The 288,358-nt window shown below is 42.2% G+C and overlaps 5 protein-coding genes across 9 annotated transcripts in view; 3 read left to right on the top strand and 2 right to left on the bottom strand.

Annotated features, from left to right (window-relative positions):
- Positions 1 to 1,086, bottom strand: part of LOC135469316 (uncharacterized) — a 7,548-nt gene extending 6,462 nt beyond the window's left edge. Inside the window, 1 exon segment of the mRNA XM_064747937.1 lies at positions 572 to 1,086. The gene's annotated coding sequence lies outside the window, so the exon portion shown is untranslated.
- Positions 1,087 to 4,792: 3,706 nt separating this feature from the next.
- Positions 4,793 to 29,363, top strand: LOC135466391 (breast cancer metastasis-suppressor 1-like protein). 4 transcript variants are annotated; one of them, XR_010444111.1, is made up of 10 exons: positions 4,793 to 5,011; positions 7,109 to 7,199; positions 8,269 to 8,396; positions 8,969 to 9,048; positions 12,307 to 12,403; positions 12,625 to 12,717; positions 23,589 to 23,653; positions 24,264 to 24,300; positions 25,945 to 27,092; positions 27,277 to 29,363. XR_010444111.1 is itself a non-coding variant. In XM_064743838.1 (9 exons), exons 1-9 carry the CDS (start codon positions 4,867 to 4,869, stop codon positions 25,956 to 25,958), a joined length of 750 nt encoding a protein of 249 aa, XP_064599908.1. In that variant the 5' UTR covers positions 4,793 to 4,866; the 3' UTR covers positions 25,959 to 29,363. The 4 variants fall into 4 exon arrangements, 1 of the variants encoding a protein (XP_064599908.1); XR_010444109.1 differs by having other exon boundaries at positions 25,945 to 27,218; XR_010444110.1 differs by having other exon boundaries at positions 25,945 to 27,257; positions 27,422 to 27,444.
- A 19,440-nt stretch (positions 29,364 to 48,803) lies between these two features.
- On the top strand, positions 48,804 to 55,876 carry LOC135467889 (N-alpha-acetyltransferase 30-like). Its single transcript, XM_064745801.1, has 4 exons — positions 48,804 to 49,605; positions 50,578 to 50,701; positions 52,018 to 52,073; positions 53,716 to 55,876. The coding sequence occupies exons 1-4, from the start codon at positions 48,946 to 48,948 to the stop codon at positions 53,851 to 53,853; spliced, it is 978 nt and encodes a 325-aa protein (XP_064601871.1). The 5' UTR covers positions 48,804 to 48,945; the 3' UTR covers positions 53,854 to 55,876.
- A 3,056-nt stretch (positions 55,877 to 58,932) lies between these two features.
- Positions 58,933 to 71,008, top strand: LOC135466684 (actophorin-like). Of its 2 annotated transcripts, XR_010444144.1 has the most exons (5): positions 58,933 to 59,233; positions 65,245 to 65,380; positions 66,089 to 66,218; positions 68,084 to 69,427; positions 69,472 to 71,008. XR_010444144.1 is itself a non-coding variant. In XM_064744322.1 (4 exons), the coding sequence occupies exons 1-4, from the start codon at positions 59,231 to 59,233 to the stop codon at positions 68,244 to 68,246; spliced, it is 432 nt and encodes a 143-aa protein (XP_064600392.1). In that variant the 5' UTR covers positions 58,933 to 59,230; the 3' UTR covers positions 68,247 to 71,008. The 2 variants fall into 2 exon arrangements, 1 of the variants encoding a protein (XP_064600392.1); XM_064744322.1 differs by having other exon boundaries at positions 68,084 to 71,008.
- Positions 71,009 to 74,259: 3,251 nt separating this feature from the next.
- Positions 74,260 to 246,083, bottom strand: LOC135468178 (ryanodine receptor 2-like). The gene is made up of 121 exons (XM_064746268.1): positions 245,722 to 246,083; positions 233,582 to 233,701; positions 216,850 to 216,951; positions 214,874 to 214,945; positions 214,275 to 214,350; positions 213,843 to 213,955; positions 213,495 to 213,591; positions 213,142 to 213,235; positions 212,326 to 212,400; positions 211,848 to 212,004; positions 209,632 to 209,799; positions 209,224 to 209,345; positions 207,578 to 207,702; positions 207,324 to 207,388; positions 206,802 to 206,937; positions 206,535 to 206,636; positions 204,774 to 204,892; positions 203,695 to 203,828; positions 203,030 to 203,268; positions 202,599 to 202,788; positions 201,950 to 202,160; positions 201,244 to 201,348; positions 200,308 to 200,411; positions 199,857 to 199,940; positions 198,424 to 198,583; positions 196,212 to 196,285; positions 195,326 to 195,408; positions 192,319 to 192,403; positions 191,706 to 191,826; positions 187,636 to 187,732; positions 187,118 to 187,195; positions 186,465 to 186,523; positions 186,248 to 186,312; positions 185,546 to 185,650; positions 184,427 to 184,546; positions 183,507 to 183,676; positions 177,862 to 177,924; positions 175,148 to 175,961; positions 172,149 to 172,332; positions 171,847 to 171,933; positions 171,539 to 171,725; positions 171,113 to 171,194; positions 170,621 to 170,742; positions 170,226 to 170,301; positions 169,828 to 170,004; positions 169,186 to 169,335; positions 168,637 to 168,752; positions 163,916 to 163,971; positions 163,044 to 163,142; positions 162,596 to 162,694; positions 161,636 to 161,900; positions 158,156 to 158,280; positions 157,659 to 157,807; positions 157,047 to 157,260; positions 152,306 to 152,435; positions 151,844 to 152,083; positions 151,041 to 151,266; positions 150,448 to 150,728; positions 149,999 to 150,174; positions 149,472 to 149,692; positions 149,242 to 149,332; positions 148,824 to 148,961; positions 147,807 to 147,970; positions 147,392 to 147,470; positions 145,430 to 145,519; positions 144,975 to 145,109; positions 144,682 to 144,747; positions 143,655 to 143,730; positions 140,394 to 140,517; positions 137,692 to 137,935; positions 137,152 to 137,276; positions 136,751 to 136,861; positions 136,128 to 136,366; positions 135,489 to 135,570; positions 135,133 to 135,159; positions 134,029 to 134,177; positions 132,792 to 132,927; positions 132,154 to 132,204; positions 130,739 to 130,857; positions 129,836 to 130,011; positions 129,174 to 129,332; positions 127,803 to 128,087; positions 122,252 to 122,314; positions 121,676 to 121,822; positions 120,466 to 120,578; positions 118,311 to 118,410; positions 117,959 to 118,135; positions 114,867 to 114,932; positions 109,407 to 109,506; positions 108,689 to 108,768; positions 108,443 to 108,519; positions 107,946 to 108,100; positions 103,259 to 103,347; positions 102,812 to 102,940; positions 101,776 to 101,880; positions 101,299 to 101,380; positions 99,429 to 99,497; positions 99,159 to 99,226; positions 97,431 to 97,510; positions 96,276 to 96,437; positions 95,731 to 95,887; positions 93,670 to 93,768; positions 91,715 to 91,791; positions 90,862 to 91,062; positions 89,597 to 89,836; positions 88,697 to 88,832; positions 88,396 to 88,472; positions 87,953 to 87,979; positions 86,073 to 86,172; positions 85,305 to 85,391; positions 84,558 to 84,914; positions 83,158 to 83,282; positions 82,609 to 82,669; positions 82,134 to 82,280; positions 81,511 to 81,635; positions 80,337 to 80,407; positions 78,447 to 78,554; positions 77,837 to 77,901; positions 77,323 to 77,423; positions 76,511 to 76,562; positions 74,260 to 75,876 (listed from the first exon to the last, which is right to left on the bottom strand). Exons 1-121 carry the CDS (start codon positions 245,779 to 245,781, stop codon positions 75,772 to 75,774), a joined length of 15,672 nt encoding a protein of 5,223 aa, XP_064602338.1. The 5' UTR covers positions 245,782 to 246,083; the 3' UTR covers positions 74,260 to 75,771.
- Between the last annotated feature and the right edge of the window lie 42,275 nt (positions 246,084 to 288,358).

The following is a 288,358-nucleotide window of genomic DNA, read 5'->3' as shown; positions in this document are numbered from 1 at the left end:
GACCGTAGAAACCCATCAAGAGTTGCTGGCAGACTTTTCCCCATACGACCCGATAATAAGCCAGCATGGATAGGTGGGACAGCGATCACATTGATGACAGGCTCCTGTACCCTTCTGCTGCGCTAACACACTAACTACTAGGCCACAGAAGCCCTCCCCCCCCCCCCCCCCCCCAATTATGGCATTTTAAGCTTCATGTGTCTTGTTGCCCTTTTCAAGCTTTTTTCCCTTCGAATCAGGTACCCATTTTGCCTACCTTTTATCCACTGATTGTTCAAGCTAGGTGATTTGAACTGTTATCAAATAATATTTTGAGAAACAATATGAATTTTTGAAGGTCTTTATTTGAAAGCTATAATTGTCACGCCCACTACATTATAGCTCACCCAGTATCGACGTCAAATGACTGAAAATTGTTAAGTGCGACGTTAAATCCCAAGCATACATAAATACTTAACCCAGCAGGTCGGTTATTCGAATCCAGTGAACATTGATTGAGAATGTGTTGCAGTCAAATGTGCAAGTACCATTCTGATACAGCACCGAAATTGAAACAAAACAAAGAACTTACCCTGCTGAGTCTCCACAGGTTAATGAGGTGATGAAAAACAACCAGGCTGTGTAAGCCACTGTGACCGTGGCAGCAAAGTACGTGGCCATGGTTTCCTCTAAAGGTCTTAAGTCCTCTGATTAAATAGAGAGGTACTGATTGAATTATTTACCGGGTACTTTTACCACAAATCCACATCGTGGAGCAAAATACCCTGTATCAATGTCCTATGTGAACACTATGATTTACTGGTCGACTCGTATGACTCGTATGACGTGTATCCAGGATTTTACTGACCGACTTATTATCGGTCTTCCTTCTTTCAGTTACCCTTTCTCCACAGTTAAATTCTCCAGTCTAGTTGGACATTTCCCTTCAGATAAACAATATTGGTAATCTGACTGTTAAAATCCACTCCGCTCTTCTTCTTGTCTTGCTGCCTGGTTTTGAACTCCGGTATTATGATGTGGATTCTGCTATGTGGAGAAACACGTGTGTGTTTGGCAATTCTGTATAGTTTGACTGGTTACTCTTGACGTTTCTCGCCACGTCGACCGTTATTAGCTACATGTGACTGTGGCATGTAGATATACCCTGAGTACGATCCCTTGGCTTCAATGACGAGCCAACGCGGCTTATATCGCTCAGATCGATAACTAAGAACGGGGGCTACGGTAACAGATGGGCTCACTGAAAATCGGTGATCTATATAAGCCCAAAGATTAGAGTGTTATTTTTTACACTAGATACCTGTGGGACATAAAAGCAATTTCGCATTATATGGGGAAAGTGTAAAGTGGGAGTTTAAATTTAAAAGGAGCTTGTCTCGATTCACTGCAACATTTTGATCACAGAAATGTTTTCACTCTGCCTATATAGCTATTCCTTTGGTTAAACTTCGTTGTAGGGTTGTTACTGTATTATATTCATAAGCAACAAGAAAACTTCGCGGGCTGAAAACAAATTGTCTACACGCAAAGACGACTTTACACTGTTTTAACTGTTGGTGTACGCAGAACTGTCAATATCCTATACGTAAACCGTGATTCAAGGGAAGTCCGACTCATGACTGTCCTATATTGAAGTGTACTATTTCGAATTCGAATATATTGTATAATTAAAGAGGTTAAAAAGGTCTATATCTTAAACCCTTTAAACTGAGATACTTTAGTTTTTCGGTCTTAAATCATACATGTGAGTCAAACCAGTTCACGTTTGGTCAAAGACGAAGAATTTCAGATGCCGGTATTAATTCGTTTATATTAAGTAACAGTTATAATTTTCGTACCACTGATACATTCTTCATTCTAAACAAGATGGTATTTTCGGTAGGCATAAAAATGTACTTCTAAACTACTGCCTCACTAATCCCATTATTATCTGCGAACCCTGGAGATGATATTATCACAAGGTGCTACTGTATGAGTGGCAATTAGTAATAACTGTCACAATTTGCTTCTCTAAGAGTCTTTTCTAATAACGCATGCCTTTCAACAAGAAACTGGAAAATTTCTTTCAAACTCGACAATGCATTTAGGAAGGGATGATTGAGAGTAATGACGAAACCTTCCTTAGAAAGGGGTGATTGAGAGTGATGACGAAACCTTTCTCAGAAAGGGATGATTGAGAGTGATGACGAAACCTTTCTCAGAAAGGGATGATTCAGGGTAATGACGAAACCTTCCTCAGAAAGGGGTGATTGAGAGTGACGAAACCTTCCTTAGGAAGGGATGATTGAGAATGATGACGAAACCTTTCTTAGGAAGGGAAGATTGAGAGTGATGACGAAACCTTCCTTAGAAAGGGAAGATTGAGAGTGATGACGAAACCTTCCTTAGAAAGGGATGATTGAGAGTGATGACGAAACCTTCCTTAGAAAGCGATGATTGAGAGTGATGACAAAACCTTCCTTAGAAAGGGTTAATTCAGAGTGATGACGAAACTTTCCTTAGGAAGTGAAGATTGAGGGTAATGACGAAACCTTCCCTAGAAAGGGATGATTGAGGGTAATGACGAAACCTTCCTTAGAAAGGGATGATTGAGAGTGATGACGGAACCTTCCTCAGAAAGGGATGATTGAGAGTGATGACGAAACCTTCCTTAGAAAGGGATGATTAACAGTAACGACGAAACCTTCCTTAGGAAGGGATGATTGAGAGTAATGACGAAACCTTCCTTAGGAAGGGATGATTGAGAGTAACGAGGAAACCTTCCTTAGAAAGGGATGATTGAGAGTAATGACGAAACTTTTCTTAGGAAGGGATGATCGAGAGTAATAAAATTACTGTTATAAATTGCATTGTAACTAATTGCGTTAAAATCCGTAAAGAATCATTGAAATTTTCCATTGTCTTTTGATTGATTGATTTATTTATTTGATCGGCTTTTTATGCCGTACTCAAGAATATTTCTCTTATATGACCGCAGCCAGCATTATGGTGCTGCAGGCCCCGAGTTAGATCTTTCACTTATACTATTAATGGCGGTCAGATGTATGGGTAACCACCGGCCTATGACAGTGCTACTGACCAACTATATACACAAGTGCACAGTAAAACAGAAGTGACAAATTCTTCAGAACGAAGTCAGGTAATAGATATTATAAAGTGTATTAGCCGTAAAATAGAATTATCACAAATACATGTCAACCTAGTTATTGATATTGATCGAACTGTAAATTTTGTAATCATTTTAAGAAAACTGTTTTACTGGTATATAAATAAGACAAATGTTATGCTTTAAGCAGTTCAGCAAATATCGGGTCTGCTCATAAATTCATAAATATATACAAATTGGTGTATATGCATGTCTACAAACTTGAAAAGGAAAATCATGAAATAAAGAATAATAATATGGCGAGTAATTAGTTCCTTGCAGACAGGTTTGATTACTGAGTGCCATGCAATCCACTAATGGATTAGAAACATGAAACACATAGGCCTATACACATGTAATCCGCAGTGTTGTGGTCACAACAGCCCTGTACATGCGGGCTTTCTTCTAAGCAAGAGAAACTGGATGTCGGGTGTACCTTGAACAATCCACGTGTGCTTAATTTGCCTTGAAAGACTGAAACAATCACATAAACAAGGCGCAGGCACCGTATTGATGTTGATCATGTATTGATGTATGTGACAGTAGGTATACAGGACCTATCGAATATTATCGAGTTTTGATACGTTTGGAAATTGATACTCTCGATGTGATTATGATTATGTATGAGATTTTGACGACTGTCGTTTTTGGCTTATAACGGCCGAGACTCTACTCTCCTTGTTGTCTAACAGCATTCGATCGGTGATCAGACGTCACCCATCACACGTCACCCATCACACGTCTCAATGTAACATATGTTGTTCTCCTTACAGGATTGGTGACCACGCGTGCGTCTCCAAGGTTATCGAGTGTCTATAATCGATGAAACCGACGCCTGGCGGCTGTTCCCAGTGACATATGCACCATCAGTATAGTCCTCTGGTAATTTGTTGAAATATTGTAAGCAGATATAGGCATGTACGTATACCTATAAAAATGCATGAAAGCATATAACAATGGAGGTAGGCCTAAAGCCTAGCTGTGACAGTGTTCCTGAAAGCATTATTAACTTATAGATGACCTTTAAATAATTTACACTCTTTATTAGAAAAACAGGATCACCAGTTTATACACTCGTCTAGGTGTGTAAGTCCATGTGGAATGTCCTCTGTTAGCTTATACATACATATATGCCCTGGACAGAAAATGAATTTTCAAGCACATGTAGATCCGATAACTGTTTTACGGGCATTGACATTGACATTGACAATATGATAGTTTTCCCTAAATCACACTTTATATTCCTGTAGAAGGCTACAAATATCAACAATAAGCTGAAGCCTACATCTTCATCCTGTTGATCAGATATCAAGTAGGGTTTTTAGGGTTTTTCTTTTTAAATTTTATTTTATATATTTATTGAGTTATTGAAAGCCATTATGAAACAAAGAAATCACTTTCACTGAGTGTTTAAAGAATGATAACAGACCTCAAGTTTCATTAAACGACGACTCGTATAAACTTCGAGTGACAGCTTGAAGTGGCTAAATCCAAGTAGCGGTCCCTCGGGCATGTTGGCTGCCGAATGCTGTTGCTAAATCCAGGGCCTATCAGGTATGTCCGATCACGTGTGGCCCAATTTTTAAATGAAAACGAGGCGGGACTCCGGGGTTCCCCCGTGTGCATGCGCAGTAGGCTGGAGTTGGTTTTATATTTGAGGCGGAAAAGCCCAACTTGGGACTGGGGCAACGGGTTAAAACATCAATTTCCCAGCTGTCCTCATGAACGAAGACAAAATGCCTGCTATAGTTGAGAAGCAAACAGAAACGGAAGAAGAAGACATGGAACAGGAGACACCAGAAAGTGATAAAACGTCGGAGGATGACTCGGGAACCGGCTCGGCGTCAGAGGGTGAAGATAGTTCAGGTAACAACAACAACATGAGATGAACTAACAAACTGTTGTCACTATAGCTGTGGGCGGTTTTGAATTTGCTATTCTGGAATAAGGTTTCCTTTTCGAAAGATTCCTCGAATGCACTCTGTGAATAATGTTCCAAGTGCTTTTCTCTTCCCATATGCACCGTCACGCCTTTCAGGACAAGATTTGGGTAAAATTGTTCCAAGTTTTGGTGGCTATTTCAACTCCTCTCTTTATACTGGGCTTGCGGAGTAAAAGCCAGAGTGGCAACGAATGGTAAACCATACACCTTTTCATGACGTGTCCAATAAGTCCTTTCTAAACAATGTCTGCAGTCCAAAAAGAATGTCATCTGTGGCTTTTACCTCTCAGACCATCCACACACGCAACATCCCAGGTATATCGACTCTGCAGACATCGTTTGGAAATTACTTATCAGATATGGCATGAAATGCTGTATGGTTTACCATTGATTGTCCCCGTGGCTATTTACTATTCCAGCCCAGTATCAAGTGAGGAGTTGAAATAGCTACCTGTGGCTAGGTTAGAAGTAGGTTTTACATTCTTTAGATTAAGAGATTGCATGTGTGTAAAGTATTAATAGAAACAAAGGTTGAGACGGAATGCTTGTGTTTTTTGACATCCCTTCTTGCATCATCACCTTGACCCCAGTGACCTCAGTGTTGTTCAAGATTTCTGTACGCAATTTTTTATTGGTTGCAGTGATGTATAGAGCGACAGATGCGGAAATTGCTTTTTGGAAGTGACAATATGGTATACAGTGATCTCTTAAGGAGATCTAGTCATGGATATATTGAAATCCGTCACAAAAACTATTGTATTTTCATTGTCATCTGTACAACTTCAGTCTTCTTAATTCATCCCAGGGCATGAGAAGGAACTTGTAATTTTAGTGCAGATGAGCCGCACGAAGCTCATTCAGAACGGCTCCATTGAGTAAGTTGGCATTTGCAAATGTGGGGAGAGAGTTTTTGAAAGGCAGGGTTGGACTCAGTGTTACAATGGGTGTCAAATTTTAAAATAGCACACTTTCCTTCCAGATGAACTAGCAATACCGATGCTAAATTGAAAGGTGCGGCTATGTATTTCCAGCTTTGAACCGGGTAGCATTTGCAATGATGATCTGTAACTTTCAGGGCGGTTGCGACTGGAGCAAGAACTTGCGTGATAGATGCAAACAACATGTAACTCTGATTGGAGTGGTGCAGCCTTGAGGATTACAATGCTGCAGCCTTGAGGATTACAGTGCTAAATGAGATGCAGTATACTAAAACACAATGTAAAACTACCAGTGACGGTTTTGGATGAAGGTGTTACTTTTATTTTCAGACATTGCACACAAAATTCCTGTCAGCTGTGACTGTGATACATTTTATCTCATTTTACATTGTACCTCGTCTCTACGCCACTTGAACAACTTGAGTTACATTTTTGTAATAAATTGTATGCATCAGCCAAAGAACTTCTCCAAAACTTGGTGCATTGTTCCTTTATGATCACGACTGTAGTCACTCTACCATGATTAGTCTCATTAACCATCCTATCTTAATACCTGTGAATGTGACTTTATATAGAGTTTCTCTAGTTCATTTGTGGCCAAATATTACCAATTTTGCTTTCTAATTAAGTATTGAGAAAGCGCTTTATTCTTTCAGTTTTGTAGTATTAAGTGACGTTCCATGTTCCATGTATTACAAGATGTCAGTTACATGTACATTAGTCCATGGATTTATTGTCCTGTTTTAAAATTGTGACATTCATCATGGTGTTTGAGATCATCACTTGACAACACAGGTTTCAAAATCGCCTTTTCATGAACTCACTGCTATCAAACTCATCTCCATGGTTCATTTGTATCTTCTTTTTTAGTGGAATTTTGTAGATTACATGTATCTTCTGAATGAATCGCTTGCCTAAAACAAATCGTTCCAAGCAGTCTGTTTTTAAGCGTCATTATTTGTGTACATTGTGCTGGTAGCAAAGAACACAGAGGTAGTTTGCACAGTAGCTAGTACTGAAAAACTGGTGTAGATGTATTTGTACATTTGAACAGTGTTAAAAATTAATTTTCTATGTGTTAAGTTATAGATGATGAGGAGTATGAGAAGAGGAAGACAGACTTCCTCGATGACATGGCAGATCTTGAACGACAATTTAATGAATTGAAAGAGCAGTAAGTAAACATTGTATTTCACCAAAATCATTTATATGTAAAAATGCACCTTCAGGCCTGAAAATGACACTTTAGATACCAACACTTAAAGGAGAAGAAAACATAAAAATGATGCCAAAATCAGATGAAAGGGCATCAAAACTTATTTGCAGATATGATCTTTAATATTTTTTTGGATTTTTTTTTCAAGAGAAAAGGGTATTTGAAAATGTTTTTGTATGGTGGGTATTTGGGACCAACTTTTGGTATTTATCGTTGTTGCATAATAATATTCTAAATAAAGATGTGATGCTTGTGTAATAAATTTATTTGAATGTAAATTTGTTGTTTATATCGAAACATATGCATTTAACCTAATTATGATAATATTTATGAATATATTAAATATATAAATATGATCCAAATTGAGGTTTAATACATTTGTTAGCTGAAAAGAACAAATTCTAGTGCAAAAGTATTCATTAAACCTGTGTTACATCTTCATTGATGATATTTTTAAGCAAAGACTATAAACACCAAAAGGTGGTCCCAAGTACCCTCCTTACCAAAACTTATTTTCAAGTGTCTTTTTCTCCTTAAGGAAAAATCGGAAAAATATTGAAGACCACATTTAGGAATAACTTTTTGCACTCGTTCATTTGAACTTTATGTCATTTTTATGTTTTCTCCACCTTTAAGTTTTTCTTGTAAGAAATTTAACCATTAACCTCTAAGGTTAATGATTGAAACAGTCAAAAGTAAACCAGATATTTCACATGAAAAATGATTAACTTTAGATGAAATACAGGATGTACAAATGTGATCTTGCATAGCTAATTGTTAATGGAGTGGAGAAGGTGTATTTGTGTATTTACACAAACTGATGGAGACTTGGCTGGTATATTTATCTGAAGTATTTTTCTTACGAAACCCATCAGTCCCTGACCAGTGAGGGCTAAGGCTCAAATGGAACTCTTTGTAGTGGTTACCTTACACGTAGGACCTTGAGTTTTGCAGGAAACATTGATCAAGTAAGTGTATGTAAATAAGTTAAACTGAGCCAATGAAAATTAATCATTTGCTATTTTAGATTGTACAAAGAGCGAGTTTGCCAAGTGGAGGCTAAACTGCAGGAAGTGCGAGACGGGCGAGCCCCAGAGTATTTAGTGCCATTAGAGCAACTGCGGAAGAACATGGAGATCCGAATAGAAGTGTCAGGTGAGTGAATAAGGTGATGTAAATGGAGATAGTGAATAAGGTGATGTAGTAAATGGAGATAGTGAATAAGATGACGTAGTGAATGGAGATAGTACTGCCCAGTAGAAGTGCCTGGTGTATTAGGAACAGCACAGGGATGAAGACATTCATGATGACATGACCCGTGAGGTCATTTGCTTGAATCCAGCATGACTTTGTTACGTAATGCCTTGCCTTCCACCAAAATGACATACCATTGTTTGATTAAGCTCCCTTGAAGATGATGGTGGGGGGTGGGCGGAGGGGGAGGAAGGGGGCGTGTTGGATTCTGGTCAATTTCTGGTCCAAGGGTTGGTTTTGTTTGGGTACCCCAGCTTCCTCCACCCACAGAACTGGCTCATCACTCATCAGTCACTCACTCATCTGATACACCTGTTACCCAGAACTCAGGCTTAATGAACTGGAGAAGTTTTATTAGGTACATTGTATTTCGAGGTAGTTGCTCTTTCTTGACATCATGTAACTTCAAAAAAAGGTAAACCTTACAAATTATTCTAAATTTGCAAAATTGCTGATTTCTACTCCTTGAACAGGTATTTTGAGACAGTTGAGAATTCAGGGGATTAAGAACAAATGTGATAGTGAAGAAACCGCTGCTCTTCAACATATGAAGGTAGGTTTAGGGGTTTTACTTGACGGGAAATTATATACCTGGACATTTGCAGGTGTTCTTTTTTAATAAATAAGTGCATCTAAAGAGAAAGTGTGTTTATTAATAAGCAAATAGAAATGGGTAGGTGATCTCCCACTGGTAGTTTTTGGTGTAAAGGTGAATGTTTACTGACAAGCTAAGACATGGTTTACATAACATGTAAGGAATGATCAGTCAAGAAATGTCAAGATAGTTTTACAAAAGCACAATTGTTTGAAGGAAAAAGACTGCTCAAATCACAAGATAGACTGCTCAAATCATGATAGACCGCATAAAAATCAATGGATAGACTGCTCAAATCACAAGATAGACTGCTCAAATCACAAGATTTCATAAAATCAATAGATGTATCAAATCAAATCAATTGTTTGAAGGAAAAAGACTGATCAAATCACAAGATAGACTGCTCAAATCATGATAGACTGCATAAAAATCAATGGATAGACTGCTCAAATCACAAGATAGACTGCTCAAATCACAAGTTAGACTGCTCAAATCTCAAGTTAGACTGCTCAGATCACTTGATAGACTGCTCAAATCACGATAGACTGCATAAAAATCAATGGATAGACTGCTCAAATCACAAGATAGACTGCTCAAATCACAAGATAGACTTAATAAAATTCAAAAGATGGACTGCTCAAATCTCAAGTTAAACTACTCAAATCTCAAGTTAAACTGCTCAAATCACAAGAGAGACTGCTCACATCCCAAGTTAGACTGCTCAAATCCCAAGTTAGACTGCTCAAATCACAAGATAGACTGCTCAAATCACAAGTTAGACTGCTCAAATCTCAAGTTAGACTGCTCAAATCACAAGATTTCATAAAATCATTAGATGTATCAAATCAATTGTTTGAAGGAAAAAGACTGATCAAATCACAAGATAGACTGCTCAAATCACGATAGACATCATAAAATCAATAGATAGACTGCTCAAATCACAAGTTAGACTGCTCAAATCACGATAGATGTCATAAAATCAATAGATAGACTGCTCAAATCACAAGTTAGACTGCTCAGATCACTAGATAGACTGCTCAAATCACGATAGACTGCATAAAAATCAATGGATAGACTGCTCAAATCACAAGTTAGACTGCTCAAATATCAAGTTAGACTGCTCAAAGCACAAGATAGATTTCATAAAATCAATAGACTGCTCAAATCTCAAGTTAGACTGCTCAAAGTACAAGATAGATTTCATAAAATCAATAGATAGACTGCTCAAATCACAAGATAGACTTCATAAAATCAATAGATATATCAAATCAAATCAATTGTTTGAAGGAAAAAGACTGCTCAAATCACAAGATAGACTGCTCAAATCACGATAGACTGCATAAAAATCAATGGATAGACTGCTCAAATCACAAGATAGACTGCTCAAATCACAAGTTAGACTGCTCAAAGTACAAGACAGACTTCATAAAATTCAAAAGATGGACTGCTCAAATCTCAAGATAGACTTCATAAAATCAATAGATATATCAAATCAAATCAATTGTTTGAAGGAAAAAGACTGCTCAAATCACAAGATAGACTGGTCAAATCACAAGATAGACTGCATAAAAATCAATAGATGGACTGCTCAAATCACAAGATAGACTGCTCAGATCACAAGTTAGGCTGCTCAAATCACGATAGACATCATAAAATCAAAAGATTGCTCAAATCACAAGTTAGACTGCTCAAATCACAAGATAGACTTTCATAAAATCAATAGATAGACTGCTCAAATCTCAAGTTAGACTGCTCAAAGCACAAGATAGATTTCATAAAATCAATAGATAGACTGCTCAAATCTCAAGTTAGACTGCTCAAAGTACAAGATAGATTTCATAAAATCACAAGATAGACTGCTCAAATCACAAGATAGACTGCTCAAATCACGATAGACATCATAAAATCAAAAGATTGCTCAAATCACAAGTTAGACTGCTCAAATCACAAGATAGACTTTCATAAAATCAATAGATAGACTGCTCAAATCTCAAGTTAGACTGCTCAAAGCACAAGATAGATTTCATAAAATCAATAGATAGACTGCTCAAATCTCAAGTTAGACTGCTCAAAGTACAAGATAGATTTCATAAAATCACAAGATAGACTGCTCAAATCACAAGATAGACTGCTCAAATCACGATAGACATCATAAAATCAAAAGATTGCTCAAATCACAAGTTAGACTGCTCAAATCACAAGATAGACTTTCATAAAATCAATAGATAGACTGCTCAAATCTCAAGTTAGACTGCTCAAAGCACAAGATAGATTTCATAAAATCAATAGATAGACTGCTCAAATCTCAAGTTAGACTGCTCAAAGTACAAGATAGATTTCATAAAATCACAAGATAGACTGCTCAAATCACAAGATAGAATGCTCAAATCACAAGATAGACTGCTCAGATCACAAGATAGACTGCTCAGATCACAAGATAGACTGTTCAAATCACAAGATAAACTGCTCAGATCACAAGATAGACTGCTCAAATCACAAGATAGACTGCTCAGATCACAAGATAGACTGCTCAAATCACAAGATAGACTGCTCAAATCACAAGATAAACTGCTCAAATCACAAGATAGACTGCTCAAATCACAAGATAAACTGCTCAAATCACAAGATAGACTGCTCAGATCACAAGATAGACTGCTCAAATCACAAGATAAACTGCTCAAATCACAAGATAGACTGCTCAAATCACAAGATAAACTGCTCAAATCACAAGATAAACTGCTCAAATCACAAGATAAACTGCTCAGATCACAAGATAGACTGCTCAAATCACAAGATAAACTGCTCAAATCACAAGATATCCAGCTAAAACCAAATCTGAATGTACACTTACTCATTTATTTGGACCTTTTAAAATGAAATTCAGTGGATTCAAATGTTTGAATATATGTTTTTGCCTTATGGATAATTTATGGAAATTTTTTTGACAACAATTTAAAGGTAGTTTTTTCATCATTAAAGTTGGAGAGCTACTTGTGTCATAGAGTACTTACACAGAGGGTGTAGGGCTCCTAAAGCCCATTGTAAAATTGAAACATTTGAATGAATGATAAAAATTCCAAAAATATTAATGCAATTATTTTGTGCAAAGTATTTGGTTGTTAGTCTGATGCACCTTACTTCATTTTTATAGTTTTTTTCACCATAAACAAATACTTACACCTGTAAGCATACATTGATATGTTTATATTTTGATAGAGTGAAAAGATTATACTGTATGATACAGTAAAAGCAGAGTTGGAGGAAAAGATACGAAGATTAGAAGAGGATCGACATAACATCGACATCTCCTCTGGTAAGTTGTTCAGGTTACAGTAATGTGTATTGACTTCACACCAGAAGGTGATTCTTTCTTGAGATAATGAAACTTAATACTGTCTTACAGGAACAACAAGCTATCCTGACTTTTTTGTGGTTCTTGAAGATAAAGTTGGAATTGCCCAGTCATTTTGTTTGTATGATTTTGGATGTTGTTGGTGAACCAGGATATAACATTTCCATATTCTTGTGTTACAGATCTTTGGAATGAATCTCAGACATCAAAGAAAAACAAGAAGAAATCCGATCCCTTCAATCCTGACAGACGACGAAAGCCAGTCACAGTTTCTGATATCCTTTTGGTATATTATTCGAATGTCGTTGTAGTGATCACAGATATCACAGTTTTTGATGGTGCTGTGTTAATCATGTGGCTCAATCGTAAGGTGCGCAACTCTCATGGCAGCTGTGTTAATCATGTAGCTCAGTCGTAAGGTGAACAACTTTGATGGCAGCTGTGTTAATCGTGTGGCTCAGTCGTGAGGTGAACGACTTTAATGGCAGCTGTGTTAATCATGTGGCTCAGTTGTAAGGTGCGCAACTCTCATGGCAGCTGTGTTAATCATGTGGCTCAGTCATAAGGTGCGCAACTTACATGGCAGCTGTGTTAATCATGTGGCTCAGTCGTAAGGTGCGCAACTTTCATGGCAGCTGTGTTAATCATGTGGCTCAGTCGTAAGGTGCGCAACTTTCATGGCAGCTGTGTTAATCATGTGGCTCAGTCTTAAGGTGCGCATCTCTCATGGCAGCTGTGTTAATCATGTGGCTCAGTCGTAAGGTGCGCAACTCTCATGGTAGCTGTGTTAATCATGTGGCTCAGTCGTAGTGCAACATTCATGGCAGCTGTGTTAATCATGTGGCTCAGTCGTAAGGTGTGCAACTTTCATGGCAGCTGTGTTAGTCATGTGGCTCAGTCGTAAGGTGTGCAACTTTCATGGCGACTGTGTTAATCATGTGGCTCAGTCGTAAGGTGCGCAACTCTCATGGCAGCTGTGTTAATCATGTGGCTCAGTCATAAGGTGCGCAGCTGTCATGGCAGCTGTGTTAATCATGTGGCTCAGTCGTGATGCAACATTCATGGCAGCTGTGTTAATCATGTGGCTCAGTTGTAAGGTGCGCAACTTACATGGCAGCTGTGTTAATCATGTGGCTCAGTCGTAAGGTGCGCAACTTTCATGGCAGCTGTGTTAATCATGTGGCTCAGTCGTAAGGTGCGCATCTCTCATGGTAGCTGTGTTAATCATGTGGCTCAGTCGTAAGGTGCGCAACTCTCATGGTAGCTGTGTTAATCATGTGGCTCAGTCGTAAGGTGCGCAACTGTCATGGCAGCTGTGTTAATCATGTGGCTCAGTCGTAGTGCAGCATTCATTGCAGCTGTGTTAATCATGTGGCTCAGTCGTGATGCAACATTCATGGCAGCTGTGTTAATCATGTGGCTCAGTCGTAGTGCAACATTCATGGCAGCTGTGTTAATCATGTGGCTCAGTTGTAGTGCAGCATTCATTGCAGCTGTGTTAATCATGTGGCTCAGTCGTAAGGTGCGCAACTGTCATGGCAGCTGTGTTAATCATGTGGCTCAGTCGTAGTGCAGCATTCATGGCAGCTGTGTTAATCATGTGGCTCAGTCGTGATGCAGCATTCACGGCAGCTGTGTTAATCATGTGGCTCATTCGTGATGCAACATTCATGGCAGCTGTGTTAATCATGTGGCTCAGTCGTAGTGCAGCATTCATGGCAGCTGTGTTAATCATGTGGCTCAGTCGTAGTGCAACATTCATAGCAGCTGTGTTAATCATGTGGCTCAGTCATGATGCAACATCCATGGCAGCTGTGTTAATCATGTGGCTCAGTCGTAGTGCAACATTCATGGCAGCTGTGTTAATCATGTGGCTCAGTCGTAAGGTGCGCAACTGTCATGGCAGCTGTGTTAATCATGTGGCTCAGTCGTAGTGCAACATTCATGGCAGCTGTGTTAATCATGTGGCTCAGTCGTAGTGCAACATTCATGGTAGCTGTGTTAATCATGTGGCTCAGTCGTGATGCAACATTCATGGTAGCTGTGTTAATCTTGTGGCTCAGTCGTAGTGCAGAATTCATGGCAGCTGTGTTAATCATGTGGCTCAGTCGTAGTGCAACATTCATGTTAGCTGTGTTAATCATGTGGCTCAGTCGTAGTGCAGCATTCATGGCAGCTTTGTTAATCATGCAGCTCAGTCGTAGTGCAACATTCATGTTAGCTGTGTTAATCATGTGGCTCAGTCGTAGTGCAACATTCATGTTAGCTGTGTTAATCATGTGGCTCAGTCGTAGTGCAGCATTCATGGCAGCTGTGTTAATCATGTGGCTCAGTCGTAGTGCAACATTCATGGTAGCTGTGTTAATCATGTGGCTCAGTCGTAGTGCAACATTCATGTTATCTGTGTTAATCATGTGGCTCAGTCGTAGTGCAGCATTCATGGCAGCTGTGTTAATCATGTGGCTCAGTCATAGTGCAACATTCATGTTACCTGTGTTAATCATGTGGCTCAGTCGTAGTGCAACATTCATGTTAGCTGTGTTAATCATGTGGCTCAGTCGTGATGCAACATCCATGGCAGCTGTGTTAATCATGTGGCTCAGTCGTAGTGCAACATTCATGGCAGCTGTGTTAATCATGTGGCTCAGTCGTGATGCAACGTCCATGGCAGCTGTGTTAATCATGTGGCTCAGTCGTAGTGCAGCATTCATGGCAGCTTTGTTAATCATGTGGCTCAGTTGTAGTGCAGAATTCATGGCAGCTTTGTTAATCATGTGGCTCAGTCGTAGTGCAACATTTATGGTAGCTGTTTTAATCATGTGGCTCAGTCGTGATGCAGCATTCATGTTAGCTGTGTTAATCATGTGGCTCAGTCGTGATGCAACATTCATGTTAGCTGTGTTAATCATGTGGCTTAGTCGTGATGCAACATCCATGGCAGCTGTGTTAATCATGTGGCTCAGTCGTAGTGCAACATTCATGGCAGCTGTGCTAATCATGTGGGTCAGTCGTGATGCAACATCCATGGCAGCTGTGTTAATCATGTGGCTCAGTCGTAGTGCAACATTCATAGCAGCTGTGTTAATCATGTGGCTCAGTCGTGATGCAACATTCATGGCAGCTGTGTTAATCATGTGGCTCAGTCGTAGTGCAACATTCATGTTAGCTGTGTTAATCATGTGGCTCAGTCGTAGTGCAACATTCATGGCAGCTGTGTTAATCATGTGGCTCAGTCGTAGTGCAGCATTCATGGCAGCTGTGTTAATCTTGTGGCTGAGTCGTGATGCAACATTCATGTTAGCTGTGTTAATCATGTGGCTCAGTCGTAGTGCAGCATTCATGGCAGCTGTGTTAATCATGTGGCTCAGTCGTAGTGCAACATTCACGGCAGCTGTGTTAATCTTGTGGCTGAGTCGTAAGGTGGCAGTTTTGTTAATCATGTGGCTCAGTCGTAGTGCAACATTTATGGTAGCTGTTTTAATCATGTGGCTCAGTCGTGATGCAGCATTCATGGCAGCTGTGTTAATCATGTGGCTCAGTCGTGATGCAACTTTCATGGTTCTGTTTGAATCATGTGGCTCAGTCTCAAGGTGAGTGACTTTCGTAAGGTGCACAACTTTCATGGCAGCTGTGCTAATTATGTGGCTTTGTCACGAGGTGTGTGACTTTGATGGTGGTGTATGAATCTTTTGGCTCAGTCGTAAGGCGTCCCACAATCATGATGCTGTGTGAATCACATGACTTAGTTATAAGGTGCGCGACTTTCATGGCAGCTGTGCTAATTATGTGGCTTTGTCACGAGGTGTTTGACTTTGATGGTGGTGTATGAATCTTGTGGCTCAGGTGTAAGGCGTTCCACAATCATGATGCTGTGTGAATCACATGACTTAGTTATAAGGTGCGCGACTTTCATGGCAGCTGTGCTAATTATGTGGCTTTGTCACGAGGTGTTTGACTTTGATGGTGGTGTATGAATCTTGTGGCTCAGGTGTAAGGCGTTCCACAATCATGATGCTGTGTGAATCACATGACTTAGTTATAAGGTGCACGACTTTCATGGCAGCTGTGCTAATTATGTGGCTTTGTCACGAGGTGTGTGACTTTGATGGTGGTGTATGAATCTTGTGGCTCAGGTGTAAGGCGTCCCACAATCATGATGCTGTGTGAATCACATGACTTAGTTATAAGGTGCGCGACTTTCATGCATGGCAGCTGTGCTAATTATGTGGCTTTGTCACGAGGTGTTTGACTTTGATGGTGGTGTATGAATCTTGTGGCTCAGGTGTAAGGCGTCCCACAATCATGATGCTGCGTGAATCACATGACTTAGTTATAAGGTGCGCGACTTTCATGGCAGCTGTGCTAATTATGGGACTTTGTCACGAGGTGTTTGACTTTGATGGTGGTGTATGAATCTTGTGGCTCAGGTGTAAGGCGTCCCACAATCATGATGCTGTGTGAATCACATGACTTAGTTATAAGGTGCGCGACTTTCATGGCAGCTGTGCTAATTATGTGGCTTTGTCACGAGGTGTGTGACTTTGATGGTGGTGTATGAATCTTGTGGCTCAGGTGTAAGCGTCCCACTATCATGATGCTGTGTGAATCACATGACTTAATTATAAGGTGTGCGACTTTCATGCATGGCAGCTGTGCTAATTATGTGGCTTTGTCACGAGGTGTGTGACTTTGATGGTGGTGTATGAATCTTGTGGCTCAGGTGTAAGGCGTCCCACTATCATGATGCTGTGTGAATCACATGACTTAATTATAAGGTGCGCGACTTTCATGCATGGCAGCTGTGCTAATTATGTGGCTTTGTCACGAGGTGTTTGACTTTGATGGTGGTGTATGAATCTTGTGGCTCAGGTCTAAGGCGTCCCACAATCATGATGCTGTGTGAATCACATGACTTAGTTTTAAGGTGCGCGACTTTCATGGCAGCTGTGCTAATTATGTGGCTTTGTCACGAGGTGTGTGACTTTGATGGAGGTGTATGAATCTTGTGGCTCAGTCGTAAGGCGTCCCACAATCATGATGCTGTGTGAATCACATGACTTAGTTATAAGGTGCGCGACTTTCATGGCAGTTGTGCTAATTATGTGGCTTTGTCACGAGGTGTTTGACTTTGATGGTGGTGTATGAATCTTGTGGCTCAGGTGTAAGGCGTTCGACAATCATGATGCTGTGTGAATCACATGACTTAGTTATAAGGTGCGCGACTTTCATGGCAGCTGTGCTAATTATGTGGCTTTGTCACGAGGTGTTTGACTTTGATGGTGGTGTATGAATCTTGTGGCTCAGGTGTAAGGCGTCCCACAATCATGATGCTGTGTGAATCACATGACTTAGTTATAAGGTGCGTGACTTTCATGGCAGCTGTGCTAATTATGTGGCTTTGTCACGAGGTGTTTGACTTTGATGGTGGTGTATGAATCTTGTGGCTCAGGTGTAAGGCGTTCCACAATCATGATGCTGTGTGAATCACATGACTTAGTTATAAGGTGCACGACTTTCATGGCAGCTGTGCTAATTATGTGGCTTTGTCACGAGGTGTGTGACTTTGATGGTGGTGTATGAATCTTGTGGCTCAGGTGTAAGGCGTTCCACAATCATGATGCTGTGTGAATCACATGACTTAGTTATAAGGTGCGCGACTTTCATGGCAGCTGTGCTAATTATGTGGCTTTGTCACGAGGTGTGTGACTTTGATGGTGGTGTATGAATCTTGTGGCTCAGATGTAAGGCGTTCCACAATCATGATGCTGTGTGAATCACATGACTTAGTTATAAGGTGCGCGACTTTCATGCATGGCAGCTGTGCTAATTATGTGGCTTTGTCACGAGGTGTTTGACTTTGATGGTGGTGTATGAATCTTGTGGCTCAGGTGTAAGGCGTCCCACAATCATGATGCTGTGTGAATCACATGACTTAATTATAAGGTGCGCGACTTTCATGCATGGCAGCTGTGCTAATTATGTGGCTTTGTCACGAGGTGTTTGACTTTGATGGTGGTGTATGAATCTTGTGGCTCAGGTGTAAGGCGTTCCACAATCATGATGCTGCGTGAATCACATGACTTAGTTATAAGGTGCGCGACTTTCATGGCAGCTGTGCTAATTATGTGGCTTTGTCACGAGGTGTGTGACTTTGATGGTGGTGTATGAATCTTGTGGCTCAGGTGTAAGGCGTCCCACAATCATGATGCTGTGTGAATCACATGACTTAGTTATAAGGTGCGCGACTTTCATGGCAGCTGTGCTAATTATGTGGCTTTGTCACGAGGTGTTTGACTTTGATGGTGGTGTATGAATCTTGTGGCTCAGGTGTAAGGCGTCCCACAATCATGATGCTGTGTGAATCACATGACTTAGTTATAAGGTGCGCGACTTTCATGGCAGCTGTGCTAATTATGTGGCTTTGTCACGAGGTGTTTGACTTTGATGGTGGTGTATGAATCTTGTGGCTCAGGTGTAAGGCGTCCCACAATCATGATGCTGTGTGAATCACATGACTTAGTTATAAGGTGCGCGACTTTCATGGCAGCTGTGCTAATTATGTGGCTTTGTCACGAGGTGTTTGACTTTGATGGTGGTGTATGAATCTTGTGGCTCAGGTGTAAGGCGTCCCACAATCATGATGCTGTGTGAATCACATGACTTAGTTATAAGGTGCGCGACTTTCATGGCAGCTGTGCTAATTATGTGGCTTTGTCACGAGGTGTGTGACTTTGATGGTGGTGTATGAATCTTGTGGCTCAGGTGTAAGCGTCCCACTATCATGATGCTGTGTGAATCACATGACTTAATTATAAGGTGTGCGACTTTCATGCATGGCAGCTGTGCTAATTATGTGGCTTTGTCACGAGGTGTGTGACTTTGATGGTGGTGTATGAATCTTGTGGCTCAGGTGTAAGGCGTCCCACTATCATGATGCTGTGTGAATCACATGACTTAATTATAAGGTGCGCGACTTTCATGCATGGCAGCTGTGCTAATTATGTGGCTTTGTCACGAGGTGTTTGACTTTGATGGTGGTGTATGAATCTTGTGGCTCAGGTCTAAGGCGTCCCACAATCATGATGCTGTGTGAATCACATGACTTAGTTTTAAGGTGCGCGACTTTCATGGCAGCTGTGCTAATTATGTGGCTTTGTCACGAGGTGTGTGACTTTGATGGAGGTGTATGAATCTTGTGGCTCAGTCGTAAGGCGTCCCACAATCATGATGCTGTGTGAATCACATGACTTAGTTATAAGGTGCGCGACTTTCATGGCAGTTGTGCTAATTATGTGGCTTTGTCACGAGGTGTTTGACTTTGATGGTGGTGTATGAATCTTGTGGCTCAGGTGTAAGGCGTTCGACAATCATGATGCTGTGTGAATCACATGACTTAGTTATAAGGTGCGCGACTTTCATGGCAGCTGTGCTAATTATGTGGCTTTGTCACGAGGTGTTTGACTTTGATGGTGGTGTATGAATCTTGTGGCTCAGGTGTAAGGCGTTCGACAATCATGATGCTGTGTGAATCACATGACTTAGTTATAAGGTGCGCGACTTTCATGGCAGCTGTGCTAATTATGTGGCTTTGTCACGAGGTGTTTGACTTTGATGGTGGTGTATGAATCTTGTGGCTCAGGTGTAAGGCGTCCCACAATCATGATGCTGTGTGAATCACATGACTTAGTTATAAGGTGCGTGACTTTCATGGCAGCTGTGCTAATTATGTGGCTTTGTCACGAGGTGTTTGACTTTGATGGTGGTGTATGAATCTTGTGGCTCAGGTGTAAGGCGTTCCACAATCATGATGCTGTGTGAATCACATGACTTAGTTATAAGGTGCACGACTTTCATGGCAGCTGTGCTAATTATGTGGCTTTGTCACGAGGTGTGTGACTTTGATGGTGGTGTATGAATCTTGTGGCTCAGGTGTAAGGCGTTCCACAATCATGATGCTGTGTGAATCACATGACTTAGTTATAAGGTGCGCGACTTTCATGGCAGCTGTGCTAATTATGTGGCTTTGTCACGAGGTGTGTGACTTTGATGGTGGTGTATGAATCTTGTGGCTCAGATGTAAGGCGTTCCACAATCATGATGCTGTGTGAATCACATGACTTAGTTATAAGGTGCGCGACTTTCATGCATGGCAGCTGTGCTAATTATGTGGCTTTGTCACGAGGTGTTTGACTTTGATGGTGGTGTATGAATCTTGTGGCTCAGGTGTAAGGCGTCCCACAATCATGATGCTGTGTGAATCACATGACTTAATTATAAGGTGCGCGACTTTCATGCATGGCAGCTGTGCTAATTATGTGGCTTTGTCACGAGGTGTTTGACTTTGATGGTGGTGTATGAATCTTGTGGCTCAGGTGTAAGGCGTCCCACAATCATGATGCTGTGTGAATCACATGACTTAGTTATAAGGTGCGCGACTTTCATGGCAGCTGTGCTAATTATGTGGCTTTGTCACGAGGTGTTTGACTTTGATGGTGGTGTATGAATCTTGTGGCTCAGGTGTAAGGCGTCCCACAATCATGATGCTGTGTGAATCACATGACTTAGTTATAAGGTGCGCGACTTTCATGGCAGCTGTGCTAATTATGTGGCTTTGTCACGAGGTGTTTGACTTTGATGGTGGTGTATGAATCTTGTGGCTCAGGTGTAAGGCGTTCCACAATCATGATGCTGTGTGAATCACATGACTTAATTATAAGGTGCGCGACTTTCATGCATGGCAGCTGTGCTAATTATGTGGCTTTGTCACGAGGTGTGTGACTTTGATGGTGGTGTATGAATCTTGTGGCTCAGGTGTAAGCGTCCCACTATCATGATGCTGTGTGAATCACATGACTTAGTTATAAGGTGCGCGACTTTCATGCATGGCAGCTGTGCTAATTATGTGGCTTTGTCACGAGGTGTGTGACTTTGATGGAGGTGTATGAATCTTGTGGCTCAGATGTAAGGCGTCCCACTATCATGATGCTGTGTGAATCACATGACTTAGTTATAAGGTGCGCGACTTTCATGCATAGCAGCTGTGTTAATCATGTGATTCAGGTGAGGTGCATGACATTCATGGCAGCTGTCATACTATGACACAGGAAGTGTAGGTTGAATCCCTGCCTAGGACAGAGAATTCTCATTGTTGGTAGGGCCTTGGTAACAATTAACAATCCATTGGTCCATATGTGCATTGTAGTGTTAGGTGAAGATGACTTGCCTTCTTCCAGTATGGTGCTCACATGGGGAGACGATCAGTAACTTCCCAAAGGTTTTACCATTGACACCCTGGTTTCTTCCAGCCATATATTAAACTGGTCACCATATTAATCAAAAAATTCCTGTGGATATTAAACAACAATCAGATAAGTTAATTGCTGTAGTTCGTATTCTTTTGGCATGTTTTAAGGCCCAGTTACCCCAGGGGTCTGTGTGTATCTCATTGCAGGTGTGATACGAGGGAGTGAGTAATTCTCATGATTACTTATGATTAAGGCCATGTGGGAACTTGTTACTCAAGAGTTATACATAGCTATGGCCATGTGGGAACTTGTTACTCAGAGTTATACACAGCTGTGGCCATGTGGGAACTTGTTACCCAGAGTTATACATAGCTATGGCCATGTGGGAACTTGTTACCCAGAGTTATACGTAGCTATGGCCATGTGGGAACTTGTTACTCAGAGTTATACACAGCTGTGGCCATGTGGGAACTTGTTACCCAGAGTTATACATAGCTATGGCCATGTGAGAACTTGTTACTCAAGACTTATTCATAGGTATTGGCATTTGGGAACTTGTTACTCAGTAGCTATGGCGATGTGGGAACTTGTTACTCAGAGTTATACATAGCTGTGGCTATGTGGGAACTTGTTGCTCAGAGTTATTTGTAACTCTGGCCATGCGGGAACTTGTTAATCAGAGTTATACGTAGCTAAGGTCATCACATACTTCATGTGTGCAGATCAGATAACTTGTTAATCAGGGTTATACGTAGCTAAGGCCATCAAATACTTGATGTGGACAGATCAGATAACGTGTTACTCAGAGTTATACGTAGCTAAGGTCATCAAATACTTGATGTGGAAAGATCAGATAACTTGTTACTCAGAGTTATACGTAGCTAAGGTCATCAAATACTTGATGTGGACAGATCAGATAACTTGTTACTCAGAGTTATACGTAGCTAAGGCCATCAAATACTTGATGTGGAAAGATCAGATAACTTGTTACTCAGAGTTATACGTAGCTAAGGCCATCAAATACTTGATGTGGACAGATCAGATAACGTGTTGCTCACAGTTATATGTAGCTAAGGTCATCAAATACTTGATGTGGAAAGATCAGATAACTTGTTACTCAGAGTTATACGTAGCTAAGGCCATCAAATACTTGATGTGGAAAGATCAGATAACTTGTTACTCAGAGTTATACGTAGCTAAGGCCATCAAATACTTGATGTGGAAAGATCAGATAACTTGTTACTCAGAGTTATACCTAGCTAAGGCCATCAAATACTTCATGTGGAAAGATCAGATAACTTGTTAATCAGTGTTATACGTAGCTAAGGCCATCAGATACTTCATGTGGAAAGATCAGATAACTTGTTACTCAGAGTTATACGTAGTTAAGGCCATCAAATACTTCATGTGGAAAGATCAGATAACTTGTTAATCAGTGTTATACGTAGCTAAGGCCATCAAATACTTCATGTGGAAAGATCAGATAACTTGTTAATCAGAGTTATACGTAGCTAAGGCCATCAGATACTTCATGTGGAAAGATCAGATAACTTGTTAATCAGTGTTATACGTAGCTAAGGCCATCAAATACTTCATGTGGAAAGATCAGATAACTTGTTAATCAGAGTTATACGTAGCTAAGGCCATCAGATACTTCATGTGGAAAGATCAGATAACTTGTTAATCAGTGTTATACGTAGCTAAGGCCATCAAATACTTCATGTGGAAAGATCAGATAACTTGCTAACAATTTCAACAGAAACACCCAGTGACATGGTTCATCTCGTGCGATTTTCAACCACCCACTGTTGCCTGTGTATGCCATTTAATAAGCAGTAATCATTATTATCATGTAGATATGAGGTTCATGTGATTAACAAATTGTCCTTAATCTTTGATACGTCCATATATTGTCTACATGTTGAAAGATATGGAAATTATAGAAGACTGGACCGCAATAAAAAAGGTAAGATGAAGTAAACATGTGGGATGATTGTCATCTTGCAGCGGTCAATATTGCGTTAATTGTTCAGCCTTTTGATGTGGCACGTTTGTAAGATTGAAGCTCATCGTGAGGGCTTTTATATCCTGGGTAACTTGTGAAGTACTGAAATTGTTCAACCTAACCATTGTAGTTTTGTCTCCTAAACTAAATTAAAAAGTTACATATTAAATTGCACTGAATGGTGCTTTTTCATATGTAGAAAGGTTGAGGAATTACTGTAGTAATTACTCAGAGGGGTTCATGTGGACAATTTTAAATTAGCGAAGTGTAAGCTGGGTGGGGGGTGATAACCACGGCTTATAACCAAATTACATGTACATTGTTTGCATTAGTTGTTTAGGCTGTGTTGAGTAGATCATGACCGAGTGGTTGTGGAGTTTGCCTCTGCTGAGACACACAAGGTGCAGGTTCAAACCCAGTCTTGGATGAGGAATTTGTAGATTCTTCAGCTCTCTGTTTGTGGGGACGTGGTGATCGTAAGATTTTACGTAGGATTGTAGCAGATGTTTACATTATATGTTGTGCTGATCAGCTGTAAATGTTCCTAAAATGAATATGTTCTTCTGTTTAGGCAATCAAACAGCAAAGTCAGAAGAAGAAGTCAGATTGTGAGTGAAACTTTGCATTCCACATAAGCATTTAAGTTGATCTTACATTTAGGTGTTGGCTTGATGTATGTTTGTGGCTGGAATATTAAGCAGTGATACTGTACCATTCTGTCAACACGGCATATGTCATTTAGCTGTGTTACTAGGGAAGCTTTTCAAACTTCTTGTGTAGGTGGCGCTAGTGTAACATGATTTAGTGAAGAAAAATTTAACAACTGTTTATCCTTGACACTGAGGAGGCATGCAGCATGATGGAGGGACAGACAAAAGGACAAGCACTAATTAATAAATATCTCTCTCTTTTGATAAAGTGTAGGATAAAACACTATTACAGATGGACATAGTTGTTGTGTGATCTCTCGTATAAACGTCTACTGTAGTTCGCTGACCTTTTCAACCAGGCGTCAAGACACAGCTGTGTGCCAGACCATGAAATTTGTCACTTTTACATCGAATGATCAAAACTTAAAATGGTGGGGTGAGGGATTGTTTTCTCGCCTCGACAGATGGCTAGACAAACATCGCCATGGGAGTGTGGTGCACGGTGGGTACAGGCTGCTTCTCTGGCTGTCAGCTACACTGTATCATTGAGAACATAATATGAGGAACAGTGTTGCCTGTTCACGGTCCCATCAATAAATGTAACGAATGAACATGCAAAGTATTTCAGCGATAAAGACCTGACTGACAAGCATCTATCTATAAGCTCCTATAAAATACAGGGGGGAATTTTCCAAGCCTCACACATGTGGTGTTTCAACATCGCATTTCAGAAGTGTTAGATGAGAACAATCTCCAGACATTACCAATTCCATAAAATGGCGATCATAAATTCCACATGCACGGGTTGAACACTGTGTTCTCATATGTGGAAATGAATGCCCATTTATACAAGCTTTATATTGCGACAATTGTAAACATTGTGTTATTTCAAGGCTGAATCTCACATTTCCTGGGAGCGTGTGCATAAATCTTCCAGGTAACCGACAGCTACAGGATTCAACATTGACCATTTTGATGAACTTATTTCGATTGACCCACATCAAGACTAGCAGAGGGAGGCTCAAAATTTTGCATACCATCAGCCACCATTCTTCGTGGTGAACAAATGATATTACACAAAAAGACATTCATGATGTGGCTAGGGGGAAATCACCTGAGTGAAGGGGCCTACATTTTTGCCTTGCTTGTTGACTTAGACTGACCGCTCAAAGCCTACGCTGCCCCTTCACTGGCGAGAGTGTATCCATGCACATAGCAGTCCAGTTGACACGTGCCAACTTTCTATATTGTGTATAGTTATATTGGTGAGACCCATCAACCACCTGTGGTGCACTATTTAATTTCTCTGATCAGATTGCCCTACAGTCCTTGACGCTGTTTTGTCTATTTTCCCTTGAGCATACCAACCACGAGTAAATATGTCAACGAGTTATGGTAAATGTTGTTGCCACTGTTTCACTCTGACATGCTCTTAAAGCAACATCATGTTGACGATATTCTGTGAAAATTCTAACAATATTTAGTATTACATAGTAGCTTCCACTGATGTGCATGAGCTAAAGGTAATTGAGGTAATAGTGATGATATTACTGGCTATAAGATTGACCTTATCTCCCCTTGTTTTCTTCTCTTTCTTTCCAGTGATGAGATCATAACCCATGGTATCTCTCGTCATCATTAGTGACTCTTGTCTGACCAGTCAAAGTGCTTTTTTCTGAAGGGATGTGTTTCTCTACCTGGAATCATGAAGTACTTGCAGGGGTGTATGTTCTTGTTTTGTATTGATACAAAGAGGAAACAAGGACTTTATTGCTTTACCAATGTTGAAAATGTGGACAATTTTTCCAGTGTCCATTCCTGCTAAGAATTGATGGATATTGTACCTTAGTTACCTGGTAAAGTATTTGTGCTCTGTAGTGAAGCTTCTCAGTGATAGCAATAACAAGCCTCTCAGAAAATAGGATATCTAGCCTCTCAGCCAGAAGACAGGATATCAAGCTTCTCATCCAAAAGACAGGATATCAAGCCTCTTAGCCACAGGACAGGATATCTAGCTTCAGTCAGAATGCAGGATATCAAGCCTCTCAGCCAAAAGACATGATATCAAGTCTCTCAGCCAAAAGACAGGGTATCAAGCCTCTCAGCCAGAAGAAGGATATCAGGGCTCTCAGGTAGAAGACTGGATATCAAGCCCCTTAGGCAGAAGACAGGATATCAAGCCCCTCACCCAGAAAACAGGATAGCAAGCCTCTCAGCCTGAAGATAGGATATCAAGCCTCTTAGCCAGAAGACAGGGTATCAAGCCTCTTTAGGGGTAACCCACCACCCTCCTCCTACCCACTTTGGAGTGAGGGTTCTCGGATGGTTGAGAGATGATGTGCAGGGATGAGAGATGATGTGCAGGTGGAGTGCTGATGTGCAGTAATGAGAGATGATGTGTAGGGATGGGAGATGATGTGCAGGGATGAGTGATGATGTGCAGGGATGGGAGATGATGTGCAGGGATGAGATGATGTGCAGGTTGAGTGCTGATGTGCAGGGATGAGATGATGTGCAGGGATGAGAGATGATGTGCAGGGATGGGAGATGATGTGCAGGGATGAGATGATGTGCAGGTGGAGTGCTGATGTGCAGGTTGAGTGCTGATGTGCAGGGATGAGAGATGATGTGTAGGGATGAGAGATGATGTGCAGGGATGAGATGATGTGCAGGTGGAGTGCTGATGTGCAGGTTGAGTGATGATGTGTGGGGATGAGAGATGATGTGTAGGGATGAGAGATGATGTGCAGGTTGAGTGATGATGTGCAGGGATGAGGGATGATGTGTAGGGATGGGAGATGATGTGCAGATGTGCAGGTTGAGTGATGATGTGTGGGGATGAGAGATGATGTGTAGGGATGAGAGATGATGTGCAGGTTGAGTGATGATATGCAGGGATGAGAGATGATGTGCAGGTTGAGTGATGATGTGCAGGTTGAGTGATGATGTGCAGGTTGAGTGATGATGTGCAGGATGGGAGATGATGTGCGGGGATGAGGATGAGATGATGTGCAGGGATAAGAGGTGATGTGCAGGGATGAGAGATGATGTGTAGGGATGAGGATGAGATGAAGTGCAGGGATGAGAGATGATGTGCAGGGATGAGAGATGATGTGCAGGGATGGGAGGTGATGTGCAAGGATGAGTGACGATGTACAGGGATGAGAGATGATGTGCTGATCAGGTCAGTAGTGACCAGGAAGTGTTAAATTGTTCATGGGAGGAAGAGTAGGATGATCCAACTATAATGTTATCATTCTCATTTCATGTATGATGATTATCATGTTCAAGACATCTCATGTCCCTGTATGTGTCACCTTTTAGTCCTATTGTTGGCAGTTTTCTTCCCTTTTTTTCAACTCAGAACTTCCTCTGCACATCTCCTAATAGGGGCATATTATATATACAGCCTGCATACATTGTAACATTGTATCATATCATACTAGTTTATGTATAAAGTGTAGATATATTATCAGTGTGAGATAGCTGAAACATTGGACTTAAGTTGTGTTGAAGTTCAACCAAGATACCTTTCTGTATGAAGTGCTTGTGGTGGTGATTTTTTAGTGTTAATGTCACACTGTTTGTATAAAGTGCGTATAAATGGACACCTCAGTGTGCATCACCACCACTAGTTCTCTTAACTACACGTCCACTCTGGTAACAGTCATTTATTCTGTGACCAGGGACACTACAGTAACTTGCCAAAGGTTGGGGGTTTTCTCCACCCATAAAACTGACTGCCATTGTATTAGTGAGAAATCTTAAGCATGGTAACAGTAAAAAAAACCATAAATACAGTGAGCCAAGCAGCAGTTATCACCCTTATTATAAGCAGCATGAATGTCGGCTGCTAAAGTTGTCAGTAGCCAATAATGTATGTGGCGATCCAGGTTTCAACAGCCAAAGCTTGAATATGTCAGAGGTCAGCATTTGGAGTTGTGTATATATCACACCATACATTGGAATTGCCATTATTTTATGTGGCTGTTCACAGTGACATGTCCGTGTATCACTTGGTAAACATTTGGTTATTACCAGACTTAGTTATCAAGGATAAGGAACATTTGCTAAAAACTGCTGCTTGTACAAATGTACACATAGCTTCTTGTCTGCTCCACCTTACACCTGTGAGGCCATCATTAAAACTATGTTCATTGGGGGTAGCCCGACCAACTGTTCACTAATGGGCCACACTTCAACAGTTTTTATTGGGATTTTCTCATAAATTTCCTATTTTTTAATTTCCCTCTTAATGTTAATTTCTGTAAACTCCCTATCTCTTCCATTAGCCAAAATGAAAAAAACAAACATTACCAACCCTGTTTTTTCCTTGTAGAATTGGGTTACCCTCTGTAGCCCAGATCGTCTGGTTCTCTGTCAGCATAACCTGTCAGCATGTTTAGCATAACCTGTCAGCATGTTTAGCATAACCTGAACTGTCTTTACCCAGTCAATATTTTGAACTCTGTTCAGTATAAAGCCAGATTCAATGTAAAGACCAAAATTTAAATAGCTACATCGCTATGAATGTTAACAAATTCATTTTTACAGTTTTGCCGGACTGCCTATGTTGCATGTATAGTACTGGGATCTTGGATGCATTTTGTTTTTACCAAAGGGTACATTTTAATAGGGAATAAAATGTAATGTTTTTTAGCAGTTGTTCTGTTGAATTTAATTTGACTTATTTGATTGGAGCTTGTGACAAATACATCACCGATGAGAGTCAGGGTAATTGGTGAGACAGAACTAAAAAAAAAAACAGCACCCTTTGACCAGTGCATATACCTGACAAGCATCTTGACGTAATGCTTCAGCCCACACAATGAGGTCTGAAGTTAAAGCTACAACCTCACATTGGTCAAGGGTCACATGGCTGGCACACGCAGTTCCCACCTAACTGACAATCCTGACCCTGTGCAGTGCTCTGGCTGGCACATGCAGTTCCCACCTAACTGACAATCCTGACCCTGTGCAGTGCTCTAGCTGGTACATGCAGTTCCCACCTAACTGACAATCCTGACCCTGTGCAATGCTCTGGCTGGCACCTGCAGTTCCCACCTAACTGATAATCCTGACCCTGTGCAGTGCTCTGGCTGGTACATGCAGTTCCCACCTACCTGACAATCCTGACCCTGTGCAGTGCTCTGGCTGGTACATGCAGTTCCCACCTAACTGACAATCCTGACCCTGGGCAGTGCTCTGGCTGGCACATGCAGTTCCCACCTAACTGATAATCCTGACCCTGTGCAGTGTTCTGGCTGGCACATGCAGTTGCCACCTAACTGACAATCCTGACGCTGTGCAGTGCTCTGGCTGGCACATGCAGTTTCTATCTAACTGATAATCCTGACCCTGTGCAGTGCTCTGGCTGGCACATGAAGTTCCCACCTAACTGACAATCCTGACCATGTGCAGTGCTCTGGCTGGTACATGCAGTTCCCACCTAACTGACAATCCTGACCCTGTGCAGTGCTCTGGCTGGTACATGCAGTTCCCACCTAACTGATAATCCTGACCCTGTGCAGTGCTCTGGCTGGTACATGCAGTTCCAACCTAACTGACAATCCTGACCCTGTGCAGTGCTCTGGCTGGTACATGCAGTTCCCACCTAACTGACAATCCTGACCCTGTGCAGTGCTCTGGCTGGCACATGCAGTTCCCACCTAACTGATAATCCTGACCCTGTGCAGTGTTCTGGCTGGCACATGCAGTTGCCACCTAACTGACAATCCTGACGCTGTGCAGTGCTCTGGCTGGCACATGCAGTTCCTATCTAACTGATAATCCTGACCCTATGCAGTGCTCTGACTGGCACATGCAGTTCCCACCTAACTGGTAATCCTGATCCTGTGCAGTGTAATGGTTGGCACATGCAGTTCCTATCTAACTGATAATCCTGACCCTGTGCAGTGCTCTGCCTGGTACATGCAGTTCCCACCTAACTGATAATCCTGACGCTGTGCAGTGCTCTGGCTGGCACATGCAGTTCCTATCTAACTGACAATCCTGACCCTGTGCAGTGCTCTGACTGGCACATGCAGTTCCCACCTAACTGACAATCCTGATCCTGTGCAGTGCAATGGTTGGCACATGCAGTTCCTATCTAACTGATAATCCTGACCCTGTGCAGTGCTCTGGCTGGCACATGCAGTTCCCACCTAACTGACAATCCTGATCCTGTGCAGTGCAATGGTTGGCACATGCAGTTCCTATCTAACTGATAATCCTGACCCTGTGCAGTGCTCTGGCTGGCACATGCAGTTCCCACCTAACTGACAATCCTGACCCTGTGCAGTGCTCTGACTGGCACATGCAGTTCCCACCTAACTGGTAATCCTGATCCTGTGCAGTGCAATGGTTGGCACATGCAGTTCCCACCTAACTGATAATCCTGACCCTGTGCAGTGCTCTGGCTGGCACATGCAGTTCCTATCTAACTGATAATCCTGACCCTGTGCAGTGCTCTGGCTGGCACATGCAGTTCCCACCTAACTGATAATCCTGACCCTGTGCAGCGCTCTGGCTGGCACATGCAGTTCCCACCTAACTGGTAATCCTGACCCTGTGCAGTGCTCTGGCTGGCACATGCAGTTCCTATCTAACTGATAATCCTGACCCTGTGCAGTGCTCTGGCTGGCACATGCAGTTCCCACCTAACTGACAATCCTGACCATGTGCAGTGCTCTGGCTGGCACATGCAGTTCCCACCTGATAATCCTGACCCTGTGCAGTGCTCTAACTGGCACATGCAGTTCCCACCTAACTGATAATCCTGACCCTGTGCAGTGCTCTGGCTGGCACATGCAGTTCCTATCTAACTAATAATCCTGACCGTGTGCAGCACTCTGGCTGGTACATGCAGTCTCCACCTAACTGATAATCCTGACCCTGTGCAGTGTTCTGGCTGGTACATGCAGTTCCCACCTAACTGACAATCCTGACCCTGTGCAGTGCTCTGGCTGGCACCTGCAGTTCCCACCTAACTGATAATCCTGACCCTGTGCAGTGCTCTGGCTGGCACGTGCAGTTCCCACCTACCTGACAATCCTGACCCTGTGCAGTGTTCTGGCTGGCACATGCAGTCCCCACCTACCTGACAATCCTGAACCTGTGCAAAGCTCTGGCTGGCACATGCAGCTCCCACCTAACTGGTAATCCTGACCCTGTGCAGCGCTCTGGCTGGCACATGCAGTTCCCACCTAACCGATTATCATAACCCTGTGCAGTGCTCTGGCTGGCACATGCAGTTCCCACCTAACTGATAATCCTCACCCTGTGCAGTGCTCTGGCGGGTACATGCAGTTCCCACCTAACTGATAATCCTGACCCTGTGCAGTACTGTCACATGCAGTTCCCATCTAACTGACAATCCTGACCCTGTGCAGTGCTCTGGCTGGCACATGCAGTCCCCACCTAACTGATAATCCTGACCCTGTGCAGTGCTCTGGCTGGCACATGCAGTTCCCACCTAACTGATAATCCTGACCCTGTGCAGTGCTCTGGCTTGCACATGCAGTTCCCACCTAACTGACAATCCTGACCCTGTGCAGTGCTCTGGCTGGCACATGCAATTCCTATCAAACTGATAATCCTGACCGTGTGCAGTGCTCTGGCTGGCACATGCAGTTCCCACCTAACTGATAATCCTGACCGTGTGCAGTGCTCTGGCTGGTACATGCAGTCCCCACCTAACTGACTATCCTGACCTTGTGCAGCGCTCTGGCTGGTGGCACATGCAGTTCCCACCTAACTGATAATCCTGACCATGTGCAGTGCTCTGGCTGGCACATGCAGTCCCCACCTAACTGACAATCCTGACCCTGTGCAGCGCTCTGGCTGGTGGCACATGCAGTTCCCACCTAACTGATAATCATGACCCTGTGCAGCGCTGAGGCTGGTACATGCTGTTCCCACCTAACTGATAATCCTGACCCTGTGCAGTGCTCTGGCTGGCACATGCAGTTCCCCCCTAACTGATAATCCTGACCCTGTGCAGTACTGTCACATGCAGTTCCCATCTAACTGACAATCCTGACCCTGTGCAGTGCTCTGGCTGGCACATGCAGTTCCTATCTAACTGATAATCCTGACCCTGTGCAGTGCTCTGTCTCACACACAGGCAGTTCCCACCTAACTGATAATCCTGACCCTGTGCAGTGCTCTGTCTCACACACAGGCAGTTCCCACCTAACTGATAATCCTGACCCTGTGCAGCGCTCTGGCTGGCACATGCAGTTCCCACTTAACTGATAATCATGACCCTGTGCAGTGCTCTGGCTGGCACGTGCAGTTCCCACCTAACTGACAATCCTTACCCTGTGCAGTGCTCTGGCTGGTACATGCAGTCCCCACCTAACTGACAATCCTGACCCTGTGCAGTGCTCTGGCTGGCACATGCAGTTCCCACCTAACTGACAATCCTGACCTTGTGCAGTGCTCTGGCTGGCACATGCAGTCCCCACCTAACTGACAATCCTGACCCTGTGCAGTGCTCTGGCTGGTACATGCAGTCCCCACCTAACTGACAATCCTGACCCTGTGCAGTGCTCTGGCTGGCACGTGCAGTCCCCACCTAACTGACAATCCTGACCCTGTGCAGCGCACTGGCTGGTGGCACATGCAGTTCCCACCTAACTGATAATCATGACCCTGTGCAGTGCTCTGGCTGGTACATGCTGTTCCCACCTAACTGACAATCCTGACCGTGTGCAGGGCTTTGGCTGGCACATGCAGTTCCTATCCAACTAATAATCCTGACCCTGTGCAGTGCTCTGGCTGGTACATGCAGTCCCCACCTAACTGACAATCCTGACCCTGTGCAGTGCTCTGGCTGGTACATGCAGTCCCCACCTAACTGACAATCCTGACCCTGTGCAGTGCTCTGGCTGGCACATGCAGTTCCCACCTAACTGACAATCCTGACCCTGCGCAGTGCTCTGGCTGGCACGTGCAGTTCCCACCTAACTGATAATCCTGACCCTGTGCAGTGCTCTGGCTGGCACATGCAGTCCCCACCTAACTGATAATCCTGACCGTGTGCAGTGCTCTGCCTGGCACATGCAGTTCCCACGTAACTGATAATCCTGACCCTGTGCAGTGCTCTGGCTGGCACATGCAGTTCCCACCTAACTGGTAATCCTGACCCTGTGCAGTGTTCTGGCTGGCACCTGCAGTTCCCACCTAACTGATAATCATGACCCTGTGCAGTGCTCCTCCTGGCACGTGCAGTTCCCACCTAACTGACAATCCTGACCCTGTGCAGTGCTCTGGCTAGTACAAGCAGTCCCCACCTAACTGACAATCCTGACCCTGTGCAGTGCTCTGGCTGGCACATGCAGTTCCCACCTAACTGACAATCCTGACCTTGTGCAGTGCTCTGGCTGGCACATGCAGTCCCCACCTAACTGACAATCCTGACCCTGTGCAGTGCTCTGGCTGGTACATGCAGTCCCCACCTAACTGACAATCCTGACCCTGTGCAGTGCTCTGGCTGGCACGTGCAGTCCCCACCTAACTGACAATCCTGACCCTGTGCAGCGCACTGGCTGGTGGCACATGCAGTTCCCACCTAACTGATAATCATGACCCTGTGCAGTGCTCTGGCTGGTACATGCTGTTCCCACCTAACTGACAATCCTGACCGTGTGCAGGGCTTTGGCTGGCACATGCAGTTCCTATCCAACTAATAATCCTGACCCTGTGCAGTGCTCTGGCTGGTACATGCAGTCCCCACCTAACTGACAATCCTGACCCTGTGCAGTGCTCTGGCTGGTACATGCAGTCCCCACCTAACTGACCTGTGCAGTGCTCTGGCTGGCACATGCAGTTCCCACCTAACTGGTAATCCTGACCCTGTGCAGTGTTCTGGCTGGCACCTGCAGTTCCCACCTAACTGATAATCATGACCCTGTGCAGTGCTCTTCCTGGCACGTGCAGTTCCCACCTAACTGATAATCCTGACCCTGTGCAGTGCTCTGGCTAGTACAAGCAGTTCCCACGTAACTGACAATCCTGACCTTGTGCAGTGCTCTGGCTGGAAAGTGCAGTTCCCACCTAAATGATAATCCTGACCCTGTGCAGTGCTCTGGCTAGTACGTGCAGTTCCAACCTAACTGACAATCCTGACCCTGTGCAGTGCTCTGGCTGGCACGTGCAGTTCCCACCTAACTGATAATCCTAACTCTGTGCAGTGCTCTGGCTGGCACATGCAGTTCCCACCTAACTGATAATCCTGACCGTGTGCAGTGCTCTGGCTGGCACATGCAGTTCCCACCTAACTGATAATCCTGACCCTGTGCAGTGCTCTGGCTGGCACATGCAGTTCCCACCTAACTGATAATCCTGACCCTGTGCAGTGCTGGCACATGCAGTTCCCACCTAACTGATAATCCTGACCCTGTGCAGTGCTCTGGCTGGCACATGCAGTTCCCACCTAACTGATAATCCTTACCCTATGCAGTGCTCTGCCTGGTACATGCAGTCCCCACCTAACTGACAATCCTGACCCTGTGCAGTGCTCTGGCTGGCACATGCAGTTGCCACCTAACTGACAATCCTGACCCTGTGCAGTGCTCTGGCTGGCACATGTAGTCCCCACCTTACTGACAATCCTGACCCTGTGCAGTGCTCTGGCTGGTACATGCAGTCCCCACCTAACTGACAATCCTGACCCTGTGCAGTGCTCTGGCTGGCACGTGCAGTCCCAACCTAACTGATAATCATGACCCTGTGCAGTGCTCTGGCTGTTACATAATGTTCCCACCTAACTGATAATCCTGACTCTGTGCAGTGCTTTGGCTGGCACGTGCAGTTCCCACCTAACTGATAATCCTGACCCTGTGCAGTGCTCTGGCTGGCACGTGCAGTTCCCACCTAACTGATAATCCTGACCCTGTGCAGTGCTCTGACTGGCACGTGCAGTTCCCACCTAACTGACAATCCTGACCCTGCGCAGCGCTCTGGCTGGCACGTGCAGTTCCCACCTAACTGATAATCATGACCCTGTGCAGTGTTCTGGCTGGCACATGCAGTTGTCACCTAACTGACAATCCTGACGCTGTGCAGTGCTCTGGCTGGCACATGCAGTTCCTATCTAACTGATAATCCTGACCCTGTGCAGTGCTCTGGCTGGCACATGAAGTTCCCACCTAACTGACAATCCTGACCCTGTGCAGTGCTCTGGCTGGCACGTGCAGTTCCCACCTAACTGACAAACCTGACCCTGTGCAGTGCTCTGGCTGGCACATGAAGTTCCCACCTAACTGACAATCCTGACCCTGTGCAGTGCTCTGACTGGCACATGCAGTTCCCACCTAACTGATAATCCTGACCCTGTGCAGTGTTCTGGCTGGCACATGAAGTTCCCACCTAACTGATAATCCTGACCCTGTGCAGTGCTCTGGCTGGCACATGCAGTTCCCACCTAACTGATAATCCTGACCCTGTGCAGTGCTGGCACATGCAGTTCCCACCTAACTGATAATCCTGACCCTGTGCAGTGCTCTGGCTGGCACATGCAGTTCCCACCTAACTGATAATCCTTACCCTATGCAGTGCTCTGCCTGGTACATGCAGTCCCCACCTAACTGACAATCCTGACCCTGTGCAGTGCTCTGGCTGGCACATGCAGTTGCCACCTAACTGACAATCCTGACCCTGTGCAGTGCTCTGGCTGGCACATGTAGTCCCCACCTTACTGACAATCCTGACCCTGTGCAGTGCTCTGGCTGGTACATGCAGTCCCCACCTAACTGACAATCCTGACCCTGTGCAGTGCTCTGGCTGGCACGTGCAGTCCCCACCTAACTGATAATCATGACCCTGTGCAGTGCTCTGGCTGTTACATAATGTTCCCACCTAACTGATAATCCTGACTCTGTGCAGTGCTTTGGCTGGCACGTGCAGTTCCCACCTAACTGATAATCCTGACCCTGTGCAGTGCTCTGGCTGGCACGTGCAGTTCCCACCTAACTGATAATCCTGACCCTGTGCAGTGCTCTGACTGGCACGTGCAGTTCCCACCTAACTGACAATCCTGACCCTGCGCAGCGCTCTGGCTGGCACGTGCAGTTCCCACCTAACTGATAATCATGACCCTGTGCAGTGTTCTGGCTGGCACATGCAGTTGTCACCTAACTGACAATCCTGACGCTGTGCAGTGCTCTGGCTGGCACATGCAGTTCCTATCTAACTGATAATCCTGACCCTGTGCAGTGCTCTGGCTGGCACATGAAGTTCCCACCTAACTGACAATCCTGACCCTGTGCAGTGCTCTGGCTGGCACGTGCAGTCCCCACCTAACTGACAAACCTGACCCTGTGCAGTGCTCTGGCTGGCACATGAAGTTCCCACCTAACTGACAATCCTGACCCTGTGCAGTGCTCTGACTGGCACATGCAGTTCCCACCTAACTGATAATCCTGACCCTGTGCAGTGTTCTGGCTGGCACATGAAGTTCCCACCTAACTGACAATCCTGACCCTGTGCAGTGCTCTGACTGGCACGTGCAGTTCCCACCTAACTGACAAACCTGACCCTGTGCAGTGCTCTGGCTGGCACATGAAGTTCCCACCTAACTGACAATCCTGACCCTGTGCAGTGCTCTGACTGGCACGTGCAGTTCCCACCTAACTGACAATCCTGACCCTGTGCAGTGCTCTGGCTGGCACCTGCAGTTCCCACCTAACTGATAATCCTTACCCTGTGCAGTGCTCTGGCTGGTACATGCAGTTCCCACCTACCTGACAATCCTGACCCTGTGCAGTGCTCTGACTGGCACATGCAGTTCCCACCTAACTGGTAATCCTGACCCTGTGCAGTGCAATGGTTGGCACATGCAGTTCCTATCTAACTGATAATCCTGACCCTGTGCAGTGCTCTGGCTGGCACATGCAGTTCCGACATAACTGACAATCCTGACCCTGTGCAGTGCTCTAGCTGGCACATGCAGTTCCCACCTAACTGACAATCCTGACCCTGTGCAGTGCTCTGGCTGGTACATGCAGTTCCCACCTAACTGACAATCCTGACCCTGTGCAGTGCTCTGGCTGGCACGTGTAGTTCCCACCTAATTGATAATCCTGACCCTGTGCAGTGCTCTGGCTGGTACATTCAGTTCCCACCTACCTGACAATCCTGACCCTGTGCAGTGCTCTGGCTGGTACATGTAGTTCCCACCTAACTGACAATCCTGACCCTGTGCAGCGCTCTGGTTGGCACATGCAGTTCCCACCTAACTGACAATCCTGACCCTGTGCAGTTCCCACCTAACTGACAATCCTGACCCTGTGCAGTGCTCTGGCTGGTACATTCAGTTCCCACCTACCTGACAATCCTGACCCTGTGCAGTGCTCTAGCTGGTACATGCAGTTCCCACCTACCTGACAATCCTGACCCTGTGCAGTGCTCTGGCTGGTACATGCAGTTCCCACCTAACTGACAATCCTGACCCTGTGCAGTGCTCTGGCTGGTACATGCAGTTCCCACCTAACTGACAATCCTGACCCTATGCAGTGCTCTGGCTGGTACATGCAGTTCCCACCTAACTGACAATCCTGACCCTGTGCAGTGCTCTGGCTGGCACATGCAGTTCCCACCTAACTGATAATCCTGACCCTGTGCAGTGTTCTGGCTGGCACATGCAGTTGCCACCTAACTGACAATCCTGACCCTGTGCAGTGCTCTGGCTGGTACATGCAGTTCCCACCTACCTGACAATCCTGACCCTGTGCAGTGCTCTGGCTGGTACATTCAGTTCCCACCTAACTGACAATCCTGACCCTGTGCAGTGCTCTGGCTGGCACATGCAGTTCCCAGCTAACTGACAATCCTGACCCTGTGCAGTGCTCTGGCTGGCACATGCAGTTCCCACCTAACTGATAATCCTGACCCTGTGCAGTGTTCTGGCTGGCACATGCAGTTGCCACCTAACTGACAATCCTGACCCTGTGCAGTGCTCTGGCTGGTACATGCAGTTCCCACCTGACTGACAATCCTGACCCTGTGCAGTGCTCTGGCTGGTACATTCAGTTCCCACCTAACTGACAATCCTGACCCTGTGCAGTGCTCTGACTGGCACATGCAGTTCCCACCTAACTGATAATCCTGACCCTGTGCAGTGCTCTGGCTGGCACATGCAGTTCCCACCTAACTGATAATCCTGACCCTGTGCAGTGCTGGCACATGCAGTTCCCACCTAACTGATAATCCTGACCCTGTGCAGTGCTCTGGCTGGTACATGCAGTTCCCACCTAACTGATAATCCTTACCCTATGCAGTGCTCTGGCTGGTACATGCAGTCCCCACCTAACTGACAATCCTGGCCCTGTGCAGTGCTCTGGCTGGCACATGCAGTTCCCACCTAACTGACAATCCTGACCCTGTGCAGTGCTCTGGCTGGCACATGTAGTCCCCACCTTACTGACAATCCTGACCCTGTGCAGTGCTCTGGCTGGTACATGCAGTCCCCACCTAACTGACAATCCTGACCCTGTGCAGTGCTCTGGCTGGCACGTGCAGTCCCCACCTAACTGACAATCCTGACCCTGTGCAGCGCTCTGGCTGGTGGCACATGCAGTTCCCACCTAACTGATAATCATGACCCTGTGCAGTGCTCTGGCTGTTACATAATGTTCCCACCTAACTGATAATCCTGACCCTGTGCAGTGCTCTGGCTGGCACGTGCAGTTCCCACCTAACTGACAATCCTGACCCTGCGCAGCACTCTGGCTGGCACGTGCAGTTCCCACCTAACTGATAATCATGACCCTGTGCAGTGCTCTGGCTGGCACGTGCAGTTCCCACCTAACTGACAATCCTTACCCTGTGCAGTGCTCTGGCTGGTACATGCAGTCCCCACCTAACTGACAATCCTGACCCTGTGCAGTGCTCTGGCTGGCACATGCAGTTCCCACCTAACTGACAATCCTGACCTTGTGCAGTGCTCTGGCTGGCACATGCAGTCCCCACCTAACTGACAATCCTGACCCTGTGCAGTGCTCTGGCTGGTACATGCAGTCCCCACCTAACTGACAATCCTGACCCTGTGCAGTGCTCTGGCTGGCACGTGCAGTCCCCACCTAACTGACAATCCTGACCCTGTGCAGCGCTCTGGCTGGTGGCACATGCAGTTCCCACCTAACTGATAATCATGACCCTGTGCAGTGCTCTGGCTGGTACATGCTGTTCCCACCTAACTGACAATCCTGACCGTGTGCAGGGCTTTGGCTGGCACATGCAGTTCCTATCCAACTAATAATCCTGACCCTGTGCAGTGCTCTGGCTGGTACATGCAGTCCCCACCTAACTGACAATCCTGACCCTGTGCAGTGCTCTGGCTGGTACATGCAGTCCCCACCTAACTGACAATCCTGACCCTGTGCAGTGCTCTGGCTGGCACGTGCAGTTCCCACCTAACTGACAATCCTGACCCTGCGCAGTGCTCTGGCTGGCACGTGCAGTTCCCACCTAACTGATAATCCTGACCTTGTGCAGTGCTCTGGCTGGCACATGCAGTCCCCACCTAACTGATAATCCTGACCGTGTGCAGTGCTCTGCCTGGCACATGCAGTTCCCATGTAACTTATAATCCTGACCCTGTGCAGTGCTCTGGCTGGCACATGCAGTTCCCACCTAACTGGTAATCCTGACCCTGTGCAGTGTTCTGGCTGGCACCTGCAGTTCCCACCTAACTGATAATCATGACCCTGTGCAGTGCTCTTTCTGGCACGTGCAGTTCCCACCTAACTGATAATCCTGACCCTGTGCAGTGCTCTGGCTAGTACAAGCAGTTCCCACGTAACTGACAATCCTGACCTTGTGCAGTGCTCTGGCTGTAAAGTGCAGTTCCCACCTAACTGATAATCCTGACCCTGTGCAGTGCTCTGGCTAGTACGTGCAGTTCCAACCTAACTGACAATCCTGACCCTGTGCAGTGCTCTGGCTGGCACGTGCAGTTCCCACCTAACTGATAATCCTAACTCTGTGCAGTGCTCTGGCTGGCACATGCAGTTCCCACCTAACTGATAATCCTGACCCTGTGCAGTGCTCTGGCTGGCACATGCAGTTCCCACCTAACTGATAATGCTGACCCTGTGCAGTGCTGGCACATGCAGTTCCCACCTAACTGATAATCCTGACCCTGTGCAGTGCTCTGGCTGGCACATGCAGTTCCCACCTAACTGATAATCCTTACCCTATGCAGTGCTCTGGCTGGTACATGCAGTCCCCACCTAACTGACAATCCTGACCCTGTGCAGTGCTCTGGCTGGCACATGCAGTTGCCACCTAACTGACAATCCTGACCCTGTGCAGTGCTCTGGCTGGCACATGTAGTCCCCACCTTACTGACAATCCTGACCCTGTGCAGTGCTCTGGCTGGTACATGCAGTCCCCACCTAACTGACAATCCTGACCCTGTGCAGTGCTCTGGCTGGCACGTGCAGTCCCCACCTAACTGATAATCATGACCCTGTGCAGTGCTCTGGCTGTTACATAATGTTCCCACCTAACTGATAATCCTGACTCTGTGCAGTGCTTTGGCTGGCACGTGCAGTTCCGACCTAACTGATAATCCTGACCCTGTGCAGTGCTCTGGCTGGTACATTCAGTTCCCACCTAACTGACAATCCTGACCCTGTGCAGTGCTCTGACTGGCACATGCAGTTCCCACCTAACTGACAATCCTGACCCTGTGCAGTGCTCTGGCTGGCACATGCAGTTCCCACCTAACTGATAATCCTGACCCTGTGCAGTGTTCTGGCTGGCACATGCAGTTGCCACCTAACTGACAATCCTGACCCTGTGCAGTGCTCTGGCTGGTACATGCAGTTCCCACCTGACTGACAATCCTGACCCTGTGCAGTGCTCTGGCTGGTACATTCAGTTCCCACCTAACTGACAATCCTGACCCTGTGCAGTGCTCTGACTGGCACATGCAGTTCCCACCTAACTGATAATCCTGACCCTGTGCAGTGCTCTGGCTGGCACATGCAGTTCCCACCTAACTGATAATCCTGACCCTGTGCAGTGCTGGCACATGCAGTTCCCACCTAACTGATAATCCTGACCCTGTGCAGTGCTCTGGCTGGCACATGCAGTTCCCACTTAACTGATAATCCTTACCCTATGCAGTGCTCTGGCTGGTACATGCAGTCCCCACCTAACTGACAATCCTGACCCTGTGCAGTGCTCTGGCTGGCACATGCAGTTCCCACCTAACTGACAATCCTGACCCTGTGCAGTGCTCTGGCTGGCACATGTAGTCCCCACCTTACTGACAATCCTGACCCTGTGCAGTGCTCTGGCTGGTACATGCAGTCCCCACCTAACTGACAATCCTGACCCTGTGCAGTGCTCTGGCTGGCACGTGCAGTCCCCACCTAACTGACAATCCTGACCCTGTGCAGCGCTCTGGCTGGTGGCACATGCAGTTCCCACCTAACTGATAATCATGACCCTGTGCAGTGCTCTGGCTGTTACATAATGTTCCCACCTAACTGATAATCCTGACCCTGTGCAGTGCTCTGGCTGGCACGTGCAGTTCCCACCTAACTGACAATCCTGACCCTGCGCAGCACTCTGGCTGGCACGTGCAGTTCCCACCTAACTGATAATCATGACCCTGTGCAGTGCTCTGGCTGGCACGTGCAGTTCCCACCTAACTGATAATCCTGACCCTGTGCAGTGCTCTGGCTGGTACATGCAGTCCCCACCTAACTGACAATCCTGACCCTGTGCAGTGCTCTGGTTGGCACGTGCAGTTCCCACCTAACTGACAATCCTGACCCTGTGCAGTGCTCTGGCTGGCACGTGCAGTTCCCACCTAACTGACAATCCTGACCGTGTGCAGTGCTCTGCCTGGCACATGCAGTTCCCACCTAACTGACAATCCTGACCCTGCGCAGCACTCTGGCTGGCACGTGCAGTTCCCACCTAACTGATAATCATGCCCCTTCGCAGCACTCTGGCTGGCACGTGCAGTTCCCACCTAACTGATAATCCTGACCGTGTGCAGTGCTCTGGCTGGCACATACAGTTCCCACCTAACTGATAATCCTGACCCTGTGCAGTGCTCTGGCTGGCACGTGCAGTTCCCACCTAACTGATAATCCTGACCCTGTGCAGTGCTCTGGCTGGCACGTGCAGTTCCCACCTAACTGACAATCCTGACCCTGCGCAGCACTCTGGCTGGCACGTGCAGTTCCCACCTAACTGATAATCATGACCCAGCGAAGCACTCTGGCTGGCACGTGCAGTTCCCACCTAACTGATAATCATGACCCTGTGCAGTGCTCTGGCTGGCACGTGCAGTTCCCACCTAACTGACAATCCTGACCGTGTGCAGTGCTCTGCCTGGCACATGCAGTTCCCACCTAACTGATAATCCTGACCGTGTGCAGTGCTCTGGCTGGCACATACAGTTCCCACCTAACTGATAATCCTGACCCTGTGCAGTGCTCTGGCTGGCACGTGCAGTTCCCACCTAAGTGATAATCATGACCCTGTGCAGTGCTCTGGCTGGCACGTGCAGTTCCCACCTAACTGACAATCCTGACCCTGCGCAGCACTCTGGCTGGCACGTGCAGTTCCCACCTAACTGATAATCATGCCCCTTCGCAGCACTCTGGCTGGCACGTGCAGTTCCCACCTAACTGATAATCATGACCCTGTTCAGTGCTCTGGCTGGCACGTGCAGTCCCCACCTAACTGACAATCCTGACCCTGTGCAGTGCTCTGGTTGGCACGTGCAGTTCCCACCTAACTGACAATCCTGACCCTGTGCAGTGCTCTGGCTGGCACGTGCAGTTCCCACCTGACAATCCTGACCGTGTGCAGTGCTCTGCCTGGCACATGCAGTTCCCACCTAACTGATAATCCTGACCCTGTGCAGTGCTCTGGCTGGCACATACAGTTCCCACCTAACTGATAATCCTGACCCTGTGCAGTGCTCTGGCTGGCACATGCAGTTCCCACCTAACTGATAATTATGACCCTGTGCAGTGCCTCTGGCTGGCACGTGCAGTCCCCACCTAACTGATAATCCTGACCCTGTGCAGTGCTCTGGCTAGTACATGCAGTTTCCACCTAACTGACAATCCTGACCCTGTGCAGTGCTCTGGCTGGCACTTGCAGTTCCCACCTAACTGACAATCCTGACCCTGTGCAGTGCTCTGGCTGGCACATGCAGTTCCCACCTAACTGATAATCCTGACCCTGTGCAGTGCTCTAGCTGGCACATGCAGTTCCCACCTAACTGATAATCCTGACCCTGTGCAGTGCTGGCACATGCAGTTCCCACCTAACTGATAATCCTGACCCTGTGCAGTGCTCTGGCTGGCACATGCAGTTGCCACCTAACTGATAATCCTGACCGTGTGCAGAGCTCTGGGTGGCACATGCAGTTCCCACCTATCTGACAATCCTGACCGTGTGCAGAGCTCTGGCTGGTACATTCAGTTCCCACCTAACTGATAATCCTGACCCTGTGCAGTGCTCTGGCTGGTACATGCAGTTACCACCTAAATGACAATCCTGACCCTGTGCAGAGCTCTGGCTGGCACATGCAGTTCCCACCTATCTGACTACCCTGACCGTGTGCAGTGCTCTGGCTGGTACATGCAGTCCCCACCTAACTGGTAATCCTGACTGTGTGCAGTGCTCTGGCTGGCACATGCAGTTCCCACCTAACTGACAATCCTGACCCTGTGCAGTGCTCTGGTTGGCACATCCAGTCCCCACATACCTGACAATCCTGACCCTGTGCAGTGCTCTGGCTAGTACATGTAGTCCCCCACCTAACTGATAATCCTGACCCTGTGCAGTGTTCTGGCTGGTACATGCAGTCCCCAATTAAACTACATGCAGATTGCTCAAACATGACTGGCCAGGAAATAAGATTAGCATCATTATCACAAAATTTTATTCAACACAGCTTGATAAATATTTTACTAAAAATATGGATATAATGAAATTTTTCATGACACTACAAACATTCCAAAATGTTACATTTATTCAGAGTAGCAATTGAACAAGATTTTAAGATGTACTTGCTAGTGCCTGCATAAAGGACTATTTCAAACACCATCAAACTAGTCTTTCAATAAAACGTGCTTAAAGACATTGCCTAATGATAATGATTGGCCAATTTTATGGTTGTTTGTCATTAATGTTGCAAATCACTGTAATATGGATCTAGTACTGTTAAAGATGTTATATAGAACCAATCCAAGAATGCAGAGGCCTTCGTGGCTCAGTTGGTTAGCGCGCTAGTGCAGCGTAATGACCCAGGAGCCTCTCACCAATGCGGTCGCTGTGAATTCAAGTCCAGCTCATGCTGGTTTCCTCACCGGTCGTAAGGGGGAAGGTCTGTTAGCAACCTGCAGATGGTTGTGAGATCCTTCCTCCGGCTCTGCCCGGTTTCCTCCCACCATAATGCTGGCCGCTGTCATATAAGTGAAATATTCTTGAGTACAGCGTAAAACGCCAATCAAATAAATAAATAAATCCAAGAGTGCCATGGTGGACGAGTTTGAGATGATGGAAATCCATGTGCAGGTTTACACGTAGGTTGACCAAGTAGTGTTCTTAATGACAAAACAGTGGACGAAATTCAAGATGACCAGAGCATTCATTCACAAGCCATCAATTCGCCTTGCTGTGGTGTCTGTTTTGCACCACCAACTGTGGGATGAATAATAACCCATGTGGGATGAATAATAATCTATATTTGAAAACGTGTAAAAAAAACGCACGAAATCATCTTTGTGGATACAAAACTGTGACATTAGCTCCATCATCATTAAACAATCAAAGTTGGGGGATACCTTTTACTTAGAATTGTTCACTACTACGACTGCAGATAATTTACATCATGATCTGACTCCGTCTAATCTTGAATACAGCTCCTTTACAGCTCAACATTTGTAAGTTCAATGTCATAGCTTTAGGATTCAAGACCAACACTGTACAGACAAAAAAAAGGGGGGGGGGGGTGCAACTGGTGTCAGGACTGAGAGCTCACTGGCTCATAGCCTTCCTTCTCCATCTTCGCTTTGAACTTTAAATAATCATACCGCCTCTCAAAATATTTGGCCTGCAATCAAAAAAAAAAAAAAAGCCAATTGAATACTGTCTACTTAAAAACATTTTTTATTTCTACAAGCAAGAACTCATTGAGTATTTAACAAAGAGACAGGAATACTTGAAAATTTTGACTGCTTCATTATGTCCTTTCCATTTCATAATCCAGTCTTTACTCTTTCATCTGCAAGCATGGATGAACATGGGTACACATCTTCACTTTGCACTATAGCCTTCTACATATTATGTCTATTACTTCATCGCCCAGCAATGGTGACCCAGGCCATCTGCATGCATGTCTTTATTACTTCATCACCCAGGAATGGTGACCCAGGCCATCGACATGTATGTCTATTACTTCATCACCCAGGATTGGTGACCCAGGCCATCTACATGCATGTTTATTATTTCATCAACCAGCAACGGTGGCCCAGGCCATCTACATGCATGTCTTTATTACTTCATCACCCAGCAATGGTGACCTAGGCCATTGACATGTATGTCTATTACTTTGTCACCCAGCAATGGTGTCCCAGGCCATTGACATGTATGTCTATTACTTCATCACCCAGCAATGGTGTCCCAGGCCATTGACATGTATGTCTATTACTTCATCACCCAGTAATGGTGACCCAGGCCATTGACATGTATGTCTATTACTTCATCACCCAGGAATGGTGTCCCAGGCCATTGACATGTATGTCTATTACTTCGTCACCCAGTAATGGTGACCCAGGCCATTGACATGTATGTCTATTACTTCATCACCCAGTAATGGTGACCCAGGACATCTGCATGCCTGTCTTTATTACTTCATCACCCAGTAATGGTAACCCAGGCCATCTACATGCATGTCTTTATTACTTCACCACCCAGCAATGGTGACCCAGGCCATTGACATGTATGTCTATTACTTCATCACCCAGCAATGGTGTCCCAGGCCATTGACATGTATGTCTATTACTTCATCACCCAGGAATGGTGACCCAGGCCATCGACATGTATGTATTATTCATCACCCAGGAATGGTGACCCAGGCCATTGACATGTATGTCTATTACTTCATCACCCAGTAATGGTGATCCAGAACATCTGCATGCCTGTCTTTATTACTTCATCACCCAGTAATGGTGACCCAGGCCATCTACATGCATGTCTTTATTACTTCATCACCCAGTAATGGTGACCCAGGCCATTGACATGTATGTCTATTACTTCATCACCCAGCAATGGTGACCCAGGCCATCTACATGTATGCCTATTACTCCATCAACCAGCAATCACCCAGTAATGGTGACCCTGGCCATCTGCATCCATGTCTTTATTACTTCATCGCCCAGCAATGGTGACCCAGGCCATCTGCATGCATGTCTTTATTACTTCATCGCCCAGCAATGGTGACCCAGGCCATCTGCATGCATGTCTTTATTACTTCATCACCCAGTAATGGTGACCCAGGCCATTGACATGTATGTCTATTACTTCATCACCCAGCAATGGTGACCCAGGCCATTGACATGTATGCCTATTACTTCATCACCCAGCAATGGTGACCCAGGCCATCTACATGTATGCCTATTACTCCATCAACCAGCAATCACCCAGTAATGGTGACCCTGGCCATCTGCATCCATGTCTTTATTACTTCATCGCCCAGCAATGGTGACCCAGGCCATCTGCATGCATGTCTTTATTACATCAAAGCCTTTCTGATTACACTGTATAGTTATTCAGTATAAAGCATCCAAGCCTCTCTGATTACATTATATAGTTATTAAGTATAATGCACCCAAGCCTCTCTGATCACATTACATAGTTATTAAGTATAAGGCATCTGAACCTCTCTGATTACATTACACAGTGAAGTTAGAAAAGCATCCAAACCCCTCTCAATCACTCTGTTTACGTTTCAGGGATCATGACAAACAGCCTTCCTGAACAAGGAAGCCATACTCAACAAATTTTCTCATACAAAATGGCAGTGGTCAAATTTAAAGGTGGAAAAAACTGGGGCAAAAGTAGATCTAATTGGCATATACTCTACCTTTGCTATTATGCTCTTCATTTAGTTTCCCAACAATCTGTTTTATACATGTAAGATACTGAGAACACTTTTACAAGGCTACAATCATGCGCACTACCATGATCATTTGATTGGTAGATCACTTTTTACAGACAGATGTAAATAATCACCCAGGATTTGGAGCAGCTCTCCTCAAAATTCTTCTTAACATTTTGACATTTGGTGCGATCCCCACTGTGAGTATCTAAACATTTCCAATACTCATCTCTGGCATCCCAACATTTCTGTCTCTCTTTCTGATTTGGTGCAGACATGGCTATGAGTCAATCCTTCTGAAATGAAACATAAATACTGACAATTTCTGGGACAGAAATCCCAACACAAAACCATTCTTTTTTAAGCTGATTGGATGAGCAAATTTTACTTCAATGGTTCTGTATGACCTAAAAACATTAAAACACATTATTTTGATCCTTGCCTTTATACGCTTCATTTACTTCCCATCAGTGTCTACCCCAACTTTTATCTGCTTGTTCAACAGCTGTTGTGTGTTGTGGCACATAAGTAAGGGCATTTTTAATCATAAATTTCTCCCCCCCCCCCACTCCCCCCCCCCAAAAAAATTTAAAAAATACCGGAGAGGCCGGAGAGGAACCCAGCATGAGCTGGACTTGAACTCACAGGGACTGCATTGGTAAGGGGCTCCTGGGTCATTATGCTGCTAGCACGCTAACCAACTAAGCCACGGGAGGCCCCCCAATTGGGATGGTTAGTAATCGACTGTTTTCTGAAATTTGACGATGCTTCCTACTGAGGGTGAGCGCCACAACAAATATAAAGAGCTACGTGTAGTCATCCATGGTTAGGTAAGGTAGACTTCTGGATGTTCTGCTCGACAAATTTCGTGATCTCCATGGGAATAATTACACCAATGACAACAATTTTAGAGAGGTATTTCGGTTTTGACACTTACCAATAATCTAAAATTTGTTTTTTTACAAACATTAGTGTCCTCAAAAATTGAGTTCGTCTCTGCACATTCCTCCTCCAAAGAGTCACACTTACACAATCTAAAGCGAGTCCATGCCTAGCATTGCGCTCGGTGCACCGGAAGTGACCTAACAACAGATGTACCACATGTCCCGGAAGTTATGAAGTTGTACTGTATAAAGTAGTTCCTTTACCCTTCACCAAGTATTTACATTTCCTCTAGAAATATCTTCATACTTTTCAAACTGTTAAGCGTCACAAAAATGTAGCTGTCAAATAACTGAGATTTCAACGATTTGTGATTCTCTCAAAGCGTGTAGTACTCACTGTTGTCTCCTTCCGCTTGTGTTTGTGAAAAGGCAAAATGGCGGAGAAGCAGATGATGCCGTGATGACTGCTAGCCTTTGGGAAATATTGTTGTCATTTGAGTTTAATCTCAGTAACATTTAGCCAGAACACGATGAGGCACCGTTGGCACAGAATTATTTTAGTTCAATTACTTTAAAATGGCTGAAATCGACACTGGTGTGATTTATCACTGTGAATCTCCAGCGGAATTGGAAATGGCAAAAGTTGCAGATGGAAGGAATGTGAAAGTGGTTTTCTCTGCTGGCTCCGAAGGCGATAGTAATGCACATTCTTGTCATAATAATAGCGGTCTGACACATGTTACAGCTGAATCCACACCTCTAACACCCTCCATACAGATCAGAAAAGACAAGGTCGTCCCAAATGGTTGTTTGAAGCACAAACTTGGAGAGAACGGTTTAGTCAGCCATGGGATGACGAGTGTGGTGACAGAACCGAGTGTAAAGGAAAAGGAAAGCAGTCCACATGTAGTGCTGCGAGATAGATGCACAATAGTCACATGTCCTTGTGTGACATCAATGCATTTGGAGAAATTATCTCTTTCTGAGAATTTAAAACCAGAGTCTGCAGAAGAAACCGAACAAGAAATAGCCAGAGATTCCTCTGTGGGTAGTGATTTGTCTGTGTCCGAAACCCAGACTCATAGTGACATACAGGAAGGCATCGAATATGTGGTCTATGAATCAGAACTTCAAATGCCAGATATAATGAGACTCATTACCAAAGACTTATCTGAGCCTTATTCTATTTATACGTATAGGTATTTTATTCACAATTGGCCTAAATTGTGCTTCTTGGTAAGTGAAAAATCTTTAACCATAATCTTCAAGAAATCTGAACTCCAGGCTGCTTCAAACATTAAAATTGCAATGTGGTTGAAAACGTGACGTACATATAGATCGTACTAAATGAAGCATGATATTATTTAGTTCTGGTAATTTTGTGATATATGTGTGTGAAATGATCTCCTGTCAAAGAATGTGAAGTATTTTGACATTTACATGGAAGCATACATGGAGGTGCTGAAGTTCTGTGGGTGCTTCTCCCGTCTTGATTTGAAGCCACATGAGTAACTTAACATTTACAGTAGGCATATGCTGATGCCAATTTTTCATTATTTGGCAGTACGGCCTGATGTTAACACTTCATCTGGTGGTTGAAGCCAGTTGGATGTCCAGCAGAGTTATTGTTAAACAAACACTGGTCAGACTGGCCTGTTAGTTAGCAACATTTAATTCTGTTACCAGAGGCTGTACCTACGTGTAAAACAATTGCTTTTGTGAATGTAGATGCTGTACACTCGGATGAGAATAAACCATAGGACAATTCGATTTATTTGAATGGTGTTTTATGCCGCACTCAAGAATATTTCACTTATACGATGGCGACTAGCATTATGGTGGGAGGACACTGGGCAGAGCCAAGAGAAGTTTGATAATATTTTCCTTCATTTAATGGACCAGCTGATATCAAGGGGATCCAGTAGGTAGAAGTATACTGGTCCAATTTGCCAGTGACATCATATGGTTAATTTAAACCTCTGTCGTAAAATTTGTCAAGATTTAAGAAAAATAAAAAATAAGTGGAAGTGCATATCTGGCTGGTTCATGATGCAAAGAATAATAATTATGAGTAAATAGTCGTCCACTGACACTGAATTAATGACTTACCAATACATCAACCCTAACGAGTAGCATAATGGCATGGTGTTATATGACTTCTTTCACTGCATCATGTACAAATGTTTACTCTTATTCATGTCATTTCAGGCAATGTCTTCTGGTCAGTGTGTTGGGGCTATTGTGTGCAAATTGGATATGCATAAGAAAATGGTGCGACGTGGATATATAGCAATGCTGGCAATTGATTCAGAATACAGGAGGAAAAAAATAGGTAAACTGTTCTTGAGCAGCCTCTGTAGCAGGACAGGAACATTCACGTTTTTGTTGTTCAGATTTGTGTTCAGATTTTGCACTTCATATAATGTTTGCATTGTCTCACAGTTTTTATTGTGAACTCTTGTTTGTCTTTTTTCAACCCAATAAAAGTTTAGTGAAACTTTGTCTTGACGCAGCTTCAGCACATCTCCTTTATTGAGAGAAAGGTGACGTCACATTTACTCTAGCTCTCTAACGTCAAAGGTATTTTCTGTATAATAGCCTAAGCAGTAGCCTATGGCAGAATATTTCTTCCACTGCTTGAACTGTTGATACAGTAGGCCTAGTGGCCCACTATATCTTTCACAAGGAACTCCAGCACCTGTGTAAATAGCCTGCAGATACCCGGCCTTGGTATTCCTGGTTCAGACTGTAGCCTCCTGAAGTGATTTGGACCATTATTAAATGTTTTCAAAATTTCAGTAGAATTGTTGTGCATGTAGATTCATGCCCAATTCTGAAACAAATGGAAATAAATTTAAGCACCACAGAGGCTGGTCTAGGCATTGACTGTCACTGGATTTTATGCTTCAGGTTTGTAGTGGTGGCTTCTAAGATGAGAGCAGTGCAGACCTAGTTATCACAGACGTCAGAGAAAGCTCCGTGGCTTGAACATGGCGTTTGAATAATTTTACTGTATTTATAAAAGAAAAGAAAAAAAAATGTCCCTTGTATGTGAGAAAGGCAGAACAAAATTTAAATCCTTGATTTGTAAGAAATTCATGAAAAAAATTTGTATCATAAAATTATATCATATGATTTAATCTATTTTATCATGAGATTTAGTTCTTTTTAAGTGTTGTCCGGTGAGATGCCTTCTTCTCATTCCCATAAACCTTCTGCATCCCTAAGGAATTTTCCACTGATTCTGATATTTGTTATTTAGAAACTGCTGACTAATAGCTAAAATGAACAACTAAAAGTGTATTTTTTTGGTATACTTTGAACAGTGTGTCAAAGTAGGCCTAAGGGCTAGTAGGGGAGATGAATTCAGTTTGGACTGAGGTGGTATGCGTCTTTCTGACATGATCGGTGATACCCTCGTTGAATGTTACACAGCTTGTTAATCAACTAATTTTACCTCCGTGTTGGTCCGTAAATGATATACACACAACACCGTGTGAAGTGACCCTTCGGTTACACGGAAGTAAATCATGCTTTGGTCTGCAGCATCTGTGTATCATACACTGAAAGAGGATGGCTGAAATGTACACAAGCCAAATACATATCACCATGAATATTGTATTAACTATGGTTACTTCATTTTTACAGGTTCACACCTGGTGTTGAAAGCTATAAAAGCTATGATTGCTGATGACTGTGATGAGGTAAGGACTCTAACAGACACATACATTTCAGGAATCTTGTGTATACTGAATTTGACCTAAAAGATCACACAAAAAAGTGCATTTTTAGGGATTAAAAAGTATTATTTTTGGTTATGAAACATACATTTTTCCAGTAGGATATCATCCTACCTACCAAATAAACCTAAGCACACATTTCTGACTGATTAATGAAAAGCTCTGAATTAGGCAATTAGGTAACTGAAGCCAGTAAGAAAATGTAATTTTCAAATTTAGGAGCCTGCATTTGCAAATCGTGTTTTTCAAACTGAGCAGTGCTGTTGATCATGTTTTGAGGATGGCTGTAAGATAAGAAGTGTCGTTTTAACGTTTAAGACAAGATGATTTACCATAATCACTGAGGATCTTCGACTGATAATGTATTCGTCAGCGAGCATCCTTTGAACAGGCCACGTACCTCCTACAGGATCTCTAGCCCTGGTTATTACCTATAACCTGGGGATTACCCAGCATGATATTTCTGGAGGCCTTAGGTACCCATTTTAAAGCAATTTCATTACTTTCTGTGCACTAGAACAGTTGTGATTTTGCAGGAGGTCACATGAATTTTACCTGTGCCAGTTTTACTGCAAAGTTTTTAGTGAGTGTTCACACATTTATTGGTTGCATTGTTTAGTTTAAATTCTCTGAAAATCACCAGTCCGTATATACCAAGAAACACCACCCACGGGTTCTGGTGTGGTCTGCATTTTAAGTGTTATTGAAAAATGTCCGTGTCAATGTTTTCATCAACATCATAGTTGGCAAGGTCATTTTCTTCGATATTGTCAGTAGGATCCTTTATTTATTTATTTATTTATTTCATGTGTACAACACTATTTCAATTATGCCAGTATATGACCGTGGCTGAGAAGGTTCAGACCCATGGATTACAGTAGACAAAGTAGGGTCAGTTTCTCATTTGCCCAGGTGATCATGTTTCATTTACAAATTAGGCAAAGTGAAAAACAAGGTCCCAGTTCCTCATTTATTTTTGCGTGGACTGCTCAGTGGGAAAAAATCCTTTGTGAGAATGCTTTATATTGTTCAAAAAACAGAAAAAAAAAAAAAATAATGCTCACATTATAAAAATAGGCCTGATCTGAATAAGCTCCTTGTTACATGACAGCGACTGTGATATTAGTGTTTGAGGCGTGAAACTACCAGAAGAGGAACCTTGCCTATTGAAGCATGCACTGTATAGTTATGATACGACAGTGACAAATATTTTTGAGATAACATAGACCTTTGAGAACTGCAGAAGTGGCAAGAAATCTTAAAGTCTGTTTTATGGCTTAGGTAAAACATATCTTTTTGAAGAAGTTCGCTGTCTATTGCATTTAAGGTCAGAGTTTTTAAATTACCTCCATATAGATTTTGAAAAATAGATAAAGATTATCCTGAGATTTCCTAATAACTTTTACACAATTAAAATCTGTCTTAAGGCTAGTTCTTTAACTAACTTCTGTCACTTTCACATCGAAACTATTTTCTGAGGTCCCACCTGACCACAGCTTACTCCTAAAAATACACCTTTTTAAAAGGAGAGTGACCTCAAGGGAGGTAATTCGGTGCAACCCCGATGTCTTTTTCAACTTAAAGATTTCTGATTTTGTTTTTGCAGGTGGTTCTGGAGACTGAGATAACAAATAAAGCAGCTTTGCGCCTCTATGAGAATCTAGGCTTCGTCCGTGATAAGCGACTTTTTCGATACTACCTGAATGGTGTTGATGCCCTGAGGTTAAAACTGTGGCTGCGGTGAAAGAAAGCAGCATCAGATGGTTTAACTGCTTCCACATGTTTAATTTTCTTTGGAATTAGCAATAGTGTTTCGATGCAGAAGTGCAAATGTTGCTGTCCTTTAAAGTGATCAAATGTAGTTCTAGCTCTGTTTCCTTTCTGGATAGTTTTGAAATAGATGCAACATCTGTAAAGATATTGGAGCCTTGTGTCTTGTACCTTGGCTGTGACATTCATTCATGTTCCTTTGTGACTGCATGATGTTGAGCCAAGCAGTAAGGGGAGTTAACTGTGAAGTCCTTACTGTAAGGCCTACATTCTGCCAGCTTGGGTTTTGAAAAATACATATAGTTTAGAAGTCTTTTATTGGTGAAAACCTCAACAACTACAGTTTCTGCTAGAAGATTATCATAATTTTAGAAGACTTGATATATATGTCTTAACTGGGCATAAGCCATAAAAAGTGATGAGGAATTCCACTTTTCTAGATTTTGGTTTGTCACATGTTGACTTATTGATTATAGTGTGGCAGTTAAAGATTGAGGACAGATAGGATATAAATCTTCAGTTATTTTATGGAAGCAATATTATGGTGCAGATACGAACTCCAAAGCATTGACGATGGTGTCCACATCTATACCGCAATGTTGCTTTATGTGGAACAATTGAGGGTCTTATCCATGGAACACACAGAAACCAATTTTGGTTTCAAATTGTACACCTGTTTTGTATTGTGCATATTTTTTCAAACTCTTAGCACATACATTTTATTATGATTCTTTGTCAGTTACCACCAGCTGTACAGATACATGAAGGATTATTTGCCACTTAACACTCTGCCAAACCTAGAAATGTAGAATTATTTCCAACGTTTGTGTAAAGTTTGATCAAAAGCATATATTCATACTTGCAGCACTCAGTTGCAACACTCACCATCAACGTAGGATTATTTTGCTCTATCAGTAGTCAACTTCAGCTATAAATATAGGATTATTTGCCAGAATGCAATTTGGCCTAGAAATACAAGTCAGAAGTGTAGCCAACCGTGCGGCCTTAAAACCTCAAATAAACTATAAACATAGTATTAACTTGCTGTCTGACCACCTTCAGACCCAAATTCATGCGTGGAAATGATTGATGAAATATCAAAACAAACCATCATGAAAGTTTATTTTAAACCAATACAAGTAGGAGAAGTACTGGATTGTTAACTACAGTTGTAATTAAATATTTTAGCCAAAAAGAAGGGGAAAGAAAAAATCATGACCAGGATTCTACATTGAATAGAATGTTCTATTGAATTCCTAGCTCATACCGCCTGCACTCATATCAGTTATGATAATTAAAAATACCATGTCCTTATTCTCAGCTGATTTTGAATGTATCAGTACATCACACTTACGTTAAACTTCACACAGATCTGATCACACAGTTTGCTAAGATGCAGGAAATGCTGTATGTTTTGATAGTTCATTGACATAACAACTTTCATAACACCACTTCGTACTTTGCTATAGACACATTAGATAGGCTTCTAAAGGACAGAGTAGACAGTAAAAGAGTATTGTGATTTTGTTCATTTGTCTAGTTCAGCTTATCATGATTATTCAGGTTTTCTTCTGAGAGTCTTCAAATGCATCCACTTTACTGCTGATTTCCTGGGTATTTACTGCATGTGAAGTGACTGGGGTATGAATTTTGTACACATTGGAAGTCTTGTACAAGCACTGGGTAATAGAGGTATATGTACAAATACCTCAAGATTGTGTCATGAGATTGTATAGAAGAGATTTTTTTTTACAAAATGTTGACATTGTTGCCCCCAGTCAAAAGTTACAAAGCTGTTAGATTATGGTGTGTATCCATATTTAAATGCCAAGAAATTGTGGATGGCAAATTTAGTAGAGGAATCCTGGACAAGTTAGCCATCTGCCAGTGGGCTGATTGTGCTGGCTTTCTTTGTACTTCAATCTGGTTGCCGTTTTGAAGGTAAAGAAGTAACAACAAAAAGGGCCCAAATGTGCACATTAAAAAAAAAAAATATATATATATATATATCAATATAAATGATGGGGAAAAAAAAGAAGAAAAACAAGACAAAACCACATTAACAAGAAAGGAAATTGAAGGAAAACCAAAACTACTGGAATAAAGAAAATAATTAGCTCAAAGAATTAAGGACTGTCTTAAGAATGGGCATCACTGTATGAAGAATGGGTGTAACTTTACATATGAATCAGTTTCAATGGATCCACTGTTTAAGAAGCCACATAATGCACACCTACTGTTAGTCATGCTCTTCCGATCACCATATCCCATCAGCCCTTCTTGCTCACCTGGCATTAACACACTTTGTCCTGCAGCAATTTTTAAAATCTTTCTGGAGATTTAAGTTTTTCTCTTTGACGGGCTAGACAGAAAAAAAAATCTTTGACAATAGAATTTAATTTCATGAACTCTGGTGTGTGAAATCTTATTTAGTATCAGTTAATGGGTATAATAGTGTTGTGTATATTGCTGTACTAGCACAGATTAGAAGACCGCAACTTTATCTTGCTGGTTATCAGTACTGATCTCGGCTTTAATCAGTGCATTAATATAATTGTCATAATTTGTGTATAAAAGTTGAAATGAAGCTTTGTATTTTTGTGTATAAAATTTTCGAATTGTTATAAGACTATTGTTTTGCTGTTCACCCTAAAAGGTATGAGGACAAGGTTTGTGTACTTGTCTGTGTGATATCCATGGTAAGAAGTGAGTAGTAATGATGGCTTGTGTAGCCAGTTTACACAATGTCAGACAGACGGTCTACTACAATTCAGCTCCTTCTTAACCCAGTCTTAAATTAAACAAAACCAGAGATGGAAACTTATATTACATTTGTTCTACACTTTGATATGAGAAAGTAAGGGGCTCTTTTTTTTTATTGGAATGGATTTGTTGTCTGTATGTAGACTCATGTTTACATGCCAGACTACCACAAATTTTTCAGATGTATCAATCACGTAATTATGGTAGAATGTGTATGTATTTTTAAGACATTTGTATTATATTCGGATGGGGAGTTATGGTATCAAGTGTTACACTAGTAAGTAACTTGTGCATGGAGTAGGTCACCAACAGACCATTTGGGTTTGTTTGACTCTCCAGGTAACCGTGTGAAGCTGGTGTAGGACACATAGATGTATGGAAATGTGCAAGAATGGGATCAGACCATTTTGTGGATATATTTTTCTTAACTGGACTCCTCTCTGTACAGCTGGACTCCAGAATCCATGCTGTTAACAATGGCAGCACCGGGTTGTTTGTAGTTTGAACTTTGTAGGTAACAACTGAATGCGCTTGATAGCCTACAAGGACAGGTCAGGGGAAAAACTTCTGGGCTTATTCACTTACTTCTTGTGATTGTATATAGAGGGAATACTGTGTTACTCGCACATTTCAACCATTGGACTCAGTGTCCAAGTGTCCACCATAAATTCAGAACATTTTGGCCACTGTATTTGACGTAAAATTTCCTCCATGACTAGGTCACATTTCACAGGAATTCAAAGCTCTCTGTTCATCTTATAAATGTATTTTGAGGTTTGTTGTTAAGGTAGGCTATCTTAATGGGACAATGTTTCAGTAGTGAAAGTAATATTCATGACCTTTATTTGACTGTAAAGGTACAGTTTTTTTTTGGCGGAATTTTATGTCAAGTGCAGTATTTGTGCCTTCAAACCAGTGCTCTGTGTACCTCTGTGATATACAGGCCCATGCACTTATTTGCACACCCTAATTGAGCGCGTGCTGTTTGTTGCAGTTTGGTGGTCCTAGATAGATAAGAATCTGTTAATAGTCCCAGGGCCAAGTCATTTTTCTAGTTACCCTGTTACAACAGTTGATGACAGTGAACTGGTGTGGTACCTCGGTGGTATTTGATAATAAATATTTTAACTTTACTTTTTAGTTTTGTGTCATTTTGTAATGATTGAAGAGGCTGACCATAGTTTTATGCGTATTGGAGCATAAGTCTCAAGTAAAAGCAAATAGCAACTTGGTAAAGTGGTCAGAAAGGGAGCATAATAAGCCATAGCCCTTGTCACAGAGAAGCTGTGCTGTGCAAGAGATTTGTACATGATTGGCTGCCTTAAGCAAGACCAACAAAATGTATACATATACATGTATATTTTTAAAAAGCTAATTTTAACCTCTTTCACGATGTATTGTCTGTAGGGCTAGTATGGTGGTTTTATGCAATAAAATGTAGAGCAGTGTCGAACTCGACTTCTGGAGACTTAATCCGAGTCTTGGTCTAGACAGATAGGCTTATACAGGCCTGGACAAATGTGCATCAAGTTCCGATCTCTCAAACCCGTGCACCGGGTCATTTGTGTTAGCAGATCGATGAACGAACCCTTTAACATAATGTCACGTTAGGGGAAATTTCGTGCTACTCAGCCCACAATGTGCATCATATATTACACACTGAGGCATGTATGTCTGTCAGGTAGGCCTACAGTACGAACTTAAGTACGGAACATCTTACAACATTCCTCATCTTCTACTTCTAGAATAAATTTAACGAGTCAGCAAGAATCTTTGAGAAATAGAAGACGAATGAACAGCCATATCGCATCGTCTTTATAACTTCTCGGACTAGCCTAAAACAGCGGCGCCCTAAATGATTTTTACATCAGGGGTTACTCATATTGCCGTTAACGTTGTTCCAACAACAACCGCATAGCGGAGATAAAAAGCCCCAAACACGTGCTTGAACAGAACTGGCTGTACGGCTTTTAATAGCGTCCTACACTGTACATGAACTGCATGTATGTTGATGATACGATTATGATCCCTGGAAAACAATGAACTTCATACTTTGTCTATCGATTTTCAGCCTAATAAAACAGACAGATGATTGATGGGGTAAATCCGCTTCTTATACTCTTATAATATTGTCTGAACTGGCTTTCTTAACCGCGTGTTTAACGAATGCTCAAAATCAGAAGATGTTACCAAAAATGGTCAGGCGCACCGTGACAGTCATGTGACTTGAGAAGGCATCTCTGAGCGAGCGGCTTGCTCAGCATCCTATCGCGCCGTGCCGCTATACAAAATAGGTCACGGATTTTATCCTGTTCTCTGTGGCATTGCCTGCTTTTCCGGTAAATTTGGACATAGAATAAGGGTTCGTGACACGAATACGTGTTGTTGGAAGATTTTCATCGCTTATTTATCTTAACAACGGTTTCCTATGAGCATCATTTTGGCTTCCAGTGGTAGAGAATAGCATCTTTGGGCGGCCGAGGTTGTAGCTGCTGAAGACGGCGCCAAGAGAAGATCACCAGGCTGAATCATTGCAAACGTTTGCCACCGGAATTTATTCCTTGTGAAAAGGCCAAACTACCTTCCAAATGGTAAGTTTTTCAATTTAATTGTGTTGTACTGGGAAGGTGGGAGGGTGCTGAAATATTTTTCGATGAAGTTTTTCAAAAGTAAGGGATGAAATCTGCATATTTAGATGTGGTCAGGTGCGTGTTACTGATGTCTGCAGCTCACTGTGCCTGTTGAAGTGTAAGTGTAAAACATTGCCTGGAGCGCGCTGCTCGGAACTGAACTTGATTTGGGCTGGGCACTCTGAATGCTTTCTACTTTATTAAAATGCAGAATTTCTGGACTGGCACAGGGATGGGTTAGCTTTAGATTTGACTGCAGTAATTGACATGACGACGACACGCTCAGTGCACTTGACCGTGGCCGTGACTGCGACAAACGGTGTATGATCGCTCACGTGCCATCACACTAATTTTGTCACTAAGAAAGGATCTTCGTGTAACTTTACTTTTTATGGAATTCATTTTTCTGTTGTCATCAGTATCATATTTATAGACCCATATATGTAGACATTTTATTTTAACTTTTGTTTGCATTATTATGTAATGTTATGTTGTGAGTTATGTTGTGATGTGGGCTTACCGTAATTCTTCAACCTTTTCAACCACTACTGCGGCAAATATTTTGAAACATTCTGAGCGAACAACAGAGTGTAGAGAAATAATCTGCACAGTTTTATGAATCTTACATTTGGTGTCATTTTCATAACAATATTATTGTATGCAAAAATTCTACTTAAAAAGCGATTTAGAGGTCGAAAAGGTTGAAGATTTACAGTATTTGTTTTAAATACTGCATTAAATTTATTGGTTTACTACTGCTCACTATGTTCATACATATATATTTTCCACCTTTTCTGGTTTATATGTTGCATGTTATGTCAGTATTAATCTGTGACCTTTTTGTTCTTTATCCATGTATATATGAAGAAGATAATGCTGAAAATGGGCTGTATAGAATTCAGTGTGTTTGTATTAACTGCCCCAGCAAATGACCTGCATCTCTTGCCATGGTGACACTATTTTCCACAGACACTTGGTGGTTAGGAATAGTACTTGTGATAAGAAGATACTTCTTGTATGATGTTAGTCAGTGCCATGGCTGTAGTTTATCATACAAAGATCAAAGGAGTAGTGTACATACAGGTTATGGCCTTACGGGCAAAGTCCAAATTCTTGTCAAAGGAAGAGTACATGTACGTGGAGTACACCTTGAAAAGGTGTCATATGATTGCATGAGTTGTAGCAGAAATACATATATGTTTTGTTAGATGTGTGTTTTCACGCTAATTTGAGACTTACAATGGTTTAGTAAAGAATTACATAAAGATCTAATATTAGATCAGATAGGACACAGTGGTAAGTAGCAATGTCATGTTCGACAAAACATGTCATTTTAATGGATTTCCCCATACGTTGCCAATTCCTGTTCCCAGGGTTAAAATGTGTAGATTAAATAGTTACTTTTTATGGGATAAAACAATATTTGTGCTGTTTGTTGTTAACTAAAGCTTAATGTCATAATATAACACAATGAAATATTGAAATGCTTTAAGTACTGTTATCCTGTAGGAACACTGATAAGTTTCACATAACACACAAGTAGTGTACATGTAACTCTCAAGAAATAGAGACTTTATTGTCATTCAGTATTTTCATTATTTGATGGCAAAATAAAATGCCTAAATATTGAGGCATAATGAATTGTGATTTCAGGGTTACACTACTTGTGTATTTTAAGTTCTGAAGGGAGTAAATATTTTATTGATTTATTTATTTGATTGGTGTTTTACGCAGTACTCAAGAAAAGGAGTAAATAGTGGCTGTCAGAACTAGAATGCACATTTGGGGGCCAAAATCACTCTAAAATGAAGTATATATCAGAAGAAAAACCATTAAAAACTGTCCAGGAAAACAGTTGAATTTATTTTTTGGGGGAATTTTTTAACTGAGTGAAATAGTATTAAAACATCAGATTCTACTGTGGTCTGTTGTGACCCAGAAGTTACGTCACACGGCTTAATCAAGTACGTCACACATGAATTACGTCACATTTATACTTTTTGCCTGAAATAAATTTGTTTTAAGGTCAGATCAGAAAATGCACTCATAGATCTGTATGTATATGCATTTTGAACGATGAAATGTAGCATTCTGATATGTGGTAAGTAACAAAAACCTGATGTGACATCACTGGTCCCATTGTGGTCAGAAAAGGCCACCATAGAATACAATATTCAAATGCATTTTAGTAGGTTAAATGTATTGTAGTAAAAATAAGTCCAACTATTTTCCTGGACAGTTTTAATGGTCTTTCATATGATACATACTTCATTTTTGTGTTTTCTTTGCCTTTAATTTACTGTTCAATGTGAAACACAAGGTTCTTCAGTCAGAAGTATTAAGATAGTAAACAAGGGCAGGTTATTAAAGGTCAATACCTACTTCATGCTGATTGTAAGGATAACAGATCAAATAATTCATTATGCATTTGATATACATTTACATGAGTGTCTTGTAACAAGCTGATGGTTGGGGAATTCTCCAAATATTAATTTTTAAATGCATTCATGTGTATAAGACAGTGTTGAGCGTTTTGTAGCTCATTTGGGGGTCTATATGTACATGTATGACCAGACCTCTGCATCAAGTAAAAGTAAATGTGGACTTTCCCAGTAATTGCTCCTGTTAATGACACACATGTATTTATGTAATCAGAAAGCCTTAAATAACAGCAAAATTTGTCAAAAATTAAGATCAGACAAAATAAGTTGAATTTAAAATTTTTCTTTTTATTCCCTGTTTTGATTTTTTTTTATATCAGTTTGCCTGTAAAACACAAAATGAAATTATTGTCGCCTAAATGAGTCCTTTTGCAAATCTACATGTGTAAACATAGCATTATTTCTTTCAAAAAAGTTTTTTTATCTCTGCACACGGGAAGAAGTTAGACAAAATGTATGCAGACAAATATAAGATCTATAGATATAGTTTATGGATCTTGTACAAGAATCTGATCAAGGTTTTCTGACAGACTATAATTTGTAGCCCCACAGACAGGTGATGATAGACTCAGCCTGCTGTAAATAGACCTGTGTGGGTGTGGCAACCTTTCAACATACAGAATTACACACCAGCGTTATGCCATCAGCTAGCTATTTTGTGTTCTATGCAACATATAGCAGATTTACGGAACCTTGTAAGCTCTAAACATAACCAAAGTGATTGTATGCATGTCATGTGCTTGGAAAATACTGGCAATCATTCATATCTTTTTGTGGGCGATGGGATGGGGGGATTAGGTGTCAAAACAGTCTCCCTTGATTAGAAACTGATCTAAGTGCATGTGCAGTGTCTTGTTTATTTAATTGTTGTTGATTTCCATACTGAAGAGTTTTCACAGACACGATGGCAACCATTTTAATGGGTGGAGACAACTGGAATGCTTAGCCTGAACCACCAACTTTAGTGAGACTTTCTTACAATGCCTTTATGAACGGAGGACTCACTGAGGTTTCCATGATTATGGACATGTTGGTTACATGTAGATGATTGCCCCATTCTTAGCTTCATATCCCAGATAGGGTGTGGACAGATGACTAAGGTGACTGACTGTTACATTATATAATCATGATTCAGTATAGAAAAGTCAGAAGCAACATTCCAGGTTATATAATATTTAGTCTGCTTTACATTTTGTAAGTTATTTGATCATTAAATCAGTGCTGAAATCAAAATATTCAGCCACAGCAAATGAAAAGTACAAACTGTATTGACCAAATAAATGTATATTTGCACCTTGATACAGATAAAGTTAGGTATTGCCCTGTTTTTGATTCAAATGAAATTGTGTCAGATTTCATACGTACGCTGCTTGTCTAACCCGGGTAGAATTCCTTTGGAGGTGCAGACATTCAGCATTGCCATGATTTATGTTCGTTGTCAGGGATGATATGACGAATGGTGGATACTAAATATAGCCCAGTGCAAGACACTCTGTGTTCAGTTGGTTGTCAATAGCCACTGAATAGAGAACTGCTGGTACAACTTCAAATCATATTATAGTAAGTGTAACTATGAGGTGTATATATATATGCTGGCGGGCTATGGAGTAAAGAAGTTATGGTGCACTTTCAGATCAGTAGGTGGGTGTAAGGTGGAAATAGCTGGAATATACATAGGACAAGAACCACTTATAAATGTATGTGCTCTTGTTCAGATGAGCACATGGTTTGCCGGCCTTCATGTATTTGTTATGTCATCAGACTGAGGACGCTGTTGGTGGTGTTGATAATGTATGATCTCACATACCAGGCTCGTTCGACATTTCTGTTTGCGTTTGTATGGACATAGCTTCAGCGGCAAGCATACATGTGTTTGTACAGGCAGATGTACATAGAGCCTCCAGCAGTATCAGACTGTAGTAATCCTGCAGAACCTGCCTTCACCTGGACACAGTGTTAAGGCTGTTCTCACCCACACAAACATGCACTCTACAGGTTTATACTGAGATTTGCCAGATATTTTCGGCACCACTCTTTATGCTCCAGCTAATTATATAGCTTGTTGGGTGGGTAGCCATGGCAGCAGGGCAGGAAGTCAGGGCTCTGCCTGAACCTACCCCAAATGTTTCCTTCTGAAAACTGTGTTCTGTATGCTCATACATACATGTATTCAGTTTGTGTATGTGTTCAGCTGTGAGTATGGGTATGTGTTATGTACACATGTGTGTATGCTTGTATGTGAGCATTGACTGGAACAGTGTAACCTTAAATAAAATGTATGTTATTTTAATAAAAAACTCGACACCCTACTGAGGTTCCAGTGTCTGGTTAAATCTGCAAGCAGAAGAGACAATTTCCTGGCTGTGTGTGTTCATGTACAAGCATTTACATCTTACCCACTCTGAGATCCAGATAATGTGTAAAATTTGTAGGTTAATAGCCATACTAGAAATCGTCAGGACAGATTGAAATGTTTTTGAAAAAGCTCTATCCCATTCACCTTATGCACAATGAAGCAGAGTCTCCTACATGTAAACTGCTATCATGACCAGGTCACTATGGCAACAGATGAAATTTTATGAGAGGTTGGCCTCTCACCAAGGGTGTGGTAGGGCTGTGGGTCATTTGTCAGTCAGTTTGTTATCAGGGTAGCCACTGTAACACCTACATGTTCAATGCTGGTGAGGGCAATATGAATACCACAAAGATGGTACAAGTAGACCAGGATATGCTATGCTACATGCATGTCTTTTGAACAAGCTTGGGGGCCATTATGCCCACTCCCTCCCTGCCCTCCCTGGACACAAATAGTATTTGCAAGACCATTATGCCCACTCGCTCCCTGCCCTCCATGCCCGCCCTGGACACAAATAGTATTTGCAAGACCATTACGCCCACTCGCTCCCTGCCCTCCATGCTCTCCCTGGACACAAATAGTATTTTGGGGGCCATTATGCCCACTCCCTCCCTGCCCTCCCTGGACACATATCTGGTATTTGCAGGGCCATATCTAAAGCCATTTTAATTCTGGGAAAGGTTTGGATTCCAATTTGATCAAGCTGTATTAAAACTAATAGTAAATTATTGGACAAAAATATGAGTTTTCATATATGTTTCATTTACAGACTTAAGAGCGCTCACAGAGCATTGTTTTGCATGGCATTTGATAAAATTTCTTTATGCATAATCACAATCAAGATCACCTATCAAGTTTGGGATCGCGACCTTAGATTTTTTCTGGTCCTGATTGGAGGAAAAGAAAATAATGGTTACTCGTCTGGAAGGGAAAATTTTCGTTCATATGATACGGTTGGACATATTATAGGTGATAATCACATATATGCACTAATCACCAATGCACTATTGATGCTGTATTTTTTTATTCTGAAACAAATTTCAGACTTGGGTATGATCCGCCAACAATGCTGTTGTGTGAAAATGAAATCATGGCAGGAGGTGTCTTTCTTTCCACAAAGATTGGTGCTCTTACCAGTGCTTATGTACATGGTATACTCCCTATTTTGTTTGCAGGCGTCGGGAGTCAAAGTGGCGGATGAATGTATATCAGCTTACCAGGAGATCAAATTAGGGCACAAATGGCGATATGTGATTTACAGACTTTCTGATGATCTCAGAACTGTTATAGTTCAGGAAAGAGCAGGAAAAAGTAAGTACATTGAACTGGATTTTGGATTGGATTCATTGTCCCAAAGGCTTGGTATTAGTTTTAGAAATTTGATATGCTTGTTAAAAGACATGGCCTGGTCAGTTACCAGCTAAACTGTTTTCAGTCATATCTTGTTTTTTTTTCCACTGGGAGAGCATACATGTATCCCAGTTATCTTACAAGAGTGCCTGCCATGGTATCAATGAAACATTCTTGAGTATGGCATTAAACAACAATCAAATAAATAGAAGAATAAATGTTGATATCAGTAGTGTGCAATAAACGAGGCATTGTGGAGTATCTGATTTGTCTATTCACTGTAAAATCAAATGCTTTAAGGCCACGTTTAATGCTCAAGTGGTGTATAAATCTGAATGTGATTGCGTTTTAATTTGAAACTTTTAAGAGATGCTCTGTATCCCCTGAGTTGTTTTTCAAGGCTAGTTTGAATACTCTATTTCTGCTGAATTTTAGTACAAATATTGGTTGTTCGGAAAGCAAAGTATCACATTTCTCTCAGTTTTTTATGGAAAAGAAAGATGTCCATATGTTTTTCATTAGATGGACTAATCTTGATGTAAGAACGCGTGTATTCCTATTACAGTTATGTGCACATTTCTTTAAAGCACAAAATGTCCCAAAAATTTAAGAATTAGCGTAGACACATTTAGTCTGAATGTTATAAATCTGAATCTTCTGATGTTTCAGATAAGTCTTACAATGACTTTGTGGAGACCCTCCACGAAGCTGAGCAGATGAAGCAGTGCCGTTATGCTGTATACGATGTGGAATATATGCACAATGATATGCAGAGATCAAAACTAGCTTTCTTTTTATGGTGAGTATGTACAGTGTAGGCATCAAATCCTCCTTGTTCATACTACAGTACACATCAGACGAAAAGTCAAAACCAGGCAGGTAAGTGTTTTCCTCCAGAGCCCATGATCTGTCCACTGTTACTGATAACACACATGTGGCTGAGCTTTGTTATGCCTACACGCTGGCTGTGGAAAGTTGACAGCAGAAAATGTAGTTCTAGTATTGTAAGAATGATTTAAAAGATTTTTGAAGGCTAACACAATGCATGAAACTGATATAAAATATCTGATGTTGGTGTTTTTGATCGCAAAGTGGCAATTTTCTTTTAAGTAGTGATTTACGAGTGGGTCCACGCGAGAGTTGTAGTGTATGGCCACAAACTGCTAAAACTAGCTCCTTCTTCATCTCCCCCCAAAAAAGTTAAATAATGGACAAATATATTTCATTTCTTCCATAGAAGGTCTTCATCTTCGTTTTGAGTCATCTGCCAGTTAAAAAATTTTCTGCCACTCAGTTATTTAGAAAACCAAATTGACACTTTGACGCTGACATGCCATGCAACAACAGCAACAGCCACGCAGTGTTACAATACAAATTTCATGTATAAAAGTGGTGAAAAAGGAAAACACAATAAAGGAAAAGTTAGATTTTGTCTATGTGACTTTGTGGAGCTGCGGCTAGGCCTACATGTCCGTTAACCAGAAGTAACCTAAGGTCAAAGGTCTGCAGCTTGGCGATGCCCGATTCTGTCCTGAACTAATATGTTTGGAGTTTTCTTTTAATTCTTTTGATATGAAACTTACTTGATCCTTGCAGTAATATAAATGCATAATGTTTTTTAGATGTAACTTTCATACATATGCGACAAAAATGATAATACATGGGCGAGAAGGATGGCCACATGAGACTGATGTCTTTGTCACACCTTCCGACAATAAACTTGCACGTCTCTCTGACACAGCTCAGTAGAGGGTTTGTCATGCGTCAATAGAGTGTTAATCAGTATCTCGTAGCATGATACGACTTGACTTTAAGTCTGAGTTATACTGTATGTCTCATGAGCAGGGTAATTAAGCACAGATGCTGCCTCACTGTTTATACATTTGCAGCATGAACATTGGTTATACCACATGGCCACTGTATTTAATCAGAGGAGCTGCTTCACAGTTGATACATTTACTGCATTCATTGGTGATGCCACATGGGCATCAGTACATGTAATATGTTTCATCTTTAATTCTCCAAATAATACAAACTACATATCAAATGTAATTGGTCCCAGTCAGAGTGATAAGTAAATCCAGTCTAATAGGATAATGAATCCTATATTTTTGATAGGATTATAGGTTTTTCAGCTGACACAATATTGCTTGATGCTCATTGATTCACCCACCTTATATGGTTGCTTTAGAACTTCATGTGAAGTTTGATTAGTTTCTTGGCAGATAAACCGAAGTGTTAGAATCAAAAGTATCATTTTAAGGTCTTTATGTAATTCTGTTCTTTTGCCTACTAAACTGTAAATGAAATCCAAAAGTTCCTAAGTTTTTAGTGTACAAAAGCTGAAAATATGTGATAAGCTGAGATGTCTAGAGTTTAATGTTTTCTGTGAAAGTAATGGAATGACATTTTGTTTCTCATCTTCTCTTTGGTGTATTTCTGCATTTGCATTGTTATAAGCCTTATTTGTCTACATTTATCCAGGGGAGAATACCATATTAGGCTCCATGCACTTGTGCATAAGTAGGGCCTGTATGGTATGACCTACTTGTGCCCACATAGGTTAACATTGTTCTCTCCCCTGATTAGATTAATGAAACCTATGAACACTGAAAACCCGTTGAAAAGATAAATGTGCTGACATTGTTATTATGTGTTATACAGGAGTCCGGAGACGGCCACAATTAAACAGAAGATGGTTTACACAAGCACTAAAGATGCCTTGAAACAGAAGCTTGTGGGTCTAGGTGTAGAGATCCAGTCAACAGATGACACGGAGCTAGCACTTACCTATATCCTGGAAAAATGTAAAGACAAGTCTTTTTGAGTGAGGCGGCGTTTTGTGATGGCAGGTTGAGTTGTTGCATAATGACATGCAGATGTCCTCATGTGGACAGAGGTGAACTGGAATTGTCTGTTCAGACATCACCTCAGACGACAAAAGACATTGGATTTTATACCACACATACAGCCCACTGCTGCTCACTTTCTTTGGTTTTTACTCATCATCTTGAGAAATATTTTAGGGAAAAACAAAAAAATGTGCATGTTATTTTTTACAGGGTCTAATATGCATCCAAGCCGTACTGATACTTACAGTGGAAGTAGCAGTGAATGGAGTGCTGTTTCATGATGAGACTGCGATTATATTACTGGTGAGTGTGTACAGGTATCGTTGTCACGCTCACAGCTAGCTAAGGGGTGACAGTGCTAATCTAATGGCTTATTGGTGTCAGCTTTACCACACCTGTACACACATTTGGTTGTACTCTCCTAATCTTTAGTAACGTATTTTGTGTTCTTTATCAATACAGTTGTTATGTTTACCTTTTTATTTATTGTGTTGCTTTCTGTCTCAGTTGTAGCCTCATAAATTTATGTTATTATTTTAGACTGTATTAATTATGTGTGGCAAACTGTCTGACACACTGTGCTGTGTAAATACAGAAATCGTGGCTTCTCCTCACACATGCATGTGTAATAAAGTGCTCGGCAGATTTGTCTGGCCAACCTATTAATGCCTTCTGCAGTTGTAAAAGACATCATTAGATTGCGTTATTGAGAAGAAAGAATTAGAAGTTTTGATTTAAACAAAAAGTTGAATATGAAACCATTATTTGGCACACAAAGAACTGAATGTAAACAGAAGTAAGTACTTGTATTTGCTTACAACTGTTAAAACATGTAAGTGTATGGCGTAAGTCATTAGAGATAGTTACCATTACTGATGCTGATGGTAGAAGCCAGGGTAAGCTGTTTTGTAGTGCTGCCTAATGAAGGTCGTCGCAGGATATCTTTATAATCACCAGCTTGAGTGCAGTTGTGTGGATTTATGTCCTTAAAAGTGATTGGTTGTTTTTGTACTGTTATCATTCTAGTCATTCTGCAGAATTTACTTATGTTGTGTTGTACTTATGTCTGTTTTAACACTAAAACTCTGATTGTGGTGGAAAATCTGCTGACACTCCAGCAAGTTTAGGTAAACACTGATCCACCACATGAGATTGGGTATTACTACTTACCTGTACATGTATGTCTAGATACATGTACAGGTAAGTCTAAATAGCTGCCAGTACATCTACATCTATGTACAGGTGCATTCACCTTTAGACTTTAGCACAATATTTGTTACCTCTCCAGGTACTTGTACTTTCCAGCAGAAATGCATGTCAACCAAAGAATGATATAGATCTGGTGTCTGGACATTTCATGTAGTATCAATTATTGTGATCATGTGCTTATTATGTACACGTATATACTTAATGTTAACCTGATGTGACAAGAGAAACGGAGTAAATATCCTGCAAGTGATGGAGCTATTTGTGATATTACATGCGGTAATTGGTTCATAAACGAAATTATCATTTAATACTGTTCCTAGTGTTTACTGCTATTTTTCAGTACGTCTGCTGATCTCTGATGTGTTTTATTCAGTTTTGAAGCCTGGTGTTCTTAATTCAGTCGTGCAAGTCATTTGAGCTATGAAAGTCTTCCATGTGTCAACCTCCCAAACTGTATTGTCTCCCTTTCTGAGGTGAAAAGGATAGCATTGACGACTATGCAACACACACGACCATAATCCATCATCAATGTATAAATGTTCATTTTGTTTTGTATTAACTGTTAGAAAACTAAAAAGAACTAGGCTCTGCATAAAGGGGAATTGTTTGTAAGTAGACATGGCAGGAGGTTTACTCTATTAACACATGTATACCCTGTATCTACCAGAACTTCCAAGTGTTTTCATTCACTTAATATATCATATATGGAATGCTTCTGTATTTGATTGTAAGGATGCTATATCATTAACAGTATTTCTACTAGAGGTTGTTGCTGTGATGCCATATTCAGACTTTTATTGCATTTTATTTTTTCTTGGGAACTTTTTGTTCTTTAAATGATTTAGATATGTGGCTTGTAAAGGCACTGTATTTCTGTATTTTAAGTAAGATCTCCCTCTCTTAGTATTTCACGTCCATGGAATGACATTCTGCTACCGTTTCTGTGTACCTTGATAAGTGTAAACGTGTACAAATCCTGTTTATTATGAACAGCTTAAGCATGTGTGTCTGTGGAACTAGATAGGACTCGGCTCAACTCAGTCAGCTAACGTACTTTGTTACATGGTGTTGGTGACGTCATAGATGATGTTGGATGTGAATGATAAGACATAAGATCTGGCCCAGTAGCTGATGGGTGGATTTGAGTCATCGTGGGATTTATTCCTGAGTAAAATAAACTGCCTAATGTGCACAATTCTGTTCTCATGCCTGTCTCACATCAAGGCATTGTCAGGATTAGGCAAGTGTAAAACCTGCCCTGCAACTCAAGTATTTCTCGTGGTTATTTTTTTTCTGTCTGATTTATACCGCTGATATTTGTACCTTTTCACCTGTAGAATTCTTTTGTTGTTTAGAATGTAGTATTCCCAGAACATGGACATGTATTATACAATACTGTATTTCTACATGTTAGGATGATGAACTTGTGCCAAAAGAGATTTTGTAAGAAGCAACTTTGCCTGATTGGCATCATATCAAACCAGTGAAATAGGAATAAAGGATACTGCTGTCAGTCTTGTTGACATCATTTCTTGGCTTTGTGGAGTTATGTTTTCCTGCCTCACTGATTGTGGGATTGGCAGTATTCCCTTTACCTAAGAACATTCCAGCTTTGATACTCTAGGTGTAATAGAAAGGCACCCAGATGTTGCATACGATGGCATACATTACCTTGATGGTTGCAACTGCCTTGAGAAACAGTTCCCAGTGATGTTTAATGCGCTTGTAAGTGGCGCAGCAACATATAATGCTATGACACTGTCCAAAAAAGGTTACCTTTTGCCTGGCTGAATATACCCCCCAGCTGCAGGGCTACAACTGTAAGTGACCTGTAATTCTACACTTTGCTTGTAGGCTGCATCTACCAACAATGTAGCTTTAACACTGGACTTCAGAGTCAGGGCGCGGCCTGCTTATTTGCCTGTGATGGAATATCCATGGACTGTTTACAACATATATTTTAAAGAATCGATAGTGTCAGTTCAGTTTATTGGATTATAGCGTAACATCATTATATACTCAAGAATTTCTCACTGATACGATGGGTGGAGGAAACCAGGGTGTCAATCGACCAACATACTCAAGAATTTCCCACTGAAATGAATGGTGGAGGAAACCAGGGTCTCCATTGACCAATATACCCAAGAATTTCTCACTGATACGAAAGGTGGAGGAAAACGGGATGTTCATTGACGAATATACTCAAGAATTTCTCACTGATATGATAGGTGGAGGAAACCGAGATGTTCAATGGCCAATATACTCAAGAATTTCTCACTGATACGCCAGGTGGAGGAAACCGGGGTGTCCATTGGTGTCCATACCACACCATCATACCATATCATCATACCTTATTATCATACCACACTAACACCACACCATAATACCACACTCAACATACAATCTCATACCACTCCACATATCACATCATACCACTCCTCACACCACATCATCTTACCATTTCATCATACCACTCCTCATGCCATATCATCATCCCACTTCATTATACCACACTCTGCTTGTCAAATGCTCTAGAATTTCTCACTGATACCACAGGTGGAGAAAACAGGGGTGTCTACTAACCAGTATACTCAAGAATTTCTCACTGATACGATGGGTGGAGGAAACCAGGGTGTCCATCAACCAACATACTCAAGAATTTCCCACTGATATGATAGGTGGAGGAAACAGGGGTGTCCATTGACCTTTGGCAAGTTACCCACAAACCTACACTTGTGCACGAGATGTAGAGAAGTATACACCATAGTGGAAGATGTGTTATTCAACGAACATTAAACTGCAATTAAGTAACCCTTCATGACCACTTATTGTCACTGTGCCCACATTGGTGAGGGCTCTCATGACCACTTGTCTCTGTGCCCACAAGTGGTGAGGGCTGCCCAAGGCGAGGATTGAACTTGGGAAGGCAGGCATCTTAATCATTGGGAGATCCCACTAACTGTTCATGACATGCATTTACTCCCATACTTACACAACACCAGTCAACTTTAAGGGTATAGGAAACCGGAGAAATCCACTGCCCTTGGCTAAATGGGTAAATCTTAACTACAGCCTCAAAACACTTCTCATGTGAGTAAATTATTTCACTTATACAACAGCAACATTATCATGGGTAAAACCCACGAACATTCGCAGGTTGCTAGCAGACCTTTCCATGTTTGGCAGGAGAGGAAGCCAGCATGAGCAGCACTTGAACACACAGCTACCGCATTAGTGAGAGGCTCCTAGGTCAATGCGGGTGCTGGTATGCTGACCCCCGCAAAACGACGACAGCCAACAGGACTGTGGGAGGAAACCAGGCTGAAACCCACGACTATCTGCAGATTTCAGGCAGATCTTCCCAAGTATGACAAGCAGAGTGTGGTATGGTGAAGTGGGATGATGATATGGTATAATGATATGGTATGGAATGATGATATGGTATGATGGTGTATGACATGGTATAATGATATGGTATGGAATGATGATATTGTATGATGGTGTATGACATGGTATGATGGTGTATGACATGGTATGGAATGATGATATAATGATATGGTATGGAATGATGATATGGTGTATGACACGATATGATGGTGTATGACATGGTATTATGATATGGTATGGAATGATGATACGGTATGATGGTGTATGACATGGTATTATGATATGGTATGGAATGATGATATGGTATGATGGTGTATGACATGGTATGATGGTGTATGACATGGTATTATGGTATGGAATGATGATACGGTATGATGGTGTATGACATGGTATAATGATATGGTATGATGATAAGGTATGATATGATAGGAGTGTGGTAATATGGTGTGGTATGACGATATGGTATGATGTGTGATATGATTTGGTATGATGGTATATGATGAGTGGTATGATCAGTGTGGTGTGATGGTGTGGTATGACGATATGGTATGATGTGATACGATGGTATGATATGATGAGTGGTATGATGGCATGGTATGATCAGTGTGGTGTGATGGTGTGGTATGACGATATGGTATGATGTGATATGATATGATGAGTGGTATGATGGCATGGTATGATCAGTGTGGTGTGATATGACGATATGGTATGATGTGTGATATGTTTTGGTATGATGGTATATGAGTGGTATGATGGCATGGTATGATCAGTGTGGTGTGATGGTGTGGTGTGATGTGATGGTGTGGTATGATGAGTGGTATGATGGTATGATATGATCAGTGTGGTATGACATGGTATGGTGAGTGTGGTATGATGACATGGTATGGTGAGTGTGGTATGATGACATGGTATGGTGAGTGTGGTATGATGACATGGTATGGTGAGTGTGGTATGATGACATGGTATAGTGAGTGTGGTATGATGACATGGTATGGTGAGTGTGGTATGATGACATGGTATGGTGAGTGTGGTATGACATGGTATGGCGAGTGTGGTATGATGACATGGTATGGTGAGTGTGGTATGATGACATGGTATGGTGAGTGTTGTATGATGAGTGTGGTATGACATGGTATGGTGAGTGTGGTATGATGACATGGTATGGTGAGTGTGGTATGGTGAGTGTGGTATGGTGAGTGTGGTATGATGACATGGTATGGTGAGTGTGGTATGATGAGTGTGGTATGATGACATGGTATGGTGAGTGTGGTATGATGACATGGTATGGTGAGTGTGGTATGATGATGTGGTACAGATTATAACTCACAATAACAGTAATCTCTAGGTTTTAACAGTGAAGAGAAAGAAAAAAACCTAAAAAAACAAGCCATTTCCCAAAATGTTTTTATTTGCAACAACTCAAAAATAATCCGTATGTTGTCTGCAAGGCTTTTCAGGAATATCCTTTTCAGGGAGAAGGCAAATAAGAACCATGGGTGAAAACATCCCTTTAAAACAGCCACACTAAATAAAAGGGACACAAACAGGATGGGGAGTGAACTGGAAGACTGTAGCAGCCATCACCATGGAAACTGTATCCCACACATTTAATAGAGGTCATGAGGTTTGACCTCAGACAAAATGTCCACATATATCTCAAGTTACTGCATACACATGCAGATTACAAAATCTGATATGCCAATATGCACGTCTGCTTAACATTATAGAACAAAACAAAAAAAAAAAAGGTCAAATGCACTCTGTGTTAAAACAGTCCCAAATTTAAATCACTGAATACACACATTCAAATACAGGCTAAGACATGTAACAATGTAGCACACCAAATATGCCAGTTATGCCACAACACCAAGCACCAAATATCACCTAAGCTACATGTAAAATATTGCAGGAGAAATGTCTTTATACAGCTTATAAAAATGTCTAACACTGATCATGTAAACAGTGCATGGAAACACCAGGAGGAACAAAGGTAAAGTTTTCTATAAAAATACAACTAAATATCAAAACAAACGTAGTATTGTCAACAAAAGTTTGACTACAACCTCACAACTGCCTGCTTTCAATGCTGTAAAGTACATTATGCCTCGCTATAACAAAGAAATTATTGCACAAATCAAGTACCTGAAAGATATATATCCAAGAGATTCAGACCGTATTAAACTGCAGACATTAAAAACCCTGATGGGGGTTTGGACTAGCCACTACGTCCTTGTGTCTGTGAGTTATAAAGGCTCCCCACATTGCAAGTCACACAGAGCTCTATGAAGTGCACTATAGCACCGGGTTAATCCTCAGATGGCTAAATGGAACACAGCTGTCTTCAACCACTGTGCTGTCATAAGGATTAAAATCTCACTTCAACTTTCACCAAACCAGTTCACTTTGGCTTTCAGATTCGTGCGCCATTCCCAGATTTTCCAACATTGCCACAATGAGTATTGCCTTCAGCAGCTGTAGATCTGCCACGATACTATCTATCTTTGATCCTGTTTGTAAGTTAATTCCTTGCTCTCCTCAGCTCCATTGGAGATGTCAGGTGGGAATGGGTGAGAAGCCGGAGTACCCTACCTTGTAGGTGTCTCAATCTCTCACAGTCGCATCAAGGCTAACACGTGTTCATAATTTCATCCTAGACATTCATATGTCCTGTTAGTGTTTTAAAATAACATTATCTCAGCTAGTGGAATATTATTATCACATGTCATTCTTCAACTTTCTGGATAAGGGTACAAGCCCTGGTATCTACATGTAGATCATCTACTCCTTCCTTGATAAGGGGGATCTCATATGTCAAAACCAACAGTCTGGCTTACTTCAGATGGTACTCCCCGTTTTGTAGGACTGGTATTTTTTGTAGGACTGGTACAGGTATTATGTGGGTGATCAGTGATCTTTGGCCGCATCATCATCATACTGTTTCCTAAAGCAGTCACCCACGGGGAAGAAGTCCCAGCTTCTGTTCTGGTACAGCTCCCAAACGTACGACTCCTACAAACACAAGGCACATACATAATAGGCTTGAGTTGTCAATACTGCTAGCTTTTGTTCTTGCTGCAATTATCTAATTCATCTTCTCACGAATGTTTCACTTATGTCTCAGTCTCTGGGATGAGGCGCACACCACAGCCTGGAGACACGCCATACCTTACAACGCAGCCTGAAGACACACGCTACACCTTACACCACAGCCTGGAGACACACGCCACACCTTACAACGCAGCCTGGAAACACACGCCACACCTTACAACACAGCCTGGAGACACAGGCCATACCTTTATAACACAGCTTGGAGACATACACCACACCTTAGAACACAGCCTGGAGACACACGCCATACCTTTACAACACAGCTTGGAGACATACACCACACCTTTACAAGGTACCTGACAAATTTCTGCACATAAAACTGTAACCAAATACAGGAACTTTGCGATTCTAATATCATCTAGAACCTGGATTTCCTGTATAAAAGGCAGATGCCCCAGCCATTCTGGTTTCTAATGCCATATGTTTATTTGGAAAGCATAATGCTGGACGGTATAAATTAAATGTAGAATCAAGCAGACTATGTACTTACACAACCAAACTATGCATTAAAATGAGATAAATAAAGAAATCTGACCTGACCAGTATACTCTGTATCAGGTTTGTTGATGAGATGCATCAGGAAAAACCTGGCAAAACAAAAGATGCAACATGTGAAGTCAACAGTGACAGAAGTCACTACATTTTAGACATGTCTTTACACTGGAATCAGAATTTTTACAAAACATCATAATTTTAGTGTGCACAGACACATCAAAACCAGGAGAGTGATGGACAGATAAAAATGCCATATGTGGAAGAAAAAAATTCATAGTGTAATAAGCCAAAAGGTAGGCTAGAGCAGTGTAATAAGTTAGGCTAGAACAATATCTACAGTGTAATAAGTTAGGCTAGAACAATATCTACAGTGTAATAAGTTAGGCTAGAACAATATCTACAGTGTAATAGGCTAGGCTAGACCAATATCTACAGTGTAATAGGCTAGGCTAGACCAATATCTACAGTGTAATAATTTGGGCTAGAACAATATCTAGAGTGTAATAAGTTAGGCTAGACCAATATCTACAGTGTAATAGGCTAGGCTAGACCAATATCTACAGTGTAATAATTTAGGCTAGAACAATATCTAGAGTGTAATAAGCTAGGCTAGACCAATATCTACAGTGTAATATAAGTTGGGCTAGACCAATATCTACAGTGTAATAATTTAGGCTAGAACACAATATCTAGAGTGTAATAAGTTAGGCTAGACCAATATCTACAGTGTAATATAAGTTAGGCTAGACCAATATCTATTGCAGGTTAACTGTACACGTAGAATACTGGTTACCCAGACTGTCATTATGATGGCTGTCAGATTATACATATTTATGGCTAGGTAGGACTTACATGTAATTGGCAAAGTTGTGCTCATTCTGAACATGAGTCTCAAACCCATGAGGTACTTTATCAAAATACTCCTTCCCTATACCGCAGATGAAACATTTGGACTGGAAGAGAACAGACATCACAATGTAGGTATGGCCATTTGCAACTGTATTATCTTCAAACAAGCACAGTCTCATTTACACAAAGACAAAAAAAAGCAGAAATCAAGTTCAAACTTGCACTGAACAGTTCAATTGACTTTATAGGCCTACATGTACTTGGCTTGACTTCACCAATATAGCAGTGACTGACATGAAGGATGACACTGTCCTGTAAAAACATCATACTGGGAGATGTACCTGACCAACATCTTGACAAAAAAAAAGGCCATAACCAGAGTTGGACTTAAACACATGACCTCCTTGGTCACAAATTAAGGCAGTAAACCAGTCTGAGGTTTAGGAATACGGAGAAGGGCTGTGCAATGTGATTCAGACATCTAAAAAAAAACCTGAGACATTTCACCATATCTTACCTCCATATCCTCTTTCACCTGCTCTAGCTGGTCTCTCAGCTCTCCAAAGGCATCAATGATCAAACCTGAAACAGGAAGGCATTGCTCAAGAGTGAGAAGGGGAGATAACTACAGTGTGTGCAAACTCCAGCAAACAGACGAAAGAACAGAAACATGTCTCATACTCAAATTATGTTTGATGTTCTTGTAGTGATGTTAAGAAATCAAGTTAGTCCCGTCATGTAGACGTAAGTTAGTCACGTCATGTAGACGTAAGTTAGTCACGTCATGTAGACGTAATTTAGTCCCGTCATGTAGACGTAAGTTAGTCATGTCATGTAGACGTAAGTTAGTCACGTCATGTAGATGTAAGTTAGTCACGTCATGTAGACATAAGTTAGTCACGTCATGTAGACATAAGTTAGTCACGTCATGTAGATGCACAATTATCTATATTCAATGTTTGCATGATGTACAGGTTTTATTTTAAGCTCGACATGTCAATTATGGCAAAATTTCCAAAAGTATTGAAAGCTATGTGTGTCTACAAGGAGCACTAATTTACGTTTGCAGAGATGTTGTATGAGGTTGGGGATGGGAGAAGATCTTACATCTTCCATGACATACTTACCCTGAATAATAGCCAACAGGATGACAATAACGAAAAAGAAAAATGTTATGTCAAAGAGAATTCTGGGTACTTCGTAAGCATCGCCATCTGCTGGTTCAATCTCATCTCCTGTAAACACACAAAACAAGAAGAGTGTCAGTTTTATTCTTCGCTGAGCACGCTGTCCACATAAACACAAACCAGGCTGACCACATAAACACAAATCATGCTGACCACATAAACACAAATCATGCTGAACATATAAACACAAATCAGATTGACCACATAAACACAAATCACGCTGACCACATAAACACAAATTAGACTGATCACATAACCATAAATCAGGCTGACCACATCAACATAAATCAGACTGACCACATCAACACAAATCAAGCTGACCACATCAACACAAATCAGGTTGACCACATAAACATAAATCATGCTGCCCACATAGAAACAACTCAGACTGACCACATAAACACAAATCAGTCTGATACAAACCAGACTGACCACAAAAACACAAATCAGGCTGACCACATTAACACAAATCAGGCTGACTACATAAACACAACTCAGACTGACCACATAAACACAAATCAGACTGACCATATAAACACAAACCAGGCTGACTACATAAACACAAATCAGACTGATCACATAACCATAAATCAGGCTGACCACATCAACACAAATCAGGCTGACTACATAAACACAAATCAGGCTGACCACATCAACATAAATCAGACTGACCACACCAAGACAAATCAGGCTGACCACATCAACATAAATCAGACTGACCACACCAACACAAATCAGGCTGACCATATCAACACAAATCATGTTGACCACATAAACATAAATCAAGCTGACCACATAAACACAAATTAGGCTGACCATATAAACACAAAGCAGGCTGACCACATAAACACAAATCAGACTGACCACATAAACACAAATCAGACGGACCATATAAACACAAATCAGGCTGACTACATAAACACAAATCATGCTGACCACATAAACACAAATCATGCTGACCACATAAACACAAATCAGACTGACCACATAAACACAAATCAGGCTGACACAAACCAGACTGACCACATAAACACAAATCAGGCTGACCACATAAACACAAATCAGACTAACCACATCAACACAAATCAGTCTGACACAAACCAGACTGACTACATAAACACAAATCAGACTGACCACATAAACACAAATCAGTCTGACACAAACCAGACTGACCACATAAACACAAATCAGGCTGACCACATTAACACAAATCAGGCTGACTACATAACACACAAATCAAGCTGACCACATAAAACACAAATCAGTCTGACACAAACCAGACTGACCACATAAACACAAATCAGACTGACCACATAAACACAAATCAGGCTGACCACATAAAACACAAATAAGGCTGACCACATAAACACAAATCAGACTGACTACATGAACACCAACTCCGGCTGACCACATCAACACAAGTCAGGCTGACCACATAAACACAACTCAGGCTGGCCACATATGTTATGTTTCAATTTTAGAAAGGCAATGATTTCAGAACTAAGAAGAGATAACCAGGTCAGGTTCACAATAACCGTTCCATGGCTTTGGTGGTCAACCACAGAACAGAAATATTTTTACCATGTACAAAACCCTACAGGTGTCATCTCTAACAACATGAAAAGGAAATATGGGATAAAATATTTGAAAAAAAAAAAAAAAATGAAATTCAAAACATTTTACCACACTATATGGAAATGCAAGATAGATTTAAAGATATAGCGGAAGGTCATTTAGGTCATGTGTTAGGTCAAAGGTCAAAACACACCTTCATGTTTTCATAGGCTAGAATGCTATTGATAATTACTGAAAGTTTGGTTTGACACTCACCTATACCTCCTCCAGCTCTGACACCTGTATGCAGGTGATACACAAAAACACTGTAACAGACAAACAAGCACCTTGTTATCCCACCCTGTTACACAGTTATGAGCTTCACCACCAAGCTCACTTATAGGTCAATATTGTGATCTGTCTCACAGCAACAAAGTCTAGTGTATGTACAGTGTATGTGTGATGGCAGATTCCCCTCGTACTTAACAATCTTTATGGTGACAAGGAGTCACACTCATACGAGTGTGTACATATACCATGTCTTCTTGCGGCAGGACATGACACCCCAATCAGTCACATTACACTGTCACCAGGACAATCAGTTTCCTTGCGGCAGGACATGACACCCCCACTCAGTCACATTAGACTGTCACCTGGCCAATCAGTTTCCTTGAGGCACAACATGACACAACACTCAGTCAAATTATACTGTCATCAGGCCAGTTTGCTTGTGGGAGGACATGACACCCCACTCAGTCACATTATACTGTCACCAGGACAATCAGTTTCCTTGTGGCAGGACATGATACCCCCACTCAGTCACATTATACTATCAACCAAGGACAATCAGTTTCCTTGTGGTAGGACATGATACCCCACTCAGTCACATTATACTGTCACCAGGCCAATCAGTTTCCTTGTGGCAGGACATGGACACCCCACTCAGTCACATTATACTGTCACCTGGCCAATCAGTTTCCTTGTGGCAGGACATGATACCCCACTCAGTCACATATACTGTCACCTGGCCAATCAGTTTCCTTGTGGCAGGACATGATACCCCACTCAGTCACATTATACTATCACCAGGACAATCAGTTTCCTTGTGGCAGGACATGATACCCCACTCAGTCACATTATACTGTCACCAGGACAATCAGTTTCCTTGTGCAGGACATGATACCCCACTCAGTCCACATTACACTGTCACCTGGCCAATCAGTTTCCTTGTGGCCTCTTGACTTGAAGGCAGAGGTTCTAACCTGTAGGTCACTGAAGCGATAACATATTACTGATCAGAAATACTCCAGAATGGTACCAGATGTAAACTGATATTTCCTGAACATACTGTTTGAACACATTAATCAGCAAATCTGATAGAGTTATTTATGACAAAACATTGTTACATAGCTGTTGATAGAAGGTAGGTGTCAGGGCACTCACCGTTAACATGTCATGACACTTGTAATCAACGTTGCCATCTTCGTCCTTGACATAGAATTTACGGAAGAAGTTGAAGGCTACGACAGTGTAAAGATAGACCACCACACTGGTTAGCATGACTGTCAACACCAGCTGAAACATAAACACGTATAGACACATTAGCTGGTTGGCATGACTGTCAACACCAGCTGAAACATAAACACGTATAGACACATTAGCTGGTTGGCATGACTGTCAACACCAGCTGAAACATAAACATGTATAGACACATTAGCTGGTTAGCATGACTGTCAACACCAGCTGAAACATAAACACATATAAACACATTAGCTGGTTAGCAAGACAGTCAACACCAGCTGAAACATAAACATGTATAAACACATTAGCTGGTTAGCATGACTGTCAACACCAGCTGAACATAAAAACGTATAAACACATTAGCTGGTTGGCATGACTGTCAACACCAGTTGAAATGGGAGAAACATGTACATATTTAGCAGGGTTCAGGTTACATGTTACAAGTAACCCTTCACCCTGGAGCTGGATTCAAGCATGTGATGTTGTTTGGCTAAACGTGAGGTTTCTAAAAGAAACATGTTGACTAGACATAAAAAGACGAGTATGTCATACCTGTTTTCCATTGTGAGTGACAGACTGCAAAATGGTTCTCAGGGTTTTGAAGCCAATAGCAACATCCAGCAAATGGGCAGCAAAGAAGAAATAGTTGAAATTTCCACACACCGAGAATATAAAGTAGCCCATAATGTAGAGGAACGACTGAAAGGAGAAGAGGGAAATATTTTTAACAAGAATATTAGAGGTTCATGGTGAAATAAACATCAGGTTCATTTAGGGTTCAAATTTGCAAGAAACACAGCCAGACTGGTATGGAGTTGCAAAGATTTCACACAAATCCAATCCTACCGAGTATGGGAAAAACAGAAAAATGCAGGAACAGATACTATGAGATTCATGTAGTGAAAAATCTTGAAAAGAACCAATTAGACAAAATAATACTTTCAATTCACTGCAATCTATCTTTACATCACTTAGGATAGGATCTGTCTGTTTAGAATACAATCTGTTGAAGACACATTAGACTTACATTATCTGTGAATATGACACCCCACTTCCAGATCTGGTACTGCCAATCAACATTGCATAGACTGAAAACACAGAGAGGGGTGAGGAGAGTTGTGATATTGTAGTTTATACAAAAGCATGAGCTAGATGTATTATCTTCAGCTGTCTGAGATTAATTCACTGGTCCTGTATAACGTCTTCAGGATGTAGATCAGAAAATCCTGTCTCTTTTCTTCAATTCAATAAATACTTAGAATCTGCTCAAATACAAATGTTCAGGAACATATTTCACGACTTTAAAACCTAACTGAGACAACAAACATCTTGAAGAGAATAGTTTAAATCTACAAAAAAACATGCATACATTTGCTGTGAGCTATTTTATTTGTTTTAACTTCTAATAATCAGCTCTGGCATAACACAAGTGTAAAGTGAGATACTGCTGATAATTGAATGTTTCTTCATATTAAAGTTGCAGCTGACATCCCTGACCAATGGTGTCCAAATGTTGACTGACCAATGCAAGGGTCAGTGACTGAGTTAATGAGTCACTGAGCCTGTGAAAACTCACAAGGACGGGAGGATGCCGGACTGTTGTTGTTCCTCTGTGCTGATCGTGATTGAGTCTCCCTTATCCATTCCCAGGAGATTACTGATAGACTCGTAATCATACTGCTCTGAGTACTTGTTCCTCACCTGCAAAAACACCACAGAAGTTTACTGATAGACTGGTACTACAAAAACACCACTGAAGCTTATTGATAGACTGGTACTACAAAAACACCACTGAAGCTTATTGATAGATTTATACTACAAAAACACCACAGAAGCTTACTGATAGACTGGTACTACAAAAACACCACTGAAGCTTATTGATAGACTGGTACTACAAAAACATCACTGAAGCTTATTGATAGACTGGTACTACAAAAACACCACAGAAGCTTATCGATAGACTGGTACAACAAAAACACCAATGAAGCTTACGGATAGACAGGGACTACAAAAGCACCACTAAAGCTTACTGACAAACTGGTACTACAAAAACACCAATGAAGCTTACTGATAGATTGGGACTAACAAAGACCATGAAAGCTTACTGACAGACTGGTACTACAAAAACACCACTGAAGCTTACTGATAGACTGGTAATACAAAAACACCACTGAAGCTTACTGATAGACTGGTAATACAAAAACACCACAGAAGCTTACTGATAGACTGGTAATACAAAAACACCACAGAAGCTTACTGATAGACTGGTACTACAAAAACACCACAGAAGCTTACTGATAGACTGGTAATACAAAAACACCACAGAAGCTTACTGATAGACTGGTAATACAAAAACACCACAGAAGCTTACTGATAGACTGGTAATACAAAAACACCACAGAAGCTTGCTGATAGACTGGCACTATAAAAAAGACCATGAAATTTTACTGACAGACCGGGACTACAAAACACACCACAGAAAGTTACTGATAGATTGGGACTATAAAAAAGACCTTGAAAGCTTACTGAGAGACCGGGACTACAAAAACACCACTGAAGCTTATTGATAGATTGGTACTACGAAAACACCACTGAAGCTTACTGACCAACTGGTACTACAAAAACACCACAGAAGCTTACTGATAGATTGGCACTACAAAAACATCACAGAAGCTTACTCATAGACTGGCACTATAAAAAAGACCATGAAAGCTTACTGACAGACCGGGACTACAAAACACACCATGGATACTTACTAATAAGACCTGTATTTACAGTGCTTAGAGTGTATCTTTTCCTAACTTATAAAAAAATTGTGTTTTGTACCAGGTTGAACCAGCTGCCATTTTTGTCTCACTGCCTTCCCAGGTATAAATATCTGTTCTGTTTAAGTACAGGTTATGTGTCCATGAATACATGTAGCTTAGAACCATTTTCCCAAACAAATCCAATCTATGGTGAATGACATCCACTCACTTTTTTCTTAACAAATTTGTCCCAGTAAGATTGTGGGAAGGATACAGTGCTGATGACGAGCTTGTCCCAGTGACATTTGATGTCATCTTCACTCGGCTGTTCAGCAATCCACAGTCCCTCAAACTCCAGCATTCGGGCAATTTCCTTCTCACGCTTGAATATAACCAGTGGGACTTTGAGGCAATAGTAGGCCACAAGCATGGAGAGAGAGACAAGTGAGTGGACAAAGGCCAGCGTCCGCATGATGGGCTCCAAGTAACTCACATCCTCCTCTATCACCACAAACTCTTCCACGTCATCGTCAGAAGTGTCATTACCTGCCCCACCTTCTACACCCTCTCCAGTCACCTTGGATACCTGCAAACCACAGACCGGATGAATCACAAACATGAAAAAATTGACATTACATGAGAATGTCAACTTTTTTCTGGAATAATATTATTCCACCATAAAATGCACTCATGTCATGTGATATTTATACATATGGAGAAAAATATATATACTTTTTTTTGTCACCAAATTTCCTGTTTGTAATGTGACATGAACTCTCATAAAATATAACATGCACACCATATTAGTAAGACCCTTTGTACCTCCTAGAAGGGAAGAATAATATTGGCCAAGAAGCTAATGGAAAGATTTGGTACTGTACTGAGTGATCTAACCTTACGAGAAGTTTAAGAAGTTTAGCCTGATAATGATCAAGGTGGATATGAGAAGATCTGACATCATACTGGATAATCTTACCTTGTAGAACAGCAGGATGATATTGATCAGAAAGGATATGGCCAGTCCTAAGTATTTGAAGTTGTAGAAATTCCGAGCAAAAAGACTCTGTAAAACAGAATAATAACCCATGTTGATACTATGAAGTGAGATTTGCTCTGATCTGTAGGTGGCTGAAGTTTGGTCTTCCAGAGGAATTCACATTTTGGCCATGTTCACATTTGTACCCACCTCACATTTTGGGCACGTTCACATTTGTATCCACCTCACATTTTGGCCATGTTCACATTTGTATCCACCTCACATTTTGGCCATGTTCACATTTGTATCCATCTCACATTTTGGCCATGTTCACATTTATATCCATCTCACATTTTGGCCATGTTCACATTTGTACCCACCTTACATTTTGGCCATGTTCACATTTGTACCCACCTCACATTTTGGCCATGTTCACATTTGTATCTGCCTTATTAAGTTTTTGTCTGAATGGGAAATATTAACCACATTCTGCATTCAAAACCTTTATTACAATTTACACAGTTACAGGTAGAAATGCATTGTCTGTAAACGATGTAAAACATTGTGGAAATCAATTCTCATTTCAGCCATGTTAGTGATGAAGAAGTGAAATGTTGAAAAAAACACATTTTTTCTAGAGAAAAAAATTAAAAAAAGAAGTAATTAAGTGTGAAAGTCAGGCTGTAAGCTGAAGTATGATAGAAAGTGACAGGCGTGCCCTGACGACTTTTACATGTCCACAGAGAGAGCTGTGAGAAGACAGCTCACCAAGATGTATTTGCCGTAGTCAAAGCTTCTCGGTTCGACCAGCACATCTTCTTCTTGAGCTGATGTTGAACTTGATGGGTCAGAGCCGGGTACAAACGCCCTGTCAACAGACAAGCATAACACATGTCTCATATGAACCCTACTGCACGGCACAGTGTATAAAATTGGCACAGGGAATCACAAACTTATACATACACACATGTATCAGTACATCTGACATGCTATAGGATAAAATGTCATTACACAACAATGTAAAGCATTATCTATTAACTGCTCAGGTAATGTGTACTGTGTTGCCTCATGAAATGTCATGATCATTAGGATGTTCTAGTGCTCATTAAACTGTTACTGTTAATCAGTGTTCACTCGGCACGATTTGTTGTACCTCCCATGTGACATAAAAGATGAAAATGAGCAGTCAGCTTCCACAAACATGCTTGAATTTTACCATGCAAGGACATACAACAAACCATACCCCTGAACATAGCTCAAGCCATTATTGTTTAAATCAATATTATGTAAACAATACACAGTTTATTATATAATACGTATTCAGTGAAACTCAAGCTGTTAAAATCACAGCCTATTTCCAGCGAATACAGAAATGATACAAAATGATACAAAACACACAAACACGAATACCCATAACCTTTCCTTGCAGGAAGCTCTTACTTTATAAGGAAATACCCAAAATGAGTAAGACTGACAAAAACTGACGAGTAAAGACGAGACTAAGATGTTACTCAGCTGTTATAAAAAGTCTATCATAACAGTTAATACCACTACAATACCACAGAACCTACATGTAGAGGCATTGCTGAGTATAATCCAATATTAACTCTGTCATCTGTCAGGGCTAATCGCCTACATTAACATCTCTCAGCTACATCTGTGAGCGTTATTCAGCTACATCTGTCAGAGTTACTCAGCTACATCTGTCAGAGTTACTCAGCTACATCTGTCAGCGTTACTCCGCTACATCTGTGATCATTACTCAGCTAAATCTGTCACTCACCTACATCTGTCAGCATTATTCAGCTACATGTGATCATTACTCAGCTAAATCTGTCACAGCTACTCACCTACATCTGTGAGCATTACTCAGCTACATCTGTGAGCATTACTCAGCTACACCTGTCAGTTACTCAGCTACATCTGTGATCATTACTCAGCTAAATCTGTCACAGCTACTCAAGTACATCTGTGAGTATTACTCAGCTAAATCTGTCACAGCTACTCAGCTACATCTGTCAGAATTACTCAACTACATCTGTCAGCGTTACTCAGCTACATCTGTCAGCATTACTTCACTACATCTGTGAGTGTTACTCAGTTACATCTGTCAGAATTACTCAACTACATCTGTCAGCGTTACTCCGCTACACCTGTGAGTGTTACTCAGCTACATCTGTGAGCATTACTCAGCTACATATGACAGTGTTACTCAGCTACATCTATCAGCATTACATCCACCAAACACTCAGTTACAATAAGACACAAACCCAAAAAGCCATTTTTTTCTGACATGTTTGACCAGACCATGCCAAAATTATACAAAACATAGTAACTATCCCATGAGGTGATGACACCTGTGAATAAGGGGACATAACCCCGCAATGATGTGATAACCAGTAATTAGATATTACCAATAATAATGTTACTGTGCAAAAAGCAGGCACTGGCTGAACAGAATTTGGTGACCCTCAGTGTTATAGGAAAAATAGGTTTTAACATGTCTGAACAGCAGCATTAGTGACAAACACAATCAGTGTACATGTGATGGTTAGTACGTTGACAGCACATCTGGGATACCCAATCCACACATAAACCCCAGTGCCCGGACAGACACAAAAACTCAGCACCAGAATATGTGACATTACCATTCTCCAATGAAACCAACTGGAACACTTGTCATAAGGAGAAAATAAAACAATATACATCAGGCAGGCAAACTGATAATCCAGATTAAGATCAGTTTCACATCTTATGAAAAGTCATTTCATAAGATGTGCCAGAAAACATAGAAACAAAATATCTTTCTGTCTTTTCAAAAAGAAAGAAAACAATACAGTGAGGACATGCACATGCCTTTCCATGCTATAGATGTACCTTAACAAAAAAGACAGATACTGAATATGTAGTGAAGTAAACAATTTTTGAAACAAGTCTTATTTCTAGCTCGGTATCAAGAGGTTGGCAAATTATTCAGAAGCTACAAGACCATTCTCAACTAAAGAATAAACTTAAAAGTAAAACTGCATGCTTTGACAGGTTATTAACATTTTTGAGCAACACTTCTGATTGCAAAACTAGCAGCACTTACTCAGAATAAGGCTTCCTTGGAGGTGGTCTACTGGTCTCTGGGGTTTCCTCTTCCCTTAGCAGGGGCTCCTCCTCATCCTGTCAAATTTCCAATGACTTACTTAAGCTCACGTCCAGCTTACATTACATATTTCTTCTTTAATAAAAAGCTGAACCAGCAATTTACCCCAGTTGATTTACTTCCAACAAATGCATTTGATATACTATTTCAATTATAAGACAGAGCTCAAGCTCGTGGGAAAACAAATTAGTGGAAAATATGACTTATACCAATATGCATGTGTAATGTCACTTCCTCTCACCGAAGTTGCCTCCCCTGATTGTGAGGACCACTGAGTTTGTTTCACAGATGGAGCCTTAGCTGAGGCAGGTTTAGCATCCTTGCTTGCAGTGGTGGGTTGTAATCCTGAGCCCATGTCTCCTGGGGGTGGGGCGGACCTGAATGGGCAGAGAGCAGATCGTAATCAGTAAGACTATGCAGTTTCCCCTTGAGAAAACGTGCGTCACATGCAGTATACTCCTTATCATGCATTATCCGCTAAATTATCCACTGATTACTTAACTCACATACTGCAAACAAATTTCAATCAAAAATTTCCTTGATCACTCTTTAACAAACTAGACAAAAATGGGTGAGATCAACGCTGAATGACGTGTTTAGTCTTCCAGTTTTGGATGTCCAGAAACCATTCATGCCATATTAGTTCACTGCTTGTAATAATCTATTGTAAACTTTACTTCACACATACAAATCCATACACTTACCACTTTACACATACAAATTCACATACAAATCCATACACTTTACACATAACAAATTCACATTTTACACTTCACAAATACACTCCATACTTCACACTTTACACTTCACACATACAATCCATACTTCACACTTCACACATACAAATTCAAACTTTACATTTCACACATACAAATCCATATCTCACACTTCACAAATCCCTACTTTAAAACTTTACCCCTATAAATTCACTTTATACATACAAATCTCTCCTTCTTACTTTTCACATACAAATCCATATTTTTATTTTGTAACAGTCATCAGAGAGCCAGAATAAATGTGAGAATGATCCATCTTAGATACAAGATAAATTTAGTAAATTGATGTACAGCTTTATCCCAAGCTCCATTAATTCGTATTTTAACATAAGAGATAAGGAGGAGGAACTGAACCATCAACTTACTCATCAGACTGAGTTGTCTCCTCTTTGTTAGTAATGATAATGCCGAATGCACTGGAGGGTTGCACATGTATCTCCGGCTCATAGAAGGGCAGGCCCCCACCGTACCCCCCACCTGGGTGGCCCGTGTTGTGCAGCACCATTGGCCCAGCTGTCAGGGCAGGGGGACCCTTCTTATCCTGGACTGGGTCATCTGATGGCTTCTCCCCCATCATCATGTTAGCCAGAAACTTACACAGTGTCCTGAAAACACATCAAACAGGGTATAAGGGGTTAACTGTATTAAGATGAGATAAGCAAAATGCATAAACAGCTTCAAACTGACAAAACCTGAAGAACACACTCTTACACCAGATAAGAATATATTCTCACAGAATATACTCATTTACTCGTAGTTTTTATCAAAAAACGTCATCAGCATGGGATGCATTCTTTACTGGTAACGGTACCCAGAAACAAACAACATTTGTTTAGAGTTGTAACATAAGCAGCCAACAATGAACACTCTAAACTCCTTACACCCAGCTATGGTCTGTTCACAGGTACAAAACTGGTCAGTCAGGAGGAAGATGAGATAACTGTAGTCTCTGACTTACCAGGCAACATGGAAGAGGAGATAACTGTAGTCTCTGACTTACCAGGCAACATGAAAGAGGAGATAACTGTAGTCTCTGACTTACCAGGCAACATGGAAGAGGAGATAGCTGTAGTCTCTGACTTACCAGGCAACATGGAAGAGGAGATAGCTGTAGTCTCTGACTTACCAGGCAACATGGAAGAGGAGATAACTGTAGTCTCTGACTTACCAGGCAACATGGAAGAGGAGATAACTGTAGTCTCTGACTTACCAGGCAACATGGAAGAGGAGATAACTATAGTCTCTGACTTACCAGGCAACATGGAAGATGAGATAACTGTAGTCTCTGACTTACCAGGCAACATGGAAGAGGAGATAGCTGTAGTCTCTGACTTACCAGGCAACATGGAAGAGGAGATAGCTGTAGTCTCTGACTTACTAGGTAACATGGAAGAGGAGATAACTGTAGTCTCTGACTTACCAGGCAACATGGAAGAGGAGATAGCTGTAGTCTCTGACTTACCAGGCAACATGGAAGAGGAGATAACTATAGTCTCTGACTTACCAGGCAACATGGAAGATGAGATAACTGTGGTCTCTGACTTAACAGGCAACATGGAAGAGGAGATAACTATAGTCTCTGACTTACCAGGCAACATGGAAGAGGAGATAACTGTGGTCTCTGACTTACCAGGCAACATGGAAGAGGAAGGTAAGGAGCAGCAAAGTGAGACGAATGTTCATTTTGAGGAAGGCCACCAGCAGTTGGAAGTACGTCATGGACTTGAAGGTTTTGTAGCCTGTCTTTATGTTACTCCAGGTGAAGAGTGAGAGGATTGTACCGAGTCCATCACGGATAAACCGGAACATCATCCTGACAGGCTCCAGGACACTACAACAACAAAAAACAGGAACGGTAACCATATCAACATGGGAATACCCACCCAAAGTACATGAAGGGTAACCATAGCAACATGGGAATACCCACCCAAAGTACATGAAGGGTAACCATAGCAACATGGGAATACCCACCCAAAGGACATGAAGTGTAACCATAGCAACATGGGAATACCCACCCAAAGGACATGAAGGGTAACCATAGCAACATGGGAATACCCACCCAAAGGACATGAAGGGTAACCATAGCAACATGGGAATACCCACCCAAAGGACATGAAGGGTAACCATAACAACATGGGAATACCCATCCAAAGGACATGAAGGGTAACCATGGCAACATGGGAATACCCAATGAGTGTCTTAATATGAAAGTAACCATACTGATCACGAAACGAACCATTTTGTCTCTCCGTGACTGGAATCATTTATTCTCTAGAACCAAAGGAAGAAAACAACTATGACTTAAAAGCTTTTGTTTATCATTGCACCATAGCTTCTACTTTGGCCGCTGGGTGAGTTTTACTGTGCTAAATTTAGAAACAGATTTACTGACACATTACTTTTCATACATTTTCCTGATTTTGGGCTCTATGGCAAACAAAGCGGTCACAGAAGATGAAAATGATATATGACCAGAGACTTACCCAACATCTTCACCCTGGCCGGCCTTCAGAGCTGCTAGCCTCTGTTCCTCAGCACTGATGCTTGTGGCATGCTGCATCTACAATGACATATATACACTTCCAGGCTAGCTTCAGCCACGCTGTTCACAAACCTTACTTTGTAAGTACAGCACAGTTCAGGCTAAAAGTCGGTTGTTTACCACTTGTATCGCGCTCCGAGATACTTCAACCTGCTGAGGCACGCAGGATTATCGTCGGAAGGTCTACAGACATACGTTTGTTTGCTGGAGAAGGTAGAGCCTGTGTTTCAACTATTTGAACACATACTAGCCTTGAAAAGCCGAAAGTTTATCTTGCAATATGTAACCTACTTCTTTCGGTTGACAGACATGTAAGGATAATTCAGTGTTTTCAACAAGTAACCTGAAATAGCTGCTGTATTTTTTATTAATCTGACTGGCGTGTTAACAAAGTTTCCAAGATTAGCCCACATCATTAATTGTCCATACAGACATGCTCAGTTGCTGACCAAACTGCTTCCCGGGGAGCTGTTCAGAAGTGGGATTTGCACAGAATGAGTGCATTCAACCCAAGCAACCAGTTTTGAAAGATTAATTGATTCTTTTGTTCACAATTTTCAAAACCATACAGCGTGTGTCAGTTAATACAGTTTGACCCTTGTGAGTATTATTTACTTACTCCAATACAACATGCCTATTGCTCTTCAGTTGGAGAGTGTCACAGTTGGACACTAAAACTGCATGAGTTCTTCTTCCAGGTCTCTACATGACACTTCCAAATATTTTAATTAAGCCTGGGGTTAAGACAGATGTATACCTTAATCCCAAATTAAGCCTACAAAAATCCGATTTGCTACTGCTGCTTGTTAAACACCCATGACATTAACGAGATGTAACAGAGAATTAGAAAAGAAAATATTTACGGTACACTGTACCTGGTAAGCCAAAATTGGAATAAAGTGCCCTGGTGCAAATGGGAAATTATAATTTCTGTTTAAGTGAGAAAAAACGTTCAAACAAATCATGTTTTTTCCTTCACGCACTTGTTATGTGGGTGCTGTTGCTACATGGTTTCGTATAAACTACAAATTCTCAGCAGTCACAGACAAAATTTAACTTGTCCTGTATCGTGTTTTCATTTTTTACCACTTCTGTATGTGAAATTCCTATTGAAATACACTGTTGTTGTTGTTGCATGGTGTGTCAGCGACAAGTGCCAATTTGGTGTTCTAAATCACTGAGTGGAAGATAATTTTTCGCGTCAAATACCTCCTACAATAAGGAAAAAATTCTCCGAAGTCGGAAGAAACAAAAGTTGTTTGTCCAGCTCTTAACTTGTTATGCGAGATGAAGAATGAGTTAGTTTTAGCAGTCGTGGTGCTCCATTACGAATCTTGCATGGTCTCACTACTTAAAAGAAAATTGTCACTTTGTTATCAAACACACACATCAAGATTTACTTCAGTTTTATGTATTGTGTTATTCTTTCAAAAATTTTCTAAATCATTCTAACAAAGAACTATTTTTTCCATTGTCAACTTCCCACAGCCAGCACATAAGCCTGCCAATGCTCAGCCATGTGTGTGATTAGTCACAGCGGACGGATCACTGACGCTGCAGGTGACTCTCTCTCTACAAGCCCTCTATAGGACCCCTAGGATCACTCTAATCTCCTGCCCGGTTTTGACTTTTAGTCTGAGCTGTATTGTAGGCCTACCATAATCATTACATCAGCAGAGAGAGCCACTCAAGAAACTACGAACTGAACCTCATGTTTGTCAGTGGTAAATATTTCACTAAGACGGTTGCATTTGTTTCAAAACTGAATCTCGTGACTGTCAATATTTAACATGTATGTGAATATATTCACATAAATGTCTATATGAACAAACAGGTAGACACAGAATGACCAGAGAGTTAGCTGTACCTTTTGCTAACCATGTCTGCCAGTCTCACCTCGAAAATGGTGTCCTCGCAGAAATTGACAAAGCTCTCCAGCTTCTCCTTGTCACCCCCTTCATTGACCACACTGTGGAGGAACGAGCGTTTAGATTCCTGGGGACAAAAACACGAAACAAGCCTGATGTGTTATCATTGTACAGGGTAGCTGTCTGGTTCCAACTGATGTGTTATCATTGTACAGGGTGGCTGTCTGGCTTCACCTGATGTGTTATCATTGTACATGGTAGCTGTCTGGCTTCACCTGATGTGTTATCATTGTACTGCGTAGCTGTCTGGTTTCACCTGATGTGTTATCATTGTACAGGGTGGCTGTCTGGCTTCACCTGATGTGTTATCATTGCACATGGTAGCTGTCTGGTTTCACCTGATGTGTTATCATTGTACATGGTAGCTGTCTGGATTCACCTGAAGTGGTATCATTATACAGGGTAGCTGTCTGGTTTCACCTGATGTGTTATCATTGTACAGGGTGGCTGTCTGGCTTCACCTGATGTGTTATCATTGTACTGCGTGGCTATCTGGCTTCACCTGATGTGTTATCATTGTACATGGTAGCTGTCTGGTTCCACCTGATGTGTTATCATTGTACATGGTAGCTGTTTGGTTCCACCTGATGTGTTATCATTGTACATGGTAGCTGTCTGGTTCCACCTGATGTGTTATCATTGTACATGGTAGCTGTCTGGTTCCACCTGATGTGTTATCATTGTACAGGGTGGCTGTCTGGTTCCACTTGATGTGTTATCATTGTACAGGGTATCTGCCTGGTTTCACCTGATGTGTTATCATTGTACTGCGTAGCTGTCTGGTTCCACCTGATGTGTCATCATTGTACAGGGTGGCTGTCTGGTTCCACTTGATGTGTTATCATTGTACATGGTAGCTGTCTGGTTTCACCTGATGTGTTATCACTGTACATGGTAGCTGTCTGGCTTCACTTGATGTGTTATCATTGTACATGGTAGCTGTCTGGCTTCACTTGATGTGTTATCATTGTACAGGGTAGCTATCTGGTTTCACCTGATGTGTTATCATTATACAGGGTATCTGTCTGGTTTCACCTGATGTGTTATCATTGCACTGGGTAGCTGTCTGGTTTGACCTGATGTGCTATCATTGTACGTTGTACAGGGTAGCTGTCTGGTTTGACCTGATGTGTTATCATTGTGCGGGGTAGCTATCTGGCTTCACCTGATGTGTTATCATTGCACATGGTAGCCTAGTTTCACCTGATGTGTTATCATTGTACATGGTAGCTGTCTGGATTCACCTGATGTGTTATCATTATACAGGGTATCTGTCTGGTTTCACCTGATGTGTTATCATTGTACTGGGTAGCTGTCTGGTTTCACCTGATGTGTTATCATTGTGCAGGGTAGCTGTCTGGTTTCACCTGATGTGTTATCATTGTACTGGGTAGCTGTCTGGTTTCACCTGATGTGTTATCATTGTGCGGGGTAGCTATCTGGCTTCACCTGATGTGTTATCATTATACAGGGTATCTGTCTGGTTTCACCTGATGTGTTATCATTGTACTGGGTAGCTGTCTGGTTTCACCTGATGTGTTATCATTGTGCAGGGTAGCTGTCTGGTTTCACCTGATGTGTTATCATTGTACTGGGTAGCTGTCTGGTTTCACCTGATGTGCTATCATTGCACGTTGTACGGGGTAGCTGTCTGGTTTCACCTGATATGTTATCATTGTGCGGGGTGGCTGTCTGGTTTCACCTGATGTGTTATCATTGTACGGGGTAGCTGTCTGGTTTCAGCCATTCAGCTTTTTCTACAGTTTTTTTTTTTCACATTTTACTGGTATTTAGCCATATGGCAAACAAATGGACAGTGAAGATGGTATTTACATGTACAATTGTACAGCTAAACAGCTATAAAATACTGGAAAGAGGCCAGAGAATTGTGAGCATATGCCAATATGGGCAGTATTTACACATATGAAGTCATCAGACGGAAGAAGAAGCCACAACACTGTTAGCTCCATATGACCAATATTTCCACACGTTCTGACACATGACAAACAAATGGCCACAGCCATACTACCTTGATCTGTGGCTTTTCCCATTGGTCAATATGAGACTGTTTGATCTCAAAGTACACGCGCTCAATCCTATTACTGCTTCCCAGGATCTCAATACGACCCAGGTACATGTTAAAGTAGTCCAGGACGGGTTTGGCTTTCTCCAGGATCTTATCCAATCTGAGGACAGAAAGATGGATTGTATTAGCACTTCTGTGACCTCCTAAAATAACAGATGACCCTGACTGCATTCTATGTCAAAATGCTTCCTGTTCTGCCTGGATATCACTGGATATTTAAATTATGATGCACCAAACTTTTTGTTTTGCCAGCAGAATGCATTTTTTTCCAGTGTCAGAAGAGGGTATCAAAATAAAAACAGAACTGAAAAATCAATCAATTTATTTGAAATGTTAGATTGTCCCAGCAACTTTTCGTGTTAAAGAAATATTTACGTGGTTGAAAAGCCTTGAAAAACAGGAATATTTTTATTGTCGGATTGCCTATAAAACACAAAATAAAATTGATGTGGGCTTATAGTGCACAAAAATTGGAGAAGTCATGTGACCTTGGGTCGTTGGTCATGTGCTCGGAGAGGTTGGTCAGCAGTACAGACATGGTGAAGCCGATATCCTTGGCTGGGTTGTGGAATCGGTCTGTAAACTCCTGGAAGTCCACTTTGCCGTCCTGGTTAGCATCCACACACATCATCACGTAATCTATCTCCTCACTGAGGATCATAACGCACGCAGAGATTAGCACATGGGTCAAAGGCTGACCATTATCACCAGACATTACCATACTTGTATAATGCACAGACTCTAACCAACATACACTGACAGGTGAACATGTCCCAATCTAGTATAAGAGAGCAAAGAAAACTGCACATACAACAGAAGATGAGCGTACAGATAAATACCAGTCTAACTGGGAGATTCACAGGAAATTTTACAAACTTAGAAACATCCCGTCACATACAATATTCAATTGACTTTATCCTACTGCTCCTATTAATAAACAACAGACACTAAACTGGGCTACTCTGGAGGTACCAGGTATAACAATATCATTTCACCCCAAAGCGCATAGTTATGTGCATTGTGAATAAAAACAGAGATTAGATTATAAAAATCAGGGTTAAATGAAATGAAAAAGCAGGAGTTGGAGGTGGGCGGAGGGCTGGGGGCAAAGGGTGCAGTAATCAACACAGTGGTGTGAACTCAGGCCAGCTTTGAACTGTAACACAGGGGGTTTCACACACAGGTTTTTAAACAGAGAAACAAAGCTTTTACATTCATTCAAAAAAAAATAGCAGCCTTAACTTTTGTAGTTTATATTGTCAATAAACAGTCAAAAAATGTCAACAGGCAGGCATGTTTTCTGTATTAGCTTCAACAACATTTTACAATCAAACCACACTTAACATTGAGGTCATTGCAAATCACTTCCACAAATTATTTCATATTAAATAAAAATTCCATCACACAATCAGTCTTATATCAGGAAATTCAAATCAAGGCAGACTGATCCAATATTAGACTTCTCAAAAGAAACACAGTAAAAAGTATTAATGATGAACTCACACCAACTGGTAAATAGTAGCGGTGAATTTGATTGGATGGATGCGATCATGTGAGCAGAGGGGTCAGGGGTCAATGTGTTCATGTGACCTCAAGTCACATATATGGGGGGCAAATATTGTCCGTGCTGCAAGCGGACTTACTCCGAATAAACTTTTTGAGCTTCCATGGCCCTGCGGAATTCTTTGCACGAAATCCACCCATCTTTATTAGTATCAAACTCCTAGAAGTGTAAAGATGTAAATAAAAGTCATGTTGTTCAACACGAGGGGTTCCCCCTGGGGCATAGGGGTTCCCACTGGGGCATAGGTAAACACAAAGTTAATACTAACCGTGCAAACATTTTTAACCCTTCCATGGCCTTTCTAAACTCTCTGGCTGAAATATAGCCATCTTTGTTGGTGTCAAATTCCTAAAATCAGCAAGACATGACTAAAATATCAACACATCACCACAAACAGATCAATTTCCTCTAAGTTATCACTGACATTTCATATAATAATTCACAATTTTGACAGACAGTTACATAGCATATCTCACTTAAGTTGCCAATGATGCATTTAAATTAACTGGAAAAAAAAACAAAATAATAATTAAGCCTATTTTTGACATTGTATTTATGGTAAAACTAAATTCAACATTGTTTTTTTAAAATGGAAGAAAATGTGTTCATATCAGTCTCTTTCTACATGTCCCAAGTGAGTATGCCTGGAAATAAGACCACATTCATTAAATACAGGAAAATGTAGGTGTAAATTCCATTTACTGTATTTAATGGTCGAGAATTTCTCGCCATGAAGTTTAACCGATTAAAGCTGCTGTGCAGTAATCCCCAGTGACAGTCTGGTGGCCAGTCCTGGCCACATGAGGTAAACTCCCCAGGCATGGGCTGAGAGAAGGGTGTTAATCCCCAGTGACAGTCTGGAGGCCAGTCCTGGCCACATGAGGTAAACTCCCCAGGCATGGACTGAGAGAAGGGTGTTAATCCCCAGTGACAGTCTGCCGGCCAGTCCTGGCCACACGAGGTAAACTCCCCAGGCATGGACTGAGAGAAGGGTGTTAATCCCCAGTGACAGTCTGGTGGCCAGTCCTGGCCACATGAGGTAAACTCCCCAGGCATGGGCTGAGAGAAGGGTGTTAATCCCCAGTGACAGTCTGCCGGCCAGTCCTGGCCACATGAGGTAAACTCCCCAGGCATGGACTGAGAGAAGGGCGTTAATCCCCAGTGACAGTCTGGCGGCCAGTCCTCGCCACATGAGGTAAACTCCCCAGGCATGGGATGAGAGAAGGGTGTTAATCCCCAGTGACAGTCTGGTGGCTAGTCCTGGCCATACGAGGTAAACTCCCCAGGCATGGGCTGAGAGCAGGGTGTCCACACTTGTCCATCTAGATCATCATTAAAATGTTATTTGTTGTGTATTTTTTTTTTGATCCGTGAAATAACTTACGTTAAATAATGTAAAATTTCTCCTGTCTGGGAGCAACACTGTATATGGACATAATCGAATGATTAGATGATTATTGGTTTTGTCACATGTATGCACAATTCCGTCAACACACTCCTCTCCTCAGAGTCCCGCTGTACCCCCTCCCCCAACCTCCACCCTACCCCAGCTGTGTCCAATTAACAAGAATCGCAACCAGACACAGGGAATCATGAGATGCACTTTGCAGAATAATCGGCTAAACTATACACGGAATACGGTAAATGAAGTTGAAAATGTTAACAAATTTACAGTACAACAAAATTAAAGGGAAATGTGATGCCTATTAATGAAATGGTCAAACCCTCATAAATATGTGAAAGATTGTATTCTTGAATTAAATTAAACTTCATCAACCAAGACTTTCACTCAAAAGGGTAGTGTTACCAGGAAAGCTTCAGAAGTGGTCAGGTCTTTCATCTTCAAGAAAATGTCGAAGAATTTCAGAATCATCTGAAAGCAAATAAGCAGTAAGAATATGTACATAAAGTAGCTAGAAATTATAACAATGGGACAGAGGCTTTTCATTCAGATTTTACATAGCCCCATTTCAACCACAAAAATAATATTCCTCTTGAATACATTACTGACTATCTAGCATTTCATAAAAAGCACACAAAATATTAAGGAAGACCAATATTTCAACTGTTCTTTACTCCACATTGGCCGATGACTCGACCAAAGTATCCACCATCTGCTTTCCGATTGGCCCATTCATCACATTGCCTAAGGAAGAGTAAAACACCACACAATGTTAGTGATGTACAGAGTGAACAGTTATTTAATGTACATCTAATATCAGTACAGAGACATCACCACCACCACTCCAGTGTACAAGTGTACCACAATCTTCTACATGTAAATGGAATTCTTAGTAAAAAAACACAAAGTTATTTACCTTCCAACATGGACAGTTAAGTAACCCACAGTTATTTACCTTCTAACATGGACAGCTAAATTAACACACAGTTATTTACCTTCCAACGTGGACAGCCAAGACACAGAAAGCTATTTACCTTCCAACATGGACAGCTAAGTAACACACAGTTATTTACCTTCCAACATGGACAGCCAAGACACACACAGTTATTTACCTTACAACAAGAACAGCCAAGAAACACACAGTTATTTACCTTCTAACATGACATCCAAGAAACACACAAGTTATTTACCTTCCAATATGGACAACCAAGACACACACAGTTATTTACCTTCCAACATGGACAGCCAAGAAACACAAAGCTATTTACCTCCAACATGGACAACCAAGACACACACAGTTATTTACCTTCCAACATGGACAGCAAGAAACACTAAGCTATTTACCTTCCAACAAGAACAGCCAAGACACACAGTTATTTACCTTCCAACATGGACAGCCAAGACACACAGTTATTTACCTTTCAACATGAACAGCCAAGAAACACAAAGTTATTTACCTTCCAATATGGACAGCCAAGACACACACAGTTATTTACCTTCCAACATGGACAGCCAAGAAACACAAAGCTATTTACCTTCCAACATGGACAGCCAAGACACACACAGTTATTTACCTTCTAACATGGACAGCCAAGAAACACACAGTTATTTACATTCTAACATGGACAGCCCAAGAAACACACATGTTATTTACCTTCCAACATGGACAGCCAAGAAACACACAGTTATTTACCTTCTAACATGGACAGCCAAGACACACAAAGCTATTTACCTTCCAACAAGAACAGCCAAGACACACAGTTATTTACCTTCCAACATGGACAACCAAGACACACACAGTTATTTACCTTCCAACATGGACAGCCAAGAAACACACAGTTATTTACCTTCCAACAAGAACAGCCAAGACACACAAAGTTATTTACCTTACAACATGAACAGCCAAGACACACACAGTTATTTACCTTCCAACATGGACAGCCAAGATACACACAGTTATTTACCTTCCAACATGGACAGCCAAGAAACACACAGTTATTTACCTTCCAACATGGACAGCCAAGAAACACAAAGCTATTTACCTTCCAACATGGACAGCCAAGACACACAGTTATTTACCTTTCAACATGAACAGCCAAGAAACACAAAGTTATTTACCTTCCAACATGGACAGCCAAGAAACACAAAGCTATTTACCTTCCAACAAGAACAGCCAAGACACACAGTTATTTACCTTCCAACATGAACAGCCAAGACACACACAGTTATTTACCTTCCAACGTGGACAGCCAAGACACACACAGTTATTTACCTTCCAACATGGACAGCCAAGAAACACACAGTTATTTACCTTCCAACATGGACAGCAAAGACACACACAGTTATTTACCTTCCAACATGGACAGCCAAGAAACACACAGTTATTTACCTTCCAACATGGACAGCAAAGACACACACAGTTATTTACCTTCCAACATGGACAGCCAAGAAACACACAGTTATTTACCTTCCAACATGGACAGCAAAGACACACACAGTTATTTACCTTCCAACATGGACAGCCAAGAAACACACAGTTACTTACCTTCCAACATGGACAGCAACATGATCATCATTTCCTTCTGCAGTTTCATGAATTCTCGGAGGAGTTCCAGTTGATCAGCATCCTGTTAACATTTAGTACAGAGATTATAGTTTTGGTCCAAACGTTTATATATCCAAGTCAACATTCAATGCAAAATAATGCCTGATCAACATTCAGCAGTGTACAAATTTACTCACATTGTCTATATTTTGTACAAAATTACACATCAACTTTGAGTGCAAAATTACACATTCTGTCAACATTTACTATAATGTTAAGCATTACATTCAGTTTCAATGTACTAAGCAATCATCACATATACACGATTCATTACAAAATTACCATAAAAAATTGCTTTAAATAATACATTCATTAATAATAATAATAATGATAATAAGGTGTTAGGTGTCGAACTTGGTCACTGTGTATTAAGGTGGGTGAATGAATGTCACCTGAAAAATTTGACCTACATCTCACCTTTGATAATTTATTCTGCATGTGGGCAAAGATGTAGAGGAATCCTCCAACAGCATCCCAAAGCCTACTGTGTGCCAGGGCCAGCTGGTTGAGGGAGCACGGACCCTGAAGAAACAAAGACTCCAGGTCAAAGGTCAAAGGTCAAATGTACTTGGATCATTACACAAGATACGGGCTTACTTCAGAACCTGATACTTATGGACACCTACCAGGGCAAAAGTGTCCAATGACAGTGTATATTTACCTGTATGTACTCCGTGAGGATGTGTATATTTACCTGTATGTACTCAGCAAGGGTGTGTATAATTACCTGTATGTACTCAGCAAGGGTGTGTATATTTACCTGTATGTACTCAGTAAGGGTGTGTATATTTACCTGTATGTACTCAGTAAGGGTGTGTATATTTACCTGTATGTACTCAGTAAGGGTGTGTATATTTACCTGTATGTACTCAGCAAGGGTGTGTATATTTACCTGTATGTACTCAGTAAGGGTGTGTATATTTACCTGTATGTACTCAGTAAGGGTGTATATAATTACCTGTATGTACTCAGTAAGGGTGTGTATATTTACCTGTATGTACTCAGTAAGGGTGTGTATATTTACCTGTATGTACTCAGTAAGGGTGTGTATATTTACCTGTATGTACTCCGTGAGGGTGTGTATATTTAACTGTATGTACTCCTTAAGGGTGTGTGTATTTACCTGTATGTACTCAGTAAGGGTGTGTATATTTACCTGTATGTACTCAGTAAGGGTGTGTATATTTACCTGTATGTACTCAGTAAGGGTGTGTATATTTACCTGTATGTACTCAGTAAGGGTGTGTATATTTACCTGTATGTACTCAGCAAGGGTGTGTATATTTACCTGTATGTACTCAGTAAGGGTGTGTATATTTACCTGTATGTACTCAGTAAGGGTGTATATAATTACCTGTATGTACTCAGTAAGGGTGTGTATATTTACCTGTATGTACTCAGTAAGGGTGTGTATATTTACCTGTATGTACTCAGTAAGGGTGTGTATATTTACCTGTATGTACTCAGTAAGGGTCCTGAACACCTGAGTGGCCACTTTGATTGCTCGACAGAAATTATCTTTACCCGCAGAATCGATGATATCTTTACCAGAATAATGCCAGTAGAAGTCCATGATAGACTCCTGTAATGAAAATCCATGTTCAGAATCACACAAAATTATTATACCAGAAGAGCACTGACAATAGTTGCAATACTTAGGTGACATCAACATTCTCTCAACAGTAACAAACATATACATAAAAATCAACAAAAGGGATCATCTCTAACAAAATAATGTACCACGTTTCAGCTAAGTGAAAGTTTGTACAAAATAAAAATCTGACCACGAGGTATGATATGCTAGGCGGCTGTAGTGTGGAGTCATTGATGTCACCACCTTTGACTCACCCATCAAGTCACTCTGAGAAAACAAACAGTTCTACTCCCACCGGTCACTGACCTGTAATCTGAGCAGGTAATCCACTGTACAGATAATAATGTTGACCGTCGTCGTGTTACCTGCCTGGGTCCTCAGGTAATTCTGGAACTCTGTGATCAAAGATTACAGCATCTTCTTTACATGTACAACACACACGTGGACCAATAAACACACAATAAGCGCACAGTAATATACAACAATACCAGATGCCACAACAGTTAAGGTGATATCCACCAGTAATAATGAGCTTAAAGATAGATAAAAAACAGAAAAGGCTATGAGAACTAAGACTACAGGTAAAAACACTGACATTGTCATCCTTCCTTTTGCATTAGCTTTACAGCTTTGCCAGTCTCTCACAACACTTACCAAAAAAGTTACGGCCGAACTGACTACGCTCTTACCAAACCTGTGGCCCTATAAGCCCCATTCAAAACGACTACACTCTTACCAAACCTGTGGCCCTATAAGCCCCATTCAAACTGACTACACTCTTACCAAAAAAAAAAAAAAAAACGAATAAAAAATTCTTTTAGGAAAGGTGTTTTTAGTTTAACTGCAGTAGTAGATTTTAAATTAACAGCAGGGTTTAATTCAATTGAGAATAAAGCTGACAAATATGCTGGGAAACACTCATTAAGGGATTTGTATAAACTGATAACCTTGCAGTAGTCTACAAGTTGATAAATAGTAAGCCATTGTAACCGAACAGAAAAGAACTGTTGTTGGGGTCTGTCTGTCCACATTCAGCATAAGACGGACAGCAGTTTTCTGCAGTTTGAAAACTTGATGTAAAAGGTCTTTAGAGCAGTTCCCCTAAATACTTAAGCAATAATAAATGTGAGGTAGTATAAAGCTGTTACAAAACAGCAGTCGAATGTTTTCTGGGAAAAGTGTTCTGTTTTTCCTCCTGACAGGAAGCAATTTTGAAACTGTTGAGCATACATGATTAACATGAAAATTAAACTCGAGGCTGTCATCAAGATGGAAACCAAGCAGCTTTTGGTTATACACTCTTTCAATTGGTACCTTATTAATGCTTATTGATGGTGTATAGTCAATTGTACTATTCTTTATTTTTCTGGCAGAACCTATCAACATGAACTTGGTCTTATTTTGATGAATAGTCATCTTATTCTGGAGACACCAATTTTCAGTACTTTGATATCAGCTTGAAGCTTTTGTTCAAGCTCTAACACAGTCTTGGATGAAACACACAAGGTTGTGTCATCTGTATAGTTGTCAATGCTACACTCATTTACACAAAGTACCATGTCATTGAAAAACAGATAAACAGTAAAGGGCCCAGTATAGAACCCTCAGGTACGCCGCTCTGAACAGTCAGAGGAGCTGAATAGATGTTACTAACTGACACTCTTTGCATCCTTGATGTCAGGTAAGAGGAAAACCATGTGAGAGTTGTGTTACTAAACTGGTAAATATGGGCCACCAAGTCAAAGGGTTTTTTAAAGTCTATCATGATAGCACCTACAATGTCTTCATTATCCATACCCATAGCACTTGCCCATTGTTCAGTTATTTTTGTAAGTGCTGTCAGACAGGAGTGTTGGGCTCTGAAACCAGATTGACTTGTGGAGAGGATCATGAGACATCATAAAAGTGTAAAGTCAGCTGTGTACGTGTCCTTGGTATATACATGTATGCTGGATGCATTGGTATATACATGTATGCTGGGATCCATTGGTATATACATGTATGCTGGGATGCATTGGAATATACATGTATGCTGGGATGCATTGGTATATACATGTATGCTGGGATGCACTGGTATATACATGTATGCTGGGATGCATTGGAATATACATGTATGCTGGGATGCATTGGAATATACATGTATGCTGGGAGGCACTGGTATATACATGTATGCTGGGATGCACTGGTATATACATGTATGCTGGGAGGCACTGGTATATACATGTATGCTGGGATGCATTGGTATATACATGTATGCTGGGATCCATTGGTATATACATGTATGCTGGGATGCATTGGTATATACATGTATGCTGGGATGCATTGGAATATACATGTATGCTGGGATGCATTGGTATATACATGTATGCTGGGAGGCACTGGTATATACATGTATGCTGGGATGCATTGGAATATACATGTATGCTGGGATGCATTGGTATATACATGTATGCTGGGATGCACTGGTATATACATGTATGCTGGGATGCATTGGTATATACATGTATGCTGGGATGCATTGGAATATACATGTATGCTGGGATGCATTGGTATATACATGTATGCTGGGAGGCACTGGTATATACATGTATACTGGGATGCACTGGTATATACATGTATGCTGGGATGCATTGGTATATACATGTATGCTGGGATGCACTGGTATATACATGTATACTGGGATGCATTGGTATATACATGTATGCTGGGATGCACTGGTATATACATGTATGCTGGGATGCACTGGTATATACATGTATGCTGGGATGCATTGGTATATACATGTATGCTGGGATGCACTGGTATATACATGTATGCTGGGATGCACTGGTATATACATGTATGCTGGGATGCATTGGTATATACATGTATGCTGGGATGCACTGGTATATACATGTATGCTGGGATGCACTGGTATATACATGTATGCTGGGATGCATTGGTATATACATGTATGCTGGGATGCACTGGTATATACATGTATGCTGGGATGCACTGGTATATACATGTATGCTGGGATGCATTGGTATATACATGTATGCTGGGATGCATTGGTATATACATGTATGCTGGGATGCACTGGTATATACATGTATGCTGGGATGCACTGGTATATACATGTATGCTGATCCATGGTATATAGATGTAAGCCTCAAAATAAATAATAATCCTAAAGTACATCCGTCATCCACGCAAACCTAGTGAAATGTGACAAGACTTCCCGCAATCACAAATCCCTTGGCTCTCGTGAGATTAACAAAAATCGAGTTCAGCAGAACTGGAATAGGGTTTATCAACCATGAATTTTACCCCAACCTGCTTGATCAGCCTGACACCTGGGTCTTCATTCCCTCCTCAATCTACCTCCACACCTGGCTCTTCATTCCTTCCTCAATCTACCTCCACACATGGCGCTTCATTCCCTCCTCAAACTACCTCCACACCTGGCTCTTCACTCCCTCTTCACTCTACATGTACCTCCACACCTGGGTCTTCACTCCCTCCTCAATCTACCTCCACACCTGGGTCTTCACTCCCTCCTCAATCTACCTCCACACCTGGTTCTTCATTCCCTCCTCACCCTACCTCTACACCTGTCTCTTCATTCCCGCCTCACTCTACCTGTACACCTGCCTCTTCATTCCCTCCCTCACTCTACCTCCACACCTGGCTCTTCATTCCCTCTCACTACCCACGCACCTGACTCTTCATTCCCTCCTCCCTCTACCTCCATACCTGTCTCTTCATTCCCGCCTCACTCTACCTCTACACCTGGCTCTTCATTCCCTCTTCACTCTACCTCCACACCTGTCTCTTCATTCCCTCCTCAATCTACCTCCCCACCTGGCTCTTCATTCCCTCTTCACTCTACCTCCACACCTGTCTCTTCATTCCCTCCTCAATCTACCTCCACACCTGGCTCTTCATTCCCTCTTCACTCTACCTCCACACCTGTTTCTTTATTCCCTCCCTCACTCTTCCTCCACACCTGTCTCTTCATTCCCTCCCTCTACCCACACATCTGCTTCTTCATTCCCTCTTCACTCTACCCCCACACTTGTTTCTTCATTCTCTCCCTCTACCCACACACCTGCTTCTTCATTCCCTCTTCAGTCTACCTCCACACCTGTTTCTTCATTCCCTCCCTCTACCCACACACCTGGCTCTTCATTCCCTCCTCACTCTACCTCAACATCTGTCTCTTCATTCCCTCCTCAATCTACCTCCACACCTGGCTCTTCATTCCCTCTTCACTCTACCTCCACACCTGTTTCTTTATTCCCTCCCTCTACCCACACACCTGGCTCTTCATTCCCTCTTCACTCTACCTCCGCACCTGCTTCTTCATCCCCTCCCTCACTCATCCTCCACACCTGTCTCTTCATTCCCTCTTCACTCTACCCCCACACCTGCTTCTTCATTCCCTCTTCACTCCACCCCCACACCTGTTTCTTCATTCCCTCCCTCTACCCACACACCTGGCTCTTCATTCCCTCTTCACTCTACCTCCACACCTGTCTCTTCATTCCCTCCTCAATCTACCTCCCCACCTGGCTCTTCATTCCCTCTTCACTCTACCTCCACACCTGTTTCTTTATTCCCTCCCTCTACCCACACACCTGGCTCTTCATTCCCTCTTCACTCTACCGCCACACCTTTCTCTTCATCCCCTCCCTCGCTTTACCTCCACATCTGGTTCTTCATCCCCTCCCTCACTTTACCTCCACACCTGGCTCTTCATTCCCTCCTCACTCTATCTCCACACCTGCTTCTTCATTCCCTCCTCACTCTACCTCCACACCTGTCTCTTCATTCCCTCCTCAATCTACCTCCACACCTGTCTCTTCATTCCTTCTTCAATCTACCTCCACATCTGTCTCTTCATTCCCTCCTCACTCTACCCACACACCTGGCTGTTCATTCCCTCTTCACTCTACCTCCACACCTGGCTCTTCATCCCCTCCCTCACTTTACCTCCACACCTAACTCTTACCTAGGTTGTGGCCCTCACAGAGCAGCTGTAGGAACCTAAACAGTTTACACGTGTCCTCAGCATCATGGAGGTTCTTCTCTCCTGCACCTGCATCAGAGCTCATCCCCAGGCCCTCAGCCTTGTTACAGCGCTCAAATGCGTCCAGGTCCAGCACACTGCAGGTAGAAGTCAGTACAGTTGACATATGACAGTTATACCTACCGATCAATAGATGTGATACCTGAACAAGTCTGTCAGATTACCAACTGTACGTTCTCACTGTGAAACTACACATTTCAATGTAAACCTTCTCAACATGTGCCAATATATACACTGTCATCTTCAGTCATTTACTGGCCAGGACGGCAACTGCAAGAAAAAATACTACAGCTTGCACGAGACATTATTTCTCCTAAAACAATGTTTGATGAACCATTCCCATTTAAATTGTCATTCCATTTTTCAACCTAGATCTATGTGAGTAAGATGTAGCAAAGAACCAGCTTGAACAGCATTACCTGCACTGCTGCATCAGACCTGCCAGAGAGGTGAAGAAGCCAACATCCTTCTTGTCCCTCAGGTGTTTTAACATGCTCTGCAAATGACAGATTTACTTCGTGTGATGTATATTCACAGTTCAGGTGAAAAGATTATGCAAATTCACGACACAGATTTATAGCAAAATAAGAACAGCTTGTAGTATTATTGTAAAATTATCTCACTTCATCAGTGTTTTTACCTTCTGCTTTGAGAGGGGAAATTACCTTTTGAACATCTTGGTTACCTCCCCTGAGTAATGATATACCCAGTTCAATTGTGCTAGATGTCATTTCTCCAGAGACACCTGCAACATTATACAAACAACTTGATCAAATTTACCCCAACATTACACACTATTAAATAACTCAATGTTACGAACAAAAAACTCAGCTTTACATATAAACAAATCACACATGACATACAAAAGAATAAAAAATGACCACTGACCATTCAACTTTCAGACAATACTTTTCCTTTCAATCTGTAAGATTTCACATGTTTAAAGAGCGAGAAAGCACAAAGCCTGCTGTCTCTCGCAGACAAACAGAGACTTCTTGTCATGTTATGTCATCCAAATATCCTGTCAAAAACTGGAGCACCGTTATTGTAGGAAAAAAGGCCAGCTTCAGTGTAAATGTTCTGCTTTGTGAAGATTTAAAATGAAACATTTTGCTTACAGCCAATGCATTACATACCATAAATGAGCATAAATTTCGTCCATGACTATTTTTCCTGAGTTCTGATGACTTTGTTAGAGTGTTTTGATGTTGCTTTTAACATGCGATGATATTCTACTGGAAAATTGTAAGCTTCATCACCAGAAATAATATTTTATGACATTTATTTGCCTCTAGAAATGCACTTTTGTGAGCGAAATGTTAGTTCATTTAGGGTATTGATGTTTCTTCCATCATTCCCACGTGTACAAAATGAGAGACAAACCTCTGCTGGCACTAATATAAAGTAGCACCATCTCAGCAGCCCCGCGGTCAGCCAGCCGTGACTGCTCAAACAGCAGCTTTTGCTTCTCCATCTCCTGCTCCTGTAACGTCATCACACTGTGTCAGTACCACTAGCTAATATAACATCTATCTATTAATGCCATTTAAGACCAAAAAGTTCAAAGACATTAGAAAGAATTTCAGAGCAATGTAATTCCTCTAATATAATAAAAAAAAGTTTGCATTTGTGTGTTTTATGGAGACAGAATGTAAGCTGTGTTTGTGTCTGACAGGGAGTGAACACAAATAGCTAGCACTTTGTTTGGTTTCCCACCACGTAGGACGTCTCCTCATCAACAATACTATAGTCAATGCAAAGAACACTTGTCTCTGTTCACTTCATATCAACCATGAAAATATTTAAATGTGTGAAACTTGCTTGTGTGTTCAGGTGAGTATCAGAATCAGTGAAAGAGACTCACAGAATCAACGTGAAATATTGTTACCACAGGTCAGGTGAGTATCCGGATAAGTGAAAGAGACTCACAGAATCAACGTGAAATATTGTTACCACAGGTCAGGTGAGTATCCGGATAAGTGAAAGAGACTCACAGAATCAACGTGAAATATTGTTACCACAGGTCAGGTGAGTATCCGGATAAGTGAAAGAGACTCACAGAATCAACGTGAAATATTGTTACCACAGCTCAGGTGAGTATCAGAATCAGTGAAAGAGACTCACAGAATCATTGACACTATCAATACAGTTCAGTGTGAGAATTACGGTTACTTTAACTCTAATGTAACTTCTGGACATTTTTAAACAATATGCACTGATAAATGTTGACATTCATGCAAAACATCTGAAAATCTACCGAGGGAGGAGATTATCTCATTCCAAGGAGGTTTGACAGAGGGTACTAGCTATGACATGTACTTAGGCAGACAGGGGAAACCTTAGGAGAATAACATCTGTTTGCTAAATGTGGTAGGCAATGGATAACTGTTTTGCCAAGAAATACGAAGCAAAGATAATAAATACAGAATGAAGATGAAATATAAACTAGCAGAATTATGGTTGAAGTGTAACCAGCCATGATAGTTACACAATTCTGCTGACTAGGTAACTGAGATATGGGCTTGAGATTAACCAGCCATGATAGTTATACAATTCTGCTGACTAGGTAACTGAGATATGGGCTTGAGATTAACCAGCCATGATAGTTATACAATTCTGCTGACTAGGTAACTGAGATATGGGCTTGAGACAGGCAGTTCTGATTCACACTGAGATATAGGCTTGAACACAGGCAGTTCTGATTCACTGAGATATAGGCTTGAAGACAGGCAGTACTGATTCACACTGAGATATAGGCTTGAAGACAGGCAGTACTGATTCACACTGAGATATAGGCTTGAAGACAGGCAGTACTGATTCACTGTTAACCACAACATGTATAGTGGGTCTTGAGGGTGAGGTACATAAACAAGTGACTAAAGGTCACCACAAACAGTGCTTGGGTTACAACTGGTTCCTTCAGAAATATTAAATATAAATCCAGTCCAGATACTACAAAATGTTTATGACAGAAAACCCCACCCATAAATGGGTGACATCTAGTACTCTCTGAGCTCTCTTGTCTCAGTGACCATGATTAAGACACCAGGCAAGACGCCCCACACAGAAATAGGGCAGTAGCATCTGGTAAACCTGAGCTGTACTCTCTTGGCTCAGTGATCATGATTAAGACACCAGACATGACACCCCACCCAGAAATATGACAGTGACATCTGGTAAATCTAACCTCTACTCTCTTGTCTCAGTGACCATGATTAAGACACCAGGCAGGACACCCCACCCAGACATAGGGCAGTGACATCTGGTAAACCTGAGCTGTACTCTCTTGTCTCAGGGCCCATGATTAAGACACCAGGCCGGACACCCCACCCAGAAAAAGGGCAGTGGCGTCTGGTAAACCTGAGCTGTACTCTCTTGGCTCAGTGATCATGATTAAGACACCCAACATGACACCCCACCCAGAAATATGACAGTGACATCTGGTAAATCTGAGGTGTACTCGTCTCAATGATTAAGACACCAGGCAGGACACCCCACCCAGAAATAGGACAGTGGCATCTAGTAAATCTAAGCCGTACTCTCTAGGCTCAGTGATCATGATGAAGACACCAGACAGGACACCCCTTCCAGAAATAGGACAGTAGCATCTGGTAAACCTGATCTGTAGTCTCTTGGCTCAGTGACCATGATTAAGATACCAGGCAGGACACCCCACCCAGAAATAGGACAGTGGCATCAACATCCTCACAGATACACAGATAATATCCAAACTACACTCTGTAGAGGGCTACCCTGGGGCAGATACAATGACATATATAATATTCACACTACACGCTGTACAAGAGGGCCCTCTGACATATACACTGACACAGATAATAACCACACTACACGCTGTACAGGAGGACCCTGGGGCAGATACACTGACACAGATAATAACCACACTACACACTGTACAGAAGGACCCTGGGGCAGATACACTGAAACAGATAATATCCACACTACACGCTGTACAGGAGGACCCTGGGGCAAATACACTGACACAGATAATAACCACACTACATGCTGTACAGGAGGACCCTAGGGCAAATACACTGACACAGATAATAACCACACTACACACTGTACAGGAGGACCCTGGGGCAAATACACTGACACAGATTATGTCCACACTACACGCTGTACAGGAGGACCCTGGGGCAAATACACTGACACAGATAATAACCACATTACACACTGTACAGGAGGGCCCTTGGGCAAATACACTGACACAGATAATAACCACACTACACCCTGTACAGGAGGACCCTTGGGCAAATACACTGACACAGATAATAACCACACTACACCCTGTACAGGAGGACCCTGGGGCAAATACACTGACACAGATAATAACCACACTACACCCTGTACAGGAGGACCCTGGGGCAAACACACTGACACAGATAATAACCACACTACACCCTGTACAGGAGGACCCTTGGGCAAATACACTGACACAGATAATGTCCACACTACACGCCGTACAGGTGGACCCTGGGGCAAATACACTGACACAGATAATAACCACACTACACGCTGTACAGGAGGGCCCTGAGGCAAATACACTGACACAGATAATAACCACACTACACCCTGTACAGGAGGACCCTGGGGCAAACACACTGACACAGATAATAACCACACTACACCCTGTACAGGAGGGCCCTCTGACAGATACACTGACACAGATAATGTCCACACTACACACTGTACAGGTGGACCCTTGGGCAAATACACTGACACAGATAATAACCACACTACACCCTGTACAGGAGGACCCTTGGGCAAATACACTGACACAGATAATAACCACACTACACACTGTACAGGAGGACCCTGGGGCAGATACACTGACACAGATAATAACCACACTACACGCTGTACAGGAGGGCCCTCTGACAGATACACTGACACAGATAATGTCCACACTACACGCCGTACAGGAGGACCCTTGGGCAAATACACAGACACAGATAATAACCACACTACACCCTGTACAGGAGGACCCTTGGGCAAATACACTGACACAGATAATAACCACACTACACCCTGTACAGGAGGACCCTGGGGCAAATACACTGACACAGATAATGTCCACACTACACACTGTACAGGAGGACCCTGGGGCAAATACACTGACACAGATAATAACCACACTACACACTGTACAGGTGGACCCTGGGGCAAACACACTGACACAGATAATAACCACACTACACACTGTACAGGAGGGCCCTCTGACAGATACACTGACACAGATAATAACCACACTACACGCTGTACAGGAGGACCCTGGGGCAAATACACTGACACAGATAATGTCCACACTACACGCTGTACAGGAGGACCCTGGGGCAAATACACTGACACAGATAATAACCACACTACACGCTGTACAGGAGGACCCTTGGGCAAATACACTGACACAGATAATAACCACACTACACCCTGTACAGGTGGACCTTGGGGCAAATACACTGTCACAGATAATGTCCACTCTACACGCTGTACGGGGCTACCCTGAGGCAGTCACACTGACACAGGTAAGATATACACTACACACTGTGCAGGTGGACCCTGGGGCAGATACACTGTCACAGATAATGTCCACTCTACACACTGTATGGGGCTACCCTGAGGCAGACACACTGACACAGATAACATATACACTACACACTGTGCAGGTGGACCCTGGGGCAAATACACTGACACAGATAATGTCCACTCTACACACTGTAAGGGGCTACCCTGAGGCAGACACACTGACACAGATAACATATAGGCCTACACTACACACTGTGCAGGTGGACCCTCAGGCAAATACACTGACACAGATAATGTCCACTCTACACACCGTATGGGGCAACCCTGGGGCAGATACACTGACACAGATAATAACCAAACTACACGCTGTAATAACCACACTACACACTGTACAGGTGGAACCTGGGGCAGATACACTGACAGACCTTTCACTGAAGCCAGGACAAGACAGTGACGGCTGCAGTGACAGCACGATGCCAACACTTGGGTGTAACAACTATTACACAGGTGTGTACACACTAATCTAAGCTAACACATGGCTACAGAGAAGCTGGTGATGGTGAGATACCTTTAGCCTATCCAAGTGAATCTGAATGCATGTGGCGCACAAATAAAGCAGAGATCTGAAGCATCAGTTACTTACATAACTCTAATAATCGCACAAAGAAAAAATAAAACAAGGGGAATTGATAGTCAAAGTGATGAGTAAAACTTGATAAAGAACAAAATACATGCTTAATTCAAGGCCTTTTTCCAGTACAGCTAATAGTACACTAGACAACCCTTGATTATATGATACATTTAACTTACATGCTAGAGTATACTATAGTAATTGGTATATTTGACAACAACATGTTAGCTTATGTTTTCACAGTGACAGCTTTTATTAGGAACATAACAGGGTTAAAGTATATTATAACATTAGTGACAAATTCAGTCACATAACAGGCTCCGGCACAACCAGCAGGGTTCACACCTTGGGGGTAAGGGGGGTCATGCAACAAGGAACCCCACAGGCAATATCAAGCTTTAATAGAGGCAATACCCTGGTCAGGGGCAATATCAACTTCAAAGGGCAATATCAAGCCCATGGATGTACATCCAGTTTTCTCATCTATATAACATGCAGATTTGACTGTTCATTAATTTGACCTTTATAATCAATCACAGTTTACTGAAGACACTATGTTCTAAAGCTTTCAGAGTTTACAGCCAATTTCAAATGAGCCATTAATCAACCAGCCAGTAATGTGTCAACCTTTTTTACAGTCTTGTTTGGTTGTCATGATGAGGTCTTACCTGGAAAGAGGAGCCGGCATCTTCTCCTCCTTCTTCCTCGTCATCTTCATCCTCCCCGCTGCAGCTCTGAAGGCACAAATTTACTTATTTATTTGATTGTTACTTTAATGCCATACTCACCTACAAGCATACAATGGTCTTTCACATTAATGGCTGGAGCCATCAACTAACACAAATAAATTTATCTGTTTATTTATTTGATCTGAGTTTTGTACTGTACTGAAGAATGTATCACTATACAGCTGAAGCCAGCATTATAGTGGGAGGAAACGGGAGAGACCATCAACAAACTGCAGACTGCTGGCACATACAAAACATCAACTGCAGGTTGCTGACACATACAAGATACCAAATGCAGGTTACTGGCATGTACAAGACACCAACTGCAGGCTGCTGGCATGTACAACACACCAACAAGACATCAACTGCAGGCTGCTGCCACGTACAAAACATCCACTGCAGGTTGCTGACACATACAAGACACCAAATGCAGGTTACTGGCATGTACAAGACACCAACTACAGATTGCTGGCATGTACAAGACACCAACAAGACAAATGCGGGCTGCTGCCACGTATAAAACATCAATTGCAGGTTGTTGACATGTACAAGACACCAACTGCAGGCTATTGGCATGTACAAGACACTAACTGCATGCTTCTGTCAAGTACAAGACACCAACTGCAGTCTACCGGCATGTACAAGACACCAACTGCATGTTAATGGCATGTACAAGACACCAACTGCACGCTGCTGGCACGTACAAGACACCAACTGCAGGCTGCTGGCACACACACAACACCAACTGCAGGCTGCTGGCACACACAAGACACCAACTGCAGGCTGCTGGTACATACAAGACACCAACTGCAGGTTGTTGGCACGTACAAGGCACCAACTGCACGCTGCTGGCACGTTCAAGACACCAACTGCAGACTGCTGGCACACACACAACACTAACTGCAGGTTGCTGGCATACACAAGACACCAACTGCAGGTTGCTGCCACACACAAGACACCAACTGCAGGTTGCTGCCACACACAAGACACCAACTGCAGGTTGCTGGCACGTACAAGACACCAACTGCAGGCTGTTGGCACACACACAACACCAACTGCAGGTTGCTGGCACATACAAGACAGCAACTGCTGGCATGTACAAGACACCAACTGCAGGCTGCTGGCATGTATAAGACACCAACTGCAGGCTGCTGGCACATACAAGACACCAACTGCAGGCTGCTGGCACACACAAGAAACCAACTGCAGGTTGCTGGCATGTACAAGACACCAACTGCAGGTTGCTGGCACGTACAAGACACCAACTGCACGCTGCTGGCACACACAAGACACCAACTGCAGGTTGCTGGCACATACAAGACACCAACTGTAGGCTGTTGGCACACACACAACAGCAAATGCAGGCTGCTGGCATGTACAAGACGCCAACTGCAGGCTGTTGCCACGTACAAGACACCAACTGCAGGCTGTTGACACACACAAGACATCAACTACAGGCTGCTGGCACACACAAGACACCAACTGCAGGCTGCTGGCATGTACAAGACACCAACTGCAGGCTGCTGGTACATACAAGACACCAACTGCAGGTTCCTGCCACATACAAGACCCCGACTGAAGGTTGCTGGCACGTACAAGACACAAACTACAGGCTGCAGGCAGGCACAAGACACCGACTGGCTGCTGGCACACACAAGACACCAACTGCAGGCTGCTGGCATGTACAAGACACCAACTGCAGGCTGCTGGTACATACAAGACACCAACTGCAGGTTCCTGCCACATACAAGACCCCGACTGAAGGTTGCTGGCACGTACAAGACACAAACTACAGGCTGCAGGCAGGCACAAGACACCGACTGCAGGCTGCTGGCAGGCACAAGACACCAACTACAGGCTGTTGGAAGGCACAAGACACCAACTGCAGGCTACTGGCACATACAAGACACCAACTGCAGGTTGCTGGCAGGCACAAGACACCAACTGCAGGATCCTGGCATGTACAAGACACCGACTGCACGCTGTTGGCACGTACAAGACACCAAATGCAGGTTGCTGGCACGTATAAGACACCGACTGCAGGATCCTGGCACGTACAAGACACCGACTGCACGCTGCTGGCACGTACAAGACACCAAATGCAGGTTGCTGGCATGTACAAGACACCAACTGCAGGCTGCTGGCAGGCACAAGACACTGACTGGCTGCTGGCACGTACAAGACACCAACTACAGACTACTGGCAGGCACAAGACACTGACTGCAGGCTGGTGACACATACAAGACACTGATTGCAGGCTGCTGGCAGGCACAAGACACCAACTGAAGGCTGCTGGCAGGCACAAGACACCGACTGGCTGCTGGCACGTACAAGACACCAACTGCAGGCTGCTGGCAGGCACAAGACACTGACTGCAGGCTGCTGGCACGTACAAGACACCAACTACAGGCTGCTGGCAGGTACAAGACACCGACTGCAGGCTGCTGCCACATACAAGACACCAACTGCAGGATCCTGGCAGGCACAAGACACCGACTGGCTGCTGGCACGTACAAGACACCAACTGAAGGCTGCTGGGAGGCACAAGACACCAACTGCAGGCTCCTGGCACGTACAAGACACCAACTGCAGGTTGCTGGCACGTACAAGACACCAACTGCAGGCTCCTGGCACGTACAAGACACCAACTGCAGGTTGCTGGCACGTACAAGACACCAACTACAGGCTGCTGGCAGGCACAGACACCGACTGCAGGCTGCTGCCACATACAAGACACCAACTGCAGGATCCTGGCAGGCACAAGACACCGACTGGCTGCTGGCAGGTACAAGACACCAACTGAAGGCTGCTGGCAGGCACAAGACACCGACTGCAGGCTGCTGGCACGTACAAGACACCAAATGCAGATTGCTGCCATGTTCAATACAACACAAGCGCAACTTATGCAGACTTTCATGTCAACTTTACAACAGCGATGATGTTGCCCAGTGCCTAGTTCAGATCTGTATATGTCTATATGTCTGATCAATTAACACAAAAACCATGGCAAACATAGACAACAGCTAACCCACCTTGCTCATGATGTCAGCGTAGGACATATACAGGAAATCTTCAGGGATGCTGGACTGCTGCTCCTTTGTGGCCGCTCGGCTCAGGGCCGTGATCAGCTGAGTCAAGGAGTCAGGAGTTATCTCCTCTTCCAACTCCTTCTTCTCTACGGCTTCCATCTCTTCTTCTTCTTTGTTGTGCTGCAAGTCAAGGTTAATACAAGGTCATCCACCACTTACTTAACCCTTGCTTATTTTTATCTGTATTTAATATTTAACTTTGACAACAAGGTCAGACAAGTAACTGTCACTGAAAAACTGTTTTGCCAACTGCATGATTTACCAGTCATAGCTTAGAACAGGAGTGCTCACTTACTGTGATATCTTCAATCAAGGTGTTTTTCTCCTCTTCCATATAGTCTATGTTCAGCCACTGTTGTTTGTAAGATCTCAAAAATAAGTTGATAGCTCGGTGCCTAAAACAAAATCATAAACACTGAAGTACTTGATGACATAGTTAACATTACTTTAATGTGTTATCATCTTTGTCACGAGCACTTTTAAATTACATCGGCCTGTTATTAAAATGTAAATGACTCTATAATATTGGACTTTGGATAGGCCAACAGTGAATGTTACTTCTGAATCCAGAGTTACCCTGTGTTAGCAGTATGAACACCCACAGAAATGAGGTGTGAAACCTATTTTTGCTGCATTCCCCTTTCTTCAGCACATTCTCTGTTGTACAGGCTGTGTGTGTCCCATCACAGGCTACGTGTGTGTGTCATCCTGTCACAGGCTATGTGTGTGTACCATCCTACCACAGGCTATGTCTGTGTCATCCTGTCACAGGTTATGTGTGTACCATCCTACCACAGGCTACGTGTGTGTGTCATCCTGTCACATGCTATGTGTGTACCATCCTACCACAGGCTATGTGTGTGTTCCACCCTGTCACAGGCTATGTGTGTGTCATCCTGTCACAGGTTATGTGTGTGCCATCCTACCACAGGCTATGTGTGTGTGTCATCCTGTCACAGGCTATGTGTGTACCATCCTACCACAGGCTACGTGTGTGTTCCACCCTGTCACAGGCTATGTGTGTGTACCATCCTACCACAGGCTATGTGTGTGTACCATCTTACCACAGGCTACGTGTGTGTCATCCTGCCACAGGCTATGTATGTGCCATCTTGCCACAGGCTGTGTGTGTGCCATCCTGTCACAGGCTGTGTGTGTACCATCCTACCACAGGCTACGTGTGTGTACCATCCTACCACAGGCTACGTGTGTTTACCATCCTACCACAGGCTATGTGTGTGTGTCATCTTGTCACAGGCTATGTGTGTGTACCATCCTACCACAGGCTATGTGTGTGTACCATCCTACCACAGGCTACGTGTGTGTGTGTCATCCTGTCACAGGCTATGTCTGTGCCATCTTGCCACAGGCTGTGTGTGCGCCATCCTGTCACAGGCTGTGTGTGTACCATCCTACCACAGGCTACGTGTGTGTGTCATACTGTCACCTGCTACGTGTGTGTACCATCCTACCACAAGCTACGTGTGTGTGTCATCCTGTCACAGGCTACGTGTGTGTACCATCCTACCACAGGCTATGTGTGTGTGTCATCCTACCACAGGCTATGTCTGTGTCATCCTGTCACAGGTTATGTGTGTACCATCCTGTCACAGGCTATGTGTGTGTACCATCCTACCACAGGCTATGTGTGTGTACCATCTTACCACAGGCTACGTGTGTGTCATCCTGCCACAGGCTATGTATGTGCCATCTTGCCACAGGCTGTGTGTGTGCCATCCTGTCACAGGCTGTGTGTGTACCATCCTACCACAGGCTACGTGTGTGTACCATCCTACCACAGGCTATGTGTGTTTACCATCCTACCACAGGCTATGTGTGTGTGTCATCTTGTCACAGGCTATGTGTGTGTACCATCCTACCACAGGCTATGTGTGTGTACCATCCTACCACAGGCTACGTGTGTGTGTGTCATCCTGTCACAGGCTATGTCTGTGCCATCTTACCACAGGCTGTGTGTGCGCCATCCTGTCACAGGCTGTGTGTGTACCATCCTACCACAGGCTACGTGTGTGTGTCATACTGTCACCTGCTACGTGTGTGTACCATCCTACCACAAGCTACGTGTGTGTGTCATCCTGTCACAGGCTATGTGTGTGTACCATCCTACCACAGGCTATGTGTGTGTGTCATCCTACCACAGGCTACGCGTGTACCATCCTACCACAGGCTTTGTGTGTGTCATCCTACCACAGGCTATGTGTGTGTGTCATCCTACCACAGGTTACGTGTGTACCATCCTACCACAGGCTGTCTGTGTGTCATCCGTCACAGGCTATGTGTGTGTCATCCTGTCACAGGTTATGTGTGTGTCATCCTGTCACAGGCTACGTGTGTGTGCCATCCTGTCAGAGGCTGTGTGTGTGTCATCCTGTCACAGGCTATGTGTGTATACCATCCTACCACAGGCTACGTTTGTGTTCCACCCTGACCTGGGCAGTCCATGAAGTGGTATCATCCTGAAGCAAGCCATCACCGCCCTCTTGCGCTGGGTCGAGATCACCTTCTTCCAGGCGTTCTTCAGAGATGGAGGTGGGTGCTCAACCTGATGGACAAGACATACAAAAGCATTACAAACTACATGTCCACGTGCACAATGTTCATTACCATTGTAGTTGCCTGGGTAATTCAGTAATACAAATTCCTACACCAGATATCAAATGCTTGACAGGAACTTTACTTGACCATACATTTATACATGTACACATACCCTGTCCATCACATACGCCCATCACATACGCCGTCCATCAAGTACGCCATCCATCACGTACCCCGTCCATCACATACGCCCATCAAGTACGCCCATCAAGTATGCCGTCCATCACGTACCCCATCCATCACGCACCCCATCCATCACGTACCCCGTTCATCACGTGCCCCGTCCATCACGCGCCCCGTCCATCACCTATCCCGCACCCCATCCATCACGTACCCTATCCCGCACCCCATCCATCACGTACCCCGTCCATCACGCACCCCATCCATCACGCACCCCATCCATCACGCACCCCGTCCATCACGTACTCTATCACGCACCCCATCCATCACGTACCCTATCACGCACCCCATCCATCACGCACCCTGTCCATCACGTACCCTATCATGCACCCCATCACGTACCCCGTCCGTCACATACCCTATCACGTACCCCATCTATCATGTACCCCGTCCGTCACATACCCTAACATGTACTCCGTCCATCACATACCATGTTCATTACATACGCCGTCTATCACATACCATGTTCATCACATACGCTGTCTATCACAAACCCCGTCCATCACAAACCCCGTCCATCACATACCATGTCCATCACATACCATGTCCATCACATACCCCGTCCATCACATACCATGTCCATCACATACCCCGTCCATCACATACCACGTCCATCACATAAGACTTCCATCACATACCATGTCCATCAAAGAACACCTCAAATCATGCCAGAAAAATCTTCAAACAAATTCTACTTCAAACATAAGAAAAGATGTTCTCGGTTTTCACATTTATCTGTGTGTGTGCTTTTTGGTTGCAACGTGCTGCTATCACTGTGAAGTGAAGGTACAATGTAGCCCCTCCATCATACACGTCTCAATACATGAAGAAAGGAAGAGTACAGCTTTCTCCAGCCCTCCTCACCAGATGTAGTCCGTGTAAGACTTTAGCCATGGACAGGATCTTCTCTACGATCTTGGCTTGGTTCAGCTGGGATATCCCCTCCAGCTTGGTGGTCCCAATTTTCTTGTACAGCAGCTTCTGCCATTGTACCTTCTCGTCTTTCTCAGACTGACAAAAACACAAGAAAACACTAGGATAATTTACATTCAACATTTAATACCTTGAGTAATACATCTCATAAAGGCTGTTTGTGCAGGGACAATGTAAAAAGATAAGCCAGAAGTACACGACCCGGGGTTTGTATCTTCTGAGAGAAAATCCTGCCTCAAGGCAGTATATCTATACACCCATTGTAATTCTTTTTAACTGGCTTCCTTTTTTATTTTAGTATCACAAAGTATTTAAGCACAAAGATTAAACTGTACTGACAACCCTGGATAATCAGATCTTCTGCGGTTTCTTACACTGATGTCAAGATTAAAACCATCACAATGAATAAGGTAATCCTGTCTTATGAAGAGTTCATAACACATGTTTAGTTCTGCACACAACGTACATGTACTGTTTATATCACAGCAGTTGTCCAGGTGTACTTACCGCGTCCTCTCCTTGTTCCAGGCTCAGCAGTAAGAATTCCTCCACATCCCCATCTGATTCTTTCTAACAAATGGACCGTTTAGAAAAACAATTCTGTGTCATTAGTCTGTCACAATGCACCACAAATCATGCCAAACAACAATTCAACTTTACCCAATTCATTCCAATCAGAAAATGTTACTGAAACAAGAGTTATCCTTATATCTGGCTTGCATGTATCACCCTGTACTTTACCTGGGCTAATTCTCCATATGTCACCACCAGATACATGGACATGTATGTGTAGAGGTCAGAATCACCTGACTGCATGTACCAGAGCCTTGACCTGTAGGCTACACAGCAGGTACACCTGACTACATGTACCAGAGCCTTGACCTGAAGGCTACACAGCAGGTACACCTGACTACATGTACCAGAGCCTTGACCTGTAGGCTACACAGCAGGTACACCTGACTACATGTACCAGAGCCTTGACCTGTAGGCTATACAGCAGGTACACCTGACTGCATGTACCAGAGCCTTGACCTGTATGCTATACAGTAGGTACACCTGACTACATGTATCGGAGCCTTGACCAGTAGGCTATACAGCAGGTACACCTGACTACGTGTACCGGAGCCTAGACCTGTATGCTATACAGCAGGTACACCTGACTACATGTACCAGAGCCTTGACCTGTAGGCTATACAGCAGGTACACCTGACTACATGTACCAGAGCCTTGACCTGTAGGCTACACAGCAGGTACACCTGACTACATGTACCGGAGCCTTGACCTGTAGGCTATACAGCAGGTACACCTGACTAGATGTACCAGAGCCTTGACCTGTAAGCTATACAGCAGGTACACCAGAGTACATGTACCGGAGCCTTGACCTGTAGGCTATACAGCAGGTACACCTGACTACGTGTACCAGTGCCTTGACCTGTAGGCTATACAGCAGGTACACCTGACTACGTGTACCAGAGCCTTGACCTGTAGGCTTACATATGTGCAGAACAAGACGAACACAGCTCAGCCATACACAAACTGCTTGTTGTCAAATACATCGATACAAAAGACAACATACTTTCCACGATTTCAACATAAAAATAAGTGTAAAAAATCATGGTAGATGTGAGGTGAGAAAGAAAACAATAACTAAATCAAATCTAAAAACAAACTGAAATAAATAAGAATAAATGGAATATAAACAAAAAAGCCAATGTAAAAATAATAATAATGGACATAAAAAACACAGATATGTATATGGATAAAAACACCAAAAGAAAGAAAAATAGAAAAAGAGAGAGAAGTTCATGCCAGAGCAATGCATTAATTCTACACATCACACAGTTACATGTACACTGTATTATCATTGCACAGTTACATGTACACTGTATTAACATCACAGTTACATGTACACTGTATTAACATCACACAGTTACATGTACACTGTATTATCATTGTACAGTTACATGTACACTGTATTAACATCACAGTTACATGTACACTGTATTAACATCACACAGTTACATGTTACATGTACACTGTATTAACATCACACAGTTACATGTACACTGTATTAACATCACACAGTTACATGTACACTGTATTAACATCACAGTTACATGTACACTGTATTAACATCACAGTTACATGTACACTGTATTAACATCACACAGTTACATGTACACTGTATTAACATCACACAGTTACATGTACACTGTATTAACATCACACAGACATTTTAAATTCGTCCTCATGACAAGCCTGATTACCAAAGAACACCATCTACGCACACCTGGCCAGAACACACGGTGTATCATGACATCATGAGTGTTTTTCAGACAAGACATATTTCTCTTTAAACATAAAATACAGAGTTTATCCAGGCCATTGCTTAAGGTTCTATAAAAACATAAATTACAGAGTTTGCCAGACCATTCCTTAAGGTTTTCCTGAAATGTTTTGTACACTCAGAGAAAACCAAATATGATACATTTTAATGGACTGATGTCTTGCTTGTATTTGTACAGCTGACTCGTCTCTGGATTCTTGTCAAACATCCTCTGTTGGAGAACACCCCCCCGGGTATAAATGTCCCACGATTCACAAATACTGCCAGATATCACACAAAGCAAACACATCTCCAAGCCATAACAAAAGATTTTACCCTTCAGCCAATCAAAACAAATTATTGCTTACATTGCTATAAAAATTCCCTTTATTGCCAGTATTTACAAAGTGCTTCATGGCAACGTACGGGTAAACCACTGCATAAATTCTGAATACGGTTACATAAATTCTGAATACGGTTACATAAATACTGAATACAGTCATTGATTTGATCACATTAAGATGGACTGCATGACAGCTCAATTTACATCAGTTCTGTTGCATGGTTCATAAGAGTAGTACTGAACCAATGCAGTATTTCTAACACAAACTTTACTCATTGCAGAGGAGAATACGTGACATTTCACTTGACTGGCAAAATCAATACAATATTTTGTTAAATGTGGCTTTTGGGCATGCTCACTACACCACTGCAAACGTATTAGCGAAGGCTTCCAAAATCATCATGTATAAAGAAAATATCAGATTAAGAACAGAAATAGAGCAAAGCTTTACAACAGAATACAACGATCTAATCAGAATTATCTGTAGCTATTTGGATGTGCACATTAGGACTGGCTGATACATTATTACTCATTGACACGCACATATTCTGGCATATTCCTGACTATTTTTACAGATAACCTTACAACCCCATATATTCCATGGTCTGTATTTTCACTGATAGAGTCCCACTCCTACAGAAACCATTACATTCAGAGATTCTCCTAGACATCCTTATATTCCCACTTGCATTCATGTATAGCCATTTATCCCATAAATGTTCATTTTTCCGGGTAATAAAGACATGGCATATCGTTTTGATATGCACCACGTATAATATAAATTCCGACATTTTGATTGGTTTATGTATAATTTCATTCATCAAATTGACCAATCAAAAACTACAACGCAGCTGTACAGGCACTACCTTTTTTTTTCTTGTCGTCTGCAAATGTCAACAGGAAAACAGAAGGAAATATTGTAAAAAATTGACAAAAAAGGACGCGGCAGAGTTATAAATGTGACAAGAGATAATCAAATCAATGTGAAAATCCTCAGCATTGGCTACGAAATAGATCTTTTGCCACGAAGGCTAAGCAAAATCCCCAGAACAAAAACAGCGGGTATGCCATTATTTTTCTTAACATTATTCTATAGGCCTAAAACTAAAAGCTTCACTAATTTTGACATTATTTCTCTTAACATTATTCTTGTTATAAAATATTAACGTATTGAACGATATATTGTATAAAGCGCACTTTTGACATGTCTGTGGTATAAAACAAGTCGTTACGTAAATAAAATTTGTCTGTACTATGTTATAGTTGGCCATGTACTTGTCACTTACTGATGGCGCTTCACTTGACCTATATCTGTGATGTCAAGTTTAAATCGTAATGATTTTTTCCTCTATAAATTAACAACAAGGCTTTTATGGGATAAATAGGATATGAAATTCGTGACCCTCAATATCAAATTTATTAAGCTTGAGTAGTAGTTTTCATTTGTTCCTCGCCTGAGGAATACATATCCTCTATGTATTCACACCTGTATATTTGCCGGAGGCTTGGTACATATCCTCTATGCATTCACACCTGTATATTTGCTAGAGGCTTGGTACATATCCTCTATGTATTCACACCTGTATATTCGCTGTATTGGCAACACCGTATGTTTCTTCTCAAACAAACACTATTGACAAAAGCACTAACCTATATTCGCTGATACACTATTATGGCTCAACACTACGGGAAGTTCCTTTGGATTCATTCAATGGCATTTAGAAGTGGAGTTTGATTACACAACAGGAATATATGGATTACAACATCTATTTATTCAGTACGTTTCAGTATGGGTACTAGTGCTATTATGCTTGATGACATCGTTACTTCCTTTATTCAGTACGTTTCAGTATGGGTACTAGTGCGATTATGCTTGATAACGTCGTTACTTCCATTTATTCAGTACGTTTCAGTACAAGTACTAATGCCATTATGCTTGATCACATCGTTACTTCCATTTATTCAGTACGTTACAGTATAGGTACTAATGCTATTATGCTTGATCACATCGTTATCTCCATTTATTCAGTACGTTACAGTATAGGTACTAATGTCATTATGCTTGATAACGTCGTTACTTCCATTTATTCAGTACGTTTCAGTACAAGTACTAATGCCATTATGCTTGATAACCTTGTTACCTCCACTTATTCAGTACATTTCAGTATAGGTACTAGTGCCATTATGCTTGATAACGCCGTTACCTCCATTTATTCAGTACGTTTCAGTATAGGTACAAATGCCATTATGCTTGATAACATCGTTACTTCCATTTATTCAGTACGTTTCAGTATAGGTACTAGTGCCATTATGCTTGATAACGTCGTTACTTCCATTTATTCAGTACGTTTCAGTATAGGTACTAATGCCATTATGCTTGATAACGTCGTTACTTCCATTTATTCAGTACGTTTCAGTATAGGTACTAGTGCCATTATGCTTGATCACATCGTTACCTCCATTTATTCAGTACGTTACAGTATAGGTACTAATGCCATTATGCTTGATCACGTCGTTACTTCCATTTATTCAGTACGTTTCAGTACAGGTCCTAATGCCATTATCCTTGATCACGTCGTTACCTCCATTTATTCAGTACATTTCAGTATAGGTACAAGCCCATTATGCTTGATAACCTCGTTACCTCCATTTATTCAGTATGTTACAGTATAGGTACTAGTGCCATTATGCTTGATAACGCCATTACCTCCATTTATTCAGTACGTTTCAGTATAGGTAATAATGTCATTATGCTTGATAACGTCGTTACTTCCATTTATTCAGTACATTTCAGTATAGGTACTAATGCCATTATGCTTGATAACGTCGTTACTTCCATTTATTCAGTACATTTGTGCTTGATCACGTTGTTACTTCCATTTATTCAGTACATTTGTGCTTGATCACGTCGTTACATTCATTTATTCAGTACATTTGTGCTTGATCACGCCATTACTGAATAAATAGAAGTTGTAATCCATATATTCTTTTTTTTTTTAGGTTCCTTTAGTATGATTGCAGTCAGTCATTTCAGTGAAGCAAGCTTGATTACTGCCAGACAATGTAACCACCATTACATAACCTGAATGTGTAACACCCACTTAACTCACAAACAACCATTACATAACCTGAATGTGTAACACCCACTTAACTCACAAAAATGTCTTAAGTGATTGATCGGCCGCCGTAGACTGAATCAGCAGGTGACGAAAAAGGTTCTGAGAACGTACCTGAATGTTCATCTATGAAACCATCATTGCATTACTGCAGTTGTGAAGAGGAAAAGCACACTAACATATATAAATATGTATATATAAGCCAAGGAAAATAGTTGCTGAAGACAGTGAGAGAGAGAGAGAGAGAGATAGAGAGAGCTGACAAATGCTGACCTGGAAGAGTTTCTGCTTGGCTTGTTGCACAAGCTCCTGTTCTTTCCCGCCAAACACCGTGAGGCCGATGGGAAGTAGTCGCTTCAGACAGGCCACGTTCAGACTGTTGTGAGACTCTAACTTCTTCTTCTCCTTTTTCCTCATCTTATCTGTAGCAGAGCCTTTCTGACCTCCCTTCTGATCCACCTTAGAGGGGGAGAGGCGCTTAGCTTGACTTGGCATGATCAGAGCCAAATTGTCGATTTCATTTTGTGTTACAAAGTTTTGTTCTTCTCTACGAAATATCTGTGAACAAATACAGAAACAATGTAGAGATCAGGAGAGAACAGTAGAGAGCAGCAGGGATCAGTAGAGAGCAGCAGGGAATAGCAAAGAGCAGCAGAGAACAGTTGAGAGCAACAGAGAACAATAGAGAGCAGCAGAGAACAACAGAGAGCAGCAGAGAACAGTTGAGAGCAACAGAGAACAATAGAGAGCAGCAGAGAACAACAGAGAGCAGCAGAGAACAACAGAGAGCAGCAGAGAACAGCTGAGAACAATAGAGAGCAGTAGAGAACAACAGAGAGTAGCTGAGAACAACAGAGAGCAGTAGAGAATAGAGAGCAGCAGAGAACAAGAGAGCAGTAGAGAACAATAGAGAGCAGCAGAGAACAACAGAGAGCAGTAGAGAACAATAGAGAGCAGCAGAGAACAACAGAGAGCAGCAGAGAACAACAGAGAGCAGCTGAGAACAATAGAGAGCAGTAGAGAACAACAGAGAGCAGAAGAGAACAACAGAGAGCAGTAGAGAACAGCAGGAACTCCTCTAGATTTACTGTTGGTCAACATCAAGCTTACAAACTCCTGAACAGTTACTGAATACTTTCTAACCACTGTTCAAGAAAAATGATCTCCAGCTTTACTAGTATGCTGCTAAATTGTTTAAATGGAAAGTATACCTATATTCATTTATTTATTTGATTGGTGTTTTACGCCGTACTCAAGAATATTTCACTTATATGACAGCGGTCAGCATTACAGTGGGTGGAAACCGGGCAGACCCCACGGCCATTGGTAGGTTGCTGACATACCTTCCCACGTACAGCCGGAGAGGAAGCCAGCATGAGCTGGACTTGAACTCAAAGCAACCGCATTGGTGTGAGACTTCTAGGTCATTACGCTGCGCTAGCGCACTAACCCCCTGAACCACAGAGGCCCCAGTAAAGGTATATTCAACATTCTGACCACATAAACATGAACAGATACAGACATTTTTATGAAGATAAACCTATCAGCACACTTGCAACAGTGGTAGTAACACATATATCATATCTAGAATCAAATAACAAGATCCTTAAAATAAGACAACGGAAAATTCTGAAACTAACTCACCACAGATTTGGACCAGAGTAAGAAGATGTTCGCCACACAGCTAAACAGTTCCTCTGCCTCAGCCGTTGGGTGTTTCAGCCAATGAGAGCGGTGCAGATCCACATATTTGATAAGCAGTGGGTAGAAGGCATAGATGTCCCTCACGAATATGCTGAATCGCTGTGCAGAGATGAAGAAAGGTGTAAATCTATACTCTGGGTACTGACCCAGTATGTAGAATTCATATAAGTGGTTTAAAGATCACACTGATGCATTCATTATTACCACAGAGAAATGTTGTAGAAGTTGTAGAAATAAATCGCAACTGAGCAAAAAGTTCAACAAAAATTCAAAAGAAATCACACAACATTTAATGCTGAACTATTAGGAATACACTCGCACATGTCTTGCTGAGTTTGTTCAGTCCATCCTGCGGGAAGGCTCTCATAAATTGACTTATTCATTTCATTGGTGTTTTATGCTGTACTCAAGAATACTTCACTAATACGACAGCGACATACGACAGGTTGCTGACAGGCCTTCCTTTGTATGGCAGGAGAGGAACCCAGCATGAGTTGGACTTGAACTTCAGTGAACACACAAGGGAGAGGCTCCTGGCTTAAATATGTAACTCAGAGTTAGATGAAGGCAGAACTGAGGGTGATGGAGTGTGTGTAGTGTACCTCCTGCACACGGGCTTCCTGGTCAGCCACCTCAGAGATGATCTTACGGTCCTGATTCAGCCGCCTCTCCTCCTGTTCCACCGTCTTCGCGTTGTCACGCAACTTTTGAGCCACCGGCAAAAAGTGGTCACGCACCATGTCAGGGGTGGAGTTACCGATGATTGGCTGGGTGCGAGCTGTCAATCATAGCATTGCTGTCTTATTGCACTTAAAGATATCAAATAATTAGTTGATTTTTTGTACATGTATGCTTCTCATTAGAATTCAGATATGTTTCCAAGATACGGGTTCCTTCATTGAATATGTTAATATTGCCGAACTCAACACTCATGACTTAAGGAATTAAGTTTCATTGTACACTAGGCACATTCACACAGTCTGACTCAACAATGATGACTTACTGAAACGAGTTTCACTCTACACTAGACACATTCATACAGCCTTACTCAACAATGATGACTTACTGAAACGAGTTTCACTGCTCACTAGACACATTCACACAGTCTGACTCAACAATGATGACTTACTGAAACGAGTTTCACTCTACACTAGATACATTCACACAGTCTGACTCAACAATGATGACTTACTGAAACGAGTTTCACTCTACACTAGACACATTCATACAGCCTTACTCAACAATGAGGACTTACTGAAACGAGTTTCACTGCATACTAGACACATTCATAGTCCGACTCAATACAGATGATTTACTGAAACGAGTTTCACTGTACACTAGACACATTCACACAGTCTGACTCAACAATGATGACTTACTGAAATGAGTTTCACTCTACACTAGACATATTCATACAGCCTGACTCAACACAGATGACTTACTGAAACGAGTTTCACTCTACACTAGACATATTCATACAGCCTGACTCAACACAGATGACTTACTGGCAATTCGTTTCATCCATGGAGCATTTTCAGAGGCAATGTTGTTGAGGATAAGTTTGAGGACATTGCCAAGGACACTGTTCATGAGTTGAGCTGTTACGGACGTCGTATGATGACCCCTGAAACACAAAATGCTGGAATAATATTGGTGTCCCACCAAGTGACCTTGACCCCCAGTATGGAGACTTTCTGTTACTCTGTGGGCTATATGTTAACCCCAAGTATGGAGACTTTCTGTTACTCTGTGGGCTATATGTTGACCCCCAGTATGGAGACTTTCTGTTACTCTGTGGGCTATATGTTGACCCCCAGTATGGAGACTTTCTGTTACTCTGTGGGCTATATGTTGACCCCCAGTATGGAGACTTTCTGTTACTCTGTGGGCTATATGTTGACCCCCAGTATGGAGACTTTCTGTTACTCTGTGGGCTATATGTTGACCCCAGTATGGAGACTTTCTGTTACTCTGTGGGCTATATGTTGACCCCCAGTATGGAGACTTTCTGTTACTCTGTGGGCTATATGTTGACCCCCAGTATGGACTTTCTGTTACTCTGTGGGCTATATGTTGACCCCAAGTATGGAGACTCTCTGTTACTCTGTGGGCTATATGTTGACCCCAAGTATGGAGACTTTCTGTTACTCTGTGGGCTATATGTTGACCCCCAGTATGGAGACTTTCTGTTACTCTGTGGGCTATATGTTGACCCCAAGTATGGAGACTTTCTGTTACTCTGTGGGCTATATGTTGACCCCCAGTATGGAGACTTTCTGTTACTCTGTGGGCTATATGTTGACCCCAAGTATGGAGACTTTCTGTTACTCTGTGGGCTATATGTTGACCCCCAGTATGGAGACTTTCTGTTACTCTGTGGGCTATATGTTGACCCCAAGTATGGAGACTCTCTGTTACTCTGTGGGCTATATGTTGACCCCCAGTATGGAGACTTTCTGTTACTCTGTGGGCTATATGTTGACCCCCAGTATGGAGACTTTCTGTTACTCTGTGGGCTATATGTTGACCCCCAGTATGGAGACTTTCTGTTACTCTGTGGGCTATATGTTGACCCCCAGTATGGAGACTTTCGGTTACTCTGTGGGCTACATGTTGACCCCCAGTATGGAGACTTTCTGTTACTCTGTGGGCTATATGTTGACCCCCAGTATGGAGACTTTCTGTTACTCTGTGGGCTATAGGTTGACCCCCAGTATGGAGACTTTCTGTTACTCTGTGGGCTATATGCTACGTTCTACGGGATAAATAGGACTGTATCACTATATACATGTAAGCTGGTATAAATGTATTTACTAAACATCAAACAAGATAAAAAGAAAACATCAAGAAAAATGGACACGTTTTTTTCACAAGAACCATGCATTAAACAATGTCAGTATACCAGTACTTGAGCACTTACCTTTCAGACGGCACTTTGTCTGGCCCTTGTGACCACCACACTGGCAAGTAGCTGAGGAAAACACGACAAAACTTGGTCAGATATTTAGGGTTACAACAAACCATACATGTAGCAGATCATTCTTAAAAAAAGACAGGGGATTATTAATAGTTATAAAAATGAAAAATTACCATATTTCCAGAGTATTCAAAAAATTAAAAATTGATAAAGTTTAAATAAACCCTTATTTCAATTAGTGCCAATTTAAATTAATTTTTCTCAAGGATAATATCAGGAGGCACATGTGAATGTAGTGTTAATTATTTATAAAGAGAGAAACTAGACTTCAAAGTGTTAATTATTTATAAAGAGAGAAACTAGACTTCAAAGTGTTAATTATTTATAAAAAGAGAAACTAGACTTCAAAGTGTTAATTATTTATAAAGAGAGAAACTAGACTTCAAAGTGTCAATCATTTATAAAGAGAGAAACTAAACTACAAAGTGTTGATTATTGATAGACATCTATACCAGTCTAATTATTTATAGAGAAGAGAAAAACTAGAATTTAATGATGGGGACAAGTTCACAGACACAGTCACATACTGTCAGGAGATAATCACAGATGTAGAGTACATGTTTATAGGTGTGAGGGATTACCTGCAGAGCATGGGCAGTGTGACCTCAATCACATGGGGTGCTTCCTGGTACTTCCCCCCAGACTCGGCCAGCTCCTCTATCTCAGCCACGATCTTCTCCAGGTTAGGCAGGTTCTCCACCAGCTGATCCATTACCACTGAGAAAAAGAGATAATATCTACATTGCCACTGAGAAAAAGAGATAATATCTACATTGCCACTGAGAAAAAGAGATAATATCTACATTGCCACTGAGAAAAAGAGATAATATCTACACTGCCACTGAGAAAAAGAGATAACACATTCATTACCAATGAGAAAGACAACACACCCATTACCACAGAGAAAAGAAATGGCACATACATGGAATACAAACTATGATCCAGAAGATGTTTTCTACCATATGTTCCATTACCACAAAGAAAAAAGGAGAGGGCAGATGGAAGACTTGACTACATTTGATTAGTGTTTATTGTCACAATTTACTCATTACCTCCAAATGACAAACAAGTGATGAACTTTTCCATATGTGGCACACAGATTTCCACTTGAGTATCAAGCTGAATCTGTACATGATTGTCATATTGGCACAAGACAAAGGATAACCAAACTGAATCCGTATGGGTATGTCATATTGGCACAGGACAAAGGATAACCACGCTGAATCTGTATGGGTATGTCATATTGGCACAAGACAAAGGATAACCACGCTAAATCTGTACAGGTATGTCATATTGGCAGAAGACAAAGGATAACCAAGCTGAATCTGTACATATATGTCATGTTGGCACAAGACAAAGGATAGCCAAGCTGAATCTGTACAGGTATGTCATATTGGTACAAGACAAAGGATAACCAAGCTGAATCTCTACAGGTATGTCATATTGGCACAAGACAAAGGATAACCAAGCCGAATCTGTACAGGTATGTAATATTGGTACAAGACAAAAAAAAACCAAGATGAATCTGTACAGGTATGTAATATTGGCAGAAGACAAAGGATAACCAAGCTGAATTTGTACAGGTATGTAATATTGGCACAAGACAAAGGATAACCAAACTGAATCTGTACAGGTATGTCAAATTGGCAGAAGACAAAAAGTTACCAAGCCGAATCTGTAAATGTTTGCCATATTGGCACAAGACAAAGGATAACCAAGCTGAACCTGTACAGGTATGTCATATTGGCAGAAGACAAAGGATAATGGCCTTGGGGGAACCTCAAAACTAAAACTAAGCCAGAGGTGGTATATCCTCACCTTGAGCCTCTAAGGAGTGGTCAGCGATCTTCCCCTCCAGGCCAAACAACATGGAGTGCTTGTTGTACTTGTTCAGGTGGGGTTCCAGGAAGGCTACTGGGAAACAGGTGGCAAAAGAGCCTACACATTCCCCAAGAGCTGGGCGGTGTCTGAAAAGATCCACACGACGGAAATTCATGAGAAATGATGCACATTTCTTACTTAAGGGCCGTACACTTATCAGAAAATATGAAACACACACTTATCAGACAATATGGAACACACACTTATCAGAGAGCATAGAGAATATGGAACACACACTTACCAGAATTGTAATATTGTAGACATGTTTCAAAGAATCACATTTTATTTCACTGATTCGTAAAATACAATGAATGTACATGTACTCTAAGCCCGATTTATATCGAAAATTATTTCTCAATATTTTGCTTGACGATCACTATTTACATGCCCAAAAACAAATGTTTAGGTACCTGTAATGTGTGTCAACCTAACCACCGTCCACATGACTGTCCACAGAAACTTCCAGCACAAATACCTAACAGTTACTTTTGACTTCCTACATACAAGTAATTTAATGATTCAAAACAGAACTGACTAAAACAAAAACATATAAAGGGGTGGCAAACAGGGTAAAAAATAATCAACAAGAACAAACAATTTCCTGTACAAACCTTGTATGCACCTATAAGTAACTATCAATTACACATAAAAAAATACAAGGCTTCTAGTCTACAGTTTTCCATGCAGATAAAAAATCACTGTAAAAACACAACAGAAAACTATTTGCACAGGCAGCATTCAAGGTAATCAGGATGTTATCAAAAAGCTATTCATTCGCAACTTACAAAGACGGAATTTCTGTTCCTGAACAGGAGCTAGTAAACACAGCAACCTGAATACAGCCAATCTGTCACATCACCAAACACAAGGCTCCAGTACACAAACTGTCTGGGGCCACAGTACACAAACTGTATGAGGCCACAGTACACAAACTGTATGAGGCCATAGTACACAAACTGTATGAGGCCATAGTACACAAACTGTGGGTTAAGTATCACAACTAAACAATACTACAGGTACAACAGTCTGATGAGAAGATACCTGGCTAATTCTGCCTGGAACGTCTCTCTGTACAGTTCCACAGTTACAGGTGAGGGAAGAAAGAGAGGAGAAAATTTTAGCTTCAGCCTTCCTTTTTAACACCACAGTCCATTGTTTATTTTAAATACACCATGTGTAATCTGTTTTCAATTTATCTATACTCCAAAAAAAATACAAAAATAAAAAACAATTCTGAATATGTCAGAAACAGTTGTATACCGGTGAAACAAACTTAGCGACAAAAACAAGATGACAAACTTTAACTAACTGCTTCAGTTCATATGGTTTTTGATAACATTGTTTTAACTCTTAACCACTTTTCCGGCACATACTATTCTAGTTTCTAGCTAACTCACCTCTGTACGACAGAAGAACTGCTTGTACCCAGGAGATACAGGGAGTTGAGGATCCTGTAACAGGCCAGTTGGATCTCCCCAACTATAAATCAAAACAGTAAATTAGTTGGACATATGTACTCAGTACACTAGCGCGATATGCGTACTCAGTAAACTAGCTTGACATATTTACTCAGTAAACTAGCTCGACCTGTACTCAGTAAATTAGCTGGACATATGTAATCAATAAACTAGCTGGACATATGTAATCAGTAAACTAGCTGGACATATGTAATCAGTAAACTAGCTGGACATATGTAATCAGTAAACTAGCTGGACATATGTAATCAGTAAACTAGCTGGACATATGTAATCAGTAAACTAGCTCGACCTGTACTCAGTAAATTAGCTGGACATATGTAATCAGTAAACTAGCTGGACATATGTAATCAGTAAACTAGCTGGACATATGTAATCAGTAAACTAGCTGGACATATGTAATCAGTAAACTAGCTGGACATATGTAATCAGTAAACTAGCTGGACATATGTAATCAGTAAACTAGCTGGGCATATGTAATCAGTAAACTAGTTGGACATATGTAATCAGTAAACTAGCTTGATATAAGTACTACATGTAGCTACATGTAGATATGCTTACCGATGAGGTCACTGCCGTAGTGCTGGTTGCCTAGGTGATCAAACATGGAGGAGAGGACAGGAAGTAAAACCATGTGCACCATATTAAGGCTGGTGGCTCCTTTTGTGATTGTCCCCTTGATGTGGCTGAACCGCCCACGGCTCAGGTTGTCAACCACCTGATTCAAATCATCAGCTGCGTTGTTGAAGAAAGGCAATAGAGAAGCACGCACAATTTCTGGGCTGTTTTTCACCACAGACCTAAAACCAATAGGCATGGACAAATCATTTTGAGAAGAAGCCGTTTAACACCATAGTCAGCAAACTGGCAGTCAGTTTTGTGGTTATCAGTGTACCCTGGGGAAAAAGAAACAACCTTTGCCAAGTAACCGACGACCTTATAAACTTGATGCACTTCAACTTGTACTGAAATATGGCGTACAAACTTTCAGGCTATACTTGTGGAAGACAAAACGCAAGACCAAGTAAACCTCCCCGCCAGTGGCGTCGGCTGCTGATTTGTTATCAAGCCCCCCCCCCACCATGTACAAATTTCCTGTCCAAGGACGGGACTGAACCCACATCCAGACTATAATTCCACTAGTAATGTGGAAATGTTTGATCCAAGAGGATCTGTGACATTACCTGGCATCCACAGCTTGGACTAGCACCTGTAGACATCGCACAGAGATGTTGACATCATGACCAAAGGCAGTGATCTTAGACCTCAGTGTCTGCGCCAGTTTACAGAACAAACTGCAATGTAAATAGAGTATATTACTATAACCAAATTTAACACTCAAAATTCCAAAATTATGAGAACTCAAAATTGCATAAGCAGAATGTAAATGTAGTTTACACAAAAATATGCGCTGTCACCATTTGTTATCACATTAAAAAACATCACAATGGTACAGTCTTGTGCAAAATTTGATCTGGCTGGATTATACTGTCAACAGTTTTAAATTTGTTCTCGGAGAAAGACTCAAGTTCAGCTAGAAGGTACATGTACTTCAAACTAATAGAGATGTTTGCTGTCCCCTCACCTGGCTGTCATTTCCTTCTCTTTGGCAGATGCCATACCTCCTGAGCTGCTCTGGGGAGAGCTGGGGGAGGCGATGAAGTAGAGCCTGTGGGCGTGGAAGTAGCGCTCCACAAAGGGAAGCACCACCTAGTGGGGTAGGCAATAGAGAGTATGTCAGAGTGGACATCACAAGCAACTTTCACAAAACTTCGAACACGTACCCTAAAGTGATGTCCCTTACAATGGAAAATCTGAGAGTGGCAATGCACATATAGAAGCGTGTGCGCCATATCCGTTGTAGTTGTACATACAACTATATGTCATATGAGATAAAGAGATATAACTTCTTAAGTCAGATATACTCATGACAAACCTCCCAGGTTACAACTTACTATGAAAGTTATACCAGAATAAAGTTCAGTGTGTATATACCATCACTTTGTCTTCAGTGCATTTCCCTTGATGATGACTTTAATAAGGTTGTAATACTATGACCAACAAAATGTATTTCCATGGTTGTGCTTACTAATATCTACGACACCATGACTACACACGCTCTGACCTTTCCAAAGAACTTGACATCCTCGGTGGCGGTTGTGTAGCTGCCGCGACGACTGTAGCGACTGCTCGGTTTGTTCTGCTTCATGTTCTGAGAGGCTTTGTCCAGGTACTCCAGTAGTTTCTCCAGTAAGCTGTAGGCGAAGCGCTTCTCTGTGGCGGAAACCCCTACCCCACTGTCTGCCTCCGACTCCTTACTCTGTCTGGAATGAGAGTCACGACGCATACCTCCCAATTCCATGTCCGTACTGATCACGTGTCAGAAGTAAGTCAACATCCGACCAATCACCACCCCCAAGTCACCATGGTAACAGCAGGCCACACCCAGACAGTACCATCCACCAATAAAAACGAGCAAAGAGACCACCACCACAGTACAGAAGACAAGCGAGGAGAAAGAGAGACAGAAAAGAGAAAAGAAAAAGATTTAATAATGATATACTGAAAATAAATTTCCAAGAAATAAAATAAAACTATAGACATATCTGCATAGTATTAACCAAATGGATAGAATTGTAAGGGTGCTTATCGTCAGAAATTGATATGTAGCTAAAAGCATGTCAATGCTGCTTTTTGTTAGTATTTGAGCTGAATGCTCACGCAGCATGCAACTGTGAAAAGATAATTTTATATCACTCAATGTTTCAACTCATTACAGAACTAGGGAAAATTCACTCTGGCTTTCTCGCACTACAGGCTCATTTATCCCTACATATATTTTAAGACAGAACAATTTCTTCAAAAATTTATTCCTGTCATAAAAATATTGTTTTTACAGGAAACTCATGTTACTTGTACCTTCAGAATAAATGAAATGACAATATAAAAAATCAAATAGACTAAATCAACCTATGGAGAAAAATGGCCCAAAAAGTAAAAGTTTAAAGGGTTAATACAGACGCCCATTTCAGACTAACTGTTTCATTTTCAGAATATTCCTGGCTATGTTTTCTATATTATTATGTCCTGTACTGGTAATCCAAAATGCAAGGACACTATCAGATTTAGCATGTGGCCGGTGCATGTAATAAATTTGCATAAAACATAAGAGGTGCATATCATAACACAGTCATCTGCAAAAAATTACCTGTTGTACTTTTTTAACACCTGTTTAAAGCAATCTTACATAGAGGTATTAATTTTTGATGATACATGTATTACCAAATGGTACAAATGTTTCCCTCACACTGACATTTTCTTAGGTTATGTTAACACGAATGTAAACAATGTAACTCAAAGTTTATCCAGCTAATAGTCAGAATATCACCCTAATGTCATTGCAGGCATTTGTTCCTATAGTTATATGTGTTTTCCTAATTTGATACTGTGCACAGTTCAAAAAGATGAATTCATCAGAAAAATTACTGACGAATGAACATAAATTGTAAATACAGAAAATGTAAGTAGGAAAACAGAACACTTACTGGCCCACAGCAACAGGGCTTTAAACAGACAAACAGGTTTGCAACTTAGGACACAGTCATGCTGCAGCTTTTCACAAAAGGGGTTGGGGAGGGTTAATAACATACAAACAGGTTAGCAACTTAGCACACAGACATGCTGCAGCTTTTCACAAACGGGGTGGGGGAGGGTTACTAACATACAAACAAAATTGGGTGATACATTATTTTTGACACAACTGCTGATTTACAATGTATCATGTTAATTTCATGCAGTAGATCCACACATAAAAGAATGAAAGTTTTGAACATTTGAAATGACATGGCAAAAGTTGTTTAGGGCAACAACCTTTTCACCCATTCTACACGTACAATGTACGGGTAGCTACGGTAATTCTTCAAGCTTTTCACATGCTTGTAAGGTGTTTACTCAAGTATATAATAAAGGTATTATTCTGTGTTGACTGATAAAATACTTTTTGTAAAACCCTGGCCAATCTAAAAAATGTAGATTTCTCTCCAGAATCAAATTAAAAATGTGCATAAATTGCACTGAATTTATTTATTTGGTTGGTGTTTTATGCCATACTCAAGAATATTTCACTGCCAGGATTATGGTGGAAGGAAACTGGGGGAAACCCATGACAATCCGCACGGTTGTTGGCAGACCTTCCCACTTACAGCCGGAGAGGAAGCCAGCAAATGCACTGAAAGTTGCTCTTTCATATGTGAAAAGGTTGACAAACACAAACTACTCAGTCTGGTGACAGCTTGCTTCCTCATATCTCATTAAATAACAAAGAAATCCCCAAAGACATTAGAACCAGGCCCATTACTCATGTATAATGATACAGATTAGGTTAGCAGAAGAGTTAGTCAAACAATTAAGCAAAATCCATGCTTTCTGGAATATCAAGCCCAATTAGCAGAGGAGAAAATAAGGTCAGTGTTTGTCACCAGAACACAGTATATGCTGATATCAACAAACAGGTACTTGTGTTTGTACATGTGTGAACAACAAATATGTACATGTGTGAACAACAAACATGTACATCTGTTTTTACACGTGTGAACAACAAACACATACATGTGAACAACAAACACGTACACATGTTTATACATTTGTTAGCAGCACTGAAGACAAAAATTACTCATTTAGTCGTGATAACCTGACAGGAAGAATGTTGTATTTCTTATAAATGTTGGTCAAGTTTGTTTCTTCATATACAAAATTAATCATTGAAAATTATGGACCAGCTTTATTTTTCACTGTAGCTGGAGAGTGTGTGAAGGGGAGAGAACTGACCTGTGGATCCTGTAGCCCATGAACTGTAGGAACTTGAGGAGTTCCTGGGCCTGACTGCGGTCCTTCCTCTTCTCCTTGTCAGTGAGAATGTCATAGGGCACCAGTTGTGGGTGTACACCCCCACCTGTTGTCACAAGTCACACAGCACATTAGAGGCTAGGGCATACAGTTGCAGTGACACTTTCAACAATTTTAACCCACTTACTAAGCCGTGATCACCCCAATACTAGCTTCATACACATAAACACTCATCACACCAATACTAGCTTCACACACATGGACACACATCACACCAATACCAGCTTCATACACATGAACACTCATCACACCAATACCAGCTTCATACACCCTAACACTCATCACCCCAATACTACCTTCATACACATGGACACTCATCACCCCAATACTAGCTTCATACACATAAACACTCATCACACCAATACTACCTTCATACACATGGACACTCATCACACCAATACTACCTTCATACACATGAACACTCATCACCCCAATACTAGCTTCACACACATGAACACTCATCACCCCAATACTAGCTTCACACACCTGAACACTCATCACACCAATACTAGCTTCACACACATGAACACTCATCACACCAATAATAGCTTCATACACATGGACACTCATCACCCCAATACTAGCTTCATACACATAAACACTCATCACACCAATACTACCTTCATACACATGGACACTCATCACACCAATACTACCTTCATACACATGAACACTCATCACCCCAATACTAGCTTCACACACATGAACACTCATCACCCCAATACTAGCTTCACACACCTGAACACTCATCACACCAATACTAGCTTCACACACATGAACACTCATCACACCAATAATAGCTTCATACACATGAACACTCATCACCCCAATACTACCTTCATACACCCTAACACTCATCACCCCAATACTAGCTTCACACACCTGAACACTCATCACACCAATACTACCTTCATACACATGGACACTCATCACCCCAATACTACCTTCATACACATGAACACTCATCACCCCAATACTAGCTTCACACACATGAACACTCATCACCCCAATACTAGCTTCACACACCTGAACACTCATCACACCAATACTAGCTTCACACACATGAACACTCATCACACCAATAATAGCTTCATACACATGAACACTCATCACACCAATACCAGCTTCACACACATGGACACTCATCACACCAATACTACCTTCATACACATGAACACTCATCACCCCAATACTAGCTTCATACACCCTAACACTCATCACCCCAATACTAGCTTCACACACCTGAACACTCATCACACCAATACTACCTTCACACACCTGAACACTCATCACACCAATACTAGCTTCACACACATGGACACTCATCACACCAATACTAGCTTCATACACATGCACACTCATCACACCAATACTACCTTCATACACATGGACACTCATCACACCAATACTACCTTCATACACATGGACACTCATCACACCAATGCTAGCTTCACACACATGGACACTCATCACACCAATACTACCTTCACACACATGAACACTCATCACACCAATACTAGCTTCACACACATGGACACTCATCACACCAATACTACCTTCATACACATGCACACTCATCACACCAATACTACCTTCACACACATGAACACTCATCACACCAATACTAGCTTCACACACATGGACACTCATCACACCAATACTACCTTCATACACATGGACACTCATCACACCAATACTACCTTCACACACATGAACACTCATCACACCAATACTAGCTTCACACACATGGACACTCATCACACCAATACTACCTTCATACACATGGACACTCATCACACCAATACTACCTTCATACACATGGACACTCATCACACCAATGCTAGCTTCACACACATGAACACTCATCACACCAATACTACCTTCACACACATGAACACTCATCACACCAATACTAGCTTCACACACATGGACACTCATCACACCAATACTGCCTTCATACACATGGACACTCATCACCCCAATACTAGCTTCATACACATGAACACTCATCACACCAATACTATCACTAAGTCATGCCAAAATGTTGCTGAACTAAGTGCACAAAGTCCTGCCACACAGTAGTTGGACTAAGGGCACAAGGTCCTGTGACAATGTGGTTTGACCAAGTGCACGAAGTCCTGCTACACTGTAGTTGGACTAAGCGCACAAAGTCCTGCTGCACTGTAGTTGGACTAAGCACACAAAGTCCTGTCACACTGCAGTTGGACTAAGGGCACAAGGTCCTGTGACACTGTAGTTGGACCAAGTGCACGAAGTCCTGCTACACTGTAGTTGGACTAAGCGCACAAAGTCCTGCTACACTGTAGTTGGACTAAGCGCACAAAGTCCTGCCACACTGTAGTTGGACTAGGGGCACAAGGTCCTGTGACACTGTAGTTGGACCAAGTGCACGAAGTCCTGCTACACTGTAGTTGGACTAAGCGCACAAAGTCCTGCTACACTGTAGTTGGACTAAGGGCACAAGGTCCTGTGACACTGTAGTTGGACCAAGTGCACGAAGTCCTGCTACACTGTAGTTGGACTAAGCGCACAAAGTCCTGCTACACTGTAGTTGGACTAAGCGCACAAAGTCCTGCCACACTGTAGTTGGACTAGGGGCACAAGGTCCTGTGACACTGTAGTTGGACCAAGTGCACGAAGTCCTGCTACACTGTAGTTGGACTAAGTGCACAAAGTCCTGCTACACTGTAGTTGGACTAAGCACACGAAGTCCTGCTACACTGTAGTTGGACTAAGCGCACAAAGTCCTGCCACACTGTAGTTGGACTAGGGGCACAAGGTCCTGTGACACTGTAGTTGGACCAAGTGCACGAAGTCCTGCTACACTGTAGTTGGACTAAGCGCACAAAGTCCTGCTACACTGTAGTTGGACTAAGCACACGAAGTCCTGCTACACTGTAGTTGGACTAAGGGCACAAAGTCCCCTGAACCAACCACTATGATCAGGGCTGTATTTTGATGACAAGATACATGTTACAATACATTTCCAATCCTGTACACAGAGAAAATCTACCCATATGAAATTACACGCACAACACTGACACGATAAACTAAAGTGTTCCGAGTAATGCTGGAGTATACTGCCTTGTTGACCATGTCATATTACAGCTGGCCAATTGCAGGAGGCTCAGGTCAAAAACACACGTAGGCTTAACAACCCACCAATAGCATCCAGCTCATCCTTCTTCTTCTTAGCCCAGGAGTCATGAGAGTTCTCAGCAATTCTCTCTGCCAATGTCTGCAAATAGGGTAAATCATTGACAAATCATAGCATAGTGTAAACCCTGAATGCTCTCTGCCAATGTCTACAATAGGGTAAATCATTGACAAATCATAGCATAGTGTAAACCCTGAATGCTCTCTGCCAATGTCTACAAATAGGGTAAATCATTGACAAATCATAGCATAGTGTAAACCCTGAATGCTCTCTGCCAATGTCTGCAATAGGGTAAATCATTGACAAATCATAGCATAGTGTAAACCCTGAATGCTCTCTGCCAATGTCTGCAAATTGGGTAAAACACTGACAAATCATAGCATAGTGTAAACCCTGAATGCTCTCTGCCAATGTCTGCAATAGGGTAAATCATTGACAAATCATAGCATAGTGTAAGCCCTGAATGCTCTCTGCCAATGTTTGCAATAGGGTAAATCATTGACAAATCATAGCATAGTGTAAACCCTGAATGCTCTCTGCCAATGTCTGCAATAGGGTAAATCATTGACAAATCATAGCATAGTGTAAACCCTGAATGCTCTCTGCCAATGTCTGCAAATAGGGTAAAACACTGACAAATCATAGCATAGTGTAAACCCTGAATGCTCTCTGCCAATGTCTGCAATAGGGTAAATCATTGACAAATCATAGCATAGTGTAAACCCTGAATGCTCTCTGCCAATGTCTACAAATAGGGTAAATCATAGAGAACTGCACACCCTATAATCGTTTCTCTATGGTAAACTATATTTTGATATGCGTGTATTTTATTCTGATTTCTAAAATCAAATTGCTTAGTAGATTAAAGTCACAACTGTTGTTTCTTGGTGTTGTAGGTCTGTGTTACATTATTCTGTTTTAAGTTAAATTGCCTAATAATAGACATTAGAGAGAATTCAATTTAACCTGCAACTTGACAGGTAAATGGTATGTGCGAGTGATAACTGACAGTCCACACAGACTATGGCTTACCTGTGTCTCCCTGGTCAGCGTCATGTTCCGCAGGTCATAAGGTCGGGGGCTGTAACCATGCTCAAACTGTCACAAACACAAATATTTATACACCTGTGAGAATAATGGTTCATTATAGTGACCTTATTTTACTTCACCTTTCACTAACCTCTTTGTTCTGAGTATTATTGTTACAAAGAAGAATTGTAACTGCTTCATTTTATAAGATACATTATCTGGTGTATAATAAATGATGATGTATTTATCATTCCCTTCAGTTTTGACCAGAGTGCACTAAGTGGAGGTAACTCTACCTGTGCCTTTGAGCCCCTCCTCTTCATACTGTCTCTGTTGGAGGTGAACCTTGCCTGGTCCTGGTCCAGCGTCCAGCCCCAGGTCAACATGGCCTTCAGGGACTCACGCACAGGCTCTGTGTACTTCATCTTGTCCTGACATAACAGGAAACATTCACAAAGTTTACCTACGTCATTATAAATAAACTTAAAAAAAATCAGGGAACTTGATTTGTTTTGCTTTCTGCATGAGAACAACACACGTTTCTGGCTAGGCACAAGGTAGGCCTACTCACACATAGAATTACATGTAAGTGCTTTCACCCTTTGCCACAAATATATGTTGTCCAATGAATCATTGTGTATTTTCAGCATGAGAAGGAATTGTTTAGACATGTTAAAAATAAACATTATCTAATCTCGTCACAGAACATAAAATATCCCAACTGTTTTTTTTTCAGCTGATCCAGACCTACCTTTTCTGACAAGAGATGGTAAGGTTTCAACAGTGGGTGGTGTTTCTTGTCATCATCATAAACACTGCTATACACCCAGCCCTGGTCAATCTACAGAACAGAGCATGAATAGATGTATGTGTATAAAGCACATGTACAGAGTGCGTGTACAGAGCACGTGTACAGAGCAAGTGTTTGGAGTATGTGTATAGAGTATGTGTACAGAGCACATGTACAGAGTACGTGTACAGAGCACATGTATAGAATACGTGTACAGAGCACGTGTACAGAGCAAGTGTTTGGAGGATGTGTATAGAGTACGTGTACAGAGCACATGTACAGAGTACGTGTACAGAGCACATGTATAGAATACGTGTACAGAGCACATGTATAGGGTACGTATACAAATCACATGTATAGAGTATGTGTATAGAGCACATGTATAGAGTACGTGTATAGAGCACATGTATAGAGTACGTGTATAGAGCACATGTATAGAGTACGTGTATAGAGCACATGTATAGAGTACGTGTATAGAGCACATGTATAGAGTACGTGTATAGAGCACATACACGTATAAGTGTACCATGACTACCTTGTTGTATGCGGCCAGTGAAGGGACACACAAAAAGAGGCCGCATATGACAGTTGGCCACATAAGACAGGTTGTGAAGACCAAGCCAAATAACAACTGAATAAGTTTCAGGAAATCTACACATGTAGGCCTACATAATAATCTTTCGCATAATTGTTAAAGCACTAATCTGGTCAGCTACATAAATTTCATGGAAATATAACAATTGTACTAAAATAATAACTCAATAATTTCAACTTTTGTGGGGCAGACCTATGGATTTCACGCATTTAACAGCCGATTACAGAAAGAGTTTCAGGTGAGGGCATGTATGACAGGAGAACTTTCTTCCCGTCACTGTCAAGCCCTAAAAAACCATGTGCTAGTTTGGTCTACGTAGCTATAAATGACTATTCTAATAAAGTTTTGGACTGTAAATGGCAGACTGCTGAGATGTTCAATCATATTTGACACTACCGGAGAAACAACAACAACAACATGTACAAGTGAAGGAAGATCAATTTTTCCATGTGGTCGGTACAGGCAATATTTTGGCTACCCGAAATGAAAACACAACACCATTTGCCTGCAAAGATAATGGCCAAGCAAGCCAGATAATTTGTCAAAGAAACCATTCATGGGAGGAACCACAGGAGGTCAGATTATATCCGAGTCTTCCCGCTGTTTATGGCATTCATAGCGCAGATCTCACCATGGAGCAAATCCACTGCCACAGTGCAGGGATGTCTGGACAATAACCAGCTAAGCCTGATTAAAGAACAATAGAGTTCACTGCTACTGACCAATAATGTTCACACTTCATTTCTCATCACAAAGCGGTACGTTGTAACTTTTAATCACTACAAAAACTACTTAAGTTGGGTGGTCACCATTTTGAAATTTTTGAATGTCCGATGCGGCAATCATCATTACTGTTGAAAGTCTCGGCCGCTCAGGACAGGCTGATATAGAATTTGGTAGCAAAATATATTGACCGCTGGACGCGTTGGACAGTTGTCTGCATATTACAGGTCGTTTAACATGGAAAATTGTTTGGTCGCGGCCGAGAGTGGCCGCTTACGGCAGATGGACGCTGATTACAGGTGGCCTTAGGCACAGGTTTGACTGTACTTTAAGCAACGAAGTGCATCATTATCAGTTTCAGTATTACCATGCAACATTTTCTTTTTGTCCAGACTATAAATGTATATCTAATGCTGACAATAACAAACAAATTTTGGTGATGCTTGTTCAACAAAAGGATATCATTCTCTGTCTAAATTGCATGCGCATCATATTTGACAGACAAGCAAATGTTTACCACTGTTGAGTCCTGGGCAATTAGATGTAAACAAAAAGTCCCAACAACAAAGCATTTGTTGCTGACAAACAAGTAATGACCTACTCACCTTCTTGAGAGCCCAGCAGTCATGGTAGTGTTCAGCAAACTTGTTCACCACAAGATCCAGGGCTCCCGCCAAGGCCACTCTGTCAAGGGGAAGTAAATCATACTTTATAGCTACAATTTTACCACCACATAACTGAAACAAGTGACCACAGGAACTGACATGTATGCATATATGTATACACACATCCATATACACATGTGGTGAACAAAAACAAGCCATTTGTACAAATCTCACTAGCTGCTGGTTTGAACACATGTATTCATGTTTGACTTGAAACACCAGTGTTATCACAATCAAACCTAACACATGACATCCATGGTGAAAGGAAATACCTCGACACTGAAGTTTGCCTGTACTTAGTGTCACCACATTATCTGATCAAACAATGCAATATGTCTTTGGGATCAGGCCAGACCTTGATGTGTTGACTGGCATTGGGTTGTAACCTCCATCAGCATCCACACTCATCTGGCGGTACCAGTTCTCATCTTGGTGTGACAGGGAGTAGTCAGGTGACAAGGCACAGCCAATGGCAGACAGGCAGGGCAAAGCTCGGGAAAACAACTCTGGATCATAGGCCTGCAGGAAGAAGACCAGACAAGTGACTGGGCATGTGTGCACGCAATCTGACATACAGAAGATGATGAGACAAGTGATTTGGGCATGTGTGCACACAATCTGACAAACAGAAGACGATGAGACATGTGACTTTGGGCATGTGTGCACCCAATCTGACATACAGAAGATGATGAGACAAGTGATTTGGGCATGTGTGCACACAATCTGACATACAGAAGATGATGAGACAAGTGATTTGGGCATGTGTGCACACAATCTGACAAACAGAAGACGATGAGACATGTGACTTTGGGCATGTGTGCACACAATCTGACAAACAGAAGACGATGAGACAAGTGATTTGGGCATGTGTGCACACAATCTGACAAACAGAAGACGATGAGACATGTGACTTTGGGCATGTGTGCACACAATCTGACAAACAGAAGACGATGAGACATGTGACCTTGGGCATGTGTGCACCCAATCTGACATACAGAAGATGATGAGACAAGTGATTTGGGCATGTGTGCACACAATCTGACATACAGAAGATGATGAGACAAGTGATTTGGGCATGTGTGCACACAATCTGACAAACAGAAGACGATGAGACATGTGACCTTGGGCATGTGTGCACCCAATCTGACATACAGAAGATGATGAGACAAGTGATTTGGGCATGTGTGCACACAATCTGACAAACAGAAGACAACGAGACATGTGACCTTGGGCATGTGTGCACACAATCTGACATACAGAAGATGATGACACAAGTGATTTGGGCATGTGTGCACACAATCTGACATACAGAAGATGATGAGACAAGTGATTTGGGCATGTGTGCACACAATCTGACATACAGTGTGCTTACCCTCTGAGCCAAGGAGTCAAATATGCCACTGAAGAGCATCATGGTAAGGCGTTTCTCCTCTTCTGAGGCGGACCCCAGGGTGCCCCAGCCCCCGCTGCTGTAGTACCGACCGCACCGCTCAAAGTAATGGGTCAACAACTACAAAAGACACATCACGCAACCTCAGCAATGACACAAATTTAACAGTGTTTATTATGTTGCATTAATTCATATATTTAACTGGTGTTCGATGCCACATTCAGCAATGTTTACTTACATGATCAAGGCAGCTCTATAAATGAAGACACCATTTCTATTCAAGATAAACAAGGACAAAATACTATTGAAATATCATCAGACGAACTTGAAATGACTTTGATCCTTTTATTTCATGTAATGTATACATCAGATGTTAATGGAGCACATGGGTGTCTCCTACCCTCAGTGGTACAACAGCGTTCTCTGACAGGGCCGGGACATCCACTGCTAACTTCCTCAGCAGTCTGGTCATGGAGGGAGGGCGCAGCTGACTGAAACACATGGATAAAACTGTGTCATTACAGGATTCATGATCACATACATTGTAAGTCATACATTATGGTCTGCTTTAGTATGGTCAGGCTGTACTAATTCACTGTCAGAGCTCCTGGCTCATACAAACTGACTCACTTTGTAAAGGCCACCAGGTAGTCAGACACAATGTCCCTCTGTCCCTTGGTGAGTGAGCGGCATTTGGACAGCCTATAGACGGTGTTCAGGGTGGAGTCAATCAGGGAGGACACATGGTCAGCGTCATTGAAGAAATGAGCGTGGGTGGTGAGCAGGGGCAAGACCGAGGCACACAGGTAACGGTTCAAGGCTAAGGCCATGTCACTCTCTGAGGCAACCGCCTGTGGCGTTAAACAGATAACACAGGTTATACATATGACTATAAACAAACATATGACTATATACACAATTATCATGTTACATACCCTGTTTGGAATACTAGTCAGACAATAGGTACAAGTAAACTGTTAGTTGACATTTCACTTCCAATACCATATGATATAATGATAATGAAGAAGTTATTTATTCATTATTATAAGGAGTTAGACAGAAGATCAACTAATCCCGGCTTACTGATCTGGGATAACAAACACTGTTTACATGTACATACACTTAACGTTCAATAACAGTAGTGTGCACAGGTTTACCGTGTCAAGTGTAGTGGCAGCGCGGAGGTCAGTCAGGAAGCCATCCTCCAGCAGTCGGAAGAAGGTCGTCTGATCTGGGATGCCATAGACTCTCTCCAAGAACAGAACAATGGATGCCTTGTGGATGGGCAGTAACCCTGGGGGTAAACCTCCCCCACCCAAGGCACCACCCCCATCTGAGGACATGACAGATCAAAATTCAGTCAAAAAATCAAACACTGATGTTCGTGTTTATACAATCTTGGTTACAGTTTTTGATCTCTCAAGCAGAAAAGCACATTGCACATACAAGTTACAAGTATCACAAAACTGTAACAGAGAAAGGCCAATATATCAGTAATCAAGGAGATGCTACAAGTACTTGTAAGTTATATACAGCTACAGATATACCATCGCACAACCACGACAGTTTCTACATGACAAGCGAGACTGTGTGAAGGTCATCTCACCGTCATTACTGCTGGTAGAGGCTCCCCCAGGTGGTGCTGGGGGTCCCACGGGAAGGATGAACTGCAGGCCTAGAACTCCCTCCAGGTCCTCCATGGACACCAAACTCCTGAGAATAGCCCTGGCCCTCAGTGAGTCGCTGCGCCCAGCCTTGATGGTCTCGGCGTCTGGGGCACACCGCCCAAGCAGGTCGACCAGACTGGAGTAGAAGTTGAGGATGGCCCCACCCATGTCAATGTAATCCTCATCATCCTCAGGGGGCAGGAGGGAAAAGTCATATTTACTGAAGGGTAAGAAAAGGTGGTTAAGATAAAATGTTCACCAACAAAAGCATCAAACTAGACAAAGAAACTGATTAGTGATAAGATACCCTGGGTTCAGCTTAACTCTTTATCACGCTCAAGAAATTTATGTTTCCTTTAGAAAACTTCCGTGCTGAACTTAAGCAAAATCCTACAGACTTAAGCAATTTACCAAAATCAGGAAACTTTGTTCTAAAGGGTCTTGATTAATAAAGGAGATGACTGGGACAGTGCCAAAATGCACAGTATACAGCCAGTACAAGCTCTTAGCTATGCTTGAATCGGAGGTTTACCTCTGGAAGAGATACTGTCCCCCCGTATCATCATCATCATTGACGGCTGTGAGGAACTGTGAAGAGTTACTGTCCCTGGCAGCAGTGATCTGCTCTGACATCTTGATGCCATCCCTCATGGCCTTCAGTAAGCCACCCCCCTCACCACGCAGGGCAGGGCCCAGGCACTCAGGGCGACGAATCAGCAGACGTACCACAAGGTTAGCATTCTCCTCTACACTCTCACCTGCAGAAAGCCATTTGTGTGATCGTAACACAGAGTGATGTTTTATCACCTTGGACTTATTACAAATTCAACATGTTATTAAACTCCATTCCACTTATTAACTAAACATCAGAAACGTTTAAAATAAATTGTTGGTCTTAAGTCACAACTGGGATATCATTTATGCCTACATCTCAGAGGCAGGTTAAAGCTCTAAACCCTAAAAAAACCTTTAACGCACAACACATGTACATACACTGATTACTCATGCATGTTGTAGGTACAATCTCAGTCCTGTCATACATGTCGTAACTACAATCTCAGACCTGTCATACAGGTCCTAAGTACAATCTCAGACCTGTCATACGTTGTAACTACAATCTCAGACCTGCCATACATGTTGTAAGTACAATTTCAGACCTGTCATACATGTCGTAACTACAATCTCAGACCTGTCATACATGTTGTAAGTACAATCTCAGACCTGTCATACATTTTGTAAGTACAATCTCAGACCTGTCATACATGCCATAAGTACAATCTCAGACCTGCCATACATGTTGTAAGTTCAATCTCAGACCTGTCATGCCAAACGTACCATTGACCCAGACACAGAAGCGAAAGAAGTCCAGATATCTTTCTCCTTCCACAGGATCCCAGCCAATGTCTGGGTAGCCTTTTTCTGTCAGCTCAGCATTAGACTGGATACCGCACCTGGACAGGTACATGGCAATCTTCTCCAGGTGAGACTCTCGCAGAGCTAAGGCCAGCTCATTGTTGTCCATGAGGGAGGAATATGCCACATCCAGGGGGCAGGAGCCACGGAGGGAAGGACGGGCTGTAACAGGGGGCAGGTAACAGTAACACGACGGCCATCTATCATCTCACTGGACTCAGTACATACTATCCCCTAATATTTCCACTGTTCTAGCTACGTGACATAGGTACTACATCTTTCAAATCGCCATTGTCACGTTATTACTTGCCAATTAAGATCGAAATAGAAACAGTGCGTTAACCTTCTAGAAGTAGGTAATACAGTACAGATATAAGTACTGACCTAGGAGCATACTGCTGTTGTCCAACAGGTAGCTCAGGTGATCAAACATGGCTCTCTGGTTCTGACGACTGGTGCGGCAAAAGTAACACAGGAACCGACAACACATCACCACCATCTCCGCTGCAGCGTCCTACAAACATCAACCATAAACAACAAGAGTTAGAACAGTCTTAAGAGCTTACATGGAAATACACTGGTGACAGAGTCAGAGGACAATGGCATTAAATGAGTATGATGTGGGGCCATTCTACACTTCATCCTGCAGAACACAAGAACAACTGAACAATTCCACCCACCCAAAGACTTTAAAGACTTCAGAGACCTCTGGAATCAGATAAGTCTACATATTCTACTACATGTATTGAGGTATGTATTAATGACAAATTTAAGTTCATAAATACTGGCATTCAAAACCTAGCTGTACATTATCCACAAATACTTTTTTTTTTCTTTTATGATATAGTACATGATCTAAAGCAGAGACATATACATTAGAACTTTAACACATAACTACATTTGGAAAGAACCAAAAATGGGTAACAGGTGCCACAGGCCCACTGTGTAGGTACAGGCGGGGAGGAGGAAGACAACAGGGTGGGGCAGGGTGCACGAACGCGAGAGAGGAGATAGAAACACAAGACAACAAAAATGAACACGATTCTTAAGTTTGGAAAGAATGTAGATCCATATGTTTACTACAATATATGATACAACCAGAAAACCACAACTTGACCATTCAGTTATCGCTGTAATGTTTGGCAGAAATCAGCTGACCATAAGCACCATTTTCCCTCCACTTATTGCCAATGGTGTTCACAACTGAGGAAACAAGGATGGGTAGCAGGGGGAGAAATACAGCCAGATCCTAACTTCACATCCTATGTGGACATTGATGAGACCCTGCTCTCACTGTCATTCCATCTCATGTGGACGTTAATGAGACCCTGATCTCACTGTCATTCCATCCTATGTGGACATTGATGAGACCCTGATCTCACTGTCATCCCATCCTATGTGGACATTGATGAGACCCTGATCTCACTGTCATTCCATCCTATGTGGACATTGATGAGACCCTGATCTCACTGTCATCCCACCTCATGTGGACATTGATGAGACCCTGATCTCACTGTCATCCCATCCTATGTGGACATTGATGAGACCCTGATCTCACTGTCATCCCATCCTATATCTACCACTATCCTGTCTATTCCCATGGCACACACATCCTTTTTATGTCCACTGTATACCTGTCCTTCTCTTGCCCACTGTATGCCCACCCTTCTGTAGCCCATGGTACGCCCACCCTACTCCTGCCCACTGTATGCCCACCCTTCCCTTTTTTGCCTGTGGTATGCATTTTCAGACATACCCATACTCTGACACTCCCATACTCTGTATGACCATACTCTCTTGCCCATGGTATGCCATTCTTTCTCTTGTCCATTGTATGCCCACCCTTCTCTAGCCCATGGTATGCCCACCCTTCTCCTGTCCATTGTATGCCCACCCTTCTTTTGTCCACTGTATGCCCACCCTTTTCTTGTCCATTGTATGCCCACCCTTTTCTTGTCCATTGTATGCCCACCCTTCTCATGTCCATTGTACGCCCACCCTTCTCTAGCCCATGGTATGCCCACCCTTCTCTTGCCCACGGTATGCCCACCCTTCCCTTGCCCATGGTATGCTCATCCTTCTCTTGCCCATGGTATGCCCACCCTTCTCATGTCCATTGTACGCCCACCCTTCTCTAGCCCATGGTATGCCCACCCTTCTCTTGCCCACTGTATGCCCACCCTTCCCTTGCCCATGGTATCCCCGCCCTTCTCTTGCACATGGTATGCCCACCCTTCTCTTGTCCACTGTATGCCCAACCTTCCCTTGCCCATGGTATCCCCGCCCTTCTCTTGCCCACTGTATGCTCACCCTTCCCTTGCCCATGGTATGCCCACCCTTCTCTTGCCCACTGTATGCCCACCCTTCCCTTGCCCATGGTATCCCCGCCCTTCTCTTGCCCACTGTATGCCTACTCTTCCCTTGCCCATGGTATGCCCACCCTTCTCTTGCCCACTGTATGCCCACCCTTCCCTTGCCCATGGTATCCCCGCCCTTCTCTTGCCCACTGTATGCCCACCCTCCATATGTTCACTGTATGCCCAAATGCCCACTGTATTGCCTTCCTTACCAAGCATAGAACAATATGCTCTACCTAGGTAGGTCCATCCTCCACTGACCCATTGTGTGGCAATTCTTAACAGGCCCTTAACATGCATATCACTGGCATAGTTAGGACCAGGCTGTACTCTGTCAGGGATGATGGAGGAAGGAGTATCACAGGACATTACAGGTTCAGGAGCTCTGCTAACACAGGGCCTTTATATAGTTAGGACCAGGCTGTACTCTGTCAGGGATGATGGAGGATCACAGGACATCACAGGTTCAGGAGCTCTGCTAAAACAGGGCCTTTATATAGTTAGGACCAGGCTGTACTCTGTCAGGGATGATGGAGGATCACAGGACATCACAGGTTCAGGAGCTCTGCTAACACAGGGCCTTTATATAGTTAGGATCAGGCGGTACTCTGTCAGGGATGATGGAGGAAGGAGTATCACTGGACATTACAGGTTCAGGAGCTCTGCTAACACAGGGCCTTTATATAGTTAGGATCAGGCTGTACTCTGTCAGGGATGATGGAGGAAGGAGTATCACAGGACATTACAGGTTCAGGAGCTCTGCTAACACAGGGCCTTTATATAGTTAGGATCAGGCTGTACTCTGTCAGGGATGATGGAGGAAGGAGTATCACAGGACAGTACAGGTTCAGGAGCTCTGCTAACACAGGGCCTTTATATAGTTAGGACCAGGCTGTACTCTGTCAGGGATGATGGAGGAAGGAGTATCACTGGACATTACAGGTTCAGGAGCTCTGCTAACACAGGGCCTTTATATAGTTAGGACCAGGCTGTACTCTGTCAGGGATGATGGAGGAAGGAGTATCACAGGACATTACAGGTTCAGGAGCTCTGCTAACACAGGGCCTTTATATAGGCCTAGTTAGGATCAGGCTGTACTCTGTCAGGGATGATGGAGGAAGGAGTATCACAGGACATTACAGGTTCAGGAGCTCTGCTAACACAGGGCCTTTATATAGTTAGGATCAGGCTGTACTCTGTCAGGGATGATGGAGGAAGGAGTATCACAGGACATTACAGGTTCAGGAGCTCTGCTAACACAGGGCCTTTATATAGTTAGGATCAGGCTGTACTCTGTCAGGGATGATGGAGGAAGGAGTATCACAGGACATTACAGGTTCAGGAGCTCTGCTAACACAGGGCCTTTATATAGTTAGGATCAGGCTGTACTCTGTCAGGGATGATGGAGGAAGGAGTATCACAGGACATTACAGGTTCAGGAGCTCTGCTAACACAGGGCCTTTATATAGTTAGGACCAGGCTGTACTCTGTCAGGGATGATGGAGGAAGGAGTATCACTGGACATTACAGGTTCAGGAGCTCTGCTAACACAGGGCCTTTATATAGTTAGGATCAGGCTGTACTCTGTCAGGGATGATGGAGGAAGGAGTATCACAGGACATTACAGGTTCAGGAGCTCTGCTAACACAGGGCCTTTATATAGTTAGGATCAGGCTGTACTCTGTCAGGGATGATGGAGGAAGGAGTATCACAGGACATGTTCACGAGCTCTGCTAGTCTCCAGTCTTACCCGGGTTTTCGTCTTGTCCTTCTGAGGGTCAGGCTAAGAGCAAACACACAGGTGTTAGGTGTAAGAAAGTCTTGTTAGCACATGCAAACCATATGTTAATACCTGAGTAGTACATGACTAGGAATTTCTAACCATCTAAAGTTGTTGGAAGACAACTCTTCCAGAGAGAATGTAGTTATTGGAGGCAAAAAAAGGGTTAAAAACATAGCATACATTTATGTACATGAGGATACATGCATGGATTGAAATTCAAAAGTAAAAAAATTAGTCTCCAATTGTTAATTCATATACTTGACTACACCAGTGCATGTACTTTATCATGTAGCATCTAAAGGTTAGGCCTGTTTGTTTGGGTTCAAATGCTTACAATGGTTAACACATTGTATGGTTAGTGAGAAAGTTAGGCAAGTATAAAAGACTGGTTAGTAATTATGAGAAAGAAACAGAGCATTGTCTGATTTGTGATCTGTACTTACAAACGAGAAGTATGAAAACTCTACAATCGCACCTAACCCTGCCTATATTAAATACAAGGTTCCACACTCAGAAAAAATATATGTCAAGCAAAGATGTAACATACTGCAAACTCATTTTCAGCTTTTTTGGCAAATGAACAAATAATTAAATATAATATGCATACAATAAATAATTGTTCAAATAATGCTTTAAATGATGTACTTCAACATGCCTATGTTAAAATCTTACTGGAAAGCAATAAAACATTCACAGAACACACAACAAAGACAAGAAATAAATAATATTGTGGTTAAGGCTGTTTGGCAGAAGTAGATATTATGCCAATTAAAAAATGTATTTGTTTGCTGCAAAATCCTTGTAACCCTCCAAATATGTTTCAAAGCCATTATTTTACAAAAAGTATGTTTTTTTCATGGTCTCCATGCACCCATGCATATTAATCCTGACAACCACATGCATTCAGACTAGCATGCACAATACAGCAAATCTCAGTGTAAATCATTTACTGTACATAGAAGGAACAATTACATTGAAATCCTACCTTTGATGGTTCGATGAGGCTATCTGAGGCGGCTGTCACCACAGTCGGTTTGTTCTGACTGGTGCTAAGCTCAGTGGCGCCCCCTATGGCAGCAGACTGTTGTTGTTGGGCCTTGTTAAGGGTGTTCACCATCAGCTGCATTACTGTCTCGTGGACACACAGAGCCCTCATCAGATCAGGGTGCTGGAAGAACACCTTATTGTCCATCAGCTCTCTGGTCAACAAGTACACAGGCCATGGTCACCACAGGCACACTTCAATTTTCTTCTTTGTTTTTTTACATGTACGTGTGAAAAGTGTCATTCTCACAGATGATCAACCTAAACAATATGTTCTATCAATAATGTCATTCCTTGATTAGCAAACCTGCTCAGTCTTCTTTCAGCATGTACTCATACTTTCATACTACTCATGCTAACAGGAAATAGGGAAAACTTCAATTCACAGTAACTCATCAATAAAACATAATATTCGAAATTCCCATTAAAATTCAACCACTTTTAGACACACATGATGATCTGGTCTGTTTAAAAAAAATTTTTTTAATCTATTGATAATCTTTACATGGGTCAAGCTTTTAAAAACACATTATTCAATTGACAAAATACTGACTTGAGACTGTTTTTCATCATCTCCTCTTCATCAGGTCCAGCCTGGACTGAGAGCAGGGAGCGTATGTGCCCCAGGGCCTTGAGCAGATGATTGATGTCCTCCTTACTCGCGCTGCTAATCACATAGGCCTTGTCCATGGCACGTAACAACTACAACAGTCAAACACAAGCATTAGGTCAACTAATACCTAATATACTATGTGCTGAGTTTTCATACAGTTCACTGACAGCCATCAGTTTCTTATGGGTTGCCCAAATTAACAGAAACAGAAAGGTACATGAGCCACAAGTTTAACTTTAAAATCACAGCCAAATCTGTAAGATCCTGATTTCTGTGACCTTAGTGGTTAGCGAACATTTATTTGAATGCTGCAGGTGGATCCACATTCACAAGCTACAGCCTAACCTGAGCACTCACCAACAAAATCAAATTAACCACCTCTTATGTTTGTACAGATATGATGAGAGATTTGACATGTAGACAGAATGCTTGGTTACCTCTCCGACCCCGTCATACTGTCGATGGAGCAGGCTGAACATCTCTCGTACCAGATTTTGGTTCTGTATGAAGCTCTCCTCGGCCCACCTCACCATGGTGCGACCTATCAGGGTCTGCAGCGAGTCTGAAGTGAAACCACCACAACAATTCAATACCACATCACTGTCAGTGGACACCATTTTAGAAGTGCTCATAACAGGATAACAGCTACATGTTTGTAGTCTTAATAAATTAATCTCGTACATGTATTCCGTGATTTAATGGTTGTTACATCACACAATCAAGGAGCACATTCAGGATATAAACTAATGAAGACTAACCATTCTTTGGGGTTTTATTTCCCGAGTGAGACACTGTTTGCACAACTACAACCTGTGTTATATCCAGATGGCATGATCCCAAATAAATGTAATACTGTTAGAAGAGTTCATTGTTAGATGTCATTAAACAGTAATGCCATACATGTTACATGCAGAGAGGGGGTGGAAGTCATAAAGGTGCCACAACAGATACAGTCAGGTGCCTACACGGTCAGATTCTTACAACAACAGCAGTTCATTTTCTACAACAGTCTCTGTCCAATTTATACAACAGTCCAATTTATACCACAAGAGTCACAGACCAATTTCTACAAGACTCACTGCCCAACAGTCGTTGATCATCTGTGGTGACCGTGCTCCCACACACACAACACAGTCCTTGATCATGTGTGGTGACCACCCTCCCACACATACACTAGTCCTTGATCATCTGTGGTGACCACCCTCCCACACACACACTACAGTTATTGATCATCTGTGGTGACCACGCTCCCACACATACAATACAGTCACTGATCATCTGTGGTAACCACACTCCCACACATACACTACAGTCCTTGATCATCTGTAGTGACCATGCTCCCACACACACACACACTACAGTCCTCGATCATCTGTGGTAACCACACTCCCACACACACTAGTTATTGATCATCCGTGGTGACCACCCTCCCACACATAGAGTACAGTTACTGATCATCTGTGGTGACCACCCTCCCACACATACACTACAGTTATTGATCATCTGTGGTGACACCCTCCCACACATACACTACAGTTATTGATCATCTGTGGTGACCACCCTCCCACACATACACTACAGTTATTGATCATCCGTGGTGACCACCCTCCCACACATAGAGTACAGTTACTGATCCTCCGTGGCCACCACCCTCCCACACATACACTACAGTTATTGATCATCTGTGGTGACCACCCTCCCACACATACACTACAGTTATTGATCATCTGTGGTGACACCCTCCCACACATACACTACAGTTATTGATCATCTGTGGTGACCACCCTCAAACACATACACTACAGTTATTGATCATCTGTGGTGACCACCCTCCCACACATACACTACAGTTATTGATCATCTGTGGTGACCACCCTCCCACACATACACTACAGTTATTGATCATCTGTGGTGACTACCCTCCCACACATACACTACAGTTATTGATCATCTGTGGTGACCACCCTCCCACACATACACTACAGTTATTGATCATCTGTGGTGACTACCCTCCCACACATACACTACAGTTATTGATCATCTGTGGTGACCACCCTCAAACACAAACACTACAGTTATTGATCATCTGTGGTGACCACCCTCCCACACAAACACTACAGTTATTGATCATCCGTGGTGACCACCCTCCCACACATACAGTACAGTTACTGATCATCTGTGGTGACCATGCTCCCACACACACCCTACAGTTACTGATCATCTGTGGTGACCACCCTCCCACACATACACTGTACATGTAGATTAACAATAAGTGACTTTTTCAGAATTGCAGGAAAACGATAGATTATGAAATGTAACAGTTTGCATCGTTTCAATAAAATCAACCAAAGTATGAAAGGAAAGTAAGAAAGATATTATGTGTTGAATAAACAGAAGGAGAGAATTAGAATTTACAGTATATTCACAGAGCATTAATGAAAAGCAACCAAATAAAAAACATTATTAGATCTCACAAACATAACTTTGAAACTACAATTAACACACTCGCACTAACCCAGGAATTAGTTAGACTTCTACTGGAAGATTAAGTTCTTGTTCCATACAAGATGCTTTTCTGAACATTCTACAGGGTACAAGCAAGTCACTATCAGAGCTTGGACCAACCTACCACATACATACGTGTATACACTGAGTACACACTGGTTAGTACTGTATCTGGCTGAGCACAAATACATATGCAACATTTTCCTGTACTCACAAATACAAAAATAAATACAAAACAAGGAATCTCAGTAAGTTAAATTCTTCACTGTATGTAAAGGATGTAATATGTGTAGGTGTGCATGGAAAAGTATCCATTACAAAATGACTCTGCTGCCGTAAAATGGATCAGAACACCCACCATCCTAACCCTCCCTCAGACCATAATGAACTCTGCCAAGCTGTTCTACCAGCAAAGCCAAGCCAGTATCAAGCATCACACACGATACAGGAAGATTAGGAATTCATTTACACTTGCAGGTAGTCAAATATAAAATGTGTCTATTGTGTATCCTATTCTCAAACAAAATTATATATAAAGAAAAATAAAATGAAATAAAGAAGAAAAGAAATAAAAAAAAAACACTACAAATAATGATGACAAACAACTGCAACCCATATCGGCTTTATAAGTACAGTTCATGTGGTACAGCCAATCTAAATCCAAGAAAGCATCCTACAGTATATGGAACCTTCACAGAGTTCATGATGTCTACCCAGTCTAACTATGTTTTACTTTCCTAAAACATCACAGACTATTTGGGCAGTATGCCAGGGTTGATGGTCTACTGCGGGGAAACAGAGCTGGTGTAAGATTAGAGAGACTTACCACCTGGTACAACAGCTGATCAAGTAAAAGTCACAGCAGACAATAAACTTAACAAGAGCTTAATCCTTGAAAATATGTAAACTTATATTGTATAGGTTATATTGTGTGACAAAGTGGCCCTCAGTGTAAGGACGTCCTTACACTGAGGGCCACTTTGTACATGAAAAGACCTTGCACATGGCAACAGGCAACTATGAATTCACACATGAATAGATAAAAAAGTAAATTGATTTTTTTTAAAAGTCCTCCACCAAAGAACATGGTATTCATGCATGTTTACTTCCAGCTGATCCTTTCAGCGATGGTCAATCAGGTGCATGTACATCCATAAGATTCTCAATATCATGCACCCATGTATGTTTAATGCAATGTCATCACTTTTTTTCTTAGCAATCTGAAGAATTTATTTTCTGGAATTTGTCAACAATACAGGTATGATCACTATGGCTAAAACACAAATTATATTTTGGTGACAATGCAGCACATTTCTTCAGAAAACATGAGAACAACACCTGTGTGAGGTTAGAAATCCTCTCACTTGGTTTTTCTTAGAACAACACCTGTGTGAGATGGTGAGTTCCCTCACCTGGTTTCTCCACGTCATCCAGATAATCATTCTTGTCGTCTTCCTTCACCTTCCAGACGAGCTGAAGAAGTTTCTCTGACACAGACGTAGTCTTCTCCTCGGCGACCACATCCTGGGTCTTCTCTGGCTCCTGGATAGTGGGAATGGTGCAGTGACGCAGCAGGTCTGAGTGGAAACACCTCAGCGACTCCTTCATGTCCTCGCGACAAGGAGACTGCTTCTCTTCTTCCTCCTCCTCTACCTTAAATGCCAGCAACGCCTTCATCTGCAACACACAATTAAATGTTAACAAGGCATTCATCTAAAGCAACATAGAGAATGAAATTGTTTTCATCTTTTCATCTTCAAGCATCGTACAATGTATCTATCTGCTACATAAAGCACCAAACAATGAATTCATCTGCTTCAGAAAGGACTAAACAATGTATCTATCTGTCACATACAAAATGAATCCATCTGCTACAGGAAGGATTAAACAATGTATCTATCCGTCACATACAAAATGAGTCCATCTGCTACAGGAAGGATTAAACAATGTATCTATCCATCACATACAAAATGAATCCATCTGCTACAGGAAGGATTAAACAATGTATCTATTCGTCACATACAAAATGAATCCATCTACTACAGGAAGGATTAAACAATGTATCTATCCGTCACATACAAAATGAATCCATCTGCTACAGGAAGGATTAAACAATGTATGTATCCGTCACATACAAAATGAATCCATCTGCTACAGGAAGGATTAAACAATGTATCTATCCGTCACATACAAAATGAATCCATCTGCTACAGGAAGGATTAAACACTGAAATGGATCAGAGGCACAGATATGGATGATGTCATATGATTATACATGTACTCATGCTGTCACATGTACTCATGCTGTCACCTGTGTGGTACTTGTCATGCTTTCTTGAAAACATCGAGGTTTTTATAACAAACCAGACATACCTGTGCATGAGGTGGACAGCGAAACTCTCTAGTTTTCTTGGCAGTGATGGCCGACGGTAAATCTGCCTGCTTTATCTCAATATACCTCCGTAGCTGGTCCTATACAAACACAAGTATACACAGTCAGATGGCAGATGCCACTTCTCCTAGCAACACCACCACAATGATCATTATAAATATTCCCATAGTGTCATATAAGTATGACTGATAGTGTCTGATCTGGAGAGGAGATATCATATTGTCATTTCACAGTGTGACTTTGGTCAAGGTAATCAGGACACCTTACACGTAGTTCATGACACATTTCCCATATACATTTTAGCTTCAGAAACACTTTTACTGAAAACTTTCTGTTCAACTTCCTCTGGCATGACAAAAATGTTTGAATCCTGGAATGGAACAAATGAAGCCACCCAAAAACCCATGTGAAAGTAGGTGAACAACCTACATTTTGGCTCTCTCCAACAAAGTCATCAGCAAATGCCACAATGGACTCGACCCTGTGTCTGAGCTGACAGTCGCAGATATGCTGCAGGATATGACACAGCTGAAACATAATATTATAATAACAATTACCTCTCTATGTTACACAACTACACCTGAACACAGTGTCAATGTTACAATGTTTATTGTAATGTTACAATCAATGTTACACAACTACACCTGAACACAGTGTCAATGTTACAATGTTTATTGTAATGTTACAATCAATGTTACACAACTACACCTGAACACAGTGTCAATGTTACAATGTTTATTGTAATGTTACAATCAATGTTACACAACTACACCTGAACACAGTGTCAATGTTACAATGTTTATTGTAATGTTACAATCAATGTTACACAACTACACCTGAACAAAGTGTAATCTACAGCTTGAATTCAATGGCTCCATTGTACACGTGTATACTTATGTACTTAATTTAAGGTTTATGGTGAATAAAAAATGGAAATGAAAATGGTGATATCACACCTAGGATAAGGGATCGCTGAATACCTTTCTGGAACATTTCGCAAAAACATTTCACAAAATTGTCCAAACAAAACCTGTAGTTCTAGGAATTCTATGACTTATGTCATGTTTCATTTCTCTTACTGAAGTATTCCACTCAGTTATGCATAAAATCAGAAAAACCAGTTTTATTTCCTTTGAATTGTAAAATATGAGTTGTGAAATGCACTTAATATTTATCAATCTTTGAACAGAATGACCTTTACATTTATCTCATTGAAAACACTTGATGTTGAGCATGATATTATGTCGTATGAAAACAATTCTAATACACAGAAAATTGCCCTGAAAGTATACCATATGTACCTCAAGTTTAACATCTTCAGCTAACACCATGTGTAGTAGTCCAGTCTTTGGTTGACCTGTTCAAAATAGATTCAAATCTCACATGTTAGTACAGGAATGAGAAAAGGACAGGAAAGAAATCATTTCTGAAAGCAATGACAACAGATTTTTGCACACTCTAGCCAACCTATCAATCCAATTTTACCTTGAAGGCAACACATTTAATATGAAGGTACTTGACTATTACCTGCTTTCCAGTCAAAGGATTCATTTTTGTGAAACACAGTGTAAACACAGGAACAAAACATGAATTTACATTTACAAGTTAGACATTACATCATACAGAAACATCAGCACAATTACAAATACAAGTAACACTTACATGTGGCAGGATAATGTTAACCAATGGAGACAAGTCGCTACAGAAACTGCTTACATATAGCACTGTGAGAATTACATGGAAACCCATACTGCCACATTTACATAGCTATGTACAAAGTTTCGTAATCTGAGCATGTATATGTGGAACAGAATACACAAATCTTACACAGAAGAGCACACTTTGTTTTGTAAAGTCACGTAATGGTAACATCTCTGAGAGCTAGATATGGAACATGTAGGATTACATCAAAATGTAAATCAACATGCATGCAAATAAACATTTACATTTTGTACACCACATTTACAATAATGTTCTTCATCTGTATAAAGTTACCTTTAACACAAATACAACGCACACATGCTGGTTATCTGATATGATAAATACATGTAGTGAAAACACTCAGGGGTGGATTCCACAAAACTAATTCTCACTCTACACAAAATATAAAATTTGGCAGCAAGATAAATGGAGTGCACATTATAAGTGAAATAATATGATTTATCAGGAATTGTTTGGTGGACCTGAGAAAACGCAACGCTCATGCTCCGTTATACCCTTCACATTGTATAAAAACTTAGGGTTTAGTTCATTGTTGTGAATAAAACTATAAACTACTTTCCCTTCACAAGTTCCCTTCAGCATATATGTATTGATTACAGAGAACAAATTGGCACGACAGCTGAATGGTGACAATCCATGTGTCTTAATAGTGGAAGCCAGATGAATACCAATCCCAGGTGGTGACAGGTGATCGTTAGGAAATAACAAATATTCTCTTAAATTTTGAAACTATTTTTTAACTGAAATAAGTAAGATGATAACACTATATAAAATGGAAAAATTTCTCATCTCATCCAATATCCATGTTAGAACTGGTTTTTATGATGTAATGGATAAGCCATCTTTCCTTTATATTAAATTTAAGATTACAGGCTTTTGTGAGTAAATGAGAAATTAAATTCTGCATTAAAAAAGATGGCCACAGAGAATAGAGCACCATAGTAACTGTGATGCTCTGGTGGGGCCCTGGTGGGGCTCTGAGAAATCAATGAGCAGTCATGTTCATGAACAGTCAAAAGCTTGCTAAAGTGACAAGGGGCCTAAATTCATTGTGCTTCAAACTGTAATCAAAATCTGGGAAACTGATCTACAGACTAGAGTGAACAAATTGCATGAGGGCCTTAATGTTGTAAAAACCAGTGTGTTACAAACTGACCGTCATGAGAACCAGTGTGTTACAAACTGACTGTCATGAGAACCAGTGTGTTACAAACTGACTGTCATGAGAACCAGTGTGTTACAAACTGACTGTCATGAGAACCAGTGTGCTACAAACTGATTGTCATGAGAACCAGTGTTACAAACTGACTAAAATGAGAACCAGTGTGTTACAAACTGACTGTCATGAGAACCAGTGTGTTACAAACTGACTGTCATGAGAACCAGTGTTACAAACTGACTGTCATGAGAACCAGTGTGTTACAAACTGACTGTCATGAGAACCAGTGTGTTACAGACTGACTGACCTTCCGTCCAATTCCAACTTCCAAACAGTTTCTACTTTTGTTTTACTACACCGAACTAACATGCTACCTGGAAGTGATCTCCTAACACCGCAGCTGTCAGTTCTCAATATCAAAAAATGCTAAAACCTCAATACCGGGAAAAAGGGTCAGCAATTTTCTTGTCTCGACAAGTCTCAGAAAATGATATTCCCAATTCCGATCTCGTCGATGTAAAAATAGTGACAAGGATTTCTAGATGATAATTTCTACCAGTTAAGGTTTTTACTTTATTTTATCCCGAACCCTCCCTTGTGTTAGAATATTTAGGGATTAAAGTTTGCCATACATGTGTGAATTCTGACATAATTCCTCAAAATAACATTATGTATGATGAAAAAAAAGAACAAAACATTTTTTCATGAATTTGCACACGCTCACAATAATGTGCATGTAATTCATCCACCACACGTTCAAGTCCGGAATACCTGACGTACTGAGCATACACAGTCAACTTCTGACAAACAATGGTATTTTGAGGAATCACAGGTGGGTGAAAATAAAGATAAATAATAAAAGTTTATAATGATGACCAAGTACATGACATACCCACAGCAGCTTTTACATGTTCAAATCCATGTCCTAGTGAAAGTAAGCAGTTCAATAACACATTAAACTTTATTTTATATTATCTTCCTGTCAAATGTTGGAGACATGAACTTTATTTACTATGACCACTAAACTCAGCATAAAACATACAACAAATGGATTTGTGAAAACAAGAATTCATGCAGCATGACAAATAATGTCCAACAGACAGTAATGTCTATATACATGAATATGTACTGATTCGTCTGGGTCATCTCCAGAATACATGACAACAGTTATTATCACCCCACGTCTTACTATATTATACTCCCCAGATCTTCAAACCATGTGAAGGTCAGTCAAATAAACACTTTGTAACATTAGTCTCTTGTAGCAAATACAAAAAAGAAAACCTTAGATAGCGATAGCATTAAATGTTTGGAAGTCATGAAACAAACTCATGATCAAGCTTTATCCAACACAGAGAATGCAGCGAGCAGAAACTAGAAGGAAACAAACACAGACTTAAAAGCATGCATTTTGTCCAACCTTCACATGGTGTGAATCAACTTGCCATCTATGTATCTACTGTATGGTCAACAGCCAGTACATATCTGAGGCAGCACTAGTAAACAACTAGGCACTCAGTGCTCCCTGTGTCAATCACATGTGTATATCTACTTTATGGTCAACAGCTAGTACATATCCGAGGCAGAACTAGTAAACAACTAGGCACTCAGTGCTGCCTGTGTCAATCACATGTGTATATCTACTTTATGGTCAACAGCTAGTACATATCTGAGGCAGCACCATTAAACAACTAGGCACTCAGTGCTCCCTGTGTCAATCACATGTGTATATCTACTTTATGGTCAACAGCTAGTACATATCTGAGGCAGCACCATTAAACAACTAGGCACTCAGTGCTGCCTGTGTCAATCACATGTGTATATCTACTTTATGGTCAACAGCTAGTACATATCTGAGGCAGCACTAGTAAACAACTAGGCACTCAGTGCTCCCTGTGTCAATCACATGTGTATATCTACTGTATGGTCAACAGCTAGTACATATCCGAGGCAGCACTAGTAAACAACTAGGCACTCAGTGCTGCCTGTGTCAATCACATGTGTATATCTACTTTATGGTCAACAGCTAGTACATATCTGAGGCAGCACTAGTAAACAACTAGGCACTCAGTGCTGCCTGTGTCAATCACATGTGTATATCTACTTTATGGTCAACAGCTAGTACATATCTGAGGCAGCACTAGTAAACAACTAGGCACCCAGTGCTGCCTGTGTCAATCACATGTGTATATCTACTGTATGGTCAACAGCTAGTACATATCTGAGGCAGCACTATTAAACAACTAGGCACTCAGTGCTCCCTGTGTCAATCACATGTGTATATTTACTGTATGGTCAACAGCTAGTACATATCCGAGGCAGCACTAGTAAACAACTAGGCACTCAGTGCTGCCTGTGTCAATCACATGTGTATATCTACTGTATGGTCAACAGCTAGTACATATCCGAGGCAGCACTAGTTAACAACTAGGCACTCAGTGCTGCCTGTGTCAATCACATGTGTATATCTACTGTATGGTCAACAGCTAGTACATATCTGAGGCAGCACTAGTAAACAACAAACAACCAAGTGCTCAGTAGTGCCTGTGTCAATCACATTTCTTCCACTGGACACACAGATACATGGTGACAAGAAGACAGATTGTAAATGTAGAACATTCAAATCTTTTTGGTTTAACATAAGACACATACATGTAAAAGTACGTAAATCTAGTTCACATAATTTTATTTTACACATCAACTGCTTTCACTGAATTTGGTGCCAAAAGTTCATTTTCTGTGAGGGCTGACATCCATACCACTGTGTCCCTCAGTCATCAGTTGTTATGATTATGAAGACCATGAGCACATGGACTTATTCATGACCCTGAAGACCATGAGCACATGGACTTATTCATGACCCTGAAGACCATGAGCACATGGACTTATTCATGACCCTGAAGACCATGAGCACATGGACTTATTCATGACCCTGAGAAAATGCATGATAAATGTTCAGCGGTTTTTACTCACCAAAAGCTCACAAGTTTAAAACGGACAGAAACCATAACACAAATTCTGTATAATCAGCTGTCTCTGTGCACTTTTTCAAAGTGCTGTTTTGTTCAGGAGCCATCTGCTCTGGAAATGAGATAATGTGTGCTATATACAAGGCAGATATTAGTTCAGGATAACACTTACGTCTATCGTACTTCTCATCAAAGGAGGTGGGGTCAATGAGGCAGAGGAGATGGTAGAGGTCATCGTCATCCAGCAATCCCATTACTAGTAAATTATCACACACCTTCAGCAGAGGCCTACAACAACAACACTGTGTGACAAATACTGCACTCAGCACAATTGGTTGGTGAACTTTCATAAGCTTTAATTCTCTCTGAACTATTCCTCACTAATCATGCAAATATGATAGGCATTTATACAGACCATGTCGGCATGTAAAAATACGAACATTTGTTGTCAAGCTTTCAGAAATACTGCTGCCGCCAGCTTATCAGGACCAATAACTGTGAATAATGTCACAAGAATGGCTAAGCAAGCCTGGCCACATCGGTGCTTCAGTATAAGGGTAAGTGTCCAAAATTCCCAAGAGCTAACTTTAGATGAATAAAAGTTATACCACAACACACAAAATTTAACAATCATCATTGTAACAATGTAATCAGATGTATCATGAGAATGTATAACTTTTGGTAAGGGCGACTATGCTAATAACCAGCTAGCCTGACTTACACAAAGAGGTTGGCATTGCTACCCCCGATAGGGTCCCTGATGTGGGCAGCTCCCTTACTGACGGCCTCCGTCAGGGATTTCATCACGTGACGTTTGAGCTGAGCCACTGGGAAGACGGGTGCCAGCTGATCCTTAAATCCTACCTTAGCCCTGAGGAGGGAATGCAAAAGGTTATATTATCCATGACAGCATAATGCAGTTTAATTACTAAAATACTGAAAAGAAGCACAGAACAGCATATTCATATAATTATGTAGGGCTACATGTCTACATGGTTTTATTTGATTGTTGTTTTATGTCACACTCATTTTGACTCTTAACACTTTAATCTTATATCACAATGGTTTATAGGTTTCTGGGTGAAGGAAACCAAAAAGCCCAGAGAAAACACATGTACAATACACACCATTCCGATTAAAACCACAGTGGAACAGAAGTTGAATTCAGCATGCAACATGATTGGCCCAGGGCTTGTCATTCGTGACAAGGCAGAGACTTCAAAAGTGATTTAATGACAGATTATTTTAACATGACTGGTCAATACATTGTTATACTCAAAGATCACAAAACATGTACACTGGCTGGGCACTGCAACGCTATAGAATAGATAAGCATATAGCACTGTGTGACACTGTCTCTTACTTATGCTCTGCCTCCTTGCCGATGCTGAGCTCAGGCCTGATGGAAACGCTCTTCTCCATGACAGGGATGCTGTGTTTGATCTTGTATGTATCTGACGTAGGACTGGGTCGTCTGAACAGGCTTAGAGAGCGTGTCTGTACTGTCAGGGGCACGATAAACTCGTTCTGGGTCAGCAGTCTGGAGGATACCCACAATGGTAATTGTCATAACACATACAATATGGGCAGCAGGAATTCACACTCTAAAAGCTAATGTGTTGGAAGCTAATAAACTGCACTGTAGTAATGGATGGTTCTTGTATACTTTTTTGGATAAAAGATGGTTAAGTATAAAGCTCTGCAGCATAAACACACAATTGTTCACCATACTGACTATAAAATACAGAAATGGTAAGTTACCTGGAGTGGGCATGTGATTCCAGGTGGAGAGATATCAGCAGGTTGTGGAAACCATGGCGTATTGGGCCAGCCAGATCTGTTCAAACAATCAGAAATACACATTAGTTACATGTCTAAGACAAGATTAAAAAATTGTTGATTTTTACATTAATAGTGAACTGCAAGATAATGAAAAATTTGTTCAATTTTAGAAACACAAATTTCGCTGATGTACTTCTGTCTCATCATGTGTTCCAATACTGGTGATAAAGTCATGCAAGGTTTGTTTTAAATTCCAATAAAATCATTCCAAAGTAGCACAACAGTAGACACTGACACTGTATCTACCTGTGGCATGTTTGACAATTATCAACAAAGAGAACTTCTGGCAGAAGTACATGCATACAAGCCCTTACATTCACTGCGGATACAGTGCATCAGCTGTCTCTCATCTACATGACTTGTCAGCACATTGGCCACTTTATGGTTGCCATGGGAACACACTGCCTGGTACAAATCCAGCGTCCGAGCATGGAACCTGTGATAACAAACAGTAAATGTCATCTTCTGCAATCTTCTGGAGCAAGTACAACACCAACCTCCATGCTCAATGCTGTTTGCAAAATGGTTTTGATAAGGATTGTTGTCTACATCCAACTAAGACCTATACAATTACACATTTTGTTATATAATTTTTACATACTGCTTAAAATAGGAGATGATTATTAAGGAACAATAAAAAAACATAACAAATGAAAAAGAAAGGTGTAAACAAGTGTTGATTTAATCAATTGAGCATGCAGTTCAAAGAAGTTTTGAAAGAATGTTCTCCAGAACTTCTGTAATATATCTCACAGTGTGTCACAAATAAATTAGAAAACACAGATATGTAGCATCACTCCACTTACGTGAGAAGGTCTGTGTACTCCTTCAGCTCCAGGATATCCAGAGAACGATTCTCCTCCGGGATGTGCACAGCAAGCATTGACACTGCCATAAAGATCGTCAGGATTTATTTGGTAAGTTTCATTTTAGTTATGAAGCAAAAGTGTTATTTTCAACATATTACCAAAGAAAAACTTTGGTGTTCTATGCTTGAAAAAGGGCGCACAAGTGCAAGATTTCATATTGAACTAGGTTTTTCCTATCTCTGAATGTCTTAATTGTGGATAGCAGGTATCCACTATCCCCTAGAACTATCCCCTGCCAGTTCACAAATTCACTAGTAACAGTAACAGTGTGTCTATAAGCATCTACTTGCAAAACCATTTTTTTCTCTACAGACACTGATAAGTGAAGAAATTAAAACATGTTTTGAGACAGGTCCATCTTACCTGGCTCCTCACAGAAGGCACTCCAGCCTCTGATGTCAGACAGTTTGAGAATGTGAACCCTGACGGTAGAGTCTGGCACACGCCCCCAGTGTGACTCCTTCATCACCTGTACGTCCAGGCGGGTGGGACAACTGGGCACAATGCTCTTAGGGCCGCGGAACACAGCAGCAGACAGGGGTAAGGTGTGCTGTAACAAAGCAAGGCTCGTTAGCGGTACTCAAAGAGAACGTTTCGCTGCTTTTACCAACAAAACAGACTAAAACATTTGACAGAAGTACAGAGTGAATTTAACCTGAACTATGACATACCTTTGTTCTTCCTAGCTCAAACTGGAACATTTCCTTGATTGTTGGTTCACAGATCACAGCTGGGAAGAGACTGACACCTGGCTCCACCTGGTGACAAAGTAGGAACGACACTACAACACACTGTATCTTGCAAACAGAACAGTCAGGCAAACCTGGGCTCATACTGAAACATTTCACCAATTTCTATTGCAAAATCCTTTTCTTAAATGGAATGATTTGATGCATACATGTAAAAAATTCCTGTCTAATACAAAATCATCAAGTGAATGTAGCAGAATCTCTTAAATCAACTGAAACATCACCTGAAATTTATTAGCCACTTCCTTGCCATTGACACTGAAGCTTAGCAGTCCTGAGGCAGCATCAATGGTGCAGCCAATCAGAAGGCCTGGAGATGCACGTTTGGAAGACATGTTGTCTTGAGCACCACCGTACCGCTGTTGAAGGTCACCTGCAGACACCATGTAACAGTCCTTACGACTGACACTGAAACAGGACAATGATTCCAGAGATAACTGAACAGAGGATCGACAAGGAATGGTGCTAGGGTACATATAAAACGCATGCTGGAAATCACCCATGGAGGTTTTGAAATAGTCCATGAAGTTCAGAGTCAATCCAGGTACTAAATACCATAATGACAGTAAAATATTCAAGACAATAGGAACACGTACAGTACATGTGTAAATGTTAGTTGTAAACATCACAATGAAAGGAAAATTGCTTCCAAGAATAGTAACAGAAAAATAAAACTTCCAAGTTGAAGAAAAAAAAATCCTATATAGAATTCCTTGCCACAGGTTCAAAGATAAACACAGCAGTAGCAAATATTTATTTGAAATCAATGTGAATTTGTCAATTCAACAATTTGTGTTCCATAAAGTATCCATGTCCTGATCATGAATTTCAATGTGCATGTATTTGGGTGTAAAACATCAACAGGCACACTGATAACTGGATTATTCTGTTCTGGATTACATTAATACCTTCCTCTGTTTTATGGCATGTATTTGAGTGTAAAACATCAACAGGCACACTGATAACCGGATTATTCTGTTCTGGACTACATTAATACCTACCTCTGTTTTATGGCATGTATTTGAGTGTAAAACATCAACAGGCACACTGATAACTGGATTATTCTGTTCTGGATTACATTAATACCTTCCTCTGTTTTATGGCATGTATTTGAGTGTAAAACATCAACAGGCACACTGATAACCGGATTACTCTGTTCTGGATTACATTATACCCACCTCTGTTTTATGGCATGTATTTGAGTGTAAGACATCAACAGGCACACTGATAACCGGATTATTCTGTTCTGGATTACATTAATAACTACCTCTGTTTTATGGCATGTATTTGAGTGTAAAACATCAACAGGCACACTGATAACTGGATTATTCTGTTCTGGATTACATTAATACCTACCTCTGTTTTATGGCATGTATTTGAGTGTAAGACATCAACAGGCACACTGATAACTGGATTATTCTGTTCTGGATTACATTAATACCTACCTCTGTTTTATGGCATGTATTTGAGTGTAAAACATCAACAGGCACACTGATAACTGGATTATTCTGTTCTGGATTACATTAATACCTACCTCTGTTTTATGGCATGTATTTGAGTGTAAGACATCAACAGGCACACTGATAACTGGATTATTCTGTTCTGGATTACATTAATACCCACCTCTGTTTTATGGCATGAATTTGAGTGTAAAACATCAACAGGCACACTGATAACCGGATTATTCTGTTCTGGATTACATTAATACCTACCTCTGTTTTATGGCATGTATTTGAGTGTAAGACATCAACAGGCACACTGATAACCGGATTATTCTGTTCTGGATTACATTAATACCTACCTCTGTTTTATGGCATGTATTAGAGTGTAAGACATGAGCAGGCACACTGATAACTGGATTATTCTGTTCTGGATTACATTAATACCTACCTCTGTTTTATGGCATTTATTTGAGTGTAAGACATGAACAGGCACACTGATAACTGGATTATTCTGTTCTGGATTACATTAATACCTACCTCTGTTTTATGGCATGTATTTGGGTGTAAAACATCAACAGGCACACTGATAACTGGATTATTCTGTTCTGGATTACATTAATACCTACCTCTGTATTATGGCATGTATTTGAGTGTAAAACATCAACAGGCACACTGATAACCGGATTACTCTGTTCTGGATTACATTATACCTACCTCTGTTTTATGGCATGTATTTGAGTGTAAGACATCAACAGGCACACTGATAACCGGATTATTCTGTTCTGGATTACATTAATACCTACCTCTGTTTTATGGCATGTATTTGAGTGTAAAACATCAACAGGCACACTGATAACCGGATTATTCTGTTCTGGATTACATTAATACCTACCTCTGTTTTATGGCATGTATTTGAGTGTAAGACATCAACAGGCACACTGATAACTGGATTATTCTGTTCTGGATTACATTAATACCTACCTCTGTTTTATGGCATATATTTGAGTGTAAAACATCAACAGGCACACTGATAACTGGATTATTCTGTTCTGGATTACATTAATACCTACCTCTGTTTTATGGCATGTATTTGAGTGTAAAACATCAACAGGCACACTGATAACCGGATTACTCTGTTCTGGATTACATTATACCTACCTCTGTTTTATGGCATGTATTAGAGTGTAAGACATGAGCAGGCACACTGATAACTGGATTATTCTGTTCTGGATTACATTAATACCTACCTCTGTTTTATGGCATGTATTTGAGTGTAAAACATCAACAGGCACACTTATAACCAGATTATTCTGTTCTGGATTACATTAATACCTACCTCTGTTTTATGGCATGTATTTGAGTGTAAAACATCAACAGGCACACTTATAACCAGATTATTCTGTTCTGGATTACATTAATACCTACCTCTGTTTTATGGCATGTATTTGAGTGTAAAACATCAACAGGCACACTTATAACCAGATTATTCTGTTCTGGATTACATTAATACCTACCTCTGTTTTATGGCATTTATTTGAGTGTAAGACATGAACAGGCACACTTATAACCAGATTACTCTGTTCTGGATTACATTAATACCTACCTCTGTTTTATGGCATGTATTTGAGTGTAAAACATCAACAGGCACACTGATAACCGGATTATTGTGTTCTGGATTACATTAATGCCTACCTCTGTTTTATGACATGTATTTGAGTGTAAGACATGAGCAGGCACACTTATAACCGGATTATTCTGTTCTGGATTACATTAATGCCTACCTCTGTTTTATGGCATAATCCATGTCTAATGTAGATACAATGACATGGCGGATTTTCTTCAGATCAAAAGTTTTGCTGAGACCGTGGAAGCTTGAGGTGACCCAGCCCACATGGACCTGGGAGGGGTCCTGCCCCGGGAAGATCCGCACAGCGTAGTGATACTCATGGACATCCTGAGCTAAGGCATTTAACTCATTCAGCTCCTCGTCACTCTGTAAGTCAAGGTCATCCATGGAATTCTGGCTGAAGTTTCGTGGCATCTGGCGACCCCCGATGGCATCTTGGAACTCGTAAGGTATGAAGCTTTTGGGAGCTTCCAGACTTGGACCTACATCCCCGTCAGCGCTGGAGACAATCTTTGGGGGTAAGGTCTGGGAGCGACCGGCCCCGGACTGATCTCTGGGCACACGGAAAGACCCTCGCTTCTCCGTCTTGGGAGTGCGTCCTGACGGTGACGGGTCGCGGGACTTAGACCTCCTGAAGATGGCTGTGAATGGAGACTTGCCTCTCTTGCCAGTCTTGTCCATCTCACTGCTGCCACCTTTGACTGTGCTAGCCATTTTGTCCATGAGTCCTGACAAGGATACCTTAGATCCCGATCGCTCCTTCCTGCCAGGCACTGACAGTGTGTTTTTGCCCTCGTGGTCCAGATGCGACTCGCTGGCTGCAGGTTTGATCTGGCCAGGTAGAAGTTGTTGAACACCCCTGTCGTCCAAGGAATGATGAGCCTGACCCGCCTTGGATGTCTGTCGAAAGGTCTTCCTGCGATCCTGGGCACCAATAGATTCATCCTCTGTGTAACCACGGTGAATTGCTGAAAACGAGACATTAGGATGTTGTTTGTCCACATCAGAAAATGATACTGTAAGCATTACATCTGCTCAAGCACACAAAGATGAGAGTGAATTTCACCATTTCTACATGAAACACATGTATGTACTTATATGAAGCCCTAATCTAGGTGCTGTGGTGGTGGCCCTAATCTACATGTGACAGTGCTGGCCCTAATCTAGGTGTTGCAGTGCTGGCCCAAATCTAGGTGTTGCAGTGCTGGCCCTAATCTACATGTGGCAGTACTGGCCCTAATCTAGGTGCTGTAGTGCTGGCCCTAATCTAGATGTAGCAGTGCTGGCCCTGATCTAGGTGTGGCAGTGCTGGCCCTGATCTAGGTGCTGTAGTGCTGGCCTTAATCTAGGTGTTGCAGTGCTGGCCCAAATCTATGTGTGGCAGTGCTGGCCCCAATCTAGGTATGGCAGTGCTGGCCCTGATCTTGGTGCTGTAGTGCTGGCCTTAATCTAGGTGTTGCAGTGCTGGCCTTAATCTAGGTGTGGCAGTGCTGGCCCTAATCTAGGTGTTGCAGGGCTGGCCCTAATCTAGGTGTTGCACTGCTGGCCCTAATCAAGGTGCGGCAGTGCTGGCCCTAATCTAGGTGTTGCAGGGCTAGCCTTAATCTAGGTGTTGCAGTGCTGGCCCTAATCTAGATGTTGCAGTGCTGACCCTAATCTAGGTGTTGCACGGCTGGCACCCTTTTTTGATCCTAAAGGGAACATTAGAGAGTGGAAATGGCTAATTATGGTTTTTAGCCTAAAATGGGACTTTTTGTCTGGAAATGGATGTGGAGCTTATGAGTATCAGGTAAATAAACTATATTCAAACAAAAATGTTAAACAATGAAGGTAAACATAATGTCATAAGAGATGAAGAGTAGACAAAAATAACATGCCATAACATGAACACCATAAATCCTGTAAGGAGAAATCAAAACACATAGAAATAGGATGCCATAACATGAACACCATAAATTCTGCAAAGATAAATCAAAACACATAGAAATAACACGCCATAACATGAACACCATAAACCCTTTAAGGAGAAATCAAAACACATAGAAATAAGATGCCATAACATGAACACCATAAATCCTGTAAGGAGAAATCAAAACAAATAGAAATAACATGCCATAACATGAACACCATAAATCGTGTAAGGATAAATGAAAACATAGAAATGTCACTGTGAAACAGCCGTCCCATGTACACTGACACTGGTAACAATACACAGCACTGAAACAAGCCAAAGCACACACATAAAGCTAACGAAAAAACAATAAGTATACAAACAAAATTTCAGCAAAACCATGCCTTCTTCAATTAATGTTAGTATCAATCAACACTTGAAGAATGTTCACGCAGTAAAGAGCCGGTGTTCTGGGTTACAAAAACTATGGTGTGTGAAACATTACACTCTGGGGTAACATATGATACAGCTGGTGGTGGGTACCCCCCCAGGTCCGGTTTCCTCTCATCATAATGCTGACCATCGTCGTACAAGTGAAACATTCTTGAGTGCACCATAAAATTTCAATCAAATAAATAAAGAAATAGATGAAGATTACATCCAAGGGAGAAAACGAACTGAAACAGGCTGACTTCATAATAAATAATCAATGTTGATAGTTATGGAATTCAATGACTGAAAGTGTCAACACTGTCGCACATTTAAAACCCCTTCATGGCAAATGCTAGCACATTCAGCTTCTCATATAATGACAATGTACACAGGACATAAACTGTACAAAATAATGTTCATTAGTCTGCTAGTGAATCAAAATGCACATTCAGCCATGCTGGAATCAAACCGAGCAATCCTAACAACAGTGAACTTCTGGTAAACATCAACAACACAACCACAATGCTCCAGTGCTTCAGACTCACTTTTCCTGAGGGTGAGGTCTGGGCCCCCATTGGCCATACCCCTTGGGGAATAGTCCTCATCATCTGTAAACACCAAGGTACATGTAGATATAGTCTTGACTCTCCCACCAGTAAGGACCCTGTATACTGTTTGTCCACACACACTTACAGAGTAGTCTCTGGTAGAGTCACACACATGTACTTGTGACTTTCTCAATTAACACTCAATCATAACTACAATCAATTGTATCTCCACCCAATACTTGAGGAATGTTGTATCATATCAAATTTCATTTAGGCAGATGAAAAGTTAAACATTTTGACAAGAAAATACACAGGCTCTGAAACACAGGAATTAATCCACAAGCAGGAGCACTGAATACAAAAGCATCAATATTGAATATCAAAGCATGAATACTGAATATGAAAGCAAAAACCTCTTGATCCTGTCTCCCTCGCTGGAACAAAGTACCTGGCAAGGACATCAATGAATTCTGAGGTAGTACTGACAAGAAACCAGCATATGGTGACTGAGGGACTGTTGTTTTACAGGCAGAAACCAGCATATGGTGACTGAGGGACTGTTGTTTTACAGGCAGAAACCAGCACATGGTGACTGAGGGACTGTTGTTTTACAGGCAGAAACCAGCATACATGTATGGTGACTGAGGGACTGTTGTTTTACAGGCAGAAACCAGCATATGGTGGCTGAGGGACTGTTGCTTTACAGGCAGAAACCAGCATACATGTATGGTGACTGAGGGACTGTTGTTTTACAGGCAGAAACCAGCACATGGTGACTGAGGGACTGTTGTTTTACAGGCGGAAACCAGCACATGGTGACTGAGGGACTGTTGTTTTACAGGCAGAAACCAGCATATGGTGACTGAGGGACTGTTGTTTTACAGGCAGAAACCAGCACATGGTGACTGAGGGACTGTTGTTTTACAGGCAGAAACCAGCACATGATGACTGAGGGACTGTTCTTTTACAGGCAGAAACCAGCATATGGTGACTGAGGGACTGTTGTTTTACAGGCAGAAACCAGCATACATGTATGGTGACTGAGGGACTGTTGCTTTACAGGCAGAAACCAGCATATGGTGACTGAGGGACTGTTGTTTTACAGGCAGAAACCAGCATACATGTATGGTGGCTGAGGGACTTGTGATACAGGCAGAAACCAGCACATGGTGAATGAGGGACTGTTGTTTTTCAGGCAGAAACCAGCATAAGGAGACTGTGGGACTGTTGTTTTGCAGGCAGAAACCAGCATATGGTGACTGAGGGACTGTTGTTTTACAGGCAGATTACTGCAACCTTCATTATACTGCAAGCTCACTGTACGTACATATGTTACATTTGTACTTTGTGTTTGATGTTGTCTCTAATTTCTACCAATACAGTTTTATGCAATTTATTTATTTATTTGATTGGTATCTTACGCCTGATTCAAGAATATTTCACTCAGACGATGGCGGCCAGCATTATGGTGGGAGGAAACCGGGCAGAGCCTGAGGAAACCATGACCATCAGCAGGCTGCTGACAGACCTTCTCACGTATGGCCAGCGAGGAAGCCATCATGAGCTTGTCTTCAACCCACAGCAACGGCAGTGGCGAGAGGCTTCTGCGTCATTACGTTGCGCTAGTGCTGTACCCAAATAAGCCACAGAGGCTCCAGTTTTATGCAAATACAAACAAACTTTCCTGGCAATATCTTAATTGTTACATCTTGAAGTTCTGCAATAATATGCCTTTAGAAAATAAATAACCTAATTCTTCAACCTTTTTAACTATCTCTGAAACCAATATATTGAAAAATGTTGAATGTGTGGAGAAATAATTTTCATAACATTTGTAAATTCCACCCAAAACAACGGCTTAAGAGGCTGAAAAGGTTGAAGATTTACAGCATCATTATAACATAAAGTATCAATTAAACATATGGTTCTCAAACATCTGCGCACAGCTCGCTAATGTTCTGCAAAAATACTCTCTGAAAGCAAAACATATTTGTACTGAAATACTTCCTGAAAGCATTTACACACATAATAAAGTAATGTGCGATAAGTCACAGGAAATTCCAAACTTCAGCCAGGAAAATAAATACATAATCCCATGGAAACTGCAGAATAAAACACAGGCCAGAGTGAATGTAGTTATACAGGGATAAAATGCCCAACCTCCACAAAAGTTTGCTTCCCTTGGGAATTATACCAGTACATATTTCTAAACCCATAGCCAACCCTTTGAGCACAGAATCTTGTGCCCTAGCTAGACCTTGTATGTGGCAGTGTCAGACATATACACAGAAAACAACACCATTAAATGTCTTCACATGTAAACTGGACCAGTGTCCAGTGTCACTCATTTATTTTATTTATTTATTTGATTGGTGTTTTACGCCGTACTCAAGAATATTTCACTTATACGACGGCTGCCAGCATTCTGGTAGGAGGAAACCGGGCAGAACCCAGGGGAAACCCACCACCATCCACAGGTTGCTGCAGGCCTTCCCTCTTAGGGCCGAAGAGGAAGCCAGCACGAGCTGGACTTGAACTCACAGCACCCACATTTGTGAGAGGTTCCTGGGTCATTATACTGCGCTAGCGTGCTAACCAACTGAGCCATGGATGCCCCTAGTGTCACTCATCAAACAACTGCTCTTACCAATAAAACGATAGATAATCTTCCTGCCTACACTAATTGGGCCTCAGCTATGTTGTCTGTTGTTCTCTCCTACCTCTGTGATGACGTTTTTTGAGTAACTGTTAAAAAGAGCCGGTGTTCTCTTTTTGAGCAATATTAGTCTTGCATGGAAAGAGAATCATCATAAACTCAGCCTAGATGAAGAAAGGTACATCACTGATATCAAACAAAATCTGAATTGCCCGATCCCAACTCATGACAACAGCATACGAGACAGAGAATGTCCAATTCTGTCAATATCCCTAATTCACACGGGTGACATGTTGAGTTCAGTGATGGCACTGCAGGTGATGACAAACACGTCACCAGCAAAACGTACACATACAAACAACTTGAAACCAGCAGTGAAAATGTTGCAGTTGTTACAGCCAGTGGGGATTGGGCTTTAATGAACGAAGATTAATTACCTCCCCTTGCTGCGATATCAGGCTGCCACCCTAAAGTCTTGTGCAAAACATAGAGGTCGCTCATATCAAATGAGTGTCTACGCAATAACGGCTGATCGACGGAAACCGCTTTAAACAAAAACACATCTCCAATGATTAGCATGCAATGCAAAACAATTTAAAATTTACCTTTTCACATTCGAAAGTTTCAAAACTATGAATTTAATTCATTTATTTGTTTATTACTAAGCTACTGCTATACTATTCATCAAATGAAATAAATATATTTTTTACAATTTGAATGTATGTAAAGCACTGATATGAAAATCTCAGATTTTGGCATTATTTGCTTTTATTTTTTATCAACACGGACAATTTAGCTTAACCTAGGCCTGATAAGATTTTACTCTGCTAAAGAAAATTTTAATTCTGATGAAAGTTAATATGTTAAATATCATAAAGATGGTTTAGAGATCTGTATAAAGTCTGGATTAGTTAGCATTGGTCACACGGACATGTGTTAATATGTGCTGTTAATAAATAATAAACTGGAAACTTCTGGTCACTTTATAATGTACACTGTATTTATATTTTGATTGGTTAATTGCCCACCACCTGGAATGTGCATGTATATACAGTCATGCCTTACAGATTAGTGGTTTGTTCTTATCACGCTAACAGTCTACAGCCTGTAAATGTCATACTGCACTGGTCAAGTTGTAAGCCTCTATTAACCTTGTGCAGCCATACATAATAGCCCATGTGTGTATATATACTGTCATTAAAGTATCTTATTGATATACCTGCATAATAGATTAGCCGTCACCTAGTTTAACGTGTTGCCATGCTTTATTTTTCTTAAGGAAATTGTTACCCGGTTGTGACCGGTCTTCTGAGCTCTCATCTTCCGAGTCAAATACAAAATTCTTTAGGTCCTTGCTAAAGTCAGTCTCCATACGCTCATAGACAGACACCGAGCGCCTCTGATAGCGCGCGTGGGTTCCTGTGAAGGCGCCTGGAGTGGAAATCGCTGAAGAGGATATACATCCATACACTATAGTGTGAGTCCCATTGAATTGTTGAACATAACAGACTAAAGTCATGAGTCCATTATGAGACAGTCATGAGACAACATGCAGTGGAATAGCGACTCTGGTCTTACACTGTAACACCCGGTCTTACACTGTAACACCCGGTCTTACACTGTAGCACCCGACCACATTAAATCTCATAAACACAATCATCCATCACAATACCCGTATAATAATTCCCGTACACTTCATGATCCATCTCACATTCGATTGTACTGATGTGGCATGTGTACATTAGCCTCTGTAAACAATGAACCTGGACAAGCATGGACATGCCATGTGATTGTACTGATGAGGCATGTGTACATTAACCTCTGTAAATAGTGAACCTGGCCAAGCATGGACATGCCATGTGATTGTACTCCTGTGGCATGTGTACATTAACCTCTGTAAACAGTGAACCTGAACAAGTATGGACATGCCGTGTTACTGTACTGATGTGGCATGTGTACATTAGCCTCTGTAAACAATGAACTTGGACAAGCATGGGCATGCCAGGTTCTTGTACTAGGCTTTCACAGGTAAATATACGGCACTTTCTAACAGTCATCAGATGTGTCACTAAAAGTCACGAGAAGTATTAAACCTGTCCCCTTAACAAAGCTATCAGTATCTGCTCAGAGGTGTCACTGTTCCCCTCACCACCATTATATCAGGGGAAATAAGCGATAATCATGGACAAAGTTTTATGTTATTTACATCATATACAGTAAATACACCATTTGTACAATACACAGTAAAAATACCATTTGTACAAAATACATTAAATACACCATTTGTACAATATACAATAAATATACCATTTGTACAAAATATAGTAAATACACCATTTGTACAATATACAATAAATATACTATTTTGTACAATATACAGTAAATACTCCATTTGTACAAAATACATTAAATACACCATTTGCTCACTTTGATATATGAATAGATTTTATAAGGCTTCCCGAGACAAGTCCATTGGTGCACAGTGCATGGACATTAGGGCTGGCTAGTGCTATATAGCACAATGTATAGCTTGACAGTATAATATATTTAGACCTAATGTGGGATAGCCTAGTCCTAGCGTGTGACACACCTACTCCCAATGTGTGACAAACCTAGTCCCAGTGTGTGGCACACGTAGTCCTAAAGTGTGATAAGCCTAGTCCCAGTGTGTGACACACCTAGTCCTAATGTGTGACAAACCTAGTCCCACTGTGTCATAAACCTAGTCCAAGTGTGTGACACATCTAGCCGGGTACAAGATTAACCTAGTCCTATCATGTGACACATCCAGGTCAAGGATATGACACATGTGCGCAACACACCCAGCCTCAGAACATGACACTCCTAGCCTCAATGTGTGAGATACCCAGCCTCAATGTGTGAGACACCCAGCCCCAATGTGTGAGACACCCAGCCCCAATGTGTCACAGGGTGATAATACGGCGTGATACTGAGTACAGCAATGAAGATAAAACTGGAAACTGACCTGGGTAAGCCCTTGTGCTCTCCTCAAACGATGCCTCACTGATGTTAGCGTCACTGTACGTATCGCCATTCACCATCCCATCAAAGGAATCGTATCCATGACGACGGGCATTCTCAAAGTTCATTCTTCTTTCAAACATGGTGGCTGAGGATGGTGTTCCTTTGTCTCCCCTGAACAAGATAAGACAGCATCATCGAGCAATGGTCAACAAAACATGAAACACATCCACCAAAAATATTAAAGTCATTTAAATTTTCTTATCATGCTATTTACGATATATTATACATAGTCATATGGACCTGTATGTTTTACTTTTAAAAGTATCTTCTCACTGACAGCCTCACCTTGGAGAGAAGTAGTCATGACATTGGAGGGAAGTAGTCATGACATTTGACAGACTTATCTTGGAGAGAAGTAGTCATGGCATTTGACAGACTTACCTTGGATAGAAGTAGTCATGACATTTGACAGACTTATCTTGGATAGAAGTAGTCATGACATTTGACAGACTTATCTTGGAGAGAAGTAGTCATGACATTTGACAGACTTATCTTGGAGAGAAGTAGTCATGACATTTGACAGACTTACCTTGGATAGAAGTAGTCATGACATTTGACAGACTTACCTTGGATAGAAGTAGTCATGACATTTGACAGACTTATCTTGGAGAGAAGTAGTCATGACATTTGACAGACTTACCTTGGATAGAAGTAGTCATGACATTTGACAGACTTATCTTGGAGAGAAGTAGTCATGACATTTGACAGACTCACCTTGGAGAGAAGTAGTCATGACATTTGACAGACTCACCTTGGAGAGAAGTAGTCATGACATTTGACAGACTTACTTGGATAGAAGTAGTCATGACATTTGACAGCCTTACCTTGGATGGAAGTAGTCATGACATTTGACAGCCTTACCTTGGAGAGAAGTAGTCATGACATTTGACAGGTAAACTCAGACGTAAGAACTCCAGCCGCACCTTCTCCAAGGTGCCAAATGTTTTGGAGGAGACTTTCAGGCATGGGGTAACATTGCTCCTACAATGTAACAAAAACATGTATTACAGACTCCTGTTATAACCAGTCACAAATAAGCTGTGCATCTTCTTCAGAGTCAGAGTCTCCACTGCCTGAAGTGTGCCTATCTGGCGTCATCTATCCATGATGCTAAACACTCTTAAAATCTGGAGTAAGTTTCAACATGCAGTATGAGTGATGCATACAAAATTGGTGAAATAAGACACTGCACGTCACCATGAAACACAGACTACAATGTATATCCACAAAATGTGCCCTGAGGGCTGGGGCAGTAGTGACCACTGCAGTGCCAGCTTTGGTTGGTCAGGCCCTGAGGGCTGGGGCAGTAGTGACCACTGCAGTGCCAGCTTTGGTTGGTTGGGCCCTGAGGACTGGGCAGTAGTGACCACAACAGTGCCAGCTTTGGTTGGTTGGGCCCCGAGGACTGGGGCAGTAGTGACCACTGCAGTGCCAGCTTTGGTCGGCTGGGCTCTTAGGACACGGGTAGTAGTGACCACTGCAGTGCCAGCTTTGGTTGGTTGGGCCCTGAGGACTGGGCAGTAGTGACCACTGCAGTGCCAGCTTTGGTTGGTTGGGCCCTGAGGACTGGGCAGTAGTGACCACTGCAGTGCCAGCTTTGGTTGGTCAGGCCCCGAGGACTGGGGCAGTAGTGACCACTGCAGTGCCAGCTTTGGTCGGCTGGGCTCTTAGGACACGGGCAGTAGTGACCACTGCAGTGCCAGTTTTGGTCGCTTGGGCTCTGAGGACTGAGCCACTAGTGACCACTGCAGTGCCACCTTTGGTCGGTTGGGCTCTGAGGACTGAGCAAGTAGTGACCACTGCAGTGCCACCTTTGGTTGGTTGGGCTCTGAGGACTGGGGCAGTAGTGACCACTGCAGTGCCAGCTTTGGCTGGTCAGGCTGTGAGATCTGGGGTAGTAGTGACCACTGCAACCCTTTTACATGTACAGTACAGCCAGGTAGATTGTACATGTAAACAGTATACTGTTGGAATACTCACCCCCCAGGGATCCTGGACACCTGTATTCTTTGGTGGTTGGACAGAATCGGGGAGTACAGGGGCAGGTCCTTAGAGTACCACATGGGCAAGTGGCGGGTCATGTTACTGAAAACCAAAACAAATAACAACACACATTATATGTACAGCAATTCTGCAGGCTGCTTCACAGTGACTTTGATATTAAATAAAAGCCTGAAAACACTTAAATTTCCAAAACTGGCACTTGTACACTGAGCCTACTATTAATTACAGTTTAATATTAAGGAGTTGACCAGAGGAGGGTGTTTGCCAGAGCAGGGTATGGGTCAGAGCAGGGAATGGGTCAGAGCAGAGTATGGGTCAGAGCAGAGTATGGGCCAAGCAGGGTATGTGCCACAGCAGGGTATGGGCCACAGCAGGGTATGTGCCACAGCAGGGTATGGGCCACAGCCCTGTCAGGGTATGGGCCACAGCAGGGTATGGGCCAGATTACACACTGTTACTACAATTCATCTGGTATAATGTACAGGTATGTATACATAATGAGGAATCCATAAAACGGTCCAAAGCTGGGAACTCATTTGTTCTTGCCTTTGTTACGTCACAATTATCGGTGTATGTTTGCTCATAAAACATACATGAAGTACACATGGGTTGCCTTGTCAGAGAAGAAAACAATGTGTTCTACTGTGATTTGGACCGTCGTCTCTCATTGTCACTTACACACAGAATGGTTCATAACCTTCCTGTAGGCCACAACATGTGAAGTGCTTCAGCGAGTTGACATCCTGTTAATAAAAAAATGAAAGCAATTTGAATATCTCTGTATGCATAATGCCCAAGAGATTAGAATTTTTGGAAAAAATTTAAGATAGGTTTTTACCAAGCTGCAATTGGGTAGAATATAAAACCCATAACAACAAACGCAGTTATTACTCACCTGTCCAAAATTGAGTTTGCCCTGCTGCAGAGCTCCAAGTGTCATTGCTGGAACATAACCTACAAAGACACATCACAATTTCAGCTTTTGTCATTGGTGGAAGCATTCAAAAGTGTAACTCAACATTGCAATGGGCAGCAAAAGCATCGTAAATCAAGTTTTTGTAACATTCCTTGTAAATTACGTTGCCTTACAGCGCTAAAACTTAAACAGGGTCTTGTACCAAAAAAAAAAATATGAAAAACAGGACATAAGCAGATTTGTTACAGTTGCCCCAGTCACATGTTCTCTGTGGGTCAGAATGATCTAATAAACAATGTGACCCATGCACAAATATCACATTATACAATGAGCTTTGTAACACTGACTTCATAGGTTTCCCCCGGGGTCTTCTCGTTTTCCTTCCACCATAATGCTGGCTGCCGTCATATAAGTGAAATATTCTTGAGTATGGCGTAAAACACCAATCAAATAAATAAATAAATAAATTGTAACACTGACTGGAGAGACAGAGGCGTTTTACTCATAACAGCTCCATGTAGGCAGATTTAACAGCAGTCATGCAGAGGTTTGACATGAATGAAAATGCTGTTACACCTGCAGCACACCTTGATCATCAGCCGGTTCACATGGCTAACTGATCACACACTTACCATCACTGGTGTCCACCCCTCGAAAAGCAATTTCCTGACCCAAGGCATCCATCATGAGCTCTCCATTCAAGGAAAAGGCTGAAAAATATCATGCACTGAAAGTTAATACAGGCATGATTACAACGTATGTATAGACCAACAGCCTTCGGTCACGGTGATCAACAACCATGGGTCACAGTGATCAACAGCCATGGGTCACCTACAGATACATGCAATCTGGGTTGATGAACAGTGATCAATATTACAGATACATGCAATCTTGGCTGATCAACATTACAGATACACATATTCGTAGCTGATCAACAATGCAGATACACATTATCTTGGCTGATCAACAGTGATCAACATCACAGACACATGTAATCTTGGCTGACCAATAGTGATCAATAATGCAGATACATGCAATCTCAGCTGATCAACATTAAAGATACACTCAATCCTGGCTGATCAGCAGTTATCAACATTACAGATACATGTCATCTGGGGGATCATTAGTCCAAGGTGTTCAGGTTACTTACAGATAGTCCTGTCCTGCAGGTCCAGCATACAGCCAATCACATCTCCCACCTGCCACATCTTACCATATGGGTCGGGGCCTTGGTGCCATTTACGGGCCTGAAATGTGGATAGCATAAACTATCAGGTCAGACATACATGTACCAGTTGTGACTCCACCATTACTCTGTCCCAGCACCACTTCTCTGTAACAGTACCACTGCTCTGTACCAGCACCACTCTGTACCAGTCACAGTTCAACTACAGTGTACCTCCTAAAATTGTACCATACTACGATGCCATTACTACTTCTTAGTAACGACACGTCCTGTCCTGTACCAGTATCATTACGTACCAATAACTCAGATGTTACCTCATATGCAGTACCAATACAGTGACAAAACCCGCACAGCTCAGACGTTACCTCATATTCAGTACCAATACAGTGACAAAACCTGCACAGCTCAGACATTACCTCATATGCAGTACCAATACAGTGACAAAACCCGCATAACTCAGATGTTACCTCATATGCAGTACCAATACAGTGACAAAACCCGCACAGCTCAGACATTACCTCATATGCAGTACCAATACAGTGACAAAACCCACACAGCTCAGACGTTACATCATATTCAGTACCAATACAGTGACAAAACCCGCATAACTCAGATGTTACCTCATATTCAGTACCAATACAGTGACAAAACCTGCATAGCTCAGACGTTACCTCATATTCAGTCCCAATACAGTGACAAAACCCGCACAGCACAGACATTACCTCATATGCAGTACCAATACAGTGACAAAACCTGCATAGCTCAGACATTACCTCATATGCAGTACCAATACAGTGACAAAACCCGCATAACTCAGATGTTACCTCATATTCAGTACCAATACAGTGACAAAACCTGCATAGCTCAGACGTTACCTCATATTCAGTCCCAATACAGTGACAAAACCCACACAGCTCAGACGTTACATCATATTCAGTACCAATACAGTGACAAAACCCGCATAACTCAGATGTTACCTCATATTCAGTACCAATACAGTGACAAAACCTGCATAGCTCAGATGATAACTCATATTCAGTGCCAATACAGTGACAAAACCTGCATAACTCAGATGTTACCTCATATTCAGTACCAATACAGTGACAAAACCCGCACAGCTCAGATGTTACATCATATTCAGTGCCAATACAGTGACAAAACCCGCACAGCTCAGACATTACCTCATATGCAGTACCAATACAGTGACAAAACCCGCACAACTCAGACATTACCTCATATGCAGTACCAATGCAGTGACAAAACCCGCATAGCTCAGATGATAACTCATATTCAGTGCCAATACAGTGACAAAACCCGCATAGCTCAGATGATAACTCATATTCAGTGCCAATACAGTGACAAAACCCGCATAACTCAGATGTTACCTCATATTCAGTACCAATACAGTGACAAAACCGGCATAACTCAGATGTTACCTCATATTCAGTACCAATACAGTGACAAAACCCGCATAGCTCAGATGATACCTCATATTCAGTACCAATACAGTGACAAAACCCACACAGCTCAGACATTACCTCATATTCAGTACCAATACAGTGACAAAACCCGCATAACTCAGATGTTACCTCATATTCAGTACCAATACAGTGACAAACCCGCATAGCTCAGACGTTACCTCATATTCAGTGCCAATACAGTGACAAAACCCGCATAGCTCAGACGTTACCTCATATGCAGTACCAATACAGTGACAAAACCCGCACAGCTCAGACATTATCTCATATGCAGTACCAATACAGTGACAAGACCCGCACAACTCAGACATTACCTCATATGCAGTACCAATACAGTGACAAAACCCACACAGCTCAGATGTTACATCATATTCAGTACCAATAGTGACAAAACCCGCATAACTCAGATGTTACCTCATATTCAGTACCAATACAGTGACAAAACCCGCATAACTCAGATGTTACTTCATATTCAGTACCAATACAGTGACAAAACCCGCATAACTCAGATGTTGCATCATATTCAGTACCAATACAGTGACAAAACCCGCATAACTCAGATGTTACCTCATATTCAGTACCAATACAGTGACAAAACCCGCACAGCTCAGACATTACCTCATATGCAGTACCAATACAGTGACAAAACCCGCACAGCTCAGATGTTACATCATATTCAGTACCACTAGTGACAAAACCCGCATAACTCAGATGTTACATCATATTCAGTACCAATACAGTGACAAAACCCGCACAGCTCAGACATTACCTCATATTCAGTACCAATACAGTGACAAAACCCGCACAGCTCAGATGATACCTCATATTCAGTGCCAATACAGTGACAAAACCCGCATAACTCAGATGTTACCTCATATTCAGTACCAATACAGTGACAAAACCCGCACAACTCAGATGTTACCTCATATGCAGTACCAATACAGTGACAAAACCCGCATAGCTCAGATGATACCTCATATTCAGTGCCAATACAGTGACAAAACCCGCAAAACTCAGATGATAACTCATATTCAGTGCCAATACAGTGACAAAACCCGCATAACTCAGATGTTACCTCATATTCAGTACCAATACAGTGACAAAACCGGCATAACTCAGATGTTACCTCATATTCAGTACCAATACAGTGACAAAACCCGCATAGCTCAGATGATACCTCATATTCAGTACCAATACAGTGACAAAACCCACACAGCTCAGACATTACCTCATATTCAGTACCAATACAGTGACAAAACCCGCATAACTCAGATGTTACCTCATATTCAGTACCAATACAGTGACAGGACCCGCACAACTCAGATGTTACCTCATATGCAGTACCAATACAGTGACAAAACCCGCACAACTCAGACATTACCTCATATGCAGTACCAATACAGTGACAAAACCCGCACAACTCAGACATTACCTCATATGCAGTACCAATACAGTGACAAAACCCACACAGCTCAGACGTTACATCATATTCAGTACCAATACAGTGACAAAACCCGCATAACTCAGATGTTACCTCATATTCAGTACCAATACAGTGACAAAACCTGCATAGCTCAGATGATAACCCATATTCAGTGCCAATACAGTGACAAAACCTGCATAGCTCAGACGTTACCTCATATGCAGTACCAATACAGTGACAAAACCCGCACAGCTCAGACATTATCTCATATGCAGTACCAATACAGTGACAAGACCCGCACAACTCAGACATTACCTCATATGCAGTACCAATACAGTGACAAAACCCACACAGCTCAGATGTTACATCATATTCAGTACCAATAGTGACAAAACCCGCATAACTCAGATGTTACCTCATATTCAGTACCAATACAGTGACAAAACCCGCATAACTCAGATGTTACTTCATATTCAGTACCAATACAGTGACAAAACCCGCATAACTCAGATGTTACATCATATTCAGTACCAATACAGTGACAAAACCCGCATAACTCAGATGTTACCTCATATTCAGTACCAATACAGTGACAAAACCCGCACAGCTCAGACATTACCTCATATGCAGTACCAATACAGTGACAAAACCCGCACAGCTCAGATGTTACATCATATTCAGTACCACTAGTGACAAAACCCGCATAACTCAGATGTTACATCATATTCAGTACCAATACAGTGACAAAACCCTCACAGCTCAGACATTACCTCATATTCAGTACCAATACAGTGACAAAACCCGCACAGCTCAGATGATACCTCATATTCAGTGCCAATACAGTGACAAAACCCGCACAGCTCTGATGTTACCTCATATTCAGTACCAATACAGTGACAAAACCCGCACAACTCAGATGTTACATCATATTCAGTACCAATACAGTGACAAAACCCGCATAGCTCAGATGATACCTCATATTCAGTGCCAATACAGTGACAAAACCCGCAAAACTCAGATGTTACCTCATATTCAGTGCCAATACAGTGACAAAACCCGCATAGCTCAGACGTTACCTCATATTCAAGTTAAATGTTGTTGCTTGTAGTTTCTGTGTTTAGTTATATCTTTACCGTGAAGCCATCAAAGCAGTAGGAGGTCCCATCCAATCCCAGCTCCTGGTTTGAGTCACATGATACAGTGGCCCAGCCAATCTTCATGGAGCCTGGTGTAAGCACCTCAAACTCGTAGTACCTGCCAACATAATCAACACTCAGTCAGTAAAGACAAGACATGAAATTCATTATGTTATAAATTATTAAATTTAGGCAGCACCATAATCTGAAATCCCTCAGGATACTTTGCTTACGCTAAACACAGACAACTGTAGTGTCTTAAATCATGAAATGAATCAACAGAGCACAGACAATGTAGTTCAGATCACAGAAAACGCAACACAGACAAATAAAACAATTCCCAAAGACATGTATGTATAGCTCCCAAAGGTAAGGAGCAAGTGGGTACTGTAAGTTTACACAGAATCTTCACAAAATTCTGGGACAGGCTATTAACTGTAACTGAATTAAAAGTATTTCTAATTTAAAAACGGACTATTCAGTCAGTAATGTGAAGATCTGGACTTGTTGGATACGCTAATGAAGCTGCATTGCTCTATATATGACGTGTTGGTGACTACATGTCACTCACCATTTACAACCCCAAGCACTCACTCACTCACTCACTTACCATTTGCCTGATGTAACAGCATATGTCTGCTCTGCCCTGAATGTCTGGGACAGGTTCTTTACATCAGCAGCATCTCTAGACACAGCTGTAAACAGAAACAAAATCTTAATACTGATACTGCAAGACATCTATTACCTCTGCTATCAGTAAGAAAAAACATACACACACAGAAGGTTTATTTATTTGATTGGTGTTTTAGGTCATATTCAAGAATATTCACAGAAGACAAAAAAAAAAACAAAACAAAACAAACAGCCATGTACATATAAGAGATCACCTTAAATCAAACATTGTTACATAAATGCCAGATTTTATGATGATTGCACACCACTCACTGTTACATAAATATTAGATTTTATTTTGACTGCACACCTTAAATCAAAGATTGTTACATAAATGCTAGATTTTATGATGATTGCACACCACTCACTGTTACATAAATATTAGATTTTATTTTGACTGCACACCTTAAATCAAAGATTGTTACATAAATTCTAGATTTTATGATGATTGCACACCACTCATTGTTTCATAAATATTAGATTTTATTTTGACTGCACACCTTAAATAAAAGATTGTTACATAAATTCTAGATTTTCTGAATGATTACACAACACTCACTGTTACATAAATATTAGATTTTATATTGACTGCACACCTTAAATCAAAGACTGTTATATAAATTCTAGATTTATGATGATTGCACACCACTCACTGTTACATAAATATTAGATTTTATTTTGACTGCACACCTTAAATCAAAGATTGTTATATAAATTCTAGATTTTATGATGATTGCACACCACTCGCTGTCATTTACTGTGTTATTTACAGTATAATAATATATTATCCAAAAATCACTTAAGACAAAATTGTATCTACTAATCACTGTCTACAGCTAGAATAGTTTTACCAGTATCATGTACAGTTTTGAAAAAGTTGTCACATGTTAGTGGAGAGTGTGAACAAATCCATGGGAAGAGATGAGTGCAAATATCACTGAATCAAAACAAAATGTCCGTCTCCAAGAAACTGCAAAATACCGTTACACTGAATTCAGACTCGAAGAACGTTAAGTTTTATTTGTACTGAGTTCATGGTTTAGGAGCTATGTAATACTGACAACATAACAACATGCATGAACAGGTTGACAACAGTTAATTACGCACAGGATGTTCGCCTACCAAATTCACACCACCAACATTATATTTCATTTTAACCATTCTAAAAATTAGAGAACTCTCGATGGAGCCACTTTCTTATTCATTTTATTTCAAGTAACACAAATTCCAACTTCTTCTGGCACTTTCACTCGTAATATTTTAAATGTAGAAAATCAGTCTCACATAGGTGCTGGTTTTGTCAGACCTATTGATTTCTTATTTCCCTTGTTTTATATATCAACAAACAGCATAATATGTAGTCCAAAACTTCCTCTCCCTTTTCTGTACATTTGCAGGTCAGTTTGGACAATCTCACAGAAATTGCAGACAATTCATTACAGAAACTTGACATGTTCCACACAAGACACACCTACAGTACATGTACTTCAACAACCAAACTACTGAGTAAGTGTTATTACTCAACAGCTAGCCACCAGTCACGAGATACCAATCAGTACTAAACACCCAACCATAAAGTACAAGTTATAGTACTAAAGAGCTAATGATCAGTGAGTTTACCTTTCCTCTTAGGACTGAGAGCAGCAAGTCTGCTCTGTAACTTACTTTCTTCAGAATGCAGCATAGAAAACAGGGATATTATTGCAAATAATTCCACCAGTCATGCACAGATTGGAGATCAAGTAGGCAACAAAGTCAGTCAGAAGCTCTAGTGTTACAAAGAATGATTTAACATGGGTTATTTACAAATAGACAACAGGGCCCTCAAAAGTTTAGTGGTGAATCAGTCAGAGCAATGAGCTCATGTACAGTGCCTGACATAACCAAACCAGAAATTGTATTTCTCCTGAAGTTCGCCATGCAAAAATGCACTTTCTGGAAGCCCATAATGGCCTTAAAATGATTCTTCTAAGTTTTTTCTGATAAATTAATCAAACTTCACCATAAAGTTTCAAGGTGAATCAGAATAATAATGCGTCAATTGAATAATGCTAGCCTTTAGGTGAATAATGCTAACCTTTAGGTGAATAATGCTAGCCTTTAGGTGAATAATGCTAGCCTTTAGGTGAATAATGCTAACCTTTAGGTGAATAATGCTAGCCTTTAGGTGAATAATGCTAGCCTTTAGGTGAATAATGCTAGCCTTTAGGTGACTTACATGGACAGTAATCCTTAGTTATTGTCTGTTCCATGTAATGTAACTACTAAGGCTCACTCTGCTACTGTATGGACTGTACCTCTACCTGAGTCAACCTGAGTACTGTCAACTAGCTCACAAAAACATGATCTACACGCATGAACAGAAACTATATGCGGCACCAAAGAAAAATCTTGTGTGTGATTTTGGTGCCTATCTGAGTGTCAGCACATATACCTTGCTGTTATGTCTTACATACACTGTAGGGTATGCTATAACTGTACACGTGCACCAGCTGTACACGTGCACCGGCTGTACACGTGCACCAGCTGTACATGTGCACCAGCTGTACATGTGCACCAGCTGTACATCTGACACACATACATTTACAAGAATGATTCTATTCGCTTTCAAAGCTGTTTATGGAAAAGAACATCACTTCCGTCAAAGTCAGCACAACATCTGTAATACTAATTTCCATCCATGTCTAATATTCAAATATGAAACTAAAAAATAGTGCCAGTGCCGCCCCCCTCCCGCACCCCCCAACCCAAGTTGAAAAATTCAGATACCCTACACATACATTTCATTTTAAAAAGCATCGTCCCAATCATTGTCCAACATTGTCTAGTGAAGAGAGTAACTGTTTTCTTGTCTTGCTGTCATCATGGTTGTGACACATGTCTATGTGTCCTAGCCACATGCAGGGTTAGTACAGCCTACAAACCTCCATGCAGAAAACAGTTACCGCTTTCTCCAGTCTCATTGGTCGGTGGTTCCAGATTGTAACCATAGGCCAGAAGGGTCTTGACAGTTTCTGTGGCCGTGTCTCTGTAACAAGAGAGTAAACACACGTCAGGTAGTAAAGTAATAAGGGAAGTACAGTATTTAACCACCATTACTGTGCATAATCCTGACTGGGAGGCTACACCATTACTGTACATAATCCTGACTGGGAGGCTACACAGTTACTGTACATAATCCTGACTGGAACGCTACACCGTTACTGTACATAATCCTGACTGGGATGCTATACCATTACTGTACATAATCCTGACTGGGACGCTACACCGTTACTGTACATAATCCTGACAGGGACGCTACACAGTTACTGTACATAATCCTGACTGGGATGCTACACCATTACTGTACATAATCCTGACTAGGACGCTACACTGTTACTGTACATAATCCTGACTGGGACGCTACACAGTTACTGTACATAATCCTGACTGGGACGCTACAACGTTACTGTACATAATTCTGACTGGGACGCTACACCGTTACTGTACATAATCCTGACAGGGACGCTACACAATTACTGTACATAATCCTGACTGGGATGCTACACTGTTACTGTACAAATCCTGACTGGGACGCTACACCGTTACTGTACATAATCCTGACTGGGACGCTACACTGTTACTGTACATAATCCTGACTGGGATGCTACACTTAATACAACATTCGTCCAACCTGATATTCAACACATTAGCAAAAACTTGCTGAATTGTGAACACAGCGAGGCCAAGTTTTGGGATCTGTTCAACTAGGCTCAAAATTAGCAACATCTGCCATCACAAGTGTACTCTGTGTGCTTGGATAACTCCAATGCCAGCATACACCCAGCATACCTGTTGGCTTTCTTGATGGTGGCATCAACCTTACTGTATGGCACCAAATGTGGGCTTCTTTTATTGGCTTGGCTCTACAAGACATAAAATAAAAATAAATGAAAAGTGAAGAAAATAAAATGACAAAATTTAAACATAGTCATCTTCACATAGCACTTAATCTGTTTACATTTATCAATGCTTGACATGCCATTCAGCTACATGTAAATTACATATTAGTGATTGGCATGGCATTGGCATGAACAGACAAGACGAGCACATTTAGTTCCGTGGACTGGTCTACATCAGCGTCCAGATTCAACCTCTGCTGCACTCACCTCTGTGTGATCGTAGGTCCAGCCCTGTTTAATGCGGTCCTTAGCCCAGACATTGTGTGTGTTCTCAGCCACGAGATCCACCAGCCCCTGCTGCACTCACCTCTGTGTGATCGTAGGTCCAGCCCTGTTTAATGCGGTCCTTAGCCCAGACATTGTGTGTGTTCTCAGCCACGAGATCCACCAGCCCCTGCTGCACTCACCTCTGTGTGACCATAGGTCCAGCCCTGTTTAATGCTGTCCTTAGCCCAGACATTGTGTGTGTTCTCAGCCATGAGATCCACCAGCCCCTGCTGCACTCACCTCTGTGTGACCATAGGTCCAGCCCTGTTTAATGCTGCGCTTAGCCCAGACATTGTGTGTGTTCTCAGCCACGAGATCCACCAGCCCCTGCTGCACTCACCTCTGTGTGACCATAGGTCCAGCCCTGTTTAATGCTGTGCTTAGCCCAGACATTGTGTGTGTTCTCAGCCACGAGATCCACCAGCCCCTGCTGCACTCACCTCTGTGTGACCATAGGTCCAGCCCTGTTTAATGCTGTGCTTAGCCCAGACATTGTGTGTGTTTTCAGCCACGAGATCCACCAGCCCCTGCTGCACTCACCTCTGTGTGACCATAGGTCCAGCCCTGTTTAATGCTGTCCTTAGCCCAGACATTGTGTGTGTTCTTAGCCAGGAGATCCACCAGCCCCTGCTGCACTCACCTCTGTGTGACCGTAGGTCCAGCCCTGTTTAATGCTGTCCTTAGCCCAGACATTGTGTGTTCTCAGCCACCAGATCCACCCGCCCCTGCTGCACTCACCTCTGTGTGACCATAGGTCCAGCCCTGTTTAATGCTGTCCTTAGCCCAGACATTGTGTGTGTTCTTAGCCACCAGATCCACCAGCCCCTGCTGCACTCACCTCCATGTGATCGTAGGTCCAGCCCTGTTTAATGCTGTCCTTTGCCCAGACATTGTGTGTGTTCTCAGCCACGAGATCCACCAGCCCCTGCTGCACTCACCTCTGTATGACCATAGGTCCAGCCCTGTTTAATGCTGTCCTTTGCCCAGACATTGTGTGTGTTCTCAGCCACGAGATCCACCAGACCTGCTGCACTCACCTCTGTGTGACCATAGGTCCAGCCCTGTTTAATGCTGTCCTTTGCCCAGACATTGTGTGTTCTTAGCCACCAGATCCACCAGCCCCTGCTGCATTCACCTCCATGTGATCGTAGGTTCAGCCCTGTTTAATGCTGTCCTTAGCCCAGACATTGTGTGTGTTCTCAGCCACGAGATCCACCAGCCCCTGCTGCACTCACCTCTGTATGACCATAGGTCCAGCCCTGTTTAATGCTGTCCTTAGCCCAGACATTGTGTGTGTTCTCAGCCACGAGATCCACCAGCCCCTGCTGCACTCACCTCTGTGTGACCATAGGTCCAGCCCTGTTTAATGCTGTCCTTTACCCAGACATTGTGTGTGTTCTCAGCCACGAGATCCACCAGCCCCTGCTGCACTCACCTCTGTGTGACCATAGGTCCAGCCCTGTTTAATGCTGTCCTTAGCCCAGACATTGTGTGTGTTCTCAGCCACGAGTTCCACCCGCCCCTGATGCACTCACCACTGTGTGACCATAAGTCCAGCCCTGTTTAATGCTGTCCTTTGCCCAGACATTGTGTGTGTACTTTGCCAGGAGATCCACCAGCCCCTGCTGCACTCACCTCCGTGTGACAATAGGTCCAACCCTGTTTAATGCGGTCCTTAGCCCAGACATTGTGTGTGTTCTCAGCCACGAGATCCACCAGCCCCTGCTGCACTCACCTCTGTGTGACCATAGGTCCAGCCCTGTTTAATGCTGTCCTTTGCCCAGACATTGTGTGTGTTCTCAGCCACGAGATCCACCAGCCCCTGCTGCACTCACCTCTGTGTGACCATAGGTCCAGCCCTGTTTAATGCGGTCCTTAGCCCAGACATTGTGTGTGTTCTCAGCCAGGAGATCCACCAGTTCCTGCATCTTCTCATTTAGTGTGACCCCTGACAGGTCTAAGGGGGTGGGTTTGTAGCCATTAGACTGCAGGTAACTGAAACAATCAGGCAGCAACATGTTTAAATATTGGCAAATGTGTATTATACATAATAAGCATATTCATGTAAGACAAACTAGTATAGATTAAGAACATTCAAAAACATATAACGAATTCTGGTGGTCCTCAAAACCCCTTATATAGCACAATGCTCACAATCTGGCTAACATATGGCTAAATGATTTGCTATCTGAACCATTTTAACTAGATATAAAGCCGTTATAATAAAAATTTGGAGCTCATGTTTTTGTTTTTCATTTTAAACCCTAGCAGAGCCTGGGGGAACTATTGACCTTGCTCAGGCTGCTGGAAGACTTCCCATGACAACCGGAGAGGAAGCCTCCATGAGTACTAGCCAGACATGGATTCATAGCGGCTGCATTAGTGAGGGGCTCCTGGGTTATTACACTGTGCTACCACACTAACCACCTGAGCCACGGAGGCCCCCAGCAGCATGTTGCTGACACACCCTCCATGTACCATCAGAGAGGAAGCCAGCCTGAACCGGGCATGGATTCACAGCGGCCGCATTAGTGAGGAGCTCCTGGGTTATTACACTGTGCTACCACACTAACCACCTGAGCCACGGAGGCCCCCAGCAGCATGTTGCTGACACACCCTCCATGTACAATCAGAGAGGAAGCCAGCCTGAACCGGGCATGGATTCACAGCGGCCGCATTAGTGAGGGGCTCCTGGGTTATTACACTGTGCTACCACACTAACCACCTGAGCCACGGAGGCCTCCAGCAGCATGTTGCTGACACACCCTCCATGTACAATCAGAGAGGAAGCCAGCCTGAACCGGGCATGGATTCACAGCGGCCGCATTAGTGAGGGGCTCCTGGGTTATTACACTGTGCTACCACACTAACCACCTGAGCCACGGAGGCCCCCAGCAGCATGTTGCTGACACACCCTCCATGTACAATCAGAGAGGAAGCCAGCCTGAACCAGGCATGGATTCACAGCGGCCACATTAGTGAGGGGCTCCTGGGTTATTACGCCTTGCTAGCACACTAACCACCTGGCTGCAGTGGCCTTAGCATTCGTGTCTACACAAGACAGGAATTGTTTTGTGCATAACAGAACATCCAATGTTATGCCTGTATTTGTGCATAATAGTACATACAATGTTATGCCAGTATTTGTGCATAATAGAACGTCCAATGTTATGCCTGCATTTGTGCATAATAGAACGTATAATCTTCTGCCTGTATTTGTGCACAACAGTAAGTGCAATGTAAGAGTCTTCAACTGAAAACAACTTACGGATTCCCCAGTTTCAGTGTCTTTAATCTGCTTGACTGCTTCTTGGCATCAATTGTTATGTGGTACCCTAGAGCCAAGAGGGTCCTGAAAACCAGCAATATCCAGCTACTTAATCCGTCTGGTAAATCAAAGCACATTAGATTACTTCACATTCATCATAGATGGTTCTGATCAGGCTACCATACCATAATATTGTCTAGATATCTTTTTTCAGATTAACAGCCAGGTACTGCTGGATCTGACACCAAGGTCTTTCTCAGTAATTCTCCATTGTAGCATCTTTATGAAAATGTATATCACTTTGAATATTAAGATAGATAACAAATTTTCAGATTTCCAACAAAATTCCGTAAGTATTCATGTGGAAGTGCACTCATATTCACAAACAGCATACTGTTTCTGGAGAAACAGAATTAAATCAAATTACTACAAAACTACATTGCCATTTTACCTCAGAGTTTCATAAGCCAGGGTAATGTCATATTTCTTCTCAGACATAGGTAGCCTCTCAAATGTGGTGAGACAAGGGTGTGTCTTTTTCGTGTCATCCCTCCTCTGCACAAACAAAACAAATACTTAACACATACAAATTTGGCTTTCCATTTACTACAACTAGGGGAATGGGTTTAGATTAGCAAGTAAGCACAGTTCCACACTGAAACCACATGTATATTTCTACGATCAATCATGATGGGATGTATCATTCACACAATACCAAACCTTTTCCAGACAGAGGAAAACCCGATAAAACACCAGCAAACAAAGTCTGTGAACTTTTTAGAATATGAAAACTTATGTGATTTACATGTACACCTAATGTACTGCTGAATGCGACTTTATTTAGCAATATTCAGACAAAACATGGATCTTATAGTTTTTGTTGAGGATACATTTCTGATAGCACAACACACTGTGAGTAGAGAGGATGAGGAAAACTTTAACACTTGTAAAAAGCCTGGCAGAATTTCAAAAAATGCACCACAGCTTCATCCCATACAGAGCTTTATACCTCCCCATAGGTCTGCACCACAGCTTCATCCCTTACTGAACTTTATACCTCCATATAGGTCTGCACCACAGATTCATCCGATACTGAACTTTATACCTCCCCATAGGTCTGCACCACAGCTTCATCCCATACAGAGCTTTATACCTCCCCATAAGTCTGCACCACAGCTTCATCCCATGCTGAACTTTATACCTCCATATAGGTCTGCACCACAGCTTCATCCCATGCTGAACTTTATACCTCCATATAGGTCTGCACCACAGCTTCATCCCATACTGAACTTTATACCTCCCCATAGATCTGCACCACAGCTTCATCCCAAACTGAACTTACCTCCCCATAGGTCTGCACCACAGCTTCATCCCATACTGAACTTACCTCCCCATACGTCCAGGATTGCTCTATTTTGTTCATTGCCCAGAGCTCGTGGATATTTTCAGCCAATCTGTCCCGAACATTCTCAATGTACGCCGGCAACTGGATCTGAAATTTATTTATTTATTTATTTGATTGGTGTTTTATGCCATACTCAAGAATATTTCACTTATACGGTGGCCAGCATTAAGGTGGGAGGAAACCGGGCAGAGCTCGGAGGAAACCCACCACCATCACCAGGTTGCTGCCAGACCATCTCACGTAAGCCAGCATGAGCTCTTGAAGCTTAAGAGCATGAGACTTGAACTCACAGAGACCGCATCGGTGAGAGGCTCCTGGGTCATTACGCTGGGTTAGCGCGCTAACCAACTGAGGCACGGAAGCCCCGGTATCTGAAATACATCAATGATGAACCTTTATCATATCAGTTTTACATTTTTCGTATTGCTACATGTGGATGTCTATGTACAGAGAAAACATTCTCAAGCAGCATCCTTGCACACAGCCAGATAAACCCAAGTTAACCCAAGCTTACTAAGTCATTTTACACAATAAGTTGCATGTATATTTGCTTTCATTTTCATAACAAGAGTGCTCTAGTGTTCTCCATCATGGCCAGATGGTGAAGGTGAAACTTTCTTGTGTATGGTGTAAAACAATGATGACATAAACAAATAGGTGACATGGGAAGAGTGTCTGACTGACTCACATGTGCTGTGTCCACGGGATGAGGGACAAACACCACGCGCTCCAGATTTCCCGCTGGACCACAGACAATGCTCTTCTGTACATCACCCAGGTGAAAACACGGCTCTATCTTCAGCTTCTCCCTCGGGGGCAGACTCTCAAAGACGGGAGAGTGACCCTCAGGGGGGCCGTACTTCAGCTTTCCATGGTCTCCACCCAAGACAAAGCGACAGCTACAACACAAGATCAGGGCTCAGCTATTCATCCATATCTTTGATATATATATACAGCTGAACGGATTTTTAAACGCATCTTGAACTGGCAAAATATTTTAAGGTTCTGTAATGTGGACCCAGATATAATGTGGGTGAAACCATTTTATCTGTCTTCATTTTCAATTCCATACCAACGCCTACTTAACATGTACTTTGAAAATGTTTTTGAATTTAAAAGCAATGCTCGCATCACAAATAATAGAGCAATATTCTAATATAAGAAATTAACAACAAATCAAACCAATTTATAGATAAGTTTGAAATGTGACTCAGTGAATGAGAGGGGCTCTGGGAAGATCAGCTGTTTATTGACCGAGTTCATCAACCCTCCGTAAATGAAGTTCATCAATGAATGAAAGCTGACGGGTTAACAACTTAGTTGATTGCAGATTTTACCTGACTTTGGCAGACATGCTGATGACAGGGAAGAACATGCCATCCACATTGAAGTCCTTGAAGAAGCCCCTGATCTTGTTGCCATTCAGACTGAAGGTGATCTGAGATAGGGCCAAATCCAGACAACAGCCAATGATGTCATGTTTCTGAAGCATCTGGCTGGCATGTCGCACCTGTTTGGGCTTACCACCTTAACATCAAACACAGGGAATATACATGAATCTCCACTGATATTCAAAATTTATGAAGTATTCTAATAAAAGGATGCATGAACCTAAAACACTGGGCAGATATATGTGATGTGTTATGAAAACACCAAGCAGCTCTTTATTCCTTCAGAAAAGAAAAGCCTGGTTAACTTTCTTGATTGTGGTGCTTGTAGTACTAAGTAGATCCAGACTATTTTGATACTGGGGCTTGTGTACACTTACCTGTCCACAGGTTGAGGCCATCAAAGGCGTAAGAGTATAGGTCTCCACCAACACCATTAGCCCCCCACTGCTCCCCTCCACCAGGGTACGGCACAAAGCCACCTGTATTAGCCCAGCCAACACGCAACAAGGGAGGTAAGTGTGTCGTCTTCTCCACATGGTCCACGATGACCTCGTAGTACCACTTCTTGTACATAGCTGAGCCAGCTTTCAGGCCTACGTATATACTGGGTCTGATGCTATAGAGGTTAAACAAGACAACCAGATCTACTGTAATTATACACGACATTTAACATCAATGATAAAAAGAGAATACAACATTCTTTCCAAATTCTTTTACAGACAGCACAAAACATAAAAACATGTACAATGTATATTCGTCTTTGATGTACTTTATCAAGAAATGTGAAACTTCTGCTGTCAGCTTGAGAAACTTTCAGAAATGTCCCTATTTCTGACATTTCAATGGGGTAAATAGCAGACTTTTTTGTGTTGAATGTAAACTGTTCACTCTGTTCAGCTTTAAACAGGAACAAATCTACGCATATAAATACAAATGGAGCAAACTGAAGCATTGTCCACAATTGTATGAAGACAGGACTACATTCAGCAGACAACTGAGACAATACCTTGTTCCCATGTGCTTTAGAGCAGCCAGAGCTTACCTGGTGACCTGGTCAACCAGTTTAGTCTGCAGCAGGAGGTCACGGCCAGGAAGGAGGTTATCACAGATAAGGTTTTGATTGAGTCGCACAGCTACGTCGTTCCCCACACACAGGGATTTGAGCACGTCAAGCACCTGCAGTAAGCCCAAAAACTCAAAGTAAAACATTGCACAGTGTATGCAGGTACAGTACATGGAAGAAAATGCAACCTGTGAACCAGGTGCGATTCACAAGAGAAGGTAGAAGGTAATATGAGGGTAATAAACTTCAGCTTTGTAAAGTTTACTACAATCATCATCTGGGAATACAGCGAGTAGATACAATATTTGACCGATAAAATGAGACCAGCAAACTTACTGGCTAGAGTGAGCTGGATAGCTCAGTCAGTAGTGTGGCGGGGCTAGACATATTACACTCTACATCGTAAGATGGAGTCTCACCCGAGCCAGTAAGTTTGCTGGTCTCAATGTGTACAGCTTTTATAACCCATATTGCCACGCCTCCCTGGCATTAATGATATGGTCTTTAGACATCATCTTACATATGAAATTTACCTATGCATTACGGCTGAAATACTGCCAACACAGCCTTAAGCCATAATAATGCATTTACTCATTCCCTCAATGTCACCACATTATGGCTGAAATACTGCCAAAACAGCCTTAAGTCATAATTATGCATTTACTCATTCCCTCAATGTCACCACATTATGGCTGAAATACTGCCAAAACAGCCTTAAGTCATAATTATGCATTTACTCATTCCCTCAATGTCACCACATTATGGCTGAAATACTGCCAAAACAGCCTTAAGTCATAATTATGCATTTACTCATTCCCTCAATGTCACCACATTATGGCTGAAATACTGCCAAAACAGTCTTAAGCCATAATTATGCATTTACTCATTCCCTCAATGTCACCACATTATGGCTGAAATACTGCCAAAACAGCCTTAAGCCATAATTATGCATTTACTCATTCCCCCAATATCAGTAAACATATATTCAGGCCTGATGCTCAGTGAAGTTGGCTACAGGTGTTTTCTCCTAGAGTTTAACTGTGAGGCCTTGTACATACCTTAGGATCCCTGCCATGTTTGTCAATCAGCGATATAATGGTGACAATATGTTTCTCCTTAATCATGTTCAGAGCTTCTGGAGAATCGATCAGCACACAGTGTAACACATCCAGCACACCTGAGAAAAACAATCAACACACAGTGTAACACATCCAGCACACCTGAGAAAGAGAATCAACATACAGTGTAACACATCCAGCACACCTGAGAAAGAGAATCAACACACAGTGTAACACATCTGGCACACCTGAGAAAGATAATCAACACACAGTGTAACACATCCAGCACACCTGAGAAAAACAATCAACACACAGTGTAACATCTCCAGCACTCCTGAGAAAGAGAATCAACACACAGTGTAACACATCCAGCACACCTGAGAAAAACAATCAACACACAGTGTAACACATCTGGCACACCTGAGAAAGATAATCAACACACAGTGTAACACATCCAGCACACCTGAGAAAAACAATCAACACACAGTGTAACACATCCAGCACACCTGAGAAAAACAATCAGCACACAGTGTAACACATCCAGCACACCTGAGAAAAACAATCAACACACAGTGTAACACATCCAGCACACCTGAGAAAAACAATCAGCACACAGTGTAACACATCCAGCACACCTGAGAAAGAGAATCAACACACAGTGTAACACATCCAGCACACCTGAGAAAAACAATCAACACAGAGAGTAACACTTCCAGCACACCTGAGAAAGATAATCAACACGTTATTTTGGTTTGGTATTTGTGAGGATGATGTACACTGCTGATCAGCTACAAGATAGACGTAGTGGGGGGTTGGTATTTGTGAGGATGATGTACACTGCTGATCAGCTACAAGATAGATGTAGTGGGGGTTTGGTATTTGTGAGGATGATGTACACTGCTGATCAACTACAAGATAGATGTAGTGGGGGGTTGGTATTTGTGAGGATGATGTACACCGCTGATCAGCTACAAGATAGATGTAGTGGGGGTTCGGTATTTGTAAGGATGATGTACACTGCTGATCAGCTACAAGATAGACGTAGTGGGGGGTTGGTATTTGTAAGGATGATGTACACTGCTGATCAACTACAAGATAGACGTAGTGGGGGTTTGGTATTTGTAAGGATGATGTACACCGCTGATCAGCTACAAGATAGATGTAGTGGGGGTTTAGTATTTGTGAGGATGATGTACACTGCTGATCAGCTACAAGATAGATGTAGTGGGGGTTTGGTATTTGTAAGGATGATGTACACTGCTGATCAACTACAAGATAGATGTAGTGGGGGTTTGGTATTTGTAAGGATGATGTACGCTGTTGATCAGCTACAAGATAGATGTAGTGGGGGTTTGGTATTTGTGAGGATGATGTACACTGCTGATCAGCTACAAGATAGATGTAGTGGGGGTTTGGTATTTGTGAGGATGATGTACACTGCTGATCAGCTACAAGATAGACGTAGTGGGGGGTTGGTATTTGTGAGGATGATGTACACTGCTGATCAGCTACAAGATAGACGTAGTGGGGGGTTGGTATTTGTGAGGATGATGTACACTGCTGATCAGCTACAAGATAGATGTAGTGGGGGTTTGGTATTTGTAAGGATGATGTACACTGCTGATCAACTACAAGATAGATGTAGTATGGGTTTGGTATTTGTGAGGATGATGTACACCGCTGATCAGCTACAAGATAGATGTAGTGGGGGTTTGGTATTTGTGAGGATGTTTAGTGCTGATTCACTACAAGGAGACGTACCTTTAGAAGACTGCTGACTCTCCAGCCGATTCACCAGCCAATCCAGACGGTAAGATTGAGCAAACTGAGCACAGTTAGCACGGTTACCACGAATCATTGCAGCTGTCAACAACAACAACAGCACATTTAATCACGGCTGTGAGCGATTTCTGATTGTCACAAAGAAATCAAAGGCCTTGAAATCAAATGTTAGAATCAGACAAGAAGATAAAAATAACATAAACCTTTTGCAAACATGAGGAGGAACAGGAAAGCCAATGGACATACCCAGCAGCAAATAGAGATAACTGGAGATGTCATCCCAGTTCTGAGCAGCGTCCTCTCCCGCGTAATATGCAAACTGACGCCGACTTTTGTAATGGCTGAACTTGTCAATGGTCTCCAATATCAAGGCAATCATACCCTGTAAGATTCAGACAGAAAATCAAAAACACAAGCTCCTCACAACAAGAACTTTCTACAAACATTTCTGCAGGCATTAAGTGTAGTGTAGCTTCCATGGATTTAACCATTTACCAGTACTTAAAAAAATATAGATGGGAAGGTCTGCCAGCAACCTGTGGATGATTGTGGGTTTCCCTGGGCTCTGCCCGGTTTCCATCCACCATAATGCTGGCCGTCGTCGTATAAGTGAAATATTCTTGAGTACGGCATAAAACCACAATCAATCAAAAAATATAGGAAGATTCTTAAAAACACTAAATCAGACATTAAGCAGACCAGTAAAGACAGACTAGTGTATCTTAGAAAGAAACCATAAAATGCACCCAGTCATAACTAGAAGCTTACCTCTTCTTGAAACAAATCTTGTCTGTTTCTTAAAGCCTTCAGTTTGTTTTGTTTTTCTTCATGTTCTAAAAAAATAGTAAATCAGTCAACTGAAAGCGCACTTAAATTTTGAAATTTTAAAAGCTATAGAAACAAGACATATGAAATTATCATTGTTTAAAGAAACTCACAGCATATTTTAACCCTTTTAACAAACACAAAATGTACAGTATAAGGCTCTATAAAAATGATTTATCAAATAAATGATTGTTTACCTTCATCATCTCCAGGTTGAGCAAAGTACTCAATTAAATCTTCCAGGCATTTGAGAACCTCTGACAAGCTGATCCTCGACCAGGCATTACTGCTAATCCCTTCATCCTTGAGTGCATCAAGAGCTCTGGTAAACAACAACAACAGCACAGGTCACTAAATATACCCTTCACTCTTTCCATGCAGCAAGATATGCATGTCACACTAACAACAATCTTGCAAAAGCACAACATCTATACTAGTCATGCTGCTTCTAAATGTCAAAATATTTTGATATCTAAATGTAGGAAGAAACAAAAAAGTTTCTACCATATCACAGCAAAGGATAAAGGCCAAAAAAATTGCATCAACCATGAGCACACAACGATACATAAAGTAAAAAAATTTCACGAGGTATGCACGTATTTGTTCCCAGGGCTTACATGAACATGCATGTAAGGATATAGGAATTTCTTCCCATGGCTTACATGTGCACGCATATAAGGATATAGGAATTTCTTCCCATGGCTTACATGAGCATGCATATAAGGATATAGGAATTTCTTCCCATGGCTTACATGAGCACGCATATAAGGATATAGGAATTTCTTCTCATGGCTTACATGAGCACGCATATAAGGATATAGGAATTTCTTCCCATGGCTTACGTGTGCACGCATATAAGGATATAGGAATTTCTTCCCATGGCTTACATGAACATGCATGTAAGGATATACGAATTTCTTCCCATGGCTTACATGTGCACGCATATAAGGATATAGGAATTTCTTCCCATGGCTTACATGTGCACGCATATAAGGACATAGGATTTTCTTCCCATGGCTTACATGTGCATGCATATAAGGATATAGGAATTTCTTCCCATGGCTTACATGTGCACGCATATAAGGATATGGGAATTTCTTCCCATGGCTTACATGTGCACGCATATAAGGATATAGGAATTTCTTCCCATGGCTTACCAGTGCACGCATATAAGGATATAGGAATTCATGGATGTCTGATCAATTACTGGTAAAATCCTCACATCTACTGACTCTACCTTTTCACGTAGAAAATGATTTACATGTCACTTTATTAGTACCCTTCCAGTCATTAATTCTTCAAGGCATGGATGATTATGCAAACTGCGTGAACTATTTGTGAAGAAACGTTTTGTTATGATCTCATAGTTTGCCATAACTAATGTCAGCAGGGTCTGGGGCAAACCATGATATTACTATGCATATACTAATTACACCTAATTACGTCAATTACATGTCAGAATATAAACCTAGCAGGTTGTCTTACTGACACCAAGAAGAGAGCCAGAGAGATTTTACAAATTTAAAGGCACACCCTGACTGTTTCAATCAGAGATATACTGTGAGAATGATGCCTGGTTCAGTAGTGAAAGGAAATCATCAGGCAAGGGAAGAAAGAGCTAACGTCAGTGGTTGCAGACAAATATAGAACCAGGGATAAGCCAGACTCAAGCCAGATATGAAATGATATATGTTGGCAAACAGTTTTGTAAAAGATCAAAATAACTGACAGATGACAAGGCAGTTAGTTAGCTGGACTATTAGAATGATTGTTAAAAAGTTTGTGGAAATAGAGCAATACAGAGGGCGGCCAACTGCCCTGTTCAACTAAGGACAAAACATACGTGTTGAACCTGTGAAACAAAGACTGGCATTTGCGAATGACCCCGGCTGATCGCGACTCCTCTTCCTGTGCCCTGGTCAATGTGAAACCATCGTCCATGTGGCCTTCTACCAGCATGATGGCCTACAAAAACAAGGGACATAACTCAATGGCTATGTTTGCACAGGTTGCATTCTGTAACATGTAGTTTACGACATAACAGTCAATCTGTGATCTGTTGAGAAAACTAACTTGGCTACCCCCAGAATGGTGTTGGATCTGATTTTGATTTGCTTTGAGAACATGTAAGTTTATTTTGAGAAAAGCAGCTTCTAAGTAGATATCACAATCCAAATGACCAACACGCAGTTTTGCTCAGACTTTGTACACATCTTTCTACAAAGACAAGCCGTGTCTTTGAGGTTCTTACCTTCTTCTCCTCAACCTTGCCAACACCCCTTTTCTTTGTCTCAAACGTCTGGTAGGACAGCCAGAGTCCTGTAGAACAGTGCTGGATGAAGGCAATGGAGTCACCGTATTTGATATCAGCCTTTCCCATTCCCTCATCCTCACGTCCTTCACTCTGCTTTTTGTCATCCTAAACACACAACATGTAGCATATGATGTCAGCTTTCCTCACAATATGTAGCACATGTAAGCCTTCCTCACAACATGTAGCACATGATGTCAGCCTTCCACACAACATGTAACACGTCAGCCTTCCACAGAACAATAGCATGTAGCACATGATGTCAGCCTTCCACACAACATGTAACACGTCAGCCTTCCACAGAACAATAGCATGTAGCACATGATATCAGCCTTCCACACAACATGTAGCACATGATGTCAGCCTTCCTCGCAACAACATGTAGTACATGTCAGCCTTCCACACAACAACAACATGTAGCACGTCAGCCTTCCACACAACAACAACATGTAGTACATGTCAGCCTTCCACACAAAAACAGCATGTAGCACATGATGTCAGCCTTCTTCACAACAACAACAGCATGCAGCACATGATGTCAGCCTTCTTCACAACAACAACAGCATGTAGCACATGATGTCAGCCTTCCACACAACAACAACATGTAGCACGTCAGCCTTCCACACAACAACAACATGTAGCACATGATGTCATCCTTCTTCATCATTTTGTACACATATCCCACTATCTTGGAAGTCAAGCAGCATATTTTAACAAAGAGAAATCATAAACTAAAAAATCACACTCATCCATTTGAAGGAATGCCAATTTCAGATTGAAATACAAAGCTTCTCTGTATTATGATTATAATTATAGTCTAATTTCATTGTCATATAATGACCAAGTGGTCTGACCACTGACTAATTTCACTGTTGTATAATGACTAACTGGTCTGACCATTGACTAATTTCATTGTTGTATAATGACTAACTGATCTGACCACTGACTAATGTCATTGTTGTATAATGACTAACTGGTCTGACCACTGACTAATGTCATTGTTGTATAATGATTAACTGATCTGACCATTGACTAATGTCATTGTCGTATAATGACTAACTGGTCTGACCACTGACTAATGTCATTGTTGTATAATGACTAACTGGTCTGACCACTGACTAATGTCATTGTTGTATAATGATTAACTGATCTGACCATTGACTAATGTCATTGTCGTATAATGACTAACTGGTCTGACCACTGACTAATGTCATTGTTGTATAATGACTAACTGGTCTGACCACTGACTAATGTCATTGTTGTATAATGATTAATTGATCTGACCATTGACTAATGTCATTGTCGTATAATGACTAACTGGTCTGACCACTGACTAATGTCATTGTTGTATAATGACTAACTGGTCTGACCACTGACTAATGTCATTGTTGTATAATGACTAACTGGTTTGACCATTGACTAATTCCACTGTCATATAATGACTAACTATTTTCATAACTGACTAATTTCATTGTTGTATAATGACTAACTGGTCTGACCATGGACTAATTTCACTGTCATATAATGACTAACGGGTTTGACCATGGACTAATTCCACTGTCATATAATGACTAACTATTTTCATAACTGACTCATTTCATTGTTGTATAATGACTAACCGGTTTGACCATGGACTAATTCCTCTGTTACATAATGACTAACTATTTTCATAACTGACTAATTTCATTGTTGTATAATGACTAACCGGTTTGACCATGGACTAATTTCACTGTCATATAATGACCAAGTGGTCTGACCATTGACTAATTTCATTGTTGTATCATGACTAACTGGTTTGACCATGGACTAATTTCACTGCCATATAATGACTATTTTCATACCTGACCGATTTCATTGTTGTATAATGACTAACTGGTCTGACCATTGACTAATGTCATTGTCGTATAATGACTAACTGGTTTGACCATTGACTAATTCCACTGTCATATAATGACTAACTATTTTCATAACTGACTAATTTCATTGTTGTATAATGACTAACCGGTTTGACCATGGACTAATTCCACTGTCATATAATGACTAACTATTTTCATAACTGACTAATTTCATTGTTGTATACACTGATAATTTCACTGTCATATAATGACTTGTTTCACCAATGACTAATTTCTAGTGTTGTATGAATAATCACTTACTTTGGACTGACGAAGATAGAAGGCCGTGCTGGCTTCATCAGCTCTGTTTCTATGTACAGTGACCACTTGGTTTTCGTTGACGACTCCCAGGTACCTGCCCGAGGTGACATGTCGTATTCTACACTGATGTCCCCATCCAATGAACCCACCGGCCCATCTGAATGACACACACATTACAACGGGTTTATGTAGCACAAATTTAGCACATATCATTTAAGCCGAGCTATAAAGGAACAGCAAAAAAAAAAAAGAGAAAAAAAACCTGTGAAATAATGGAAGAAAGTGATATCTCAGTGAAACATCACTTATATCAATGAAAGAAATCCTGACATTTCACCATTATATAAATAAATTATCATAAATAGACTGCCTTAACAGCAACACCCACATCCGGATTGCCTATGTTTCTGGATGCTTTGGTATGGGCGTAAATGTACATATAACCTTGTTGATATACATGTAGATATAACAGACTCACTTGATTCTGATGTGCTCCATCCTCCACAATGACCTGGCATGACTGCATACAGCTCCTGTCTCATACATTACAGCACTGCAACATAACAAATAGATGTACACACAATGACCTGGCATGACTGCACGCAGCTCCTGTCTCACACATTACAGCACCCAAAACATACCAAACAGATGTACACACAATGACCTGGCATGACTGCAAACAGCTCCTGCCTCACACATTACAGCACCAAAACATACCAAACAGATGTACACACAATGACCTGGCATGACTGCAAACAGCTCCTGTCTCACACATTACAGCACACAAACATACCAAATAGATGCACACACAATGACCTGGCACGACCGCACATAGCTCCTGTCTCATACATTACAGCACCCAAACATACAAAATAGATGTACACACAATGACCTGGCACGACTGCACATAGCTCCTCCTTAGCACAGCAAATGGTGTATACATTGAAGCTACATGTGACAGGTCTAACTACAAGAAAAGTACACCAGTTCTACATGTACTTGTATATACACATGTAGTAGTCCATGAACATTATCTTATGTTTAATCACAAGGACATATAGACACCAAGTTAAAGGATATTCTACTTGTGTTCATTATCACTTGTGGTATCAGACATTAGAGGATAATTTACTTGTATTCATTATCATTGCCAGCTTATGACATCAGACATTAGAGGACAACTTACTTGTGTTCATTATCATTGCCAGCTTATGACATCAGACATTAGAGGACAACTTACTTGTGTTCATTATCATTGCCAGCTTGTGACATCAGACATTAGGGGATAACTTACTTGTGTTCATTATCACTGCCAGCTTGTGGCATGGCCAGACATTCATCCATGTGACCATGGAACAGTCTCAAAACATCTCCACCAAATACATAACCTACAGAACAACAACAGCAACATTAACTGTTGGAAATGAGTGTAACTAAAAATACTCTTAATTTTTGTCATCACACAACTTTGTCCTTGAGTTTCCTAACCATACAGTAATCAAATAAATATGCCCCAACATTCATAAAAGCATGTGAAAATTGAAATGTATCACAAATTACTGTGAACAAAATAGTGAAACAAAATAATGACAGCATAAGTTTTTTATCCATACAATAATAATCATATCTAAAAATTAATCTTCATACCTAAAGTCTTCTGTCGTATTGCCCCAGAGCACACAGGAGCAACAGTCCACAAGGTCTGCTGAAAGGATGCGATCACACTGGCCCCACTGCCTATGTGCTGACAAACAGAAAGCATGCACGGTCGTAAGAGTTTCTGTAATGTATGCCACACCAGGATAATGCCGGAGAGGTTAACAGTTGAGGATATGTAAGGTTTATAAAGTGATTGGCAGAGCCTGTAAAACTACCTGACAGTACAGCAGTAACACTTGTACATGTGTACATGTGTACATGTACAGTGCTCAAACCTTATATTATCTGTAGTACCACCTTGTGAGGTACACTATTGAAAAAAATGTTTGCACTTACCAGGTACCTCTCGGAGGACACACTGACAAGGATGAGGTCATCCCCGACCCTAACCTTTTCACCCTCTGATCTCTGCTTGGAGGCTGGGTGAATTGTCCACCAGCATGACTCCCCTGGTACAGACAAAACCAGCATTGGATGAAACAATGACAGTTCACAAGCAACTAGGAAGCATAGCATACATTCTACAGAAAAAGATCCATTGAATTTGATCGCTCAGATAGATATAATTTTTCGGCTTGGATACTCTCCCAACACAAGGAAAGGCACAAATTCATCACAATTTACAGTGTACACACAGTTCATGTAGATACATAAATCTGTTCTCAGGATGTTTTTTGGTAACAGAACAACACATGAACTGACAGATTTAACCAAGACCTTAGCCCTTGGTCAAGGTTGGCAGAGGGGTTAAAAAGTTGTGTATCTTACCATGAGCCATCTCCTGAAGACCCACATCAAAGGCCAGTTTGTCATTGGAGGAGCTTGTGGACAGACAGGACAAATACTGCAGGATGGGGACAAAGGCAGAAAAAACAGGATCAACTGAGATACAATTTGACCTACATGCATGAATCAAAAAAAAATCAAAACCTTCTCTTTTACAATATTGAGGAACAAATGTGAATACACACAAATATTAGAATAAATTTTAGCTAAAATATGACAATATCATGTATAGCTGGTAACAAATGCATTGCCAGAAGTGGTATCTACTAGTACTTGTACCTTATTGTGCATTTTTAATGATCAAGTTATTTACCCTAAAAAAGCGGGCAGTTTTCGGAACCCCAAAAAATGTCTTGCTTGCATAGACCATTTAAATACCTTAAGGTCTCCAGGTCTGATTTGTCACAACTACACATCACAGTGGTACATTTGCAGTCTAACTAATTACATGTACAAATATCCCTAGCAACATTTCTTACAAGTTTTCAAATAAGTCTGAAATATACAATGGCATTACTTTCCTCATACACTGGCTTCAAAACCCTACCAGATGATTTTTAGACAAGAGCAGGGTTCCTTACCATGTTACTGTGCAGGTGTTTAAGTAGTACAGCATGGCCATATAATAATGTCCTGTGTCCAGACTGAGTGGCCTGAAACAGAGAAGACAACTACAGGTATCTACTAGGCTCAACTTCTGGCAGCATGTTTATCCATGATGCTTCACCCTTCAATACTGCACATCTGAAATATACATTTAGTTAATCATACAGCACGTCTTTAAACTTCTTCATGAAGAATTAACTGTTGCATTAATATCACTTTATGTCCATTTAAAATTATTACCTAAAGTCTGGACAACTAACATGCACATGAAGAGTTGTCAGAGGATGACATTTGAGAATAACAAAAGAGTATCAAAATGTCCAAACTTATCACTTAAGGGAATGGTATCCGGTTCACTGTATTCTGATGAGAAGCCTAGTACACATGTACAGGTCTGTATAAGTATTATGTGAACTATGTGTATGTACATGTACACGTGTATGCAAATATAACCACTTTCTATAATTCCCATTGGCTGAACTCATTAGGGAACAACGGTAACTTCAGGTACATACATCTAGAACATTACAGCCCAGGCTTGAATATGAAGATGTAATTGTCTTGTGACTTAAGGTCAAGGCTGGGTGAGTATAGGACATGAGATGTATGTATTGAGACAGAACAATAAACATTCTATAGGACATGAGAGGTATGTAATGAGACAGAACAATAAACATTCTATAGGACAGGAGAGGTATGTATTGAGACAGAACAATAAACATTCTATAGGACAGGAGAGGTATGTATTGAGACAGAACAATAAACATTCTATAGGACAGGAGAGGTATGTAATGAGACAGAACAATAAACATTCTATAGGACAGGAGAGGTATGTATTGAGACAGAACAATAAACATTCTATAGGACATGCAAGGTATGTAATGAGACAGAACAATAAACATTTTATAGGACATGAGAGGTATGTAATGAGACAGAACAATAAACATTCTATAGGACATGAGAGGTATGTATTGAGGCAGAACAATAAACATTCTATAGGACATGAGAGGTATGTAATGAGACAGAACAATAAACATTTTATAGGACATGAGAGGTATGTATTGAGACAGGACAATAAACATTCTATAGGAAAGGAGAGGTATGTAATGAGACAGAACAATAAAGATTCTATAGGACATGAGAGGTATGTATTGAGACAGAACAATAAACATTCTATAGGACAGGAGAGGTATGTAATGAGACAGAACAATAAACATTTTATAGAACATGAGAGGTATGTATTGAGACAGAACAATAAACATTCTATAGGACATGAGAGGTATGTACTGAGACAGAACAATAAACATTCTATAGGACATGAGAGGTATGTAATGAGACAGAACAATAAACATTCAACATACACATTCAAATGTATTTCATGTTTTTCATTTTCACTAAGAAAATGCATGAGTGACACATTTCATGTCTTTACCAGTCTATCTACGCCACGTTTCACGTCTTTACCAATGTCTATCTATGCCACATTTCATGTCTTTACCAATGTCTATCTACGCACTTAGTTCTAACACAGTATTACATGTACACATCATTACAAGTTCTCTGAGACACACTGGCCTCACTATTTCCTAATGTTCCTCGCCTACATGTTCATTTCCCACTTGTCACATAACAAGTATACCTACCTGTATATGACTTATATGACTTACCTGAGCACTGTTCTTTGTTCTTCTGGATCTGTGGCTTTACATGTATGTGTAATTTGTTATCAAGCATTTCAGTGGTAGTTGATACAACCATAAACGTGTATGTAAACTTGAGAAATACAGCAAGTATTTGTCGGCTGATTCCCTATAAATATAGTAAATCTACATGCCATCATATACATGTATAGACATGTACCCAGAGATATACACCTGATTTACATGCTACAACTGTTATACAGGTACATGGTGCAATGTTACACAATAAAACAATGATTTACCAAACTTACGGTGGAATCTTGGGATGTAGAAGTGACCATCTCTTGTAGTGCTCTGACAGAAAGGGCTTGCTCCAGTACAAAGACACATACTGATGTATCTGGTGGAACATCCTGTGGACAAAAACACAAATACTGATACATCTGGTGGAACATCCTGTAAACAAAAACACAAATACTGATACATCTGGTGGAACATACTGTAAACAAAAACACAAATACTGATACATCTGGTGGAACATACTGTAAACAAAAACACAAATACTGATACATCTGGTGGAACGTACTGTAAAGAAAAACACAAATACTGTTACATCTGGTGGAGCATCCTGTAAACAAAAACACCCACACAAGATGGTGCGCACCCACACGGGACGGTGCACACCCACACGGGACAGTGCACACCCACACAGGGCAGTGCACACCCCCACGGGATAGTGCACACCCACACAAAACGGTGCACCCACGCAGGACAGTGCACACCCACACGGGATGATGCACACCCATTTGGGACAGTGCACACCCACACAGGATGGTGCACACCCACAGGGAACAGTGCATACTCAAACAGGACGATGTATACCCTCACTGGATGATGCAGATTACAGATAATTTCCATCCTGTTTCATGAAACCCCTACCCCATTCTTCCACAGCGTAGTCAATGGGAAGCCCGAACCACTTGAGTTATACACATGCACATGTCATGAAGACCATGCGTGGGGTATGGGGATGTGCTGCACGTATCATCTGCTACATACATACAAGGTCCAATAAATTATTCATGAAGAACTATGCTGGAAAGCTCATAATTCCATGCTTCATTATGCTACTTGTACATTATTGCACGAAAGTGAAAGGTTACTGCCTTCAGATATCCAGTATTGACGAGGACTGCCACAACAAGTATGCCTGCCTTCAGACACGTAGATCTATGTACAGGCTGCACATTTCCAGCCATCCCTTAACAGCTGAGTTCACCAACTGATGGAAACTTCAATGACAATAATCTCAATATCTGTACATAAACAATGAATAGCTGCCTGAATATTCTTCTTGCATGTTACATTCAATCATTTAATTATTTATAGATAATCACAGGTTTAGTAAAAACACTGCCTAAGATGACATCAAATCATGGACCTGGTGACTGTACATAAATAACTCCAGCAAAATCAAGGATTTTCACAAAATGAGGCCACCACATGTCTTAGTCAAATCATTGTACAAATCAAGGATTCTCACAAAAAGAGGCCACCACATGTCTTAGTCAAATCATTGTACAAATCAAGGATTTTCACAAAACGAGGCCACCACATGTCTTAGTCAAATCATTGTACAAATCAAGGATTTTCACAAAATGAGGCCACCACATGTCTTAGTCAAATCATTGTACAAATCAAGGATTCTCACAAAACGAGGCCACCACATGTCTTAGTCAAATCATTGTACAAATCAAGGATTCTCACAAAACAAAGGATTTTCACAAAACGAGGCCACCACATGTCTTAGTCAAATCATTGTACAAATCAAGGATTTTCACGAAACGGGGCCACCACACGTCTTAGTCAAATCATTGTACAAATCAAGGATTCTCACAAAATGATGCCAATAAAAAATAAGAGACTCTAGCCTTATGAGTCCACAAAACCTGGAGATCAAATGACGCCTCAAATTGAAGTATTCGTCTGTCAGAGGCACAAATAAGTTGATTGGAACATGAGACAAAAACATGGTTATGGACAGAACTTGTCTTTGGTTCAAACAGAAGTTTGAGATTTGTACCCATTATAACATTATATCCAGTGATATTTATGTGTAAGAGACTAAGATTGAGTAATCTCTGCTTGTGGTCAGCAGGATCAGCTTTCATACATCCCCAACCACAGTATGCAGCCAATGTACTGAATGTAACCCATGTAATGAATGTAGCCCATGTACCATGTAATGAATGTAGCCAATGTACTGAATGTAACCCATGTAATGAATGCAGCCCATGTACAGAATGTAGCCCATGTACTGAATGTAGCCCATGTACTGAGTGTAGCCCATGTAATGAGTGCAGCCCATGTAATGAGTGCAGCCCATATAATGAATGTAGCCCATGTAATGAATGTAGCTCATGTACCATGTAATGAATGTAGCCAATGTACTGAATGTAACCCATGTAATGAATGTAACCCATGTAATGAATGTAGCCCATGTACCATGTAATGAATGTAGCCCATGTAATGAATGTAGCCCATGTACCATGTAATGAATGTAGCCCATGTACTGAATGTAGACCATGTACTGAATGTAGCCCATGTACTGAATATAACTGCTACAATGCCTGTTAGGAATCAACACATACTCCTTACCCACACAATTCTACAGGAGAAAACATGCACTGAAGTATAAAGTACACTGTATCAAGTCTGTTGTCAGGAAGTCGGCCAGGCTTGTAACAGTTTTGTTAAATACAGGTTACTGTACATACTGTATAAACCCTATAAAACCCATGCACAACTTTAACGGGTTCCCCAGGTTGAGGGTGATATTACTGTATGTGTACATGTAGACAGAGCTGGTGAGAGTATAAACCCTACCCATGCACAACTTTAATGGCTTCCATAGGTTGAGGGTGATATTACTGTGTGTGATATCACTGTATGTGTACATGTAGACAGAGCTGGTGAGAGTATAAACCCTACCCATGTACAGCCTTAATGGCTTCCCCAGGTTGAGGGTGATATTACTGTGTGTGATATCACTGTATGTGTTCATGTAGACAGAGATGGTGGGAGTATAAACCCTACCCATGCACAACTTTAATGGCTTCCCCAGGTTGAGGGTGATATTACTGTGTGTGATATCACTGTATGTGTTCATGTAGACAGAGCTGGTGAGAGTATACACCCTACCCATGCACAACTTTAATGGCTTCCCCAGGTTGAGGGTTATATTACTGTGTGTGATATCACTGTATGTGTACATGTAGACAGAGATGGTGGGAGTATAAACCCTACCCATGCACAACTTTAATGGCTTCCCCAGGTTGAGGGTGATATTACTGTGTGTGATATCACTGTATGTGTTCATGTAGACAGAGCTGGTGAGAGTATAAACTCTACCCATGCACAACTTTAATGGCTTCCATAGGTTGAGGGTGATATTACTGTGTGTGATATCACTGTATGTGTACATGTAGACAGAGATGGTGAGAGTATAAACCCTACCCATGCACAACTTTAAGGGGTTCCCCAGGTTGAGGGTGATATTACTGTGTGTGATATCACTGTATGTGTTCATGTAGACAGAGCTGGTGAGAGTATAAACCCTACCCATGCACAACTTTAATGGCTTCCCCAGGTTGAGGGTGATATTACTGTGTGTGATATCACTGTATGTGTTCATGTAGACAGAGCTGGTGAGAGTATAAACCCTACCCATGCACAACTTTAATGGCTTCCCCAGGTTGAGGGTGATATTACTGTATGTGATATCACTGTATGTGTACATGTAGACAGAGCTGGTGAGAGTATAAACCCTACCCATGTACAACTTTAATGGCTTCCCCAGGTTGAGGGTGATATTACTGTGTGTGATATCACTGTATGTGTACATGTAGACAGAGCTGGTGAGAGTATAAACCCTACCCATGCACAACTTTAATGGCTTCCCCAGCTTGAGGGTGATATTACTGTGTGTGATATCACTGTATGTGTACAGGTAGACAGAGCTGGTGAAAGTATAAACCCTACCCATGCACAACTTTAATGGCTTCCCCACGTTGAGAGTGATATTACTGTGTGTGATATCACTGTATGTGTACATGTAGACAGAGATGGTGGGAGTATAAACCCTACCCATGCACAACTTTAATGGCTTCCCCACGTTGAGAGTGATATTACTGTGTGTGATATCACTGTATGTGTACATGTAGACAGAGCTGGTGAGAGTATAAACCCTACCCATGCACAACTTTAAGGGGTTCTCCAGGTTGAGGGTGATATTACTGTGTGTGATATCACTGTATGTGTACATGTAGACAGAGATGGTGGGAGTATAAGCCCTACCCATGCACAACTTTAAGGGGTTCTCCAGGCTGAGGGTGATATTACTGTGTGTGATATCACTGTATGTGTTCATGTAGACAGAGATGGTGGGAGTATAAACCCTACCCATGCACAACTTTAATGGGTTCCCCAGGTTGAGGGGGATATTACTGTGTGTGATATCACTGTATGTGTACATGTAGACAGAGATGGTGGGAGTATAAACCCTACCCATGTACAACTTTAATGGCTTCCCCAGGTTGAGGGTGATATTACTGTGTGTGATATCACTGTATATGTACATGTAGACAGAGATGGTGAAAGTATAAACCCTACCCATGCACAACTTTAATGGGTTCCCCAGGTTGAGGGGGATATTACTGTGTGTGATATCACTGTATGTGTACATGTAGACAGAGCTGGTGGGAGTATAAACCCTACCCATGCACAACTTTAATGGGTTCCCCAGGTTGAGGGTGATATTACTGTGTGTGATCAGTCTCCTCAGACACCAGTAAGGCTACCCCAATGAGGACCTAGAAGCCTTTCTACATTCACAGTCCAGTACAGTTTTCCAGTGATCTGACTGAAGCATTGCTTTGATAAGTGAGAGGGCCAGCTCCCCCCCCTCCCCTCCCCCCCAGAGATGAGCTTGTCTGCTGAGCAGACTGACACTGTGTTCAGCATCACAGCTGGACTTCCATAAAAGGGAGGGCTCTGTTCTACCAGGCCAGTATCTATGTCCTCCTCAGCACTTAGACCTCAGCCTTAGAACCAGCTATACTACGCTTCCCCAGCTCAGCAGCTAATAACATCTCCACCATAAGCCCTACCTGCCCGTGTACTGCTGGCTTAGGTGAAGCATGTACATGCAGCATGCTTCACAGTCCGTTATAATTATCCGTATTACGAACTTACATAATTATAGTTTTATAGATCTATATTAATTATCAAGTTCAGAAGACATATACACTTGCATGTATACAATTTGGGAAGATGATGATTTAGGTTGACCGTAATTCTGCAAATTCACAAAACACGTTTTTTCAGGGTTTTAATTAAAAAAGGAAACATCAACTGGTAACTACTTGGTATTCATTATATGTCCACATCATATCTGTAAGTCTGGGGATGTTGATCTGTTTTACTATTCAAAGCCAGTTTATTAAGTTTAACATGTACCTGAATGACCTCAAATTTTGCCCAGAAGAATGCAGTCAAATAAATATCCCAAAATAATATATTTGGTGCTGAAACTTTTCTAGTAGAATACCATCCCATGTTTCAAGCAAACATCAAAACACCTTTCTCAAAATCAGTAGAACTCTCAGGAATCATTGTGAAAATACATCATGAGACTTACATAGTATACATCATGAGACTTACATGTATACGTCATGGGACTTACATGTATATGTCAGGAGACTTACAGGTATATATCATGAGATTTACATGTATATATCATGAGACTTACAAGTCTATGTCATGAGACTTACATGTATATGTCTGGGCCCAACTCCACAAAGCTGTTTTTGACTTAAGTCAGAGTCAGAGTTAACTCTTTGTGATACTTAGTTTTTCGCACGGGAAACTGAATTGTTTCTCTTCAGATAACACTGATGAGGGGGACAAAATTTCAATTTCCAAAAGCTTGACTTGAGTTGGAAATAGATTTGTGGAATACGCCCAGACCATGGTTGATGTGAACGAGTAAATGTAAGTTCGACACTTTGTTAAGCGCCTGGCAAAGGAGGATGTAAACATAAATGTAATACTCTTGAGTATGAATTGCTGCAAAGCTTAATGAGATTAAATAAAAAAAAGGAGAGTCAACCGCTAATGTGTTGTTTCATGACTTGAATGGACACTTTCAGTAAGTGTATAACTTGTGGATTTGGAAGGTTGGGGCAAAAAAAGGGCAAGGTCAAGTGTTCAGGTTACTCTTCCATCACTTCACCTGTTGACGTCATGTGTTCTTAAATGACAAAAGTTTACAATTGTTTTCCACCTGCTGATAGGCGAATGAGATAGTTTTATAGACTGAGGGCACTCAGGTGAGACAGACTACACTGATTTATCATCACCTTCAGGCACAGCCTACAGAGATTGGTGTCAAGGCCATCATAAAATACTGTACTGAATTGAGCACCGGTATATGGTCTACTGTAACTTCACAGCATCAGTAGATGGCCCAGTCTGATATGTTTATATGCTGTTTGCTATACAGGTTCAATAAAATGTGGATGAATGGAAAAGTGATGACCTACACTGTCGTAAGTTTTAGTTCAAAATCCAAAATGGCACTGCTCAAGAGAACAGTGCACCTTTCAGTGAAGTCCTTGACTACATACTTCATAAGCATGCATGTAGATGACAAGTGCTACAGTAGTGTTTCTTTGGATGTTTAGTGGAAATGTGCTCAAAATCATTTCACATTTGTAATCTCATTACAGAATGAGGAGATCATTAACAAGACCATGGCAACACCATCACGAGACCATGGCAACACCATCACGGGACCATGGCAACACTATCACAGGACCATAGCAACACCATCAACAACACCATGGCAACACCATCAAGAAGACCATGGCAACACCATCACAGGACCATAACAACACCATGGCAACACCATCACGGGACCATGGCAACACCATCACGGGACCATGGCAACACCATCCACAGAAAGACAAGATAACGCCATCAAGAGAGCACCGCTCATAGAGAACAATACATTCTCAATAAGACATATCTCCATGGATCAGTCAAGTGCCAATGAATGAACAAAGGACAAATTCCCTGGATGATTTCTGAGAATTTTCACTCCATTTTGCTTCACATTCATGTATATGTAAAACTCCCAGAAAGCTATATAGACAAGAACACTGTGCCTGTGCCTGTGTCTGTGCTTGTGCCTGTGCCTGTGTCTGTGCCTGTGCCTATGCCTGTGTCTGTGTCTGCGCCTGTGTCTGTGCCTATGCCTGTATCTGTGCCTGTGTCTGTGCCTATGCCTATGCCTGTGTCTGCGCCTGTGTCTGCACCTGTGCCTGCTCCTATGCTTGTGCCTGTGTCTGCACCTGTGTCTGTGCCTATGCCTGTGTCTGCACCTGTGCCTATGTCTGTGTCTATGCCTGTGCCTATGTCTGTGTCTGTATCCATGTCTGCGCCTGTGGCTGTGTCTGCGCCTGTGCCTGTGCCTTGGGTGTTACTTCCTTCTCATGCCTTCCAGATACTCTGTACATATTATGGTGTACAGATTACACTGTGCTGCTGGTCAGGAACAGCACACTGTTCACATAACACCCAGTCTGCACAACTCCAAGCTAACTAACAGGTGCACACATGTTTACATCTGTGCACATGTATGTATACCTGTACAGACAGAGAGGTAAGGTGAGAACTGGCTTGGGTCAATGCAGCTGCACCTCCTCAAGTACATGCGAATTTATCTGTGCTTTATAATGAGGAAGTCCAGCTTTATTAAACAGACACCACATTTTCACTAATTAAAGGTACAGGTACAAACCTACCTGGACGTCACGGCTTGCCAGAAAATGTATAAAGATGAAAAATCTAATCAGCATCTTCTCAAGATATGCCATTTCCACTGTACAATATGTACCATTCTTCCACATAAGTTTTCTTTTGAGACCAATACCCTAACAAATACAATATACACCTGAACCGTAAGTATAAAACCAACAGCCTGAACAAATACTATATACACCTGAACCGTAAGTATAAAACAAATAGTCTGAACAAATAACTACTTAAACCTGGAACAGGGGTACAAAACCAATAGCCTGAACAAATAACTACTTAAACCTGGACCAAGGGTACAAAACCAATAGCCTGAACAAATACTATATACACCTGAACTGTAAGTATAAAACAAATAGCCTGAGCAAATAACTACTTAAACCTGGACCAGGGGTACAAAATCAATAGCCTGAACAAATACTATATACACCTGAACCGTAAGTATAAAACAAATAGCCTGAACAATTAACTACTTAAACCTGGACCAGGGGTACAAAACCAATAGCCTGAACAAATACTATATACACCTGAACCGTAAGTATAAAACAAATAGCCTGAACAATTAACTACTTAAACCTGGACCAGGGGTACAAAACCAATAGCCTGAACAAATACTATATACACCTGAACCGTAAGTATAAAACAAATAGCCTGAGCAAATAACTACTTAAACCTGGACCAGGGGTACAAAATCAATAGCCTGAACAAATACTATATACACCTGAACCGTAAGTATAAAACAAATAGCCTGAACAAATAACTACTTAAACCTGGACCAGGGGTATAAAACCAATAGCCTGAACAAATACTATATACACCTGAACTGTAAGCCTGAACAAATAACTACTTAAACCTGGACCAGGGGTACAAAACCAATAGCCTGAACAAATACTATATACACCTGAACCGTAAGTATAAAATAAATAGCCTGAACAAATAACTACTTAAACCCGGACCAGGGGTACAAAACCAATAGCCTGAACAAATACTATATACACTTAAACTGTAAGTATGAAACCAATAGCCTGAACAAATACTATATACACCCGGACTGTAGGTGCAAAACCAATAGCCTGAACAAATAACTGTATACACCTAAGTCAGCGGTAAAAAAAACATAGACTGAACAAATACTGTTTACACCTGGGCTGTAGGTACATAACCAATAGACTGAACTAGTAACTATACACCCGAACCGTGAGTACAAAACCAAAAGACTGAAATAAGCATTCAAGTACTTGCAAACTCAAGGGGTTATTAAAAGGCTCTGCCAGAAACATGCAGATTTGGTTTCCTCCGGGCTCTGTCGGTTTTCCTCCCACTACAATGCTAGCTGCTGGTATAAGTGAAATGTTCCTGAGTACAGCATAAATAACCACTCAAATAAATAAATAAATAAATGAAGTCTGTAAGAGGACTGGAATTATATTTTCTGTAAGTTTCCCCACTGACCACATCACGTCATGGTGCTATGCCCAGTAGACGTCATGGTGCTATGCCCAGTAGACATCATGGTGCTACATCTAGTAGATGTCATGGTGATATACCCAGTAGACTTCATGGTGATATACCCAGTAGACATCGTGGTGATATACCCAGTAGACTTCATGGTGATATACCCAGTAGACATCATGTTGCTATACCCAGTAGACATCATGGTGCTATACCCAGTAGACTTCATGGTGCTACACCCAGTAGACTTCATGGTGATATACCCAGTAGACATCATGGTGCTATACCCAGTAGACTTCATGGTGCTACACCCAGTAGACTTCATGGTGATATACCCAGTAGACATCATGTTGCTATACCCAGTAGACATCATGGTGCTATACCCAGTAGACTTCATGGTGCTACATCCAGTAGACCTCATGGTGCTATGCCCAGTAGACATCATGGTGCTATACCCAGTAGACATCATGGTGCTATACCCAGTAGACTTCATGGTGCCACATCCAGTAGACCTCATGGTGCTATACCTAGTAGACATCATGGTGCTATACCCAGTAGACATCATGGCGCTATGCCCAGTAGAAATCTTGGTGCTACATCCAGTAGACCTCATGGTGCTATACCCAGTAGACTTCATGGTGCTACATCCAGTAGACCTCATGGTGCTATACCCAGCAGACTTCATGGTGCTACATCCAGTAGACCTCATGGTGCTATACCTAGTAGACATCATGGTGCTATACCCAGTAGACATCATGGCGCTATGCCCAGTAGAAATCTTGGTGCTACATCCAGTAGACTTCATGGTGCTATACCCAGTAGACATCATGGCGCTATGCCCAGTAGAAATCTTGGTGCTACATCCAGTAGACATCATGGTGCTATACCCGGTAGACATCATGGTGCTATACCCAGTAGACGTCTTGGTGCTATACCCAGTAGACATCATGGTGCTATACCCAGTAGACATCATGGTGCTATACCCAGTAGACTTCATGGTGCTACATCCAGTAGACCTCATGGTGCTATACCTAGTAGACATCATGGTGCTATACCCAGTAGACATCATGGCGCTATGCCCAGTAGAAATCTTGGTGCTATGCCCAGTAGACATCATGGTGCCTTACCCAGTAGACATCATGGCGCTTTGCCCAGTAGAAATCTTGGTGCTATGCCCAGTGGACATCATGGTGCTATACACAGTACACTGCATTGTTCATAAAAGTTGAGAGAAAAATGACATACCAAGTCTTTTGACAGTCAGATGTCCAGACCTGACAAGATTTGAAGAGATGTCTACGAATGCTGATATGAATAAATCAGATTACAGTGCTATTATTTATTTGATTGGTGTTGTACACCGACCATCGGTCGGTTGCTGCTGACCTTCCCCCCATACAGCCAGAGAGGAAGCCAGCATGAGCTGGACTTGATCTTACAGTGACCGCATTGGTGAGAGGCTGGGTCACTGCACTGTGCTGACATGCTAACCACCTCGGCCATGGAGGTTTCCTGCAAAACTACAATTCTTTACAGGAAAAGAGCTCTACAAATCAAAGTAGTAATCACTATGATAGGCCACTTAAAACTATACATAAATATACTTTCATTTATTTTTTTAGATTTTTGTGAGGCGCTCAAAAGTTCAGGTGATCACAACATACGCCAAACAAATGCAATTGTTTGAAATGTATAAAAGAATACCAGCAGCACTGTGGTGAGTATAACCCCTGAGGGGAATCTTCATGGGAGTTGATGATAGGTGTGTGGTTAGCATGACAACCACGCAAGTCGACAAATGTGTATACCACAAATGAAACTTTATGCGAAACAAAGCTGGAGTTGTAGCTCTTACACGAAATCATTTCTATTTATATAGTATATACAATGAAAACAGCTAACCGGTTACCATGACAACCGTGGAAATGGACAAATGTTAGTCGTGACACACCATCCTCTGTGTATCTATGTATCCACCAAAAATTAAAACTCCATGTGGAAAACAGTTTAGATTGTAGCGCGGACACCGACTCGTATCTATTTGTATAGTATATATCAGGGAAATGGCTATCTGGTTACCATGACAACTGCAAAAATGAACAAATGTGAGTCACGACACATCGTAATCGGTGTATCTACATGTACATGTATGTATCCACCTAAACTTAAAACTCTAGGAGGAAAACTGTTGGAGTTACAGCCCAAATGAAATCATATCTATTTATATAGCATGCAGAGGGAAAATGGCAATCTGGTAGCCATGACAACTACGCAAATGGACAAATGTGAGTTGGAAATGAAAATAATATCTGTCTATATAGTACATAAACGGAAACTGGCGATCTGGTAACCATGTGCAGAAATGAGCAAATGTGAGTCGGAAACGAAAATAATATCTGTCTATATAGTACATAAACGGAAACTGGCGATCTGGTAACCATGTGCAGAAATGAGCAAATCTGAGTCATCCCACAGTCACCTGGGTATGGATTTATGTATTCACCAAAAATTAAAACTCAACACAGAAAACAGCTGGAGCGCATCGATGGATAGAGGAACAAAACCGCTACAACATAATACACTCCGCTTACTGGCAGGGACATATGAAACGTAAATAGAAGTATTTTTATGCATAGTTTTCAGCTGCCTGTATGATGAACCATATTTCAGCTTTCTTTTACTCTAACAATTAGTAGTCTGATGTGTAGTATGTACACACAGATATATAGAATGCTGATCTGTAGTATGTACACACAGATATATAGAATGCTGATCTGTAGTATGTGCACACAGATATATAGAATGCTGATCTGTAGTATGTGCACACAGATATATAGAATGCTGATCTGTAGTATGTACACACAGATATATAGAATGCTGATCTGTAGTATGTGCACACAGATATATAGAATGCTGATCTGTAGTATGTGCACACAGATATATAGAATGCTGATCTGTAGTATGTGCACACAGATATATAGAATGCTGATCTGTAGTATGTACACACAGATATATAGAATGCTGATCTGTAGTATGTGCACACAGATATATAGAATGCTGATCTGTAGTATGTGCACACAGATATATAGAATGCTGATCTGTAGTATGTACACACAGGTATACATGTACATTGTGTATAGAATGCATGACACACAAATTCCAATCTATACTGATATTCCTTAACCATTTTCTCCTAGCCGAAATTCATTTACCACTGCTGATTGTATTGTGTACACATATAAACGTAACGCAACCTGGTGCAATCAGCTGTTACAGCTATGGTAGCTTGTTACAGCCTTGGTAACTGCTAGCCTCACAGAGCTCTCAGCGTTTACCTTATCTACATAGTTAAGCCAGTCCCGGTGATGCTGTTAGGACCTTGTCAGAATTACTAATTACTGTTTCTCCTGGCCTCAGGACCCAGCCTCACCCTAGTCCTGCCTGACCCTACATGCCAGTACTCTGTAGCCAGTACATACAGAGAGCATGTTATAAAGAGTGGCAAGACACAGTGTAAACATGCAAACAAGTCCACAACTTCTGAAAAACATGTTGTATATGTTCATAAAAATTCCTGCAATCTTTCTTACTGACATTTATCAGTTCTCAGAAGACAATGTATCAAACTGGGAATCATATGTGTGCATTATAGGTACATTTATCTAACTTCAGTGTAACACACCATGAGGTTTAAATGCTACGTTGACCAATACATAATTTAGAATACTGATTGCTTGTCCACTCAATTATGACCTGTTTATACCAGTCTCTATTTAATCGGAATTTCCATCAAAATGGCTATGGGCACGACAGAACCTCATCCTTCTGTGCAATAAAGCCAGGGAAGCCAATATTTGGTTTATGTATTGGAATCTGATGTATTACAACTGCAATGTCCTGCAACTAGTTACACTTATTTTTCCAGCTCGTCTGACTGCAATTAAGGTCATGATTAAATTGGAAGAGACATCTATTTGTACATGTATGAAAAAACAAAACAAAAACAAGTCAGATCAATTTGGCAGAAATACGCAATGGATCAAGAGAAAAAAAAACAGGCAAGTCATTAAGTGTTACAGAGGCTGAGGAAATTGCTCGAGCCAATTTACCTATGTCAGAATGTAGCAATCTGTATGGCTCATGGCCCAACACGTTCTGAGACTAGACTACACATCACTAGCTCCCACTAGCAATCACATCACCATTTATCTAAGACACTGGGACTGCAGAAGCCATAACTTGTGGCGCAATTTGCCCGTGTGCCAAACATAGATCAGTCACGCAGATCTGGGGACCAAGCTAAACAAAACTACCACTAACTCGTGTCCGCAGAGAAAAATCCCAATCCACTCTGAGCTTCTCCTTCTGCTTCTTACATGCAGCAAACTTGGATTACACCCAAGCCGAGCTAGACTATTCCCCACAGCTCATCCTATAATACAACACTGTTCTCTAACTAAACAGCGGACTTTCTCCACTGACACCATGCCCCACAAGTGCAGTACCAGATGCTTCCTGCTCATTTAACCAGTACTCTTTGAACAGCTCAATTATTTATGTGAACAGATTCGCTTGTTTTGCCAACTAGCACTATAAACCCACGTTAGCCAGGTGAACATACTACACATGCACTTAAGTGATATTTCCACACATGAACATCTCATAAGCTACAATCTCTGATCTATACTACACACTGTATCGTATCACACAGCATACCTACAATCTCTGATCTATACTACAAACTGTATCATATCACAAAGCATACCTACAAGCTCTGATCTATACTACACACTGTATCGTATCACACAGCATACTTACAAGCTCTGATCTATACTACACACTGTGTCGTATCACACAGCATACCTACAATCTCTGATCTATACCACACACTGTATTGTATAACACAGCATACCTACAATCTCTGATCTATACTACACACTGTATCGTATCACACAGCATACCTACAATCTCTGATCTATACTACAAACTGTATCGTATCACACAGCATACTTACAAGCTCTGATCTATACTACACACTGTATCATATCACACAGCATACCTACAATCTCTGATCTATACTACACACTGTATCGTATCACACAGCATACCTACAATCTCTGATCTATACTACACACTGTATCGTATCACACAACATACCCACAATCTCTGATCTATCCTAAACACTGTATCGTATCACACATTATATGTACAAGCTCTGATCTACACTACACACTGTATTGTATCACACAGCATACCTACAATCTCTGATCTATCCTACACACTGTATTGTATCACACAGCATACCTACAATCTCTGATCTATACTACACACTGTATCGTATCATACAGTATAGCTACAATCTCTGATCTATACTACACACTGTATCGTATCAACCAGCATACCTACAATCTCTGATCTATACTACACACCGTATCGTATCACACAGTATAGCTACAATCTCTGATCTATACTACACACTGTATCGTATCACACAGCATACCTACAATCTCTGATCTATACTACACACTGTATCGTATCACACAGTATAGCTACAATCTCTGATCTATACTACACACTGTATCATATCACACAGCATACCTACAAAAACAGGACTAGTATCTTATTTGATGATGCATTTCAAGACCTTTCCTCATACACAATGGTTGTCAGACTGATGGCTGGAGGAAACCTGAGTAAAGAGCCCACCTTGGCCCGCTATACCTTGGCAAATTATGCATAAAAATTGTCCCAGCTTATACTGACCACATGACTCTTGCAGATATATTTCACGACATATTTCTTGTTGTTTCCTTCTGCTGGCACATGTATTTTTTCTCTGGGACATCAATAACCAGGCCTCCAGAGATTGATCCATGACTCCTACTTAACCTTACCCTACAGTCTGTAATACACTCAGTGTACATCATGGACACTAAAAGGCTGACGAAAACAACCCTACAGAATAACACATGTAAACCTGAGCTACAGGAGTCACAGGAAGAGCTACAGGAGTCACAGGAAGAGCTACAGGACTCACAGGGAGAGCTACAGGACTCACAGGGTGAGCTAAAGGAGTCACAGGGAGAGCTACAGGAGTCACAGGAAGAGCTACAGGGGTCACAGGGTGAGCTACAGGACTCACAGGGTGAGCTACAGGAGTCACAGGGTGAGCTACAGGAGTTGCAGGGAGAGCTACCGGACTCACAGGGTGAGCTACAGGAGTCGCAGCAAGAGCTACAGGAGTTACAACGAAGGCTACTGGAGTCACACGGAGAGCTACAGGAGTCACAGGGATAGCTACAGGCATCACAGGAAGAGCTACAGGAGTCACAACAAGAGCTACAGGACTCGCAGGGTGAGCTACAGGAGTCGCAGCAAGAGCTACAGGAGTTACAACGAAAGCTACTGGAGTCACAGTGAGAGCTACAGGAGTCACAACAAGAGCTACTGGAGTTGCAGCGAGAGATACAGGAGTCACAGGGATAGCTACATGTACATGAGTCACAGGGAGAGCTACAGGAGTCACAGGGAGAGCTACAGGAGTCACAACAAGAGCTACTGGAGTCACAGGGAGAGCTACTAGAGTCACAGGGAGAGCTACAGAAGTTCCAGGAAGACACTTTTCTTTGTTCCTAGCTGAGTTTATGTGTACATGTAGCTCCTGATATGTACATTGTACAAACCTACATGCATCTTATATCATGGTTTTGTCTATCTTAATGCCATGGATTTGTCTATCTTAATCCCAGGTTTTGTCTATGCCATGGTTTTGTCTATCTTAAAGCCATGGATTTGTCTATCTTAATGCCAGGGATTTGTCTATCTTAATCCCAGGTTTTGTCTATGCCATGGTTTTGTCTATCTTAATGCCATGGATTTGCCTATCTTAATCCCAGGTTTTGTCTATCTTAATCCCAGGTTTAATCTATCTTTTGTCTACCTCAAGTTCTTATTTATACGCATACATATGCAAATGGGAGAAATTCTTGACATAAATACTTTTTACACAAAATGCTTTATCACACTGATTTTTTCAGACAAATGTAAAGTTCAATCACTAAGCTATGAACTAAGATGAGAAAACCAGGGAAATGTCCAAAGTCACAGATGCAGGCATCTTTGATAACATTGAGCATCTGGACAATGACATCAGCACCCATTAATTACATCTTAACTAGGCTTTGCGGTTTTATTTTGTAATGTTCGCTACAGTCACTCATTTCCTGCAGAGACATAAGGACTGTTCTCTATTCCTGTCTTCCATTCAAGTAATACGCAGTTGCCCAAGCAAGGGGAACATGGGCCTGTTCTTGCAGTGTTAGTATGATTTTACACGTATACAGGAATGAAAACTATTTTCAGCTGGATGGAGAACATACTGATCCAGGAGACTCTCTCTACAGTCTACGCTAGGTATGAAGCTTAGTGAAGGGTGTGGGTGGGTGGGGAGTGAGAGGAGGGGTGCTTACATCACTGGTTACACAAGAAAATGACTACCTGTATATACACTGTACTGTGTGCATGCTAAGATAAGCTTTGATTATTTTAAACATTTCTGAAAGCTCATATTGAGGCTTTTTTAACCTGAACATGATGATTTCACCTTTCTATGATGAACTGCAATTCTAAATCACATTTGAGTTTGTTTTTTTTTAAACTATACGAATAAGTTACAATGAATAAACCCTGTTGGAGCACCAATAAAGGATTACTAACCTTTGAGCTGACATTCTCCAGAAAGCACATGCGGTTTCCGAAGCCCTCTGCTGCCAGACACACGCGCTCTACACTGTCCCGAGTTAGGGAGGCCACACATGTCATACACACATTGTCATCCTGTAAACAACAACAACAACAACACATTTACTTAACAAGCTGGTACAATAAACTAACATGTACAGTTAACAGACAAAAACGTTATTTTCCAATACAATCAACTACATGTAACTTGTACATGAGCACATAACTCAATAAGACATTATGGCTTGTCCAATAAACCAACATGTATATGTACAGCCAACTGACTATAAACTAAAGACATTATGGCTTGTCCAATAAACCAACATGTATATGTACAGCCAACTGACTATAAACTAAAGACATTATGGCTTGTCCAATAAACCAACATGTACATGTACAGCCAACTGACTATAAACTAAAGACATTATGACTAGTACAATAAACTAACATGTACATGTTCAGCTAACTAACTAACACATTATCTGAATGATGATTTAAACGGTGGTCTTATTTTCCCTTATGTTAGATTTGTGTTTGCTGGAAACCAGGGTGTCTGGATGAAATCAACTCCCTGGTACATTGTAAATGACACCGCCCCCTGACTTAAAGCCCCAGTTGATAGGGATTCAAGTCTGTGATGTGTGACCACAATGCCCGGTGGTGTAACAATCCCAAATATATAGTCTTCATGAAGAAATATTAAAATAATAGCAGCTGACCCAGAGCCATGTAACCAGGAACACAATATTATTTGCTTAAAACCAAAGTGCAGTTACGTGAATGTTTACCTGCATGGGTGGGCAGAGTTACACAGTGAATACATGTATATCAAGAGGTTATAAAAACAAAAAGAAAGGCAAAAAAGCAGCCAACTCAATCCATCTGGCTCTCAAAGATTACATGACATTTACATAACAAGAGCTGAAAGGAAAAGACATCTCTGTGATAACACCAGCTCAATTCTGAAAACTATAACTAAAATTCAAGTTCATTTCTAGATTACATTCACTGGCATCTTGTTTCACACCACAAGGAAGTAACACATTACCTAAAATGGACATTATCAACAATGACTGAACTTCACTGTAAAAACTCTTTTAACTCTTTTGTCTCAATAAAGACACACAAAGTGGTCTCAAATATATTTTGCGACAACATTTTACAACCTTTGCGATGACAGATAAACCCTTAGACACATGGTTTATCTCACTTGGCCAAAGTGGGGGCGGGGGGGGGGGGGGGGTGGGGGGTGGGGGAGGTGTTCGGTTCAAAGAAGCTACATAGCCCTGCCATGCAAGGATATGTGGTACAGAGGTAACCACTGTCTCCCTGCCATATGAGGATATGTGGCACAGAGGTAACCACTGTCTCCCTGCCATGTGAGGATATGTGGTACAGAGGTAACCACTGTCTCCCGGCCATGCAAGGATATGTGGTGCAGAGGTAACCGCTGTCTCCCTGCCATGCAAGGATATGTGGTGCACAGGTAACCACTGTCTCTCAGCCATGTGAGGATATGTGGCGCAGAGGTAACCACTGTCTCCCTCCCATGTGAGGATATGTGGCACAGAGGTAACCACTGTCTCCCTGCCATGCAAGGATATGTGGTGCAGTGGTAACCACTGTCTCCCGGCCATGCAAGGATATGTGGTGCACAGGTAACCACTGTCTCCCTGCCATGTGAGGATATGTGGTGCAGAGGTAACCACTATCTCTCGGTCATGTGAGGATATGTGGCGCAGAGGTAACCAATGTCTCCCTGCCATGTGAGGATATGTGGCACAGAGGTAACCACTGTCTCCCAGCCATACGAGGATATGTGGCACAGAGGTAACCACTGTCTCCCAGCTATACGAGGATATGTGGTGCAGAGGTAACCACTGTCTCCCCGCCATCCAACATTAACCCTGCCCGTTAATTCACTTAGTACCATTATTGTACATACAGTCCTGAAGTTCATTACGCAGCTCAACGGAAGCTTTTGAAGTCCAGAAATGAAAGAGTGACAGGAACGTCATTTTCCATGCCAGTCCATACAAAGCAAACGGGTGCATGGGAGGGATGGTTAACCATTGTCCAGCTAAGACACCCATGTGAACACATCAGGCACGGGACCAGCTAAGACACCCATGTGAACACATCAGGCACGGGACCAGCTAAGACACCCACATGAACACATCAGGCACGGGACCAGCTAAGACACCCACATCAGGCACAGAACCAGCTAAGACACCCACGTGAACACATCAGGCACGGGACCAGCTAAGGGGACCAGCTAAGACACCCAGGTGAACACATGAGGCACGGAACCAGCTAAGATACCCATGTGAACACATCAGGCACGGGACCAGCTAAGACACCCATGTGAACACATTATAAATACGGTTTGTATTTTTACATATTTTGAGTGCATTTTAAACAGTGTTCTGACTTTAATGGATTTGGACAAATGAACCAGTCTTCTGGACAGACTTCAAGGCTTCTGCTTATATTAGTTACTAATGTGTATATGAGTATAACACACACCTTGGTGTTCTTAAATCCCTTGTGGTAGTTTCACCACAAATGTGAGCGTACCCAATGTACACAAACATGTAAACTGTGTATCCATGTCAACAGAACAGAGAACATGTAGTCCAAGATAGATTCAGCAGCCAGGTTGACAGGTAACAGTGCAAGATAGATTCAGCAGCCAGGTTGATGACAGAGACAGGTAACAGTGCAAGATAGATTCAGCAGCCAGGTTGATGACAGAGACAGGTAACAGTGCAAAGATCTCCTCAAGAACGTGAACTGCTTGTCCCAGCATCTACAGTAATCACCATCCCCGCAGGTCACAGCTGTCTGGTGAGCTCAGCCTACTGAGGATCACAAGACAGTGACTGCTGGGCTTAATGTGCCAATGGCCAAGCTGACGGGCAATGGGCATTGTTTTCTATGTACATGTTACATGTGCATGAATAGCATTATTATACTGTCTATTACATAACATCATGGCAGGTTTTGTTACATTATCAACATGCATAGACTGAATGTGTACTGATAGCCACAAGCTGAATGTGTACTGATAGCCACAGGCTGAATGTGTACTGATAGCCACAGGCTGAATGTGTACTGATAGTCATGTAATACTGATGACTAGATGTACAAACATGACTTCCCAGCTAGCTCTTAATACAAAATGAGAAAGTGAAAGTATTACAAGATAGACCAGTCAGCCCCGCCTTGACATGGACACTGACAGGCAGGAATGTTCCCCAGTAACCAGTAATATGAATAACAGTAAAAGGTGAATAATAAACACATGTACATATAGATACCAAGGTGTACATCTGGGATCACAGTGCATAGATACCATGGTGTACATCTGGGATCACGGTGCATAGATACCAAGGTGTACATCTGGGATCACAGTGCATAGATACCAAGGTGTACATCTGGGATCACAGTACACGGATACCCAGGTGTACATCTGGGATCACAGTACACAGATACCAAGGTGTACATCCTGGGATCACAGTGCATAGATACCAAGGTGTACATCTGGGATCACAGTGCATAGATACCAAGGTGTACATCTGGGATCACAGTGCACAGATACCAAGGTGTAAATCTGGGATCACAGTACATAGATACCAAGGTGTACATCTGGGATCACAGTACACGGATACCCCAGGTGTACATCTGGGATCACATCACAGTACATAGATACCAAGGTGTACATCTAGGATCACAGTGCACAGATACCAAGGTGTACATCTGGGATCACCATGCATAGATACCAAGGTGTACATCTGGGATCAAAGTACATAGATACCAAGGTGTACATCTGGGAGAATACCAAGGTGTACATCTGGGATCACAGTGCACAGATACCCAGGTGTACATCTGGGATCACACTACACAGATACCAAGGTGTACATCTGGGATCACAGTACATTGATACCAAGGTGTACATCTGGGATCACAGTACATTGATACCAAGGTGTACATCTGGGATCACAGTGAACAGATACCATGCTGTACATCTGGGATCAGAGTACATAGATACCAAGGTGTACATCTGGGATCACAGTGCACACATACCAAGGTGTACATCTGGGATCACAGTACACAGATACCAAGGTGTACATCTCAACTTTGTCCCTGCAAGGATTATTATCTCAGCTTTGTCCCTGCAAGGATTATTATCTCAACTTTGTCCCTGCAAGGGCTATTATCTTCACTTTTTCACTGGGTTTTATTACATGTACCATTGTTATATCTGTGAAGAAGAGTTGTACTCATGCCTTTGAACTTTATGCAAAATATCAACACCCCAAAATATTCCATATTTAACAGGATAGAAAATTGAGAATTAAGGCATAGCATGCTTTCTGAAAAGCTAGGAGACAGGCTATTCTTAAAACAAGAGCAAAGTTTTTGATTTCTGTGTCAATCAGAATTACAAACCTAAAAGGATTTTAACACGACATAAATGCTTATTTAATAGTTTAAACTACATCAGATCTTGTCAGCCATGATGCATTCATCGTTGTAAATCATTAAATTCAACTGTTCAATAACCACATTTATCTATGATGTACTGTACATGACACTAAATTCCTAAACACACAATCACTGCCCTGGGCAAGTAAGGATTGTGAGACATCACACAAGCTCTGTACCACAGCACGATACACGTTTGTGTACAGGTTAGTGCTCGCATTCACTACGCAATGAATACACTTAGAAATAATTGGCAGGTATAACAAGACTATTGTATATGCATTAAGTATCCACATACATGTACTTACACATCGGATATTATCTGTGGACTCGTACTCATCTTCCTCTTGAAACAGTGACATTTCCACAGATAAATCGATAATCACAAAATTATCACAGGGTTAATGAATGAGCGAGATTATGTGACAAGAGAAATTGGCCTGAGGCAATCCTAACTCTGAGAGGTGATGCGTGTCCCTTTGTTTCTGTGGTTCCAGTAATTGAGGCTGTCTATCTCTGGCAATACTCGATGGGACATTCCAAGCACTCATGTCACAAGTGTAGACAGCAGCCACACACTCCCACTTCTGACACCGTCTCTGGGTAGTCTAGGTACTACTGTTGCTTGTGTACGCCTCCTGCTGGCAGATGACACAGGTTGTCAGCAGTAGATGTAATCCACTTTCCACTGATGCATACATGTGCTAATTAGCTAGCTACTATATTCCCAATGCTGTGTCAGGTGTTACCAAGGCCTTACCACACTCCTACACATACACTGTATACTACATTGATCTGACATGACACTCCCTCCAGAATTACCCTGCTATTACCTACTATTTAAAGATGCCTGTCAGGCAGCCATGTCTTGGGATATCTGTGGCGTCCCACAGACTATAACTTGACAGGCACAGGTCATTGCCACTCTTCTTCAAAATTTTTTCTTTGCAGTCTTTTATCGTCTGTACTTTTCACCGATCATATCACCCATTTAGTTTATCAAACACTATCAAACCCCTACATTTGTAGCTGATGCATTTGTCCAAAAAAAAAAATTAGTCTCAGCTAAGCAATTAAATAAAGTAAATGCTAACCAAATTTGCACCAACCAGCCACAACACCAACCCAGATGCCATGAATACAAACGCAGATGCTACATTTATATTAATCGTATAAACTCACTAATGGAAGTCCTGTCAATGTATAGATTTGCATATGTCCTTGATGCTGGATGAGCATATCTGCATACTGCCAGCTAACCATACAGACTACAGGCTCCTGGGCTGACAAGGGAATTATGACTAATACATCTACATCTATTCCATGAGGGGAAGAGCTACCGCAAGGCCTGAATCTGCCAGGAGATCTCAGAAGGGTTTTAAAATTGCTAATCCCTGGATCAGCGGACTTTACTTCAGCTCTTCCTCATGTAGATCCCAGGCTGCTTAATCTTGCTGCCGCTGGGTAGGAACGGGGTTTTAAGCCGGGTGCCACCTGCCTTCTACTACACAGGACAGTTACATATTCAGGACAGCTCCAAACAAATGAAGCCAGACTGAAGATCCAAGCCCAGAAAACATGTATGAACTGTTGCCAGTAGTTTGATGTAGTCTTCACGCTACTAACAAAGACACAGATAACTCTGTCTACACACTCTAGAAAATGATCTTGTACAGAAAATGCTGTATACACAGTCAGCATCAAACCGAAAATAAAAACAGAACATCAACACTTCCTCTTCCACGAAAAATAGTTGAGCCAAGAGTATTACAACATCCTGTTCACCATAAGAATTCCCGTGACATAATACATTTAGCACATTACGCAGTGATATCCCCAATGCCAGTTTTTGTATATTTTCAGAATGTGTTTGGCATGCAAGACAGAAAGCAGAGGAAATTATCTCCATATGTAACATGGCTAGAATGGCCACTATCAGGGTCTGGACAGTCTCTGTATGAGGGGTAATCAGAGAGGGCCCACACTGAAGCTGCCATAGATCCCTCTCCCCCACCCAAGTGATGAGCAGATCTGTACCTTCTCCACAGCCTAGGTGGGGGAGTAAGACAGTGCTATCTCTGATGCCTTAACCACATGTTACCCATGATGTTACATCAACTTCTATACACTTAACAAGTGTAGTGAGGAAAAAATCAAACCACAGAGAAAAGAAATGTATTGGATATCATAAATAACATGCATCACTTTAATCAGCCAATATGAGCTCATCAAGGGCTGGTCATTTCCAGGGAGGATCAAGTTTCTCTTTAATAGAGGCGTCAAAGGTGGGATAACCCAACTATGTGGTACATTCATGCCCTCTCCAAAGCAGGAGAAATTAACCCCAAGGCCCAATAACCTAAAACAATGCAGTCTATCAACAAATGACCAATGAGGTTGCGTGTTCAAATCCTGCTCTTGGTTTGGCTGCTACTAAAATTGTTGAGATGTTTATAGCAAGGGTAAGGTAAACGCTGAAGATTCCTAGGCTGCTAGATGACATTAAATGTAATTCTTGGATAAATTTAACCAAATTTATTCTGAAGAGTGATTTCACGTTTCACAACTGCAAAAAAAAAAAACCCACAAACCGAAAACAAAACATGATCATATGAAACTTCACCAAATTGTCCATGTAGCAAACATGCACTATTATCATCAAGTCTTACTGCATACATATACCTGTAGTTAGTACACATGTACTAATTTATTTTAATGTATTTTTTGTAATGGTTACATACATGAGTGATGGACCTGTAGAGTGTGTGTAGTCAGATGTATTGTATGGCTATAACGACACCAGCACCTAACCACCACTTTTTAACCACACCAATTTTACCACCCAGCCCGCCTGTATACATTTTAGCACTGGTTAATATCATTAGATGAAGGTGGGTGTTTTCTGACAGGCATATAGAGCACATGATTAATCTTCAGTGAACTTCAGTGAAGCCGCAAGAGAAGTGAGCAATTCTGGAGTATGGCATCAAACACAATTCCAATAAACATTTGATCCATAAGCAGAGATCTTTCAACCATACTGAGGGTTAGTTTCATGGAAGGGCAATGATAGTGGTCACCATTTTGTCTGCACTATAATGGACACTGTTTTGTCTGCACTACAGCCACTAATAAAAAGATAATGGTCACTGTTTTGTCTGCACTACAGCAACAAATAAAAAGATAATGGTCACTGCTTTGTCTGCACTACAGCCACTAATAAAAGGGTAATGGTCACTGTTTTGTCTACACTACAGCCACTAATAAAAAGATAATGGTCACTGCTTTTTCTGCACTACAGCCACTAATAAAAAGATAATGGTTACTGTTTTGTCTGCACTACAGCCACTAATAAAAAAATAGTGGTCACTGTTTTGTCTGCAATACAGCCACTAATAGTGGACACTGTTCTGTCTGCACTATAGCCACTAATAGTGGTCAATGTTTTGTCTGCACTACAACCACTAATATAATGATAGTGGTCACAGTTTTGTCTGCACTACAGCCTCCAATACAATGATAGTGGTCACAGTTTTGTCTGCACTACAGCCACTAATAGTGGTCACTGTTTTGTCTGCACTACAACCACTAATAGTCATCACTGTTTTGTCTGCAATACAGCCACTAATACAATCATAGTGGTCACTGTTTCGTCTGCAATACAGCCACTAATACAATGATAGTGGTCTGTTTTGTCTGCACTACAGCCACTAATAGTGGTCACTGTTTTGTCTGCACTACAACGACTAATAGTTATCACTGTTTTGTTTGCAATACAGCTACTAATACAACCATAGTGGTCACTGTTTTGTCTGCAATACAGCCACTAATACAATGATAGTGGTCACTGTTTTGTCTGCAATACAGCCACTAATAAAATGATAGTGGTCACTGTTTTGTCTGCACTACAGCCTCTAATAGTGGTCACTGTTTTGTTTGCACTACAGCCACTAATACAATGACAGCGTTCACCGTTTTCTCTGCACTACAGCCACTTATACAATGACAGTAGTCACTGTTTTGTCTGCACTACAGCCACTAATAAAACAATAGTGGTCACTGTTTTGTCTGCACTACAGCCACTAATAAAATGATAGTGGTCATTGCTTTGTCTGCACTACAGCCACTAATAGTGGTCACTGTTTTGTCTGCACTACAGCCACTAATACAATGATAGTAGTCAATGTTTTGTCTGCACTACAGCCACTAATAAAACAATAGTGGTCACTGTTTTGTCTGCACTACAGCCACTAATAAAATGATAGTGGTCACTGTTTTGTCTGCACTACAGCCACTAATAAAATGATAGTTGTCATTGCTTTGTCTGCACTACAGCCACTTATAAAATAATAGTGATCACTGTTTTGTCTGCACTACAGCCACTAATAGTGGTACTACAGCCACCAGTACAAAACATGATAGTGGTCACTGTTTTGTCTGCACTGTGTGAAGTACTCATACTGTATTTGTTGGCATATACATGTAGATGTGTGAAGTATATGTACTGTATTTGTTGGCATATACATGTAGATGTGTGAAGTATTCATACTGTATTTATTGGCATATACATGTAGATGTGTGAAGTTTTTGTTGGCGTATACATGTAGATGTGTGAAGTATTTATGCTGTATTTGTTGACACTGTATATGTAGATGTGTGAAGCATTTATACTGTATTTGTTGGCATATACATTTAGATGTGTGAAGTATTTATGCTGTATTTGTTGACATATACATGTAGATGTGTGAAGTATTTATGCTGTATTTGTTGGCATATACATGTAGATGTGTGAAGTATTTACAATGTATTTGGGAGGCAATTTTCTTTTTCTTTCTTCATTTCCTCGCCGCCTGTTACTAAGGAGATCATATGGTCTCTAGCTTCAGGTCCATCTTCCAGAATGTAAAACACCACAAAAACAACAGCCTCAGTCTTTTCGCAGGACCCACTCCCTGCACTAGTGCTGCCTCATCCCCTCAGATATCACACAGCTGGCAACAGACTCTGTATCTGGTCTCTCACTGCTCATTTCTCCTCCTTCTAGAATCATGCAGTCAGAGCTATTTTGGGATGGTTGTAAGGGGGAACAGATAAACTGATGCATGTTCCTATCTCTCTACCGTTTGCACCCACTCTAAGAAATGATGCACACAAGCACTAGTCAGCCCACACTGAGCAGGAATACACAATTCTTCATTATGTAATTTAGCTTTCTCTTACTGTCTTTGGGCAATGTGTTCATTTCTCATGAAGATAAAAGTATGATGAAAACATACATCCCACTGCATAGGGAGTCTTGTGGATCCTGTAATGCAGGCTTCATTCAGCAGTGTGTACATCCTGTAATGCAGAACTTAAAATAGGATAATGACAATTGATGATAATGACAATGCAGAATGTCAATGACATGCACAATGCAAAATCCATTGGATACTATACATGTATGTATGGCAGTGTAAAAATCATTCATTAGTCTTTCTGAAAATTCAGAAACCAATGGAGAGTGTACTGTGTATCTGACAATGCAGAAGACATTGGATAAATGTGAATCCCATAATGCATGTAAGGCATTGGATATTGAGTATCAGACAATGCAGAAGGCTTTGAATACTGTGTATAAATGGCAATGCTGTCAAATATATTGGATAACGAAGACCTCATAATGCAGAAGACACTGGATAATGTAGACCCCATAATGCAGAAGACACTGGATAATGTGTATCCTATGATGTAGAGGATATTGGATAATGTACCTCAATGCAGAAGACACTGGATAATGTGCCTCCTCTGATGTAGAGGACATTGGATAACGTGGATCCCATAATGCAGAAGACACTGGATAATGTGGATCCAATGTAACACAGAAGGCCTAGGACAACGTGGGTCCCATTGTGCACAGGGCATTAGATAATGTGTATCTAATAATGCCGAAGAACAGGATTGTGTAGGTGCTGAAAAAGATATGTTAATGTTGCTTACACATGGGAACTGTATTATGGTAATCATAACCTTTTAAGCTATGATCGTAACTGTAGGCCAAATTTGGCTCTTACATTGTATGTAAAAGTGGTCTCTAGCATATAAACAATGTGCTAGTCGAAAACTTTTTGGTGCCTTCATTTTCAAATTTTTGCCTTCATTTTCAAATTATTGGCCTCATTTTCAAATTATTGGCCTCATTTTCAAACTCTTGCCCTCATTTTCAAATTCTTGCCATCATTTTCAAAAAATGCTTGCCTTCCACTCCTACATCATACACTGATTCAGCAGCCAACATATATAAGCAAAAGAAATATATACATATAACAAGAACTGTAGCTTACAATCTATTCTTGCTAGACAGCATCAACTATGGTCTATGAACACGATCCTAATGATTTACGACACTCAGTATAAAACTACATAACACTGTAGGTCTGATCATTGTCATGGGTATCTGAAAGAAGTGAGGGCGCTGAAGCATATCCATTTTACAAACATGTTTATAAGCAGAAAGTACACATCAATCGGTGTCAACAATCTTGAAATATTTATGTGTCCTGCTGTGTTGTTTAAAAATCATTGAAGTGTGAAGACCAGGACATAAATGAGAGCGGAGGCTGACATGTCAGAAGATGACCCAGATAATCAGCCAGCCATCACAGGATTTAACTTACTCAACTGCCACTACTCAGTCAACCAAAACACATCTCAGCTGGGGGTATACACCTGATCCCAGATAATGGGACCAACTGAAAACTAGTTTTACATCTTTCCAAGTCAAGAAAGGTAGCACTGTCTAACATCACACAGGACTGTTAACTAGTACAACTCTACATTTCTTTAAATAAATATATGTGTATCTTAACTAAGCATGTGCTTAAAGCTTAATATAGGCCTATCGGTAGTAAATATACAACTTCAGGGCAGTTGAAGATGCATGTACATGTCTGTAGTAAAGACTTGTGGGTCCATGAAAAACAAACGGGGTAGAATAGACTTTAACACCTTCGTCTTGGTGTTTGTTGTATTGCCGGATACCGATAAAGCCTCTTTCATACGGAGTCAAATCCCAAGAATGCGCACCGCTACGGTGATGTTAAACCCTTAGACAAGAACTTTCATCTTTTATATAAGACTTGTGTACATCTTGGCTAGTTATAGCACGCAACTTGGATGGACTCTTCCAAGATGTTGTCCTCCACTACTTTTGTGTCACCTAACAAACAACATGCCATATCTTACCACAGAAATGTATTTTTAAAAATTAAAGTTTTTGGGATCACCGCAGAATTTGCTGAATCTTACACATGAAACTGATCAATGAACAAATTATGTTAGTGAAGCAGTCGACAAAAGTAAACAATCTAGCTTATCGTTATAAGCCAGGTACCGTTATTGATAAGTCACAAAAACCTAATTCGATGTCAAGAGAAGAAGAGTTTACGTGCATAGGTAAATATACCTCTGAGCAACCCTCCAAAGCTGAGATTTTAAGTGCTAATTTACAATGTAACTTATATTAACATGACATACCCTGCTTTGGGTCACATCGGCCGGTGTATTCAGGCGCAACAACAACAACATAACAAGCTCTCAGTGGTATGTGTGATTCAGAGATTGTGACAGAATTTCTCTTCCTTACTTACCGTCCGTAGGAATGAAATATCATCTTGTTCGGAGCCCCCTCCTTCTGTAGAATCCGCCATGGTAGCTAAAGATGCAAGGGAAGCTCGCGATTAACAGTGCAGAAGATGTTTGTGGTTATCTGTTTTCGAGGGGGAGAGACGTCTTGCAGCACGCTCAGCTTGCCCCCTCCTCTCGTTGCTTCCTACACTTAATACAGATAGACTTTCGAAATAGTGGCATTCTATTACATCTCGCAGAACACCTCGAAGACGTTTTCAACACGTGAAGAGCAGTCAGTTTGAAAGAGAGACGGTCATTCGGCAGGACAGGATTTCGCAGGCCGGCTTCTTTCGGTCTTCCCGAAACTAACCATGTAGTGCGTGTAGGCCTACCTGGCGACTGACGGTAGCTCCGCAGTAAGCACAGATACAAACCCGTGTCTCATTGGTTCGCTGAGCTGGCCGCGGACAAACGTTTTAAGGCTATAACGGTACAACATAGGCGAACATGCACGTGTGCCGCTCAACCATTAACATCGTACTAGTGACACCAGGCGGCGTGTTATGTTTTACTGGCGCTCACACTCTGCAATTTCAAATATAAGCAGTTTAAAGATTTCCTGTACAGATATTATAAGTAATACACAAACATACAAAGCCTAATATGTAGAAATAACCAGTTAGATATAGTAAGGCCAATAGCTGTAGACGACATGTTGGTTTGGCCTTGCATGCTATCTTTAGCGAAGATAGCATTAATGGTAGAAGTATCTAGATGTGGTCATAGGAATAGTCCGTGTGCTAAATGTAAGCATTTCTTTACAGTCTAAAATGAAACAAATCGTTTATGCCGTGAATGCTGGGCCCATTTTGTTAAAAAAAACATAGGCCTACCGAATAAAAATTAAGTGACCACCCAGAGAAAGGCGACTGAAACGATCCGGCTCTAAAAGAAAGTTTACTTCCTTTTCTTTTCTTTTTTTTTTATCTCAAAATAAAATGGAGCAAAATGTTCAGTGGGGTTTATGGACTATCAGTGACAAGGCACATTACTCTGGCATCCAATAGTCATTTGTTTTAGGCCTATGTTAATTTCCAGGCGAATTTTTTTAGAACAATCCTCTACTAAAGATATGTAATGAGAGCAATACCTGTGTCAAGGCTACACAGTTAGGGTTAGGTTTAAGATGTGTGTCGATTAGTAGTGGTGCTTTTGTATAATAAGACACAAGCGAAAAAATGGAGTGAGCAATACTCATGTAAGCTGCACGGTGACTTTTTTTTAGGGTAGGCGGACATGTAGGTACAGAGACGAAACACAACGCTTTCTGTTGTATACTGTTACAGCGGTTGCAGACTACCTAAATGTTTACAAGCCCACAAATATACCCGGACTTACTACATATAGTGAAGAAGAAAGCAGCGCATAGCATAGGGTTTTTTTTTATTATTATTCCAGGCGAAGAAAGAAATTGATTTATATATAGTAGATTTCGGTTCCCAGTCCGGCAGGCCCGTCCCATGTTATGTAATACAGGGCGTGGTCCCAAGCCATCAAGTCCAGTGGATTCATGGGCATTTTAAAAGCAGGAAACTTGACAACGGCATTTTAAACCGGATACCGGTATATTATGTAAAATCGCGCAATTTTATTCTGCAATTCCCCACAGGGCGCTGCCGTGAGGAAATGCTAAATAGAAGGGCAGCCCCCTGGGTGTGGTTTTTGCATCAGACTGGATAAGACTAATAGACTAGAAAATCAAGACTGTGACTTGACATCACACTTAAAGGTTATCGTTAGAGAATTTTTTTCTGATATTAAGGCTCATAAGATGAGAATTTCTTTTAAAAATTGCACATTTTTCAGAATTGTGTATTTAGTGACAACATTCGTCTGATCTCTCGATTGGTAAATTCTCGTGGAGAGACACGCATAAACCAGCACTTCACACCTGTGCAGTTAATATGGATGTAGCCCTATATCAAAACGCTTCCTGTACCCCTTTCCCAATCTATATAAGGAAGATTCCAGTGGTCACTGGAACGGAAGCTTACATAAATATTTCACACTGAAATCATGAATACCATTCTAGCAGCTAAACAAACGAATATGCAATAATTTGAGCCTTTTTACGAATGTGGGCACGGGCGGCATATCACCATCATAACAGCTAAAGTATCTAAAAATCCTTGTCCAAACATCAACTGGGCATTGCCTGAAAGGAGATGAAAAACAAATGTATTACCAGTAAAAATTATTTGGGAAACAAATTGAATAGTGCGCATATGTTGAAAGTATTTAGGCCTACAAGATGTGTGAGCGTCGGCGGTTTCCCATGAGTATACTGTGCAAGGCATTGATTACACAGAAATGCATCGTATATAGACTATCATGCACAGATGAAGTCCAGCTTCAGTAGAAATATACACTCAAGAAATTAATCTGTTGTTGTTTGAATGATGCTAGAATGTATTCTGTTATAACACATTATTGTGTCATGTTCAACATAATACCCTGTTATAGTCTAATAGAATCGTTATGAATTAATAGAATATGTGTATTATATTTAACAGAATTAGGTAACAGGCTTTCTGTTCAATTTAACACATTAATTTTTTTTGGCGAGGAGGAGGGGGAGTAAGAAATGCAAATTGCTGGGGTACATGTTGAAGATATTGTGCAGATCTTGAAAGTGTTCATTATATGACGTGTGATTTTCAGAAGGTTTCCTTGTTTTGTGCATATAGAGAGGTTAGCTCTGAGATCAGTTGGCCATGTTCCCAGCTTATAACTTCCACATTAACGCCAGCGTGGCGTAATGGCCCAGGAGCCTCACACCAATGCGGTCGCTGTGAGTTCAAGTCCAGTTCATGCTGGCTTCCTCTCCGGCTGCACGTGGGAAAGTCTGCAAGCAACCTGCTGATAGTCCTGGGTTTCTTTTCATAATGGTTTTTCCTTTCTTAATGCTGGCCGCCGTCGTATAAGGGAAATATTCTTGAGAACGGCGTAAAACACCAATCAAATAAATAAATAAATTATTACACAGAAATGATCACCAAATACAGAGTCAGAGTAACTTTTCAAAAAGCTGGCAAACTGATCCAATTTCAGGAAAAAATAAGAAAGAAGAATGATTTTTGTTGCAAATTGAAGGTACCGCGCACATCTTGAAAGTGCCATGCAGAGTGTATGATTTACTAAATATTTGATTGTTGTTTACTGCCATATTCTCCTAGGGTCGATTAGACAAACCTGTTTCCAAAATTAAAACACTTTAAAACTCTTTTTGATACTGGAAGTTTACACACGTTCGTCTTTAGATAACATTGATGAGAGGGAACAAAATTTCAAAATTTTTCAAGCCCAAAAATAAGCTTTAAGATTGTATTTCAAATTTAGATTTAAGACAGAAATGGTTTCTTGTCACGGACCGCAGATCTTTTCAGGTATACGATGGTGAGCAGTTTTATGGTTGGGAGAAACCGGAGTGGCCAAGGTAAGTCATCAGAGCCCGTGAGTTCCGGCAGATTACGATAGTGGAGTAGATTACACAGGGTATATACAAAGTGTCCGCGTGACGAGTGATAGTAAGCTGATGCTCAGCTACACGTTTCATAAAGATGGGTTTAAAAATGAGCAGACAACTGACAACTGGGTTATAGCTCTACGACGGTAATGGTATTGCCCCATATATAATTCATTTTCTAAATTCAACTGGACTTAAAAGTAAGACAAAGTTGTCTTCAACATGTGTTAGACTGAATATACGAATGGCCACCCGAGCATCGCCGACCGCTTAGTGTGACCAATATACCCGACACAGTGAGAGCGACTCGAGAGAATCTGCCGAAATTCCCTCAATGTACGATTGATTTTTTTTTTTTGATTGGTGTTTTACGCCGTACTCAAGAATATTTCACTTATACGACGGCGGCCAGCATTATGGTGGGTAGAAACCGGTCAGAGCCCGGGGGAAACCCACGACCATCCGCAGGTTGCTGAGAGACCTTCCCACGTACGGCCGGAGAGGAAGGCAGCATGAGCTGGACTTGAACTCACAGCGACCGCATTGGTGAGAGGCTTCTGGGTCATTACGCTGCGCTAGCGCGCTAACCGACTGAGCCACGGAGGCCCCCCTCAATGTACGAATGGCCACCCGAGTATCGCGGACCGCTCAGAGTCTGACAAATATACTCCACGAATAGTGAAAGCTACTCGAGAGAATCTGCCGAAATTCCCTGTTTTTCTCTGTAAACCGATTGACTATCTTTACTGAATAAACGGTAAGCGGCCCTACTAGCAAGTGTATATAGAAAACGGCCCTAAAATTCAGGTGAAATTGTTCATGATCCAGAAATATTTTTAAACGATTATTTCCCATTTCCAAAACTATGCAACGATTTCGATGAAATTTTGCGCATCACTTCGGTTTAGAACAGTTGAAGCAATTTTCAGTTTCGTTTTTGGTGGATATGAATCCAAGAATTGTTATACCATTCTTCTGTTGCCAGAAAGCCTTTTAGTTTCGTAATACATGCACCTGTTGACTTGCCTGACTGTTCATCATTTAGGCAGGTGAGGATTCACTACTGTAACATTCGCGGCCAAACACTTAATTCTAAACTGAACACTAGTGATGATACATGCACCTGTGCAATTGCCTGACTGTTCATCATTTAGCAGGTGAGGATTCACTATTGTAACATCCGCGGCCAAACACTGAATACTAAACTGAACACGAGTGATGATACATGCACCTGTTCACTTGCCTGACTGTTCATCATTTAGACAGGTAAGGATTCACTACTGTAACATCCACGGCCAAACACTGAATACTAAACTGGATACGAGTGATGATAATGTACATGTACGGGTCTATATTGATATCGTATTCCACAGATCTGCATGAATTATCACTATTTCAATGACATTAGGTATATGTACAAAGAATGCTGCAGTTGTATTATCATTCGAATTAATTTATAAGACCAGTTGAGCTGTTCTATTGATTTGTATAAATTCGCACATCAACATAAGATATAAATTGACGGTGTACGTGACCGAAGGGAGAAAACTTCGAATCCAAACATGGTGTCAGGAGTAGTGTCCCCTACATCATGTCCCAGCACCTATGCGCGACTACCCAGCCGTAGACTGTGTATATTGTAGTCTTACAACTATTCGTTGTTTGAAGTCTGAAATCTGTTCCAAGCCAGGAAAATACGGAGTTTGGAAACCCTTCCCAGACAACGATACATCCAAGTTTGGTAATTCCAAAGTATTTTTAAGCAAACGGCTTAGGCAGGTTGTTGATATGTTCTTAAAATTGTGATAGTATATTAAATGTGATGACAAGACAGCATTTGAGTAACCCAAGAGCAGTAAGGTCTCATAAATTGTAATTAACATCAATGCATCTTTTGCTTACCTACTTCTGTTTAAGACATGGTGCTAGGGGTCGTGTAATTTGCTACTATCTATAAGCATTTATATGGACAGTTAGAGTAAAACCCTAACTGATTTAAAGCGACGAGGCTGTATTGCACCTTTTACGTGTCCCCATTTGCCAACTACCCGGCTGTCGTCACTGCTCTGGATTTACTCTCTATATTGTATAATATATTATATACTATCCAAAAAAAGAAACGCATAGGTGTTTTGTTTTATTTTAAAATGAAATAAATACATTTTGTCTTCATTTCATGAGCAAAATGTGTTTTTTATATTGTTAATAGTCACAGTTAGCACACATTTTATTCTTCAAAACATTTCTTGGTTGAAAATGTTGAGTTTGGAGGCCGTTTTTGGAAGAAGTAAAAAATACGGCACCACACTGCATCACGTGCAGTCTTACACGCCGAACTTACGCATGGAAAGCATGCAGTGTGTGACTATAAAACCGCAACTTCGGGCCGGAAATCGGCGTCTTTCAAGTGGTGTTTTCAAGCTGATTCAACATGCCACGTCTTGACACTGTCACAAGAAATATTGCCTTTGGAAGACTTCAAGCTGGAGAGTCCCAATCGTCCATTTCTAGGTGTCTACACGTCAGCCAGAGCACGATTTCACGGCTTGCTGCCCGCTACAACAATACTGGGACAACAAATGACCGTCAGCGTTCAGGTCGACCACGTGTCACTACAGCAGCCCAAGGTCGCTACATAAGGGTCCTCCATTTGCGTGACCGTTGTGCTACAGCTGAAAGCACAGCAGCTAGTATATGGGGACTGAGGAGGATATCAGGTCAGACAGTGCGGAACAGGCTGAGGGAACATGGACTGAGAGCCAGGAGGCCCTATGTTGGGATCGTGCTGCGCCCCTCACCATCGCGCCAATCGCCTCCGATGGTGTAACAACGTGACTGCATGGAATCTACGCAACTGGCGACGCATTTGGTTCAGTGATGAGTCCAGATTCCTTTTGCAGAGACGTGATGGTAGAAACCGGGTTTACAGACGTGCTCGCGAACGTTATACCCCTAACTGCGTACGCCAAGTGGACAGATTTGGTGGAGGGAGTGTGATGATGTGGGCAGCAATATCGTATACTGGTCGTACAAATCTTGTCCACGTTCAGGGAAATCTTACGGCCGTACGCTACCGAGACACCATTCTGCAGCCACACGTCTTACCTGTCATTGACGTTCAGCGGGAGTTGTTCCCAAGGGACTTCCTCGCCGAAAACAAGGTAAATGTGCTACCCTGGCCGTCCCGTTCCCCGGATCTCAACCCAATTGAGCATCTGTGGGATTAACTTGATCGACGTCTACACCAACGTCAACCTCAACCCCAAACGCTTCAAGAGCAAGTTGCATGTTTGCAGGAGGAGTGGCAGAACATTCCCCAGGCCTCTATCCAGCGTCTCATCCAGTCCATGACAAGGCGTGTCAGAACTGTTATTCGTGCCCGTGGTGGTCACAACAGATACTGACATTCCACTCAAGTGGGAGACTCATTGTTAGTGTCTCACCTCAAGCTGATGGCCTTGTTGTCTAGATATGGACCCTTCCTTAATCTGTGTAAAAAAATGTTTGCAGAATAGCAATTCTTATTTAGTTATGCATAATTGAAAAGACTGCATCACCTCCGCAAAAAACCGGATTATGCGTTTCTTTTTTTTTGATAGTATATTTACCTTCTATAAATTGCATTAGACCCCAACATATAGCGTTTGATAGGTCTAATGGATGAAAGTATAAGTTGGCACTGTAACAATCAGGTTCCACATTTATTCACCTTATCAGTTGTACCGTCCCGATATTTCTAGTCTTTTATCCAGCCGCTAAGCTTACATTTCATATCTACGGCCCTTATGTATAGACATCTTAATTAGATTTGTCCTAGGCTAAAGTAAATAGACAACATGAACATTGTAGCATCGCCACGCTCTCGTTGCTCCTTTTGCAGGTAAAGAAATGTCTCTCGGGAGAGAAAAGGTGACCTAATATCACAAAGACAACTTTTCGTGATTTGTCATTGATTTCCTTATTTAGCTAAGTAGCGGTTAATGCCATTCTCAGGAATTTCCACTTATATAATGACTTGTGTCGGGAAATCAAACTTGTAACGCGCCCCTCTACACACCATACAACAAGTAAAGTCACATTCAATGAACATCATATAATATACACTACAGCGGTGAGCGTAAAATCAAAATAGCGTCCACAATGTGACAGTTGGCAAATGGTCACACGTAACCGGTTAGATACGGCCTCTTGTCACGTTACCTCAATTAGGGTTTTACTCGAATGCATGGTGTGTTGTCATCACATTTAACAAAGAATCACATGAAAACAGTGCAGGGAAATCAGGCCTCGGACATACTTAGTCTAGAAGCTAAATTCTGGTTTATGCAGAAATGGTGCTCTGACCATTCATCAACCCATCAACTTGATCTCTCTCCGAAACGTAAAGATTCCAATTCATCGATGGTCCGACTGACTACAGCGCGTCCACTGTATGGCTTAATTTTAGATCTCACCATAACTGATGCAGAACGCTGCTTTCCTGTCCAGCTCAGCTGTTGTCGCTGATAATTATATGATTGACGATATGTGTAGTCTCCTTCCGGAAATACGGGGCTTGTTCTCTGGTGGGGTGGGTTATATGTTCGTGGCGGACGTCCTGTTTAACTATATTCCGTGTCCATTTGTAACCCATGTAAAACCCGTTTTGGCTGGGCTCCCAATGAGCTCACATGAAGTTCAGAATTAAAGTTATCAAAAGGTTCCGACAAACCCTAGTGATATACGCAAGACATAGTGAATATTAACTAGCTCACAGAGAAGTGAGCATGGGCAATTGAGAGGCATGGCTATCGCACAACTAATAGACGTGAACTGGATAACTACTCCGTCAGTGAGCAGATCTCTTGGTCATCTTTTCATCCATACTTAATATAAAAACAATAGGGGCCTCCGTGGCCGATTGGTTAGCGTTCCAGTTCAGCACATAGACTCAGTGGATTTTCTATGCCCGGTTTTTTACCCACCAATGCTGGTCACTATCGTATATTAAGTGAAATATTATTGAGAAAACGCCATTAATAAATATGCCAATCAGTCAGTCAATCAATCAATGTACACTCTTCAAAAAAGGAAACGCAAAATGAAATTCAAAAATGATACTTACAATTTTGTACACATATGTTAACTCAAACAGTTTTGTAGGATTGCACATTGTTACTGGAATGATTCAGAAGATCATCCTTGACCAAACGCAACCAAAAATGATTTTGAACGGTTTTATCAATTAGGATTGTTATGATGTGCGTTGATGTCGTGCAGCACGAAGTTCAGGCACAATGATTGTTTGTCACGTGCAAAACATGAGGACAACATGTGACTATAAAAGACCCAAACGAATCTCACAATTTTATCCAATGTCTTTGCAAGTATTATACACGAAAATGGGACGTCTCAACGTTGCCGACCGAAATCAGGCAATTGGAAGATTGCAAGCTGGCGAATCAAAGAGTGAGGTGGCAAGGATCTTCAACGTTCATACCAGCACAATAACTCGCTTGTGGGATCGATTTCGTCAAACAAATTTGACAAATGACCGTCCAAGATCAGGAAGACCTAGAGTCACCACACCTGCCCAAGATCGGTACATACGGGTAACCCACCTACGTGACCGCCATCGTACCGCCCAGGACACAGCACAAGTTTGGAGCCCGAAGAGTGTCCGATCAGACATTCAGGAACCGTCTCCGAAAAGTAGGAATACGTGCCAAACGTCCAAAAGTTGCCCCCTCCTAGACACGACTACATCGACGTCGACGAGTGAGATGGTGTACCAAGGTGCTGCCATGGTACCTGGCAAACTGGATGAGCATATGGTTTAGCGATGAATCCCGTTATCTCATCAGGCGACGTGATAGTAGAGACCGTGTCTACAGACGACGTCATGAACGTTTTGTTCCTCATTGCATCAGACAGGTGGACAGATTCTGTGGAGGGAGTGTTATGGTGTGGGGAGCGATCTCATACACCCGCAGATCGGAGCTTGTGCTTGTCCAAGGCAATCTGACGGCCAATCGATGCATCGACCAGATTCTCCGCCCGCACGTCCTTCGCCTTGTTGACCTTCAACGGCAGCTCTTCCAACAAGACAACGCCAGGCCCGACACACCACCGTGGACTACCTGGCCAATAACAACATCAATACCCTTCCTGGCCCTCCAAATCCCCGGATCTAAACCCAATCGAACACCTTTGGGATCAGATCGATAGACGGGTGCGTCGACGTCGTATTCCACAACAGAATCTTCAACAGTTGTTCCACATGCTGCAGGAGGAATGGAGAAGGATTCCACAACAAAATATCCAACCACTGATTCGATCTGTACCCAGGAGGTGTCGGGCAGTGGTAGCAGCTGGAGGTGGTCATACGAGGTACTGACTTCAACACCACCTGGTGGACAGCAGTAATGACTGTGATGACTGTTATTCTCATGAAATATGGACAACATAGCAATGCATTGCTCCACAAAATGTTCATGTATCTTTGTTTTCCGCTGATCTACACGTCCTTGAATAACATCAAATTTACATTGATATTTGGGTTTTGTGTTTCTTTTTTGAAGAGTGTACAAACAAATTTCATGTTTGAAAAAATGAAACACAAAACTGTGTTTGAGTCCCTGGGAAGAGGGAAGAGTCAAACATGGTGCCATCCCTCATGTCGATTACATAATATCCACAGCCATAAAAATTCCGCCCTAAGTACTAGGAAGCCATCAGCAAAGATTGTACTTAAAACTATAAAAGCTTCTAGACGCATAACGTTATTTCTGTATGATGTTTCTCCACGCCTTAGGCCAGTCTGACAAAAATATAGAAATCCACAACTATTCGTGTATCTGATGAATTGTTGGAAAAAGTTGGAAAAGCTGAAACCGTTCGTTTAAAGGAGAGACAATACTACCAAACAAAAAGGAATAAATCAGTGCGGCTCCTGAACCAGTGACCTCTCACACAGGAACAAACAGCAAATACGTCAACCGTCTAGACCACGAGATCAACAGGCCTTCTACAAATCTAGTAGGCAGTTGACCGGTAGACTGTACGGCAAATATACATTACCCCTCTGATGATTAGAAATGACACAGTTCCCTTAGGTGAATATATCAGACCAGTGGATTAAGTAAGAGTATTGTCCTTATTAGGGATTACACTTTCTAAATATCAGATCATCAGAGGGGTAATGCGTGTTCGCCGTGAAGTCGCCAGGTCATCTACCTTCTTTTTTGAGGGAAGACCTGTTGCTTTAGACGGTTGACATGTTTTATGAAACACACTTATTTAATCCACTTTCTACATAACATCCTGCCTCAAAAAGGAATGAAGTCAATTCACGTTGAAGAAACAAATACGATAAATAAAAGAGCAGCTCTTCAAATCCCACGCCAAAGTATCGATTCTCTTGTAATGGCGGAGAAAACACTTTATAAAACCTTTTACTCGGTGCTGAAAGCACTTTTTATCCGTGAAAATCTAACATGTACATTTGTGAACAGGTGGCGTGAATTATTTGGTCGTCATTGTTTGTTCAGCTATGCATCAGAATGTCACTAATAGGTGTGTTGACCTTGGCAGCAATGGGTTGGTAATGGTTTGTCGCTCATTTTGCCCTCTGATTAGGTCACAGCTGGTTATCCATACAAGGAAGTTACATTATACTGAAAGATTTATACATCCATTGTTCGTGATGTATTGACTGTTTCGTGAGAAGAAATCATTAAATGTTTCCAAGCATCGTCAATTAGAGCGCTCTCCACACGGTTTTGTCACAGCTGACTATGAACACATCTGGACATTCGATGAAATCCAATGAGCCGGTTAAAATATCCACTGATTTATAAACTCTGTCAAAAAAGAAACGCAACCCTCGTATTTTAGAGATTTTAATATTTTAAATATTAATATTTTAGGACGGCACAACTGTTTTCTTATTGAAGACAGAAGTCAAAAATTTGGCAGAATAATAATCAAGATGGTCATGTTTAAAACTGTCTTTTCAAAAGTCATCTCACAGGCACCAGTTGCTCACCAGGGGGCGTCTTCCTCAGTATCTCGTATGACCACCACGAACTGCAATCATTGCACGGCATCTCCTTGGACAAGAACGGATAAGACGCCGGATTCTCTCCTGGGGAATGGCCCTCCACTCCTCCTGTAACGCAACGGCGAGCTGTTGAAGCGTCTGTGGCGGTGGCTGACGTTGACGCACGTGTCGACCCAGAGTATCCCACAGGTGTTCAATAGGGTTGAGGTCTGGTGATTTAAAGGGCCACGGCAAGACATTGACGTTGGAATCCTGCAGAAAGTTCATTGTTGCACGTGCAGTATGAGGCCTGGCGTTGTCCTGTTGAAAAAGCTGTGTCGGTCAATAATCGGGAGAAGGTGAGGCTGTAACACGTGGTTGATGTAACGTTGGGCTGTCAGGTTCCCTGGAACGATCACCAAGTCTGATTTCTGGTTGTACGAGATGGCTCCCCAAACCATAACACTGCCTCCGCCAAATCTGTCCACCTGCCGGATGCAGATGGGCGCAAAGCGTTCATGACGTCTCCTATACACACGCTGTCTTCCGTCGTGACGTGTCAAAAGAAAACTGGATTCATCAGAAAACCAGATGCGCCTCCAGTTTTGTCCATATCCTTACGTTGTTGCACCACCTGAGTCGTAGGCGTCGATGTAAGGGGCGTAGTACAGGTCCAACAACTGGTCTACAGGCACGTAAACCCGCTTCTTTCAGACGGTTCCTAATTGTTTGAGCCGACACTCTCCTCAAACCTGGTATTTGTGTGGCAGTCACGGTTGGTAGGACATGCCGTTTAAGCAGGTGAAGGACCCGGATGTACCGATCTTGAAGTGGGGTCGTGATTCTTGGCCTTCCACTTCTTGGGCGATCGTTGGTCGAGTTAAAGTTGTTGTAACGGCTCCAAAGTCGGGATATCGTTGTTTTGTGAACATTTAGGTGTCGTGCAATAGTACCAAAACTTTCTCTGGCTTGAAGACGACCAATGTCGATATTTCGGTCGGCAGCACTCAGTCGCGGCATTTTACCGACTGCCTTTCGTCGACGAATGAATGAATAAAATACGAAAGCACATGGGCTTTTATACACCCCCACACTATAACTGCCATTGACATGATTTGCATGTGAATGGTTCTGCGTGCGACGTCAACAGGGTCAGTCCATGCGTTGTGACGTCATAAGCAACACTTAGGAGAGAAAAGGCAGTTGTTTGGATGGTAATCTTCATTAAAAACGTGTATAATTTCATTACATTTGGCTAAAATTTAGTTTGGAAGCAATAACTTTATTCGAACGAATTTTTGATATCCGAGGACAGGGGTTGCATTTCTTTTTTGACAGAGTTTACATGTATATCTGTGTTTGACGTACTTTCGCATTAAAGACAAAGGCATCCTTGAGGAATGCCATCGTCATTCCAAAAGTATCTGGACTATGGGACAAATACTTTGACCCCAGGTTTAAAAAAGTCTTTACCGACTGTATGCCTTACGTCTCCCTAGACTCGCTCAATTCACTTACTAACGCTAAACTGAAACTTGATTTAGACATTTTTTTTTAAAATTTAAATGTTGATGCTTGTACTATCTATACTAGTGCTCAAAAGAAAGTATACACCCAAACAAATACATAAAAATCGCGCAAAGTAAAAAATTGAGAAATTATCCATGATGAGCCCTATTACCCGTGTAAACGCCGATCCATCCAGGGAACAAACTGGCCCAACAAAGCAAGATTTGCCAAAACTTAGCATAAAATCGAAAAATGGCCCTTCCACGTGTAACATGAACGTGCATTTTGGCGGTATAAATGAGTCGACGGGAAACGTTAGGAACACAGTCGTGAGAAAAACACCAGAGGTATGTCACGTTTGAGCCAAGTTGAGCGAGAGAGAGCTGTCGGCATGGCCCAGCAAGGAGCGACCAACGCCGCCATTGCCAGAACCTTTGGTTGCACAAGAGCAACTATCGTCAGACTTATGCAGCGAGTCCGGCAGACAGGCGTTACATCCGACAGGCCTAGGAGCGGTCGACCACGCGTCACCACCCCCGCTGAAGATCGACACATCCGGACCATTCACCTCCGCAATCGGAACGTAACGGCAACGTCAACGGCGGCGACGGCACTAGGGCACCCGATTAGTCGATACACAGTCTACCGTCGACTACGTCAACACGGTATTAGAGCACGTCGACCGTATTGTGGAGTTTATCTGACGCCTCAAAATCAACGTCGTCGGCTGAGATGGGCCAGGCGCGTTCTACGCTGGCAGAGGCGTGAATGGGCACGGGTAATGTTCTTCGACGAGAGCAGGTTTTGCGTGTACAAAAATGACGGTCGGGCTAGGGTATACAGGCGTGTAGGAGAACGTTTGGTGCCAAATTGCGTTTAGCAAGTTCGAGCGTTTGGAGGTGGTAGTGTGATGGTGTGGGGAGGCATCTGCGGCGATCTGAAGACGAGGCTGGTGGTGATTCATGGGAACCTCAATGCTCGCAGATACACGGATGAAGTTTTACGACCGGTTGTAGTGCCATTCATCCACCAAGAGCAAAGAGGAATTTTGTACCAGCATGATAATGCAAGACCTCATACTGCAAGATTGACGAACAGCTTTCTACAGAACGCCAACATCGATCTCTTACCATGGCCGGCATGTTCACCCGACCTCAATCCAACTGAGCACTTGTGGGACCACCTGGGCAGACAAGTCAGAAGACTGCCAGTGCCACCTGTGACCGTTCAACAGCTGGAAGAGTGTCTCCAACAAGAATGGCAACGAATCACACCTAACGTCATTCGACGCCTGACGTCATCAATGCGGCGACATGTTGTGGCCTGCATCAATGCCAATGGAGGCCACACTCGCTACTGAGCATGATTTGAATGACATTTCCAGAGGGAAAAATGCTTCATTTGAATTTTGCAAATGTGTAAATGTTCTGTTGACACCACATCTGTTTGACTGACCATCAAACCAAACCTTCACCATTTAATGAACTGTATGTATGGACGTTTCAGGTGAAATGGAATATTCTTATGGAATTAAAAATAATTTCAAATATATTTCTTTCCGTTTTTATTTGATGTCTGATCAAACAGCTGTATACTTTCTTTTGAGCACTAGTTTATATGTAATGTAGATATCAGTATTTGTATAGTATATACAGATTTTGTCGAAAAATGTTTGTAAACAATATATATCTGGTGTGAGCATATCACTGCAAGTATGTATTTGTGACATAGGGGCCTCCGTGGCTCAGTTGGTTAGCGCGCTTGCGCAGCGTAATGACCTGGGAGCCTCTCACCAATGCAGTCGCTGTGAGTTCAAGTCCAGCTCATGCTGGCTTCCTCTCCGGCCGTACGTGGGAAGGCCTGCCAGCAACCTACGGAGGGGCGTAGGTTTTCCCCGGGCTCCGCCCGGTTTCCTCCCACCCTAATGCTGGCCGCCGTCGTATAAGTGAAATATTCTTGAGTACGGCGTAAAACACCAATCAAATAAATTTGTGACATACAGACAATGAGCATACACTTTTTAAATGGTAATACAAGCTTGTTCCGCGAATGCGAGAAATAGATAACTACGAAGACCATATCAGGAATCGTACACATGTTTTGTGTTGCTTTTTGCGTGTTTCACTTAACGATGATAACCGATTGAGGTTTATTATGGTGAGAGGAAACCGGGTAAAGACCAGGGGAAAACCCATGACCATCCGCAGGTTGCTGCCAGACCATCCCACTTATGGCCGGAGAGGAAGTTAGCATCAGCTGGACGGGTTTTTAAATGACAGTGACATACATTTAGCATATCTCATCAATATATTAAGCCATGTGTAGCTCCTGATGTTTTAACTGTGGCTGTGTATGTGTTTTGTCGTATACATAACCGAGGACTTTTTTATGTCCTGTCGGTTTTCAATTGCAGGACTTGGTGAAAGTCACTGGCTCTATTCTTCCTCTTTTGTATCCCTCACCAACTCTTTTCTGTAGCGTTGTCAGCTCTCCAGAAAAACCAGTACTGAATACAGTGGATATAAACTTGAAACACACATACACATAAAAATCCCTCAGCAAATACATCTGGCTCAGTTAAATCTTTGGAATTATTAAGATGCTGAATAAAAGGACGGCCATCACAGGTGTCCAAGTAAATACATAACCTGTCACGACGAAGGTGTCTAATATAATGAGATAAACTGATAAAAGTGCACGGTATAAAATCACACTAAATAAACTCAGGCTACAGGCCGCTGTGGGTGTAATGACATTCGTCATATATACGTAAGATAACAGCTGGATTAGGCGGGAAGTTGGCTTACATCGATAAGGTGGTGATAGACAATCTCTCCATACTTGGAAAAGGGTTATTTTCATTGGAAACGTAACAATCGTAATACTGCCTATTACACAAGCGATTGAAACACTTAATTTATGGGACCTGCTCCATTTTGTGGAGTCATCAAAATAATAACAGTTTAAGTTGTCGAAAGTTAAATTATTTATCTTGTGACAGAACTCCGTAATTCACGCCTTTGTCATTATTTCATTCTTTGATCTTTCCTTGCCCGAACACTTATAGCACTGGGCACTAGTATAAGGGCACTCCTGGGTTTTAACGCTAAGGTATAATACGTAAATATAACGATTTTACGATATCCGGAGACTGTATGCTTCACGGAATGTCTAAACTGATAATATGATTATTCATCAACATTCCCATTTCATTCTCCTGGAAGCACCCTTATGGAATTCGTGGCTCCGGCAACATGTAAGGCAAAATAACATGTGAAGCGCCCTTATGGAATGTAAAATACACGACATACCCCCACCCCAAATTCACCATTTATCTTAATTAAAATGAATTACAAAATTGTATCACGCTTCAACACATTAATCATGATTATAATTGTCCGTTAAACGGCTGATTCACTTCTAATACTCGTCACGATATGGCTGAAATATTGCCGATGGGGCGATAAGCCATAATCATTCATTCCTTTCTAGAGCGTGTGATAATCACATGTACATTACCATGGTCTGATCATTCATTCACTACTAGTGCGTGTGACAATCACATGTAAATTACCATGGTCTGGTCAGGCCTAGAGCTCAATCTTAAATGCTGATCTGTTGATCGGCTGAAATATTTTTGAGTGCGACGTGAAGCTACAATCAAATAAGTAAATAAATAAATAAATGTTCATCTCGAAGCTTGTAACATATACAGAATTGCATTTCAGGATGTTAGGTTAATACCAGGTTCAAAATCTGACTGATGGTTAGATCAGTTCTTCATAAATACTTTGACCAGCCAAACAGATGGAGAGCTGCATAGCTGAGTTGTTCAGATGCTATTATTTGAATCAACAGAACGCGTTATATGTCCCGGCCTTAATTCCGCAAAGCTGTCAGGCAGTCCACTGGAGAGCACGGCGATAACCCACTGACTTTACCTAGTGCACTAGAGAGCACGGCGATGACCCACTGGCTTTACCTTGTGCACTAGAGAGCACGGCGATAACCCATTGACTTTACCTAGTACACTAGAGAGCACGGCGATGACCCATTGGCTTTATATAGTGCACTAGAGAACACGGTGATAACCCATTGACTTTACATAGTGCACTAGAGAGTACGGTGATGACCCATTGGCTTTACTTCGTACACTAGAGAGCACGGCGATAGCCCATTAGATGTACCTAGTATACTAGAGAGCACTGCGATAACCCCGCTCTGTGTTAATTGTTGATTACAGCCCTAGAATTTCATATTTCCTTTTTTTTGTCTCGCTTGTAATATTCGCTTATTTATTTATGTATCTATATATTTGAGTGGTGTTTTACGCCATACTCAAGAACAGTTCACTTATACGACAGCATTATGGTTGGAAGAAACAGGTTAGAGCCCGGCAGAAACCCACGACTAACTGCAGGTTGCTGTTTATTTGTGAATGCCAAAACATCGTCCTTATTTTATTCACGGATATTTTTGATTCAAGCATAGTTGTTGCTATAGCTTCCTTTAATTTTGTCCCAGCAATACTTCAAGAATGCTTTGACTGATTGAGTTCAGGCTTAGGCAATATTATGACATCAATCAGAGTGCGCCAGAGATTGATTTTGAGAGATGTAGGTAAACTAGGTCATCTATATTTATCAGATGATAACTTTTGCTCATACAAAAAAACGCGGAGTAACTTTATTATAAATCAGACAGGACTGTGGCATTATGGAGAGTACAGCTTCGATTTACTTCTCATACTTGTTGTTTTATGTCTCGATTTAAATCTAAATATTTGGTATAGGGTCTTGGACTATTTTCAGCCATTAACATCATAGGCTGGACGGCAACTGCTATATTAAAAGACTTACAACCTATTGACTGGCGACTATATATACAATATAGTGTTCGGACAGATATATGTTACTGACTTTCTTTTCTCCATCACGTTAACTTACGACTATATATACAGTAGAGTTGTTTGTATAGACATATGTCATTAACATGGGTCTAATTGGGCTTTTTCATCTATTTTTATTTAAGAACAGCTAATACACGGCTATGTTTTACCAGCTCGTCAAGATGATGTAGTTGTGTTATTGCCGACGTCATGTGAATCATTAATCAGTTATTTAGTGTGTATGTTACACATCCCTGCACTCACAAATGACACGATAAGAATAGCCAGGCAGAAACCAGCCACTAATTATAGTTAAGCTTGGATCATATCATAAATGTAATCGCCATCTACAAGAAAATCAATGTAAACATGAAGGTGGGGCAGCAGCATTCCGCCTTCCTTTGGATATCCTTTAACACAAAAACAACTAAGATTCACCTCTATGGCGCTATTGATTGGTCCTGCCGTAGCCGTACGACGTCGGTCCATCGGAATAAATGGTGGCAGTGGATTGAGGAGCAGAATGGCATTATCTGTACTGTTACCGTCATCTGTGTCTAATTACAGGTGTATCTTGTGACACTTAAGATTTCAGGGATGTAGTTAACGGGAAAGGTAGGCATGCGCAGCATTGTCTGGAGCGTTACACTGTGTCAATTTGTCTTGTAGAGGCAACGTGAATTTTGTGGAAACCCAACACCTTGTGATTATCCAATCATAATATCTAGTTGTATGGTTGACGATTATAAACTATCATGAACTGCAGAAAAATACCTTTTCATTGCCATACACACGAAGTACATGGAATTAGGTATTAAGATGCAGTGATAAATAACTACGGTTCAGTATCACCTGCACGCAAAATACAGTTACACGCAAACAGCGAACCAAAACACATCTGTTTTTTTACGGGTATTCATTCTGTTGCAACTTCAAATGTATTCTTAACAGAACAAATTGTTTTCCAAAATCAGGTGCAAGTAGTTGTTTGCAAACAATAACATTGTATTCATCAATATCGCTACTTAATAAGCCGCCGGGATGCTACACTGAAAAGGGATTTTCTACGGTTTACGAATTAGGTTTTAAGAATACATCATCATGGGTTAAACCGAATTCAAGCATCAACAAAAAGGCTAATATCCACCGATACTCTTAGACGTCCTCTGTGGGATGCAGGCTAATATCCGCTGATACCCTTGGACGTCCTCTGCGGGATGCTGGCTAATATCCGCCGATGCCCTTAGATGTCTTCTGCGGGATGCAGGCTAATATCCGTCGATACCGTTAGACCTCCTCTGGGGGATGCAGGCTAATATTCGCCGATACCCTTATATCTTCTCTGCGGGATGTAGGCTAATATCCGCCGATACTCTTAGACGTCCTCTGCGGGATACTGTTTAATAGAAGCTACTTGTCTAATGCGTTCTTCCAAATTTTTGTGGAGACGTCGTGTGGTCAGTGCGTACACCCACGCAGTGGGGAACTGAAACGGTACTGGAACAAGTAAAACGTTCCAGCAGTGCAGGGCGTAGTTCTCTTTGACTCTCTGTAGTAAATCGATAACATTTGTGATGAAATTTCAACAGCCAATTTCAGTTCTAAACCAGATATTTTTCCAATATAGGACCAAAGGCTGCATGGTTTATTTCATTTTCAAAAATGGACAAAAAGGCGGATATTTTGGGAGGGGTGGGGGGTGGGGCTGTTCAGTATATGACTGTGGTGAGTGCTATATTCCTATTACAAATTCCCCAGCCGACAGGGAAGAGAACGTTTGTCACCCAACTACATGTATATTGTATACATGTAAATTATTGTGATATACCTGTGTATTAAAACATACATGGATGATTTTCCGGAATCAATTAAACCTCTTACCCACATTTTCTTGCATGTAAATAATTTTAATTCAGAGTATGCCTATTTAGAGATTGTGACGTTAACTGTAAAAATAAATTCTCGGATATTAATCTAATTAACAACACAGTTCTAAAACTTGATGAACAACTCTAAAACTTGATGAACTGGACACAGTATGTTTGTATGAACAATGGCAGATACATGGGGAAAACGGGGCGGATGGGGCTTCCGCGCCCGAGAGGATTAGCACGCCAGTATTGGTGCAATGACCCACGACCCTTCCACCTATGCGGTCGCGTGTAAGTTCAAGTCCGGCATCCTCTCCAGCCATACGTGGGAAGGTCTGTTTGCGGATGATCGTAGGTTTACCTCTTCTGTTCTTTGTCCGGTTTCCTCACACCATAATGTTGGCCGCAGACGTATAAGTGAAATATTCTTAAGTACGGCGTAAAACAGCACACATATAAATAAATGAATAATGGGGTGGATCTTGGCCAAGCTTGTGTTTTATACACATGGACACACGCGGTGTTGGTCCAGTCCCTGTCGCGTACAAGGAATCCCTAATATTCTACGCTTTCATCAGGCCACGGTGTCATTAATCAGGCGAAACCGCGTGAGTGATCTTACATTCAGTTATATTTGATCGAGTTTGCTCAGGCCATGAACATCTTGGAGTCACACGTGGGGGGAGTTCATCATTTATGTGCCAACTGTGCGTGGTTTAACCTGTACATCTCTGTAACTGACTCTTTCTTCCACTTTTGCCAGTGTCTATGAACAGACCAATTACTGCCTACAACGCTAGACTCATATCCAGTAACACATGGTACGATGTGATACAATATTAATTGACTGACAGATTGTAAGTCACCGTTAAATAAATTCACCGCGAAATACCGTGAAATTAGACAAGGGGGACAAGAAGAGAGTAAAACTGCATGGTAAGTACGACAGGAAAAGCATGGAAGGCGGTCGCCAATGTCGTCAAGCCGTTGTTAAGTGAGTTAATATATTTTGAAAGCCGTAGACGAGCTTTCATAAGATTGGCCACTTGCCTTTTACCGATATGATGTGCATAAATGTATGTCACACGTGGGAATGTTCGTCAGTAACTTGTCACAGGTCGGTTTCCTCCGCCAATATGCTGTGTATATCTGTATGTCACATGTAGGAATGTTCGTCAGTAACTTGTCACAGATCGGTGGTTTACCCGGGCACCCTGGTTCCCTCCGCCAATATGCTGTATATATCTGTATGTCACATGTGGGAATTATCGTCAGTAACTTGTCACAGGTCGGTGGTTTACCAGGGCACTCCGGTTCCCATCACCAATATGCTGTGTATATCTGTATGTCACATGTGGGAATGTTCGTCAGTAACTTTTCACAGGTCGGTGCTTCACCTGGGCACTCCGGTTCCCATCACCAATATGCTGTGTATATCTGTATGTCACATGTGGGAATTGTCGTCAGTAACTTGTCACAGGTCGGTGGTTTACCCGGGCACCCTGGTTCCCACCGCCAATATGCTGTATATATCTGTATGTCACATGTGGGAATTATCGTCGGTAACTTGTCACAGGTCGGTGGTTTACCAGGGCACTCCGGTTCCCATCACCAATATGCTGTGTATATCTGTATGTCACATGTGGGAATTGTCGTCAGTAACTTGTCACAGGTCGGTGGTTTATCTGGGCACTCCGGTTCCCACCGCCAATATGCTGTGTATATCTGTATGTCACATGTGGGAATTGTCGTCAGTAACTTGTCACAGGTCGGTGGTTTACCTGGGCACTCCGGTTCCCACCGCCAATATGCTGTGTATATCTGCATGTCACATGTGAGAATGTTCGTCAGTAACTTGTCATTTGTCTCCGCCAATATGCTGTGTAGATCTGTATGTCATATGTGGGAATGTTCGTCAGTAACTTTTCACAGGTCGGTGGTTTACCTGGGCACTCCGGTTCCCACCGCCAATATGCTGTGTACATCTGTATGTCACATGTGGGAATGTTTGTCAGTAACTTGTCACAGGTCGGAAGTTTACCTGGGCATTCCGGTTCCCTCTGTCAATATGCTGTGTATATCTGTATGTCACATGTGGGAAAGTTCGTCAGTTATTTGTCACGGGTCGGTGGTTTACCTGAGCACTCCGATTGCCAGCGTACATTATTGAGTAGGACATAGGACATAGCACAGTCTAAAATAAAAAAAATATCTCAGAATTCCTGAATTCCTAAATACATAAGGTATTTCCAATGTTGCTTAAACTATTTAGTTCTACAGATATTTCCAGACACTCTTCTCATAACCATTGATTGATTAACTGATCCGTTCACTTAGTTTGTTTGGTGGATGTCCAGAGGGGGTAAAGGTCATTCGGATTATAGGTACCGTTTGTTTGGTGGATGTCCACCAAGGGTAAAGGTCATTCGGATTATAGGTACCGTTTGTTTGGTGGATATCCAGAGAGGGTAAAGGTCATTCGCATTAGAGGTATCGTTTGTTTGGTGGATGTCCAGAGAGGGTAAAGGTCATTCGGATTACAGGTATCGTTTTTTGATAATTTCTCATGCACATGTTTGGGTGACACAAGGAGCTCTATTGGGTGTTTACTGTCTGTGCTATACAATTATCTCCACCCAGGGGCTGTCAGTGAACTGGAAAACAGAAAATGTGCGCTGATATGTGAATATCACATGCTGTGTAATTATCCCAGTTATAAATTGTGGGTTCAGCTATGTTTACAGCCACTGATTAGAGGACAAGAAGAGTTGACGTCGGATAAAAATGCTGGTCATCATAATATTTGGCCGAACTCGTGGTTATGAGCACAATGGTCGACACGGGCACATATAAACCGCACGGGATGATGTCACCCGATCACCGATTGCTGCAGATAGACCTTCAAGGTAAGCCCAGACTTGTACACAGACATCACGTGCCAGACTACATGTATTTTAGTTAAACTAGCTAACCCGTTATTGTTTTCCCCATCAAGTTAGCTAAAGTGTTGACAAAATGCTATTAAGAATAACATTTTGATTTATTGATCTTATTTGGTTATTTCAATAATTACTTTACTGCCACTTTTTAAATTTTTAGGCGGATTCATAACTTGGACATTTGGACCACACATACCGATTATTCTTATGTGAGAAAGTATCTGGTAACAATGGAGCAATTAACCATGTTAAATGTTTGCTAAACCGGAACAAAATATTTACTTTGTACAGTGCCCTTTCTGGAACTTGTCATATTGCATCCTTGGGGAAATGCGCACCTAACACAGTTAAACTATCCGTATTATAACTAACTCTAAAAACTTTCTGCGTCTATATTTTTTAAAATATAATATCTGGCAAATCGTAAAACTCAGTGATTTTCAAACTTTATTATATGCTCGCTAATGGTTTAATCAAATCAGTTTGGTTCCTGGCAACCAATACATAGAAGGACATCAGATGTTCATGTTTACCGAAAGCCTCATCGCTGTCCACAGTCTTAAAATGGTGGAACAGATTGCCTTACGTAAATTATCAAAGATATTATTTTCATTTCATTGTTCAAGGGTAAAATAAGGAGATCTTAGCAGCAATAAACTGCTATATACAATATTTAATAAACACACACACACACACACACACACACACACACACACACACACACACACACACACACATATATATATATATATATATATATACCTGTGCATAGTAAGGAAAGGTAACTTCTGCAAATGTCACGAGTAGTCTGAACCAGAATACATCTATTATTTCATACATCTATTACATTCATTTCGGGATAGAGCAAGCCCTTTGGGTTTTTATTTTTGACATTATATTGCTATATTATTTTTCTTCCTATTACTTGTAAAATATTGATAGATTAAAATGCAATAAATTCAACAGAAACGATCTGATTAGCCTATATTGATAATATAGTAAATAATAATCTCGAAGCAGTCCCTGCCTTGCCTGTGTCTGTAGCCGTGGGGAATCCCTGCTGTTGCCATGACACTGCAAGGTCGAACTCCAAAAACTGGGTCATTAAATCAAAGAAATAAACATTTCTCTTGTCAACTTTGAAGTAAATCTTTATTCTTTACTATACGAACGGAAATGCGCGTCTAAGTTCTTTCACTTTGGCATAGCTGCGATCCAAAATAATTATGCCTTCGACTTTCGTATACTATTCGGGAAATGCAAAGAAACGATCAGTCTATATTAAAACCACCTTTTGAAAATTTTCCAAATTTCTCACTTAACTGAATATTTTGAAAAATGTAAATAGGATTAGATTTTTTGCCGACGCATCAAACAACGTACTCAATGAAATTCTCTTCCTAACAGATTTTGTGATAGGCTGTTTTGCACCATCTTTTGTACAATTCCTAAAGAACAAAGTCCAGGAAAATGCAAGATAGCCTTTGTAACCTTGGTAACGGGCCATGTGGACAAACAATGCTGACCAAGTTTATGTGATATCATGACTACAAAGTTATTGAGCAAATCTTCAGCCTATCAATCGGCCCTGAGCTGCTGTAACAAGCTTCCAATGCCATGTTATGTGATAAACCCTCGTAAGCCAGTAATTTAAAATTGTACCATAAAATATGCTAATATCAGGCTTAAATATTTATGTGTATATATGTATGAGAAAAAAACGAAACCTTCTCAAATTTCTACATCGTTGTATTCCAACTGCAGTTTCGACCTTTCGTTCTCATCACGAATACTGAGTGTTAGTGTATGTAGGCTTGGGTTTAACGTCGTATTTAAATATCTATAAGATGTTTTTAAATGCTTAAATATCTATAACATTTCTAAATATTAGGCTTAAATATCTATAAGACATGTTAATACCAGATTTAAATGTCTATACGACATATTAATACCAGACTTAAATGTCTGCGATATCATTCTGTATAAGTCCATGCACCCAATATCCACAAAACTAAATATAAATTGGTTATGCTTCGCTTTATGTTTTGAATTTCATGTTCACCCAACGGAAAATATCTAGTATCAATAATTTATTGTAAACTGGAAAAATGAAACGGAATCGGATCGCTGCAGAATTCCATGGCATATAGTTTTCCCATACAGTTCCATCGGATCGCTGCAGAATTCCATGACATATAGTTTTCCCATACAGTTCCATCGAATATATGCAAAATTCCATGTCCTCGGTACATAGTTTTTCCATATAGTTACAACTGATCACTCCATAAGTCTTTGGCACATCGTTTTTCCATATAGTTTTATCGGTTCGTTGCAGAATTCCATAGTATTTAGTTTTTCCATATAGTTCCATCGTGTCGTTCCATTGTATGGTTTCATGGCTTTTACGGAATCACTTCGCCCTTTCGTCGTTTCACTCTATCATTCCTGCGCTCATTTCAACTGAGCAACAGAAGGATAAATCACAGTTAACTGTTGTATACATCTTAATCTGCACTCGTACTTCGTGGCATCTACGAGCTGCCGTATCATACTGTCCAGGTGGCGCCAAATTTGATGATCTGGAACATTAATCTTGCTGAAGATTCTTTTATTCTTACTTTCTTTTCAGAATGTGGTGTGTTGGTATAATCACAGCAGTGATTTCTATTTTATGTGAGTATTCCGATTTTGCGGGTATTATTTCGAATTTCATTGCATAACTTTGATAACATACACAGCTTTGATAACACGTACACAGCTTTGATAACACATGCATGATAAATAAGTAATTATTAGTGTAAGTTGTGATGAGATGGTATTGTATGAACACAAACGTGAATGCGTGCACTCTAAGGTTTACATGTGTAGAGTTTAGCGTACATGTGGAGTTTGGTGTACGTGTGGAGGTTGGCGTGTATGTTCAGTTAGGTGTACGTGTGAAGATTGGCGTGCATGTGTAGTTTAGTGTATGTGTGGAAGTTGGCGAGTAGTATACAGAGTATAGGTTCTGGCGCACGCCCCCATTTGAGGCCCTCCCCATAACAAATAGATGCCCCCACCCCACTTTCCCTGCTTCCCCAGCCAAGGCATACACGCTTATTTACAAGTCTAGCCTACACACACACACACATTGATATGAGGCTCCCACCCCCTTCTCGGGTTCTATTAAAAATACCAATTGCACCAGGTATGCTTTTACACCAAGCGTGCATACAACATGCGAAAGGGTTACAATAATTGCCGGTGGCTTCTCATCTTCTCCACGGAGCTCTGTGGTAAAAGTTGTCTGGGGAGTACTGCGGGGGTCACCTATACCGTCTGCGACAGGGTCCTGGCGCCCAGCCATGTATTAGCTGTGTTCGGGGCGTTAAAAACCGATTTCGGCTTTGCATGGCCTGCGGACATTATATGATCCAGACGCGTGAAAGGAAGTGGAGGCTCAAGGCTTTCTTGGACGAGTTCAAACGGCTGGCGGCTATCGAAATTTACAATTAGAGAGTCGTGTGCATAGTTACACCGACTCGTACAATGAGGCACCATCAAAAAGCGCGAGCACTACGGGAGGAGTTTGAGACGCTCCTAGGTGTGCGGCCCAAGTACCCACGGTCCCGCATTGCCTTGTAAGAATTGCAGGGGATCCTCGACAGGCATAAAACGGCTGTGGCTGAGTGGAAGCGGCTGCAAGACAACAAGAACTCCCGAAGTAACGAGGAGTTGAAGGAAGACGTCAAGAACTTCCGAAGTAACGAGGAGTTGAAGAAAGACAACAAGAACTTCCTCAGTAACGAGGAGTTGGATGAATTGCTAGGCGGAACACAGGGTGAAAAGAAACTAGAATTCACTAACACCGGCCGGGCCATAAGGAATCTCCTCCGGGTCTGGCAGATGGGCGTACCCGAAGGTGTTTGGACGGACCCAGTAGCCTTCTTAAAAGAAATTTGAGCTTGTATTCGCCAGAAGCTAGAAGAAGAGATCCGGGCACTCAACGGGGTTAAGTTCCAACTAGGCCTCAGGGTTCAGCTGCGTAAGGCCCACGCCGATGGCAGTGAAGAGTATATCAGCCCAGTACTCCGCAGCAAACAGGAGGTCCTAGAGGTTGGTGACATTGACGGGGCTCTAGATAAGGCCTTCCCCACCATCTAGGAGGTGCTGGAAAAATGGACGCAGCGAGGGTCAGGGTGGGCTGTAAATGGCGTGCAAACACTCTGACTTGACATTGCAAGGTATCAGCCACTGAGAGGCGGGTCCTACATTCCACTACCTGCAGCCGTGAGTAACAAGAAAGCAGTCATCAACGTGAAGAACAAAGACGACGACTGCCTCCGATGGGCGCTCCGGTCTGCCTTATTTCCAGCCGCCCAGGACCCTCAGAGACCAACAAAGTATCCCACCAAGAGTGGTCTTGACTTTAGGGGGGGGGGGGGGGTCGACGCCCCCACACCCACCTCTCAGATCCCTAAAGTGGAAGAAAAGAACGGCCTCGCCATCAACGTGTTCGGGTGGGACAAGGGCGTGATCGTGCACCGAATCAGCAAGCAGCCCAGCGACACGCCCCGAATCAATCTAATGCTGATTGAGAAGGCAGGCAAATTCCATTGTACGTGGATAAAAGACCTCAATCGGCTCCTATACCAAGAAAGTAAGGCGCCAAATCGCAAACACTTCTGCGAGCGCTGCCTACACGGTTACACAAGGGAGGACCTGCTCGAGGCGCATAAGATGGAATGCCGAGGCATTGCCTCTAGGCGTCGATTCTGTGCGCGATCACTGCCATATCACCGGCAAGTACAGAGGCGCGGCCCATAACGCATGCAACCTAAAGTTGCGGCTGGGTCTCAAGACAGCCATACCGGTAGTCTTCCACAACCTACGGGGCTACGACGGGCACCTCCTGATGCAAGCCATAAGTAAGGTGGAGGGCCGCATCTCCTGCATCCCCAACAACACGGAAAAGTACATCTCCTTCTCGCTGGGGCAGCTCCGCTTTATCAACAGCGTTCAGTTCTTACCGACTTCCCTTGACAATCTGGTTGAGGCCAACAAACCTGAGGCTTTCCACATCACAGCACGGTATGAGCCTGCCGAAGAAAAACGTAAGTTACTCATGCGCAAGGGTTACTACCCCTATGAGTATATGGACTCCTGGGAGCGCTTTGACGAGTCCAGCCTCCCACCCAAAGAGGCTTTCTACAGTAAGCTCAAAGTCGGAGACATTAGCGATGAGGACTACGTCCACGCTCAACAGGTATGGAAGGTATTTGACTGCACCAATCTGGGAGTTTACACAGACCTTTACTGCCGCACAGACGTGCTCCTGTTGGCCGATGTGTTTGAGGCCTTCCGGAAGACTTGTTTGCGGCAGTATGGATTGGACTCTGCTCATTACTTTACGAGCCCAGGTCTCTCGTGGGATGCGCTGTTCAAGAAGACCAGGGTAGAGCTGGAGCTGTTGACCGACTACGACCAACATCTCTTCATTGAGAAGGGGTTGCGAGGAGGACCCTCCATGGTAAGTAAGCGATACACCAAAGCCAATAATCCGCAGGTGGATGGATACAACGCCGAAATTCCAAACAGCTACATCCAATACCTAGACGCCAATAATCTATATGGCTGGGCTATGAGTCAGTTCCTTCCTACGGGCGGCTTGCAGTGGGTAGATGACGCGCAGCGTCTCGGTGAAACGATTGCTACCCACCCCCATGACAGTCCTTCCGGTTACATCCTCGAGGTCGACATAGAGTATCCGGCCGACCTACATAACGCACATAACAGCTACCCATTAGCCCCGGAGCGTCTGGTGGTCCAGAAGGAGTGGATGTCGGACTATCAGCACGGTCTTCTCGGCAAGAAAGCGCCTACCGAGGTCGAAAAGCTGGTCCCCAACCTCCGCAACAAGGAACGGTACGTCCTGAACTACCGGAACCTACAGCTGTATCTATCTCTGGGAATGCGCCTGACAAAGGTTCACCGGGCCCTGAGATTCGCCCAGAGCCCTTGGATGGAACCCTATATTAGGATGAACAGCGGGCTCCGAAAAACGGCCGCGAGTAAATTCGAGAAGGACCTGTACAAGCTAATGAACAACTCGATCTTCGGAAAAACCATGGCGAACCTCCGGAAGCGTGTGGACGTCAAGCTGGTACGCTCTGGAGAAGACGACAAGCTCCGACGCTTGATAGCCAGCCCGAGGTTCGCACGGGCAAACATATTTGATGTTGATTCAGATGCACAAGACCCGTCTAGTCCTAAACCGACCTATCTACGTGGGCATGAGCATTCTAGATCTCTCCAAGCACCTGATGTACGACTTCTACTACAACCACATAAAGGCCCAGTACGGAGAGCGCTGTCAGCTCCTCTACGCTGACACGGATAGTCTGCTACTCGAGATTCAGACTGATGATGTTTATAGGGATATGGCTGAGAATGCAAGCCTGTACGACACCTCAGATTACCCACAAGACCACCCCCTGCATAGCGTAGCAAATATGAAGGTCTTGGGGAAAATGAAGGGCGAGTGCACGGAGCCGCCGATCGCCGAATACATTGGTTTGCGCCCCAAGATGTACTCCATTCTGGAGTTAGGTGGAGCCAACATTAAAAAGGCCAAGGGCGTGAAAAAGGGTGTTGTGGAAAAGCGCATCCGCCATAAGCACTACAAAGAGGCCATCTTCGAGAAGAAGATCTTCTGACACGGCATGGACATGCTGCGATCAGAGCGCCACCATATCTATGGGCAGCACCTGAGTAAGGTCTCACTGTCCCCCTTCGATAGTAAGCGCTGGATCGCCGAAGATGGTGTCCACACCTTGGCCTTTGGCCATAGAGATGCGGCGCCTGCAGGATGGGCTGGAATGGACATCCTCTTCGAGGAACTACTAGCGCCGTAGAACCCCATCTGGGGGAAGCTGAGTATCGGGAGGCACTATAAGCAACTCCTCACGAACGAATCCCCGTCGTGGGCCATACCACGTATCGTCTAGATAGTACAGCACGGGCTCTAGAGGCCTAGTGACAGAGCGCCCAAGCCGATATATCTCTAGAGACCACACAGGATCAGTCGCGCGACGGCAGCCGCCCTTCAGCTCTCCAGGCTGATAGGGATAACGAACTCCAACACCCTCGGGGATTATCCGCTCATTAAGTCCAACGGGACGACCTGGAACCGTCGAGGAAGGCTTATGGGGCACCCTTTTCGCCTTGATGGCATCTTTCGGCTTTTTTCCGACCAGCCTCGTTGTCTCGTTATTCAGAGCGGCCACAACAGAGGGCAGCCCATTCAGTAGACCGGTGTTCGGGAGGGAGGCGCATTTCCTCGGCGTACTGAAGTCCAAAGAGCCGCTCAGCCAGAGTACGGTTGAAACGCTCCACTATGCCTTGGTCTCGGTGGATATCCACGCGGCCTCGGCGGACTGTGACATTGTGTTTGGCCAGCAGTTGGCTCACCGCACCCATGAACTCGCGCCCAGGGTCAACTTGGAGAAGCTTCGGTCATCTCAGGGGTCCCCGCTTGTAATTGCGAGAGAGATCATCAGCCACTTCTTTGGAATCTTTAGTAGCCAGAGGTTCCACCTCCTTGTAGTGAGAAGCGACATCAACAACCGTCAGCTCGTACTTATACAGCTTCCGGCCTCGCCGATCATGTGGTAGAAATAGAAGATCGGCTGGGTGGATGTCATTCGGCGTGGAAACATCGAACATAGGCCTCGGTATTTTTCTGGGACGGGGCAAGTATATCTGTCAGATAGCCTGCTTTTCCAGCCAGGCCCGGACCACATCTTCGGAGACTTTAGCCGCAGTGGCAAGTTTCTGGATGGCCGCGCGGCCCTTCCAGTACCCACGAGGGCTGTAGTACATATTAGCCAGGCGAGCAGACACCTTACTAGCCATGTCATCAAGGTATTCTAGCAGCCCTCTAACAGATTTGCGACGAAAAATATGTTAATCGTCGCGGCGTATTTGCTTGCGCAGAACCACCTCATTAATAATATCTTGCCTGCCATAGGGCGAGGAGCTCGATAGTGAGTCCGGCACAGTCAGTTCGGATTACTTAGTGAGTTTTGCGATTCCGTAACTCACACCCCCAACCACACACATTTCCAGGATGACGAAGGTCATCTCGCGGTGTTTTTGATCTTCACTAGGCACATAGAATTCGGAGAGCTGTGGCTCTGAGCCCAGCAGCGCCTCGCGTACATCGCGTGTAAGAGTTTTGCCCGTGACCCTAGAATACTCGCGGATTGCAGCGTCGACATCCCGGAACGTTTGGACAGCGTGGCCCTGGCGGCGGAGTTCATCGTTGATCCAGTCCAAGCGCTCAATGCGCTTTCGGGCCAATTTTTCCTGGGCGGCTTCGAGCTGCTCTACCGCGCGGTCATGACGCCTCCGCTCTTCGTCGCCACCAGAACTCCTCAGCATCAAAAACATATAGCTGCTCCCGCTGAAGACCAAAGCGCTTACGAGGGCGATGCTCATCATCATTGTGATGGAGGCCATTACTACTGGATTATATTGGGAGGAAGGAGCCCTTGTTTAATTAGCAGTTCCTTCGAAAACATGGCCAGGCCTACATCTGCAATGACCATGCCGACGTCACGGGGTGTTAAATCCAGCTTCGGGAGGGCTCCTTTAAGGAACATCTGGCCGAGACGAGCGTACCCAGTAGCCAGGAAAGAGACCACAGCGGCGTGGTAGGCCGCGTTGACTAGCACTTTTCCGTCACTGGCTGGAATAGACATGCTGCTGTATATAGAAAAGGTCGCGACGTGAATTCAAATGGAGATTCTTTTCTTGCGGCGTGATATCTGCACCTCGTGCATGCGGCGTAATATCTGCACCTCGTGCATGTGCTGTATAGCGGCTGCGCCACACGTGTAGCAACACTAGCACTGCAAGGCTGCCACAGCAGTGGTGTTCAAATGAGCAGTGCTCAGTAGTGGTGAGCGCCATAGTTAACGGTGCTAAGTACTTACCATAGCAGTAGTATAGCCTGCAGCTAGCACTGCTAAGCGCCTGTTCAACAAATGGGTCGGTGGCGAGGTATGCCATGAGCATTGATCGATTCTCGGGTGGGATTGGTAGGAGCCAGCTAGCCGCCCTTCCATATGATCTCAAGAACATACCTCCCAGATTGTTAACCATCCGCGCACCGAGCTTAGCCTCGTACCGGGAGTGCAGCCTTTCAACGTCTTCGTCGCTCATGGCGTCGATCTCAGCGGCTGTTACGTCTTTTCCCAGATATCGCTTGGCCTGCCCACCCACCGCAAGTGCCGCCAGCCTATCCCTGAGCTGCCGTGCATCATCTTGTTGGCTGGGGTCGGGCTGTTGGCTTCGACCGGGATGTTGGCTGGGGCCGGGCTGTTGGCTTCGGCCGGGCTCCTCCTCTGCACCCAGAATCCCGTCTATAAGCTGGTCGGTATCCATGCTTCATTTGTAGGGGCGCCTTCGTCTAATATATAATTTTAGATGTGGCGGGCGTATCAGTCATTAGCAGGAGCTTAGAATGCCGATTGTTCTTGAGCTCCTGTCGAACCTCTGCCTTTTCGCTCTCGGCCTCCATGATGTGGTTCTCCTCCAGGCATTCGTTGAACGAGTGCCGATCTTTGCAGTGGAATAAAGCCGCTCACCTTGTCTGCTCGCGAAAGTCTTTGAGGACGGCGTTGTATTTCTGAGTGAGGACCCAGACGCTTTGCTTTGCATGACGGCCCGAGAAAGCCATGAATGAGAGCATTTTTTGTTTCTTCTTCATCGCCTCCAACGCGCTACAATCATCGATGATGTATAGGGTGGGCTCCCCCTCGAACAATCTGTAGAAAGCTCTCAGACAGTCGTTGAGCCGCTGGCCGGGGTCAAAACAATAGACCTCAGGGTCAGACAGTATCCATCGCCACCGGTACGCCTCGTTATGCTTAAGAGTGGGGCACAGGATCACAATGTGATGAAAGAAACACGCCGGGATCTTCTCTCTCTTTTGTCACCTGTATCGTAATCCCCTCGCTGGCGTTCAGAACGCGCCTCCCACTGCGATGCAGCTCGCCATCGTCGCTTGGCCGAAGGTCAAGCCAGAAGGCGTGCTTGTGCGTCAAGAACTCTTCCAGGGAGACGTCTGCCAGGCCTAAGTCTTTTACGACCCTGGCCACCTTAGGGTCCCTCTTCCGTAGGGGTGAGCTGGCGAAGAACCTCTGGACCTCGCCCCATTGCTGGTACGCCCGCATGCCCTGGCTGTACAACTGATTTGGGAGCCCTTCTATTGTGACCTTTGGTGATCTTCGGGTTGTAGAAGGATTCCGACCTCCTCTTCCACTGGGTTCCTTCAGTCTCGAACAGCATGAGGATGCCCTTCATTGCTCTCGCGGGCGTGTTCAGGTTTATGTTGCAGAGAGTATCAGACTTGTCCTTCACAAACTTTCGGTGGCGGAGGACGCGATCATACAGAATGGAGACGTCCCCGGCAAACTGGGTGCGGATCTGTCTAGCGAGCTCCTCTTCGGTGACCATATCGAACTCCAGGCTGATGTTGTCGATGGTGTAAGTCGCGTCGTGTTGCCTGGATGACCCGGCCGTAATCGTTGAACGTCAGTTTGCACTCCAGTCGGTCGGTCAAGGCACTCTGGTAGAATGGCATGTTGGTATCTAGAAGCTCAAAGTCTAGCGGGATGTGGAACAGGCCGCCAAAGGCGTGAGCGATGGCTTTTTCGCCAGTATCGTCGTCACTTGCGTCCTCCGCTCCGACTTGAAGTTTAAGCATGTTTTCATTGCCGATGCCTTGGTAGGCCGCATTCTGCCGTTGGTTTTTGGTCAGCCATAAGTCGCCGTAGCAATGAAACACATCAGAGTCGTCGATGGACATTACCTCATTCCCGCTGATTCTGATCGTGGTTTTCTTGACTCCTGCGCGTCCGAGATTCCCGACCACTGTGGCGTTTGGGTCGGATGAATTGATCGTGATCGAGAAGGCCAAGCGCACGGTACCTGGCACAATAACGTCATTTGCGCCGAGGTTGGGGAAGCGGACCAAGACTTTTTGATTCTGGTCAATCGTACTCGGGTTGTTGGTGACGACCAAGGACTGCCGTACACCTTGTACCCCCGAGGCTTACGGAGTGTTCTGAAGGGGCTTAGCCTGCGTCCGTATGCATCCATTGTGTGTAATGAAGGTATACCTTGCAATGTTCAATACGAGGATTATGGCAGACTTTGACATTGGTGACCAGGCGTTCGACGACGCCTAAGAGGACAACAACATCGACGACGAGCAGACCACTCTCCGTACAGGTGGTGATGTTCCCGAGCAACAAAGCCGGGGTGCGGCCACCAGAAACCTTCAACAAGAGCTGACGCAGGCCGCCGTGAATGATTATTACGATGCCTTGGCGAAGGCGGATCCCAGCCTTACCCCCTCTTTCGTGATTACACGAAGTTTAAGGTTGTCCAAGGGCGTCTGCGACTCGTGGCCCACCCCAAACTGGACATAATCAACAAACGAACAGGTAAACCGCCAGCCCTCTCAACAGTCGCCAATAAAGGAGGGATTAATGTTGTTATGGGATAGGGGGGCTGGGCTTTATAGACTGGAAAACAAGAGAACAGACATCGTTGCATCCGGCAGCAATTGCAGCCCTGGAGACAGCGAGTTCAGAACTCGGTGCCGCGGCCGGCGAGGCAGATACCATGGAGCTGGAGGATTTAAGCCAACCAGCGAAAAGGCCGCTGATGCTGTCCACACACTGGAAAAAAGCTTGACGCAGAGTGAGGTCGGGCGGGCTCTTTTAATGATAAACGACCCTCCTCTTCCCATGCGAGAACTTCTAGGGCTTGACAAGGCACTGCAGACCTCGGAAGGCGAACACGCGAGTAACCTCGCCAAGCTGTCAAGTCTCGATAAGGACATTGCAAAACTAAAACAGAAGTTGGAGGAGGCCACTGATGAATTCTCCCGGCGCCGGATCGCAGACCGGATAAGGAATCTCGAGGATGAGAGGGTGGCCCGGCTCGAAGCAGCCTCTTTAACGGGCGAAGCCCTGCGCACGCAAATACGCCGCATCAAGCAGACGATCGATCGCATCCTACATAAGGATACCACTCTGGCCGAGCGCGTCCGCACCCTCTTCCGGGAGCAGGGAATAACCGTGGTCTCCATTCTCACGGCAACTGGGATGGCGATCTCGACACTGGGGCTAGGGATAAAGTTGGCGCTGACTGGCGAGCTTGGCGGGGGCATCCAGCCAACGCCACCTCCATCCGACGGGCGTGGTCTTAAAGAATGGGTGAAAAAGCATCTCTAGTCCCTGGCGCGCGCCCTTGGCAAGCTGGCTGGGAAGGCTGCCGCTGCCATTCCGGGTATTATTGGCAGTATCGTGTCCTGGCTATTAAACCTTCTCGGGAAAGCGGCTGGGTGGCTGGCCGATAATGGCTGGGCTCTAGTCGTCGCAGTAGGTGGCCTAATGCTTGTGAGTGTTTGCAAGTATTTAACGCATAGTCCACAGCAGCAGTAAGCCAATATCAATCCCAGCGACGACGATGGCTGTCTTCTCCGCATCGTGATTCTTTTGGTTTGGAAATAGGGGTTCTTCAGCCGCTTTGCGGCGCGGAGCAACATGCTGAACGCGCGCGGTGGGTGGTGGGACGCTTTCTTGTGGCTCAACAATCCCGTGGGAAGGTGCGCGCTTGTGCAAAGTGGGCGGCACTTTAGCGTTCACACCCTCACTGGCGCCTAGCTTCTGGTCCTCTGTGGCCACGACGATTTTGTTGTTGTAGTTCGCCACATGGCCGATCTGCAGAAGCATGTCGCTGGGGGCCATATATAGGCCTATGCCATACACAAAGTCTGCAGCGCTCCCGGCATACTGTAGCACGTCCTGGTAGCATTTGATAGCAGACGGAAGGTCGATCGGAGAGGAAATAGCGTCTTCAGCGTTCGCGGCAAACTGTTTTTTCGCGTCGAAGGCTGTGGCCATGCCTAGAATACGCGCCCTTGTTTGCGCTTGGGAGCCTAGAATAGCCCACACGTATGTCCGGATGGAATCGTTTAGGCGCTCTACGCCCGGCTGCGTGAATCCTTGGGATGTGTCGACAATGAACGACGCCCATGCCTCCTTGGCGTCCTGCTCGATGTAGTCGACGTGGAGCGCTGTAGGCTTTCTAGAGAACGACATCCTGCTCGGATCGAAGGTCCCATCGCCAATGGGTCTGTAGCGCGTTCTCGTGACATAGTAATATGCCACTCCTAGGTCGTGATTCACCCCCCTGCGCCTCCAGTCTGTGTGCGCATCTACGCGGAACTCCCTACAAATCCTCTCATAGGCTCTCTCCTCGTAGGGGTTTTTGAATGTCGCCCACGCTCTGTCTTGCGGCAGGGGGGCCTGGATCTCTTCCAAGATCCGCCTAACTTGGTAGTGCACATGGAACGTGTACAGGGCCCTTATTCGTTGGTCGGGGGCGAGAAGATGGTCTTTTGCAGAGACGCCACAGCCCGTGGTTGCTCACTTGGTTCTGCCAGAATTGCATAGGATTCGTGTTCCAGGCCCGAACAATGTCTGGTTGCTGGTTATCTTTGGCAGCCTGTACTTGCCAACACATCTGTGAACTGGACTGGAAAGGCCTTCTTTTCATCGATGTAGATGTCAAAAACCGTGAGCTGCTCTGCGTGGGTTTGGATACTATGAAATGCCCCGGCCTTGTAAGTGGCCTCTCTATTGAACCAGTAGGCATCGCTGTTCATCGTGGCTAAGATGTTCATCACACTGACTGACATTCTAAATGGGGCACAGCACACGCTGCCTCATGCCCTTAATAACCTCGACGGCCGCCTTAAAACCGCCCTTCGCGAGATAACATTCTACCCGGCCTGGGTGAATATCCCCTCCGGAGTGGGCTTCTTGCTTGAGGGCAAACGTGTTGAAGTGCCGACGGGCTACTACAATGTCTGTACGCTGGACAAGGACATATTCCGCCCGCATGGGGTTTCTCTGGGATTGAATGAAGCCACGGGCCGCTTTGTCCTTACCCTCCCTAGAAATACCTTCATAATACTCCAAGAGCTTGCCCCCATCTTAGGGTTCTCCGACGGGATGACTCCCATAGGGGGGACTGTGGAGGGTGAAAAGCTACCTAACTTGGTCTCACACAAAGAAGTCTTCGTGCATTTAGATGAACTGAGCGCCTCAGAAAACGTGAGAATAACCTCAGATTTCGGTGGCGGTTCCACACTACTGAAAGCCATCGCCGTGACTGGTGAAGGGGTTAACTGCGGGAAGACGGTTTCATTTCCCAACCCATGGTACAAAACCTTGCGCGCCGACTATATAACGCACTTGACCGTGGCACTTTTAGACAAAGACGCCAAGTATATTAATGTAGGGTACCTCAGTGCTACCCTAGTAATACAATGAGTATGGTGGACGCAGCCGGTCCCAGGTCTGCGTGCCTGTCTTTAAGCGACAGATGTGTCGGAGTTCGAACTTCAAGGTCAAGCAGAACCTGCCGCGTTTGCTTCCCTTGAAGATGTCTCATCCTCTGCAGAGCAAGAGCGCAGGTCGCCGTCTGAGGTGAATGAAGAACAAAAACTCTTTTTAATTCGCTTTGAAGACCGCTTTGTTCTTACAAGAGCTCGCGACCCAGATTGGTTGATAGATGTGAAGGTTACCCCGATGTCGGTCCAGGTAACTGGGGTCAATGTGAAAAAAGTTTTCAACTCCGGAACCTCTTTCGTGTCGTACGTACCAACCAGCGCCTGTCATATAGCTATGGATGGAGGAGGTTACTTCACACTAACTGCGGCGCCGGGTGTAGAGACCGTGCGTCTTGACGCGCAAACCGTGTCTATGTCCATAGTACGAATAAATCCTGGATCTATACTTATCTTCAACATCATACTTGGCACGGCCTCTCAGCGCCGTTCCTCTATGATTACCGAGTTGAAACTAAAGTGGCCTGCAGAGCACGATGGAAAGGAGCTCAGACTTGTGATCAAATTACCGGCCCAGGGCGACCCAGTCATCCGGAGCTCTCTCGAGGATATACGAGTCTTTGCAGGGGGCGTTTTCAATCTCAATGAAATCTATTTAGAGTCCGGTATAAGACTTCGCGGCTTTCGTGTTAGTGGCCCCGATGACAATTTACAGCTAACCGACGTTATTGATTCGTAGGACGGACAATATGGGGCGACTGTACCCGACGATCACGGATGAAGACTCCTTGCTGACGATTACGGATGACCACGCCTTGGCCCCGACCGCGCCGACGATTATGGTTGAAAACCCCTTGGCCCCGATCGCGCAGGCGATGGGCGTGGCGCACGCCCATCGCCTGCAGTATATCAGCGAAATACAGAGGCAGCTTGAATCTGAGCGAGATCTCCGCCGGGCCTTGTACAAAAAGTACCGGCGTGGTGTCTTGGCCACCGAGGCCCTTGATTAAGCCATGCTCACGGCTGGTTTGGGCCTAGGGGTTGCTGGCGTGGGGCTACTCACAACGATAATTGCAACCCCTGCTGTCTTTGCCATGGAAGCTGCGGCCCTAGCTTGCGGTGTCTTAAATGTCGCCGGAAAATTGGTTAGCCGCCGACTTCACGCAAAGGCCAAGAAACATAGCGATATACGGCTGTTGGCCGAGGCCAAACTTAACAGCATCCGTGCGCAGGTATCTACGGCATTATCTGATGGTGTTATTTTAGACGTAGAGTTCAAGCAAATCGTTCAGGAGCTCAAGAACTACTCTAATCTGAAGCAGGAGATACACGCCAAGTCTCGCAAGGTATTCAACGCCGTAGAGATCGATGAAAGCACGAAAAATCAGCTTATAGATCGCGGCCGAAAACTAGCTCGGCAAGAGCTGAAAAACGCTCTTTCCGAATGATGTTCTGGGGAGGTGCCCAGGGGGAACTTGTTTGGAACCAGGGCAAACCCCCTGCTATGTCTCGAGGGTCCCGGGGGTAAAACAAAATCTGCCCAGTGTGGGGCTCGAAGCCATGGTCCAAAAAAGCAAAAGGCCTGGTTTATAGCTCAACCTGTTAATCACCACCCTAACGGCGGGCTCCGGATTTTTTGCGCTAGCGACCCGCCGTTAGGGGGGTTAATTGGTGCGGACACATCCCACCACCATTGGACCATCTACAACACCCCTTGGTAAGGTCTCTCTGCCTCCGAAACTGTCGAAAGTTGCAGAGATTCCTTAGAAGTGCGTAGAGCCCGGCGCCATATGCAGGTAATGTATTCATATACTACATATACAGGAGACCAAATCCGGATTTAAGCTAGCAAACATCCCCTTATATACGCAGTATAAGAATACACCCCTTACATACAGCGCCTTTCCCACCTCTGTCAGCCGATTGAGCTATGTCCCAGACCCACGAAACATGGGCTAAATTGGAAGGACTTTTCCGCATAAACACAATATCTCCTATCCTCCTTAAAATACTGGATCTTATCAAACAACACACGCTGAAAAAGACTGTCACATTTATTTTTCATAAAAACCCGTAGTTTAAGCCCTATCCTGGGGAGAATATCAGCTGAATCACCCCTGTTGTGCAACACATCCGGCCTTCATATAGGCTATACGCCTTATCTGTTAAATGCCAACTAGGTCGCCTCATATCAATGTGTGTGTAGGCTAGCGTGTACGCCTTGGCTGGGGAGGCGCCCAAGGGGGGGGGGGCTTTATTTGTTCTGGGGAGGGCCCCAAGGGGAGGGTGCATCAGAACCTATAGTGTGTATACGCCTCGAGATGGGGCTGGGAGCCCCTATTTGCCAGGGGGAGGGTGTTCAGGGAATGGGGGTTGGGGGCCTCTATTTGTTATGGGGAGGGCCCCAAGGGGAGGGTGTGCCAGAACCTATAGTGTGTATACTACTGCAGAGAACAGAAACAGGGAATCCGTGCAAGGTATACTCGAACAAATTGAGTTACACCAACAAGATTAAACCCAATCTACTCGACTGACCCATGAGCCACCGTCTTCTACACTGACCCCGAACAAGAGCATCTGGTGTTAACCCAACTTTACATCACAGTACTTGAAAGAATGCCAAACTGGATCAAGTGTAGGGCTTGATGTGACCAGCCGTTTGATCGGACCGGGCCCATCCGACCATGGTGCTGTCCATTTTGTTAGACTAGGGTAAGACTACACTTCGTAACAGTGAGAGTGTACACCTTGTAAGAGTGGGGCTGTACACTTTATAAGAATGAGGTTGCACACCTTGTTGGACTGGGGCTGGACACCTTTAGGAGTACGGCTGTACACCTTGTAAGATTGGGGTTGCTGTCTACATGTTGTGGCATTTGAGTACCGTTTGACGTTTAACAATATACAAATAAATATACAAGCATTTTTATGCAGTGATTTGTCAAAAATTAGACCAGGGGTGCTGATAGATAGGATCTGGTTTTCTGCTTCAAACACCGCCCAAAATATGGCTGCTGTGAAATGTGACAACTTTACTGCGGCCTGAAGTCCGTGTAACAGCCGCCCTCTCACCTCATGTCAAGACTGCAGTACATGTTTGTATGTGGCTATTTTGCCACTCTCTATACAATGTGCGATCTCAAAGATAAGTGCGAAAGGTCCCGATAGCACTCAGATCACCACTGTTGCCGTGTGTATTTAGCGAGTGGTCAAGATATCACTCACGTCCCCACTGTTCCCGTGTGCATTTAGCCAATGGTCATGATAGCACTCACGTCACCACTGTTCCCGTTTGAATGTAGCAAATGGTTAATATAGCACTCACGTCACCACTGTCCCCGTGTGCACTAAAGAAATGGTCAAGATAGCACTAACGTAGCCAATGGTCGTGATAGCACTCACGTCACCACTGTCGCAGTGTGCATTTAGCAAATGGTCATGATAGCACTCACGTCACCACTGCCCCAGTGTGCACTTAGCCAATGGTCAACATAGCACTCACGTCACCACTGTTACCGTGTAAATTTAGCGAGTGGTCATGATAGCGCTCACTCACCACTGTTGCCGTGTGCATTTAGCAAATTTTTGTCATAGCATGATGTAAGAGTGGGGTTGTACACCTTGTAGGAGAAGGTTATACACCTTGTAGGAGTGGGATTGTACACCTCGTAGGAAAGGGGTTATGCAAGTTATAGAAATAGTGTTGTGCACTTTGTAAGACTGGGGCTGTACACTTTGTAGGAGTGGGGCTGGGCACTTTGTAGGGCTGGGACTGTATACGTTGTAAGAGTGGGGTTGGCTGTGTACATTTTGGCAGAGAGCATGACGTCAGTCCATTGCAGAATCTGCTTAGCATCTGATAAGCAGGCCACCGACAACTCATCGACAGAAATGTCAGCATTACAGTTTACGTTTGGTCTTCGCTGTTATTTCCACCCATAAAACCGACTGCTATCATGTAAGTTAAAATGATTGAGTACCGTATGACGTTTAATAATATACAAATAAATATTCAAGCATTTTTATACAGGAGGCCTCCGTGGCTCAGTGGGTTAGCGCGCTAGCGCAGCGTAATGACCCAGGAGTCTCTCACCAATGCAGTCGCTGCGAGTTCAAGTCCAGCTCATGCTGGGGAGGTCTTCCAGCAACCTGCAGATGATCGTGGGTTTCCCCCGGGCTCTGCCCGGTTTCCTCCCACCATAATGCTGGCCGCCGTCGTATAAGCGAAATATTCTTGAGTACGGCCTAAAACACCAATCAAAGAAATAAATAAATAAATTTTTATACAGTGATTTATCAAAAATTAGACAAGGGGTGTTGGCAGATAGGATCTGGGTTTCTGCTTCAGGCACCGTCCAAAATATGCCTGCTGTGAAATGTGACAACTCCATTGCGACCTAAAATCCGTGTAACAGCCGTCCTCTCACCTCATGTTAAGACTGCAGCATATATGTGTATGTGGCTATGTTGACGTGCCTCTCTCGCTGCAGCGCGTTATCTCAAAGATAAGTGCGAAAGAACAAGATAGCACTCACGTCACCACTGTTCCGGTATGCATTTAGCGAACTGTCTTGATAGCACTCACGTCACCACTGTTCCCATGTGCATGTAGCCAATGGTCAAGATAGCACTTACGTCACCGCTGTCCCCGTATGCATTTAGCGAACTGTCATGATAGCACTCACGTCACCACTGTTCCCGTGTGCACTTAGCGAATGGTCAAGATAGCAATCACGTCACTACTATTCCCGTGTGCGTTTATCAAACGGTCATGATAGCACTTACGTCACAACTGTTCCCGTGTGCATTTAGCGAATTGTCATTATAGCACTCACGTCACCACTGTTACCGTGTGCACTTAGCAGATGGTTGTGATAGCACTCACGTCACGGTCCTAATATTTATAGATGAAAACTTTTTTACATAAACCTTATAACAAGGTCGCTTTTTACATTTTTTTTTGCAAAATAACGTTAAATTTTTTTCCATCATAATGGAGTATTTCATAACAATTTTATTATTTTTATTAAGTGGATTTTCTGATCAACTTGACTGATATGAACGACACACGTTTCATGAAGTATTGCCTAGTAATGTTCAGATTGGGTACACGGGTTTAAAACCTTCGTCCCTTTTGGTTGACGGCTATCATACGAATGTCTTTTTTTCACACGTTCCGGTGAAATTAATGCCGATTTAAAATTATCCCTTTGAACACATACATCTCAGCACAAATCTTGGATATTTCAAGTTAATTACCTAGTGTAGTATGAATAATGCAAAATAATCCAGATGAGAGTTTAAATTGACGCATAAAGCAGTCAGGTGTAATACTTTGGCATCTCTGTGTCGCATAAGGCAGTCAGGTGTAAGACTTTGGCATCTCTGTGACGCATAAGGCAGTCAGGTGTAAGACTTTTGGTGACATTTTGTTTCTTTATTTTTTAAACAATTATAACGTATATTGATTGTGTAGTTCATTTGACAAATAAGA

Source organism: Liolophura sinensis, chromosome 6, assembly GCF_032854445.1.
Source record: "Liolophura sinensis isolate JHLJ2023 chromosome 6, CUHK_Ljap_v2, whole genome shotgun sequence".
In the NCBI taxonomy this organism is placed as follows: Eukaryota; Metazoa; Mollusca; class Polyplacophora; order Chitonida; family Chitonidae; genus Liolophura; species Liolophura sinensis.
The sequence above is the reverse complement of the archived record's forward strand: the minus strand, read 5'-3'. Positions and strand labels throughout refer to the sequence as shown.

What these genes read in the sequence shown, in the direction of transcription:
- LOC135466391 (XM_064743838.1), top strand. Translation starts at nt 4,867, where the DNA reads ATGAACGAAGACAAAATGCCTGCTATAGTTGAGAAGCAAACAGAAACG. An exon ending in AGAGGGTGAAGATAGTTCAG is followed by an intron (nt 5,012 to 7,108) that starts GTAACAACAACA and finishes CTATGTGTTAAG; the next exon opens with TTATAGATGATGAGGAGTAT. An exon ending in TAACATCGACATCTCCTCTG is followed by an intron (nt 12,404 to 12,624) that starts GTAAGTTGTTCA and finishes CTTGTGTTACAG; the next exon opens with ATCTTTGGAATGAATCTCAG.
- LOC135467889 (XM_064745801.1), top strand. Translation starts at nt 48,946, where the DNA reads ATGGCTGAAATCGACACTGGTGTGATTTATCACTGTGAATCTCCAGCG. An exon ending in ATACAGGAGGAAAAAAATAG is followed by an intron (nt 50,702 to 52,017) that starts GTAAACTGTTCT and finishes TCATTTTTACAG; the next exon opens with GTTCACACCTGGTGTTGAAA. An exon ending in TTGCTGATGACTGTGATGAG is followed by an intron (nt 52,074 to 53,715) that starts GTAAGGACTCTA and finishes TTGTTTTTGCAG; the next exon opens with GTGGTTCTGGAGACTGAGAT.
- LOC135466684 (XM_064744322.1), top strand. An exon ending in TCAGGAAAGAGCAGGAAAAA is followed by an intron (nt 65,381 to 66,088) that starts GTAAGTACATTG and finishes CTGATGTTTCAG; the next exon opens with ATAAGTCTTACAATGACTTT. An exon ending in AAACTAGCTTTCTTTTTATG is followed by an intron (nt 66,219 to 68,083) that starts GTGAGTATGTAC and finishes TGTGTTATACAG; the next exon opens with GAGTCCGGAGACGGCCACAA.
- LOC135468178 (XM_064746268.1), bottom strand. Translation starts at nt 245,781, where the DNA reads ATGGCGGATTCTACAGAAGGAGGGGGCTCCGAACAAGATGATATTTCA. An exon ending in AACACCTGCACAGTAACATG is followed by an intron (nt 214,351 to 214,873) that starts GTAAGGAACCCT and finishes CCCATCCTGCAG; the next exon opens with TATTTGTCCTGTCTGTCCAC. An exon ending in GGCAGTGATAATGAACACAA is followed by an intron (nt 212,401 to 213,141) that starts GTAAGTTATCCC and finishes GTTATGTTGCAG; the next exon opens with TGCTGTAATGTATGAGACAG.